The following is a 286882-nucleotide window of genomic DNA, read 5'->3' on the forward strand; positions in this document are numbered from 1 at the left end:
GGGCGCGGCGGGGGCAGGGTGCGCGTCCGAGACTCGGTCGAGCTCCGGGCCGTGTTCTCCCAGGTGCGGGCCGGCGGGACCCCGCCTTAGGCCCTGGCGGCGCGCGCTCGCCTAGCGGGCGGGCACTCGCGCGCAGCGTTTGTGTTGCCTGAGAGTTTCCCGAGTTCACACAGGCCCTGGGTTGGCATGGCAACCAGGCAACCTGTTCCACAGCCGCCAGCCTTCTCCGCACATGCCGCTGCCACCGCCGGGGCCGGGGCCGGAGCCTATCCCAGGATGCACCGCGCCAGCCCAGTCCCCAGTGGGCCGCCATGTTGTCGGAGTGAAAGGTAAGGGGGAGCGAGAGCGCCGGAGAGAGAAGATCGGGGGGCTGAAATCCATCTTCATCCTACCGCTCCGCCCGTGAGTATCCGCACCCCACCGGCCCCAAACGCTGCTCCGGACCCCTAGCGAGCAGATTGTCCCTTCGTATTGGTGTTTGAGAGCGGTTGTGGGGGTGAGAAGGGCTTTGGAAAAGCCGCCGGGGCCCTGGCTGAGGCTTCTCACTCGCTGTTCCTCGTACATGTTTTGGAGTCAGCAGCAAGGCCCCTATTGTTATCAAAGGAGGGAGGGGGTGGGGAGCGGGGTCGAAGCTAGGAAAATGCTGGGGGTTTAGGCCCGAGCCCAGGGCGTAGACGTGCCTCTACATTTTTTGCCCTGCCCTGTTGGGAACCACCGAAGATTGATGTTGCTATTCGGGTTTCTTTTTTTGATGGGTTTGCGAAGCCCCGAGTCTTCTGTGTGGCCATGGAGTGTAATTCTGTGCCACCCCGATTTCTTCGACTTCTTGAGCTTCCGTGGCAGCGCCGGTGGAGGAGGAACAATAAATCGCTTTAGAAGCAGCCGTGGCCCTTGTCCACAGGCGAGATTCACCGTGGGGGAACTTTGCGAGCCTTAAATGTGGAGAAGTGGCGATCAGGAAGTTTCAGAATGCTTTTTAGGCTCCTGAGTGCTGTGGCCTTTTGTTTCCGTGTGAGCTTGTGTTTTTGGTGGGTTCTTCCTCTTTGAGCCTCCCGGTGTTGGTGTATCTCTTAACTCAAAGAGGGATTCACCCCTTGCTTGTAGGAAAATCTAGATACACAATACTAGATAGTTTTAGTCCTCACAAACGTGCTTGGTAAACATAGGTCATTTGTTTTACTTGTCAGTACCATTCCCACGTCAAGCGAGGAATACACTCCTGTAACTTTTCCCTCCTATAGCACCCCCCCGCCCCCGCCGAAAAAAACAAAGCCAGAAACCCACACACAGCATTACCAGAGAAGGCTTTATCCTCCCGTAACTCTTAAAGGATTGTTACCTTTTATTGTTCAATTAAGAAAACACTGTTCTCAGCCCTCGATACCATTTTGCTCAATTCCTGTTATTACTGGGATTAATTAAGAATAAGATTTTATGAAGCTTTTCCTGGGTTCTGTTTTAAAGTCAGTTAACTTCTGAAACAATAGGCTTAGCGTTTTGTTTTTTGAAAGCACCTAAAAACTTACCAGGACAGGCCCACCCTCAAGAAATGTAGCTTCCGATGCAGTTTTCGTAAGCAAAATAAACATTTTGACCCGTTGCTAATTTTAACTTTATAAAACACTCGGGGGCTGTTGATTCTTTATCTGGGCCCTTTGGAAACGCTCTCCGGATTCTGAACTTTGAGTTAGTGTTTTGCTTTAGCCACAATTCATTTTGTTCAAGGCCACAGCTTTTTGAAGTTGGAATTTGTTTAGGTTTGAGATGAACTGCTTTAAAATAAATTTATGACCACAGAATGTTTGTTAAGTGTGGTAAAAATAAACACCTTTTAAACCACTGAGCATTTTAGTAAAAGGTGAGCCATGGAAATAGATTGAACCGTGTTCCTTTGAATTCAACTCAATTAGTGATATTTTAAAAAACTTTGTAAACACTTGAAAGCTGAAAGAGTAGCTAGACTGAGCGCTGCTAGTTGCTTGAAGTACTTATAAGGAGTCATTTGTTAAAAAAAATCACATTTTAAATGCTACACCTAAGTTTTTAGTGAGCTTTTCTGATATTTAGGATACTGAGTTTTTAATTTTTGTGCCGTATTTGCCAAAATATTACAAAACTACCCTAGATACATGTTAATTGCTTAGGTATTTGCTCACTTTGAAATTGTCCTGCCGGGTTTTCTCTGATTTGAGAAACTGCCTTGCCTCTTTAGGTAAAGCAGGAAGTCTTAGGGCATACAGATAGCTTTACAAAAGCCAATTGTTTTGTTTGAACGTTTTTATAGGAGTCTTTCCTTCCCCCCATTCCTTTTAGAATGAAGTTGTGTTTAGTGTGCTTCAGTGATAAACTCCTCTTTTATGTGGATATCTTTGTTAGATAACTATTGTTTTTTAAAATATTTTTTATTTGTATAATTTGTGAGGTTCAAGTGTAATTTTTACTTGGGTGTATTGCGTAGTGGTGAAGTCAGGACTTTTTGTGGGTCCATCACTGGAATACTGTACATTGTCCTCCTTAGGTAATCTCATTATCCTTCTCTCACCCTCCTAGATAACTATTTTGAGAAGGCTTTTTATTTCAGAAAAGATTGCATTTGCTGTTTTAGGAATTCTGTTATGGACTGGAGTTCCGTTGCCTTAACTAAATTCTAAGACTCTTAAGCACGATGACTTTAAATTTACCAAAAACTTTTACATTTATCTCATTTTGATTAAGAAAAACCCAAAACATTGAGAGTCACAGAGGAAGGATTTCTTTCATTTTCTAGATGAGGAAACAGGTTGTTGGTTTAGTGGCAGAACTTGGGTTTTGGAACCCTTGGCCTGCTTTAGAACAAAGATTGTTAGATCGAGATTTCCTTTTAGAACAAAATGGGACCGTCTAGTATTGGTACTAAGAGAGTAATGGATTATTTAAAAAACCAAGCAGGGAGGCATTAGGCTGGTTTGCATTTTTGAAAGACCAATGGTGAAACAGGGCTATGACTTTTTGGTTTTGGTACTTGAGCATGGATTAGTGTCTAGGTTAGGCTACTCCAGTACCCTGCTAAGGTTCTGATGGATTGGAATTCTTAAGCTAGACTAGGCATTTCCAAATTAGACTTTAAACAAATTACAGATTCCATTGTGTCTTCTTAGGCTGGCTTCAGAACATGAATTTACTTGTGAGAAGCAAATGCTACTTTATCAGAAGGTTTATTTATGCAACAGAGAGATAGTAGATTTGTTATAAATTTGTTTTTGAAGCATCACAGTGGGAGTTGGGAGGAGAGATAAGGCATTTGTAGCAGTAGACTGTTAGGCTGATGGCTTTGAAATTAGACTGGTGGCTGTGGACAGGTGTGTCCTAATTGGTAACTGATTTATTTACTCTGTAGGTTTTTTTTTTTTTTTTAAGATGGAGTCTCACTCTGTTGCCCAGGCTGGAGTGCAGTGGCTGGATCTCCGCTCACTGCAACCTCCGCCTCCCTGGTTGAAGCGATTCTTCTGCCTCAGCCTCCCGAGTAGCTGGGACTACAGGCACGTGCCACCACACCTGGCTAATTTTTACATTTTTAGTAGAAACAGGGTTTCAGCATATAGGCCAGGCTGGTCTCGAATTCTGACCTTGTGATGTGCCTGCCTCCGCCTCCCAAAGTGCTGGGATTACCGGCATAAGCCACTGCGCCCGGACACTTTGTAGCATTTTTTAAAAGCACCCACAGGCTGGTAAGTGTTCTATCTTAAATACAGATGTCGTTTTTGATTTTAAGTAACTTTAACGTTTCATAGTAACATTTCAGGGATTCTTTGTTGGTCTTCCAGAGGATACAAGTGAGAGATACTGTTGAGTTACTCCTGCAAGGAGTTAGTAGAAAGAAGTAAGCTTGGGAACAGAACAGATTAGGGTTTGAATCCTTTCTCCGCTACTTGCTAATTGAATGGCCTTGGACACACCACATTTTCCTCCTGTACCTTAGTGTTTTCTTTTGTAAAATAGAAATAATAATGGCTGCTTTTCAGTGCTTTTGTGATGAGACAATGTCTGCGATATATTTGTTACACTATTACCGTGTTGAAGCTTCTGTTTTTTGTTTGTTTGCTTTTGAGACAGGATCTCACTCTTGCCCAAGCGGGTGTGCAACCTTCCACTCCTGGGCTCAAATGATCCACTCACCTAAGCCTCCCGAGTAGCTGGGACTATAGGCACATGCCACCATGCCTGGCTAATTATTTTTAGTAGAGATAGGTCTTGCTATGTTGCTCAGGCTGTTCTTGAACTCCTGGGCTCAAGCTATCTGCCCACCTCAGCCTCCCAAAGTGCTGGGATTGTAGGTGTGAGCCGCCACACCCAGCTGAGGCTTCTGGTTTTTATAGTGAGGCTTTCTTTTTTTTTTTTTTTAATAATTAAAAAATTATTTATTTTATTTTATTTGTCTTTTTTTTGAGACAGAGTCTCGCTTTGTCGCCCAGGCTGGAGTGCAGTGGCACGATCTCGGCTCACTGCAACCTCCACCTCCCTGGTTCAAGTGGTTCTTCTGCCTCAGCCTCCTGAGTAGCTGGGATTACAGGCGTGTGTCACCATGCCTGGCTAATTTTTGTGTTTTTAGTAGAGACAGGGTTTCACCATGTTAGCCAGGATGGTCTCGATCTCCTGACCTCATGATCTGCCTGCCTCAGCCTCCCAAAGTGCTGGGATTACAGGCATAAGCCTCCGTGCCCGGCCTCCACTGGCCTTCTTAGAGCCTTATTTCTTAATAAAGTAATAGAGATGGGGGTCTCACTGTGTTGCCCAGGCTGGTCTTCAGCTCCTGGCTCAAGCGATTCTCCCTGCCTAAGTCTCCAAAGGTGCTGGGATGACAGGAGTGAGCCACCGTGCCCAGCCTGTAGTGAGGCTTTCTATACTAATATAAAGCGTTTAAATTTGGTTTGGTCTCATCCTATTTATAGTAGCTGAAGTACTAATGGCATAATGCGATTACAATTAATAGTTGTAAGTTACTGGTAAAAAGATTGATGCTTTTAAAAATCAGTGACAACTGAGGAGAGGGCTTAGGCTAAGAGCATTCTGCTGCTCTTCTTGGTCAGAGGGTCTTATTGTTTCTTTAAGGAGTATGCTATCAATATATTGGAGGTTTTTTCTTTTTTTTAAATGAGATAGAGTCTTGATTTGTCGCCCAGGCTGGAGTGCAGTGGTGTGAATTTGGCTCACTGCAACCTCCGCCTCCCGAGTTGAAATGATTCTCTTGCCTCAGCCTCCCAAGTAGCTGGGAAGTGTATACCACCACACCCAGCTAATTTTTGTATTTCCAGTAGAGATGGGGTTTCATAATGTTGGCCATGCTGGTCTCGAACTCCTGACCTCAAGTAATATACCCACCTTGGCCTCCAAAGTGTTAGGATTATAGGTGTGAGCCACCTCACCCGGCCAATATGTTGGACACTTTTTTTTTTTTTTTGAGACGGAGTCTCGCTCTGTTGCCCCGGCTGGAGTGCAGTGGCCGGATCTCAGCTCACTGCAAGCTCCACCTCCCTGGTTTATGCCATTCTGCTGCCTCAGCCTCCTGAGTAGCTGGGACTACAGGCGCCCGCCACCTTGTCTGGCTAGTTTTTTGTATTTTTTAGTAGAGATGGGGTTTCACCATGTTAGCCAGGATGGTCTCAATCTCCTGACCTTGTGATTCGCCCGTCTCGGCCTCCCAAAGTGCTGGGATTACAGGCTTGAGCCACCGCGTCTGGCCAATATGTTGGACACTTTAAGGGATCCTTTCAAATTAGACAAGCTGAGCCACATTGCTAATTATATATGGGTTTAGGCTTTTGTTTACTTATTAGCATATGTCTGCTCCAGCTGTAAAGTTGTGATTTATTTATTTATTTAATTAATTTATTTTTTGAGACAGAGTCTCACTCTGTTGCCCAGGCTGGAGTGCAGTGGCGCGATCTCGGCTCACTGCAACCTTTGCCTCCTGGATTCAAGCCATTCTCCTGCCTCAGCCTCCCGAGTAGCTGGGATTATAGGCACCCAGCATCACGCCTGGCTGATTTTTATATTTTTAGTAGAGACGGGGTTTCACCATGTTGACCAGACTGGTCTCGAACTCCTGACGTCAGGTGATCCACCCACCTCGGCCTCCCAAAGTGCTGGGATTACAGGCATGAGCCACCACACCCAGCCGAAGTTGTGATAGTTTTAAAAAGGCTTTTGGGGCTGGGCGCGGTGGCTCACGCCTGTAATCTCAGCACTTTGGGAGGCCGAGGCAGGCAGATCACCTGAGGTCGGGAGTTCAAGACCAGCCTGGCCGACATGATTAAACCCGTCTCTACTAAAAATACAAAAAATTAGCCGGCCGTGGTGGTGGGTGCCTGTAGTACCAGCTACTCTGGAGGCTGAGGCAGAAGAATCGCTTGAATCTAGGAGGCGGAGGTTGCAGTGAGCTGAGATCGCGTCATTGCACCTCAGCCTGGGCAACAAGGGCAAAACTCTGTCTCAAAAAAAAAAAAGCTTTTGTTAATTTAGAAACTGTCAGTTGGTTTGAGGTATAAATAAGTTGGGTAGATTGATAGAAGTCTAACATGTTTAACAACATAAACTTCCCTGAAGTTGTAGTATTGAGTTCTAATCTCAATACCATGCCAGAGTGCATGCCACCAATGATATTTATTTATTGCAAAAGATGTGGGGTTCATGTTTTTATCTTGGTGTATTTTATGTTTCAGGAGATGCAAATATTAAACATTTGTAACCTGTTTGTCCTTAGGTGTTGGTGGAATGAGCGTTGCATGTGTCTTGAAGAGAAAAGCAGTGCTTTGGCAGGACTCTTTCAGCCCCCACCTGAAACATCACCCTCAAGAACCAGCTAATCCCAACATGCCTGTTGTTTTGACATCTGGAACAGGGTCGCAAGCGCAGCCACAACCAGCTGCAAATCAGGCTCTTGCAGCTGGGACTCACTCCAGCCCTGTCCCAGGATCCATAGGAGTTGCAGGCCGTTCCCAGGACGACGCTATGGTGGACTACTTCTTTCAGAGGCAGCATGGTGAGCAGCTTGGGGGAGGAGGAAGTGGAGGAGGCGGCTATAATAATAGCAAACATCGATGGCCTACTGGGGATAACATTCATGCAGAGCATCAGGTAAAAAAAAGTTCACTATTTCAGCTTTGACATTCCTTTATAATCACTGTCCACTTAGGATATCTGCTTTCAATGAATGTCTTTAAAAACTTAAATTGCTAACTTCATTTGGTACAAACAGTTACTTGTTTTAAAGGTTGATCGTTGTAATACTGTTACTGGGTCATTTATCATTCTGGTGCTAAATAGTAAATAGCCACTTCATTCATTCATTCGAGATGGAGTCTTGCTCTGTCACCCAGGCTGGAATGCAGTCACCCAATCTTGGCTCACTGCATCCGCTGCCTCCCAGGTTCAAGCAATTCTCCTGCCTCAGCCTCCTGAGTAGCTGGGACTACAGGCGTGCACCACCACGCCTGGCTGATTTTGTATTTTCAGTAGAAACGGGGTTTCACCATGTTGGCCAGGCTGGCCTTGAACTCCTGACCTCAAGTGATCTGCCGGCTTCGGCCTCCCAAAGTGCTGAGACTACAGTTGTGAGCCACCCACGCCTGGCCTATACAATGCATTTTTAAGAACACTTTTTTTGGAACAAAGGATACTTTTTTTTTTACTATTGATATAAGAACTGCTGGGGTTGTTTATAGGACAGATACATATTTTTGAATCTTTTCTCTTGGGTGTGGGTGACTTGATTTTAAGATGTTGTAGTTGAAAGTAGGGGAAGTTGATAACATCAGCTGCTCAAGTGAAATTTATTTGAAATGGGACTGATATATTGTGTCAGAGAGCAGTGGTTGTGGCTTTTAGGTTTTAACCACCTTTGTCCTCTTGTTATTGTTTAGTTTTTAATTTTAGCATGTTTAGTCTTATAAATCTAAAACCAAAGTGGGAATCATAGCATATTTTACTGAGAAGAGAGGTTAGCCTGATCATGTTTCCTGACTTCTTGATAGTGACCAACCAAAAGATTAGACTGTTTTGATCAGGGTACTCTCTGAAATTGGGTATAGGTTGAATTTGGAAAGGTTCATTTTGTGTCACCCATCTGAGTACTGATTAGTGAGAACTGACATTTTTCATTAGGACTCTAATCCTTCTGTTTTACTTCAGAAAAAATCAGGTACAAACATACCTGCAAGTCTGAATTTATTATACTTCCTCTGAACCCCCCAAAAGGTGAACCATAGTTTTTTCTCTCCTTTTTTTTTTTTTTTTGAGACGGAGTCTCGCTCTGTCGCCCAGTCTGGAGTGCAGTGGCGCCATCTCAGCTCACTGCAGCTTCACCGTCCCAGGTTGAAGCAGTTCTCCTGCCTCACCCTCCCAAGTGAGATTACAGACACCCACCTCCATGCCTGGCTAATTTTTGTATTTTTAGTAGAGAGGGGGTTTCACCATGTTGGCCAGTCTGGTCTTGAACTCCTGAGTTCAAGTGATCCACCTGCCTCGGCCTCCCAAAGTGCTGGGATTACAGGTGTGAGCCACCGTGCCCAGCCCTTTTTTTTTTTTTTTTTTTTTTTTGAGACAGGGTCTGGCTCTGTCATCCAGGCTGGAGTGTGGTGATGTGATCTTGGCTCACTGCAACCATGGCCTCCCTGGTTCAAGTGATCCTCCCACCTCAGCCTCCTGAGTAGCTGGGGACTACAGGTGTGCAACACCACACCCGGCTACTTTTTGTATTTTTTGTAGAGACGGGGTTTTGCCATGTTGGCCAGACTGGTCTCAAACTCCTGGGCTCAAAGTGATCTACCCACCTTGGACTCCCAGAGTGCTGGGATTACAAGTGTGAGCCACTGCATCTGGCCACTTCTTTACCATAGTAGAAACAAAGACAGCCTGGGTGCAGTGGCTCACGCCTGTCATCCCAGCACTTTGGGAGGCCAAGGTAGGTGGATCACCTCAGGTCAGGAGTTCGAGACCAGCCTGACCAACATGGTGAAACCCCGTCTCTACTAAAAATGCAAAAATTAGCCAGGCATGGTGGTGCATGCCTGTAATCCCAGCTTCTTGGGAGGCTGAGGCAGGAGAGTCACTTGAACACGGGACAGGGAGTTTGCAGTGAGCTGAGATCTTGCCATTGCACTCCAACCTGGGCAACGGGTGAAACTCCATCTCAAAAAAATAAAGTAAAAAATTAGCTGGGTGTGGTGGCACATGCCTGTGGTCCCAGCTACTTGGGAGGCTGAGGTGGAAGGATTGCTTGAGCCTGGGCGGCAGAGATTGCAGTGAACAGAAATCATGCCACTGCACTTCAACCTGGGCAGCAGAGTGAGACACTGTATCAAAAAAAAAAACAAAAACAAAAACGAAAAAAGAGAAGATTTTCGGCTGGGTGTGGTGGCTCATGCCTGTAATCCCAACACTGGGAGGTCAAGGGCAGGTGGATCACCTGAGGTTAGGAGTTAAAGACCAGCCTGGCCAACATGAGAGATCACACCGTTGCACTCCAGCCTGAGTGACAAGAGCGAAACTCTTGTCTCCAGGAAAAAAAAAAAAAAAAGGTTTTCTCTTTCTTTGGGATGAAGATATGTACAGAATTTGGTGATTGAATTAGAAATCTTATGGAGGAAAAGTGCAGAGTGGCTCTGGTTTGGGACACGGCGATTACATTTGATAGTACACCTGTTGAGTTTGAGGTAGAAGCAGAATATCTAGGTGTGTACTGTAGGCAGCTCTACATGTAGCGGGAGATCAAGGTAGGAGGTATTTAATTTGGGTAGCATCTGTGTAGGGGGCAAAAACAAACCCTGTAATCTCTATACTGTTTGGCTAAACGTTATTTAAAAATCATAAACATTGGTTTTTTAAAATCTGTAATAAAGATCTATAAGATCTTTTGTTGTGTTTCCTAATGATAGACTGATGGGTGAAAGCTGAAAGGAGAGTCAAGGTGCCTGGCCTGTTCTTTGCTAGGTGAGCAAATCAAACTCTAGGTCAGTCCTTGGCAGAGCTCTAAGATCTGATTATTGCTGTGCAAGTTAACAAGCATTTATTGAAGGCTTACTCAGGCCTCTGTCTTACACTGAGCCCTATCATAAGGAATCACATCTGACTTACTGAGCAGTTTTATCCAGGTCAGTTAGCAAACTTGAGTTAATACTAGTAAATGGCAAAACCTGTTTCCCACCCAGGTGGCCTAAACCAGTGACCTTGGAATTGGCATTCATCATTACAACATAATTCTTTGGGCTGGACACATGAAATAGTGAACAACGTTGGGGAACTCAGGGTAGTTGGTATGTTGCAGTTGTGGACCACCCACAGATTACTTTTCTGTAGTCATTATAGTGTATTGTACTGGTTTTAGTGTTGTTCTCACCTTCTGGACTGAACTATTCTAGATCAGAGACTTGTGTTTTTCATGCCCCTTTTCCAGGAGGTATTATGAAACTTTCGTGTTGATTGAATGAGGGAAGACCAGAGTTTCTTCAGTTTTGCGCTCAGGTAAATGAGTGGATCTTACAGCTCAGCCATCCTGCTGGGAAACACATGGCAACAGGTAGAGGCCACTTGGATAGGCAGCTGTGGTGAGGGTAGTATAATTGAAGAGCAAAGGGGCACATCTCTAGGTGGAGAATCTTTGCCCTTATTAGCCACTGTTACTGATAGGAGGTGTAAGAGGGTGCCTGATCTGTCACGCGGGCCAGAGTGGAAAAGAGGTTGAGAACCACTGATGATAATGGAAACATTTATTATGTTCTAGGCATTGGGCTATTGTATTTCCTATACTTAATCCTTTCAGCAATCCTGTGAAGGAGATAAACATCCTTTTTTGAAAAGTGAGAAACTGAGCCTTTGTTACCAGGTAATACCTGATTTTTGAAATCAGTCTTTGATTCCAGTGTCCATGTTCTAGATCTATTTCTGCTTGCCTAGGCAAGATAAACCAGACAAAACTATGCAACCAAGTGGCACATTACAGGGCCAAAGAATTGCTTTGCCATGATTTTGCTTGAAATTTAGAGATTGTAAACTTTAATAATAATGAGATGAATACAAATGTTGACCATTCTCCTATAATTGCAGGAGTACTTCCCCCCAGCTCCCAAAAGCAGTAATGTTAAAGTCCATTTTTCTTCAGGTCTGTTTTTTATTACATATGTGTTCTAAGTGGTAATGTGGATGGAAACTTATCTCTGTAGAGACAGAATGACTCAATATAAAGTGATCTATTGCCAGCTCATTCTACCCTACCACTGGGCCTCTTTTTTTTTTTTTTTTAATGGCCCTTTGGCCATAATGGAACAGAGTTTAAGATCAAATTGGCAGGATGCTTTCACCAGTGAACTAGTGAAGTAAAGAATATCACAGGCTGTGATGCCAGTAGTGTTGGAGTGAGGGGAACTCCATATCATGCCAGCTACTTTTTCTCTCATAATTACTCCCTTTTAAGAGCAATCGCTTTTACACTTTTTTCTTTTTATTTATTGAGACAGGGTTTTGCTCCTGTTGCCCAGGCTGGAGTGCAGTGGGCACCATCTAGGCTCACTGCAACCTCTGCCTCCCCGGCTCCAGCGATTCTTCTCCTTAGCCTCCCTTTGCTGGAACCACAGGCGCACGCCACAACGCCTAGATATCTTTGTATTTTTTGTAAAGATGGAGTTTCACCATGCTCAGGCTGGTCTCAAACTCCCTTTTTTTTTTTTTTTTTTTTTTTTTTTTTTTTTTGAGATAAAGTCTCACTCTGTAGTCCAGGCTAGAGTGCAGTGGTGCGATCTCAGCTCACTGCAACCCTCCTGGGTTCAAGTGATTCTCCTGCCTCAGTCTCCCCAGTAGCTGGGACTACAAGTGTGCACCACCATGCCTGGCTAATTTTGTATTTTTAGTAGAGACGAGCTTTCACCATGTTGGCCAGGCTAGTTTCAAACTCCTGACCTCAGGAGATCTGCCCGCCTCAGCCTCCCAAAGTGCTGAGATTATAGGCGTGAGCCACCATTCCTGACCCACTTGTATTCTTACATTGAAAAGTTTTTCATCTTTTGGCTGGATGCAGTGGCTCACACCTGTAATCCCAGCACTTTGGGAGGCCGAGGAGGATGGATGGTTTGAGCCCCCAGGAGTTCCAGAGCAGCCTGGACAACATGGTGATATCTCGTCTCTACAAAATACACACAAATTATCCAGGCATGGTGGCGCTGTGCCTGTGGTCCCAGCTACTTGGAGGACTGAGGTAGGAGGATCACTTGAACCCATGAGAAGCCCTTTTGAAGTTAGGATTTTCCTGTTTGATGTAGCAAATCCTCTTAGTGGTTGAGTTTTCCTCTCTTTTTTTTATTGAGATGGAGTCTCACTCTGTTGCCCAGGCTAGAGTTCAGTGGCTCAATCTTGGCTCACTGCAGCCTCTGCCTCTCAGGTTCAAGTGAATCTCCTGCCTCAGCCTCCTGAGTAGCTGGGATTACAGGCAACTGTCATTATGCCCGCCTAATTTTTTTTTTTTTTTCTTTTGTAGAGATGGGGTTTCACCATGTTGCCCGCTGGTCTCGAGCTCCTGACCTCAGGTGATCCGCCCGCCTCGGCCTCCCAAAGTGCTGGGATTACAGGCGTGAGCCACCATTCCAGGCCTAAAACATGCAAGCTCTTTATGGTCTTTCCGTATTTTTCTTTTTTTCTACTTTAATAATAGAAACATCATTTGGTATAATACATAAAATTGTTGTATCTGGTACAGGTAGAAACTTTAGAGCCCTCATTTTTGGGCCAAATTGAGGTCTTTGGAGGGAAGTAAGGGAAAGAAGTCTCATGAAAAAAAAATTTTTTTGTTTTGCCTGTACAATTATAGCCACAGTGTACAATTAGATAATGCGGACCGGGCGTGGTGGCTCATGCCTGTAATCCCAGCCCTTTGGGAGGCTGAGGCAGGCCCTTTGGGAGGGTGAGGTCAGGCGTTTGAGACCAGCCAACGTGGTGAAACCCTGTCTCTACCAAAAATACAAAAATTAGCCAGATGTGGTGGTGCGTGCCTGTAATCCCAGCTACTCAGGAGGCTGAGGCAGGAAAATCACTTGAATCCGGGGGAGGGGGCAGAGGTTGCAGTGAGCCGAGATCCCGCCACTGTACTCCAGCCTGGGTGACAGGGAAACTCCGTCTCAAAAAAAAAAAAGAAAAAGGATGATGGATATTGGGCCAGGCGTGGTGGCTTGTGCCTGTAATCCCAGCACTTTGGGAGGCCGAGGTGGGCGGATCACTTGAGGCCAGGAGTTCGAGACCAACCTGGGCAACATGGTGAAACCCCGTCTCTACTAAAAATACAAAAACTAGCCGGGCGTCGTGGTGCGTTACTGTAATTCCAGCTGCTTGAAAGGCTGAGGCATGAGAATTGCTCTAACCCGGGAGGCAGGGCAGAGGTTGTAGTGAGCCGAGATCGCACCCCTGCACTCCAGCCTGGGCGACAGAGCAAGACTCTATCTCAAAAAAAAAAGGAGATAATGGATATGGAGCAAAATACTAGAAAACAAAGCTGGGTACATTGGCTCCTGCCTCTAATCCCAGATACTCAGGAGGTTGAGTCAGGAGGATTGCTTGAGGCCAGGGGTTTGAGACCAGCCTGGGCAATACAGTGAGACACTGTCTCTACAATAAAAAGGAAAAAAATTAGCTGGGCATGGTGGCATATGCCTGTAGTCCTACTCAGGAAGCTGAGGCGGGAGGATCGCTTGAGCCCAGGGAGTTCAGGCACTCCAGCCTGTGTGAGAGTGAGATCCTGTCTCTTTGAAAAAAAAAAAAAGAAAAAGAATGAAATAAAGGAAATTATAAAAAACAAATACTAGGCAACACTAGAAAACACATCTTCTCACCCAAATGAGTTGTCTATTTAAAAATGTTACTTATTTTGGGCTGGGCACAGTGGCTCACGCCTGTAATCCCAGCACTTTGGGAAGCTGAGGCGGGCAGATCACGAGATCAGGAGATCGAGACCATCCTGGCTAACACGGTGAAACCCCATCTCTACTAAAAATACAACAAATTAGCCGGGCGTGGTGGCGGGCGCCTGTAGTCCAAGCTACTCGGGAGGCTGAGGCAGGAGAATGGCATGAACCCGGGAGGTGGAGCTTGCAGTGAGCCAAGATCGTGCCACTGCACTCCAGCCTGGACGACAGAGCAAGACTCTGTCTAAAAAAAAAAAAAAAAAAAACTTAGTTTGACAGTAATTTTTATACCTTTAGATTTTTTTTTTTCCTGAATGACATTGAAAATTGCATTACTAAAAGCCGAAGGTCAAGTCTTTGACTTGAGAGTGTTTTATTCTTGTATTGTGAAATCTGTTTTCTGTGTAAACTGCTGTGGGATGGATAAAGTGGTTGATGAAATAGGGCAAAAAATTTAAAGTCGATTGGCTGAACTGTAGCCTCGGTACTGGATTATGAGGGACAGAGATAGGTAGAAGCTCTGCCCTGGGGGAAGGGAAATTTGGAGGACAATTCCACTGAGTTTACCCACTTTGCTTGCACTCTTTTAGCACTAGGATATGTCGTATTCACCATACATTGACTGCCTATGGGAGATAATTCCAGAGAGCCAGGCAAAACTCAGTGGATGAGGCTGGGTGCCGTGGCTCACGCCTGTAATCCCAGCACTTTGGGAGGCGAAGGCGGGCGGATCACCTGAGGTCAGGAGTTCGAGACAGGCCTGACCAACGTGGAAAAACCCCATCTCTACTAAAAATACAAAATTAGTGGGGCGTGGTGGCACACGCCTGTAATCCCAGCTACTTGGGTGGCTGAGGCAGGAGAATTGCTTGAACCTGGGAGGTAGAGGTTGCGGTGAGCGGAGATCGTGCCATTGCACTCTACTCTGGGCAACAAGAGTGAAACACCATTCCCCCCCCAAAAAAAAATTCAGTGGATGAATATATTTTGACTCCACTTGTACTTTCTCTTTTTCACTTGGTATGGCCATCTTACAATGATATTCTGATACCCACCCCTGATGTGTCAACCAGTCTTACTCTTCAGTGCTGTTAATCTTTTTTCCTGAAGGGTTTTAAAAATTTTATTTTTATTGTATATTAGAAAAAGAGCTACCATGGTTTCTTGGATTGGGTGGATGCCTTGGATAATCCATTCAAGGAAGATCACTTCATCCAACTTAATGCAGCCCAACTTAATGAAACCCATTTTTTTCGCTTACTGACGAAAACACTGATGGGGCATATTGAGGCCGTAATTTGCATCAGATCTTGCTGGTCTGAGCATACGCAACAAGAGAGAGAACCCTGGCTGAATTTTTTTTTTTTTTTTTGAGACAGAGTCTCGCTCTGTCGCCCAGGCTGGAGTGCAGTGGCGCGATCTCCGCTCACTGCAAGCTCCGCTTCCCGGGTTCACGCCATTCTCCTGCCTCAGCCTCCCGTAGCTGGGACTACAGGCGCCCACCACCTCGCCCGGCTAGCTTTTTGTATTTTTTAGTAGAGACGGGGTTTCACCGTGTTAGCCAGGATGGTCTCGATCTCCTGACCTCGTGATCTGCCCGTCTTGGCCTCCCAAAGTGCTGGGATTACAGGCTTGAGCCACTGCGCCTGGCCCCCTGGCCGAATTTTTGAGAGTGGCTCCAGTAGAGCTGCTGGTGACCCATCTTGCTCTCAGGAGAGCAATGAGGCAAAAGGAAAGAGCTCCGGTTAATTTTTATACCTTGTAATTAATAGGAACTACTATGTTAAACTGGGAGGGAGCCCAAGTATTTTCCAAACTGGGGAGTCTCGACATTCCTAGAAATGTCTTTCTGTTGTACCTGCTAATGGACTCTCTTAGACAATAAATCTTGTCTTTTGGGTAGATTGCCTTAGCATTTGTGCTAGTAGCATTTAGTTAACGTGTCAAAGCTGAATAATCCGTCTTTCATATTTTGTTTCTCTTAGGCATATACTCTTAGAGCCTTTTCATTATACTCAGAATTCACAAGGCTTAACGTTATGTACTTGGTCGAAAGAATCGTCAGCAGGCCTTCTTCAACTATAACTTTTTTTTTTTCTTGAGACAGAGTCTTACTTTGTCACCCACTGGCACTATCTGGGCTGGCTCACTGCAACCTTTGCCGCCTGAGTTCAAGTGATCTGGTGCCTCAGCCTTCTGAGTAGCTGGGATTATAGGGTTGTACCACCATGCCCAGCTAATTTTTGTATTTTTAGTAGGGACAGGGTTTCGCCATGTTGTCCAGGCTGGTTTTAAACTCCTGGCCTCAAGCAATCCTCCCGCCTTGGCCTCCCAAAGTACTGAGATTAAAGGTGTGAGCCACAATGCCCGGCCTGACTCTAACTTTAACCTAGCCTGATTATAACTTTAAGAATTACCTTGTTCCAGTATAAACAAAAGAAGTTCAGCTGGTCACGATTGGCTCATGCCTGTAATCCCAGCACTTTGGGAGGCTGAGGTGGGTGAATCACCTGAGGTCAGGAGTTCGAGACCAGCCTGGCCAACATGGTGAAACCCCATCTCTACTAAAAAATACAAAAATTAGCCAGGTGTGGTGGTGGGTGCCTGTGGTCCCAGCTACTTGAGAGGCTGAGGCGAGAGAATCACTTGAACCTGGGAGGCAGAGATTGCAGTGAGCTGAGATCACACCACTGCACTCCAGCCTGGGTGACAGAGCAAGACTCCATCTCAAAAAAAAAAAAAAAAAAAGGTTCAGTCAGATGCTCTTCTCTAATGCCAAATGGTACTTGATTGTATATGCCTCTGAAATGGCAGTTTGTAGAGATATTTGTGATGTATCTCTTTACCTTCTTTAATTTTAAAAGGTTTTTATTTATTTTTATTTTTTTGAGATGGAGTTTCATCCATTCACCTAGGCTGGAGAGAAGTGGCAGGATCTCAGATCACTGCAACCTCCGCCTCCTGGGTTCAAGCAGTTCTCCTGCTTCAGCCTCCTGAGCAACTGGGATTATACGTGTCTGCTACCATGCCCTGCTAATTTTTTTTTTTTTTTTTTTTGGAGACAACAGAGTCTTGCTCTGTTGCCCAGGCTGGAGTGTAGTTGCTTGATCTCGGCTCACTGCAACCTCTGCCTCCCGGGTTCAAGCAGCTCTGGTGCCTTAACTTCCTGAGTAGCTGGGATTACAAGCATGTGCCACCATGCCCGGCTACTTTTTCTATTTTTAGTAGAGACAGGATTTCACCATGTTGGTCAGGCTGATCTCGAACTCCTGACCTCAAGTGATCCACCTGCCTCGGCCTCCCAGAGTGCTGGGATTATAGGCATGAGTTACCGCCCCTGGCAAATTTTTGTATTTTTTGTTTGTTTTTTTATTTTTTGAGACAGAGTTTCACTGTCACCCAGGCTGGAGTGCAGTGGCCCTATTTGGCTCACTGCAACCTCCTCCTCCCGGGTTCAAGTGATTCTCCTGCCTCAGCCTCCTGAGTAGCTGGGATTAATGGCGTGCGCCGTCATGCCCAGCTCATTTTTGTATTTTTGGTAGAGGCGGGGTTTTGCCATATTGGCCAGGCTGGTCTTGAACTCCTGACCTCAGGTGATCCACCCGCCTCAGCCTCCCAAAGTGCTAGGATTACAGGCGTGAGCCACTGCGCCCGTCTTCAAAAGGTTTTTGATGTGAAATTAGTAAAAGTTATATGATAGGTGGTAGTGAGATGTGACCATGGGAATAAAAGGTCATGATAGGAAAATAAATTGGAGTAAAGTTAGATATATGTACCAGAATAATGGGTTATAGAATTTACCCTGATGGGCCGGGCACGGTGGCTCAAGCCTATAATCCCAGCACTTTGGGAGGCTGAGGCAGGCGGATCACGAGATCAGGAGATCGAGACCGTCCTGGCTAACACAGTGAAACCCTGTCTGTACTAAAAATACAAAAAATTAGCCAGGTGTGGTGGCATGCGCCTGTAGTCCCAGCTACTTGGGAGACTGAGGCAGAAGAATTTGTTGAACCTGGGAGGCGGAGGTTACAACGAACCAAGATCTCACCGTTGCACTCCAGCCTGGGCAACAGAGCGAGACACTGTCTCAAAAAAATAAAAAAAATTAAAAAAATAAATAAATAAAGAGTACTTTGATGGTCCTGGTGGCTGAAGAGAAGAGGAAAGCATAATGAATCATGAGATTCTTACTTAGAGGAAAAAACAGCAGTTAGGAAGCGTTGTATTTTGAATTTCAGTTACAGATGTGGTTGAAGTGCTTTCTAAACTGTAAAGTAGTAAGATTTTTATTTTATTTATTTATTTAATTTAATTTAATTTAATTTAATTTAATTTTATTTTTTTGAGACAGTCTCCCTCTGTTGCCCAGGCTGGAGTGCAGTGACGTGATCTCGGCTCACTGCAAGCTCTGGGTCACTGCAAGCACTGCCTCCTGGGTTCATGCCATTCTCCTGCCTCAGCCTCCCGAGTAGCTGGGACTACAGGTGCCTGCCACCACACCTGGCTAATTTTTGTATTTTTAGTAGAGACTGGGTTTCACCGTGTTAGCCAGCATGGTCTCGATCTCCTGACGTTGTGATCTGCCAGCCTCGGCCTCCACAAAGTGCTGGTATTACAGGCATGAGCCGCTGCACTTGGCCTTTTTAAAATTTTTTAAACGGAGCCTCACTTTTGTCACCCAGGCTGTATAGTGCAGTGGTGTGATCTCGGCTCACTGCAACCTCCACCTCCTGGGTTCAAGCCATTCTCCTGCCTCAGCCTCCCCAGTAGCTGGGATTGCAGACATGTGCCACCACACCCAGCTAATTTTTGTACTTTTAGTAGAGATGGGGTTGCACCATGTTAGCCAGGGTGATCTCGAACACCTGACCTGAGGTGATCACTCGCCTCCACCTCAAAAAGTGCTGGGATTACAGGAGTGAGCCACTGCGCCCAGCCAGTAGGATGTTATTACTTGTTTTTCGTCACACCTTTCTGTATTTTCAGAAGACACACATATCTTTGGTGCATGTGCCCATTTTCTCTCAGGCAACAGCATTAGCTGAATACTCTGCAGGCTAAGCCTGAGTACAAAATTAGGTTTCTGGGTGTGTGGAAAGAATACTTTAGGCCGGGCGCGGTGGCTCAAGCCTGTAATCCCAGCACTTTGGGAGGCCGAGACGGGCGGATCACGAGGTCAGGAGATCGAGACCATCCTGGCGAACACGGTGAAACCCCGTCTCTACTAAAAAAATACAAAAAACTAGCCGGGCGAGGCGGCGGGCGCCTGTAGTCCTAGCTACTCGGGAGGCTGAGGCAGGAGAATGGCGTAAACCCGGGGGGCGGAGCTTGCAGTGAGCTGATATCCGGCCACTGCACTCTAGCCCGGGCGACAGAGCCAGACTCCGTCTCAAAAAAAAAAAAAAAAAAAAAAAAAAAAAGAATACTTTAAAAATTAGAATCTAGTTATTCACTCTTGTGAAAGGACTTAAACATTCATGCAGGATGAAAGAACTGACAACATAATGCCAGGAGAGGAGTCAGTGCTGAAGTGCTGAGGGTAGGGTAAATCATCTTTTTTTTTTTCTTTTGAGAGATTTCTGATCCCCTTTTTGTTTTTTACATTCAGTTTCTTTGACTTCTGGATATTGTAAAGAGCCATAGTAGCACTGTGGCTTCAGCTCAGTGTGTAGTTGTTGGCTGCCCTGGCATTTTGCTCCTTGCTGTGAATATAATCTTTTTTTGAGATTGGGTCTCGCTCTGTCGCCCAGGCTGGAGTGCAATGGTGCGATCTTGGCTCACCACAACTTCTGCCTCCTGGGTTCAAGTGAGTCTACTGCTTCAGCCTCCTGAATAGCTGGGACTACAGGTGTGCACCACCATGCCTGGCTACTTTTTGTATTTTTAGTAGAGATGGGATTTCACTATGTTGGCCAGGCTGGTTTTTGAACTCCTGATCTTATAGTCCGCCCGCCTTGGCCTCCCAAAGTGCTGAGGTTACAGGCGTGAGCCACTGCGCCTGGACTGCTGTGAATATAGTCTTAGACCTCCATGTAAGAAGTGGTGGGGTCAGTGATTGGCAATCGGTTGGGTAAGTTTAATACTTGGGAATTTGGTTAAAGAACTTGGCCCTGAATGGTGTACATGTGTTGGTACTTGCAGTTGGGCCATGCGCGGTGGCTCATGCCTGTAATCCCAGCACTTTGGGAGGCGGAGGTGGGCAGATAACGAGGTCAGGAGTTTGAGACCAGCCTGACCAACATGCCGTGTGTGGTGGTGGGCACCTGTAATCCCAGCTACTCAGGAGGCTGAGGCAGGAGAATCGCTTGAACCTGGGAGGCGGAAGTTGCAGTGAGCCAAGATTGTGCCACTGCACTCCAGCCTGGGCGACAGAGCAAGACTCTGTCTCAAAAAAAACCCCAAAAAACAAAAAAACCCCCTGCAGTTATTAGACTTCTTTAGAGGAATGCTCTGCATGTTTTTTTGTGTAATATTTTTTGAAAACTGTTGATTTTTGTTTGTTTTGTTTTGAGACAAAGTTTTGCTCTTGTTGCCCAGGCTGGAGTGCAGTTGACCTTGACCTCCCAAAGTGCTGGTATTACAGGTATGAGCCACCATGCCTGGCCTGTTAAAGATTTTTAAAAATAGCAGCTTTGACTGGGTGTGGTGACTCAAGCCTGTAAATCCCAGCACTTCGGGAGGCTGAGGTGGGTGGCCAGGAGTTCGAGACCTGCCTGGCCAACATGGTGAAACCCTGTCTCTACCGAAAATACAAAAAAAAATTAGCCAGGTGGCGAGGTGGGCGCTTGTAATTGCAGCTACTCGAGAGGCTGAGGGAGGAGAATCCCCTGAACCCGATTGGGGCAGAGGTTGCAGTGAACTGAGGTTGCACCACTGCACTCCAGCCTGGGTGACGACTTCATCTCAAAAAAAAAAAAAAAAAAAAAAAGACAGCTTTACAGATATGTAGTTTATCCATTTAAAGTGTATAATTCTGGCTGGGCACGGTGGCTCACTCCTGTAATTCTAGCACTTTGGGAGGCTGAGGCAGGGGGATCACCTGAGGTCAGGAGTTAAAGACCAGCCTGGCCAACATGGTGAAACCCCATCTCTACAAAAATACCAAAAAAAAAAAAAATTAGCCGGGCATGGTGGCGGGTGCCTGTAATCTCCGGTACTTAGGTGACTGAGGCAGGAGAATCACTTGAACCCTGGAGGCGAATGTTGTGGTGAGCTGAGATCGTGCCATTGCACTCCAGCCTGGGCAACAAGAACAAAACTCCATCTCAAAAAAAAAAAAGAAATGTTCTTTAATTTGTTAGAGTTTATTGAGTCAAATTGCTTCCCCCACCCCCCAGTTGTCCCAAATTAGGGAGATACCACTTTTAAGGGTCAGAAGCCTTGTGGAATGCAAAACAATGGAATTCTTCTGTTGTTCCTTTGGAGAAACTTAGTTTCATAAAGAGAGGAGGGAATTACAAAGATAATTGTTTCTGGCCGGACGTGGTGGCTCATGCCTGTAATCCCAGCACATGAGGCGAGTGGATCACCTGAGGTCAGGAATTCGAGACCAGCTTGGCCAACATGGAGAAACCCTGTCACTACTGAAAAAAAAGAAAAGAAAAATTAGCTAGTGCATGCCTGTGATGGCTTGGCTCCTGGAGGTGGAGGCTGCAGTGAGCCGACATTGTGCCACTGCACTCCAGCCTGGGCCACAGAGCAAGACCCTGTCTTTTAAGAAAATGGTCTTTAAGCTCAGTGTATCCCTTAAAAGTGATGTACATGGATTAAGGACTGGAAGAAAGTACTGCAAAATATTTATATTTGTATGCATGAAGAGATTACAGGTAGTATGCTTTGCTCTTGTACATTTTGTATTTTCTGAATTTCAAACAGTTATAAAAAAGACAAACCTTATACCATCTGTTAAGAGCTTGGTCTGCCATTTTGAATGAAAGCAGATGGTTGATACATTTCCTGTGGAGTTTTGATGTTAGAAAAGACCTTGGAAATCGAAATTATTTAGCTTTTTCCCCTCAATGAAGTACTGTCCTTTACATTAATTATCTCTCTTTTAATTTTTAAAAAGGTTAGTAGATATGTTGCTGAAATAGGTTGGGTGTATTCAATGAGATCTAGAGGTGATTTTATTTCATTTCATTTCATTTCATTTCATTTCATTTATTTTTTTATTTGTTTTTCTGATACAGAGTCTCGCTCTGTCGCCCAGGCTGGAGTGCAGTGGTGCAATCTCGGCTCACTGCAACCTCTGCCTCCTGGATTCAAGCGATTCTCATGCCTCAGTCTCCCGAGTAGCTGGGATTACAGGGATGCACCATCACGCTTGGCTGATTTTTGTAGTTTTAGTAGAGATAGGATTCCAACCATGTTGACCAGGCTGGTCTTGAACTCCTGACCTTGGATGATCCACCTGCCTCGGCCTCCCAAAGTCCTGGGATTACAGGCGTGAGCCACCGGGCCTGGCCTAGAAATAATTTTATTTTAGTATTAAGTGTTTCCTTTCTGTATCTAGAAGTAATAACGAGTAATCATACGCTTTGTCCTAGAAGTATTCTAGTATTTTTACATGATTTGAACCACCTAGTACTGTATGCACATTTTTATCCTCATTTTTTTTTAAAAAAAGTATGTTAGGCTGGGCGTGGTGGCTCAAGCCTATAATCCCAGCACTTTGGGAGGAGGAGATGGGCGGATCACGAGGTCAGGAGATCGAGACCATCCTGGCTAACACAGTGAAACCCCATCTCTACTAAAAAAAATACAAAAAACTAGCTGGGCGAGGTGGCGGGTGCCTGTAGTCCCAGCTACTCGGGAGGCTGAGGCAGGAGAATGGCGTGAACCTGGGAGGCGGTGCTTGCAGTGAGCTGAGGTCACGCCACTGCACTCCAGCCTGGGCGGCAGAGCGAGACTCCGTCTCAAAAAACAACAACAACAACAACAAAAAAAGTATGTTAGTCCATTTCGTGTTGCTATAAAGGAATATAGGAGACTGGGCAGTTTATAACAAAAAGAGGTTTATTTGTCTCAGTTTTGCAGACTGTATAGGAAGTAAGGTTCAGCATCTGCTAAGGCCTCAGGACACTTTTACTCATGGCAGAAGGCACAGTGGGAGCACATGTATCACATGGTCGGAGAGGGAGCTGGAGAGAGAAGAGGTTCCAGGCACTTTTAAACAGCCAGCTGTTGTGTGAATTAATGGAGTGAGAACTCACTCATTACCATGGGGAGGGTATCAAGTAATTCGTGAGGGATCGGCCCCCATGACCCAGACACTACACCCTGGGCTCACCTCCAACCTTGGAAGTCACATTTCAGATGAGATTTGGAGGGGACAAACATCCAAGCTATATCAAAGTATAATATCCTTTCCCCACTCCCCTCCCCCCACCAGAGGATAACTTTTCTTTAAAAAAAATTTACTTCTTTTTGGCTGGCCATGATGGCTCATGCCTGTAATCGTAGCACTTTGGGAGGCCAAGGTGGGAGCCTAGGAGTTGGAAAACAGCTGGGGCAACATAGCAAGACCCCAATATCTATTAAAAAAATAAAAGCCTAAGATTTTAGTTTTCATAGGAGCTCAGTGAATGGTATGATGCTATTCAAAATTGAATTTAATTATTTCCTTCAGTTCCTCTACTGTGTTCTGTTTCTATGGACGATATCTTCATTTGTGGCATACTAGGAGCTATCCTAGATTTCTGCCTCCTGTTCCTGCCTATAGTAGTTCCGAGATTATACCTATGTTGCTTTATTTGATAGGCTCATGTTTCTTGCCTGGAGATGTTCAGTAGTCTTCTCACTGGCTTTCCTGCATCTCCCCTTTTCTTCTTTGTGGCAATTGTCTGTGCCACTGCCAAATTGATGTTTTTGAAGATACAGTCTCCTTATGTCTCACCCTTTTGTGCACGCGCTCGTGTGTGTACGCTCGTGTGTATGTTTTCTTTCCTATTGCTTTTGGGATAACTTCTAAGCTCCTCATTATGGCATAGGAGGCCTTTCATGTTTTTTTTTAAAAAAGATATATATTTTTATTTTAAATTTATTATTAGTTTTAGAGATGAGGGTCTCAACTATGCTGCCCAGGCTGGACTTGAACTCCTGGGCTCAAGCAGTCCCTTCCCCCTTGTGTAACTGGCACTACAGGCACATGCCATCACACGCCCAGCTGCCTTTTGTGTTTTGGCCCAGCTTGCCTCTCCAGTCCTTACTGGCGCTCCATTTTGGCTATACTAAAGTATTTGTAGCTTTGTGAATACCCATCCTATTTTTGTAGTTTATACGGTTTCTCAGCATACTAGTGCTATTTTTATTTATGGAGTTTTCTCCACTTGGAATCCCCTACCTTCCTCATTCACCTAGCCTTTTCCTCATCTTTCAAGCTTCAACTAATGTATCTTCATCTCTGATAAACATTCTCCTTTACTCCCACTTTTCTCCAAGTTTGGGTGCCTGCCTTTAATGCCATTATTGTATGTTATATACATCTCATTGAAGCTTTTAGCTTCCTGTATTGGAGTTTAATATTTACTTTTTCCCTTACCATCCGGTGCTAGGAAGTTGTTTCAATACAGAGAGTCTTGGTGGGGCGTGGTGACTCACGCCTGTAATCCTAGCACTTTGGGAAGCCAAAGTGAGAGGATCGCGTGAGCCTAGGAGTTCAAGAATAACTGGGGCAGCATAGTGTGAGACCCTTGTCTCTATTTAAAAAAAAAAAAAAAAAAAGAGATTCTTGGGCTTAAGTCCAGACCTACTGAATCAGAATTCTCAGTGATAAGACACAGTTCATGTATTTTGTTTTTAATATTCAATTTGTTGTTATCATTTTTGAGATGGAGTTTCACTCTTGTCGCCCAGGCTGGAGTGCATTGGCATAATCTCGGCTTGCTGCAACCGGTGCCTTCCAGGTTCAAGCGATTCTCCTGCGTCAGCCTCCCGAGTAGCTGGGATTACAGGTCCCTGCCGCCATGCCTGGCTAATTTTTTGTATTTTTAGTAGAGAGGGGGTTTCGCCATGTTGGGCAGGCTAGTCTCAAACTCCTGACCTCAAGTGATCTGCCTGCCTCGGCCTCCCAAAGTGCTGGGATTACAGACATGAGCCACTGTACCTGGCCTAATTTATTATTTTTAGAGATAGGGTCTCACCGTGTTGCCCAAGCTGGTCTCAAACTCCTGGCCTCAAGGGATCCTACTGCCTTTACTTCCTCATGTTCTGGGATTACAAATGTGAGCCACTGTGTCTGGCTAGATAGATACATTTTTTCCTCCTATATTACGGTTATGAGTTTGTAAAAATTTTTTTATTTATTATTTATTTTTTTGAGATGGAGTCTCACTCTGCCACCTAGGCTGGAGTGCAGTGGCGTGATCTCTGCTCACTGCAACCTCCGTTTCCTGGGTTCAAGCAATTCTCCTGCCTCAGCCTCCTGAGTAGCTGGGACTACAGGCGCCCGCCACCATGCCTGGCTCATTATTTTGTATTTTTAGTAGAGACAGGGTTTTACCATGTTGGCCAGGATGGTCTTGATCTCTTGACCTCATGATCTGCCCGCCTCAGCCTCCCAAAGTGCTAGGATTACAGGCGTGAGCCACTGGACCTGGCATGAGTTTTTAAAAAATTTCCTGTGAAATAGAGTCTTGCTCAGGCTGGAGCGCAGTGGCAGCATCTCAGCTCTCTTGCTCACTGCAGCCTCTGCCTCCTGGGTTGAAGCAATTCTCCTGCCACAGCCTCCCAGGTAGCTGGAATTACAAGTGTGCCACCATGCCTGGCTAATTTTTGTATTTTTAGTAGAGACGGGGTTTTACCATGTCGGCCAGGCTGGTCTTGAATGCCTGACCTCAGGTGATTAGCCTGCCTCAGCCTCCCAAAGTGTTGAGATTACAGGCGTGAGCCACTGGGCCCAGTCTAACATATTTTTTTATATACACCCATCTATAGCCTACGTTCTAGAGTCCTTACACATACATACATTTTTCTGTGTTTAAAAAGTTTTAGCCTGGGTAGGCCAGGTGCAGTGACTCACGTCTGTAATCCCAGCACTTTGGGAGGCTGAGGTGGTGGATCATGAGGTCAGGAGATTGAGACCATCCTGGCTAACACAGTGAAACACCATCTCTACTAAAAATACAAAAATATTAATGGCCTGGTGGCAGGCGCCTATAGTCCCAGCTACTCGGGAGGCTGAGGCAGGAGAATGACGTGAACCCAGGAGGTGGAGGGAGCTTGCAGTGAGCCGAGATCGTGCCACTCCAGCCTGGGCGACAGAGCGAGACTCCGTCTCAAAAAAAAATTTTTTTTTTTTAGCCTGGGTAACAGGGAGACCTCATCTCTATAAGAAAATTAAAAAGTCAGCCAGGCATGGTGGCATATCTGTAGTCCCAACTACTCAGGAAGCTGAGGTGGGAGGACCACTTGAACCTGGCAGGTCAGGGGTGCCGTGAGCCATGTTTGTGACATTGCATTCCAGCCTGGTTGACAGAATGAGGCATTGTCTCAAAAAGAGAAAAGGGAAAAAAAAAATGTGTGTGTGTGTGTGTGTGTATAATTTTAAAACATTTTAAATAGCTATATAAATTCTCTCAATAAGTATATGCTTTAATAATTACTGCTATGTTTAGACTGTTTCCCTCTTCTCCTATTACAGTACCAGGTTAAAGATCTTTGTTAACAAATCTATGCCTGTGTTTCTCATGATTTGCTTAGATAAAATTCCTAGAAGTGGAATTACCAGATCAAAGGGCATGAATATTAATCAAACCCATATTACATATTGGCAGATGTCCAGAAAAGTCAAATAAAGCAAGGTAAAGTTGTGTTTGTTTGTGTGCGTGTTTTTTTTTTTTTTTTTTTTTTTTGAGACGGAGTCTCGCGCTGTCACCCAGGCTGGAGTGCAGTGGCCGGATCTCAGCTCACTGCAAGCTCCGCCTCCCGGGTTCATGCCATTCTCCTGCCTCCGCCTCCCGAGTAGCTGGGACTACAGGCGTCCGCCACCTCGGCCGGCTAGTTTTTTGTATTTTTTAGTAGAGACGGGGTTTCACCGTGTTAACCAGGATGGTCTCGATCTCCTGACCTCGTGATCCGCCCGTCTCGGCCTCCCAAAGTGCTGGGATTACAGGCTTGAGCCACCGCGCCCGGCCTTGTGTGCGTGTTTTAAAGAAAGGTAAGAATCATCTTAAAGAACCTAGCTCTAGCAGTACTATTTCTGCTATTTTACCACTTGTATGACTAAGGGCAGTTTCTCACATTATAAATATTTCTATGTAATGCCTGTGTCATGTTTTTGATACTGTGCTAGATGCTCAAGGGATTATTTTTAGGGAGATAAGACAAGTCACCATAGCACTGTTAATAAGGTACGGTTTGGTACTTGGCGGGTGTTACTTCAGATGTTAAGGAGAATGTAGAAAGTAGTGTCTACCATGGTCTTTGAACAGTAGTCTACATTTCTGCAATGCCTAGTGCATTGCAAAGGGAGAGTGAATCAACTAGAGAAGTAATCTCAGGTTAAAGTTTTTCCCCCTTGTTTAAGTGATTTCTACACCCTCAGTTCATGGAGACTAACACTGTAGGCATGCCTGGTAGCTGATATTTCTCCTTTGAACATATTTCTCTCTCTTTTTTTAAATCTTTAGCTTTAAAGATCATCTGCATTTTCTTCTGAAATAAAAGATATCCACCCATTTGGCCATATTTATTTATTCTTTAGCAGTTGAAGTATTAAATGATGCCAATTTTTTTTTTTTTTTTTTTTTGAGACGGAGTCTCGCTCTGTTGCCGAGGCTGGAGTGCAGTGGCACGATCTTGGCTCACTGCAACTTCCGCCTCCCGGGTTCACGCCATTCTCCTGCCTCAGCCTCCTGAGAAGCCGGGACTACAGGCCCCTGCCACCACGCCCGGCTAATTTTTTGTATATTTTAGTAGAGATGGGGTTTCACCGTGTTAGCCAGGATGGTCTCCTGACCTCCTGAACGTGTTAGCCAAGATCATCTCCTGACCTCATGATCTGCCCACCTCGGCCTCCCAGAGTGTTGGGATTACAGGCATGAGCCACCACGCCCGGCCCTGAATGATGCCAGTTTTTATTTTAAATCCTGAATAATCTTATATTCTTTCTTTCTTTTTTTTTTTTTTTTTAGACTGAATCGTGCTTTATCACCTGGGCTGGAGCGCAGTGGTGCAATCTTGGCTGCCTCCCCGTTTCAAGCAATTCTCCTACCTCAGCCTCCTGAGTAGCTGGGAATACAGGCGCCTCCCACCATGCCCAGCTAATTTTTTGTATTTTTAGTAGAGGCAAGGTTTCACCATGTTGGCCAGGCTGGTCTCAAACTCCTGACCTCAAGTGATTTGCCTGCCTCGGCCTCCCAAGTGCTGGGAGGCATGAGCAACTGCACCCAGCCTATATTCATTATGTTTTAGATGTTTAGCTTTCTCATGGGGAAATAAATACCCAGACCTAAACCTTTTCACTGTCAACCTGCTAGTCTTGGAAAAGAATTTTAATGAAGTGTTACCGATACTTAGTTTCTGTCATGTCAGCAGAGAAATATCAACAGGAGTGATTGTAAAGTGGCTAGTCTTAAAATCCAAGTGTTACGATCTTTGATCCACTGCTCAATTTATTTCGATCTGATCTATATTATTTTCTAGCTCTTCTGGTTTATTGCTGAATAGTCGATGCATGGTTTTTCTGTGTAGGATATTGTGGCTTCATAAAGAGTGAAAAATCTCACACTGAATATTGTCTTTTAGTTTCTTCTGACCATAACCCCTTGTTTAAGTCTTGTGTACAGTACACTGGTTGGTATCTGTTCTCAGCACAAAAAACTATGTGAAGCCAGTGTTCAGGGAAGAAACTACAACCATGGTAATCAACAGTATCTTTACCTTCTCTCATATGGTTATCTGACTCATCAATTACTCTTATATTCGTCTAAAATGGGGCAATCAATCATACTCTTCTTCATGATAGCCATTTACAACTGCCCTTGTGCTGAACCACCCACATTAATGTATTTTAGGCCTGGTCTTGATGTAAGTTCTTTGCCTTTGTGTAGTTTTTCCTACCCTTTGTGTCCTCTTGAGTGTAGCTCCAAAGACCTAAACATGTCCTCATGTATAGCCAGGATCTTTATAGCATTCTTCTAAACAGAACACTGAGTGGCCCCCAGAGCACTCTGAATAGCTGCCTCCCCTGCTGTCCAATCCCATGTTTAGCTGTGTGCCCTGAAGAGGGAGCAGGATGTTTGCCTGAACATACTTTTTGTAGAGATGAGAGTCTTGCTGTGCTGCCCAAGCTATCTTGAACTCCTGGCCTCACCTCAAAAGTACTGGCCTTGAAAGTACTGGCCATGTAGAGGTGTGAGCCACCCTGTCCAATCTGCTCTTGCCTTTGATGACAATAGGAACAAGTGGTAAAAGGCATAAGGAGCTGAATTTGGGCCGGGCATGGTGGCTCACACCTGTAATCCCAGCATTTTGGGAGGCCAAGGCAGGCGGATCACAAGGTCGGAGTTTGAGACCAGCCTGGCTAACATGGTGAAACCCCGTCTCTACTAAAAATACAAAAAATTAGCCAGGTGTGGTGGCACGTGCCCATAGTCCCAGCTACTCAGAAGACTGAGGTAGGAGAATTGCTTGAACCCGGGAAGCAGAGGTTGCAGTGAGCTGAGGTAGTGCCACTGCATTTCAGCCTGGACAACAGAGTGAGACTCTGTCTCAAAAAAAAAGCTGAGTTTGAATTCTATTTCGGATCTTTATCAGTTACGTGATTTCTGTAAACCTTGGTTTCCTCATATATAAAGTGGAATAATGTCTGTTTTGCAGCACAGTGCCTGGTGTTCAGTGTTGTTGTTATTGACAGTTAATAAATGATACAAACATTCATTCATAACGTCATGCAATAGGTTTTGCAGCTATTTATACCAAAAGAGGTTTTTGGGTTTTTTTCCCCTCCAGTAATTAGGAAAGAATGATTTATCTATATTTTGTTTAAGGACTGTAATAACTTCTTGCTTTTCTTTTCTGTTTTTTTTTTTTTTTTTTTTTTTTTTTTTTTATTTGAGACGGAGTTTCACTCTTGTTGCCCAGGCTGGAGTGCAATGGTGCGATCTTGGTTCTCTGCAACCTCTGCCTGCCAGGTTCAAGCGATTCTCCTGCCTCAGCCTCCTGAGTAGCTGGGATTACAGGTGCACGCCACCATGCCTGGTTAATTTTGTATTTTTTTTTTTGAGACAGAGTCTTGCTCTGTTGCCCAGGCTGGAGTGCGGTGACGCGATCTCGACTCACTGCAAGCTCCGCCTCCTGGGTTCACGCCATTCTCTTGCCTCAGCCTCCCGAGTAACTGGGACTAGAGGTGTCCGCCACCATACCCGGCTAATTTTTTGTATTTTCAGTAGAGACGGGGTTTCACCGCGTTATTCAGGATGGTCTCAATCTCCTGACTTCGTGATCCGCCCGCCTCGGCCTCCCAAAGTGCTGGGATTACAGGTGTGAGCCACCACACGTGGCCTAATTTTGTATTTTTAGTAGAGATGGGGTTTCTCCATGTTGGTCAGGCCGGTCTCAACTTCCTGACCTCAGGTGATCTGCCTGTCTCGACCTTCCAAAGTGCTGGAATTACAGATGTGAGCCACTGCGCCCCATCAACTTCTTGCTTTGCTTACAAATGGGAATAACAGTACCTGTGTTTTTGGGGTAGTTATGACTATTTTTTTCTTTTGAGACAGAGTCTTGTTTTGTCACCCAGGCTGGAGTGCAGTGGTGCAGTCTCAGCTCACTGCACCTTCCGCCTCTTGGGCTCAAGCGATTCTTGTGCCTCAGCCTCCTAAGTAGCTGGGATTACAGGCATGTGCCATCATGCCTGGCTGATTTTTGTATTTTTAGTAGAGACAGGATTTTCGCATGTTGCCCAGGCTGGTCGCAGGCTCAAGGGACCCACTTATCTCAACCTTCTGTGTAGTTATGACTATTAAAAGAGATGATGAAGTGTGTAAAGTATTTATACGATCAGGACCAGACACAAAGTAAGCCTTAGTAATAGTTGTTGTTATTAATACAGATATGTCGTGTGCAGAAGATGCTGTAGAACAGACTTACTAGGTTTTTTTCCCTTTGATGATTAAATTCAAATTAGATTAAAACTTATATTCTCTTTCCTTTTCTCATTGCTCAAGTTTCTCCTCTTTGCCTGCCATTTTCTCACTGGTATTTCCTTTCCATAATGGTTCTTGGCATCAACTATTCTGATTTTATTGTTCTGATCCCTTTTAGTGAAATGGAACCATCATGATCTAGATTTCTGTATGCAAAAAATCCTTGAGAACAAAAGTAGGTGTGGAGATGAATAGCCTATCTTTATGAGGAAATAATCAAGGAGAGGCAGTTTTATTATTAAAGTATGAAAATCTACTCTAGTTAACAAAAATTCAGGGTATTTAATGAAAGAACACTAAGGACACTGAACCCCAGAGCAAGAAATATATACGTGGGCTTCCTGAATACTTGGAGGCTTTCTGTTTTTTTTTTTTTTTGAGACGGAGTCTGGCTCTGTCGCCCGGGCTGGAGTGCAGTGGCCGGATCTCAGCTCACTGCAAGCTCCGCCCCCCGGGTTTATGCCATTCTCTTGCCTCAGCCTCCCGAGTAGCTGGGACTACAGGCGCCCGCCGCCTCGCCCGGCTAGTTTTTTGTATTTTTTAGTAGAGACGGGGTTTCACCGTGTTCGCCAGGATGGTCTCGATCTCCTGACCTCGTGATCCGCCAGTCTCGGCCTCCCAAAGTGCTGGGATTACAGGCTTGAGCCACCGCGCCCGGCCGGCTTTCTGTTTTTTTTAGGGGCACAGTAGTCCATTGTCTCTGCTTCCTTCAGCACATTTCTTTCTCTGTGTTGACTGCTACTTTTTGCGTATACGTCAGTTAGCCGCCACACCCGGGTAATTTTTGTATTTTTGGTAGAGACAGGATTTCACTGTGTTGGCCATGCTGGTCTTGAACTGGTGATCTCGGGTGATCCGTCCACCTCGGCCTCCCAAAGTTTTGTGATTACAGGTGTGAGCCTGTAAATTTGTTTTAATATAGACATTTTCAGTGTGATTTAATGAACTCCCCAACTCAGTGATACTTTTGTAACTGAGTTTGTTTTCTGTAATCAAGCAACAGACAACTAGTCAAATTGGCTCCAGTAAAGGGACGTTCATTGTAAAGACATACTGAGAAGTTCAGGACAAGAATGCCAGCAAAGCAAGTACAAGAACTGAACCAGAATGCTAGCAAAGCCTGTGTTGTTTTTAGTGGTTTTATTCCAGAATGCATGGTCTAACATAGTGTTTGCTTTATTCTGCTTGAGATTCAGTGTTCAATAATATCTGCTTGAAAAATTGATAAATTGTAATTATTCAAATAATTGATATTTCTATTTGGATCATTAACTTCTTACAATTCAGAATTCCTTTGTGCTCACGTCTGTTTAAATTTATTTTCCATGGCTGGGTGCAGTAGCTAATACCTGTTATCCCAGCACTTTAGAAGGTGGGAGGATTGCTTGAGGTCAGGAATTTGAAACCAGCCTAGACAACATAGTGAGACCTTGTCTCTACAAAAAAATAAAAAGCCATTAATTGGATGTGGTGGTGTGTGTCTCTAGTCCTGGCTATTTGGGAGGCTGAGATGGGAGTTTGAGGCTGTAGTGAGCTGTCATTGCGCCACTGCATTCCAGCCTAGGTAACAGAGCCAGACCCTGTCTCAAAAAAATAAAATAGGCTGGGCGTGGTGGCTAACACCTGTAAGCCCAGAACTTTGGGAGGCCATGCCGGAGGATCACTCGGGCTCAGGGCTTTGAGACCTGCCTGGGCAACATGGTGAAACCCCATTTTCTACAAAAAATATGAAAATTAGCTGGACATGGTGGCACATACCTGTAGCCCCACCCACCTGCTCAGGAGGCTGAGGTAGGAGGATACCTTGAGTCTGGGAGGTGGAGGTTACGGTGAACCTAGATCGCACCACTGCGTCCAGCCCGGTCAACAGAGCCAGACTCCATCTCAAAAAAAAAAAAAAAATCAGTAAGGTCGTCTTCTAAAATTCCTTTATTTCTTGGCTTGATAACCAATATGGTCTCCTAATTCTCTTCCTAGCCCTCTACTTAGATTTCCATCTTTTATTTCTACTAGTCTACACTGTAGTCATGGAAAATAACTTTTTTTTTTCTTTTTTTGTATGTTTTTTTAGAGACAGGGTTAAAGCGATTCTCCTGCCTCAGTCTCCCGAGTAGCTGAGACTATAGGCGCGCGCCATCACGCCGAGCTAATTTTTGTATTTTTAGTAGAGACGGAGTTTTGCCATGTTGGCCAAGCTAGTATTTAACTTCTGATCTCAGGTGATCCGCCTGCCTTGGCCTCCCAAAGTGCTAGGATTACAGGTGTGAGCCACCATGCCCAGCACACTTTATTTTATTTTTGAAACAGGGTCTCCCTCTGTGGCCCAGGCAGGAGTGTAGTGGCATGATCTTGGCTCATTGCAACCTCCATCTCCAGGGCTCAAGCAGTCCTGCTTTAGCCTCACGAGTAGCTGGGACTACAGGCACATGCCAAAAGATTTGTAAAGTGATGCTTTTAATTTTTCATTTTCCAGAATGTGGTAATATAGTTCTAGGTTTATCTATTTGATCAAAAACCTGTTTTTGTTTTTTTTTTTTGAGACGGAGTCTCACTCTGTCGCCTGGGCTGGAGTGCAGTGGCCGGATCTCAGCTCACTGCAAGCTCCGCCTCCCAGGTTCACGCCATTCTCCTGCCTCAGCCTCCTGAGTAGCTGGGACTACAGGCACCTGCCATCTCGCCTGGCTAATTTTTTGTATTTTTAGTAGAGACGGGGTTTCACCGTGTCAGCCAGGATGGTCTCGATCTCCTGACCTCGTGATCTGCCCATCTTGGCCTCCCAAAGTGCTGGGATTACAGGCTTGAGCCACTGCGCCTGGCCCAAAAACCTTTTAAAAACAAACAAAAAAAAAACAAAAACAGGATCCCACTCTTGCCCAGGCTGGAGTGCAGTGGTGTGCTCATGGCTCACTGCAGCTTCAAATTGCTGTGTTGCCCAGGCTGGAGTGTGACATCAGTTTATGGGCACAGTCGTAGTACACTGCAGCCTTGAACTCTTGGGCTCAAGCAGTCCTCCTACCTGAGCTTCCTGAGTAGCTGAAACTACAGGTGCACGAGACTGCATCCAGCTATCTGTTTTGATTTTATAATATCCTATGTGGTAAAATAGCAACTCAGTGTGCTAAATTATGGTTCTGGTTAGGGCAGAATCCATGTTCGAAAAAGAATGCAGGTATTGAGAATTACAGAAGAAAGTTCTGAGATCTGGAAATGGGAAGAAGCTCAGAAGCGCAGATTATGTGTATGGATGATAGCCTTGGGTGGGATGAAGAATGGAATATAGAGTTAGGTTAGGCACTAAAGTTGTCAGCTCACTTCACCTCTTTAGTAAAGGGAGTGGGAGATGCCTTTATTGGGAGGAGCAGCAGCAGAGAAAGCCTGGGTTGGGATGAGGAAGTTACACATTTTTGGCAAGTGGCCCAAAGAGAAAAGTAGGAAATGGTTTTGTGAAACCAGAGGAGATAGATAAGGTCAATCAGTTGAAAGGGGGTGTGAGGCGGGGGCTGGGGGGGACGTCGAGGGGAGATATTTTGCAAAAGCAAAAAAGGAATTAGTAAATAGTACTAGAAATTAGGGCCTGGTGCGGTGGCTTATGCCTGTAATCCCAGCACTTAGGAAGGCCGGCACTTAGGGAGTTGGGTGGGTCATGTGAGATCAGGAGTTCGAGACCAGCGTGACCAACATGGTGAAACCCCGTCTCTACTAAAAATACACAAAAATTAGCCAGGTGTGGTGTGGCATGCGCTTGTAGTCCCAGCTACTTGGGAGGCTGCAGCAGGAGAATCACTTGAACCAGGGAGGCGGAGGTTGCAGTGAGCCAAGATCACGCCACTGTACTCAAGCCTGGGCGACAGAGCAAGAGTCTCAAAAAACAAAACAAAACAAAACATTAACCTGATACTCAAATAGATTTCTAGAGAAAAGGGAAGTGTAGAAGAAACTTGAAAGGCTTATTCTACCTTGATGGGAGCATTTACTCTAATTATAATTGACAGCTAGCTTTTCTCGTTTATCATGGAAAATACTTCACTTTTCTAAAATATTTCTTACAAATATTTCTTACAGTGCCTTCATTCTTTGGTTTCTCTTGATTCCTGAACATCTTTTTCTGAGTAATTTGTTTCCTAGGAAGAATTTTGTCTGGAGAGTCTGCCCTGTGCCTGTGATTGTACAAAATACAGCTCCCAGTATAAATATATAAGTTCCCAAATAGTTAAAAACTTTTGTGAGTGAATGACTTGGTTTATCTCATGTAGTCAACGTGGGTGAATGGTTTAAAGTGGAGTTTCTGCACTAGTGAAACTCTTAGAAATTGAGCCTCCTTTCTCAACAATTGACTATAAGAGGTAGGGCAGGAGGGTGGTATACAGGGATAGGGAAAGAGTGTGGTTCTTGTATAAATGAGGCAGAGAGAGATACCCTGAAAGAGGGGAGGGTGAGTAGAGAGAAAAAGAGAGGGAGAGAGGAGACCAGACAGAGAGAGAGGGCCGGGGGAGACAGGGAGAGAGAGTGCACACATCAAGAGAGCGTAGATAAATGGTGAAAGAGAATGGTGGCAGGAAGATAGTGTAGAAAGGAATGGAAAATGCTACAAGGGCAGGATGAGCAAGTTTTGAACGTAGGGGAAGAGATAGTGAAAAGCAAAGGCAAGACCAAGAGAGCGCATTCATCAAAACCCACAGCAGAAACTGACAGCAGTTTTATCTAGTAAAGTAATAGAATACTGGAGGTGGAAACTTCCTTTGACTGCCGAGGGCAGCCTGGTGGTACAGAAAGGGCCTTGAACTTTAAATTGGAAGACTTGGATTAAGATCCTGGCAGTGCCATTTAAGTGCTCTGAGCCTTAGTTTCCTCCTGTGCTCTTCCCTACTTAACAATGGTTGGAGAAGGCATTTCTCGGAGGATAAGTTTCCTAATCTCTAAAATGGGAATAATCACTATGAGATTGTTGTGATGGCTACATAAATATGCACAGCACATACTTTTTTTCTTATTCTTCCTACTTAGTTTCCTTGGGACATATAAATAGAATTTTCAATATTTCTGGTTGAAACTGTATTTGTAGATTTTGGATTTCCAAGAAATGCCTAGCTCTATTTAAATGTATAATTAGATTCCACAGAAAGAGCTAGATACAGAGCTTTGTGCATTTGATTTACATGCTTTGTCAATGTTAATGCTGGCCTAAAGGTTTATCATTTCATATAACATTTGTAGAGTTCCCAACGAACATCCTGTCTTCATCCTCCCTACACTCCTTTATTTTTATTATATACAGTTTAGGAGTCTATTTATTGTGCTCATCTAAATAATGTAAATACTGTGTAAGATGATCATAGCTCCTATTTCAGGGCCTTTTTGAAACACCACAATATTATAAGCCTTGTCTGCCTCTTTGTGCTCATGTAACTAACTGAATTTTACTCTGAGTTTTATAAATTTCAGTGTTCAGTGAGCATTCCCAATCTTTTGTATCTTAGTGATACAGTGTATCTCATTTGTAGCATAGTATTGGCTGTGAGTTTTAAAAATATATGATTGAAAACAATAATGCAACTGTATCTTTATGCAGTGTTAGTTCTGACAGTTAAGATTCTTAGGTGATGTAATGTATAGGCAGCTAGGCAGCATGTTAATTAAATTCCTTTTTTTTTTTTTTCCGGAGCTGGTCTCACCCAGGCTGGAGTGTAGTGGCTTGATTTCCGCTCACTGGAGCCTCGACTGCCCAGGTGCAGGCTATCTTCCCACCTCAGCCTCAGCCTCTGGAGTAGCTGGGACCATAGGCGTGCATCACTATGCCTGGCTCTTTTATTTTTATTTTTATTTTTAAAAGTTTTATTTGTAGAGACGGAGTACTTTATTGCCCATACTGGTCTTGAACTCCTGAGCTTTAGTGATCTTGCCTCAAATAAAATTCTTAAACTGATTCTCTTAACTGTATTCTGGCTCATGTTCTCGATACTCTTCTCTCATTGCTTGGCCCTAACTTGACCCTCTTTACGTTTATCCATGGTAGAAATTGTAAACTGACATTGGAAGGTAGTGGAGATCAGAGGGAGGAGTTTGAGAGAAACTCCTGCTTCAGGTAGTCAACATTGTTGTTTTTTTTTTTTTTGGAGACAGAATCTCGCTCTGTCGCCCAGGCTGGAGTGCAATGGCGTGATCTTGGCTCACTGCAACCTCCGCCTCCCGGCTTCAAGTGATTCTCCCACCTCAACCTCCTGGGATTACAGGTGTCTGCCACCATGCCTGGCTAATTTTTGTATTTTTTTGTAGATATCACCATGTTGGCCAGGTTGGTCTCGAACTCCTGACCTCAAGTGATCCTCCTGCCTCAGCCTCCCAAAATGCTAGGATTATAGACTTGAGCCACCACGTCCAGCCTTTTTTTTTTTTTTTTTTTTTTTTTTTTATAAGGATCTCATTCTGTTACCTAGATTGGAGTGCAGTGGTGTGATCACGGCTCACTGCAGCCTCTAGCTCCTGGGCTTACGTGATCCTCCCACCTCAGCCTCCTGAGTATCTGGATGTGTGCCACCACAGCCCAACTAATTTTTATACTTTTTGTAGAGAGGGCAATTTTGCCATGTTCCCCAGGCTGGGAGCCTACGTCTTTAATAAATAAAGGAATGTACTCTTGAATCCCTTGCCTGGGGATGGGTAGTGACTCTAACCTCAGGCAGCAGAAACAGCTTGCTGCTTATAACAGAGAAAACCAGTAAACTAGTTGAATTATAACTGTTTTGAATAATCTATTTCACACATCATCCTTGATGTTATTACCTTGTAGGAATGACTTTGGAGATAGGTAGGTAAATGGAAGCCTAAAGAGATTGTTATGCTGTAGGTAGGATTACATTTAACAATGAGTAAGGTTTGGAGGGATTCTTGTGACACGTTATTTTCTCCCCCTGGATATGAGGTTTGGGGAACCCCAGGGATCTCCCAATGTGGAGAAATATTGGGATACTTCATTATAGGGTTTGCATCCCCCCCTTTCCTGAGGTTTACCAAAGAAAAATAGTGGATTGGAGCAAATGCACTCCCTACTTTAACTTAACTATTCACAACTGGGGAGGAGCCATGATCTTTTGACTCATCAGGTCACATAGTCATCTTGAAGACATCATTGCTCTTCAGCATGTTGGTCTTTACTTATTAAATTAAAAAGCATGAAAAATAGCTAACATAATTCTCGTGATGGAATTTGCTTTTTCATTTATTGGGATTTTGTGCGTTTCATGTTTTGAAAATAAAAGGGAATGGGAGGGGAGAAAGTAGGGGTCATTGCTGAACCCTGATGCTTAAAGGTAGGTGAACGTTTAATCTCCATCGCTTGATCATTGCTATTGTCTTTACCAATGTCTGAAAGTTAGCATAGAATAAATTTTCAGTTGTGTGTAATGTGTATGTAAAATTCAAGATGCTGACTTGAAGATTTTTCCATCTCTATTCTAAACAATAGGTGCGTTCCATGGATGAACTGAATCATGATTTTCAAGCACTTGCTCTGGAGGGAAGAGCGATGGGAGAGGTAAGTGAACTGGTGTGTCAGAAAAGTGGGTTGTTTTTAAGGGAAGATTGGAGTTGTCTTTCATCAGATGTGTCCAAATCTAGTCTCCAGAAATATGTGCTTGCTTTTCCTTGTTGCCATTCTCATGATAGGGACAGGATGCTGGAGAATTTTGCCAAAACTATGTCATTAAAAGAAGAATGTTAACCATAACCTAATGTCTTAAAAGCAAAACAAAGTAGCCAAAATGTGAGCATAAATTATTGAATATTAATGTCAGCTATAAATTGAGTCATTAAAAGCCTAAGAAGTATTTTAATTTTATATGCATTAAATTAAAGGCCAACCTTTGCCTCATTTTCCAGTGGCTAGGTTCCCCCCCCCACCCCCCAGTCAATGGCAAAGGGAGTCTTAGATTGGCTTACTAATCAGAAAATGTCAGTAACCTATTTTTAGAGTAGTGCCTTTTTTGAGGAAGTTGTTTAGAGCTCCATTGTGAAAAGGAAGTTGTTAGGTTTCTGGTGGAGGAATTACGGAAGGTAGAGACCTGAGCTAGTCATACCTTACAGGAAATTCAGAAATAAGAATTTTGCTTTGATTGTAATGTTTAAAATTTGCAGAAACAAAATTTACTTTTATCCATTGCATCAATAGAGAAGGTTGCCATAAGTCTTAAAAAGGAAGGGGAGTATAGATATTAACATGTAGCCAACTGCTGGCTATTCTAGCTGTGACAATAAGCATGTATTGATGACAAAGATAGAATATACAGTTTGAATTAACTACTTAAAATACCACAGGCCCACAAGTGGTATTTGTTGTGGCTTTCTTGTTCTGGAAAGTAACGTTAGGTTTTCTCTTCCATTTCATTTTTTGTGTATCTAACATTTGATAGCTCCTACATTGATTTTAATGTTTCACAAGAGGGAGAATTACTTTATTCTACGGTCCTCATTTATACCATTTATTAGATACATTTGTCCTTTGATTTAGCAAATATTTGATCCCCAGGCACTGTGCTATGTTCTGAGGTCAAAATTAGGATAATTACACTTCTGAATTTGAAGCAAATATTCCTTGATTGCCTTTGTGGTTAGGCAGTGAATAGTTAAAAATTGTTGATGTCTAAACTGAGATTCTTGCTTTCTTTGTTATAAGATTTTGTTTCTAACTTTCTGAATCGTCTTGTGGCCAGAGTCCAGTGTCCTATCATCTTGAGTTCATACATTTTTGGTCTGTTTTCCTCCTAGAATTTTAGGAGATGATTGGGAGATGTCCTTGTATTTCCTGTGCCTGTCACTGACACAATGCAAATCAATAAACCCTGTATGGTTTAGAAAGTCTAAAAGACTTTGTCACTAAGTTTTTGGAGCAGATTTGAACAGAAAGTTAACGTATTTGTTGGCTATTAAGCATAGAAAGAGAAACTATGTTTATTGTCTTTCTTACTCCTATAATTCTAACCTGGTGTATTCCACCAAAAATCCAATTCCAGGTTGTTTTTCTTTCTTTTTTGAATTTTTTATAAAAATAGAAACAGAGTCTCACTATGTTGTCCAGACTGGTCTTGAGCTCAAGTGATCCTTCTGCCTTGGCCTCCCAAAGTGTTGAGATTACAGGCATGAGCCACTGTGTCCAGCCTGTTTTTCTTTTAAAAAAATTAATGATACAAAATAAGAATAATGCCCTATTATTGTTTTGTGAGCAACAGTTTATAATCACCGAATGCTAAATTTTTTTTTTTTTTTTTGAGACAGAGTCTCGCTCTGTCACCCAGGCTGGACGAATGCTTAATTTTAATTGAATAGCAAGCAATTTCACTAGAGGGTAAAGTTTATTTAAATGACAAGTTGACAGTGTTAAATTCTTTTTTATAATTTTTTTTCTTCTTCCAGAAATGCTTTTTTTTTTTTGGTATATGTGTATAATTCCTCGGGCATGGATATAGGCATATGTTAATAACAAAACAGTATATTCCATCAGTAATGCTGTGTCATTCTTCCTTTCCCCACTATTCACAAGTAACAGTAACAACTACCATTTATCAACCATAGGTAGATGCTAAGGGATTCTTATGCGTTATCTGATTCATAACTCTATGAGGACAGTTCTATTATCTGGATAAGGAAAAAGGCCAAGAGAGACGAAATAATTTGCCCAGGGTAACACATCTAGTAAGTGATAGGATTCTTCCCCGGCTTCCTCCCACTGCAAAGCATGTGCCCTTAATTAGGGTAAATGAAGTTAGTATCTGTAAAATAATTGAGAGGTTAAACATTTCCTAAGTGTGGAATGAGGTTTCTTTATTCAAGGAATTCTTTTATTAGCTAGTTGAGGAAACAATGAATATACATATAAACAGAAAGAGCAAATTTTTTTCTATGTATGGTTGGTGTTCAGAGAAGGAGGGAATCATTATTGACAGGACTATTTAGACTTTAATGGAGGAGGAGACATATTCCTTAAAAAGCATCTTCGGCCGGGCGCGGTGGCTCAAGTCTGTAATCCCAGCACTTTGGGAGGCCGAGACGGGCGGATCACCAGGTCAGGAGATTGAGACCATCCTGGCTGACACGGTGAAACCCCGTCTCTACTAAAAATACAAAAAATTAGCCGGGCGAGGTGGCGGGCGCCTGTAGTCCCAGCTACTCGGGAGGCTGAGGCAGGAGAATGGCGTGAACCCGGGAGGCGGAGCTTGCAGTGAGCTGAGATCCGGCCACTGTACTCCAGCCTGGGCGGCAGAGGGAGACTCCGTCTCAAAGAGTCTCAAAAAAAAAATAAGTAAATAAATAAAAAGCATCTTCTAGTTTAGGCTTTGGATAGGTACAGATTAAGAGAGTTTTTTTGCAGCAACGTGAGAACAGCACAAAAGAAAAAATGAAAATAAACTTTTTCTTTTTTTTTTAAAAGAGACAGAGTCTCACTCTGTTGCCTAGGCTAGAGTGCCGTGGCACAATGTCGGCTCACTGTAACCTCTGCCTCCCAGGTTAAAGCAGTTCTCCTGCCTCAGCCTCCTGAGTAGCTTGGGACTACAGGTGCACGCTGCCATGCCCGGCTAATTTTTTTTTTTGTATTTTAGTAGGAGCAGGGTTTCACTGTGTTGCCCAGGCTGGTCTTGAACTCCTGAGCTCAGGCAGTCCGCCCGCCTCGGCCTCCCAAAGTGCTAGGATTACAGGTGTGAGCCACCGTGCCTGGCAGAAAATAAGCTTTTATAATAAAAAATTTAACTTCATTAAATTTTCTTCCTTTTTAGCAATAAAATATCTCTGAGAGGGAGTGTGTATAAATACAGTATTTACTGGCCAGGAGTGGTGGCTCACGTCTGGATTGCCAGCACTTTGGGAGGCCGAGGTGGGCAGATCACCTGAGGTCAGGAGTTCGAGACCAGCCTGGCCAACATAGTGAAACCCCATCTCTACTAAAAATACAAAAATAAGCTGAGTGTGATGGTGTGCGCCTGTAGTCCCAGCTGCTTGGGAGACTGAGGCAGGAAAATCACTTGAACCCAGAAGATGGAGGTTGCACTGAGCCCAGATAGTGCCACTGCACTCCAGCCTGGATGACAGAGTGAGTGAGACTCCGTCTCAAAGAAAAAAAAAAAGACAAAAAACAAACCAGTATTTACCCATATAAACACTAGACGTAAATTGCATGACTTTTAAGCCAGGCACAGTATCTTCGTTTCAGTTTTTTTTTTTTTTTTTTTTTTTTTTTTTTGTGGCTGTGTGGGCACCTATGCGCTTGTGCATCTGTGTGAGTCTAGGGAAAACACTAGTTATGTAAAGAATGTATGGAGTCTTTAGAATTCAAATAGAATTGGTTCCCTTCAAAGTAATTGATTTCTAGTAGTTAAAGTTAGTGCTGGCTCTTGTTACTTTTTTTTCTTCAAAGCCACTGTTGGCCTCTTGGTGTCACTTTGAAAGGTTTAGAGTATTTCTGAGAAGAAATCTTGCTAAGAAGTGACTACTTAAAATATCACTCTCCAAGCTGTTCTTAGCTGAAGGACTCATAGTACAAGTGCTTTATGTGCCTCCTATTCTACAAAGCTCATATAAAAAAGAAGATAGGAAAATATGTTAGGAGCAGGGCCACAAATTATTTAAAAATGTTTTGTCTACTTTCCTTGTTAGCCCCTTTCATTTGGCTTAAAGCCTTGAAAAGTTTAAAGGCACATACTTTAGCAGATTTTATTTGCATATCAAGAGATCAGTCCGTTAATCAAGGATCCTAGAAAAAGATGTTTGTAGTACAGAGGAAGGCTCACTGACCTTGGGCTTCTGGGCTCTATTTCTAAATTGGTTTGATTTATGATCTTGCATAACCTGTTTGCTCCACCTGTAGGTTGGCAGCATTGTTACTGTTCATGACCTAGAAAAGGATGGATTTTTAAAAAAGAGAGAAGTTGTAGTTGGAAAGTACTTTGAGAGTTTGACAGAAAGGTACTTTGTTCGCATAATTGGTTTTTTAACTTTTAAAAATCAAGGACCTTTTTTTCCCTTAAGATTCTTTAATGTTTTATGTGTAGTAAACTTGACAGCTTCCAGGGAAGTTAAAATAGTAGTGAATACTAGCTTATTTCTACAACAAATGAATTGTATTTAGATATGTGACTCTTCATCTTTGTCTTAGAAAGCTGAAGCATAGAAAAACATACCCTTGATTATAACAAGTTTGTCAACCTGACAAAGGAAATCTAGAAAGTGCTTCTGTGTATAGAGTGGTAACGAATCCTACCTTCTTCACAGGAATTAGGATAACTTCAGATGTATTTAAATTGTAGCTTTATATTCTCATTAGACATTATATAGTACTTGATCCATAGGTGTGGGATAGCAGAATGGCAGAGGGAGGAATTTGATAGTGATTTGGGTGAGCTTTAATCCAAAGAAAGGCAAAATTTGGTGGGCTAGAGGTAGCATTGGATTGGGCCAGAACTCTGACACCACAGCTTCTTAGAGCCGAGGTTCAAACATTATCTTCTTTGGACTTACTTTTTTCTACCCGTAAGATAAAGATGTTGAACTAGATAATTTCCCAGGACCTTTTCAGGTCTAAGATTCTTAGAGCTTGCCCTTGTTTCTTTCTTAAAAAAGATAGAAAAGAGGAATTGTTCTGGCTTTTTTAGGATATACTAGAGAGTGTCTAAAAGATATCCTTTTAGATTGACTTTCCCCCTGTGATTTAGAGATTTTGTAACTTTTCATTGGTTTTTTTTTTTTTTTTTTTTTTTTTGGGAGACCGAGTCTCGCTCTGTCACCAGGTTGGAGTGCAGTGGCGCAATCTTGGCTCACTGCAAACTCTGCCTCCTGGGTTCAAGCGATTCTCCTGCCTCAGCCTCCTGAGTGGCTGATGCGTGCCACCACACGCCCGGCTAATTTTTGTATTTTCAGTAGACAGGGTTTCACCACGTTTGCCAGGATGGTCTCTATCTCTTGACCTTGTGATCTCTCTGCCTCAGCCTCCCAGAGTGCTATGATTACAGGCGTGAGCCACTGCGCCTGGCCTCATTGGGTTCTTTAAAGTGACTTATTCACTGTCTGCAGCTGCCCAAGACATTTCTAAGTGTCCATGAGAGTTCGTGGGATGGTAATACTGGAGTCAGGGCAAGTATTAGCCTGACTCTAGTATGGAGACTAAATCTGTTCAATTTTTTTCCACATCTTTCCATTATGGCAAACAGTGTCTCAATAGAATTGGAGGCTTTTGAATAGCTAAAAGTACTTCTAGAATCCACAGCTTTGGGAGGGCTACCTTGACACTGGCTGTTCCTTGCAATTAGGATGCCATAAAAGCAGCGTAGTTGACTCCAAAATGGATTGAATTTTGGGAAGATGTCTATCAGCAAAATCATACAGACTTTCTTGCTGAAGGGATGAAAAATTAATAATGCCTTGAGGTATATTAATATAAAAATATCTGACCAAGCAGTGTAATTAATTCCCCTTTTCCCTCAAAATGTAGCTTTTTTTCTTTTCTTTTCTTTTTTTGAGATGGAGTCTCACTCTGTCGCCCACGCTGGAGTGCAGTGGTGCGATCTCAGCTCACTGCAACCTCGATCTCCTGGGTTCAAGCAGTTCTTCTGCCTCAGCCTCCCAAGTAGCTGGGACTATAGGTGTGTGCCACCATGCCCAGCTAATTTTTGTATTTTTTTTTTTAGTAGAGACAGGGTTTCACTATGTTGGCCAGGCTGGTTTCGAACTCCTGACTTCCGGTGATCCACCTGCCTTGGCCTCCCAGAGTGCTGGGATTGCAGCCGTGAACCACTGCGTCTGGCCAAAATGTAACTTTCAAGTACAATAGTAATAGTAAAAACACCCTAGTTCCCTTAACTTTTTGGGCTTTTTTTTTTTTTGACGTCTTGCTCTTAAAAGGAAATGTTTATTTTAGAAGAAACTGCTAGCCACACCAAGTGGCCTGGAGGAAGAAGATCTTGGTAAATGGCTTATATTAGGTTAATGACTGCTAGAGATAAAGTGACCTTTTTATCAGTATTGTTTGAGGAAGCTCCTGGGACCCAAAATAATAATTTTTGGATTGGGATTGGGCACTTTGAGGAACGAGATAGGAGAAGGTGTTTTCTAACCCTGGAAATGTGGTCATATTTGACATTTTGAACATGGTTCCCAGGTCAGTCCTGACTTTGAGACCAAAGCACAAACCCCACCCATTCTTCTATCTGTCTTCTGACCTGCACTGGGAAGACCAGGAACCTACTACTGTGTGTAGATGTTAAGCTGTCTTGGAATGTTTGAATGCAGCATATCATATGTTTGCAGCAGAAGATCCACATGCTGCTTACTTTGTCTTCATTAAATTTCTTCCCTTTCATCAACCTCCTTTGACTCTTTTATCCATATTAGCATGCTTTATTGGAGGGAAGACTATAATAAACAGTAACGCTTTTCAATATAATGATCTATATGATATCATTATCCATATGATTCTCCCAATAGGTTTTTGAGAGGGTATTATTCCCATTTTTTTTAGATGAGCAGAATGAGCCCTAAGGTTAAATGACTCCAGCTAAATTCTTAAGTGTCAAGATGGGGATTATCTTCAAATTCTGTTTTTTTTCTAGGCTTGGAAGTAATAATAGCTACAAAATATTGAGTGTATACAATTTTTGCAGAACTTTGCTAATCACCTCGTGTATGTTACAGTTTTTACAGTGGTCCTGCAATATTATGGTGCCCTTTTTTTAAGATGAGGTGAACAAAGATTAGAGAGGTTAATGTAATCATTAAGACTGTGTTTGAACCCAGATCTTTTACTACTCAAATCCTGAATTTTTCTGGTTGGTTTCTGCATATTCAGAGTCTACTTACTCAAAATTTAGCTTCAGCTGTCAGCTCCCCTATTAAAGCTTTTTTGCTCCCTCCCATTAGAAGCTGTGAAGGGGAATTCAAGTAGCAAGTGATATGTAGTATTCTTACAGAGATGATACAAATGATGATCTGGGCTTTATCTTCTGCATACTGGACTTCAAGTACTGTTTCAACAGTCATAGCCCAGTTTTATACATAATGATTCGTGTATATACGGTGATGTTTTCTTTTTTCTGATAGAAAAGTTTGTTGAGGGTGGGGCTTCAGCTAATAATGTGCTTTGTAAACAGTAGCTGCTAAATATATTGTATTGAAAGAATCATATATCAGTAAATATTTTTTCCTAAGCATGGGTTCCTTTTTACTTTTCCTTCTACATCAGAAATTGGTATCCCTATCTATTCCCCCAAGGGAGCTCAGTTCAATTTAGTAAATATTGGTTGTATTTTCTGTTCACATGACTTTTTTATCCTCGGGGATGTTGGGGTGTAGAAGGAGAGAATAAGGAACAGACAAAACTGAAAGCATATATTCAGGCTGTCTGCAAATATATACATTTAACAGCTATTCATTAGCTACTTTTGCAAAAATAGAGTATAGAATACAAACAATAAATCAGCAGTGCTGTTATCCAAATTGAATGCGATGTATAAAGGCATTTTTAAATAAAGGATCTTTTGTTTAATATTGTTGTTACTGATCGATAGTACTTTCTCTGGGCCATCTGTTGGAGCACAGAAACATATCCTCATTATATATACAGTAACCAGACATAATGATGTTTAGAAAAATAGAATTACTTTTGTTACATTGCTTTCTCAAGCTAGTATTAAACTATGTTGTGTGTAATTCCTTCTTGGTTACTGTAACCTTGCTAATAAGGAACCAGAACATCAAAGCAAATACATTGTATTTTGATTAATTAGTATATGATGTGGTTCTCATTGTAGTGAAGCATGTAGCAAACGTTTATTTTTTGTGTTGTATTCCCTATATACATAGCAGGCATATTTATGAAATATTTATTTCCTATAGTGAAGGAAAAGGGGAACTTGTCCATACTGAGATCCTTGTCTTGTCAGATCAAAAATTTTAAAATACCTTGAGGCTGACTGGGTGTGGGTTCATTAGAGTATTTGGTCCCATCTTGATGCAGATTATTCTTTGTTATCTCAGTCGGGCTGTTTGCTTCCTGCTTTGGGGATGTGAGGGGATCATGAAGCAATCTAGATGTTTTCATCATTGTATTTGTGAACTTTACAGTATCCTGAGGGGTCTGGAGCTTATCGTTTGTATACTGGGTTCGCAAGTACTGTAATATGTAATTATTAAAGTGAAGACCTATTATAAAATGAATGTGGTTATGCTATAGATCAAACCATATAATCAAAACAAATTGTTATACCAAAAAGATACTTGCACTTGCATGTTTATTGCAACACTGTTCACAATCGCACAGACGTGGAATCAACTTTGGTGCCCAGCAACAGTGAATTGGATAAGGAACATGTGGTACACCTACACCCATAAAAAAAGAATGAAATTATGTCCTTTGCAGCAACATGGTTGCAGCTGGAGTCCATTATCCTAAGTGAGTTATCACTGGAACAGAAATCCAGATACCACATGTTCTCACTTGTAAGTGGGAACTAAACATTGAGTACACATAGACATAAAGAAGGGAACAGTAGACACTGAGGACTCCAAAAGGGGTAAGGGAAGGAGGGAGGCAAGGGTTGAAAAACTACTTATTGGGTAACTATGTTCACTATTTGAGTGACAGGTTCAGTTGAAGCCCAAACCTCAGCGTCACACAATATATTATAGCCATGTAACAAACTTGCACATTTGCTCTCTGAATCTAAAAAAAAACCGTGTAGTTTATTCATATATAAAAACATGTGACCTTATTTATAGGTAACCTATAGATAATATAACATCCCTTATATGCTGTTCCTGTATCATGCAGAAAAGCCTGATTCACTCTGGGAATTTCATCATTTTATCAACATACTTTACTGTCAGTCTCTCAGGTTTTATGAAGGTAGTAGAGAAGAGAAATTTCTTGGCTGTCTTCCATTAACGAAATGGGAAGATATAAAGAAAGCTTTACTTGGGCCAGGCGCAGTGGCTCAAGCCTGTAATCCCAGCACTTTGGGAGGCCGAGATGGGCGGATCACGAGATCAGGAGATCGAGACCATCCTGGCTAACATGGTGAAACCCTTCTCTACTAAAAAATACAAAAAACTAGCCGGGCGAGGTGGCGGGCACCTGTAGTCCCAGCTACTCGGGAGTCTGAGGCAGCAGAATGGCGTAAACCTGGGAGGCGGAGCTTGCAGTGAGCTGAGATCCGGCCACTGCACTCCAACCTGGGCGACAGAGCGAGACTCCGTCTCAAAAAAAAAAAAAAAAAAAAAAAAAAGCTTTACTTTCAGATTCAGAAGGGCATGTGTATGGGAGCCTGTTCAGGTTAATTCACGACAAAATAACATGGAGTGTAAGGTGCTAACAGTATTTCTGAATGTTCTTTAATGGACTTGCTTTATGAAAGTATAAATGATATCTTTTGAAGTGCTTGGTTTCTAGGATGAAGTCGTAGCCAGACACGGTTGTGTTCTTTGGTGTGTGCAGAAAACAGGAAACCCCTGTGCGTTTTGAAGTTTAATGGTAGTCATCAAGTTAGCAGTTCTATCTAATATCTAATTTGTGGTTGTCCTAAAATTTGTTTATTTATTTATGTTTTTGAGACAGAGGCTTGCTCTGTTGCCCAGGCTGGAGCGCAGTGGGACTATCTTGGCTCACTGCAACCTCTACCTCCTGGGTTTAAGCGAAAATTCTCATGCCTCAGCCTCCCAAGTGACTGGGATTATAGGTGCCTGCCACCACACCTGGCTAATTTTGTACCTAATAGAGGCAGGGTTTCACCATATTGGCCAGGTTGGTCTCGAAAATCTGGGCTCAAGTGATTCGCCCGCTTCAGCCTCCCAAAGAGCTAGGATTACAGGCATGAGCCACCGCACTTGGCCTGGTTGTCCTGAAATTTAAAAGCTACCAAATTCTTATCTTGACTTGATTGCTCTTTTTGCTCTTACTGTCCCCCAGCAGCCTACAGTGGATCTTCAGGGCAGCCTCAATACCCTTTGGATACATAAAACTTGAACTTTTGATACTATATGTACAGATTTGGATCTGTTTGTGTTTTTATTTTTGTATTTTCTTTTTCTTCATGTACCACACAGGAGACTTAATGGATTCTGTTTTCATTTAGCTTTTGCACTCAGCTGTCTGCAGAATAGATTCCTGATTAAAAGAACTCCAGTGATAGACTGGCTTATGTATACCTAATGAATTCATTCTCGATCGTCATAATAGGCAATGACTCTTTTGAAATTATATAGCTTTTGTTTTATTTGATTTAAAATTTTTTGAGTTGGAGCCTTTCTGTGTTGCCCAGGCTGGATTACAGTGGCATGATCTCGGCTCACTGCAACCTCCGCCTCCCAGGTTCAAGCAATTCTCCTGTCTCAGCCTCCCAAGTAGGAGGGACTACAGGTGCATGCCATGACGCCTGGCCAACTTTTTGTATTTTTAGTAAAGACAGGGTTTCACCACATTGGTCAGGCTGGTCTCGAACTCCTGACCTCAGGTGATCCACCTGCCTCAGCCTCCCAAAGTGCTGGGATTACAGGTGTGAGCCACCATGCCTGGCCAGCCTTTAATTGTTTTTATTTTTATTTTTTTGAGATGGAGTCTCGCTCTGTCATCCAGGCTTGAGTGCAGTGGCGAGATCTCGGCTCACTGCAACCTCCGCCTCCCAGGCTCAGATGATTCTCCTGCCTCAGCCTCCCAACTAGCTGGAATTACAGGCATGCACCACCACACCCAGATAAGTTTTGTATTTTTAGCACAGGTAGGATTTTACCATGTTGGCCAGGCTGGTCTTGAACTCCTGACCTCAGGTGATCCACCGCCTCGGCCTCCCAAAGTGCTGGGAATTCAGGCGTGAGCCATGCGCCTGGTAAAATTATATAGCTTAAAAAAACAAAACAAAACAAAACAAAAAAAACTTGCTTTGAAAGCTGAGAGACATCTAAGCAGCAATTTTGTCCTTGCACCCACTTCCGCAGTTCCTTTTCTTACCATTTCATGTCTGGATTACTACGTTGGCCTCTTTGCTTAGACTCCCAACATTCATTTGCTTTCCTTCACCCCATTTTATGGTGGACTGTCAGATCAATCTTTTAAAGATAAATTTTATAATGTTACTACCTGTTGCCTATTGGATTAAAGCCCTAGGGGTGCTTTTTTTAGTCTCACTGGCAGCTGACATTAGTGATTTTTCACCCTCTTCTTATTGCTACCCTGTGTTGATGGCCAGTTTCCAGGTGGGCACCTGCTCCACTTGCTTTCACTTCTGCCTACCTTTGTTCATTGTAGAAGGTCCTTTGCACCATCTCACTCACTCTAAATCAGGGTTGTCCAGTCTTTTGGCTTCCCTGGACCACATTGGAAGAATGTGATCTTGGGCCAGACATAAAATACACAATCACTAATGATAGCTGAACTAAAAAAAAAAAAAAAAAAGAAAAAATTGCAAAATAAAATCTCGTAATGTTTTAAGCAAGTTTATTACTTTGTATTGGGCCACATTCAAAGCAGTTCTGGGCTGCAGATTGGACGGACTTGCTCTAAATTCTGTCCCCTTCTTTAAGATAGTTCTTGACCATCCTATCCCAGGTTCATTTCTTCATTGGTGGTTGGTTGCTCTTCCTTTCTTCATCTGTAGTAAGCTGTGAATTCTAACAGTCTATACTACATTATTAGGCAGTGTGCTTATCTTAAAATTACTTGTCCGTTTGACTCTGGTTTTTCTTTTTAATCTTTTAAGTTCCTTCAGGGCAAAGAATGTCTTTTACTGCTTTTTTTGTTTTTTCCAGTAGTGTCTAATGCAGGCTGTGCGTTTTAGGGTATGTGCAAGTAGTACTTTTGGACATCAGCAAGTACTTCAAATACTGAAATTCATTTTTTCAATAGTCAGAAAAGCAATGTTGATTTCCCAGTTGTGGGAGAGAGATCAGATTACCTCATCTTGTCCTATACTCTGCAGTCTCCTTGATTTCATCCTTAGTGGTGGAAGTGTTATTTAAAGGCATTGTTATTTAAAGGCATTAGTTACAAGTATTAACAGTGCTTAGAAAAGGTACTTAATAACCTGGGAAAACCTTTAAAAAATCTGTTAATTTATATACTGCATAATTATAAAAAAAATCTGTTAATTATAATTATGCAACAGATTAAAGTTTGCTTTTTTATTTTATTTATTTATTTATTTTTTTGAGACGGAGTCTTGCTGTGTCTCCCAGGCTGGAGTGCAGTGGCGTGATCTCGGCTCACTGCAAGCTCCGCCTCCCGGGTTCACGCCATTCTCCCGCCTCAGCCTCCCAAGTAGCTGGGACTACAGGCACCCGCCACCACGCCCGGCTAGTTTTTTGTATTTTTAGTAGAGACGGGGTTTCACCATGTTAGCCAGGATAGTGTCGATCTCCTGACCTCGTGATCCACCTGCCTCGGCTTCCCAAAGTGCTGGGATTACAGGCTTGAGCCACCGCGGCTGGCCAAGTTTGCTTTTTTAAAAAGCAATATATTAGATTTCAGCCAAAAGAGGTATTTTGTTAAGACACCACCATGTCTATGGAAGTCTGTTTTCAGTAGTAACCAGTTGCAACAGTAGGATAAAAATTTTAAGCAGTAATTACTACATGCCAGATTGTGATGATACCTAGTAGAGAAATACAAAGAAAATCATTGCAGATGGCCGGGCGCGGTGGCTCAAGCCTGTAATCCCAGCACTTTGGGAGGCCGAGACGGGCGGATCACGAGGTCAGGAGATCGAGACCATCCTGGCTAACACAGTGAAACCCCGTCTCTACTAAAAATACAAAAACTTAGCCGGGCGAGGTGGCAGGCGCCTGTAGTCCCAGCTACTCTGGAGGCTGAGGCAGGAGAATGGCGTGAACCCGGGAGGCGGAGCTTGCAGTGAGCTGAGATCCGGCCAATGCACTCCAGCCTGGGTGACAGAGCGAGACTCCGTCTCAAAAAAAAAAAAAAAAAAAAAAAAAAGAAAATCATTGCAGATGTTGATTCTTAGATGGTTTTTTTGGTGATTTGTATTAAATTAATGAGAACACAGATTGTAACATTTAAAAATAATCTTTACATGTAAGTATTGAGTAACATTAAAGTGGATGCAGGAAGTAATCCACTTTACTCTGCTTATATGTAGATTATTTTTAATACCATGAATATATACATATATGTAAATGTGAAATGAGAATTTGGAAGATCTTATTCCTTCACTGAAAGAGAAGGTGAAAACTTAAAAATTTTTTGCTTTATATACTTATTTTTAGTTAAAAAAAAAAAACTGGCTTGTGATGGAACACTGAACATTTTTAATATTCCTTATTTAAGCAACAATTTTCAAAATGAGTTGGAAATTTATTACAGGTTGGGTATCTCTAATCCAAAATACTTGGGACCAGAAATGTTTTGGAATTTTTTGATTTTTGGATTATTTGCATTATGGTTACTAGCTGAAGAGCCTAATCCAGAAACATGAAATCTGAAATGCTCCAGTGAGCATTTCCTTTGACTGTGACATTGACACTCAAAAAGTTTTGGATTTTAGAGCATTTCAAATTTTGCGGTTTTTTGGGTTAAGGATGCTAATCCTGTATCAGCTTGCTTAAAAATATTTGAAACTTAGGACATGAGCTCTTTTCTTAAAATTGCTATTAACTTTTGCCCTTTTGAAATTACATTGAAGTGGCCAGGCGCAGTGGCTGACGCCCGTAATCCCAGCACTTTTGGAGGCCGAGGCGGGTAGATCACAAGGTCAGGAGATCAAGACCATCCTAACTAACACGGTGAAACCCCGTCTCTACTAAAAATACAAAAAATTAGTGGGGCATGGTGGCAGGTGCCCGTATTCCCAGCTAGTCAGGAGGCTGAGGCAGGAGAATGGCGTGAACCTGGGGGGCGGAGCTTGCAGTGAGCTGAGTTTGCGCCGTTGCACTCCAGCCTGGGCAACAGAGCGAGACTCTGTCTCAAAAAAAAAAAAAAAAAAGAAAAAGAAATTATGTTGAAGTGAAATGTATCTGCTTGAGAGATAGGCCTTATTTATTTCAGACCACCATACTCTCAGTTTTTATTTATTAGAAAATTAGTTTAAAATCATAACAAAAGTATATTTTGAAACAAGTAATCCACAATCCCAGTGCACTAGCAAACACCCTTCTGCTTTTATTTTTCTTTCCAGTCTTGATCCGAAAGGGAAGAATGCATGAGGAGAAGCAGTCTTTACATGTACAATTTTGTATTTTACTTTTAAAATTTAATGTTATTTTATAAATATTACGTGTAGTCATTATGGCTATTTTTGGTGAGCCTGCATTGTTGTGCTATAACTTACTTGCTTATTCATTTCTTTAAAGAGACAGGGTCTCACTGTGTTGCACAGGCTAGTCTTGAATTCCTGGCCTCAAGTGATCCTTCTGCCTACCAATATGCTGGGATTACAGGTGTGGTCCACTGCATCAGGCCCACAGCTAATTTATTGTTGAATACTTAGTTTGCAGTTTGCTTTCAACTTTTTTTTTTTTTTTCCCCGAGACAGAGTCTTGTTCTGTTGCCCAGGCTGGAGTGCAATGGTGCGATTTTGGCTCACTGTAACCTCCACTTCCTGCGTTCAAGCGATTCTGCTACCTCAGCCTCCCGAGTAGCTGGGATTACAGGCGCCTGGCCACTACACCTGGCTGATTTTTGTAGTTTTAGTAGTGACAGGGATTCACCATGCTGTCCAGGCTGGTCTCGAACTCCTGACGTCAAGCAATCCGCCCGCCTCAGCCTCCCAAGGTGCTGGGATTACAGGCCTGCTTTCAGCTTATTCTTGTTTTAAATTTTAATTTTTAAAAATAGAAATGGGGTCTTGACATGTTCATGTTGCTCAGGCTGGTCTCGAACTCCTGAAGTGACCCTCCCACCTCAGCCTCCTAAAGTGCCGGGGTTACAGGCATGAGCCACTGCATTCAGTCTCAGCCTCAACTTTTTTTTATTCTTACAAACACTTTGAATGTAGATTTTTTTTTTTTTTTTTTTTTTTTGAGACTGGATCTTGCTCTGTTGCCCAGGCTAGAGTGCAGTGGCATAGTTATGGCTCACTGCAACCTTGACCTCCCGGGCTCAGGTGATCCTCCCACCTCAGTCAACCTCCTGAATAACTAGGACCACAGGCATGTGCTACTACACTTGGCCTTTTTTTTTTTAAAGTTTTTGTAGAGATGGGGTGTCATGTGTTGCCTGGGCTGGTCTTGAACTCCTAGAGTCAAGCTATCCTTCTGCCTCAGCCTCCCAAAAGTGCTGGGATTACAGGAATCAGCCACCACAGTTGGCATGACTCTTGATACGTATGTAGTTTCTGAAGCCCTTCCAAAAGAATTATGCTAACCAGGAATGGATGAACTTGGCCTTTTTTTTTTTTTTTTTTTTTTTTTTGAGACGGAGTCTCGCTCTGTCGCCCAGGCTGGAGTGCAGTGGCGCGATCTCGGCTCACTGCAAGCTCCACCTCCTGGGTTCATGCCATTCTCCTGCCTCAGCCTCCCGAGTAGCTAGGACTACAGGTGCCTGCCACCACGCCCGGCTAATTTTTTGTATTTTTAGTAGAGACGGGATTTCACCATGTTAGCCAGGATGGTATTGGTCTCCTGATCTCGTGATCCTCCCGCCTCAGCCTCCCAAAGTGCTGGTGTTACAGGCGTGAGCCTCCGCGCCCAGCCAAACTTGGCTTTTTTAAAAGATATGTTTTAATAAGTTAAAACTTTAAATAAAGCTTTAGTATAACTTAATATCAGTATAGTTCTTAGTATTTGTAAAAGCACTTCATATACTATCTCACTTGATTTCACAACAACAGTCTGTGGTATGGAGAGACTAAGTTGTGTGAAAAATACACAGTTTTTACAAGTAAGACTACCACATGTGATTATCAGTGGTTACCAATCAAACTTCTTCATTTCAGTTAGTTCTGAAAGGTCCTTTCTCTGAGTTGATATCATCTTCTCTTAATGTACTGAGAGTGTGGTGAGATATATACTAAGAGATTAAGAATTGTTTTGGTTGTTGGTCTGTCTTACCAGCTAGTTAAATATCAAACATTCATCTCCTGCATTGGCTACATTCCAGTGAAACTAAGCTTGTGTTGTAAGTTAGAGATGCTAGATAATAACATGATCAAACTGATCACGTCTGCAAGGTTGGCACATCCATATTAGTAGTATTTCTTAAGATGCTCAATTTCTGCCCTGAGAGACGCTCTGTGCAGCCTGTATTGAGTGTGTTATTAGCTACCTAATATTTTATTCCTTTTGAGAACAGAGTAGTTGCTAGAGAGCCCTTTTACTGTTGAGATCATCACTAAACCTCATTGATAAATCCCTATTCAAATATTAGTGGTGGTATGGTCAAACAAGTCTAGGCAATAATTGTCTTGCCTCTTTGCAGTTCCTGAAAAGCCATAATCATGGTTCTTTTAGTGTTGTTTTGTTGGGGTAGTTAATGTAATGAGATTTGTACTGCCATGGCCTAGGTGATGCCATGATCACTGTGTCTGATAGTGTGACATAGGAGTGTTTCATTGACAGACCATTAGTATTGTCTATTGGCTGCTACTTTGCTCTTTTAAAGAAGGATAGTAGCTGACTTTTTGGTTACTATTTCAGCATTGTATTATGTCATTACATGTGTTATCTCTTTTATTGTACACAATAGGTCATTCTGTAGGTGAGAAAAAGCAGAAGAGGATAAAGGATAAAATTCACACAGCTGGGATTTAAAACTAGTTTAAAATAAAGTGATTGCAGAGCATTCATGGGTCTTTATCACTGTTATTAAAATAAACCTAGAGTTTCTTGATATTCTCCACTTTTTATTGTCTTAATCCGTGTTTTAAGGGTTCTTGGTGTAGGATTTTATGACACAATTGATTGTTAAGTGTGGTTTTGCATATTGTTCTTTTTTGTTAGATGGAAAGGAAAAAAGGTGTTTCCAGACAAAATTTAAAAGTGTCTCAAGTGGCTAACATTGCTTGTAAACCAGTGCTTGCCTTCTGTTTTGTTTTCCAGAAGCCTCGTGAATAAGCTTACTGATTTTTTTTTTTTTAATTTTCATAAGTTTTTTTCTTTTATAAACTTATGATCCAGGACGGGATAAATAGTGTATGTGTGTGTGTTTCTCCCAGAGATTTGAGAGCAGACACTATTGGTGGTGCAGTTAGGAATTCCACTTAATGTGACATTATAAGGAAGAGTACAAGGTCTATTTATTGTATTGCTGGGGATGATAGGACTCCTCAAGTCTTGGTTCTCAGTTTGTAGATCTTGAAATGGACTGTTATTACTAATTCAGATGATTGGGTTATGATATTGACCCCACACTAACCAGAACAACAAGAGACTAATGTATGAAAACCAAAATGCAGTCTACTGATTTTTTTTTAAGGAGAAAAAGCAACTCTTAGATGGACAAGGATAGTTGTGTTTGGTGATTGGCATGGTTGGCTATAGGAGGAAGCCAGTTCCTCTAAGAATATGGCTTGGTAAGCAGAGTTGGAGCCAAGGAGATTACTTGGGTGTTGTTAGTGTCCAGTGTAATTAAGCTACTATCTAACCAGATGTATTGATTGCTTTAATAAGAATAGGCTTCTTTGTGTGTTGTATGCCCTGCCCTTAAATGTGTCACCTGGATAATACTGGCTACATCTGACTCCTTGGGTCTCCTTTGCTTTTATTGGACCAATTCCTAACTCCTGTTATCTTCTTTTGGAATTGTCAAATTGTTTAATCCTCTTACTACCAAATTATTCTTTAAAACAGACTCTGTACATCTCTTTTGTGATCTGTTACTTTTTTCCTTGTCAAAAAAAACCAGTCTTTATTTCCAAATTCTTAATGGGGTGGATAGGGACTATCTTTTCATAGGTTGGATGCATTTACATTTTTGGTTATTGTGTGTTAAGTGAAGATTTGGCAACTGCTGGTATTTATGCCAGTGGGTTGGCAAACCAGGATATTTTATCCAATGCTGTGGATGATGTTACCTGCAGAGAGGTTACTGTTGAATTTGAAATTGTACTTGGATAACACATTATCATTTGCTTTTATAATTCAGTAGTTTCTGGCTCCTTTTAATATGATCAGATTTGAACAGTTAGGTATCTTTTAGCTGACTGTTGAATATAAGTGATTGCTACTAATTTTCAGTAAGCTCAACACGTCTAAATTGATTTGATTTTGCAGAGTTAAAAAAAGCCAGTTTTTTTTTTTTTTTTTTTTTTTTTTTAAATACAGAAGGGCTATGAGACAAATTTGGGGAAAAGATGCAGTGGAACAGAGGTAATTACTTTTTTTCAAATTCAAAAGGATTTTACTTTCATCACTTACTTTTAAATATTAGAAATGGAACAAGAAGTGTTTCTTGAAAACAAACTCCTAGAGAAGTGTTTCAAATATACAAAAACACTTCCACATATTCACGACTGTGTTATTGCTGCTTAACAAATCACCCTAAAATTTAGTGGCTTAAAACAACACAGTGTGTATGTGTGTGTGTGTATGTGTGTGTGTTTTAAGAGATAGGGTCTCACTCTGTTTCCCAGGTAGGAGTGCACTAGTGTAATCGTAGCTCAGTGCAGCTTCAAACTTCTGGGCTCAAGGAGTCCTCCCACCTCAGTCTCCTGAATAGCTGAGACTGCAGAGGTGCGCCACCACTCCAGACTAATTTTTAAAAAGTTTTTTGTAGAGCTAGAGTCTTGCTATGTTGGTTGCTTAGTCTGATCTTAGACTCCTGGCCTCAGCCTTGCAAAACACTGGGATTACAGGTGTAAGCCACCATGCCCTTCCTAAAACAAGACAGTTGTTTAAGCCTCACAGTTGCTGTAGGTTAGGAACGTAGGCATGGCTTTCCTGAGTCATCTGCTTCAGGGTCCTTCAGAAGCTGCAGTCATGATTTCAACTGTGGCTGCCTTCATCTCAAAGCTTGCTTGGAAAAGGTCTGTTTCCAAACTTACTCATGTGGTTGATGTCAGAATCCATTCTTGGCTGGTTGTTGGACTGAGGATCTCAGTTCTTAATTGTGTGTAAATGACCCAGGGCAGAGACAGAGTTCAGTGGGAAGCTGCGGAGCAACAGCTTTGTATATGTAGCTGTTGTCCAGAGATGTCTCTCTCTTGGCTTCATGTGGCCTCTGTAGGGCAGCTCACAACATAGCAGCAGTTATCGTCAGAGTAGCAATCAGAACAGTAGATAGAAGAGGACAAGTAAGATGGAAATCACAGCTTTTGTAACATCTTGAAAGTAACATCCCATGACTTGCCTTATATTATTTCTTAGAGGCATATCATAGGTCTAGCCCACAGTCAGGGGAAGGGGATTACATCAGGGCATGAGTACTTGTAAGTGAAGATCATTAAGAGCCATTTCAGATGCTGCTAACCACAGCAGTTGAGTGTAGACTCCATATGTTTTGGAGGAAAGGGAGAAAGACTAAGATCCAGAGACTTTTAAGAACTTTGCTAATTTTGCTTCTGTCTTTGCCCAAGCACCTTGGTTCAGTCTTTTGCTTTCTTCTTTTTTTGCCGTAGTGGCAAAAACCGCAATTACTTTTGCACCAACCTAATAGCACTTTGCTTCATGTTTGCTGTGTTGTTGTTTCCTTTTGAGAGAATTTACCCTGAAAATAGCCTTGCTTATGTGTTCACCTGCTTCTGCCGGCTTTGCACATTATGACAACCTGGTATACTATCATGAAAGGTGACAGGATCCCAGAAGTGATTTTTGAGCTGAAAGCCTGCTGCTTTCTGTAAGCAATTTTACAAATTATGGACAAGACTATATTTACATATGTAGGGTGGAGGCTGGTACTTTTGGAAACCGTTCCTTGAGGTTTTTTGTTTGTTTGTTTGTTTTTTGAGAGAGTCTTGTCTGTCGCCCAGGCTGGAGTGCAGTGGCGAGATCTTGGTTCACTGCAACCTCTGCCTCCCTGGTTCAAGCAATTCTTGTGCCTCAGCCTCCTGAGTAGCTGGGACTACAAGTGTGCACCACCATACACAGCTAATTTTTGTGTTTTTTAGTAGAGACTGGGATCTCGCCATGTTGGCCATTCTAGTCTCGAACTCCTGACCTCAGGTGATCCACCTGCCTCAGCCTCCCAAAGTACTGGGATTACAGGCATGAGCCACCACGCTGGGCCCCCTGTTCCTTGAGTTTTACTTTTTTTTTTTTTTTTTTTTTTTTTTGAGACGGAGTCTCGCTCTGTCGCCCAGGCTGGAGTGCAGTGGCCGGATCTCAGCTCACTGCAAGCTCCGCCTCCCGGGTTCACGCCATTCTCCTGCCTCAGCCTCCCGAGTAGCTGGGACTACAGGCGCCCGCCACCTCGCCCGGCTAGTTTTTTTGTATTTTGTAGTAGAGACGGGGTTTCACCGTGTTAGCCAGGATGGTCTCGATCTCCTGACCTCGTGATCCGCCCGTCTCGGCCTCCCAAAGTGCTGGGATTACAGGCTTGAGCCACCGCGCCCGGCCTGAGTTTTAAATAAAGATTTACAAGTTTCTGGGAAGAATGAACTCTTAAAAATTTAAAGGACAAGAATGGTTTTGATCACCTTAGCGTTCTTTGCACTGTTATGTGGAGCATAAAACAAGTGAGGCCCTCCTTAGGCTGACATTCTTTCTTCTGGAATACAAAAGAGTAATTGCTCTTGCTTTGCACAAAATACAGGAGGAAAAAAAATTTAGTTGGAGAAAGGGTATAACCAATGGGGAAAGAAATTTTATTTGTAATCTTCGGACAGGACATTTTTCTTTCTTTCTTTTTGTTTTTGGAGACGGAGTCTTGCTCTGTTGCCCAGGCTGGAGTTTAGTGGCACGAACTCAGCTCACCGCAACCTCCCCTCCTGGGTTCAAGGGATTCTCCTGCCTCAGCCTCCCAAGAAGCTGGGACTACAGGCCACCGCCACTATGCCCGGCCAATTTTTTTTTTTTGTATTTTTAGTAAAGACAGGGTTTCACCGAGTTAGCCAGGATGATCTTGATCTCCTGACCTCGTGATCCTCCTGCCTCGGCCTCCCAAAGTGCTGGGATTATAGGCATGAGCCACTGCGCCCGGCCTTGCAGCGGACAGGACATTTTTGAGACTAAAGGGAGAAAAATAAGTTTAAAAATAATTCTTGAATTGTCCTTTGCATAGTTTACATTAATTTTCAGTATTCCCTCTGTGACCTGATTTGACAGTTATTTTACCTAGGTGTGATGTTTTTGAACACATTTATTGAGAACCTGTTGTGCTAGGCACTCACCAATAATATTTCTAATCATCACAGCAACTTGAATGATATTTTCTTTATCAATGAAAAGAGAATGAGGTTCTGGGCAGTTTAGTAAAATTTCCTAGGGCACTTCAAAGTTGTCTAGTTCAGTGCTTCCCGACCCTAATGCTTAGCGTTGATCAGGGCTCTTTCCCATTTTACCCTGATCCCCACCCTCCCCCAAATGCCCTTAGGGCAATAAGCGGTATACCAGGAAGACTGCTACTTATAACTGTTCATTTTCAAGGAAACTTAAGTATCTGCGCAATTAAATACCAGACATATGTGTGTTTTGTCCTAACCTTGTTTAATTAGTAAACAACAAATTAGGTCCTTAAGAGCAAAGTGTGTGGCAAACTACTTTGGTCCAGGCAGTAGCCCATGTCCATGAGATAGATTATAGAGCCACTTAAAGGTAGATGAAAATTACGCTGAGAAACCCAGAAATTAGATTTGGGAAGCAGAGATTTATTTTAGTGAGAGCAGAGTTTAATTATTTTTCCATTACATTGGGTTATGGGTTAAATGGGAAAGTTAAACCTTTATTGTCAAGGAGAGGAAATGTTTTGTGCTTTCTGGTTTTTTATTGTGTTCCTCTGAGAAATTCAACTCTCCAGGTATTTTTGTGCTCAAAAATGGTGGTTAAATACTATCTGAAACGTCTTAGTTTCCTGTGTAATAGCAGTTGAAAACATAATTAGAGGAAATAAGAGGGGGCATTTTAGCCAGTAAAGCTGATGACCAGAACCAAGAATGATAGAGTTCTGTGGAATTTTACTTTGTAAGCCTGATCACTGGTGCTTTGATCTAAAACTGTGCTGTGTTTTGCTTGAAGGGTACTTTGCATTTTTTTTGTTGAAGCTAGTATAAACTTCTCATGTTGGCTTATGGCCAGCGATCCCTGTGTTTCTCTGAAGCATGGAGTGATTTGTGAAGTCACTTTAATGGCATTACCAAGTATTGTTAAAAAATTAATGGAGGTTAGGAGATTTTATTTCCCTTCCAGTAATGAAGGGGAATAGCTTTTCTGTCCTTCCAAAATCTTGGAATAGCTTAGTGTTGTGGTTGGGAAGTATTTTGGTTAATGGAGTCTCTGTGTATAAAGGAAGTGAATTTTGCCTCTGGCATTCCATAGCTGAGGTTCATAGCTGGGTTCATGCTCCAGCTTGAGTAACTTTGTCTGGTAGTTAGTACACATAGAGAAGTGTTTTAATAGTTGTAGATACTTTCTTTTTCAATAAGAGTCTACTTCGTAGTTAACTAATAGGGTCACTATTAGTTCCTTCCCCCCCTCCTTAAAAATCTTGGCATGGGTTAAGTGAGTAATTCTAGTTATTTAAGTTGAGCCTCTATTGGATGGTTTGATCAGTGTCCCCACCCCTGTCCCCACCTTGCCTTAGGCCTCTCTGTGACTTTTACCAAATATATAGTAGTGCTCTGACCACAGTTGTGTAGTTGGAACACTTTAATTAAAGACCTTCAGGGCACGTGAGCATCTTCAGTACCCTTGTCTAAAAGAAAGTGTTGACTGCTGTACTTTCATCCTTTATGAATTCTTTAAAAGCATCTATTATTTTTAATTTGCAGCAGCTCTTGCCAGGTAAAAAGTTTTGGGAAACAGATGAATCCAGCAAAGATGGACCAAAAGGAATATTCCTGGGTGATCAATGGCGAGACAGTGCCTGGGGAACATCAGGTAATCTAGATCTAGCATCTGTACTGTGATTTATGCCTGTCTTAGAGCTCCTTTCCTCAGCAATTGGCAAGTCATGAATTTTACATCAGTGACATAAGCATGTCAAGCAGTGTCCTCTCCTGTAGTGTAATTGCCATTAAGGAGCTTATATGATGTAATTTATTAAAACATAATTAACACAAAATCAAATCTTCAGTATTTTTTGAAGTGCTAGCCACAGGGGAATGGTCTTATTTGAAACGACCATAATTTCAGCTGTAACGTTTTGTTCTGTACTGCTGTCAGCATACTTGGAATTAGAAAATCCACACCTGCCATTTGAAGTTCATGTTTCTTTTTCTCCCATTGCCCTTGTGTACCGTGTATGGAATGATCTATCTTTAAACGTGATTGGGACCAAATCAAGTCACTGGGCACGGACATTCTTCTGGCATACTACCCCTGAAGAGGGATGGGGAGAACTTATAGAGGTAGACACACTGACAGCAGAAAAAGTGACAGATGATAGGGAGGAAGGAGACAGAAAACCCAAACAAGTGTCGTGTATTACAGCACAACGTAAGCATGGAACCTCATGATGGCAGTGAATTATCAGAAAAGAACAAATTACATTGTTTTTAAAAAGGGCAGTAAAATCATATTTTGTTTTAGTAATACTAATAAAATATATTTTAAAAATCCTTTTACTTACAAAGGGATAAACATTTTATCCACTCAGCTAGATAAACCAGATAAGCGAGATAAACTGTTGTATTCCTCTGCTATCCCGGATAAATGAGGAGTGTGTTCCATTTCCTTAGCTTATGTTGAATATCATACAGCGAAAGACATGATAGGAGGTTTTGGCTCAACTGACCTTGGCAAGTTTCCTGATTCCATTGGTTTATCCATGAGACGTCACTCATAATTTGTTTGAGCCTCTGGCTGCACTGTATCATGCTTGTGTATCTTTTTTGTAGATCATTCAGTTTCCCAGCCAATCATGGTGCAGAGAAGACCTGGTCAGAGTTTCCATGTGAACAGTGAGGTCAATTCTGTACTGTCCCCACGATCGGAGAGTGGGGGACTAGGCGTTAGCATGGTGGAGTATGTGTTGAGCTCATCCCCGGGCGATTCCTGTCTAAGAAAAGGAGGATTTGTAAGTTGGCTTGAGGAACTTGTTCCTATCTCTCTCTCTCTCTCTTTCTTTTTTCCCCTAAAGCAAAACATGCCTGTTTAGTTTCCTTAGATATTCACAGCATTAATTACAGGGTATTTTCAAACAACATTTGTTGTAAATAGAACTCAGCGAACATAGTAGGAGATGTAAACTAAACTTTTAAAAACTAAACTAATAATGTTTTCGGGGGGACACATTGATAGTCATGTGAGATGAGAACTGCAATCTCGATCACAGTTCATTGTTCTATCAGAAAACACCATTTTTACTTTAAAATAAAAACAAAAGGAGGGTGGTGAAGGAATTTAAAACATAAAGCTGATGATGGGATGTTAACAGGGAATTCCAGGTTTGAGAGCAGTGATTTGCCAATACCTGAGAAACCTTAATATAGATCAGATTATAGGGCTATTCTTGTTTTGTTAGCTACGATTTAATTATAGAATCCTCTTTGGCCCTCCTTGAACGGCTTTGTTTCTCACACCTGGCCTGTCAAGAAGTTAGGGATTCTGTTAATTCTTTCTTATGAATTTTCCGATGCTAAATTGTAGTCAAATAAGTCTCTGTGTCTATAGCCTCTTTCTTTTTAAGTCTTAAGCATTTTTCCATGAGCATCTGTGATAGCCTTTCTCAAAACAATTTCTTTATCATTAACTTTCTATATTGAGAAGTCTTAAGATGTATTTCCATTTGAGTCTTCCTCATTTTGAATTCTGTGACTGTTGTCATATTCCAGGTCACAGATAGGAAGGCCGTGAGAGGCACTTGAATCTGTCTTCCCTCCCTTTCTCCTGTCTAAACGTGTTTTGTACTTTTTCAAAGCCATTTCTCCGAAGTCATTTTGGGCTGATATCACCTGATAGTAGTCATTTAAGAGATTTTAATGTAATTCTTTCTCACAAATTATATTAATAATATTATAACTTTATTTAATAGCATTTGTTGCTCAGTATTTCTTAGTGTTATACATCTTTTGCTGGGTATCAGAGGCTTGGTCCTGTTTTCCTTAATCCACGTTAAATTTTGTTAGAGAAACAGTAGTTCATTTTTGGTGCAGCTTCCTCAAGTGTCAAGTGCAGTTCTTAAGTACTAGCTATTCTAAAGCTGACCTGATTGCTTTTTGGTGTTTTGACCCTGCAGAGACCTAGGTCGGGTTTAGTAGCTTGTGAATCAGATAGGAGATGGCTCCTTTTATTTGAACCTTCCCAAGGGGCTGCTTGGGAAGAACAAGATCTACCCTTTGGATGTGAGTTATTTCTCTTTTTTCACCCTATCCCCAGCTCACCTCTTTTTCTGTCCTCACTCTTTCCTCATCTTATGAGCACAGATTCCTCAGCAGAAATTAGTGTTGTGCGTCAGTAGGTTGCTAGTGTGGTGAACTGGAACCTGTGACTCTAGCTGTGAATTCTCTGTCGTGTGTGATCAGTTTCCAATTCTTGGGCACTAACCAGGAGGCGTGTGCCTGCATTACTGTGAAGCTTGTAGGAGGCAGAAAAATAGTTGGAATTAGGAGAAAGATACATGGTGGGATTGAATCATTTTGCCACTTATTTTTCTCTTTTTAAACAATCATCTCATACAGTTATTTTGATGACAAAAACTGTATCATTTGTCCTGGGAGACTGGTGATTTACCTCTATTACAAAAGAATTGTGACTAGAGGAGGTTAAGACTTCAGGCTAGATAGATGGGGTCAGAAGATTGGACTCTAACCATCAAGATAATTTACTGAGCTTCTGAGGTATGCATAAAGATAAATGAAAATTTTGAGGTATGCATAAAAATAAATGAAAATTCTCCAAATTTGTGTTCCAGCTTCTTTTAGAAGGAAGATCGTGGGTAATGGAATATTATCCCATAGTTTAACTTAGATTGCATCTATAGAGTGATAGAAGCAGACTGATGTAGTGACATTAAGCCACTTGTTGGCATATACAGTCTTCTGGTGTCTGGAGACCTGTGGCTCAGTGAACCAGTTATCTTTATTATCGTTATTATTATTGAGATGGAGTTTCACTCTCGTCGCCCAGGCTGGAGTGCAGTGGCATGATCTTGGCTCATTGCAACCTCCACTTCCAGGGTTCAAGCGATTCTCCTGCCTTAGCCTCCTGAGTAGCTGGGATTACAGGTGCCTGCCACCATGCCCAGCTAATTTTTGTATTTTTAGTATAGAGACGGGGTTTCACCATGTTGGCCAGGCTGGTCTCAAACTCCTGACCTCAGGTGATCTTCCCACCTTGGCCTCCCAGAGTGCTGGGATTACAAGCATGAGCCACTGCGCCCGGCCAGTGAACTGATTATCAGCTTTGTGGTTGTATCCTCTTGATTTTATACGTAACCTGGCTTTGCTCTGCCTGTTGGTCAGGATGACACCTGACCAAAGCTCTTTTTGTGGAAGCCTGGGTCACTTTGTGGTTGTCATAGTATGTATGCCTCTTCTTGAGGAAAGTGAGCCTTTTCTTTTTAAGTCTGTCATTTAAAGTGTTGAATTCAGAGAACCAGGAAGATAGGATATTGGCTTCTTGTAGATAATTGTTCTAAAGGAGGAGTGGTATTTGGTAGTATATGGGGTCAGGGCATACAGGTATTTTTACTTTTGGGATGGCTGTATCAACATTAACTCCAGTAAGCCTCACTTTAATCCTGAGAGCTGAAAACATCATCTCTGACAGTATAGTGATTGTAGACCTCAAAGCAAGTAACTAAGAACACTGACAACAGATAATCTATACTCTAACTTTTCAGGTAAAGGTGGTTCAGAACTAAAATAAGTCTCTCTGTAGTGGTTTACCATTTTCAGTGAACTTTCCTGCTTATAGCTAGATTGAAGCTGTTTAGCTCTTTGTCTAGCTTGAATTCATTTTGATTGTACAAATGGTCTCCGTTTAGTGGTTTTGGCTTCTGTGATAAGAGTACATTCTGGCTAACAAGAAGAATCTGGCAACCGTATTTTGTTCTGAGCATTCACTGTAAATTTTTGGTAGTATTCTACATAGGAATCTCAAACTTCAGGAGAGCAGCTTTCAGAATAATAGAGCTCAAAATATCAGTCAAATCTTTTACTTTTCTTTTCATATCCTTTATTTTATTTATTCTTGGAGTAGAACAGTTGCCCGCCCCACAACCCCCCATGGTTCAGGGTGGTTACAAAATGAGATGTAATTATTGTTTTTTTGAGGCCTGTGGGTGAGATTGCCATCTAAGGACCCTGCTGTCTGGAATACCAGCTGATCTTTTTCAAATAGGTGGAAGCCTAGCCAGCCACAAAGTGGATCATGATTTCTACCTTTCTGGTTTATGGTGCCCAGGGAAATGAGAAGACCACTCTAAACTTCGATTAGGGTAATGACCAACTTTAACCTCACAGAAGAAAGATTTTTAGAAAAAATATATTGGGAAGGTCTTTCTGTTTGTTCTGTAGAGAGTATCTGCTTTTTGATCTAGAGGATATGTACACATTCATAGTGTACATCTATTTGGGCCGTGAAACTTAATGACTTGTCTGTCGAGGTTTCACTGCATTTACTTTAGGTAATCAGTGCTACTACTTTACTTTCATAGGTTTTGTTTGAAAACTTCCGTACAGTGTAATGCAGATAGAAGTCAGGGGTTTGAGTTTCCAATGGACCTTAATTCATCTGCAAAATGGGGATAATCAAAACACGACAAAGTAATTCATATGGCTATGTAGCATATGTGAAAATGCTTTGTAAACATTAAAAGTCTTACTACTCAAAGTCAGTGGGCCAACAGCATTAGCATCACCTGGGAGCTTATCAGAAACTCAGAATCTCAGATCATACCTCAGAGCGAATGAATCAAAACCTGCATTTTGACAAGACCACCCAGATGATTTGTGTGCACATTAAAGTTTGATAAGCACTGCTATCATATACATATCTCAGAAAACTCGGCTGGACAACGAGTCTAATGATTAGAGCCTTAAAAGTTTCCTGGGGGAAAAAACATAGTATGTCCAGCAATTTTTAAGCCTTGGTGGGGAGGACTGGTGAGGGCACTGTGAAAAAGGCAATGGGGAAAAAATGTGAAAATTGGATAAAGTATTTTTTTAAAAAGACAACTGTACTTTCATGAATTTCCTTATTTAGTCCTTGGAACAACACTTTGAGGTAGATACTATTGTCTCTATTAATTTATAGATGAGAAAAATGAGTCTTTAGAGGGGAAGTGGGGGACTGAATTCAAACTTTGTTCTAATTTCAGTTTTTAGCTATATTGCTTTCTACTGTGCCATACTGGCATTGTTTGTGAGTAGAAATCCTCAAAAAAGGATCAGATTTAATATGTTAAATTAAGAAGTATTTCACGTGGCTAGCAGTTTCAAACTTACAATTTTTAATATTTGAAAAAAAATTTTTTTTAAAATTTTTTTGAGACAGTCTCTTTCTGTCGCCTGGGCTGGAAGGCAATGGTGTGATCTTAGCTCACTGCAACTTCCACTTCCTGGGTTCAAGTGATTCTTGTGCCTCAGCCTCCCAAGTAGCTGGGACTACAGGAGTGCATGCATCACCACAGCCAGCTAATTTATATTTGAAAATTTGAATTACCAGTAGAGCTTGGCATTGATGTACTTTAAAGGAATTAGACATTTCAGTTATTTGGCATTTTGTGAAAATGGGTAAGTGTGTGCAGGAGAAACCAATGTTTTAGTTAACACTGTTACAGTTTTTGGACTCAGTGTGTCAAGCAGGTATAAAATACTTCTTTGTAGAAAGAAGGGAGGAAAATTACTAATCCCATTAAATATGACTTCTGCTGTGTGAAGCTTTCTTTTAAGATCACTGCAGTAAGAGTAGTAAATAGATTTGAAATCTTCTGATTTCATTCAGAATAGATATATTAGGAAGTATTCCCCCCTTTATGTGAGTCTTTTGAGGAAGCTGAGCCATAAGTGCATGGATTCTGACCTCAACAATATGTAGTCCTAACTCCATCTGCTTTTCTGCCAGTTCTTTGATATTTAGCAATTTCTCTGCCTTTCTGTAGGTATGGGATCTCTCAGCACCCATCTTGGTTCCACTCTTGAGATTTTAATTGGGCCAGGCCACTTGAAATTTGAGCATTTTACTGAAGTTTGTATTTGAGCACTATAGCTTTGGGTTAACATTCAGCTAAAGAAAGCCCATAATTAAAAGATTCTGTTAAGCCTTTTTCATTTATTCATTTAGCTAATAGACTTTTCCAGTACTGTATGTCCTAGATAATATGTAATAAAAAAGCAGATCACAAACTATGCCTTTCTGATGCTTATGTTGAATTTAATTACCTTGGTTCTTAGTTGTGGATACTTATCAGAGCTATTTGAGCAGAAGCTTTTCACAACATTTGCAGGAACCTCTACATACCAATCAGATCAATCTCTGGTGCAGAGGGTGGGCTCAGCCACCTGTGAATTTGAAAAAGATTGAGTTGCTTAACCTTAATCATAGAACCACTGCTTTGTGAAAATGACAGTGCCCCTGGGAGGGCCATATTGGCTATATACTTGTATTTGAGATTTAAACCACTTAATTGGGACATTTAAGATTTTTATTCTTGATGTTGTGTATAGTGTTACATAAGAAATACCATCCCAGTGCGTCTATTACTACTATTATATTACATTTGTGTAAAATGGCTTATCTTTATAAAACTTTTACACATGCATTATTTCATTGTTATTCATAGTAAACAAAGTCTGAGAGATTGAATAACCTGTCCAAAGTCCTGTGACCAGTAAGTGTTAACAGTTGAGATAGAATGTAGGTTCTGTGTACCCTGGTTCAGTACTTTTTTTTTTTTTTTGAGACAGAGTCTTGCTCTGTCACCCTGGCTGGAGTGCGGTGGTACGATCTTGGCTCACTGCAACTTCCACCTCTTGGGTTCAAGCGATTGTCCTGCCTCAGCCTCCCGAGTAGCTGGGATTACAGGTGTGCGCTACCACGTCTGGCTAATGTTTGTATTTTTAGTAGAGATGGAGTTTCACCATGTTGCCAGGGTGGTCTTGAACTCCTGACCTCAGATGATCCACCTGCCTCGGTCTCCCAAAGTGCTGGGATTACAGGCGTGAGCTACTGCGCCTAGCGAGTTCACTACTTTTTAAAAGACTGGGCTAGGTGTTATGGCTCACACTTGTAATCCCAGAGCTTTGGGAGACTGAGGAAGGAGGCCCATCACTTGAACCTAGGAGTTTGAATTTAGCCTGTGAAACATAGCAAGACCCCATCTGTACAAAAAATATAAAAATCAGCCAGGCATGGTATGTGCACCTGTAGTCATAGCTGCTTGGGAGGCTAAGGTGGGAGGATTGCAAAAAAAAAAAAAAAAAAAAAAAAAAAAAATCACATAGCTGTGAATAGTTTATCTTAAATATTTTTCAGAAGTGTAAAATTTTCATAAAACTTAACAGCCCATTTATACCTTTCCTATTGTCTCTAGGGTCTTTATGTTTTTAAGATACCATTTTAAGTATCTTGAACCTGATACTGCTGTCTATTAATGAAATAAAGACAGGGTCTCACTTTGTCCCCAGACTGGAGTGCATTGGTAGTGCATATTTTGTTTTTAGCATTCACTGTAAATTTTTGGTAGTATTCCCCGTAGGAATCTCAGACTTCAGGAGAGCAACTTTTAGAATAATAGGAGAGCTCAAAATATCAGTCAGGTCTTTTATTTTTATTTTCTTTTCATATCCTTTATTTTATTTATTCTTGGAGTAGAACAGGTGCCCGCCCCACAGCTCACTGCAGCTTTGAACCCCTGAGCTCAAGTGGTCTTCCTGCCTCAGTCTCCTTAGTAACAAGGACTACAGGCGCATGCTACCTCGCCTAGCTAATTTTTTTTTAAACTTTTTTGTAGAAACGGCGTCTCCTCTGTGTTGCCCAGGCTTGCCTTGAACTCTGGGCCTCAACCTAGATCCTTCTGCTTCTGCCTCCCAAAGTGCTAGGATTACAGGCATGAACCACTGCATGCAGCTGATACCATCTCTTAATAGTAGACTTTTGACAGAATGGTTTCCTATTTGTGCTTTTGTTTTTACTCAGAAGTCAGACTTCTGCCACCTGTTTTTATGGAGGGCCATTGTTGATTTCTTGTTTTTTTTTTTTCTTCTTTTAAGTAAACTCTCTATTGAAATATGACCTATGTTCAGAGAAGTGTACGAGCCATAAATGTTCATCTTCTTGAATTTCCTCAAAATCAAAACACCCATATAACACTTACCTAGATCAAGAATTAGAAAATTCCCTTGGGTCTCCAACCCTCTAAAAGAAGGAATCTACTATTTTGGTTAGGCATCAATAGTTTATTCAGAGTAGAAAACCAGGTATTTTGTAGGAATGGCTTGTACGATATTGGTAAAATGCAGCACATTGCAGGGAAATATTTGAAAATCTGTCCCATGGCAGTATGAACTGAGAATGTAAATTAGTGACTTAGAGTGCAACTTAGTGGTCAAGATTTCAGGCCAGGCCAGGCATGGTGGCGCATGCCTGTAATCTCAGCTGCTGGGGAGGCTGAGGCAGGAGGATCACTTGAACCTGGGAGGCGGAGGTTTCAGTGAGCTGAGATCGCACCACTGCAATCCAGCCTGGGCAACAGAGCAAGATTCTGTCTTAAAAAACAACAACAACAACACAAAAGAGATTGCAGGCCAGTCAGCTTATAGATGAGCTGAGCAGGTTCTCAGTAAAGCCCTTGTGAAGAGCCCCTGAGAAAAGATAATGCAGAGCATTGATTTGACTAGTGCACATCCCCTGCAACCAGCTGTCTTGCTTGTTGAAACTTCCTACTGCTGCTTTATCCTCCTTTCTTTCCCCTCCTTTTTAAAAATAAATAAATAAATAAAAGAGTTTTACTCTTGTTGCCTAGGCTGGAGTGCAATGGCGCAATCTCAGCTCACTCCAACCTCTGCCTCTTGGGTTCAAGCGATTGTGCTGCCTCTGCCTCCTGAGTAGCTGGGATTACAGGTGCTGCCTAATTTTTGTATTTTTAGTGGAGACAGGGTTTCACCATGTTAGCCAGGCTGGTCTCAAACTCCTGACCTCAAGTGATCCTGCCTGGCCCTTCCAAAGTGCTGGGATTACAGGTGTGAGTCCCCGTGCCTGGCCCTTTCTGTCCATTTTTGCCTACAGACCTTTTGAACTCCTTTTGAGAAATTGGAGCTGAACTGTTTCTTCTGAGCCAGTGATTTGATTTGTAGACTTATGGAAGAAGATGACTTAGGCTAGGCAGTGGGATGATTCTTGTAATATTCTTTTGCTGTTGACATTAATGGTTTCTGATTCAGGCAGAGTTGTCATCTAGACCATATTACCACCCCCAGGACTCTTATTTAATGATGGTAAAGACAACAGGAAGATCATTCTTATTTTAACAGTTCAGTTTTGCAGGATTTTTTTGTTCCTTTTAATTTTCTTCATCATATTTATTGAACTTTTAGCAGGCACTGCAGTCAGGGCTAGGGATATAAAAATGAATACACAGCTTTAGTCAGTTTTGCCTCTGCGGGTATGGAGGAAGCTATTGCCTTTGGATATTTTAAAAGATCTTTTTGTCTTTAGAACCCTATCATATTCCCATCTCAGCTTTGGGGAATCTCAATGTGGTGCATAATTGGCTATCGTTCAGTCCTTTTGAATCAATAACAGCCACATACTTTAAAGATTGTATTCTGAAAGGCACATCTCAATGGCCAAATCAAAGCTGTGATTTACTGTCTTGATGCCGCATGAAGCTAAGTTGTATATCCTTTCTCAGTTCCTTGTCATATTTGTTCCTTTTTTATATTATCTTTTTCTGTATCACATTTGAACAGAGAATAACTTCAGAAGTAAAATGGACTCTAAAGTAGTAGTTGAAAGGTTTAAGAATGTCAGCCTTTCTGGACCAGTGATCTCTTAAGGGCGTCTGTTGGTTTTGCATCTACAGGCCCATCCACAGTCAGTCTATTTATAACTGAGTGTCGGCTGCTGTGTCCTCCATTGTTGATTTCTCCCCATTGACATTTGGTTTTGGTGACTGGAAATGCTTTGCAGCCACTCCGATCTTCTATTGAGTGGATCTTGCCTTGTACCAGGAACTTGAACTTGGTCCATGTGCATTTCTCTTCCTTAAACTAGGAGTCAGTGGTGGGGAAAAGCAAGGCTGTTTCCCTCTAGTTTTGCAAAAACAAAGGTTAAACACTTAACCCTTTGATGTAAGGTTCTGCAAATCTCTTTGTACTATGTCCAGTCACTATACCAAATCTTTTCTTTTGGAAACCAAGGTACATGTACTTTATATGTCCAGGGCTTAACTTGGGATGTTGGTAAGAGGAGATAGACTTAATTTCTGTAGAAGGCAGGACATAAACATGACATGTCTAGCACTAAATTCTTTTAGGCCCAGTGTTTCAAGCTTTGTAGTTTGAAACACTTGAGACAGAAATTCTCTTGTGTCAAATGCTTCAATTTAACATACTCCCACTTAAAGATCTCATGAATAATCTTTGTTACCGGTAGATGGTAGAAGATAGTTATTAGAGTACTTTTGGTGAAAGAATCTCATAGTTAGAGTTAACTTGTTTTGAGGCGTTAAAAAACTTAAGGGTCATCAGAGAATTGTTGATGCATACCTGTGAGGCTTATAGGGTAGAGCTGGGAGGTGACGCAAATTGACAGGGCATATATCCCAAGATCAGGTACAGAATAATTGAGTTGATATGATGTCAGACCACACTTGGCTCAATATTTAGAAGTAAGGGAGGAATTTACATAGTGCAGTGGAGAAGTATGAAATTCTTTTTACAGGCATAATAATTTTTTTTTTCTGTGCTATTAGCTGTCATACCTGGGGCTTATTAAGAGTCATGCTATTATGTAGAGTTAGGTTTGGGAGTAGAGAACTTGACCAAGAGCTACAGAGTTATGGCTGGGCTTTGGGTAGGAAGAAAAAAAAGGAAGGAAGAAAATGGGCTGATGGGACATTGGATATAGTAAGACTGTTCTGAACTCTGTAACATAAATGTATGTCTGTCTCCCCCATTTGGCAAGACCTTCTGCAGTGTTCCTGCCTCTGTGTTGTTTGTTAATTAGATTGTAATGTGTAAAAGGGCACAACACCATCCTCTTCTGAGTAGCATCTAGTATAGTCTGGTGCCCACAACGGTTGCCCATTATTATTAGTTGATGACGATTAGTGAAGCTGAAGCTATTTTTTAAACAGGGCCCAAGGGATGCAGACAGTGATGAAAACGACAAAGGTGAAAAGAAGAACAAGGGTACGTTTGATGGAGATAAGCTAGGAGATTTGAAGGAGGAGGGTGATGTGATGGACAAGACCAATGGTTTACCAGTGCAGAATGGGATTGATGCAGACGTCAAAGATTTTAGGTTTGTATGTTTTACACTTCTGATTTTTGAATGTGGGCTATGGGGTTTTGTTTGTTTTGATTTAGTTTTACTTTGATTTTCGTTTTCTTCCCCTCCTCATGTTTTCTTTTTAAGAATCCAATCTAGTGTAGGCTATGCTACAAAGATTGTAAATTAACTGGTGAGGTGGAATTTTGTAAAAGTTGTCAATGCCTAAAGCATTGCCAAAATGGTAGATTTTGCATTCGCATAGAACTCTAAAATTTGAAGAAGGATTCCAGAGAAGACTATTTCAGTGATTCTCAAATATTAAAATCACCTAGGATAGATGCCTTCAGACCTTTCTTAAGTTTCTCCCAAGTTACTGTATTAGAGAGCTATGGTTACTAATGGAGTATGTCATATCCCTCTGGTGATTTAGAGGGAGAAACAGTTGAGAACTTGTGCATTATCTCATCTGAGTCTCATGAGCTCCTTTTGAGGTAGGTGGACCAGGTATCATTTTCCTCATTTTGAAGAACCAGAGATGCAGCTTAAATGATTTGTTCTTAATCATATCTCTTCTGCAGATGCCTCTCATCCCATCTCTGGTCATGATTAATTTACAGGTTTTACCCTATTATTTAACTTACACAGTATTAAAATAATGTATATTTATCTTCCACAGTTGGCACGTATTCTTCTTGAAAAATCTATAAAAATCTTTGTCCAGTTATATACAGGTAGAGGATTTTTTTCAAATCTCCAGTGTGATAGTACAGGTAGAGAATTTAATTTTGAGTAATTTTAATATCAGTGTAAAGCTAATGTGTGCGTGCGCGCGCGCACAATCACACACACACACACACACACACACACCCCCCTTTGCTTATTCTAATGTCTGCCAAAGTAAAAATGAAAGTGTATTTTGCACCATCGTTGTAGGACAAATATTAGTTGTTTCGTATTCCTAATCTAATTATCGTTATGTTGCATGTGTGAATAATTACAATGTTAAACATTTTTAAAATTATTTATTTAGTTTTTGGAGACAGGGTCTCACTCTCTTACCCAGGCTGGAGTGCAGTGACATGAAGCTCACTGCAGCTGCCACTTCCTGGGTTCAAGCAATCTTCCCACCTCAGCCTCCCGAGTAGCTGGGACTACAGCCACGCACCACCATGCCTGGCTAATTTTTATATCTTTTGTAGAGACGGGGTTTCGCCATATTGCCTAGGCTGGTCTTGAACTCCTGAGCTCAAGTGCCTGCCTTGGCCTCCCAAAGTGCTGAGATTACAGGCATGAGCCACCATGCCCGGCCTAAATTACAATCTTTGGAAGAAATTTAAGGCACAGGGTAATAAATACTTACCTAAGGTCTTTCAGATGAGTTCAGGTGTCCTCTCCACCTTGAATATCCAGCAGCCTATAGCAGTATTTTGTTGTATTATTAAATGGGGGCTGGTGGTGGTGGTGGTGAGTGTGTGTGTGTGAGAGAAAGAAAGAGAAGGAACCAGAATAATATCTTTACTATGTACCAGCTACTGGACTACAGGATTTTTGGGGGGTGGGGGGGTGAAAGTGGAGAAGAATGGCATTGAATGTTGCCATAGGCTACAGTCTCCTAATAATATAATATTATATATTGGTCTGATTTTGGATCATATAATCCTGAAGTCCTTTTATATAAGGTGATGGTAGACCCTGGGTTACCCAGAACCTTGTGTCCCACAATAATTATCAATAGTGCCCCCCCCCTTTTTTTTTTATCTTAGGCATGTCCTAAGATAAAAGATGGTTTGGATGACAAACTACATCTTCACATTACTTTTAATTCTTAGAATTGTCTCCTTAACAGGGGCATAGCCTAGATAAAGAGTTTATCTTGTACTGCTTTGGAATAGTCTGCTTCTTTTGGTTTCTCAGAAGGGGAGTTAGTTTTAGCATTGGTCAGTAATACCAACGATATGTAAAAACTTTTTTCATTTTCTTTTTTTCCTCACAAATATGCCAGGAACATAAAAACTTTTTAGAATCACTGAGTTGTGGAATTTTCCCCAGAAACCAACTTTTTCCATTGTCTCTGTATTTAAAGAGTAAATGTTGCATTTTGATGGGACATATTTTGCTACCTGCATTTTAGGATCTGCTTTCATAGATGCCATAGACAGTGATTTTTCCACTTCATTTCAGTTTTCCTCAAACTCGGCCCCCTTGGTGAAGGGATGTAAATTAATAGCAATTAATGTGAATTTAAGGGGTGAATTACATGGAATTGCCAGCAATAGAAGCATCAGTTTAGAAGATGTAACCCTGTAAGCACTGTAAAGTATCTCTGGTTGTTTTATAGAAATAGTTTTAAATACTGTTGATAATGAGTTATGTTGAGGATATTGTCCTTAAACTTGGGTTGCTGTAGTCCCTCCCCACTGAAAATAAGGTTTAATGCCCTTTACTTTCTCTGTTTAGCCGTACCCCTGGTAATTGCCAGAACTCTGCTAATGAAGTGGATCTTCTGGGTCCAAACCAGAATGGTTCTGAGGGCTTAGCCCAGCTGACCAGCACCAATGGTGCCAAGCCTGTGGAGGATTTCTCCAACATGGAGTCCCAGAGTGTCCCCTTGGACCCCATGGAACATGTGGGCATGGAGCCTCTTCAGTTTGATTATTCAGGCACGCAGGTACCTGTGGACTCAGCAGCAGCAACTGTGGGACTTTTTGACTACAATTCTCAACAACAGGTACTGTGTGTGTCTCTGTCATCCTCTCTACTCTCCCTCCAGCCAGCACGTTGTTCAAGTAATTAAGGAAGGGGGAATGGGGGAGGAGGTGGCATTGTTTCAGGCTATCCATAGCTAGCCCTTATGAACCTGTTAGTGATGTAGGTTTACAGAGTCCCCTCATGAAGCTGGTGCCTATGCTGAGGTCACTGGCAAGAGGCCACCCTGCTCTATATGTACTTCCTTTGGCTCTTATCTCTCCTCAGTAGCTGGGGAATGGATGAGGTAGTGTTGCCTCTTGTAACACAACCCTCTTGGGTGCTAAATTAATCTCTCTGAAGATTTATGTGGTTGTGATGCTGTTGATTTGTTTTGTTTTTAAAATAGTAAACTCTACTATCCACCGCTGTCAGGAGTGTAGTGCCAGGTCATCTTACCGGTTGTGTCTTAGAGTTAAACGAGTTACTCCAGATAACATAGATAAAGATTTGGCATCTTTCAAAAGTATTAGAATGTGATCAGAGGAAACCACACACACAAATCATTCAACTTCAACTCGACCGTGAAATTGCTTGGCTTTTTTTTTTTTTTTTTTTTTAAATTCATAAGTCCCTGAAGATGTCGTATGTCTACCTTCTATTTTTGAAGACATGTAGGACTACCTCTAGGGTTAACTGATCTCTGTGTTTATTTTATTTTATTTTTAAAGAAAGGTCAGCTGTCTGAACTACAAAAGAGGGGCTACTAGTTTCCCAATCTTGCTAAGTATAAGTTCTCTCTTGTGGTGGAAGCAGTTTGACTGTGAATTTCTGTTACTCTTTAGTAGGTTCGTAATAGATGGTTAATACAGACTTCTACGTTTGAAAGGTTAGCATCTCATTTTGAAGTTGAGAAATTCTATGTAGGGAAATTTGCTTATGGTCTTTGGAGATTAGTTATGACATGTTGTACCTTTATTGTCATAAATAGCTGACACTAAATTAATTTTGATTGATAGAGTAAAAAGTTTAACATATGAAGTTTTCCTTTAATTTAAGTCTCCTTTGTGGTTTAAGAACAATAAATACCTTTAAGGGATTGTGTGACTGTGCATATTCATATAAGATTAAATTAACAAAATATCTTTCAGAGCGAGTAAACTAAAAGTGTACACTCTTCTCCATGCAGTTCTTAGTAGGTATGCCCGCCTCCCCATGTGAATTGACTTTCTGTGCTTTTTTTCTCTTCTTTACGGCCAGTTTTGGTTCTTAGCTTCCATTCCCAGTGTAATGCAGTCTAACCCTTTCTGTGTTTTTTAAGAAGAGTGTGTCTCAGATTTCTTACAAACAAAAATATATGGTTCTTTCTTTTTTTTTTTTTTAAACTGTTCTTCATTTCATAATTAGAGTCGAGATTCTTTTTTGGTTTATTGATCTTTGGTTTCAAAATAATTTTACCAATTTTTGGAGGCTGGACAATTATGAGAACTTGAACAGAAATGTACTTCTGTGTAGCCACAAGTAGTTAACATGATTACATCGTAGCTACCACTTATTCAAAAATAAAAAACCAAGGGTGCCCTCACCATATATCTCAGCAGTTTTTGAAAGTAAACATTATTATGAAAGTTAATCTCTTGTTGGATTCAGGTTTCCTATGCATGTCTTGGTTGTTGCAACATAGAGGCATTTTTACACAGACATACGATTGTCATGATGTGAGTGGTGTTTTGTCTCGTGGGCCATAATTCTTTTCTGAGTAGTTTGTTTTATACATTCTTGTCTTGGGGGCCCTAATAGCATACCTGGGAACCACTGGCGTAAGCCTCCTAGTATCTTTAAGACCCTCAATCTTTCAGTGTTCCTGTATAAGAGCTACTAGTTGTCAAGAAGGAAGGATTCCTTTTCTATTGGAAATTGGTGTTTATTTCTTACATTTTATTCCTTACCCTTTTGGTTTTCATTACATTTTATTCCACTTTTCATTTTTAATTTAAATCCACCTCATTTGTCAAGGTTCAGTACTGTCACGTTCCTTTTTTAGTCTCCAAACCAAAAAGCTGTCATGTCTGCCTCCCTTGAACTCCATAGCATTTTGTGTTTCCTTTAAGAGAAGGTGTTACCATGTTTTGTCTTGTGTTGTAATTACTTGTCTAATAGTCCTTGCCAGGTTGTAAGCTCCTTGAGGGCAAAGACTGAACCGTATCCCGTTTCCTCTGCATTGCTTTAGCAGAACAAGGTTTCAGGGGACTTTCCCCCATCCCTATTACAATATCTCAGTGCATCCTCTGTATGTAATATTCTTCCCAAAATTAAAATTTGAAACTAGCCTTTCAGGAGGTCTGGAGGCTACTCTCTGAGAACTACCATGTTTTCTAATATGTGTGTTCTTTGGATCCAGCTTACGCCTTATGTACAAATAACTATACTGTATTATATCCAGGAAAGTTAGTTCTTGGATCAGAACTTAATCTTTTAAGGTTCACTCTGTTGTCATCTGATCAGAAACCATGGTCTCATGAGAAAAATGTACATTAATTCTCTGACACTCAGTTTTGTAGGTAACTTCAGGGAGATCACAGATCTGTGTTCTACAGATACAACCTTCTGTTCATATCTTTTGTTCTTTGTAGCCAACCATATCTTTCTTGAATAGAGTCTGATTCCCTTTCCTCCTCTTGATTTGCTCTCAGGTTAGTCATTGTGACTCATTTTATCATTTAACTTGTGCTTGGAAGTACTCAATGACAAGTGATGAGACCATTTATGCCCATATCCTTGGAACCCTACGACTATGGAGAGTGTACTCTGGTTTCTGGTCTCTTGCGGAAGGGAAGAACTTGTGGAAGAGGTGGTTTTTTTTTTTTTTTTTTTTTTTTTTTCCGGAGACAGAGTCTCACTTTGTTGCTCAGGCTGGAGTACCATGGTACGATCTTGGTTCACTGCAGCTTCTGTCTCCTGGGTTCAAGCAATTCTCCTGCTTCAGCCTCCTGAGTAGCTGGGATTACAGACACCCACCACCGTGCCTGGCTGATTTTTGTAGTTTTAATAGAGATGGGGTTTCGCTTTATTGGCTGGGCTGGTTTTGAACTCCTGGCCTCAGGTGATCTGCCCGCCTCGATCTCCCAAAGTGCTGACATTACAGGCATGAGCCACAACGCCTGGCCAGAGGAGGTGGTTCTATAGCTGTGCCGTGAAAGACTTATTTATATAGGAAGAAGGTGAGAATTCTAGTGGAGGAAATAGTAAAACAGGTATGTGTTCACTAGTAGATAATGTAGAAGTAGTCAGTCTGGTTGGTGGTTTAGGTTGAAGAAAAATAACTAGAGAGGTTGAAGAGATGGTGTTGTGAGTCTTATGCTGTATTCACTATAGGAAATGAAAAGACACTTTAAAGGAGGAATGACTTAATTGTTTTAGTTTAGTTTTTTTGTGGTTAATGTGAGTTTAGCAGCAGTTTGAGATGTTCTTTTACTCTTATTATTCAGTTAACTGTTGACTGTTGTGTTCTTCTAGGAACCTTAGGTTCTGAATGAAACAGTAGTGGAACATTTGGGGAACTAAGCACTAAATTGGTGGATTCTGAATCCTATCAGACAAGGGGAGGGCTCAGTGAGGACAAAGGTTGCATGCAACTGACTTGAAGGACAGGTAGAATACATTTTGTTGCAGGTCAGAGCAGAGGTGTGGAGCTGGGAATGACCACGGTGTGGGCCTATGCTGAAGGGAGTAGAAGTTGAGGGTAGAAGAGGACAAGGAGGTACAGGTGCCTTTGAAAATTGAGTCCAGGTCCTGGACGCCTTGAGAACCAGCTGGAAGTCTCAGACGGTACTGCTGATTGTGAGGATTGAACCAGAGATCTAGTGCAGTACATATTTTTCTGTACATTCTGCTCTTTTTATCTTGGCTTTCTGAAATAAGCAACAAAGGTGATCATTTTTCTTGGTTTAGAGTTGTTTGCTGCAAATGGTAGATTTGCTTTATTTGTGATTTTTTAGAATAGGAATCTGGTTTGGAGGTTGGCAAAATAAGTAATTCCCTCTTTTGTTCTATTTTCTTTCAATCTTGGCTTTGATTTGGTGTAATAAGCTGGTTTCATCAAACTTATTACCAGCCTGTAATGAGATAGATGACATGGAGCAGCCTGCAAATAGGGAAAAGGTAATTTTCATTTAATTCATTGCAAACTTAGTTCTTGTTAGCTGTGACACAGGATTTTGATTAGTTAGTTGGTTGTCTGGTCACTGTTAATCACTCTGAATTTAACCCTTTTAAGGTTTATTTATAAGAGTGGGAGTTTCTAATTCTTTTTTGTTTGTTTTTGTGTGTGCCATGAACTTCTTTAATAGGTGAACCATGTGGACTACTTCTCAGAATAATGTTTAAAATGTATAAAGCAGGATTACAAAGGAAACCAGTGGTATAAAAATAGCTGTCATATTTAAAAACAAAGTTAATTATGTATTTATTTATGATATGATGCATGAAATAGAAGTAGATGTACTAGCTGTCATAATGAGCATGAGCAAGATTTTGAAATATCTCTAACAACTGTAAAGTAACATGAACGTATATTTGAGTTCTGTTTGTGATAATGTCACAGGTGTATTGCTAAAGTTAATGTAGTTTGTTGTCTACAATCTTAATTGAAGAACATGCTAAATTTCAGGTGGATGTGCATGAGATAAAGATGCAGTATTACCCACCCGAGTACAAATACCTTGGGTTCAGAACCTCTGATTTGGAGTATTTTGTCAGCTTGAAATGCTCGTTATTTCTGAAGTGTTCTTCCTTTGTCTCAAATTCACTTCATTGTCTTCTTAATCCTGGAAAACAGCTGTGAGCAGTTCATGCATAATGTGTTCATACCATTTTGTACTGCGATGTTGGAGCAGTATTTATTTTTTACAAAATGCTATACAGTTGCCTGTTTCTTTCCTTAAATGCAGTTTAGAAAATTATTACTAGGTTTTGGCCAGGCACAGTGGCTCACACCTGTAATCTCAGCACTTTGGGAGGCCGAGGCAGGCAGATCACGAGGTCAGGAGCTCGAGAGCAGCCTGGCCAATATGGTGAAACCCCCTCTCTACTAAAAATACAAAAATTAGCCGGACGTGTAAAAATACAAAAAGTAGCACGCCCAGCTACTTGGGAGGCTGAGGCAGGAGAATAGCCTGAACCCGGGAGGCGGAGGTTGCAGCGAGCTGAGATCATGCCACCACGCTCCACCCTGGGCGACAGAGTGAGACTCCGTCTTAAAAAAAAAAAATTGTTACCAGGTTGTATTATATTACAAACATGGCACAAACCAAAGCCAGGATTATATCAGTGTAGAATTAATTAATTGTATTGTTGATGTTCTTTATTTAGAGTTCAGTTAATCTAAAAATAGCCTAATGTAGTATGTTTTACAAAATTGGACACTGTTGTACCAAAACTGTCATCTGTTAAGCATGAATTTTAACAAAGATTCAGATTCTGAAAATGAAAGTTGAAGTGTGGTATTCATTCCTGCACGACTACAGTCAGAGGGGAGTGGAAATCGGCATGTGTTGTTAAAAGTTTGACAGTGTGATTAAATGTCATTCTCGTGAGGCCAAGTGTGTATATACTTTCGATGTAGGTATTTAATAGGCTCAACTATTAATTTACAAATGATTATTCTATCAAGTGTCATGTGTATAGTTAACTGACAAAGAGTGACTAGTAATTGATCAGTTGAAGCTTACCTCTATTGTTATTTGACTTTGTTCAAATTTTACTTATGGTGAAGTTTTTCTCAAAAGGTATTAATATACTTAGTGGAGGGATGTGTTTTGTTTTTCCCTAGGACCTCATTTGTTTTGGAATCAGATTCTTTATCTGCCAAAGAAATGCACAGATGATGATGATGAAGATGATGATGATGATTTTTTTTTAGTTTAGCAACATAGTTTAATTTGTATGCGCCTACCAAAAATCTTTGTAATCATTAATTGATCATTGTAGTAGTTCAAATAACCTGGTATAAACTGGGCTTTGATCTAGAAGCTTCAAACAGTAATAAGATTTCACAAATTTCATATGCCGAGGAATGACTCCAAAATAAACCTTTTTCTTAAAATTTTAGAATCCCATCATTGATATAGTGCTTTTACTGTCTTGAAGGGATTTTCTCTGTGAACTCTGAAAACAACCCCATGAGGTAGGGCAGCTATTTTATTTTTAGACATAAGAGGCCAAGCACGGTGGCTCATGCCTGTAATCCCAACACTTTTGGGAGGCTGAGGCTGGCGGATCACCCAAGGTCAGGAGTTTGAGATCAACCTGGCCAACATGGTGAAACCCCATCTCTAGTAAAAATACAAAAATTAGCCAGGTGTGGTGGCACAAGCCTGTAATCCCACCTACTCTAGAGGCTCAGACAGGAGAATCGCTTGAACCCGGGAGGCAGAGGTTGCGGTGAGCCAAGATCGCACTACTGCACTCCAGCCTCAGGGACAGAGCGAGACTCTGTCTGTCTCAAAAAAAAAAAAAAGAAAGAAAAAAGAAAAAACAGTGAAGTTTAGGGACTTGTTTGAAGGTCATCTAACACAAGCAATGCAAATAGCTATTATTTTGGTTTCTAGCCTCAGGCCGTTTCCTTTGGACTTTGTGTTAGAAATGCAGAGCCTTCTAATAGGTGGAGTTGTCTCACCTTCAAATTCAACTACATAGCTTTTTCTTAAAGTAGTATAATGCAGAAAGCACTCATCCATTAAAACAAAAATGGTTTTCTTTCTTTACTGTTATCTTTGTGACCCACTGATAGCAGCTGGTGGTCCTGGTGCAGTGAGATTTTGACTCTTTTTTTTTTTTTTTTGGAGACGGGGTTTCATTCTTGTTGCTTAGGCTGGAGTGCAATGGTGATCTCGGCTTACCTCAGCCTCCACCTCCCAGGTTCAAGCGATTCTTCTGCCTCAGCCTCCGGATTGGGGGAATTACAGGTGTAATTCTGGGGTTACAGGTGTGCACCACCACTCCCGGCTAATTTTGTATTTTTAGTAGAGATGGGGTTTCTCCATATTGGTCAGACTGGTCTCGAACTTCTGACTTCAGGTGATCCACCTGCCTCGGCCTCCCAGAGTGCTAGCTTTAAAGGTGTGAGCCACTGTGCCTGGCCAATTTTGACTCTTAATACAGACTAGGAGGAGTCCCGCCCTCTGCTCTTGGTCTGCTTGGGCTGCCTGGCTCTGGGAAGGAACTGTAAAGGGTGACTCTCAGAAGGGCTGAGTCTGTTGGGGGTGCCCTCCCCATTCATCAGAAAGAACATCACACATAAAGGACTTTTATAAATACTTTACATGTGTTAATTTTAATCCCCACGGCAACCTGCCGTGTTACATATATCTTTATCATCATATTAAAGAGAAGAGGAGAATGAGGCACAGAGAGATTAAACGATGTGCCAGAGGTGACATAGCAAGTCACTGGTGAGCTAAGATAGAAACCAAGGCTGTTTGGCTCCAGAGTCAGTGCTCTTAACCCTTGTCTGCTATGTATATAGTCTCAAACTGGTAAAAAAAAAAAGAAAAAAAAGTCAGGGCTGGCAGTACATTTTATTGTGGCCGGCAGGGGAGTGGGGCTGAGTAGTCTTTTGCATTTACTGACTCCTTATTTAGACATTACTCCTCCAGATTTAGAAAATGCCATAATTTTTTATGTAAGCAACTGCTGTCGATAACAACAACAGTAATAATACTAGTAGCTGTCTTTTATAAGATGCCAACTACATGTCAGTCACTATATTGGGTGTTTTTGGCTGCCTGGATTCCTTTCTGGAATAAGAGCCCTATAGAGTATTTTTAATATAGTAAGTGACAGAGAAAGGAGGCAAACCAGCTTGTCTACTTCTTAAACTGTGCCTTCAGTATTTATTAGGAACCTTGATATGCTTGAAGTAGATGATCCATTTTCCCCAGCATTCAGACTCTTGAACAACTTGTGAAATCTACCCAAGTGAATTATAATTAACAGCTTCACATTTATCATTATACTGACCTTTAAGCATTTCCCCCAACTCTCACAGTATTTTGTTTCTCAGTTATGGAATATTCGCCTGCTTTGTGAAAAACATGAAAATGTTAGTAGAGCTCAATGCTTCGCCCCGCAGATGGCATTTATGTGAGTTTTTCAGGATCCTTTGGAATCTGTCACTTGCCAATTACCCAATTTGTTTTGAATACTCTGTATTTCCAGTTAATATTGCACCATTTACATAAAGAGAATGTACCAAAATTGCTGTAATCTATTCTGTAATCAAATCTGTCTGCTATAGATGTACAATTTACTTTTGTTAAGTTGTTTACTGCAAAATGGTCTCAAGAAAATCCTTTTCTATTCACCATAATTACTAAGATATTAATCAGCTCTCAAACATAGGCTGTATGGGGTCTCTTGTAAGGCTTGTTTACTTTTAGTTAAAAGTAGTTCCTGCTTTCAAAATGTTTTAATATGATGAAAACCAACCACAAGCTAATGTTACGTGGAATGATTACTTTTGTGGTATTCCCACATGCCATGTATTTCCATGTATATTTACAGATACAGTACACATACATAAAATGACTTACATGTAATATTTAAAAAATATATAGCCCAGGTGTGGTGGCTCACACCTGTAATTTCAGCCCTTTGGGAGGCCAAAGTGGAAGGATCATTTGAGCCCAGGAGTTCCAGACCAGCCTGAGCAACTTCATCTCTACAAAAAAGTTAAAAAAAAAAAAAAAAAATTGGCCAGGCGTGGTGGCACGTGCAGCTACTTGGAGGCTGAGGCAAGAGGATTGCTTGAGCCCAGGGGTTTGTGGCTATAGTGAGCCATGATTATGTCACTGCATTTAAGCCTGGGTGACAGACAGAGTAAGACTTCGACTATTCAAACAAACAAAAATATATGCAGTGAGGTTAAGTCAGATGGAATGGCAGTGGACTACTGTTTTTGGTTAATAAATCGAGATACCCTTAAGAGTTGTGTTCTGAGCATTCTGTCTTTATTTCCCCAGTTCCATGTCACAGCACCTACCTAATAATAGGTGCTCAAAAAACGTCTGTTGAATGAAATGAATTCTTTTGTTTTCAGTAGGGCGAAGAAGGGTAGAGAGAAGAAGCTAGCACAAGCAGTGCCTGATATGTTAAATATTGCAAAAGGTTTTAGATCAAGAAAATTCCAGAAACCCATTGAAGAGACAGTACATATTTAGTGGAACTATGAGATGTTTTCACAACCTTGGAAATAATTTAAAAGTAACTTTCTACTGTTTTACTTATTTTCCCACTCCTGAGACAGTACATATTTAGTGGAACTATGAGATGTTTTCACAACCTTGGAAATAATTTAAAAGTAACTTTCTACTGTTTTACTTATTTTCCCACTCCTGGCTGCCCCTCTTGGGTGGACTGCCTCCTGTTGGAGGGAATACTGTGTGAGCACATCTTTAGTAAGACAGAAATGTGAAACCAGCTTGGAGAAATCACAAGCACACTGTTACCAAATAGTCTTGACTGGCTCCCTTCCTGGAGGACAAATGTTTTGATAATGTCTGTCAGTAGATTCATTTCCCCTATTTCTTTTTAAGACTTGATATTTAGTAATACTGTTTCCTTTTTACCAGCATCACACTGAAGTTTTTCTTTAACTTTTGGGGAAAAAAAAAAAAAAAGTATTTTTGAAATCTGTGCATGGTTACTTTTGACATTCATACTCCAAAAGCAGAGACTAAGACTAGAGAGCTAACAGGTGAAATTGGCCGGTACCTTCAAAGTATTCACTTTTTGTTTTATTTTAATCTAAAATTAGCCTCCTCATGTTTGAGGTGTAGAGAGTAGCCAAATCTCAGGATAAAATCTCTCCATCACCTAAGATAAGAGTAAGTCCAGTCATGACAGTGATTAAGCTGAGTTGGTAGAATGACATTATCTCCTAATGTCTGAAACAATCAGGTCTCTTTATGAGGACATCTGTAATTCAAGATCCATGGTGTCTGTTATACATCATCCAGCAATGTCAGCTGAGCTGTTGAAAAATCCTGTAGGAAGAGCAGGTAGGTTGAAGGTCCTATCCAGGGAGGTCCCTTCAGTAAGTGCTTTCAGTCTGATTTTAGCAATCATTGAAGTCTTCAGTGTGACTCCTTGGAAGGAGGCCCGTTTAGGTGAACCACAAATCAGGTTACTGGCATCCTTTTTCTTTGTTCCAATACTATTCATACTAAAATGTAATCTCCATCAGGGCAGGATTATGTATTGTTTCATTCACTAGTTGTATCCCTAGTTCCTTGCACAGTGCCTGGCAGGTATCATTTGTTTCATAAATATTTGTTGAATTAATGAGTGAATGACTGATTTTGTATTAATCATAAGACATTCTTAGTGTTGTTAAGGCCTTTGAGCTTTCTTTTCTTTAGAATTAAGAAGTATGCTAGGTGTGAGCTCATAATCCAAATTTTGTTAGTAGCTGCTGTTTTCTGCTGTTTTATTTTCAATATACAAAGAATAATATCCCAGAAAACTCTGGAGCTCCCGAAAGTTGGGCAGATGTCTAATTTACTCATTAGGCTAAGCTACTAGTTGAGGAAGTTATTCAATACCATTTTGGGAGTGAGACAGCTCGGAGGATGAAGTGAACACTTTTCATATTCTTCTCCAAAATGTGAGTAGGTGAGGATTAATTCAGTTATTTGTGGGCTCTTGAAAGGAGATTCAGCACTAGGGGCAATGTGGCAAATCAGTTGTCTAATTTTTAACTTTGCCTTAGATCAGGCAAGACCTGTAGACCTGATAAGCTTTAGGGCTTTTGCGTGCACATATATGAGATATCTGTATCTGTATCGATATCTATATAGATATCTCATATGTGTGTGTGTGTGTGTGTGTGAGAGAGAGTGTGTTTGTGGTTCAGGGGACATATAATCTGTGAAGTGGGCAGCTCATGGAACCAGGGCACAGCAAATTGAAGTAAAGAAAGAGAGACAGGGAGAATAGAACTATGAAACATTTTAATCCCATGGGAATGAAGTAGAGTATGAGAACATTTGTTGTTGTTAAAGTATCATGCCTAAACAAGTGTTTATTAAAATTTTTAGTCAGAGGTTTTTAAATGATTTTGTAAGACAGTTTCCCTAACCACACCGTGTTTTTCCTCTTGCCTCAGCTGTTCCAAAGACCTAATGCGCTTGCTGTCCAGCAGTTGACAGCTGCTCAGCAGCAGCAGTATGCACTGGCAGCTGCTCATCAGCCGCACATCGGTAAGTCCTTAAGCCCATAGCTCTTTCATGATAGGTGTGGCCGCCATTTTAGGATAACTGGTTGCTGTGAAACCCAGTAATTTAAACTGATTCTAAAAGTTCAGACGAATCCCTCAGACAGAGTAAGTGGCCTCTTCCTTTTGTCCAGTTGTCTCTCTAGCCACATTAGTTTTGACATTGCTTATAGACCCACATCATAAGATTTCTTCAGTGTTCACCCGTTGCCCTACCTCAGCTGTTTCAGGATTTAAAGTATTTATCACAATAGCGATTGGTGACTACCATTAGCTCTTTTGGTAAGATTTGGATGACATTGATTAAATAAGTTGTGGTTCTATAGACTATCAGCCTCTCATTTTATTAGCAAAACAGTATAAATCCATTTTCCAGTCAGTATGCATTGAAAAAATTTAAAAGTATTCTCGTATAATTACTGGTTTTAAAGTAGCTTTGCCCTTTTCCTGTAAGTTTAGTTAAAGTTTTGAGCGATGTTTTCATCGTACTGCCTAGATGTTTCTTCCCCCCTGGACCTTCTTAAGGTCTCTTAGAAATAGAGTGCATTAAGTGTAAACAAGTAGAAGTAGAATTTTTTTTTTTTAATATGTCAAAATGGCATGATTGAGTAGAAAGGAGATAGCTAATCTTGAATGTGATAGGCTATAGAAGAATATACTTACTTCCAACCTAAATAAATGAAGTCCAGGCATAAAGTCCTTGGGTCTGATAATGTATAGTTGTAGATGGTAATCTTTATAAATACCCATAGATTTTATTTCATGAAAACTGTTTGTAAAATTATTTTAAGTAGAAATACTTCATCCCATTTTAATATAAGTCTTTAAAATTGTTCTATTGTAGGCTGTTATAATTTTAATAATCTTTTAGAAAGTATGCTGAATTTAAAACTGTATATACAGTTTTAAGTATTTCTTTACCAAAGGTAAAATTTAACTCTATAAACATTTCATTATAATCTTTAGTATAGCAGTTATCTTTTTAAAATTTCTCTTTACCCTCAACCTGTCCCGTCTTCTCTTTTTTCATTTTTTTCCTTATCTACAGCCTGAAGTGAATAGCCAAACTGTGTAGGTATTTGATAGGGCTGCAGTTTTAGTCAAGTTTGTTTTTACTGACAGGTATGTTTTCAGCAGGTTTAGCTCCCGCTGCGTTTGTCCCCAATCCATACATCATCAGCGCTGCTCCCCCAGGGACGGACCCCTACACAGCTGGATTGGCTGCAGCAGCGACACTAGGTGAGACATTCTGCTGCATGAGGGATTTTCTCACCTGCTGAAAAGTCATTTGAGATGGGCTTGCATTCTTTATACTCTTTCCCAAATCTGTGTCTCCAGTGGAGATCATCCAGATTTTCAGTGCCATTTACCTACCAGCTTAATATCTCTCCATAGCAGTATCATAGGCCCCTCAGACTTGAAAATGTTCAAAGGCAAATTAATCACCTACCGCTTGCATATGTATTTTTGATCCATGGAGCCACCAGATGCTCATTTATATTTTGGGAATTTCTCCCCTTGCCTAGATCTCCTACCACCTCTAGTCTATCATATAGTTCAGGTACTTTTATTGGTCTCTAATGTGGAAATTTCTAATTTCCTTGCCTTTCTCACTTCCTTTTCCCCTCTAAATTGTTCAAGAAAATGATTTCAGACTTAGATCTTACCTCATCATCTTTCTGCTTAAACCTTTTATTGATTTCCCTTTTTTCTACCCTAATATGGCATACTACAGTTATTACCAAACATGGCTGATCATTACAACTTACTTGGAGTCAGGGTGGGGGGGGTGGTGGTGTTTTGTTCCTTGAAATCAGTATTTTTAAGGAGCTTCCAGATAATTCTGTGGATTAACTAGGGTTGGGACCCAGAGCGTATAGGGCTCTATCACCATGCCTCATACAGGTCTCTACATGTGTACCACCCAGTTCCCTTCCTAGTTGACTGCCATTGGCTGACACCATACATTGTAGCAATACAGATCTGATTTTAGTTTGCTGAAGATACTGCATTGGTTTAGGCCCCTGTCATTGGACACTGTGGTCTTCTGTAGTAAGCTCTTTTTCCCATTGTTTGCCTGTGAAGTGCCCTAGCTGGCTACTTACTGCACTGTTTTTATTTGCTTGTGGGATGTATACATGAGTTTTTTTTTCTCTCTTTCTCTCTCTCTCTCTCTCTTTTTTTTTTTTTGAGACAGGATCTCACTCTGTTGCCGAGGATGGAATGCAGTGGTGTGAATACAGTTCACTGTAACCTTGAATTCCTGGGCTCACTGGATCCTCCTGCCTCAGCCTCCTGAGTAGCTAGGGGTACTAGTGTGCACCACCACACTTAGCTAATTGTTAAATTTTTTGTAGAGATGGGGTGGTCTCGCCAGTGTTGCCTGGGCTGGTGTTGTGTCAAACTGCTGGGCTCAAGCAATCCTCCTCCCTTGGCCTCTCAAAGTACTGGCATTCCAGGTGTGAACCACTGTGCCCAGCCTATGAGTGTTTTTTCTTTCCCTTGAGACTAGATGTTTAAAAGACAGGCATCTTTGTTATTTGACTCTGTGTTGCACAGTTACCGTCACCATAGTGGGGCCATAAATGTATGATGGATTGAATTCAGCATTAGAACAAACACAGTGTCTTCCAGTTTAGATATTTGTTGGGGGAAGATCCCTCCAAGTCAGGTTAACCATGACTAAATATTGCTTTGAAATTTTATTTCTTATTATGTAGCATATAATTTGCAATTATGAACTTAAATGTAGCCTAGCATTTCTTAGATTTTTTAAAAAATTGTTTACATTTTGGCATGGTTATGATAGGAACATAGTTAACATAGGGTCATCTGTCTGTCCGTGGTCACCTCCTTTTTGGGGAAAACGAAAGCTCTTCGTAGGAGAATGATCTGTGCTAACCATCATTAATATTTATTAATACATAACTTTTCTCAGGCATTGTCCTGAATGCTTTTCTTTCATATGATTTGTCAGATGATGATTTTAGAGATTAGAAGTTTGTGGATCAGACAGCTGCCTTGTTAGTTATGTTTTTTTGTTTTCTGTTTTTTTGTTTTGTTTTGTTTTTTGGGGGGGACTGAGTCTTGCTTTTGTTCAGTGGTGCGATCTCGGCTCACTGCAATCTCTGCCTCTTGGGTTCAAGTGATTCTCCCACCTCAACCTCCTGAATAGCTGGAACTACAGGTGCCCGCCACCATGCCTGGCTAATTTTTGTATTTTTAGTAGAGATGGGGTTTCGCCATGTTGGCCAGGCTGGTCTCAAACTCCTGACTTCAAGTGATCCACCCGCCTTGGCCTCCCAGAGTGCTGGGATTACAGGTGTGAGCCACTGTGCCCAACCTAGAGAGCTGTCTCATTTGAAGTCACACAATTTAAATGTTGTAGAGTTGGAGTTTGAACCAGGTTTAACTTCAAAGCCCATGCTTATGCTTCACTATAGTATATAGAATGCCTGTGCTGTCTTGAATTGTCTTTTCTGTACTTTCTTTAGAATTCTTTTCCTCTACTAATTTATGTTATTTGAAACAAAGAACTGATCTTAGGGTTGACACTGCTGCTGTCACTGAGATGGTATTTTGGTGGTGAGAATCTTGTTTTTTGTATTTGTCAGTTGAGCCAGGGTGAAAATGAGTTAATACTTTCACAAATAACAGGAAATGTTAACTGTTCAAACTATGAATATGTGTATTCTTAGAGGGTGCCTGATGTGCCAAGCTCAGTTGATTTGCCCTGGGATGTTTTCCTAAATTTAACCTTAGGCCATGTGACCACAGTATAGTAGTAGAAATGCCAGTTGAGAAAATTTAGAGAATAATGCAAATGTTAATGGTAATAGCAGTCCTCGCCCAGTAAAGGTTCTCTTTTGTTGGCTTTTGGGAGAGTGTTGGGACTATCATTGCAGGTTGCAACCACTCGTTCAAGGTAGACACGGCTGTACCCCCAACATCTATTACAGGTTGAGCATCCCTAATCTGAAAATTAAAAATCTTTTTGAATACTAACATGACACCACAAGTGGAAAATTCCACACTTGACCTTGACCTCATGTAATGGGTCATAGTCAAAACCACAGGCACGTAACACACAGTTCATTTATTCAGCATCCCCAACGGAAAAGTAGAATTACTCCCAGGCTATGTGTATAAGGCATATATGAAACATAAATGAACTTTGTGTTTAGACTTGGGTCACATCCCCAAGGTAACTCTTGCATACACAAATAGTCTACAGTCTGAAATCTGTAACACTTCTGGTCCCAAGCACTTTGGTTAAGGAACACTCTACCTGTTTACCCATTTTTACAGGTGAGGAAACTAAGGTACACTTAGGGTCTTTTTTTGTGTTTTTTCTTATTTTTTTCTTTAACTGCCTAAGACCACCCTGCTTTATAAACACTTATGAGATGAGTATGAGGCTCTATCACTCTTTTTTTTTTTTTTTTAACTTGAATACATGGCTTTTAGGCCGTTCAGTTTCTGACAAATTAAAAATGTTTTAACCTCTTTCCTTATTATAGTAAAATACTTCATACTGTAACAGCTTTTCTTAGCAGCACCTTTATTCTGTGCCCAGCTATAGTGTTTCAGTGTGCACCCTTGCTTGTAAACGGAGCTTCTTAATCTTTTCTAAGCCCACAGGTATAGAAAACACCAAATTAGAAATATCAAAACATATTTATATTGGGCAATGGTACAGTTTGACTTATTTGTGTTTTAGAAGCTTAAAATGGGGGAAACAAGAATATGTATCTATTTATTTTGGCTTAATGAAGTATGTGTTTCTCCAGAATTAGCTGTTGCATCAGAGTAGCTGTAATATTTGAAACAGCTCTTTAGAACTTCAGTGTAAGGCTTGGTTATTGTTAATGAATCAAGTTGGAAGTATTTAACTCTGTGCTTTAAGGAAGTTCAACTTGGAGATACGTTTCAGCAGATTTGAAGAATTGGCTTTGAGCCCATTTCTTGGTTAGCAAATGTGTCTTTGGTGTTTCTTGCCACCAGCTTCGTCATAGAATTCTATGATTAGATTTCTGCCACACTTAAGTTGTTATCTGCATAACTTTGTTACATCTCTGTTGTCTACTTTATGTGGCCAACTGCAACTGTACTTTGTTGCCAAAGAAAATGAACAGATAATTTGGATTAAAGCAGAATGCTTTTTTTTTTTTTTTTGGAGACATACTCTTTGCTCTGTTGCCCAGGCTGGAGTGCAGTGGTGCAATCTTGGCTCACTTCAACCTCTGCCTCCTGGGTTCAAGCAGTTCTCCTGTCTCAGCCTTCCCAGTAGCTGGGATTACAGGCATCTACCACCACGTCCAGCTAATTTTTTGTATTTTTTGTATTTTTTTTTTTTTTTTTAGTAGAGATGGGTTTTCACCAGGTCTCGAACTCCTGACCTCAAAGTGATCCTCCCACATTGGCCTCCCATAGTGCTGGGGTTACAGAGAATGCTTAATTTTGTTTAAGGTTCTTAGCAGGTCTGTAACAAGTCAAGGTGTTGTATTTTTTGTTTCTGTTTGTGTTCAATGTTGACTTAAATTTAAAATTTCACAGCAATGTCTGAATGTAGTTGTGTTGAATGCCTTTGTGACTTTAAAAGTAGAAATAGGGGCCAGGCCTGGTGGCTCAAGCCTATAGTCCCAGCAATATGGGAGGCCAAGGCGGGTGGATCACTTGAGCCCAGGAGTTTGACACCAGCCTGGGCAACATAGACCTCTACCCAAAAAAAAAAAAAAAAAATTAGCCAGGTATGGTAGCATGCGTCTGTAATCCCAGGTATTAGGGAGGCTGAAGTGGGAGGATCGCTTAAGCCCAGGAGGTTGAGGTTGCAGTGAGCTGAGATTGCTTCATTGCATTCCAACCTGCGTGACAGACAGAGACCCTGTCTCAAAAAAAAGAAAAAAAAAACTTTGAAGTTGCAGTGGAGGTTCAGTTGAGTGTCTGGGTTTTGTTGGCAGACTGATAGATGTTCATTTTTCTAGAGTTAATGAAACACCAGCACTCTATTAAATCACCTTAGGTGCCATTCTTACCATTGAACCTGGGATACAACCTAGTCTTTTGTTCTATTCCATCACTTTAAGCACACAGACCCTCCATTTACTCCCTTCTACCAACAGATATTGTCTCTGTCTATCCTACATCCTCCATCTGTTCTTAAATCGAACCCCTTCTATCAGTGATTCCCCCTTTTAGTTTTCTGATGTTTCATTCCTCATTGCTTCTTCCTCTAGGCCTGGATTATATTAGAAGACTGGTGTAAGGATCTCATCTAATGTTTACTGTTCTTTAAAAAGAGTTAATGATTAGCTAGCATAAATCAATATATACTTTTAAGTTAATATTTTACAGTAGGATCTGTTGAGTCAGATGTAATCTTTGGAAAGCCTGAGATGAGCCTCAGTAGTTCAGACTTTCTTTACCTTTCCTTTGCTATTTTTAGGCCCAGCTGTGGTCCCTCACCAGTATTATGGAGTTACTCCCTGGGGAGTCTACCCTGCCAGTCTTTTCCAGCAGCAAGCTGCTGCTGCCGCCGCAGCAACTAATTCAGCTAATCAACAGACCACCCCACAGGCTCAGCAAGGACAGCAGCAGGTAAATGTAGACAAAATTTACCTCTTCTAAGTGGGAATTGTAGTATTGTGGGTAATTAATAGGTGATATTGCGCCTAATAGAAAAGCACTGTGAATGCATGAATTTCCTCTTGTGTGTGTGTATGTGTCTGAGTTCAGGCTCAGATTTAACGACTCTTATGGAATGTCTTTTATATGTTAGACACTGTTGTACCTAGGTGGGGTAATGATACTCATCAATTCACCTACAGGGAAATTGCTTAGCTGCAAGTGGCAAAGTGGATCTTCAAAGTTATAGTAAAATTTTGTTCTGCCATACTGTAGTGGCTTGCCAAGCACCACTTTCAGATCATTTCAGGGTTTTTCAAGGGGCTTGACACCAAAGCAGGGGTACTAGATTTTTAGACTGCTTATTTATAGTACTTATTGGATTAGATGTAAATCTTAAACCTGTCATATCTGTGTTAGCTTTTTATTTGAGTTGAGAAAGGACAGTAAACTGCAAAACTACATCTTTCTTTCTTTCTTTTTTTTTTTTTTTTACACAGGTCATTTCCTCCTTGATTGCTAGAATAACACCTCTTTTTTTTTTTTTTTTTGAGAGAGAGTCTCACTCTGTTGCCCAGGCTAGAATGCTGTGGTGCAATCTCAGCTCACTACAGTCTCCGCATCCTGGCTTTAAGCAATTCTCTTGCCTTCGCCTCCTGAGTAACTGGGATTATAGGCGCACTCCACCATGCCCAGCTAATTTTCTTTTTAGTAGAGACGGGATTTCACCATGTTGGTCAGGCTGGTCTCAAACTCCTGACCTCATGATCCACCCGCCTGGGCCTCCCAAAGTGCTGGGATTGCATGCGTGAGCCACCACGCCTGGCCAATAACACCTCTTTATTGATAGAAACTGTGGTAAACTAGAAAACTTGAAACAAAAAAATTACCTTAAATCCTTATGTCAAAAAACCACTGCTAATATGTTTGGTATCTGTTATTTTAGCCTTACTATTTAATATTTTACAAAATTGTCATTCTGTCCACGTGGTTTTCCATTCTGATTTCATACTTTACTATGTTATTTTGTGTTCTTTTAAATGACATTTTTACTAGGTACATTTAAATCCATCAAAGGATACTTTAGTCTGTTATATTTGATATTTCATTTATATCAGTATTTTGGTGTTTTAAATGAGACTGATTAACGTCCTTTACATAAGTTTATCCTTGGAAAAAATTCCTAGTAATGGAATTTTTCTGGAGCAAATGAAATCACCTTTTAGGCTTCGATATGCATTGTCAGATAAAAGCTGTCATTTGAGACAAAACACCCTGCTGATATATGAATATATTATATGATCCAAACAAGAATTTTTTGCTTGACATCAGTCTTACTCAGTGGGTGTATGTTTAATTTTTTTTTTTTTTTTTTTTTTAAGATTCCACACAATTATAGAAAGAAAGAAGAACAGGTCTTGAAATTCTGCCTGTTATTTGGACACTATGAAATTATTTTCTTGGCAGCAGATGCCATTCTCATACCATATATAAGGAAATTCAGTAAAGAATTTGTTGGCAGAATGAGTGATCTGTTAAAATAAATTTCTTTTGAGACGGAGTTTTGCTTTTGTCACCCAGGCTGGAGTGCAGTGGTGCCATCTTGGCTCACTGCAACCTCTGCCTCCAAGGTTCAGATGATTCTCCTGCCTCAACCTCCCAAGTAGCTGGGATTACAGGCATGCGCCACCACGCCTGGCTAATTTTTGTATTTTTGGTAGAGGCGGAGTTTCACCACATTGGCCAGGCTGGTCTCGAACTCCTGACCTCAGGTGACTACCCGTCTTAGCCTCCCGGAGTGCTGGGATTACAGGCATGAGCCACCACGCCTGGCCACATTTCTTTTTTTGTTTTATTTTTTTTCAGATGGAGTCTAGTTCTGTTGCCCAGGCTGGAGTGCGCTGAGCTCTCAGCTCACCGCAACCTCCGCCTTCTGGGTTCACGTGATTCTCCTGCCTCAGCCTCCTGAGTAGCTGGGATTAGAGGTGTGTGCTGCCACACCTGGCTAATTTTTGTATTTTAGTAGAGATGGGATTTCACCATGTTGGCCAGGCTGGTCTCGAACTCCTGACCTTCAGTGATCCACCCGCCTCGGCCTCTCAAAGTGCTGGGATTACAGGCACGAGTCACTGTGCCTGGCCTATTAAATAAGTTTCTTTCTTTCTTTTTTTTTTTTTTTTGAGACGTAATCTTGCTCTGTCATCCAAGCTGGAGTGCAGTAGTGCCATGTTTGCTCACTGCAACCTCTGCCTCCCAGGTTTAAGTGATTCTCCTGCCTCAACCTCCCTAGTATCTGGGATTACAGGCACGTGCCACCACGCCTGGCTAGTTTTTGTATTTTTAGTAGTGACGGGGTTTTACCATGTTGTCCAGGCTGATATCAAACTCCTGACCTTAAGTGTTGGCCTCCCAGAGTGCTGGGATTACAAGTGTGAGCCACGGCACCTAGCAAATAAATTTCTTAATAACTGCTTTTTGTGGATAAGTCTGTATTTCTTTGTGTGATCATCTTTTTGTTTAAATGGCTGCCAAATTATTATGCATTTGGAAGACTAAAGTAATTACCATGTTTTAAAATTAGCTCTAATACAGTGAACAAGAATAATACTAATAACTGCTGTTAATTGAAAGCTTTCTGTGCAGAATTAAGTGTTCTACATGTAATTTCTGTTTCTCTTACTAATTATGATAGATGTACAACTTCTCGTTTTATGAAATAGAATTTCATAATTGAGAGGAAACCGATTGAAGAAATATAATTTGTGTGCCCAGAGTCACACAAGTACAAAGTTGTTAAGATTTAAATATAAGCCCATGTCTTGATAACTTGTTTCCTGACCATATTGTGATGTCTTGACTTAAAGAAAATCTGAGATCTTGTGCTTCTTCTATCGTTAACTAGCTACAACTAGGGCAAGTTGGGTGGGTTCTCTAAATGCATATATTTTTGTTATAAAATGGACATAATAATCATTAACTTTTCAGTTTTCTGTCAGGCCCTTCAGGTTCTGTCAAACCCTACTAAGGAGAAGTTTTTAGCATTAGTTTTTAATTAGCAGCCATTGTTTCGAAAATATGATTTTCTTGGTAAACTGCCTTGTCATAGTAATTAAAATGAGAGGTTCTTTTTAAACTTTGCTGTTGGCCTTGTATTTTATCAGAAAGTATATGTTGCATTCTAGGCAAGCTAACTGTTCTAGGATAGTTTTTATAAATTCAGTCATTTTGTAGATTTTGTTAGACTTTAAAACGTTACTTGTGAAACTGTACATTTTGTTTCCATAAAATCATCGATTTGACAGCTATTGATGAAATGAAAATATATGAATATTGGCAGGTAACTGAAGGACTTTTATGTATAGTTAGGGGTACTGGACAGATTTCTAGAGAGTGAACAAAAAGCTAACACTGTTTTCCTTATTACAAGACTCATCAATAGTCTTAGACTACTTCTTTCTTTAGGTACCTTGTCCACTCCATCACTCCTGTCCTTTCAAAGAACACCTAATCAAACATAAACCTACTACTTTATATTCTATGAAAGCAGTGCTTTCATTGTTTTTTAAAATCTTCAGCAATTTTGAACTATTAACATTTGCCGTATTTCTGTGCTTGCTATTTACTTATCCTAGAGTGAGATCTCTTTTGAGTTACTGGGTATGTAAATTCTAAGTATTTGGCAAAACTCACCTGTACAGTCCCCAGACTCTTCTATCTATGTAGCTTGAAACACACTGTCTCTTATAAAGTTGGTTAGGTTCTTTAGGTCAGAAACAAATTATATAATATCTTGATAATAGTGATTTGCTATTGGTTATTGATTATCTCCTAGGTATCAGTGTGGCTTAAAGACATTATTTCAGATATTTCCAGCAAATCTGCAAGATCATTTGTTAATTCTTACTTATTACTGATATAGAAGTAAAAGATTGGGCAAATCAAGTGTCCATCCATCTCTTCTTGCCAGTGTGGACAGTGTTGGTCACCTTATACCCACTTAACAAATATTTAATTGGTTATTAGTGTTGTTTCTCTTTTTACTTTTTTTTTTTTTTTTTTTTTTTACCAATGGTACCAATAATAATTTGCACCCATTTTCTTGACCATATGTCTAACTTTTATAAATAACACAGTGAAATTGAAAGTGGTCTGATAAGAACTGTGCACTTGACAATATGGCAAAACACATTGTTAGGAACTTTAGTAATTTTAGCCTTGGTTTGTGGGTTTTGCATTTTTGCTTTCTGGAGTGTGTAGATCTTGTGAGATAGATTCTTCACATCATTCAGAATAATAATGATTGCTAGCATTTTGATGTCTATGTTTTATTAATAAAAAGTAGATCTTTGACTGGGCTCAGTGGCTTCACACTTGTAATCTCAACACTTCGGGAGGCCAAGGCAGGTGGATTGCTTGCACCCAGGAGTTAGAGATTAGTCTGAACAATATGGTGAGACCCTGTCTCTACAAAAAAATAGAAAAATTAGCTAGGTGTGGTGGTGCACACCTGTAGTACCAGCTACTCAGGAGAGGTGGGAGCATCTCTTGAGCCTGGGAGGCAGAGGTTACTGTGAGCTACTGTGAGCTGAGACGGTGTCACACTGCACTCCAGCCTGAGCAGCAGAGCATGGCCCTGTCTCTTCCCTGCCCCAACCCTCACCCCAAAAAGGTAGATCCTTTATCACAGTGGCATAACTGGTATTCTGCACTGAACTTGACTAATGCGTATGTTTGTGGAATTTGTGAGAGGGAAATAGAAATAGTCAGGTGAGAGCCCTACCAAATCGAATCTGGTGAACTCATTTGGGGCCATGTGGACCTTAATAAATAGATTAGCGTTAAAGAGGAAATATTCTCATTCCATCTTTTGTGTGCATGTGAGACTTAGTTAACTTTAAATATGTGGGTAAATTACCCCTGTTCATCCTGTCTGGAACCCCTTCCCCCCACCATTAATACTCTTTTTTTCTTTTTTTGTTTTTTGAGATAGAGTTTTGCTCTTTCCCCCAGGCTAGAGCGAAGTGGCTTGATCTCAGCTCACTGCAACCTCCGCCTCCCAGGTTCAAGTGATTCTCCTGCATCAGCCTCTCCAGTAGTTGGGATTATAGGCGCCTGCCACCACGCCTGGCTAATTTTTGTATTTTTAGTAGAGACGGGGCTTTGCCATATTGGCCAGACTGGTCTCGAACTCCTGACCTCCGGTGATCCACCTGCCTTGGCCTCCCAAAGTCCTAGGGTTACAGGCGTGAGCCACCATGACTGGCCTGTTACATTTTTTTTTCTTCACCCACTTTTTGTCAGAGCACTGACATTATATAGTATGGTTTATTGTCTATCTCATTCATTAAAATAAAAGCTCCATAAGGACAGGGGCTTTGTCGGTCTTGTTGATTGCTCTGTCTCACTTGCCCATTTGCCACTTCGTAGGCATTAAATATTTGATAACATTACCACTTGCTGATGCCAGATGTTTCAAATTCATCTTTTAACTTAATTATCACAAGAACTTTATGAGGCAGATGAGATAAAATGTTTGAATGAATGAATCACTTTTTTGTGCTTTTTGCTGCTTATAAAGGTAATGTGTTTAAAGTAAGAATGGTAGACTGAAATTCCACTATATGAAATGTTATTAATTGAATTTATACCCTAACAGCTGTGACATATAAAAACCATTATAGGGAAAATGTTTTACAATTAAGTTTTAAAAGTTGATCCAACCTGAGCATATGGTAGGTCTTCTCCAATGAAAAGAAAGTGGTTATTTCTGTCTTCCCTTCCCAGGTTCTCCGTGGAGGAGCCAGCCAACGTCCTTTGACCCCAAACCAGAACCAGCAGGGACAGCAAACAGATCCCCTTGTGGCAGCTGCAGCAGTGAATTCTGCCCTTGCATTTGGACAAGGTCTGGCAGCAGGCATGCCAGGTGCGGCTGCATTGTTATTCCTAATACTTTGGCAGGGAAAAAGGCTGCACGTTTGAGGTGATTACAGAGGGGAATGAGCAGCGCTTTCACCTTGCTTAGGCTTGTCATGATTTGGGGACTGGCAAGGATGATATACACTTGCCCTCACTTAGACTATAGTTCACTGATGAGAGCATTGTTCTGAGCCAGTCTTAAGTCATATTGGAGGTATCTAAATGTCCATGCAGCTTGGAATATGTGGTTTTTTCCTTGGTGGGTTATCTGTTTTCTGTCTCAGAATTAGTGGTAGATGGAGTGGCCAAGCTAGTTTACAAGGCTTAGTCTTTATGTTGATGTTTTTGAACAACATGATTAGCGAGAAATTTCTGGTACACCTTGATAGGGTCATCTCTTACATTTTTAAGGTTTCTCTTAAACCAATAGTAGGGGTTCTTTTTAGCTGCCTACCTCTGAGATATGTGTTTATATAGACATATCTTGAATATATGTTGTTTTTGGTTCACTGTCAGCTGGGTTTGGTGCTTTGCATGGGATTAAATGTAGTTTCATGTTCTACATATGAAACAAGTCTTTGAGAGATGTCAGCGTATTTTTATGGACCTTTACTGATCATAGAGCATAGCCAATTTAACTGAGCCATTTATGAATTCAATAAATAACTTTAACCTGTTTCATTTGTTTTTTAGTTGCTAAGCCTTTGTGTGTTCTTAGGAAGTCACCTGCAGTTTTTCATATGGCTTAAACTGGGATGTGGAGATTCTATTTCACATAATATTGAAAGATCATGTTATTTAAAGCCTGTCTAGGTTTTTCCTGCTGTTTTGCGGGATATTTGTTCTTAGATTATTATGTAGTATGAAAGTACTATGATTTTTGTAATCATTTGTAGCCTCTTTTATTTGTTTATTCAACTATTTAAGTGATGGAACCAGTATATAAATCTAGGTCAATTCAACCCCAAAGCTGAGTTTATGATTATTGACAATATGTTGGTGCCCAGGAGATACTTGTTTGTTTAACATACACATTTCTCTGTTGGTTTGATATTCGTAGGTTATCCGGTGTTGGCTCCTGCTGCTTACTATGACCAAACTGGTGCCCTTGTAGTGAATGCAGGTGCGAGAAATGGTCTTGGAGCTCCTGTTCGACTTGTAGCTCCTGCCCCAGTCATCATTAGTTCCTCAGCTGCACAAGCAGGTGAGCGCACATCTGAGTGGACTCCTGCCAGAGATCTAAAAGTGGCGACTGATAGTGATATTCTTAAAGTATGTTGAAATACACTTTTGGCAATTCTCAGTATATCAGTTTTACCCTGTAATGTTTCAAAAAGAGATCAGAAGCAATAAGTGACCTTGGTGGATTCTCCTTTTTGTTGGGAGGGGTGGCATGTGCCAGCTGGTTAGAAGCAAAGTCTGGTTCCACTGAGAACATAGAAGTTGCATTACTCACACAAAATGGCTTTGTTGGCAGAAATCCAAGGCTGATTTCACAGAAATCCAAGTCATTATTTTAAGATAATTTTAGAGGAGGGGTTGTTTTTTGCCATAGGGGCAGGAATGGAGGAAGTGGGAAACAGTAGTGAGAAGTGACAGAATAATACATTTTGTTGGGAGGAGTAATAGTTTTTTACTTTAAGTGTTTATATGTTTTGTTTTGTTTTTTTTTAATTAGGAACAATAACAGGAACATCTAGAAGACAGCAGTGTGCTAAAATAGGAACTTGAAGGATGTATATGCATTACATGGTTCTAGAAGAAACCCTCAACATAGTTATTTATGGAATTTAAGATTTTAGGAAGTAATTGTATTTGATGGATACGTTGGATGTTTATACCCCTTTTAATCTGTAGTCTCTTTAAAGCTACCAGCATAGTGAACTTCTTCTAGTGGTATTTTGAGTTCAAATTGAAAGTAGAAACAGAAAATAGCAGCTTCATATGAAGGGATCAAAGACAGATTTGTATGGTTTGTGTCTGTTTTGAAAAGATAGGCAGCATTAAAAGGTTTTCTGAAAAAAGATAAAAATGTAGTTTGGAAATGTGGCCAGTCCCTTTCATAGCCAAACGGTTTGCTTTCTTCTTCATAGCTGTTGCAGCAGCCGCAGCTTCAGCAAATGGAGCAGCTGGTGGTCTTGCTGGAACAACAAATGGACCATTTCGCCCTTTAGGAACACAGCAGCCTCAGCCCCAGCCTCAGCAGCAGCCCAATAACAACCTGGCATCCAGTTCTTTCTACGGCAACAACTCTCTGAACAGCAATTCACAGAGCAGCTCCCTCTTCTCCCAGGGCTCTGCCCAGCCTGCCAACACATCCTTGGGATTCGGAAGTAGCAGTTCTCTCGGCGCCACCCTGGGATCCGCCCTTGGAGGGTTTGGAACAGCAGGTAGAAATTAGACTGATATGCTCTTAAGACTGAATTTTAATTATTTTTACAATCCTTCTGGAATACTGGCAATGCATGGAACCACAGGCAGATCTGGATCAAGCCTTGTGGGAATCCAGCCATCCCACATAATCTGTGAGATGATAGACTATTGAAATCAAGTTATACAGATGGGACCTATTTCGATCCATGCTCATGTGGCTACTTACTTAATCAGTTTCTTCCAGGGATTTGAAATCTAGGGAAGATTTTTGCTATAATTGGGAAAAATATGGAGGGAACTATAGAAATTGATATCAAAAACTGAGGGAGGAGGACTTACTAAAGATAGCAGAGCTGAAATACTCTACAATTGAGACTGAGCTGAGTTCTTGGCCTGCAGGCCTTAAAGAGTTACAAGTTTTCTTCAGTCTTCTGAGTAGAATATAAGGTAGACGTGTGGAAAATTAGGAGGAAGGATATTAGACCAAGATATTTTTAATGTTGTGATGAAAAAAGCAGGAGTGTAGTATGGTGAATAATGGGATAATTGCAGAGATTATAAAAAACAAAAGTGATCCCTAAATAGAAGGGCATGTGTGAAAGAAATTATCTTAATTGGAATTGAGGGCAGCGTTGACTCTAGATTGAACCCACTGAGAAAACAGGCTTTCAATATAGAAGTCTTGTGTAGTGGGGCAGTAGCCCATTTACAAATCTTTTTTCTGTATCCCATTTTTCTACTTGAACCTGTTCAATTGATGAAAGGCATTCTTCTAGTCCATTTTCTTCCACCTTTTCCATAGCTCATGTGGCCGTCAGAGCTTTTTAACCCTCCCTTATCCTATAATATACAACACCCCATAGGAAGGTAAATTTGGCATACGTTTGATGGTCATGTTAACCTGAGCCATGTCCTCTTTATTACTTATCTGCCCCTAGTACTGCTACATTAACAGTTAGGCTGTCTCTGCTGACAAATTTGCGGTGGTAAGGAGTCTGGATCAAAGTGTTAGGAACAGGTCACTGGGCTTGTTCTTCGAAGAACAGGCCTGTTCTTATCTGCATTGTTTTAATTCCATTTTAGTTGCAAACTCCAACACTGGCAGTGGCTCCCGCCGTGACTCCCTGACTGGCAGCAGTGACCTTTATAAGAGGACATCGAGCAGCTTGACCCCCATTGGACACAGTTTTTATAACGGCCTTAGCTTTTCCTCCTCTCCTGGACCCGTGGGCATGCCTCTCCCTAGTCAGGGACCAGGACATTCACAGACACCACCTCCTTCCCTCTCTTCACATGGATCCTCTTCAAGCTTAAACCTGGGTAAGAACCATTACTCTAACACCACCTTGAACTCTAGAACTCTCTTGCCACCGATGACATTACAAGAACTTTGCATAAGCAAAGGACAGTCCCTTTATACTAGAAGTGTCCTGGGTATTCTGTGCCTTCCGTAAATACCTCATGTTATTCAGGCTGTACCTATAGATAGTGTAGCAGTTTTGGCTTTACTATAGTTGGGTACATTCCCTGTATATTCAGTTAGCTTTAGTATGAACATTTGATTCTTTGGCTACCTGTGAGAGTATTTCCATGTAAACAATATAAACACAGGTTCATTTCAGTGAAGCTAGGAAACACAGAGACAGAATTTAATCACCTAGTATCACCACCTGCAATACCACCACAATTAATATTTTGCCTTATTTCTTTTCAAAGTTTCCCCTCTGCTATATGTACATATAATATCTTGCTTTTTCACAAAAAGCATTTGATTTTTAAAATTTTGCCATATTTTAAAATATTTGTAAATATAAACTCTCAAATTATACAGTATGCTAATGAGGAAATGTATATTTCCCTGTTAAATATTTAGGTTGTTTTAATGCATGGGATTTTAAAATATTACCATCTAGAGTCTAGAAAATAGGGAAAGAAAAAGAGGATCCCAAGCAGCAGGCTATAAGAATGAAAAGAAAATTATATTACTTTTTTTTTTTTTTTGGGGGGGGGTGTGGCAAATCTCTAAATCTTTCAGGACACGGGAGATATTTTCTTATCTCAAACATGGTGCATACTTCTCTCCCACAGTTATGTATTAAGTTTGAAGTACTGATTTATTTGCTAGATGGGGAAAATTGAGTCCTAGATGTAGAGTCACCATATAATGTATCATGCTAACCATAACACTCTTGTGAGTGGAAGAGGGTGCTATGAATAATTACTTGGTAATGATAGGCCTAAATCAGGACTGTCGTGGGCAAATCAGCATGTGTGGCCACTTTACCAAGAAGATTCTGTTTTTAACCAGCGAGATTAAATGACTTCATGGACTCAGAAGTGAGAACTGACTAAAAACAAACAGGATACCTTCGTTTGGATAGGCAGACTAGAAAGTGATTTATAGGATTCAAGAGAAGTCTGAAGTGGGTAGCGTAATAGACTTATTATTCTAGACCTACGAGTGACAACTTTGAGTTTGAAAGAGGCGAGTTTCAAGTCAAAACTATGTTTATATATACACATTGGCATGTGTGTGCGTATCCTGAAGTTTTATACAGTAAGAACTGTAGTTGTAGAACTCATTTTCTCAGGTTATATATGAACATCACTTTATAAAAGTTACTGTGACTTTCCTGATTAGTAGGTCCATAATAAGTAGACAGGCGATGGGGTACATTCCCCAACAGTGTTTCCTAGTGACACAATGCCTGGCTTTAAAGACTGGGGGTTAATGCAAAATCTGGAGAGGAGTGTCAGACTCCCAGTTTGATATATGGCTAGAAGGAAGGAACCAATGTTAATTGACCTGGCATTTACCTGCTGGTGTTAATGGTTTTGGGTCCTGTACATACAACCCTGGAAGGTATAGGTATTATTTCGTGTCTGAGGACTTAAATATCTTGCCTAGCCTAGATCATCTTGGATTTGAACAGGTTTAGAATCAAGCATATTTGACTCCAAAGCATGCAGTTTCAGTGTATATCCTGTCACATGATATACTCAGAGTATCTTGAACCAGTCCATTATCAAATCCAGAAATATATATCTTAATTTCTTGGTTTAAAAACAGGTAAACTATGTCATCCCATACTATGTACTAAACAACCTGAACCTGCTAAAATTTTTTTCATAAAGAACCAGATAGTAAATGTTTTAGGTTTTATAGGCCAGATGGTGTCTGTAGTGAATATTCTACTCTGCTGTTGGAAGGCAACCACAGACAAAATGTAAATGAGTGAATATGTAGCTATCTTCTAATAAAACTTTATTTATAAAAATAAATGGGCCGGGCACGGTGGCTCACATCTGTAAGCCCAGCACTTTGGGAGGCCGAGATAGACAGATCACTTGAGGTCAGGAGTTCAAGACCAGCCTGGCCAACATAGTGAAACCCCACCTCTACCAAAAAATACAAAAATTAGCCAGGCATGGTGGTGCGTGCCTGTAGTCCTACCTACTTGGGAGGCTGAGGTGAAAGAATTGCTTGAACCTGGGAGACAGGCTGCAGTGAGCTGAGATCATGCCACTGCACTCCAGCCTGAGCAACAGAGTAAGACCCTGTTTCAAAATAAGTTAAGATAAAATCAAATAAAAAGCTGTGGTTCCTTGGTGCGTGGAAATGGAGCCGGAAGTGTTACTTTCATGCATAATACCTTTCCTTTCTAAAGTATCAGCAATTTAATGTAATACTACCTCTTAATTCATGTTTTCCCTTTGAAGAAGGAAATAACTATTAGTGTGAGTTATTTCTTGTCAAATGACTTGTTGCCTTCCTAGTTTTATGTTTAACGTAACTTCTCCTTGGAAACATTCACCTTGTTTACGCAGTTTCTTTGTGTACATTTGCATTAGACTTGTGTTGTGTGTAGTACATGTTTCATATATGCCATTCCTGAGGAACTCTTTGTCTCAATTAGTACAGCTTTGCCTCCGCTCAGTCTGTTTCCTTGAGAAAATAGAGGTGTGCTACTTGGTTTCTAACGATCTCCATAAAGAGGCCTTAAAGACGTTTTAGTATAAGAAACTTAACATTTCTTTCTGGCCCACACCTAATATAGCTTCTGTGGTTAATACTGCTTCACTGCTGCCACCAGCCATCAGCAGTGACGAGCAGCCATACTAAGCATTTTATATTCATTGTGTTGAATACTCAAAAGAACTCTTCACCCCTTAAAACTCAGCATGTCTTAATGAATGTTGCTTAATGATACCAACCACAAAGCTAGTGTTTGAATGCGCATACCAGCCTGTATCTCTTGTGGATCTTTTCCCCATCTTGTCGTTTTTACACTTTGTCCCAGTAGGCAGATATGTGTTAGTATCGTCTAACAAAATCAGTGACCTGTTTAGTAATTTTTCCTGTTATTTATTTAAAAATCACTTACTCAGTGACCTGTTTAGTAATTTTTCCTATTATTTATTTAAAAATCACTTACTGAGTGGCGTGGTTTTTCATTACTGATTGTTTAAAGTTCAGACTAAAAACAAACCTTTTTGAGTTCTATTCCCCACCCCCGTTTTTATTGTTTGAGACAGGGTCTTGCTCTGTTGCCCAGACTGGAATGCAGTGGTGCTATCATAGCCCACTGTAACCTCAAACTCTTGGGCTCAAAGGATCTTTCCACTCCAGCATCCCAAGTAGCTGGTACTATAAGCACACACCACCACACCTGGCTAATTAAAATAATGTTTTTTTGTAGAAACTAAGTCTTGCTATGTTGGTCAGGGTGTCTTGAACTCTGGGCCTCCAGTGATCCTCTTGCCTTGGCCTCTGAAAGCACTAGGATTACAGGTGTGAGCTACTGTTCCTGGCTCCTTTTTTTCTTTATTTTATTTTATTTATTTTTTTGAGATGAGTTTCACTCTGTGGCCCAGGTTGGAATGCAGTGGCATGATCTTGGCTCACTCCAACTTCTGCCTCCCGGTTCAAGAGATTCTCTTGCCTCAGTCTCCTCTGTAGCTGGGAATGCAGGCACGTGCCACCATGCCCAGCTAATTTTTTATTTTTAGTAGAGATGAGGTTTAACCATGTTGGCCAGGCTGGTCCCTTTTTTTCAGTTTTAAAATGTTGTCTTTTAAAATGCAGTAGTTTTTTATTTTGATGGGGTTCAATTTATCTTGGTTTTGAAATAGTATCGAAGAAATCTTTGCCTAACTCAAACTCTTGGGGGAATATTTTCTCATGTTTTGCTCTAAAAAAAATTTATTGTTTTATCTCTTAAATATAAGTCTGATCCATTTTGAGTTAATTTTGGGTGTCAGGTCAGGGTTCATCTTTTTGCACATGCATTTCTAGTTGTCCTAGCACCATTTTCCTTCATAATTTTGGTGTACAGGTCTTGCACTGTTTCTGTTAAATTTATTCCTAATTGCATATATTTTTGATGCTATTATAAATAGAATTGTGTTCTGGTTTTATCTTTCGATCGACTGTTGCTTGCTTATAGAAATACAATTGGTTTTTGTATGTTGATCTTATATACTGCGGCCTCGCTGTAGTCATTTATTATTAGTTCTAATGGTTTTTGGGTGGAATCTGTAGGATTTTCTACATATAAGATTATATCATCTAAGAATAAAAGCCATTTTCCAATCTGGATTACGTTTCTTTTTCTTGTCTGATTGCGCTGTGTAGAACCTCCAGTACAGGTTAAAATCCCAAATCAAAATTCTGAAATGCTGAGTTTTTGGAGTGTCAACAAAGTCTTTGTTGAAAGTCAACAAAGCTCAAAGGAAATGCTCTAGAATTTTTGATTCTCATATTAGGATGCTCAGCTGGTAAATATAATGCAAGTATCCAAAATCTGAAAGACTTTAAAGTCTGAAACACTTCTGGTCCCAAGTATTTTGGATAAAGGGTGCTCGACCTGGACAGTGTTAAATGGAAGAAGTAAGAGCACACATCCTTCCCTTGTTCCTGATCTTTTTTTTTTTTTTTTTTTGAGATGGAGTCTCGCTTTGTCGCCCAGGCTGGAGTGCAGTGGCCGGATCTCAGCTCACTGCAAGCTCCGCCTCCCGGGTTTACGCCATTCTCCTGCCTCAGCCTCCTGAGTAGCTGGGACTACAGGTGCCCGCCACCACGCTCAGCTAGTTTTTTTGTATTTCTTTTAGTAGAGACGGGGTTTCACCATGTTAGCCAGGATGGTCTTGATCTCCTGACCTTGTGATCCGCCCGTCTTGGCCTCCCAAAGTGCTGGGATTACAGGCTTGAGCCACCGTGCCTGGCCTGTTCCTGAACCTGGCGGGAGCTGGGGGTAAAGCATTTTATCTTTTACCATTAAGCATAATCTAATACATTAAGCATAATCTAAAACAGTTGGTTTTTAGTAGATGCCCTTTATTAGGTTGAGAAAGTTTCCTTCTAGCCTAAGTTTGTTGTGAGTTTTTGTTGTGAATGGGTTTTAGTTTTTGTCAAGTGTTTTTTCTGCCTTTTTTTTTTTTTTTTTTGAGATGGAATCTTGCTCTGTCGCCCAGGCTGGAGTGCAGTGGTGCAATCTCAGCTCACTGCAACCCCCGCTTCCCAGGTTCATGCCATTCTCCTGCCTCAGCGTCCCAAGTAGCTGGGACTACAGGCGCCTGTCACCATGCCCGGCTAATTTTTTGTATTTTTAGTAGAGACAGGGTTTCACCGTGTTGGCTAGGATGGTCTCAATCTCTTGACCTCTTGATCTGCCCGCTTTGGCCTCCCAAAGTGCTGGGATTACAGGCGTGCGCCACCTTGCCTGGCTGTTCTTTCTGTATTTGACGATCTTGTGGCTTTTATCCTGTATTCTGTGAATGTGGTATGTTACATTAATTGATTTTCAGATGTTAATCCAACCCTGCATTCCAGATATACATCTTAAATGATGATCATGTGGCTTTTATCCTGTATTCTGTGAAAGTGGTATGTTACATTAATTGATTTTCAGATATTAATCCAACCCTGCATTCCATATATACCTCTTACTTTGGTCATGTTCAATTCGGTGTGTTTGTATTTTTGTTGAGAATTTTTGAATCTGTATTAATGAAGGATGTGTGTTTTTCTTTCTCGTGAGGTATTTGTTGTGGCTTGGTGTCAGGGTGATATTGACCTCATAGCATGAACTTCGAAGTGTAGCATCCCCCTCTATTTTCTAGAAGAGTTTGTGGAGTATCCGCATTATTTCTTTAGACATTTGATAAACTTGACTAGGTAAGGCAGTCTTAACCTGGACATTTATTTGTAGTAAGATTTTTACTTACCCCATTTCTTTACCTCTTATAGGTCTTATGGGTTCAGATTTTTATTTCTTCTTGAGTCAGTTTTGGTAATTTGTGACTTTCTAGGAATTTGTCCGTTTCATCTAAACTGCCAAATTTGTTAGCATAAAATGCACTATTTTAATAAGTGAAATCTCTCTCAATCTTCCTCTCCCATCTCCCCCATACATGCATATGTACCCATGAATGTGCACATATAAAATATGTTGTGACCCTGAACAAGACAGATGTTGCAATTATTTATTTTATTTGACCTAATTATGTGTTGCATGTCTCAATTTAACAGTATTATTTTTGTAATTATTAATCATAGTTAATAAATATGAATTTTCTTAACTAGATCTGTAACTCTCATTTGTGGTTTATATGTGGTTTACATAGAAAACCTTAAACTCTCACTTATAACGGAAACATCCGTCTCTGGTAAATTCTGCTTCCCATCTCAAAGAGAAAAAAGTAAAGGATGTGGATATGAGTGTCCCCAAAGACTGACTGTAGCGGTTTCACGCCCTGCCTACCCATAGATCTCCTTATCCTACTCCACCCTTTCTCACTCCTCATTTCTTAGAATGCTTCTCCATGCTTATAGTTTTCTGCACAGTCCCCAGGCTGTATCATTTAAAAACTCTTAAACATCAAGAGGTAGCAGGTAGTTTTTGTTGACAATACCCAGGCTTTTCATTTGCCCGGGAAGAAAGTGTTATGATTGTTCATTACTTCAGAAATGAAATATATAATAGTAAAAAGGAGCTCAAAAGTTCATAAGCTGTCCAGGGCAAAAGAATCAAAGCATTTATAACTGAAATTTAGTTCTAAACTAAAAAGCATTTAGTTTTATTATCATGATAGAATTATCATCCTCTTAAAATGTATTCTTTCTGTTCTTTATCTTCAGAGTTTTATGTGCCTTTTAGTTTTTTAGGAAAAGCACAGCTCAAACGCAAAATACCTTTATCTGTCCTTGCTTGAAATGAAGGAGAAGTTTCTAAGTTACTGGTCAGTAACCAGTAGTCATGTATGTGTTTAGGTATTTCCCCATTCTGAATTAAAATGGTTATTTTGTGATTTCTCACTTGGTTCTCTGAAGGAGACTTATCAGCTGTAAAACTAACTATGTGACAATTAACGTATTTTGGACTCCTTATTAATCATGCACTTAGATGATCAGTCTTCATGGTTATTTAATTTAGGGCTACCTTGGTGTTGTGTTGGAGAATGAATTGGAGAGAGCTTATTTTTAAAACACATTTTGATGAACATTGTTGCTTCTGGTTGTATTAAACACAGAACTAGATATTGGGGACCATGGGAATTTTTCTTTAAAAGTGGGAAGGCAGGGCTTTGCCCATTAGGCATCTATTAGATCTGTGAGTACAAAAAGCAAGTAAATGAGAACATTCCACGTAGCAAGGGCATGACATACTACATGGCTGCTGGCGGAAATCCCTTATATACAATTATGCAAAATAACTGAAGGGCTTATTAATTTAAATAAAACATTTAAGCCCTTACTGTCTGTGGAAAGTTGTCATAGGACACAGACCTATGAAATCCACCACTGTCCCTTTGAAGCCTTATGAGAAATGTTTCTTTTAAAACAGTTGCAAATTTAAACACTTCCAGAGTGTTGCACCGAAACCCCCAGAGCTATAGTGGTTTGGGTGCAAATACATGTTGGTATTCAGACTATTGTGCATCAGAAAGCAGATTTATGCACATTCGCTATCTAAATGAGATTCAGTCAACAAATACTTACCAATGGTCAAATATTTACTATTTGTCACACATTTTTTTCAAAAACAAGATAATTACAATTTAGAGCAAAAATTTAAGCATTGGCTTGATGTTGAAAGAAGTACTACTTGGCTCAAACAAAATATGTCTGTGAACTGTCAGTTTGCCATTTATAATTTAGTACCTGGGAAAATTTCTCTTCAGAGATGTCTATATTTCTTAGTAATAAAAACTGTGTGTATGTGTGTGTGCATGAATGTCCTTGTAGTATATACTTGTCTGACATCTAAGGAGGTAAGAGGCAAAAATCAAAACCTCACAGTAAATGTATTAACCATTTTTGTACGCATATGAACTGTTATTCAGTCTAGTCCTTTGTGTGGATTAGTCATTATGTTTTTGCCAGAAATAACAGAACATCCAACAGAGTGGCTTAAACAATAAGTGCGTTTATTGGCTTATATAACTGGAAGTATAGTGGTAGGGCAGTGTTCAGGGTTGGTTTGTCTCATCATTAAACATCATTACCAAGGACCTGGCTCCTTTATAATTTACCTTCCATTTCGGTCAGTGACCAGCTTCTTAAAATCCCTTTAAATTGTTTTCAAAACATTGTGTGTTCGCCCCGTGTTCGCCCCATCCCTTCTTCTTTGGCATGTTGCTGTTGCCACACTTTCCCCATACCTGCCAACCTACCCTGTTACCACCTCTTTGCCCATTTCTCCCCAGCCTCAGACAGGTGAGACAGAATTGTTTCTGAAATGGAATAAAGAACAGTCTCTTGGCTGGGTGCTGTGGGCTCATGCCGGTAATCCCAGCACTTTGGGAAGCTGAGATGGGCAGATCTCTTGAGGTCAGGAGTTCAGGATCTGTCTGGCCAACACAGTGAAACCCCATCTCTACTAAAAATACAAAAATTAGCTGGGTGTGGTGGCGCACACCTGTAGTCCCAGCTACTTGGAAGGCTGAGGTGGGAGAATTGCTTCAACCTGGGAGGTGGAGATTGCAGTGAGCCGAGATGGCACCATTGCACTCCAGCCTGGGCGACAGAGCAAGACTCCGTCTCAAAAATAAATAAATAAATAAAAGAACAGTCTTATGACTGCTGTTTTCTGTTCATATTAATCTCCTGACTTACTTTCCTTTAAAAAAAAAATCACTTTTCATTTGAATTCAGAAATACTGTGGAATTTGACAAGAACGTTCTGTAGAACAAGAAAACTTGATGAAACTGAGTCCGAAAATGAATTTCAGACCCCAAAAGGACCCTGACCCTGGAGTTAAGAGCCCTGTTCTGAATTCTGGCCATGACAATTTTGGGTTTTATATTTCATCTCTCTGGGCTTAATTTTCTGTTACTTAAATGGGAGTTACAAACTCCTTTTCCAAAATGCCAGTGAGAATTCCAAAGAAAGTGTATATGAAAAACCTTCTAACATAGAATTGGGCTTAGGACAAATCCTCAGTAAATATTTTACAGATTTCAACATTGAGCCATTTTCTTTTGGTGGTTTCATCACTTTGAGACCCAGACTTTTGAAGCTGGGCCCTGGAATTCTGTGAAGTCCAGCCTGGGTATCTTTTTGTGGCTACCATTAAACCCCAAACCAGACATTTATTAAAACTTGTGAAGAGCTGAGAAGTAGTTAATGTTGGATGACTTTTCTCGTGGATTTTTAATTGTTATTCATCTAAACTTTTTGTGGTTTATGTAATATTTCTTACCTACTTTGGCCTTTTTGTTTAAAAGGAGGTGGGGGAAACAACCCCAGAAAGGCTTGACATCTTTTTTCTGTTGCAATCAAAATTAAAAAAATAATAAAATAAGAACTGTTTTTTTTTTTTTTTTAAGATGGAGTCTTGCTCTGTCGCCCAGGCTGGAGTGCAGTGGCACAATCTCAGCTCACTGCAAGCTCTGCCTCCCAGGTTCACCTTTCTCCTGCCTAAGTCTCCCAAGTAGCTGGGACTACAGGCGCCCCCCACCATGCGCAGCTAATTATTTTTTTTTTGTATTTTTTAGTAGAGGCGGGGTTTCACCATGTTAGCCAGGGTGGTCTTGATCTCCCGACCTCATGATCCGCCCACCTCAGCCTCCCAAAGTGCTGGGATTACAGGTGTGAGCCACCGTGCCCGGCCTGTTATTTAAAAGTACTCGTAATTTATTATGCTGCTATACTTGTTTTTTTGGAGACAAGATCTTGCTCTGTTTTCCAGACTGAAATGGAGTGGTGCGATCATGGCTTACTGCAGCCTCGACCTGCTGGGCTCAGGTGATCTTCCTAACTCAACATCCCAAGTAGTTAGGACTACAGGTGTGCATCACCACACCCAGCTAATTTTTTATTTATTTTTATTTTTTTAGAGATGGGTTCTCTCTCTGTTGTCCAGGCTGGTCTCGAACTCTTAGGCTCAAGCTATCCTCCTGTCTCGACCTCCCAAAGTGTTGGGGTTATGGACATCAGCCACTGCACCTGGCCTGTTGTATGTTTTGATATGCCTTTTGGTCATATGTTTATTTTATCTGTCTAGAGATTCGCAATTATTCTCTTGTCACCCGTCAAAACAGCATTATCAATGGCATGAAGGTTGTTGAAACTACGGTCATTTCAGGCTGTGTCACAATAGAAATTGTTAAGAGCTGTCCATTTGTAATGACAACTCGAAAATTTTTCGTTTTTAAGGTATCTGCTATCTTCTACTCATTATGTCTCATTCATGGCCTGGAATGTCTTAGTGATTTTCACACTTCTATTTAGTGGCAAAATCATTCCTTCAAAGAAAGCTTTTTCACGGGGTGCTCTGTATAAAACAGACCAATCTGGGTGCCTGATTTTTTAGAGTGGGTTTCAGATGGAAATGGGGGTTATTCAAGAATGAAAGGCATCTCCACAGATCTCAGAATGGAAAACCACTCAAGTCTGAGTGTGTTTTGCATTTTCTGAGTTTTTATTGCTGGTACTCAGGTGCTGGGTTCACCTGGTTGGCATATTTCTCCCTCATTTCATTACTAGGGGCCATGCTAACTATTGCTGCAGTCTTACTAGCAGTCTGCCATCAACGGTAAAAGCATTCCCATCTCAATCTTTGTGCAGAAGTTTCCTTCCAGGTTGTTGAGTTGACCTACGAAAGTCATGACGCTAATAGAATTGTCTTAACACAAAAACAACAGCATTGAAGAAATCAGAAATGGCGCAGGCTTTCGGGTGTGGGAATGCTTTTTCCTCTCTTGAATGAAGTTTCTTAAGAATGGTCTTAAGTTCTCCTGCTCTGTAACCAACAGGAGGACTCACGAACGGCAGTGGAAGATACATCTCTGCTGCTCCAGGCGCTGAAGCCAAGTACCGCAGTGCAAGCAGCGCCTCCAGCCTCTTCAGCCCGAGCAGCACTCTTTTCTCTTCCTCTCGTTTGCGATATGGAATGTCTGATGTCATGCCTTCTGGCAGGAGCAGGCTTTTGGAAGATTTTCGAAACAACCGGTACCCCAATTTACAGCTGCGGGAGATTGCTGGACATATAATGGAATTTTCCCAAGACCAGCATGGGTCCAGGTGAGTACTTGACTTTGGCACTTTAAGGTAACCAAAATTTTAATGCCTTAACTGTCTTGGCTCAGATGGGTATCTACTGAAATAAAATGCCATATAGTAATTTTTTTAAAAGCATGCCTCTTAGTTTGCATCACATTATTTCATAGGGATTTAAGAAACAAACATGAAAACAAAGACGTACATATACTTTGGCTGCTTTAAACATTATGAAGAATCTTTTGCTCTCGAAGAGATGCTATTCAAATACAAGTTTGATCTAGGGTGCTTAGGAGTAAGACAGCTCTACCACCTTTCTTTGTTGTTCCACTCTGTAGAAGTGACAGTCTACGTAGAGATGAGAGAAGAAACTATTATAGAAGACAGAATTTGGTTTGTGTTACCCCTTCCTGTTGGGCTGCTGCAGTGGGCTTCACAGAAAGCGAATCTGGTCCTGGGGATAGAGCATAATTATGGTGACAACACCATCCTTCTTTCCCATTTCTGTTTCTGTTTCTTTCTTTTGACTGTGTCCAGTGAAACAGTTTCTACAGAAGCTACCTCCTCCTTAAGTTCTGCCAGCTTGCTACTGGGCCAATATTTCTCATATTTGAATTCTATAGGCTAGATTGAGAGGCAACATGATTTTCCCGATACTGGTCATCTGGACTAAAAAAAGGCAGACTGCTACTACTTTGGAAGATAATGAATACTGTTTTGTTTTCGTTTTTTGTTTTATTTTGTTCTGTTTTGTTTTTTGAGACAGAGTGTCTCTCTGTCGCCCAGGCTGGAGTGCAGTGGCGCAATCTCGGCTCACTGCAAGCTCCGCCTCCCGGGTTCATGCCATTCTCCTGCCTCAGCCTCCTGAGTAGCTGATAGATGCTGTTTTATATGAAAATAAGTTAAAGAATATAGTAAGGACTGTAAGCTTTGAGTTCATTGATGTGAGGCTGGTTTCTAAAGGAAAAAGTCAAGTAGGGTACATGTTGTGTTATGTCTCCCTCCACCCCTCCTCTCTTCCTGCACCCCGCCCCCCCCACCCCCTTTTCATCTCCTCCCACCTTGCACATAAATAAGATTCAGTAGACATGCCCTACTGGAATGAAATATACCATCATTTATATGTAATTTTCAAAGCTCAATTAAGTTAGGGCCTTCTTCCTCTATTTAAAAATTATTCAGGGGAGTTCAGGTGATTCATTCAAATAAAGTTTGGTTTATTGTGTGCATATGTGTGCACACATGCTCACTCACACACATTTCAGAACGGATGCAGTCTACAAACCGAGGTTCTCTGACGTATCTCCAGGTCTTCCTTCAGTGCTGTGATTGCCCTTTTTACTTTGTGCTTCAGATTCATTCAGCTGAAACTTGAGCGTGCCACACCAGCTGAGCGCCAGCTTGTCTTCAATGAAATCCTCCAGGCTGCTTACCAACTCATGGTAGATGTGTTTGGAAATTACGTCATTCAGAAGTTCTTTGAAGTAAGCCTTTGTTCTTTCTATCCTTTGACTTCAGAGAATCTGCAGAGCATTTTGATTTTCATTAGCCTTTTTAAGAATAGCAGTCCCATTCCAGTCTTCAGAATGAAGGGTGAGTAGTCTTTTTGAAGAGCTTTTTAGTGTTTTTCCAATTCATTAGAAGCAGTCTGTCTATTCTGTATGGTTTAAATACCCAAGCAGATAATGCCAGTCTGTTTTGGAAATGTGTTTGGAAAACTGGTGTCCCCATTTAGGACCCAGCACATTATTTCAGATGGTGTCAATGGTTTCACAAAACATGTCACTTAAAGAGGAAATAATCCCTGTAAAGTAGTTTTAGCAAGATCACAATAAAATATTGCCAAAAACAAATTTTTCTAAGGTTCTTAAGAGAATTGTCTTTGGACACCAACTCCAGTATGTTTCATTATCAGCTAGGGTCACAAGAATTGTTCAATGCTGCTTCTTGGCTGATCGTTTGGCCTTGATTTCTTGTTTTACTTCTGTTAATTTGAATAACGTTCACTTTTTTTTTTTATCATTGTCTTTGGAAAGAACGAGATTGTTAGGTTAATGTCTTTTTCCTCTAATAAAGCAAAATTTCAGAGAGGCAGGGATTTTTTTGCTTACCATTGTAGTCCTTATTATCTGGTATTGGCAACCCTAAGTTATAGATGCAGAATGGCACAAAACTTCGAGATGAGGAGGAGTCTAGTGTGGGGAGGAAAATGCTGGAATTCTGCACATTACCTACCACAAAACACATTTGTAAACGTCTTAACATCTCATTCAGTTTGATTTGTATGAAGATGAAAAAATGACGTACTCAAGTGTTACCTTCCCAAGTTTTTTCATGAAGACTTATGGTTTTTCACCCTGAATTCTTCAACATTAGACTAAGAAACCAATCTAAACATGATTTGTATTTTTGATTTTAGAATGACTTTGCACTGCCATTTTGTTACATATATAAAAATACTGAGCTCTCTAGTTCTGGAGGCTGATGTACCTTGGGGTGACAAAATATACAATGGATTATAGCCACATGATTTGGACCAAGCTTGAGAACTTCTCTGGATCTTAGTTCCCCTTGGGAGAATGAGGAGGTTGGATGGGCTGATAATTCATAACGTCTCCTCCAATCTCATGATTATGTGATTCAAATGAAAATAAAAAGCCAAGGATGGAAAATCATTCTAAGTAGAATTTTAACATAGTGTAGTCTTACTTCTTGATTGTGCTAATTTTCCCCTCCCAACTCTGTTACTTTGTGTAAATAGGAGGAAAAAAAAAAAATCAATTCTGTTAATGATGTAGAATACTACTTCAAAACACTATATCCATGTGTGCTTTGGCAGTAAGAGAATATGGATTCTTTTTTTTTTTTTTTTTTTTTTGGGACACACAGTCTCACTCTATGGGGCAGGCTGGAGTGTGGTAGTGCTTTTTCAGCTCACTGTAATGTAACCTCTGCCTCCTGGGTTGAGGCAATTCTCCTGCCTCAGCCTCCCGAGTAGCTGCGGTTACAGGAGCGTGCCACCATGCCTGGCCAATTGTTGTATTTTTAGTAGAGGCAGGGTTTTGCCATGTTGGCCAGGCTGGTCTTGAACTCCTGACCTCAGGTGATCCACCCTCCTTGGCCTCCCAAAGTGCTGGGTTTACAGGTGTGAGCCACTGCACCTGGCCGGATTCATTTAATAGTATGTTTTAATGACAGTTTTGAGGAATTATGTGTTTGCTTAGCAGATATTAATAGTGAAACTACTATTGTTGGGTATCTGAGAAACTTTTTAACATTAAAAAGGGTTACTCATAATTAGAGGCCGAGAGCTACTGGCTTGAAGAGACAATGGCTCTTTAAATAAAAGGTTTAGTTAATCACAGGTATCAGGGCTAAAAGAGGTTATGCCAATGGTTGATGCAGAATAATGAATGCTTTGCTTTCTCTGGTTTATTTCCTTCTACTTAAGTAATGGTGTTCACCCACACATTATGTCTAGTTTGGCAGTCTTGAACAGAAGCTGGCTTTGGCAGAACGGATTCGAGGCCATGTCCTGTCGTTGGCACTACAGATGTATGGCTGCCGTGTTATCCAGAAAGCTCTTGAGTTTATTCCTTCAGACCAGCAGGTAATTGTAAGTTTCCCCTTTAACTTTTCTCTTGGTGTTTGATGTTTCTCCATGGTACATGTAGTGAACCCTGTAATTCTGTCAATTTTTAGTTTTCTTTTATGGTTTTGCATTGTTGCTTATGGCTGCCTTTTTGTGCATGGCAAGCATGAACTGTGCAAATAATTTAAATTTATTGTAGATCAAGTATCTTGTATTAAAACCTGTGGTATCCAATACTCTTCCATTGGCTAGAACTTAGCCTTTAATAGGTTCAATTTTACAGGTGGTTTTTTTTTTTTTTTCCTCCATGAATTAAAGCAGGTAAAATACTAATAAGCCATCATTTTCTCCAACAAGTCAAACTTTCATCCAACCCACCTTCCATATTTTTTTACTCCTTCTCTCCTGTTCTTTCATCCCACCAACATCTATTGAGGAAGGGCCTGCCCAGCGTGGTGCATAGCCTGGTACATTGACCTGAAGCCCACTCTGTGCCAGACTTCATCAGCACAGAGATGACTAACAGCTGATCCCTGCCCGCAGAGTGCAGTCTGGTGGGGAAGAGCCATGGTGGTGAGCAGTGGTGAGGACATGAGAAGGACCCTTCACCCTTCCCAGAGTCCCTGAGGGCCGGCTTTGCAGGAGAAGGCAAGGCTAAAGAAGAGTTAGACAGGGAAGAAGGAACAGAAATGAGAATACTTAGGTGCTGTGAGTGGGGAACTGACAGAGAAATCACCTGAACAGGCCCACAGCTTCTTGACAAGTCACGGTGTGGGTCCAGTGAGCACTGCAGACACCACAGGGCCCAGGAAGCAAAACAGACCCACAGGCAGGCTATGCTACAGTTGTGTTTGTGCTAGGCAGTGCCTCCAGCCTCTGGTGCTTCTCATCTGAGCCTGCAGCTTTTGGGCTGTGAGCTCACTGAGCCCTTCTCATTTGAGGGGTTGGTTGGCCTTTTGTCTGGTAATGATGACCCACTTGCCCTCACTGAGAACAAAGTTCGGTAATGAGAATCTTTGTTGTGGACTCAAGTTCTGAGCCAGACAAGACACCCACCACCCCTGAGTCATAGTAAACCAATCCAGAACACTGCACTGGTGTTGGCAATGGCAGTTAAAGTCTGAAGAAGTCCAAAGTTTTTAAAGTGGTGCGTTTCATAGGTATGTGCTATGATGCTGGTGAAGGGAGAGAGGAATGCTGGAGATAGAGCAGGTCTGGAGTTCATTTATTCAGTGCTTAGTACTGGAGATGTAGCATTAATAAGAAAGTAAAAGTAATTAGAAGCAAGTGTGAAACTATTTTTAATTTTCTTTTAATGTTCAGATCATTGCCAATTTTAATTTTTCTTGGATTTTCATAGATAGTTGAATTTTTCTTCTTTAATTTTCTTGTCTTTCTTTTTTTCTTTCTTTCTTTTTGGAGACAAGGTCTCACTCTGTCACCCAGGCTGGAGTGCAGTGGCATAATTGTGCCTTGCTGCAGCCTCAACCTCCTGAGCTGAAGTGGTCCTCCCATATTAGCTTCCTGAGCAGGTGGAACTACAGGCATGCGCCACTACCCCAGGATAATGTGTGTGTATTTTTGGTAGAGATGGGGGTTTCTACCATGTTGCCCAGGCTGGTCTTGAACCCCTGGACTCGATCGATTTGGCCTCCCAAAGTGCTGGGATTACAGGTGTGAGATACCCCACCCAGCTATTGTTCTTTTCTGTGTTATATTTTTCACATATTTTTTCTGGTCATGTTTCTCTGTGGTGTCTTGTTCTGGGCCTGACTTATGCTTCCTACCATGGATTATTTTACTCTTTCTAGATGCAAGTTTGCCATTTTAGGTAAAACTAACTCATCTTTGTTGGAATTTTTATTTCTTCTGGATCACAGAAATATCCAGAGAAGCCATCTCTCCTTCTTTTTGTTTATAAGTATTCCTTGACTTTATTTTTGTGAAAGCTTCATTGTCATAATTATTTCCACAGTTCCCATCATTCCCATAATTGTATTTTCAGAGTAAATTATTCTCTTCTGGGCCGAGCACAGTGGCTTATGCCTGTAATCCCAGCACTTTGGGAGGCCAAGGTGGGTAGATTGCTAGGGCCCAGGACCAGCCTGTGCAGCATGGTGAAACCCCGTCTCTATAAAAAGTTAGCTGGGCCTGGTGGTGTACTCCTACAGTCTCAGCTGCCTGGGGGGCTGAGGTAGGAGGATTGCTTGAGCCCAGGAGGTTGAGGCTGCAGTGAGCCATGATTGCACCACTGTACTCCAGCCTGGGTGACAGATCCTAAGAAACCCTGTTTCCAAAAAAAAAAAAAAAAAAAAAAAAAATTAATTCCCTTCTGACATTTAATCACTGTGTCTCTTGCCTTTTGCTTCTTTAGCCCCTGCCATTGTCATCTTTAATTTCTTTAATTAGATGATAGCTTAGTTGCTTTGAGGTACTCAACATTTTGGGCATTTAAGACATTGCATTCATTAGCATCACTATTTTGACATGATTTGCAGTCTTCTAACATAAATCCACTGGCAACACAGTTTAGCCAATGTACAGAGATTGGAGACAGCAAGGAAATTAGGCAGGAGGCACCAGGTATAGCCATAGTGCAGGCATTTAATTTCAAGATACCTAAGACCTGGGACAGTGAGTTTGGGGGAAGGGCTTCAGTCGAAATCCCAGTGTCTCTCTCTATATATATCCTGTCACCATCACCCATTTCCTACTCACAGACTCAGTTTCTGGCCATTTCATCTACTTCCTGTGTTTGCACACTTTTCATTAATTGAGAACCATTCCTGCTGACTCTGCAGTCACTATGGCCTAGTAGTAAGATCATAGGTGTTGGAGTCACAGCTTAGGCTAGAATTGTAATTCTGTCACTTTCTATCCATAGTTTGAAATATGTGACTTAAGCCTCCTCTGTCTCAGTTTCTTTTATATACCAGCAGAGTTGGGGTATTCAGGATAATGTATTGTTGACAGTTTGGTTTACTGACATAGTAGTTTATCATACAGTTCAGCCAGATTGCTTGGGTTTGAATCTTGGGAATCTAGGTCTATAGTTTTGTAAGTCTTTTAATTTGCCTCTTCCTTGGTTTCTCCACCTATGGTGGTGTCCACTCTGTAAGATTGTTAGGAAAATTTAATTAAAACGTGTTACACACTTAGAGGTACGCCTAAGTAAACTCTAGCTTAATTAGTATCATTACTAGGAATACTTTACAGGGTTGTCATAATAAAAACATGATGAATTGTATGTGAAATTCTTTAGTTTGGTTTAGTTTTGTTTTATTTTTAGAGACAGGGTGTTGCTCTGTCATCCAGGCTTCTGGTAGCATTATCATAGCTCACTGCAGCCTCAAACTCCTGGGCTCAGGTGATCCTCCCACCTCAGCCTCCAGAATAGCTGGGACTGTGGCTGTGTGCCATGTAGAAATTCTTTAATACAGTGTACAAATAGCCCCTGACTTATGATGTTTCAGCTTACAAATGATGTGAAAGCATTATGCTTCGGTAAAAACTGTACTTTGAATATTTTTTATTGTTTTTATTTTTTATTTATATATATGTATATTAAATAATTTTTTTTTTTTTTTTGAGACGGAGTCTCACTCTGTTGCTCAGCTGTAATACAGTGGCACAACTTGGCTCACTGCAACCTCCGCCTCCCTGGTTCAAGAAATTCTTCTGCCTCAATCTCCCGAGTAGCTGAGTTTACAGACATGCACCACCATGCCCGACTAATTTTTGTGTTTTTAGTAGAGATGGGGTTTCACCATGTTGGCCAGGCTGGTCTTGAACTCGTGACCTTGTGATCTGCCCGCCTAGGCCTCCCAAATGCTGGGATTACAGGAATGAGCCAGTGTGTCTGGCCTATAATTTTTTTTTTTTTAATTATAAAACAGGCTCTGTGTTAGATAATTTTGTCTAACTCTAGGGTACTGTAAGTGCTCTGAGCATTTCTGAGGGCCTAGGATTAGCTATGATGTTCTGTAAATTAGGGATATTTAAATGCATTTTTTAGTTAATGATGAAAACTTATAATAGGTTTATTGGAATGTAATTCTTTCGTAAGTTAAGGAGTATCTGTTCCTGATGTAGGCTGCTTTGTATTTGAAGATGTCTACGCTTTATATTTCTTTTAAGCTCTAAGAGTTGGCCGGGTGCGGTGGCTCACGCCTGTAATTCCAGCACTTTGGGAGGCGGAAGAGGGCAGATCTCCTGAGGTCAGGAGTTTGAGACAGCCTGACCAACATGGCAAAACCCCATCTCTACTAAAAATACAAAAATTAGCCAGGTGTGGTGGTTCACACCTGTAATCCCAGCTACTTGGGAGGCTGAGATAGGAGAATTGCTTGAACCTGAGAGGCGGAGGTTGCAGTGAGCTGAGATCGTGCCACTGCTGTACTCTAGCCTGGGTGACAGAGCAAGACTCCGTCTCAAAAAAAAAAAAAAAAAAAAGCACTCTTAAAAGGCTTTTCTTTGTTTTTTGTTTTTACCGGTGTGAGATCTTTTTGGTTACTGGTTATTGGTACAGTAAATTTATTGTTGGAAATTTTACTGTAAATTTGCTAATGTATGAAAAGACTCAGGTCCTCATTTGTTTCCCTGTTTGTTGTCATTGTTCCACAGTTGCTATTCCACTTTAGTCATCACAGATTCTCTGTTCAGTAGTGCTTTCATGTTTGGTGAAAAGAATATTCTTTGTCCACATGTTTGCTTGCTGTGATTCTGGTGGTGCTTTCTTTGTCTCCAATAGAATGAGATGGTTCGGGAACTAGATGGCCATGTCTTGAAGTGTGTGAAAGATCAGAATGGCAATCACGTGGTTCAGAAATGCATTGAATGTGTACAGCCCCAGTCTTTGCAATTTATCATCGATGCGTTTAAAGGACAGGTAAGTGACCCAGGAGAGCAATAATTGAAACAAATTTATTTCCTTCGTGAGCAGAAAACAATAGGATTTGTGGCATGTTGTCAATGTGCTTCATGTACTTTGTGTTTTTGAGACTGGATCCTGCTCTATTGCCCAGGCTGGAGTGCAGTGGCACCATCACGGCTCACTACAGCCTTGAACTGCCAGGTTCAAGCAATCCTCCCACCTCAGCCTCCCAAGTAGCTGGAATTACAGGCACATACTACCACATCTGGCTCATTTTTAAATATTTTGTAGAGACAGCAGCCTCACCATGTTGCCCAGGCTGGTCTTGAATTCGTGCATTCAAGCAATCCACCTGCCTCAACCTCCCGCAGTTGCTGGGATTACAGGCATGAGCCACTGTGCCTGATCTTAATGTACCTTAGACTGCAGTAAAAAGCAATCCTGTATAGTACTGTCAAGTACCTGTCTATGTGTTGCCAAGTATCTGGGTCTCTGGGCCTTCTTTCCGTCATTAATGCAGATGTCTGCTCATATTGGGATGAAACACAGTCATTAAGAGTTGTTAAGATGAAATCTCATATTTGAAGAATAAATTATTTCCCTTGGTTAAGTACTATTTATTCTGATATTTCAGTGCTTTCGTTTTAAATTTGGTTTAAAATTCAGGTAATTTATGGAACTAATGTTGTAGGTCATGTGTGAATATATCTTTAAAATAACAAGGTGCTTCTTGCTTAAATTTTTTTGGAGGGGATGCAGTCCAGGTTGGTTTGAATTGTATTAAATGACCACATAACCAGAGATAACTTCTAGTTTCTCCTGTTTTCCCGTATGTCAAAAAATCTCTTCTTAGCATCAACTTCCAAGTAAGATTGTTACTTTTATATATAAATACCTTTTTCCGGAATTGCCTCTGAATTGGTTATAGTTTTTTGTTGTTGTTTGTTTTGTTTTTTTGTTTTTGCTTTTTTGCCAAAACACAAAGGTCCTTACAGTCTCCTAAGGTGGATGGGACAGGACAGTAAAATTCAGCTCCCTTTTTGGGTGTGTGAAATTGGTTTTTCTTTAGGGAAGGGGGAAAAATGAAAAAAGCACATAGATTTTCAGGTATAATTGTATGTACTGCAGAGTATAGAGTGATATGTGATGTGTAGTAATCTTTAGGTTTTGCTGTTTGCTCAGTGACCACAATGATTGATTACTGACAGCAACCCACGTAGTTATTGGGAGTTTCTGAGTTAATGAAAAAAGGGTAGATCTGTTTACCTTAACATTAAGATGTTACATTTATGGAAGTATACAACAAAAAAGGTAAAACGATTAAGCCACCAGGAGAGAATACTTTCAAGATGAAACTGTCAAAGAATTGATAACTAGAGTGTATAAAGAACCTCTCTGTAATGAAGGAAAACAATACGACGTGATGTAAAAGTGAGCCCAAAACACAAGTTGACTTTTCATAGAAGAAACACAAATTGCCAGTAGACATGAAAAAATACTCAGTTCCATTAGGAACAAGGAAAGTGCAAAATTAAGCCATAAATGATAGACTGTTACTTACCCATCAGTTGCTGTGTGCTGACAGGAAAGAGATACACTGCTGGTGGGAATAGACATTGACACAACCATTTTGGAAAATAATTTAGTATTGTCTTTCAAATTTCAACCTTTGTAATTTCTGTGATCCTGTTGAAATATCTGTACATATATACCACAAGACCTATTTAGACATGTTTAAACACCATTATTCTCTTAAAAGACTTAAGCAACCCAGATAACCATGAGCAGGGGATTGCATTTTCTAAAAATGTCATATACATGGCTGGGCACGGTGGCTCATGCCTGTAATCCCAGCACTTTGGGAGGCTGAGACAGGTGGATCACCTGAGGTCAGTAGTTTGAGACCAGCCTGGCCAACATAGTGAAACCACGTTTTACTAGAAATACAAAAAAATTAGCCAGTGCCTGTAATCCCAGCTACTTGAGAGGGTGAGGCAGAAGAATTGCTTGAACCCAGGAGGCGGAGGTTGCAGTGAGCCAAGATGGTGCTGTTGCACTCCTGCCTAGGCAACAAGAGTGAAACTCTGTCTCCAAAAAAAAATCTCTCATACTCAGCCAATTTCTTTCTATATACCATGCAGAATAAACTACAGAAACTTACAGTATTGTAAATGAACATGGGAATCATAATGTTGCGTGAAATAAATTAAGTTGCTCCAGACTACAAGTGTAGCATTTTTATAAAGCTAAATTCAAGCAGAACCATACAGTATACTGTTTATCTTTACAGTTGTAAACATAAAGCTACATGTATAAGGTTACACATAAGGCTAGGTGTGTTGGCTCGCACCTGTAAGAATAAGCACTTTGGGAGGCCAAGGTGGGAGGATTGCTTAAGGCTAGGAGTGCAGGAGCAGCCTGGGCAACATAGCGAGTCTCCATCTCTACACAAAATTTTTTTTTTTTGAGTAGCCAGATGTGGTGGCAAGTGCCTGTAATCCCAGCAACTTGGGAAGCTGAGGCAGGAGGATGACCTGAGTGTAAGAACTCAAGGCTGCAGTGAGCTGTGATCACCATTGTGCTCCAGCCTGGGTGATAGAGTGAGACCTTGTCTCCAAAACAAAACAAAATCATACAGAAAGCACTGGGTGTGATGACTTACACTTGGCAAGCATCCAGTAAGTGTTAGCTGCTATTATTGCTCTTATTATTGTTCTTGATTACAGTTGTGAGGTGTATGCCATTAAGCTAGGAAGGGCAGAATCTCAAGGGTAGTGTGCTTTTCTGTTGCTCCAAACCCAGCAAAAGAACCTTTTCTTATTGCTGAAAAACATCACTGTTAAATCAAAACATTGCATTCTGGTTGTTCTGGCAGTGTGAAAGCATTCAGGATTTGGTCCCAGTCCTTCCCTTTTCTGTTGTTAGCGCTGTCTTTTGGAGAGGTTGTCAGTCGACACACTTGACTCTTTTAACTAAGTGTGTTCTTCCTGACTTTGACTAGTTATCTGTTTCTTGATGGCTTGGAAAAGTCCTTTTCCACTCTGAATTATGCACATCTATGAATTCCTAAAATAAACAATGAGTTTATTTACACACACACACCTTATTATATGTAGAGAGAACTTAAATGCCATTAAGTTCATTTGTGAAGATTAGTGGGATAATACATATATATATATTTATAAACAATACTGAAGCATTGAAGGTGGTGACTGTCATTTTTGCCTCTCATTTGTGTTTGTCTACCCTAGGTATTTGCCTTGTCCACACATCCTTATGGCTGCCGAGTGATTCAGAGAATCCTGGAGCACTGTCTCCCTGACCAGACACTCCCTATTTTAGAGGAGCTTCACCAGCACACAGAGCAACTTGTACAGGTAGTGGAGTTGCCAGTAGAGGAACTGCAAACACCTGTGGGCTCGTCCAGGGCCAGAGTTTGTGTGTTTTGTCAGTGTAGGTTCCAGAAGAGGTTAATGTGTTTAAAATACCCTTAAATCTTGTGGTTGTATTTGTATTCAGAGCAGCTTGGTTTGTGTTTTATGAATATGAGTAGTGAATTGAGCCCTAGCCCTGGAGTCAGGAGATCTGACTTCCAGAACTCTGTCATGTACTTGTGGTGTCACCTTAGGTAGACATTTGATCCCTCTGGGTCTCTGTTTCATAATTGTTAAATGAAATAAGTTGATTTGTTGATTTCTTGTTTTTAGCTTTGATACATTCTCTGCTTATACCACTGATTAAATAATTAGGTATGCCCTTGTTTTTTGTTGGACATAAATATTTCCAGTTTTTCTCTGTTATAAATAGGTGCAGTGAACCATTTGTATATGTGTTTGAGAAAAATGAATATTTATTGTCATAACACTCCTTCCCCTTTTAAGAATGAATATATATATTCAACATATTCTATTGTCTAGACAACATATTCTATTGTCTAGTAATATGTTCCTGTTTTGTAATAATAGAAAAATGTTACTACCTGTTTTAAAAATTGTTGTGTGTTCATTAGTATTCATATAAACCATTATGGTGCTAAAAGAAGGATAGGTCTTAATTAGATATAAGGACTTAGGTAACCCACAGAACTGGCTTTCACATACACTTTATTTCTCTTACTATTTCTCAAACAGGATCAATATGGAAATTATGTAATCCAACATGTATTGGAGCATGGTCGTCCTGAGGATAAAAGCAAAATTGTAGCAGAAATCCGAGGCAATGTACTTGTATTGAGTCAGCACAAATTTGCAAGGTATGTGCTTTGAGTTACAAGGACTATTTCCCAGAAGAGAGGATTAGTAGTATTGAACTATGATTCTATTTTTTACTATTGTCTTTTTTTTGTTGTTTTTTCAGAGTATATGTAGCTTAAAAAGTCAAATAGTCTTGTTACAAAGTATAAACTCTAAGAGGTCCTTTAGTGGGGTTCTTACTCTGATAGAGTCAGCTACTTTGAAATCTGGAGAATATGTTACTAAAGAATGTGAGTGTTGCACTTTGATGAACTGAATATTTTATTAACTTGTTTGTTTGGAATTGTGAGATGTTGTTTACTCAGTTTCCCTTTTTGGCACCTGAAAGAAAGGCAGTTTACCATATGTATATCTATGTACAGGCCTTAGTGTTCTTAGGATCTCTTTTCCAGTCTTCATATTGTGCAAGCTCAAGAATGAAATGCAGTAGTTATTCCCAGGTTGTGAAAGGTGTCTTAGGTCACTTATAAGTAGCAGAGGTTGGAGAAGGAATCTATGGCCCTTCCATGTGGATAGTGGTATGGTCTTCTGAGAAGATACTGTATATGTCCTCCTACTACCTACATAACATAGTATTTTTTGTTTTTGGAATATATTCTTCCCTGGTTTTTAGAATAAATTGCAAGGCAGGACTCATACCACCTTAATGTTTTTAATTTGTTTATTTTATTTTTTGAGACAGGGTCACACTCTGTCGCCCAGGCTTGAGTGCAGTGGCACAGTCTCGGCTCACTGCAAACTCCACCTCCCAGGCTCAAGCGATCCTCCTACCTCAGGCTCTTGAGTAGCTGGGACTGCAGGCGCACACCACTGCACCCAGCTACTTTTTGTATTTTTGTAGAGACAGGGTTTCACCATGTTGGCCAGGCTGGTCTTGAACCCCTGGACTTAATCCTCCCACTTTGGCCTCTCAGGGTGCTGGGATTACAGGCACAAGCCACCAGTACCTGACCTCATTCATTTTAAATTTGTTAAATTTTATAACGTGTCACAGCATGGAAAAATAGAGAAAAGAAATGAAAGTACCTGTAGATCCAGTGTCTCCATAGCCTAACCATATCAGAGTTATCTCTTATGACTTTATATTGTTTTGTTTTGGGGGGTTCCTTTTGACCAGTTGCCAGGACTGAAGAATGGGGGACAGAATCTCTTGGGTTCTCTTCTTCGGGTCAGTCTCCTGTTTACATTTTTGTTCACGGTATTTAATTTCTCACCCTTGGATGTAGCCTAAGCATTAATTAATATTACAACAAATTCAAAAACAATTTTTAAAAAAGTTTTTATTTTTTTTTTTTTTAATTTTTTTATTTATTTATTTTTTTGAGACGGAGTCTCGCTCTGTCGCCTGGGCTGGATGGAGTGCAGTGGCCGGATCTCAGCTCACTGCAAGCTCCGCCTCCCAGGTTTACGCCATTCTCCTGTCTCAGCCTCCCGAGTAGCTGGGACTACAGGCGCCCGCCACCTCGCCTGGCTAGCTTTTTGTATTTTTTAGTAGAGACGGGGTTTCACCGTGTTAGCCAGGATGGTCTCGATCTCCTGACCTCATGATCCGCCCGTCTCAGCCTCCCAAAGTGCTGGGATTACAGGCTTGAGCCACCGCGCCCGGCCCAAAAAGTTTTTATTTTTTTAAGAGACAGAGTCTGTTGCCCTGGCTGGAGTGCAGTGGCGCAGTCCTAGCTCACTACAGCCTAGGATTCCTGGGCTCAAGCAGTCCTCCCACCTCAGCCTACCAAGTAGCTGGGACTGTAGGTGCACACCACCATGTCCAGCTACAGCAGTTACAATTAGTAACTGAGTAGCTACTGTGGGCCCAGTCCTCCCATTGATAACGTGTATAAATTGTGGACAGAAATACAAGAACTACCTGAAGACACTAGAGAGTAACCAAAGGGCAGGTGGATACCAGAGAGATGGGGGCTGCCATTTGGAGGAAGAGAATTGCACTGGGGAAATTTCTTATTTCTGATGACCGTCAGCCTTGGATCACTTCCCAGTTTTTTCCATGCTGGGCAGCTATAGCTGGAATAGGCAATCCTTAGGGCAACCACATCAAAGAGAAATCCTAGAAAGGGAGAGAGCCAGCAGGAGTTCGGGGGAGGCCCAATTTTAACCTTCCCCAAGTCTCGCTGACCCCTGAACCACATTTCCAACTAAGGCTAAAAGAATTGAACTGGGATTTCTAGCTGCTGCTTACTGTATGGGAGAAGTTTGTAGTTTGACTATAGCCAAGTTAACTGCACTAAAACAGGAGTGGAGGGCACTTCTCTTTGGTGGAACATAACAGAATTCTGAGTTTCTGTAGCTTGTTACTTGCAGTGTCTATCTGGATAATAGGACAATGTGACCTATACTCAAGAAAAAAGAAATAATAGTCAATGAATAGTCTAAAATGACCCAGTTATTGGACTTAGTAAAGAAGGATCGATTATACAGCAGCTATTTAAATATACTCAGGATGTAAAGGAAAATATGCTTTAGTGAATGAAAAGATAGGAGATTTTTGTAGAAAATTATGAATCTGGCCGGGCGCGGTGGCTCAAGCCTGTAATCCCAGCACTTTGGGAGGCCGAGACGGGCGGATCACGAGGTCAGGAGATCGAGACCATCCTGGCTAACACGGTGAAACCCTGCCTCTACTAAAAAATACAAAAAACTAGCCGGGCAAGGTGGTGGGCGCCTGTAGTCCCAGCTACTCGGGAGGCTGAGGCAGGAGAATGGCGTAAACCCGGGGTGGGGGAGCTTGCAGTGAGCTGAGATCCGGCCACTGCACTCCAGCCTGGGCGACAGAGCGAGACTCTGTCTCAAAAAAAAAAAAAAAAAAAAAAAAGAAAATTATGAATCTTATCTGTCTGTCTGTCTGTGAGACGGAGTCTCGCTCTCACTCAGGCTGGAGTACAGTGGCGCAATCTTGGCTCACTGCAAGCTCCGCCTCCCAGGTTCACTCCATTCTCCTGCCTCAGCCTCCCGAGTAGCTGGGACTACCGGCACCCACCACCACGCCCGGCTAATTTTTTTGTATTTTTAGTAGAAACGAGGTTTCACCATGTTAGCCAGGATGGTCTCGTTCTCCTGACCTCATGATCCACACCTGCCTTGGCCTCCCAAAGTGCTGGGATTACAGGCGTGAGCCACCGTGCCTGGCCGTGAATCTTATTTTAAAAAGAAAAAATAGGGGCTGGGGACAGTAGCTCATACCTGTAATCCCAGCACTTTGGGGGAGGCCAAGGCAGGCAAATCACTTGAGGCCAGGAGTTCCAGACCAGCCTGGTCAACATGCCAAAACCCATCTCTACTGAAAATACAAAAATTAGCCAGGCACGGTGGCGCATGCCTGTAGTCCCAGCTACTTGGGAGGCTGAGTCAGGAGAATGGCTTGAACCCAGGAGGTGGAAGTTGCAGTGAGCCAAGATCGTGCCACTGCACACCAGTCTGGGCGACATTGAGACTCTGTCTCAAACAAAAATTTTTTCAAACAGTGGAAAAATTTACTTTGTACTCTGGGTCACCATCAAAAACGTCTGGAAGCAGGAACAGTGGCTCATGCCTGTAACCCCAGCATGTTGGAAGGCCGAAGCAGAAGGATTGCTTGAGGCCAAGAGTTCGAGACTAGCCTAGGCAACACAGCAAGATCCTGCCTCTACAAAAATAAAAATAGGGCCGGGTGCAGTGGCTCATGCCTGTAATCCCAGCACTTTGGGAGGCTGAGGCGGGCAGATTCCTTGAGGTCAGGAGTTCGAGACCAGCTTGACCAACATGGTGAAACCCTGTCTCTACTAAAAAAACAAAAAATAGCCAGGTGTCATGGCGGGCACCTGTAATCCCAGGTGCTTGGGAGGCTGAGGCGGGAGAAGAATGATTTGAACCCGGGAGGCGGAGGTTGCAGTGAGCCGAAATCATGCCATTGCACTGCAGCCTGGGTGACAGAGAGAGACAGTGTCTCAAAAATAAAAATAAAATAAAAAATAGATGTCTGAAAGCTACTGATGTATTTTTTTGTTTATTTCTATTGATCTATTTTTAAGTTCATTGACTCTTCTGTCATCTCTAATCCACTATTAAAGTCATACAGTAAATTTTATTTCAGTTGTTTTATTTTTCTTTTCTAAAATTTCTATTTTTCCTGTTTTTTAAAAAAATTATTTATCTGAGGCCAGGCGTGGTGGCTCACGCCTGTAGTCTCAGCACTTTGGGAGGCTGAGGTGGGCAGATAACTTGAGGTCAGGAGTTCGAGACGGAGTCTCACTCTGTCACTCATGCTGGAATGCTTTGGCACAATCTCGGCTCACTGCAACCTCCACCTCCCAGTCAAGCAATTCTCCTGCCTCAACCTCCTGAGTAGCTGGAATTATGGGTGCGTGCCACCATGCCCTGCTTGGCAGCAGGGAGATAGGCATAAGTAAGGTTCGTTCCTGGCCTTGGTGAACTCACAGAGGCAAGGAAAGAGTGGGCAGATTTTGGTAAGTATTAAAATAATAACCAGCTGAGTGGTGAACCAGTGCCCTAAACCTTGTGCTTAAGTCTCCTCACCTACCTGGGCTCCTTACCCTCACCCGTTAGAGGGCTGGGTCCCATGTCCTTGAAGACCTGGTCTCTCTGGGTGATCAGTATGCAGTAGCATGGCAGTGTATAATTTGATCACCCTCATGTTCCCCCTTTCCTACAGTTGGATGCCACAGATGGCACAGGTGGAGAGTCAGAGACAGAGTCAGACAGTTGGCGACTCATCTTCCTCAAATGCTAAATAGCTCTCTCTTCCTGCTGGTCCTGAGGTCAGGCCAGAAGCTAGGCAAGCACAACCTCACTAACAGGGGCCCCACTTTTAAGAGTTGTCCCTGGTTTTATCTCGTTACAGCAATGTCGTGGAGAAATGTGTTACTCACGCCTCACGTACGGAGCGTGCTGTGCTCATCGATGAGGTGTGCACCATGAACGACGGTCCCCACAGTGCCTTATACACCATGATGAAGGACCAGTATGCCAACTATGTGGTCCAGAAGATGATTGACGTGGCGGAGCCAGGCCAGCGGAAGATCGTCATGCATAAGGTAGGCTGGGCTGGGCAGGGTATCAGAGAAAGTGTGCAAGGCTGTGGCTTCCTTTCTGAAACACAAAGGAGGGTGGGTGCCCTGCTGTTTTTGAAGAGTTTGTCACTGACCTGTGTCCCATGCTGTGTTCTGTTTTTCTTTTATGTGGAGTCACCATTGTCCTTACACATTTGCCAACCCTCCCTTATCAATAGCCAAACTGGTATGAGAGTCTTAAGCTTTGTTTTTTGAAGTATTTCCATCCCTGATCTCTAGAGAATCAGCTTATGAGTCCAACAAATCAGCCTGCTTGCCTCATTTCCTTTTCTCACTCCTCCCTCCTGTTCTTTCATCCCACCAACATCTATTGAGCAAGGGCCTGCCCAGCGTGGTGCATAGCCTGGTACATTGACCTGAAGCCGACTCTGTGCCAGACTTCATCAGCACAGAGATGACTAACAGCTGATCCCTGCCCGCAGAGTGCAGTCTGGTGGGGAAGAGCCATGGTGGTGAGCAGTGGTGAGGACATGAGAAGGACCCTTCACCCTTCCCAGAGTCCCTGAGGGCCGGCTTTGCAGGAGAAGGCAAGGCTAAAGAAGAGTTAGACAGGGAAGAAGGAACAGAAATGAGAATACTTAGGTGCTGTGAGTGGGGAACTGACAGAGAAATCACCTGAACAGGCCCACAGCTTCTCGACAAGTCACGGTGTGGGTCCAGTGAGCACTGCAGACACCACAGGGCCCAGGAAGCAAAACAGACCCACAGGCAGGCTATGCTACAGTTGTGTTTGTGCTAGGCAGTGCCTCCAGCCTCTGGTGCTTCTCATCTGAGCCTGCAGCTTTTGGGCTGTGAGCTCACTGAGCCCTTCTCATTTGAGGGGTTGGTTGGCCATTGTCTGGCAATGATGACCCACTTGCCCTCACTGAGAACAAAGTTCGGTAATGAGAATCTTTGTTAATGGACTCAAGTTCTGAGCCAGACAAGACACCCACCACCCCTGAGTCATAGTAAACCAATCCAGAACACCGCACTGGTATTGGCAATGGCAGTTGAAGGCTTGGGGAGTCCCAAGTTCTTAAAGTTGAAGTTTTGAGGATACTGGTGAAGGTGGAGGGAGTGTTGGAGGTAAGTAGGAGCTTAAGACATGTCCATTCATTCAATCATTAAGTGCTGAGCACCTGCTGTACAGCAGGTCGTATTCTCAACAGGGTTGTGTTGGTAAACACGACAGTGCTGTGCACAGATAGTTACTGGGATGCTGGAGAAATACAGGGGAAAGGGTTGTCCAGGAATGTGCAGGGTGTCTTCTATACCTTGTGGGCACAGAGGAGGCTCTCTAAGTGAGTGATACTTAATAGAGTGATGACCCTTTCCAGAAGAGGGAACATGGTGTGTGAAGACTTGGAAGCCAGACCGTGTTGTATCTGAAGAAGTAAAACAAGTTCAGTGGGGGACAAAATCACACTTATATTTCAAATAATTGTCCTGGCTGCCATGTGGCCTTTGTAGTTTAGAGGAGGGGAGACAGTGATGAGACCACATGGGAGGCTGTCAGGGCACCAGATTGTGATGGTTTGAGATTGAAGAGAAGTGGACAGAATAGAGCACTAGAATTGGTAGGGTTTAGCAGTTGGTTGGCTGAGGGAGTTGACGGGGAGAGTCCCGAGAAGCCCTCTTAATTTTTCAGCTCTTCCATTACTAAGTGGTATCCTTTTCAGCAAAAGGGGCACTAGGAGAGAAGCGGGTAATTAACGTTTCACCTCTTTTAAATCTAATAAAAAATGGAGTTCAACATGTTGTGTGTGTGTGGCTTGTTAGGAGTTTTTGGTTTGGTTTATTCTGGAGAAGTACAAAGGTGAAGTTCCTGGACTTGTCAGCAGCCAGTTCCAGGGACGGAGGAATGGATTGGATTTCGGTTATTTTCTAAAAGGAAAGCTACCAAAAGCAAGGGGATCGTGAACCTCAAGTTCTCATGACAGAAACATTAGTAACATAGTACGACAACTGAAAGGAAAGTGTAGCATTATTACATATGCCGTTCTACACGTGAGTTTAAGGGAGGTTAAACTGGAACCAAGGACTGTTTGTCACCAGCCAGTTTCCCTTGTAGGCTCTTTTTTTTTTTTTTTTTTTTTTTTTTTTCGAGACTGAGTCTCGCTCTGTCGCCCAGGCTGGAGTGCAGTGGCGAGATCTCGGCTCACTACAAGCTCTGCCTCCCGGGTTCAGGCCATTCTCCTGCCTCTGCCTCCCAAATAGCTGGGACTATAGGCGCCCGCCACCGCACCCGGCTACATTTTTGTATTTTTAGTAGAGACGGGGTCTCACCGTGTTAGCCAGGAAGGTCTCAATCTCCTGACCTCGTGATCTGCCCGCCTTGGCCTCTCAAAGTGCTGGGATTACAGGCGTGAGCCATCACGCCCAGCCCCTTGTAGGCTCTTCAGTGGGAATGTGACACCCGATACAGCTCTGTGTCCTGGGAAGCATGCGCAAGTGATTTCTAGACCGGATCGACCCTTGCTTGCTTTGAGGACACAGCTAAATGACAAAAATTGCCCTCATGGAGCTCTCAACCTGGAGAGCCTCTGTCTACTGCAGTACATTTATCTAGTGTGTTTATGTATGCAGTTGCAGGTTTGGATTATTTTCTGGGGAATCTGATGAATAAACTGGTCCTTTACTGTTTATATGGAAATATTGATAATTAAGCAAAAGATTGCAGACACAGCTGAGGTATGTAGAATGCTCCCTGAGCTTACAGAAAAGAAAAGGGGCTTCCAGAGAAGAAGCACCTCTCAAGTTTTCTGGAATGCAGGACTTCTTGAAATGGATCAGCCCAGGAGGGAAGAACAGAAAGGAATACTTGAAGAAGTGACCCAGAGCATAGGTCGGAGAGCGTGAGGGATGAGGCTGGTGTGACGGGCATGCCTTGAGAGCACAGTGGGGAGAAACCTAATTTGTGGAGGAGCCACACAGTTTGGGCTCAGCTATCTGTGCTGTCCTTTGTTAGCCATTCAACCTTGGCTGAGTAACTTAACCACTCTGCCTTCATGTTTTCCATCAGTAAGATGGGGATAATCACACCAGCTCCTGATGTTCATCATTACTCTTCTTGTCATTGATTAGCTTTCTGTGATCCACTGTGACCTGGAGAGATGGGGTCAAGTGGTAAGCTCAGGATTCGTGGTGCCCAGAAATAACCCCCACTGCTCAGGAGTGCCTGGATGCCATGCATGGGGCCAGAGGGACCTGTGCACATGCTTGCCGGGAAGCACTGTGTAGCTGGTGGGTGGTGGGTAGTGTGTTTTCCCAGCTAGGATGCACTTTCTCCATGTGCTGTCTTGGGAGTGGCCCATGGCCACCCAGCCTCCAGGGCCCTCAGGCCCTGTAGTACCACTCAGGATAGGAGCTCCTCTCCTCATCTGATGGGTTGCCAAAGTGCTAGAAGTCAGGGGACTGGGCTGAACCAGTGAAAGGTATTGCTGTGGGGTGTGCATATGTGTGTGTGTGTGTGTGTGTGTGAGATGCGTGACATGCAAATGCATGTCCGGGAAGCCTGCCCCCAAGTCTCTTCTCAGGCCGTGTAACAGACTGTTTTTCCTCCCCAGATCCGGCCCCACATCGCAACTCTTCGTAAGTACACCTATGGCAAGCACATTCTGGCCAAGCTGGAGAAGTACTACATGAAGAACGGCGTTGACTTAGGGCCCATCTGTGGCCCCCCTAATGGTATCATCTGAGGCAGTGTCACCCGCTGTTCCCTTATTCCCGCTGACCTCACTGGCCCACTGGCAAATCCAACCAGCAACCAGAAATGTTCTAGTGTAGAGTCTGAGACGGGCAAGTGGTTGCTCCAGGATTACTCCCTCCTCCAAAAAAGGAATCAAATCCACAAGTGGAAAAGCCTTTGTAAATTTAATTTTATTACACATAACATGTACTATTTTTTTTAATTGACTAATTGCCCTGCTGTTTTACTGGTGTATAGGATACTTGTACATAGGTAACCAATGTACATGGGAGGCCACATATTTTGTTCACTGTTGTATCTATATTTCACATGTGGAAACTTTCAGGGTGGTTGGTTTAACAAAAAAAAAAAAAAAAAAGCTTTAAAAAAAAAAAAGAAAAGAAAAGGTTTTTAGCTCATTTGCCTGGCCGGCAAGTTTTGCAAATAGCTCTTCCCCACCTCCTCATTTTAGTAAAAAACAAACAAAAACAAAAAAACCTGAGAAGTTTGAATTGTAGTTAAATGACCCCAAACTGGCATTTAACACTGTTTATAAAAAATCTATATACATATATATATATATATAATGAAAAAGGTTTCAGAGTTGCTAAAGCTTCAGTTTGTGACATTAAGTTTATGAAATTCTAAAAAATGCCTTTTTTGGAGACTATATGATGCTGAAGAAGGCTGTTCGTGAGGAGGAGATGCGAGCACCCAGAACCGTCTTTTGAGGCTGGGCGGGTGTGATTGTTTACTGCCTACTGGATTTTTTTCTATTAACATTGAAAGGCAAAATCTGATTATTTAGCATGAGAAAAAAAAAATCCAACTCTGCTTTTGGTCTTGCTTCTATAAATATATAGTGTATACTTGGTGTAGACTTTGCATATATACAAATTTGTAGTATTTTCTTGTTTTGATGTCTAATCTGTATCTATAATGTACCCTAGTAGTCGAACATAATTTTGATTGTACAATTGTACATTTGTATACCTGTAATGTAAATGTGGAGAAGTTTGAATCAACATAAACACGTTTTTTGGTAAGAAAAGAGAATTAGCCAGCCCTGTGCATTCAGTGTATATTCTCACCTTTTATGGTCGTAGCATATAGTGTTGTATATTGTAAATTGTAATTTCAACCAGAAGTAAATTTTTTTCTTTTGAAGGAATAAATGTTCTTTATACAGCCTAGTTAATGTTTAAAAAGAAAAAAATAGCTTGGTTTTATTTGTCATCTAGTCTCAAGTATAGCGAGATTCTTTCTAAATGTTATTCAAGATTGAGTTCTCACTAGTGTTTTTTTAATCCTAAAAAAGTAATGTTTTGATTTTGTGACAGTCAAAAGGACGTGCAAAAGTCTAGCCCTGCCCGAGCTTTCCTTACAATCAGAGCCCCTCTCACCTTGTAAAGTGTGAATTGCCTTCCCTTTTGTACAGAAGATGAACTGTATTTTGCATTTTGTCTACTTGTAAGTGAATGTAACATACTGTCAATTTTCCTTGTTTGAATATAGAATTGTAACACTACACGGTGTACATTTCCAGAGCCTTGTGTATATTTCCAATGAACTTTTTTGCAAGCACACTTGTAACCATATGTGTATAATTAACAAACCTGTGTATGCTTATGCCTGGGCAACTATTTTTTGTAACTCTTGTGTAGATTGTCTCTAAACAATGTGTGATCTTTATTTTGAAAAATACAGAACTTTGGAATCTGGGTTTGTGCTTTATTTTAACCTCTCCCCCCGCCCTACCCCCAGTGTAGTTCCCCAGGACAGCCCTTTCCTGCTCATGCTGCTTTCTGGTGGTTTTTTTGTTGTTTTGTGAGAGTTGGGGGAGGGGTATCAAACTGATGGCTCTTTGAGCCAAGTTTAAACTAAAGATGTTTGGTTCAGCCTGCCCAGTGCATTCAGAATCAAGATACTGCACATAAAAATCCAGATTTCCAACTCTGCATGTCAGAATATTCTCCTTGGGCCTCTCAGATGAGGTGTCTGGGTTACAGCACTGTCTGTCTGGGCCTCTCCCTGTTTTCTGTGTTTGGGCTGCTCCAGTTGCACCCTGCCAACCTGTTCCTACTGCTGAGGCCCGCCAAGTGGTCCAATGTCTGAGCATGCTCATCTCTTCAGACTGGGAGCCTCTTTTAGCTTGTAACACAGGAGGCTTGAGTTCACCATTGTGCCTGTGGCCCAGGCCTGAGGATGCCATCTGCCCTTCTTCACCAACTTTGCTCCAGGGGCAGGTTTGGTAAGTGTTGGCAGTTACAGGCTGGGTCCAACCAGAGAGGCCAGGTGGAAGGCCACACCAGCTGGTGTCTGGAAGTGGAGCCTCAGGTTGAAGGAACTTAGGAACTTCACATAGGCCCCTCAAGGGTAAGGGCTAGTCACTAACAGGCCCTGGGAATAGAGGGAGAAGAAAAGGAAGCTGAGGGAATGCGGGTTTCCAGTCCAGCATGCGATTTTGCCTCAGCAGCTGTCGCTGGGTCCGCTATGGTAGCCCTCATGGGGCTTGCAGAGGTGGCACGCTGCAGGCATTGGGAACTGCAGTCCATGCTGCTCTGATACCATGACTCCAGTCACACTGACCTGGGCTCACGTGTGGGTCTTGCCACTCTGTGCACTTCGGCAAGTTAGTTCACCTCGTCTTTCATCAAATTCGTTGCTGGAAGTGGACCAGAGGTAACAGATCTATGTAAAGTGGCTCTCTTGTCATGTTATGGGAAGTTATGGCTATTCAGTGTCTAGCACACTGGTGTAATAAATGATGCCAGTTTTCCTGCACCGTTTTTGATGAACAAAACTTTGTTCATTAGTTTACATAATAATGTAAATTGTTGTGAACCGACTCTGCACCAAGTCACCCATGAGATGGTTTTTACATGTTCTCAACAACGGTTCTGGGAACCGACAGCCCTGCAAAGAATGTGGCTATCCCTGTCTCATAGATGTGGAAACAGGTCCTAGGATCTGATGGAAGTCTTTTGATAGACCAACTCTGATTTAATAAAGCTTGTGGCTTTCCCCTTAGTTCGTCATGCGAGGGGGTGGGCATGGGGGCAGATCCCCCCATCTGCAGGACTGAGTTTCATGGAGCGGGCTGGGCTCTGAGCCACACCCTCTTCTGACCACCATTACTCTCCTACCAAGTTCATCCCAAGGATTCTATGACCTGGGCTGTCATGCACTGGGTACTGGCATTCTTGGTCTCTCTTCCAGAGTTCCTCCAAAGTGTATTCTTCAGTTTATGTAATAACTCTTACCCTCTCACGGTGCTTTACAGTTTACAGAGTACTTTGTATTTGAGATACCATTGGTCATTGTGGAAAGCTTTAGGGAGTCAGGGAGGGGAGATGTTTCAGCCCTTTATACAGATGAGGAGTTTGAGACCTAAGCCCCGCAGTCAGTAGCCAAGTGAGGATTTTATCTGAGGGTTCCTGACTCCCAGCCCAGTGCTCTGTCCATGCCATCCTGCCCTTACCCACCGTCAGCCCCATGAATGGCCATCTTCTCTTTTTGAGGCTCAGAGAGATTGCAGAAGGGTGAGGCCCCAGGAAGTGAGGCATCCTTTTGAGGGAGGAAACCTGTGAATTTATGTAGTTACCCACTGTAGCCACGCGAGGGTGCTGCCACCTAAAGCAAGCATTACGGAGGCCTAAGGGGTCAAGGTCAGGGTTGGGATGGCTTTTCCCTGGCTTGAAGGGCTCAGCACTGTAGGAATCCCACCCAGAGACCAGAGGTCTGGCGTCTGCCCTGAAACTAAGCTTTCTCCCTTCTTCACTCCCTCTCCTCCTGCTCCCTCCAGCGTCCGCAATGCCTAGTACTAGGCCCTAACACGGGGTGTTAGGGTAGGGTGGGTGTGGGGTGGGAGGGTATGGTTACTGACCTGGCTCACGGACCTCAGCTTTGCTTTTGACTCTGTGATCTCAGGCAAATCACTGACTTCTCTGCACCGTGGTTTCTCCAGCCGTCACCTGGAGTGGTAGACCAGGCCTGTCACTCTCACAGGGCTAGTGTGAGGTCACACAGGAAGACAGGGCAGCAGCCCCCTGCCTCTGTTAATGCAACCCTGGTGCCTCTTTCTGGGGCCACTTCCTGGCTTTTGCACAAAGCTTTCAAACAACCCACACCTCCAAGTCTATTTTAATGACTGAGCTTCAAATCCCAGCTCCGCCTGGCCCTATGTAACCTTTGTAAGTAATCTGCCTTCCTCTCTTTCCTCATCTGTAAAATGGGGTTAATAATACTTTTATTTCACAGGGTATACTGGAAGCCCTTGGCGCACACAGGACTGGGCACACAGTAAGCCATAAATAGGAGTTATTATTACCTCCAAATTTTCCCTGCTATGTTGGGGCCCTTGCTGTTTTCACTAGGGTGAAACTGGGTGTTTGACAGGAGCTGGACTAGGTCCAGTCCAGTATACTGACTTCCAGACTGGAATCCAGATTGGGATCTGGAGGTTGAAGTGGGTGTTTGACAGGAAATGAACAGGGTCCAGTTGGAGGCCTCAAGTAAGCACATATTTAGAAGGACAGGGCATTGTGGGTTCATCAGAATCTGGGGAGTCTGAAACTCCTCTGTTTGGAGCTCCAGCTAATTTTATGTTTAGAAACTGAAGATTCAGAACCTGTGCCATTCTAGTGAAATGGATGCGCCTCAGGAAGGTACTTACAATTACAGCGGCCACAATAGGGAAGTTTGACTCTAGATGAAATTATTCATCTATGGTTACATTAAAAAAAGACGATCCTGAGTACTTAAGAAACAATGAGATGCATTTTTCGATGGTACACAGAAGCTTCCCAAAGACAGAATGACTTAAAAAAAAAAAAAAGCCTCTCTAAAGAAATCTTTACAGCACACTTATAAAAATTATTTTGAGGTTGGCTTAGTGGCTCAGGCCTGTAATCCCAGCACTTTGGAAAGCTGAGGCAGGTGGATCACCTGAGGTCAGGCGTTCAAGACCAGCCTGACCAACATGGCGAAACCTCATCTCTACTAAAAAAAAAATACAAAAATTAGCTGGGTGTGGTGGTGGGCGTTTGTAATCCCAGCTACTCAGGAGGCTGAGGCGTGAGAATTGCTTGAACCCGGGAGGCAGAGGCTGCAGTGAGCCGAGACTGTGCCACTGCACTCCAGCCTGGGCGACAGAGCAAGACTCCGTCTCAAAAAATGAAAAAAAAAAAAAAAAATTAAATCTGCAAGGCTGTTTGATCTCTTGTCTTTTTGCATCTGAATATTTGAATATTCTGAACACCATCTTCCTTTAAAAGATCTTCAAATGAGCCAGGAGTATCTGCAACAACTAAATGCAAATCTTGGTCTTGCACACAACTTGGCTATTATAAAAGCAACCGCCTGAGACTAATTGGAAAAAAATGGATTTCTCCCCTGTCACTCACCTAAAACTTAGTCCACAGTCTCAGTAAGATTGACTCCCAATACTAAGTAAATATGCTCCAAGACTCCTTTTTGGTGAAAACATAACAGCCTTTCTGCCTTAGAAATGTTTAAATCTTTAAAATGCAAACTTCAAAGAATGACTCATCAGAATAAAAAAAAAAGAACTTTTTAGAAAAGTGGCAAATGAAAGAATCCTGAATGTCTTTTCCAAAAATATTAATGAAAGCCTTTAGCCATCTGACCAGGTAACTTTAACTGTCAAGAACACAATTTGGATCCAGCTAGGGAGTTTTATATTATTGTGACTGACGTGTGGCTCAAATTTCAGAACAGAAGCCATGAATCTCTATTTGTGTCTTTATGTATGTCTGTGTTATTCATTTTGTAATTAATTTATTTATGTTTTTGAGACTGAGTCTCTCCCTGTCGCCCAGGCTGGAGTGCAGTGGCACGATCTCAGCTCACTGCAACCCCCGCCTGCCTCCTGGGTTCAAGCGATTTTCCTGCTTCAGCCTCCTGAGTAGCTGGGATTACAGGCATGTGCCACCACCACGCCCAGCTAATTTTTGTATTTTTAGTAGAAACAGGGTTTCTACGTTGGCCAGGCTGGTCTCAAATTCCTGACCTCAAATGATCCACCTGCCTCAGCCTCCCAAATTTCTGGGATTACAGGTGTGAGCCACTGCACCTGGCCTATGTATGTCTATGTTATTTAAATGTAATACTGTTCTATCTCCAGATGGTATTATTAGAAATTATATATATATATATACACACAAAAATTAGCTGGGCGTGATGGTGCATGCCTGTAATCCCAGCTACATGGAAGGCTGAGGCAGGAGAATTGCTGGAACCTGGGAGGCAGAAGGCTGCAGTGAGCTAAGAGCTCACCACTGCACTTTTATATATATATATATATATATATTAGACAGACTCTCATTCTGTCACCCAGGCTGAATGCAGTGGCACAAATCTTGGCTCACTGCAACCTCCATCTCCCAGGCTCAAGCAATTCTTGTGCCTCAGCCTCCTGAGTAGCTGGGATTACAGACATGTGCCACCATACCCAGATAATTTTTTATTCCTAGTAGAGACAGGGTTTCTCTATGTTGTTTGTTTTTGTTTTTGAGATGGAATCTCTCTCTGTTGCCCAGTGCTGGAGTGCAGTGGTGAGATCTCAGCTCACTGCAGCCTTCTGCCTCCCAGGTTCCAGCAATTCTCCTGCCTCAGCCTTCCGTGTAGCTGGGATTACAGGCATGTACCATCATGCCCAGCTAATTTTTGTATTTTTAGTAGAGATGGGGTTTTACCATGTTGAACAGGCTGGTCTCAAACTCCTGACCTCAGGTGATCCGCCCACTTCAGCCTCCCAAAGTGCTAGGATTACAGGTGTGAACCACCGCAGCTAGCCAGAAATAATTTATAATTATCTTTTTCCCTACTAAAAGAAAATATTAAAAGAGCTCTTAATACTTAATTGACCTAGAGAAAAATAAGTGTTGACATAAATCATTTTCTCAGAAAAGAAAGCAACTAATTAAAATGCTTTTTAAATTTACGTGACTTGAATAATATTTAATAAGAATATTAAGCTAGGCATGGTGGCTCACACCTGTAATCCCAGCACTTTGGGAGGCTGAGGTGGGTGGATCGCTTGAGCCCAGGAGTTCAAGGCAAGCCTGGGCAACATAGGGAAACTTTGTACAAAAAACACAAAAATTAGCTAGGCAAGCCTGTAGTTCTAGCACTCGAGAGACTGAGGTGGGAGGATGGCTTGAGCCCGGGAGGTGGAGACTGCAGTGAGCTGTAATTCCACCTACTGTGGTCAAGGCTGGGCAACAGAGGGAGATCCTGTCTCAAAAAAAAAAAAAAGAATATTGGTGATTTAGCAAAAATGGACATTCTTAATGCATATTCATATTCTACTTAGCTTTACTAGTTAAACTCATGTTATCTCCGTTACAAAATTTGTTAACAAGGTAAGTAACCTGAGGAGACAAGTAGGTTTTTAAATGTCACAAGATGTCTGCTTGAAAAGTTTCCGAAATCTGCCGGGCGCGGTGGCTCAAGCCTGTAATCCCAGCACTTTGGGAGGCCGAGAAGGGTGGATCACGAGGTCACGAGATCGAGACCATCCTGGCTAACACGGTGAAACCCCGTCTCTACTAAAAATACAAAAAAAACTTAGCCGGGCGAGGTGGCAGGCGCCTGTAGTCCCAGCTACTCGGGAGGCTGAGGCAGGAGAATGGCGTGAACCCGGGAGGCGGAGCTTGCAGTGAGCTGAGATCCGGCCACTGCACTCCAGCCTGGGTGACAGAGCGAGACTCCGTCTCAAAAAAAAAAAAAAAAAAAAAAAAAAAAGTTTCCGAAATCTTTGTGAAAACTTGAAACTTTAAAATTATATTAAGTAGGCCAGGTGCGGTTTGGCTCATGCCTGTAATTCCAGAACTTTGGGAGGCTGAGGTGTGCGGATTACCTGAGGTCAGGAGTTTGAGACCAGCCTGGTCAACATGGCGAAACCCCATCTCTACCAAAAAATATAAAAATTAGCTGGGTGTGGTGGCAGGCGTCTGTAATCCCAGCTACTCGGGAGGCTGAGGCACGAGAATCACTTGAACCTGGGAGGCGGAGGTTGCAGTGCGTCGAGATCTTGCCACTGCACTCCAGCCTGGGTAAGAGAGTAAGACTGTCTCAAATAAATAACATTATATTAAGTTAAATTAAATGATAGATATTTATTTTTATTTTTATTATTATTAATTTTTTTGAGACGGAGTCTCGCTCTGTCGCACAGGCTAGAGTGCAGTGGCTGGATCTCAGCTCACTGCAAGCTCCGCCTCCCAGGTCCACACCATCCTCCTGCCTCAGCCTCCCCAGTAGCTGGGACTACAGGCACCCACCACCTCGCCCGGCTAGTTTATTGTATTTTTTTTAGTAGAGAGGGGTTTCACTGTGTTAGCCAGGATGGTCTCGATCTCCTGACCTCGTGATCCGCCTGTCTCGGCCTCCCAAAGTGCTGGGATTACAGGCTTGAGCCACCGCACCTGGCCGATAGGTATTTATTAAATATCTACATTATGTCCAAATAAAATAAACTACTAAAACATTAATTCCTGAGCATAAATTTAAGCTTATGTATTTTTGGTTTCTTATTAAAGACTAAAGAGAGTTGGGTTCACTGGTAGGCATAGCACATGCTCCAAGAAAACACATGCTATTGCCAGGCGTAGTGGCTCACGCCTGTAATCCCAGCACTTTAGGAGGCCGAGGCCGGCGGATCACGAGGTTAGTAGATCAAGATCGTCCTGGCTAACACAGTGAAACCCCATCTCTACTAAAAATACAAAAAATTATCCGGCGCCAGTGGCGGTTGCCTGTAGTTCCAGCTACTCGAGAAGCTGAGGCAGGAGAATCGCTTGAACCTGGGAGATGGAGGTTGCAGTGAGCCGAGACGGAGCCATTGCACTCCAGCGTGGGCGACAGACAGAGCGAGACTCTGTTGAAAAACACAAAAACAAAAACGAAAAACTATGAAATCATGTTTCCTAATTTTCATGAAAAATTAATGGCTGAGTGCAGTTGCTTGTGCCTGTAATCCCAGCAATTTAAGAGGCTAAGGCAGGAGGATCACTGGAAGCCAGGAGTTCAAGGTCAATTTGGGCAAGAAAGCAAGTCCCCATCTCTATAATTTTTTTTTTTTTTTTTTTTTTTTTTTAAATTAGCCCAGCGCAGGTCGGGCACGGTGGCTCACGCCTGAAATCCCAGCACTTTGGGGGACCGAGGCAGGTGGATCATGAGGTCAGGAGATTGAGACCATCCTGGCTAACACGGTGAAACCCCGTCTCCACTAAAAATAGCTGGCGCCTGTAGTCCCAGCTACTCGGTAGGCTGAGGCAAGAGAATGGCGTGAACCTGGGAGGAGGAGCTTGCAGTGATCCAAGATCACGCCACTGCACTCCAGCCTGGGCAACAGAGCAAGACTCTGTCTGAAAAAATAAAAAATAAATAAAAATAAAAATAAAAAAATAAAAATAAAATAAAAAATTAGTCCAGCGCTGTGGTGTGTGCCTGTAGTCTCAGCTCCTCAGGAGGCTGAAGTGGGAGGACTGCTTGAGTCCAGGAGTTCGAGACCAGCCTGGGCAACATAGGGAAAATTTATCTCTACAAAAAAAATCTTTTTTTTAATCAGCTGGGTGTGGTGGTACATTCCTGTGGTCCCAGCTACTCAGGAGGCTGAAGGAGGAGGATTGCTTGAGCCTGGGAGGTCAAGGCGCGGTGAGCTGTGGTTGTCCTACTGCACACTCCAGCCTGGGTGACCAAGCGAGACCTAGTCTCCAAAAAAAGAAGGTAAAATTAAGGTTACTAAGGGCTAAGAATTTTAATTAATATATGCTCTTCAAACTACTAGAAATAATAAGGATAAAAGAAAACAGGTGTATATAAAAGTGTACAAATAAAGTAGGTGTATATTTAATAGAAAAAGTATACAAGGTATGTATTTTCATTAAGGTCAAAAAGAATAATTTTGTCTTAGAGCAAGATGACTGATTGTTCCGGAATAAAAAAGAAGAAAAAGACTAAGACAAAAATTGAACAGATACAGTAAATTGTGGAAGGTGTGTGAAAAAGAAACTTTTTGTGTGGTTAAACTACTAAGGTGAGCGAGGTTTTGTATCTAACGGCTCAATAACGTGCTGAGGTCATTAGAATTCTGTTTTCTCTCTGTTAAAAGGACAACATGTTCTTGGAGTGTTGATTTGCTCTTGATTATGAACTTTTTCTTTCTTTACCTTTTAAGTAATTGCCCAAGAAAACAAAGATTGTGTTGTATTGAGATAATTTTTTTTTTTTTTTGAGACAGAGTTTCACTCCGTCACCCAGGCTTGGCTCACTACAACCTCCACCTCCTGGGTTCAAGCGATTCTCCTGCCTCAGCCTCCCAAGTAGCTGGGATTATAGGCGCGCACACCACACACAGAGATGGGGTTTCACCATCTTGGCCAGGCTAGTCTCGAACTCCTGGCCTCAAGTGATCTGCCCACCTTGGCCTCCCAAAGTGCTGGGATTACAGGCATGAGCCACTGCGCCCAGTCTGATGTTGTTGTTGTTTTTATTGTCTTCCCTGCAGTCCAAATTGTGTTGTTTTTCAGTAGGTCTTCAATTATTTGAGAAAAATTAGTCTTCAGTATTTAAAAAAAAGCCATTTTAACTATGTAACTTTCTGTATTTGCCTTTAAAATCTTTTATCACTTTGGTATTGTTTCACAGTGACTTGTGATGCTATTTAATCAAGTGTTTTAAACATTTTGACATGTTTGACAGCTTCTCAAAATTAATTCTAAATTAAGTGTTTTCCACCTCAAATTAACTTTGGGAGTTTCCAGAAGTGTCCCTGGAATATTTCAAAATAATTTATTTTCTCTCCTTGTAAAATGAGAAGTGTTAAACTAATTAGGCTTATTTGATACGTTAATTGCATGGAAGATGTTGTCAAATAATAAGTGATACTAATCCTTCTTTAAGTTATATGTGTTATTGATGTGCGTATCCCAGGAAATGTATAGAATTCCTAGAAATCTGATATATCCTGGTATATTGTTATCAGTCATAAATCTAATTATTATCTTAAGATGCTATATTTCCTTCCTGAAAGCATTTGAATGCCACTATGATACAAAAGTACAAGACATTCATTAGAAAAGATTGCCAATACAGCTTTCTGATAAGATCATACTATGGAACTGCATAAAAATTTTCAAAACTGTAATGGGAAACTGATGGGTTCATAAAACTGCTAATCCAATATCAAGGAAAACAAAAATTAATTATGTGAGACTAACTGATGAAAACAATTTTAACTTTTAAGAGTTTTTCTTTGAAGCATTACTGGTTCTAAGAAGTGTTTTATTTTCTAAATTTAAGAAGCCTTTTTTTCTCTTCCCTTAAGCTGTCTACAACTAATAGCAATTTGATAAAACATATCTTTGTAGGCTGAGAGCAGTGGCTCACGCCTGTAATCCCAGCACTTTGGGAGGCTGAGGCGGGCGGATCACGAGGTCAGGAAATCGAGACCATCCTGGCTAACACAGTGAAACCCCGTCTCTACTAAAAATACAAAAAAAAGAAAAAAAAATTAGCCAGGCGTGGTGGTAGGCACCCACCTACTCGGGAGGCTACTCGGGAGGCTGAGGCAGAAGAATGGTGTGAACCCGGGAGGTGGAGCTTGCAGTGAGCCGAGATTGCACCATTGCACTCCAGCCTGGGCGACAGAGTGAGACTCCGTCTCAAAAAAAAAAAAAAAAAAAGTATATATATATATGTGTGTGTGTGTGTGTGTGTGTGTGTGTATTTTGTTTACAAAGATCTTTGTAAACAAAAATGAAACATTTGTCTTTCTCTCCCTACCTGATTACTTCAGAATTTGGAAACTCTTATTCAATATTTTTATTTGCAATATGAGTATTAGCATAGGTTCAATAACAATCGGTTCTCAGAACATAATTGGGCAAGTTCTTAGTTTCAATAACAATCGGTTCTCAGAACATAATTGGGCAAGTTCTTAGTTTGGCTTCTTCAGGAAGTTTTAAAAGGCTTATTCTGAGATTTCTCATTATCAGACAGTTTTTAAAAACTAAGGTTGATTGATACAAAGTCACAGAAGCCCCTTGGATATTACCAGAGCGCTGATTAAAGTATATTTTAAAATATACATAGAAATTATGTTATATTTCTGTAAACAATCAGGTCAAATTTAATGGAAATTAGACTTATTTTGAAAAAAAAACTATGATTATTTTTGGTAAAAACAGGAGTGATGATAAAAAAAAGAATTGTATTTCAGTTAAAAACTATAGTGCACCCATTATCAAATTCTAATTCTGTTCATTTTCTTTGAAGTTTTGTTATCTATCTGTAAACTGAATTACATTCTGAAACTTTCCAGTTTCACTAAAAACTAAAACTACTCCTTTCCTAAGCCCTATAAGCTGAAACTCAATGACTTTAAGTTTTAGAACTATCACTACAAAAAATCATGTACAGATAACTTTCATGCCTGCTACTATACGAGTCATGTGGAGAGCTTACTGGAACACCGCCTGATGCCATAGCCGGAAACAGTCAATGCCATCTTCATACCATTGTCTAAACATGCTTCCAACTCACATCTAGACCTCTTAGTTAACTGCCCTTCAGACTCAAAAACTAAAATCATAATTTGCTCCAGATGTTAACCTTTGTTTTTCTTTCGTTTTCATAGAACAAAACCTTGAATTCCCTTCAAGGGATACAATCTGAAATGAACAATTTGCTTCAAGAGTACTCCAAAATAGTTCTTGATACCTTCACAGCTTAATAAGGAGGAACTTGTGCTTTTATTGATTAAGAAATGTTTGGGCCGGGTGCGGTGGCACACGCCTGAAATTTCAGTACTTTGGGAGACTGAGGCAGGCGGATCACCTGAGATCAGGAGTTTGAGACCAGCCTGGCCAACATGGTGAAACCCCGTCGCTACTAAAAATCACAAAAGTTAGCCGGGCGTGGTGGTGCGCGTCTGTAATCCCAGCTACTTGGGAGGCTGAAGCAGGAGAATCGCTTGAACCTGGGAGGTGGAGGTTGCAGTGAGCCGAGATCATGCCACTGCACTCCAGCCTGGGCAACAGAGTGAGACTATCTAAAAAAAAAATTGTTTTTTTGTTAATAAGAAATTGTTGCCCAAAATTTAAAGGCTCTTTTTTTGAGACAGGGTCTTACCCTGTCACCCAGACTGGAATGCATGCAGTGGTGCAATTATGGCTCACTGCAGCCTGGAACACCGGAGCTCAAGCAATCCTTCTGCCTCAGCCTGCTGAGTAACTGGGACCACAGGTGTGAGCCACCACACCTGGCTAACAAAGGCTCTTAAGAAACAAATATAAGTCTTAGCAGATAAGTGCTACTTCCTTCATCGATATGGTTTAGTTGGTGAAATCTTGGCTCCTGGGAATCTTTGATCCAGGGCATTTTTCAGTCTTTGACTATTATTTTCCTTACAGTTACTGTATTCACCCGCTTTGTGCATTGTATCCTTTCAAGGATTTTCAATGACACCGTTTCACCCTATAATCCCAGCACTTTGGGAGACCAAGACAGGAGGAGCGCTTGAAGCCAGGAGTTCTCGACCAGCCTGGGCAACAAAGCAAGACCTTGTTTTAATTTTAATTTAAAAATTAATTTAAAAATTAGTTAAAAATTTAAAAAATTAAAACTAAAAAAATTAATTAAAAATTAATTTTAAAAAATCTATTTTAATTAGCCCAGTACAGTGGCATGTGCCTGTAGTCCCACCTACTAAGGAGGCTGAGGTGGGAGGATCGCTTGAGCCAAGGAATTCGAGGCTGCAGTGAACTATGATGGTGCCACAGCACTCCAGCCTGGGTGACCGAGCAAGACCCTGTCTCTAAAAAATGCATAAATAAATGCTTTCCAGCAGCCACTTGCATATCGAATGATTGCCATCAGGATTTAACAACCTGGAGAACTCAGCAAGCCCACACTTGAGCCTATAGTGACTATGCAATTTTGGATACCAATGACCACAAGACCACACGACCTAACGGAGCTGTTGATGATAGCATTAACAAGACTCTGTTCCAGTGACTATGTTAACAGTGGTAACTGAGAATAATGCCGTACTCTGGTCATACTCTCAGCTTGCTTTTGAAACTGCCCCTATAAGCTTTATAAATTAATCAGGGAAGAAGAGAGGGGGAAAAAATGAAAATAAACCGAGCTTGTAGCACGTTCAGCCTTCACCATGAGGTCAGCTCACTCCCTGACCTGCCTCCTCACAGCTGTTTTTTGCAGCCTGTTGACCCAGAATCACGAGACCCTGTTACAGGACAATAGTTCCCCTTAGCTGTTCTACAGATAACAACTTGAACATTAGGAAGCCTTGAGTTCTCTCTTTGAGCTATTCCTTCACGTCCTGCATACTAAGGAAACTGCTGACTCAGCTGGTTTGAAGGACCTGACTAGTTTGAAGAGCTGACTCACCAAAAAATGCAGTTTCCATGTCCTGATGATTTCATCCCCCTTACCCAAAACCATCAATGACCCAAATTTCTTAGTCCCTCACCCTCAACAATCCCCTTAGAAATCCTAGCCCAGAACTCCTCGGAGGGATGGATTTGAGGATCTCCTCACTGGGCACCCTGCCATCAGTAAACTCTTTCTGCTTCTGCACACCCTGCTGTCTCCATGTCATGGGGTCTGTTACTGTGCAGTGGGCACAGGAACCATAGTACTGTAATACTTTATTTATTTTTCAAGATGAAGTTCTGCTGAGGCCGGGCGTGGTGGCTCCCACCTGTAATCTCAGCACTTTGGGAGGCCGAGGCGGGTGGATCACCTGAAGTCAGGAGTTCGAGACCAGCCTGACCAAGACGGTGAAACCCCCATCTCTACTAAAAATACAAAAATTAGCCTGGCACAGTGGTGGGCACCTGTAATCCCAGCTACTCCGGAGGCTGAGGCAGGAGAATTGCTTGAACCCGGGAGGTGGAGGTTGTGGTGAGCTGAGATGGCACCACTGCACTCTAGCCTGGGTGACAGAGTGAGACTCTGTCTCAAAAAAAAAAAAAAAAAAAAGAAAAAAAAGAAAAAGAAAAAGAAAAGATAGAGTCTCCTCTGTTGCCCAGGCTGGAGTGCAATGGTGTGATCTCGGCTCACTGTAACCTCTGCCTCCCAGGTTAAAGTGATTCTCCTGTCTCAGCTTTCTGAGTAGGATTACAGGTGTGCACCACCACACCCGGCTAATTTTTGTATTTTTAGTAGAGACAAGGTTTCGTCATGTTGACCAGGCTGGTCTGGAACTCCTGACCTCAGATGATCCACTCGCCTCAGCCTCCCGAAGTGTTGGGATTACAGGTGTGAGCCACTGTGCCCAGCACTATAACACTTTAACTTGTTAAATTAAAATGGAGACCAGGCCTGAAGAATACCAGGGTAGACAAAACCAGTTAGGCCTCATACATGACCTCAACCTTGCTTGATTTGCAAACATAAGCAAAACTTGAGCTATTTCTTGTAAATGCCTCTAGTCAAGAAAACAGAACTTCAGCTCAACCAATCAGAAGTAGTCCAGAAATTTTTATGTAACTGGGGACTTTCTAATGGCGTAGACCAAATAAACAACTACATAATTGCAACCAATCAAATAATTTATTTTACTTCTGCGTTTATCCCTTAAATACTTGTCTCTGACGATTTGTCACTGGAACATTAAACCTCTTCTGGTTTGGTGTTTCCCAATTCATGTATTGCTTTTCACTCAAAGAAGTACTTTAAACTGATCTGTGGGATCTAACAATCAAAACAATGAAACTCAGGAAGATAGAGAACAGAGGGATGGTTACCAGATGCTGGGAAGGCTAGCAAGGGGTTAGAGGAGAGGTGGGGAGGACAGTTAATGGGTACAACAAAAATGAAAGGATGATAAGACCTAGTATTTGATAGTACAAAAGGGTGACTATAGTCAATAATAACCTTTTCTCTTTTTTTATTGAGACAGAGTCTCTCTTTGTCACCCAGGCTGGAGTGCAGTGGCCCGATCTTGGCTCACTGCAGCCTCTGCCTCCTGGGTTCAAGCAATTATCTGCCTCAGCCTCCCGAGTAGCTGGGACTACAGGCACCCGCCACCACACCTGGCTAATTTTTGCATTTTTAGTACAGACAGGGTTTCACCATCTTGGCCAAGCTGATCTTGAACTCCTGACCTTGTGATCCACCCACCTCAGCCTCCCAAAGTGCTGGGATTACAGGCGTGAACCACCACGCCTGGCCTATTTTTTTTTTTTTTTTTTTTTGAGGCAGAGTTCATTCTGTTGCCCAGGTGGGAGTGCAGTGGCATGATCTTGGCTCACTGCAACGTCCGCCTCCCAGGTTCAAGCTATTCTCCTGCCTCAGCCCCCCGAGTAGCTGGGATTACAGGCACCCACCACTACCTCCGGCTACTTTTTGTATTTTTAGTAGAGACGGAGTTTCACCATGTTGGCCAGACTGGTCTTGAACTCCTGGGTTCAAGTGATCCGCCCACCTTGGCCTCCCAAAGTGCTGGGATTACAGACGTGAGCCACCGTACTCAGCCTAGCCAACAATAATTTAATTGGCCAGGCGCGGTGGCTCACACCTGTAAGCCCAGCACTCTGGGAGGCTGAGGCGGGTGGATCACCAGGTCAGGAGATCGAGACCAGCCTGGCTAAAACGGTGAAACCCCATCTCTACTAAAAATACAAAAAAAAAAAAAAAAAAAAAAAAAATATATATATATATATATATATATATACACATATAAGCTGGGTGTGGTGGCGGGCACCTGTAGTCCCAGCTACTCAGGAGACGGAGGCAGGAGAATGGCGTGAACCCAGGAGGCGGAGCTTGCAGTGAGCTGAGATCGCGCCACTGCACTCCAGCCTGGGCGACAGAGTGAGACTCCATCTCAAAAAAAAACCAAATAAATAAATAAATAATCATAATTTAATCATACATTTAAAAGTAACTTAAAGTGTGTAATTGGATTACACTTCCTGGTGCTCCCAGATCCCGGAGTGGGAACATGTTCTTGTCCATGGACCAACGACTCTCAGGGGCCAAAGCCAACCTGTTCCAGGGTCCTGGCAGCCACCCGCCCCCTCCCTGTGGAACCTCAGACTCTCTCAGTTCCCGTGGGGGGTGGGTGGGGTAGGTGGGTGGGGTATCCCTACCCTCCCACCTCAGGCCTGGGGTGAACCAGACAAAAAATGACTTAAAAATAGTGGCCTAGGGGCTTGATGTGGTGGCTTACGCCTGTAATCCCAGCATTTTGGGAGGCCAAGGCAGGTGGATCATGAGGTCAGGAGATCGAGACCATCCTGGCTAACACAGTGAAACCCCATCTGTACTAAAAACACAAAAAAATTAGCCGACGTGGCGGCGGACGCCTGTAATCCCAGCTACCCGGGAGGCTGAGGCGGGAGAATGGTGTGAACCCTGGAGGCAGAGTTTGCAGTGAGCCGAGATTGCACCCCTGCACTCCAGCCTGTGCGACAGAGCAAGACTCTGTCTCAAAAAAAAAAAAAAAAAAGGGCCTAGGGTTGGTGTGGTGGCCCACTATAGTTCCAGCTACTCCAGAGGCTGAGGCCGGAGGATCTCTTGAGCCCAGGAGATAGAGGCTGCTGTGAGCTGTGATTGTGCCACTGCACTTCAGCCTGGACAACAGACTGAAAATAACTGTCTCTAAAAACAGCAACAACAAAAACACAGGGTCTGCTGCATGTGACTGTGGGCCTTGCCCTGTGCTGGGTGCTGTCCTGTGTTGCTTTTGTTTACCTCCCTCCAGCCTTGTGAGCTGTCACTCACCCTAACTCGCATGGGAGGAAACTGGCCCTGGCCACTGGCCTGGAAGTGGCAGACCCAGAATTTGAGCCCCGAGTGTCCCAGGCCTCTCTTTGGAGCCAGTGCTGCCAGGGCAGATGCTCTTCCCCTCCACCATGGCCAGCGGCAGGAATGCCTGCAGAGAATTCAGTGTGGCTACCCACAACTGATCCCTTTACAGACGAGGAGACTGAGGCCCAGGGTGGGAGAAGCACCTGCTCAGGGGCACACAGGAGGTGAGCTCAGCACTAGGGCGTCCCCTGGTGCAGTTGCTTACCTATTGCCTGCCTTCCACCCTTTGTGGGAGCTCTCTCCATGTCCACATCTGTGCCCAGCCCTTGCTGGGGCTTGATAACTCTAGGTTGAAGTTTGAATGTGGGTTCAACCGTCTCGAAAATCCAAAAAACCACACACACACACAAACATGATGTACTGCATATCTCAATGACAGCTGTGCTCAGAGAGGGGGACCCAGTGGTCAGTGTCCACAGCCCTGGGAAAGGGGGATCTCCCCCCACAGGCCCCGGTCACTCTCCCCCGCCCACATCCTAGAGGCAGCTGAGCTGCTCTAGCCTCAGAATGAGGTGAGAAAGAAAATGTATTTTTAGGGAGGCTTATTTTTGATTCCAGGAAAATGATTCCAAATGAGCAGTTTATTCCCAGGCACGGGGGTGTGTCCCTGGAATGGCTTCTGGGGCAGTGCCCTCCTCCCATCCTCCTCTTTCTCTCTCCTCCCCTCCTCTCTCCTCATCCAGCTTCCCCACCCCTGCGCAGAGAAGAGGGCCTGTGTGTGAGCACAGCTCCCGGGCCTGGGCTGTACCAAAGGTCATTTCCTAGTCCTGTGACCTTCGATGGCCAGAGTGGGATGGCCTGTGGGTTTGAATGAAGATCTTGATTGGGGAGGGGGCTTATCCTAAGAGCTCTGTATAAACAGAGCAGCTGGTCCAGGAGAAGGGAGTGCAAGAGAGAAAGGCCCCAGGACAAGGAGTGAAGCGAGCTGGGTTCTAGTCCCAACTCTGCCACAGGTTTATTATGTGACCTGGGGTCAGTCACATTCCCTTTTCAGGCCTCAGTTTTCTCCTCTGTGAAATGGTCAGTTAAAGTAGGCCCTGCCTGCTCTTTCCATTCTAGATCACAGGGAACAAGCCTCCAGAATGCTTTCAGCCTTGTCCACACACGAGGTCAGGATGAAGCCTCAAGCTGGAGCTTAGGGCCTTGGAGGCTCTCCTCCTGGGTGGGGCTCAGCCCCTGTAGGACCACTTTAGAGCACCCAATTCTCCGAGGCCTGCCTGCCATGGCCCAGGGGAGATGTTGCCACTGCCACCATGAAGCCTTCCTAGATTCCCTCAGAGAGGAGGTAGCCCTTCCCTGCCCAGGCTCCCTCTGTTTTTTCCTTTGTTTTTGTGGGACAAGATCTTGCTCTGTCGCCCAGGGTGGAGTGCAGTAGCACGATCTCGGCTCACTGCAACCTCTGCCTCCCAGGTTCAAGTGGTCCTCCTGCCTCAGCCTCCTGAGTAGCTGAGACCACAGGTGCCCACCACCACAACCGGCTCGTTTTTTTAAAATTTATTTTTTGTAGAGATGGGGTTTTGCCATATTGCCTAGGCTGGTCTTGAACCCCTGAGCTCAAGTGATCCACCCTCCTCAGCCTCCCAAAGTGGTGGGATTACAGGAGTGAGCCAATGCCTAACCCAGTCCACCTCTGACTTTGCTGGACTCAGGCGATGGTATCTGGCGGGGTGGCGGGCCGCCATTCAGAGGCACATTTTCGGTAAAATGAATGAAGCTGATGCTTCAGGGCCCTTCATTTGCACAGCCGCTTTCCAAAGCTTTCTTCCTAAATGTGTCCTCGAAATCCCTGCAAACCATGTAAGCTTCAGACCCCACAGAGGTGGCACCGACTTTGTTTCCAACCCTACCCTGCTTGGGGTCCCAGAGCTCTCCTCTCCCCTCAAGCAGATCCCTTCCCTGACTGCCCATCCTGGGCTCCTTCAGCCACAGGCCCTGCTGAGTCTACACAGCCTCTTCCCTCCTACAAGGCCAGCCCAGGACTTGCTCTGTGACCTACAGGCCACTGAGCTCAAACAAAATCTGATTACTCCCCCTCCTTGCATGCCAGCCCTGAGGGACCTCTCAGGAACACTTTGGGACCCACAGTTTGCAAACCCTCAACTCACAGACCTAGGCGAGGCCTGAGTTCAAATCCTAACCTGTGTCTAGCAGCTGTGTGTCCTGGGGTGTCACCTAGCCTCTCATCCTACAAGGACTTTCCCAGCACACAGAGAGGTCAGGGAAGCCTGGCCGAGCCTGGCTGTGTACTAAGGGCAGGGGCATGGCTCTGTGAGACCCTCACACAGGCCAGGTCCCTTGGGTGGGCAGGAGGCTCCCCACGATGGAGGCCCCCTGTTGGGGGGAGGCCAAGGCTTCTCACCGGTCACCCTGGCCCCGCCACAGCCCTTGCAGATCCTTCCCCAGTGAGATTTCTACTCACTGGGGTACCAGATGGCCTCCAAGTCTCCCCAGGTTCCCCTAGGAGGACTCTGGGGTCCTCCCGATCTGGAGCCCTCTTGTCAGAGCCCCGTTTCGATTCCTCGGCTTTGGGGGTCACTGACCTCCAGGACTGCTGTCACTTGGATTTTCTCAGAAGCAAGCCTGGGCTGTGGCCTCCATCCTGACTCTTGGGCAAGACCGGAAGTTGTGATGGGAGATGGTTGGGGTGGGGAGGGAGGAGGATGGAGACTTGTTTTGCAAGCCCTGTGATTGCCTCGAGCTGAGACAGCACTTGTGTTTGGGAGGTCTGGTAAGGATCACAAAGTCCCCTCCGCCCACGGAGGCAGCTCAGCACAAGGTGAAAAGCCAGGGCTCTATCATCACATCAGAGCCAGGGCTCTGTCATCACATGGTTCAAATCCTGGCTGCCCTCCTCCTGGCTGTGTGACCTGGGACAAGTTACTGAACTCCCGCGAGCCCCAGATTCCCCAACTGTAAAATGGGACGAAGTAGAGAGCAAGCATACGGATGGGGCTCACTGTGCACCAGACTCCAGGGCTGGCAGCTCATTTGGTCCTCACAGTAGCAGCCCTGGGAGGCGAGTTTGCTTGTTGGGCCCAAATCACAGGCCTGTGGGGAGGAGTAAATGAGGGTGTGTTTGGCTCAGAACAGTGCCTGGCAGGTAGTAAAGCCTCCATCAATCTTGGCTCTTAGGATGCCACGGGACTGTTGAAGTCCAGAGAGCCGGTTGGCTTAACCAATCCCCTGGGGGACACGTAGAGTCAGGTGACAGCTACTGAGCACCTACTGTGTGCCAGGCTTGGGCGTGCCACTCTGAATAAGGCATCTCAGGTTCACCTGAGTGGAGCTCAGAGATGCGGCCGAGGCCTCCCCAACCCTCAGATGCTTGGTTAGAGCTAGGAGGCCCTGTCAAGGACAGAGAAGGCTCTGACTGGGGTGGGGGTGAGGTGGAAAGGTTGAGATGCAGCCACTAGGCATGCCTTGCGGGGTTCCCCAAGGGCCAGACTGCATCTGAGTATGTCTGCATGTTGGCGTGTGACTATGTGAATCCCCTCGGTGACTCTAATTCATTCATCAAACGCCTCCCAATACACCTCTGGGCCTGGCATTGCAGTGTAACTGTTGGCTTGGGTCAGGATCTCAGCTCTCACTGCCAGTCGTGCTGCCTCGGCATGTCTCCTATCTTCTCTGTGCATTTGTTTTTCATCTGGAAATGGGGCTAATGTGAGTGTGCATTTGAGAGAGCAGTGCCTGGCCCATAATCAGCTCCACTTGTGCTCTTCTACAGCTAGTGTTCATTTGGGATACTGAATGCTCCCACTTTCGAGCAAGACAGACAGTAGGGACTGAAAGCAGGGTGAGGAGTGCAGGATGAGTGTGATCAGGATGCCGACAGGACAGGACCAGGCCTGATCACCCAGAGGACATCAGGAAGACTTCCCAGAGGAGGCAGTGTGTATTCTAAAGGCCAGAGGGGACTGTGAGTATTGTGCCAGGAGGAGGCAGCAGCAGGTGCCTGTGGGTAAGGTTATGGTGCCGTGAAGGGAGACCCTGAGTATGTGGGGATGTGGTTCAATGCACAAGGAGGCCTGGGCAAGGGTGACTGTGTGGATGCCCTGTGTGCTCGAGGGCAGGCAAATGTGTGCATCTGTGAACCCCAGGGAAACCTGGGACAGGAGGGGTGGGGAAGCAAGACGAAAAGGACCTTCAGGGGCCCAGAACTGTCTTAGTTCTGGCTGTGACCAGTGTCTTTGAAGAGCAGCAGGTGGCGCTCCTGGCCTGTCCAGACCAAAGATTCTCCACTGCCCTGCCCCACCCCCACCTCTTCCCCCGGGTGTCAGGGAAGTAGGGTTGCTGCTTCCAGAAGTCTCAGAGCTGGCAGGAACCTCTGAAGATGGGCCATGCTCACTGCTCACCTTACTCATGGAAACCATCCTAATGGTCTCCCTGCTAGATAGTTCTCCGAGCCTTGAATATCTCTCAAGACAGGGTACTCACTGCCTCTTAGAATTGCCACGGCTGTCTGTGACCAGCTGACGTCTGGCTCCTCATAATCCCCACCCTAACCCTGCCGGCCCTTTGGGAGCACCTCAGGATTGGTCTGTTCCTGGGATCTGCTCAGTCCCTCTGAAAGACGATGTTATCCCTCAGATGTTATCTGAGTCCTTTCCTTTATAAGCTTCATCCCACCCACCTTCGTTGAACTCCATTACAATGGCAGGGAAGAGCTCATGTAATCCTCACAACCTGGCACCTGGCCTGGCACACAGCAGGCACTCAATTTATACTTGCTAAATGAATGAATGAATGAACTCTGTATGGTCATTATGTCTATATCACAGTTGGGAAATTGAGGCTCAGAGAGGTTAAGTCACACATCCAACACAACGCAGCTCATAACTGGCAGAACTGGGATTTGAACCCAGGTACTTGGCCAACCCAGAGCCAGAGCTCAATTCCAAGCTGTGCTACCTCAACAGAAACCAACTTCTCACCTTCTGCTCCCCATCAGATTCTCCCTGCCCATCTCCCCAAGGTGCCAGTCAAATTTGGATCGAGCATTGATGTCATGCCAAAGATTTGAGAATTCCAAAAGATTTGAGAATTGAATTTTCAGAGGCTGGGACCTCAGAATTCCTAGTTGGAAAATCTCCCTGTCTTCCCTCTCCAGGATCCCTGTCAGAGGGTGGTGAGCTGGCCTTCCATACCCTTTAGGGACTGGGCTCTCCATCCTTCCCAGGGAGCCCCTTCTAATTCATCTCTACTTCATGTTGAGTTGACCTTTGTCCTCTGGTCCTCCTCCCAAGGGCCCTGCAGGACAAGTCCAGTTGTCACCAACATCAAAAACCCATGGCTGGTTCCCCAGAGTCTCTTCCTCTAGGCCTGCCCCTCCATTCATTCTGGTTTTGGTTCCCCTTTTCTTGAGGGAATTGTTCCAGTTTCAACTCAGTTTCATTCCTATTTTCTAATGGCAGGCCGTAAGCTAGGTGCTGGGACACAGGGGCCAGAGAGGAGAGTAGCTGAAGGTAGAGACGTCCAGCCAGCTGTCATCAGCAAATAACCTCTTCTCGCTGGCTCTCAGCTTCCCCACCTAAGAAGTGGAGACATTGACAGCACCGACCTTATGGGGTTCCTGAGAAATGATATAAAACATGAAAGTGCTGGGCACCTGGCATGTGGTCAGGGTTCAAGAAATGTTTCACTCTCCCCCATCTTGCCCCAAAACACTTGGATGGCGGTAAGCCCCAGTAAATGGGAAACACATTCACTGATTCAACAAATTTGGATTGAGCATGGATGTCATGCCGAGCCCTGTGCTGGTGTTGGGGACATAGCAGTGAACAAGACAGACACAAACCCCTGCTCCCGCTGGAGCTCACACGCCGTTGGAGACTTGGAGAAGTAAGTACAGAGTAGGGTATGCCGCTGGGGATGAAGGTGAAGGGGGAAAAGGCACCGTGACCACACAGGGTGGAAAGACCACCAGCACTAGAGACTGCCACTCAGAGATGTACTTTTCTCACCACCCTGCACATGAGGGGGTGGTCCCATTCAACCATGGGGGATCTGAGACTTAGAGAACTGGGGGCCTTGCTGGAGGCGCACAGCTGGTGTGGAAGCAGCTGCGCTCAGGTCTGCATGGCTTTTCCTCTGCAGATCTACAGTGACAGGGCCTTGAAGTGACCACCCCTATGGTCCCCTGGGGAGACCGAGGCCCAGAGAGGGCCGGGCCCTGGTCTGAGGTCACACAGCCCCTGGGTGTCCTGGAGGCATGAAAGCCCGTGGTCTTGAACGACCTCTGGCCCACTGGGTGGACTGGCTGAGTGTGTGAGGGTGACGATGGGAGTCCAGGAAGAGACACGTGCGTGGAACCCCATAGGGGGAGGCTGTAGATGAAAACGCCTATGCGACCCTCCGCTCGGCGACTCCAGGGAGCCAGGCCCGGGCCCTGGCAACCCAAGCGGGACCCTTCCCTTCTACCTAGCACGGCGGCCGCGGAGGTGCGTCCGGCGGGCTCCGCGCCCTCCAGCCCCCGGCTCGGCGAGGCCGGCCGCTCGCCCAGGTGTCCGGATGCCCACTCGGCAGCGTGGTACTCCTTCTGGGTGGGGGCGGGGGCCGGGCCTGGGGCCGGAGGGTGCGGAGCCCGCGGGGGGCGCACTGGGCCCGCCCCGCCCCGGCCCCTCCTCCCGCTCCGCCCGCGCTGGGGGCGGCCCGGCGGCGGCGGCGGCGCACGCTTCCTGCGGGCGCGGCTGCTGTGGGCGCGGAGTTGCGAGGCGGAGCCGGGCGGCCGAGCCGGGAGCCCGCGAGCCTAGAGCGCGTCGGTCCAGCCGCCGGGCCGCGCCGCCGCCAAGCAGCCGCCCCGCGCGCCGCGCCTCGGGAACAAAGGCGCCCGTCCGCCGCCCGCCGCCCGCGCCCGCGCCGCCGCCATGAAGCCGGGGCCGCCGCACCGCGCCGGGGCCGCCCACGGGGCCGGCGCCGGGACCGGGGCCGCGGCCGGGCCCGGGGCCCGCGGGCTGCTCCTGCCACCGCTGCTGCTGCTGCTCCTGGCGGGGCGCGCCGCGGGGGTGAGTGACATGCGCACGGATCCCCGCCACAGCTCCCCGGGGCCGTCCTCCTCGCGGGGTGCCGGTCCCCGCCCGCGACCCCCGCCCCGGGACCCCGCTCCCTCCCCCCGGGCTGCCTTCCCCCGGGCCGCGGTCCCTGCCGCCCCTCGCCCCTCCCCCGAGCGCCCCTCTCCGCACCCTGCCCCCGCCGGAATCTCCCCCTAGCTGGCATCCGCGGGGAGAGGCCGCCCCCGCCGCCGGTCATCTTCCGGGGGCGCATCTCTCCTTCCTTTTGGGACCCCTCCCCAGAGGGAATCCCGGGTGGGAACCCGATCGCGGATCCTCAGCCCTGCTCCCCCACCTCCCAGTGGCTTCGGGAACTGTCTCCCCGGGGACGGAGCGGGGACCCCTGCGCTGTCCTGGGAGGCGCGGGAAGGGCCCGGCGGCGGGCTGGGGGTCGCCATCCAGGCTGGGTGTGTCTTAGGGTGGGAGTGAGGCTGGCTTTTGCCTCGTGGGTGTGCCCAGACCGTGGCCACTTTTTGGGAATCGGGTCGGTTCCCCCTCCGAGGGGAGGGTGTACATTTGGTTCTTCCCAGGGTCGCGGCAGCCGGCCAGGGCAGTGGGCCCGGGAGGGGGAGGTGAAGGTGGAGGGTGACTTGGTGAAGGTGACCTGAGGGGGGAGTGAGGGTGACCCTGTGTGTGGGCGTGTGTGGCCACCTCAGTGAGGGGTGCAGGGACCTGTGGGGCATGTGCAGGTGAAGGATGTGTCTACCACATGGGTGGATGCCAGCGTGCCCTCCCGTCCGTGGTCGTGGGAGGGTGACCCATTGTGCACGATGTGTGCCTGTGCCCAGCTGGGCCACTGTTGGCAATGGCCGTGTGTGCCTGCAGTGGGTGAGGGTGTGTGTACGAAAGACCTCTGTGGTGGGCGTGTGCTCGGACCCGTGAGTGTGTGTGAACACACATACCAGCGTGTGCATGCAGGTGCATGGGGGACCCTGGGCATGGGACAAGGACCCCGAAGGGGACCAAGCATGTGCAGGTGGAGGTGAGAGTATATATGAGGTGACCCTTGAGTATCCCTTTGAGTGACCGCAGCAACCATGCTTGGTCCCAGCTCTGTCAGGGAGGGCAGAGGAAGGAAGGAAGGACCTCATCCCCCTTTGAGGGACTCAGGTCTCAAGTGAGTTCTTGTTGGATAAGTGTCCAGATCCCGGCCCAGGCGGGCTGAGGATTTCTAGGTCCAGCCTCCAGGGTTGGTTCCAGGAGCTATGCTGTCCTGCATCCCCCAGGCTGAAAAGGACCCAGGCCTCTCAAGCAACCCTGGGTGTCCAGCCAGCCTCTGCAAGTCCCTTCCCTCTTCCAGCCTCAGTGGGCCAGTCAGTAAGACAGGAGGAGGACAGGCAGGGGCTCCAAGCTTGCTTCTCTGATGGACAGGCCCCTCCTCAGTCTTCCCCAGCTAGGGGGCTGTCAGCTGGAGGGAGGGAAAGTGTTGAGTGCTGACCAGTGTGAAGTGCCTGCTGGCCAGGATGTCTCATTCCCAGCTCTCCCGGAAGTGGGGTGGGAGGAAGGGGTCCCTGGGAGGGATAGAGACCCAGCACATCCTAGAAGCTGGGGTTGCCTTCTCAGCCAAATTTCTGAAAGACCATCCTTAAAATCAAAGATCTGGGAATCACAGGACGCTGGACTCCAATCCTGCTACCCCCACCGATTCATGGCATGGTTTGGGCAGGGCATCTTACTTCTCTGACCCTTGGTTGTCTCTCTGTGAAATGGGGCTAATGACACCTTCCTCAGATGGCAAAAATTCAATGAGATGACTGAAGAGTGTCCCGAGAAGGAGCTCAGGATTCACGTGGTGTGCACATGAATGAAAGGGGCTCAGGACAGAAAGCTTTAGATTTGGAGGCCAGGTGGAGCGCTGGGCAGGCCACTTTCCTTGCTGAATAAGGCTAACAATTCACACTTCACAAGGTGGTGGAAGGACTTAATGAGAGCATTTAATAACCTCATGCACAGTAGGGCCTCGCAAGGCAGGTGCCCTGAATCTGAGAGGTGTGGCTGAGACCCAGTGTTGGGTGGTAGATGAAACAGACCCCCGAGAGTCTGAGCCCAGAGGCTGAGATGGTGGGCGGGGCCTGGGCCAGGGCAGGGATTGGGGTTCCTGACCAGGTGGTGGGAAGTAGAATGTCCTCCAGGCCTCACATCTTCCCAGGGGTCAGGCTGTCAAGGAGGGGCATCATCCCTCTGGTCCTCACCTGGCTTGGGAGGAAAAGGGTTAATGGGTGGTACCTGGTTGACAGGGTTCCACACCAGGTGGGGGGGGGCAGTGCCTGCAGCAGGAGGGACTGAGGTTAGATAAGAAGACGGGAAGCTTCAGGAGTGGCCTTGGTAGATGAGTGGTGGCTGGCTCAGGGCAGGGAAGGGCAGGGACATGATGACCTTTGGGTTGCCTGCCTGCGTGCGTGTGTGTGTGCGCATGTGTGTGTGTGTGTGCATGTCTTCGTGTCTTTCAGGATGGGGATAGCAGGGATAGCAGGCCTCATTCACACTGCAGATGGTGAATTGTGGTGTGTGTGTGTGTGTGTGTGTGTGTGTGTGTATGTGTCTCCTGGCATCTCCTTTGAGGAGTCCCTCTTCTGACAGACCACGTGACCAGGACTCTGAGGGACATTTGCCTTTAAGGCCACCTCAGCTACTGTACTTAAGTCACCACTCAAAGTTTTGGAGTGTGAGGATCCTGAAAATGTTAGCTTTTGAAACATGTTCTTTTAAAAGTCCAGGACTGGAAGGGATCTTAGGTGTTAGTCTTGTTTGAATACTCCCAGTGATGGAAGACCACTACCTTGTGGCTGTGTGACCTTGTGAAAGTTACCTAACCTCTCTGTGCCTTAGTTTCCACCTCTTTAAGATGGAGAGAATGCGAGAATGGAAGGGCTTAATTTGGAAAGCTTTTAGCCCAGTGGCTGGTACCTACTAAGTGCTCAAAAATGTGGATTTCTTGTTGTTTTACAAAGTTGCTGTACTGTGGTTGGGAAGGTGGGAAGGGTGGGAGGTGTATGTGTGTGTGTGTGTGTGTGTGTGTGAGAGAGAGAGAGAGAGAGAGAGAGAGAGAGACAGAGAGACAGAGAGAGTGTGGGGGTGGGGGCGGGGGCGGGGGTGGGGGCAGGGGAATTAGTAGGGAATTCTTTTGAAGTCTCAGCCCCAGGCCTGGTGGTTTCCATTCCCTCCTCACCCCGTTTCAGGCATCCCTGCTCTTCTCCCCTCCAGGCTCCCCTGGGTGACTGTGAGCCTTCCGTTACCAGAATGAGATTGTCTTCACCAAAAAAATGGAAAGTTGGGGGCCCTGGGCTGTTCTGGGCCAGGCTCTTGGGTGAACCATCTCCCCTTCCAGCATGTGGGGGACAGGCACAGGGACACCACAGATGTATGCTGCCTGTTAGCTCCCAAGGTACCAGGGGCTCTGGGGACAGACATCTGCTGTGTGATTTCCAGTAAGGGATTTCTTTCTGTCTCAAAGTCCTTGTCTGTAAAATGGGGACAGTAATGGTGTCAGCCTTACAGGGATGTTGTGATTTGGAAATGAGCTGCTTGAGTAGACTGAACACACCTGCCACATAGTGAGCTCTCAGGACATGGGACCTTTCTGGGAGGGAGCATGGATGGGGTCAGGGAAGCCTTCCTGGAGGAGGAGGGTTTTGAGCTAAGCAATGAAAGTGGTCATCACATGACACTAGGAGGCTATAGCCTGCCCTGACCCTCAGCTTTCTTACATGTCAACAGGGGGCAAATACTTGGCTTTTAGAATCATTACTGGGGGATGTGACACTATCCTCATGGCAGAGGTGGGATTTGAACCTGAAGCCTCCTCCTCTCTGGGCAGGAGTGAGCACAATGCCTCCAGCGGTGAGTTCAGTGTGTTGGGGGTTGGTGCGAGGTGAGCTGTGCTGGAGAAAAAAGTAAAAGAAAGCAACAAACAAAAAATGAAAAAATGGCCTTTTGAAACCCATTGGCTCCTCCCACCTCTTATAAGGGGACATAGGGTCCCTGAGGGGTCCGGGGCAGCAGGAGTGGTGGCAGTGGCGGGGAGAGCAAGGAGGGGCTCATCCCAAGAAGGAGAGAGAGGTCACATTTACCGAGAGTCCCACCCACCAAGCACTTTACATGTATTGACTTATTTCATCCTTATGATAATCTTTTGGTGTAGGAGTTATTAGAATCCCATTTTGTTTTATTTTATTTTATTTTGAGACAGAGTCTCCCTCTGTCGCCAAGGCTGGAGTGTGGTGGCATGATCTTGGCTCACTGCAATCTCTGCCTCCTGAGTTCAAGTGATTCTCTTGCCTCAGTCTCCCAAGTAGTTGGGATTACAGGCACCTGCCACCACGCCTGCCTAATTTTTGTATTTTTAGTAGAGATGAGGTTTCACCATGTTGCCCAGGCTGATCTCAAACACTTGACCTCAGGTGATCTGCCCACCTCAGCCCCCGCAAAGTGCTGGGATTATAGTCATGAGCCACAGTGCCCGGCCAGAACCCCCATTTTTACAGATGAGAAAACTGAGGCACAGAGAGGCTCAGTGACTTGCTAAGAGTCACACAGCCAGAAGTGGCAGAGCTAGTTTGAGCCAGAGCCTGACAGGCCAATGGACCTGGGCTGCAGTCCTAAATTTACCCTCTTGCTGTGTGATCTTCGGCAAACTACTTTACCTCTCTGGGGCCTCCCTACCCCCTGGATTATGTCTGCATTAGCTACTGTTTAGTAAATGCCTCCTCTTGTGACGGCGGGGAGCGGGGGGTGCTGGGAGGGGGGTTGGTCCCGTACCTTTTCTCACTTAATTCTGCCATAGCCCTGGAGGTCGGTGATGCTGTCTCACCATGTGGGAGGGATTGGCCAGCGCTCTTCCTCCTCTACTGCCTCGCAAGGCTCTGTAGTCCATAAAAGCAGCTACTCTGAGGTCTACTGGGGGTGTGTGGGATGGGGAGAGAGAGCTTTATAAACTGCGAAGGGCTGTCAGCAAGATTGTGTGTGCATGCATATGTGTGTGTGTGTATGTGTGTTTGTGCGTGTGCCTGCACATGTGTGTGCAGAAGGGGTTGATGTCTGGGTCATGTGATCAGGGCACAGGAGAGGGCAAATATTTGGAATCTCAGGATGAGAGGAGTCTAAAAAGCCACAATAAGCCCTGATATGTGCCAGATGCCCCCAGTGTTGGCTGAGTCTGCAGAGGTGACCAGCCTGCCTTTAACCCCCTCTGGCCCTTAGAAAGTGTGCGGAAGCCAAATCCATGTTCCTCCTGCCCCATCTCTGAGCACTGGCCCCGTTGCAGCCAAGATTCTGTCTGGCCTAATAGTGATTGAGGCTTAGAGATAGGGTGTGTCTTGGTGGGGGTCCCCCAGCTGTCAGGAGCGATGTCAGTGCTTTCTTGATAGACCTTGAGCTTCCTGGGCAGGCTCGTGGCTGCCGTGTTTTCTCACTGAACCCCCAGGGACCACTCTGTGCTTGGCACAGGCTTTAGTGAATGATTCAGAGGAGTGAATGAATGAATGAATGAGGGAATAAAGGAATGAAGCAAGTCAGGACTGTGAGCTATAGAGCTCAGGCGGGAGCTTGCATCTTTTCCTGTGTAGGTTGGTTGGGGACAGTGAGGCTGGCAGAGTCCTGCTGCATGCAAGGCGTATGCCCGTGGGCTGGGAGGCACCAGGGGACTGCATTGGGTGGGCCTTCAGTCTGAGGTCTGAGTGCCAAGGCACTGCCACCACCACATCTGGGCAGGACCAAGGGACTGTGACTCTGGGCTCCAGCCCAGCTGCTTGGATCCCTGTGATTTTGTGTCTCGAGGGACAGGGTGGCCAGAGCCAGGAGCTGCCCAGGCCCCAAGGCCCTTGCTCCCATCATCCCCCCCAAACCCCTGTCCCAGCAGGGAGCAGGGTCTGGGCTGGTCCTGGACTTCCTGACCCATCTCACTGGCCCCTCCAGGCCTCTGTCCTAACATCACATCCTGGGAGCATCAGGCTGGCTCTTGGTAAATATTTGTTGACGGCACCCCCCACACCCTCACTCCCCTTGGCTCCCAGCCTCCCTAGATTCCAGGAGGCCCGGTAGCCTTCACTTCCGGCCCCCCTCCCACCATGGCCAGAGGGGCAGCCACTCCCCTCCCCCACTGGCCAAGCCCAGTCTCAGCGCCAAACAGGAAGCTGTGATTACAGGGGGAGCCTGAGCAGCCATGGCTGAGGGCCCAGCAGTGGGGGTGGCGGTGGCCCCGACAAATGATCTGGCCCTTTTTTTACCTGGCTGCTGTGGGTGGAGGGCAGGGAACGCCTATGCTGGCCTTTTATACCAGGTGGAGAGGGTTCTACAACCCCTATTACCCTAGCTGGCTGAGGCCTGCCTTCTCCCCACCCCTGGCCTTGGTGCTGTGTCTGTTTTGTGGTGTCCCAAGCCTGAGGGGGCAGCTTGAAGTCATCGAAGGAGCAGGGATCCTGGAGCCAGCTGGTTCAGGGTTGAATCCCTGGCTTTGTCACATTCCTGCTATGTGACCTTGTTGAGTTCACCTAACCTCTCTGAACCCACAGTCTCTTCTTTAAAATGGAGCCTCAGGGTTGTTTGAGAATTGGTAATATAAAATAATAAAGTAAATAAAGTACTAAAGTAAATAAGGAGCAGGCTGCAAATCTTGCTTCTGCAAATCTTGTTTTTTTCCATGCACCTGCCTTGGTTTTTGTTCTTTTCCTGTCCTTCTCTGGGTCTTACTGAAGAACTACTGCTTGGAGGTGAGGAGCAGTGTTTTCTTTTGGAGAGAGTGGGAACTAAGTTTGAATGATCATGGATGGCCTGAAGGAGAACCCTGGGGGTGGGGGTACCCTTAGAAGGAGACCATGGGCTGGACTCCCAGTTGGAGCCAGCAGGACTTAAGTCAGATTAGAGGAAGCACATTCTAGGGTCCATGGTGCTGAGTTTCTGGGGGGCTGGTTCTCCAGAGCTGTTGGGCAGCCTGCAGTCCATCCTGCATGATGCCTCTTCAGGCCCTTCCAGTCCTGGAACTCCAGAGAGGCCTTGTTATTTGCAGCTTGAGCTCAGGACATGGTGAGACTGGGTGCTTTCCATTTTCCTCCCAGCCAGGGAGCATCTCGGCTGTGTTCTGTCTGTCACATGGGCCCTGGCCCAGAGTGGGTGACTGTTGATGTTTACACAGGACCTCAGGGGTGGAGAGTCCTAGAGAGATGGCCAGCCCTACAGCCTGACATCCCACAGCTGGTGGCCCAGCCACAGCCCGGAGCCTTGCCCATGGATTGGGGCTGGCTCTCCAGCCTTAGATGGTCCCACTGAGCCTCCCACCACTCTTGGGGGGCTGGTGAGATTCCCCTTATTTAGAGGAAGGCTCAGAGATGTTAGGACACCTGCCAAAGCACACACAGCCAGGAGCTGGTGGAGCCTGGTGTTCATTTGCCCCTTCTCCTACCCTGGAGCCCCATCTGATCTTGTCATCACATGCCCTACAGAGCCAGGGTTTTCTGGCGGTGGGGCTGGGACTGGGGATAACACTGACTCGGGCCTTCATCCTTCTTCTGGGTGGGCCATGGGCTTCTACGCTGCTGTCTGGTGCTGCTTCACCCTGGGGTTAGCCTTGGCCCAGGCGCCCCTAGAGATTCCTGTAACCCCTGCACTGCCAGCTAGGACCCCCCACCATCCATCCTGCCCTCCCCCATCCATGCCCGCCAGCCCAGACTTTAATGAGGGTAATTTAGAATCAATCACCAGCGGGATCTGGGAAATCTAATTGCAGCAAACTGATTGCCAATTCGATTGCGGGCACCAGGGGGCTGCAGGCGGCTCATTAGACCTGTGCCCCTCCCTGGGCTGGGGCTTGGGGGGGCTCCGTGGGGGATGCAGGGCCTGAGTAGGCAAGGCTCCTGGAGAGCTGGGGGGAGGTGGACTGTTGTTTTGGGAGCAGGGGAAGGGTATTTTTGCCGGACAGAAGCCATACGCTATTCCCTGTCCAGGCCCACAGTTGCAGTGTAGGTGCCTGTGTCAGTCTTTACCCTCTGTCATCCACCCCTTACTCACTGCCCCCCTCCTCAAGGCCTGGCTGCCATTGTAGGGGGCGGGTGTCTGCAGCTGCATCTTACCTGGTTCCTGACTTCAAGATGCTCCCTGCGTCAGGGAGACAGACACAAACACAGATGATGGCGAGGATGAAGATGACAAAGACAACGGCCAATACTTACCACTGCACGCCATGTGCTAGGTGTAGTTCTAAGTGCTTAACATGCTTTATCTCAGTGGGTCCTCAGCATGGCCCTGTGAGGCAGGCATGGTTATCCCATTTTACAGATGGGGACACAGAGGCCCTGAGAGGTTGAGCAGTGTGCCCACAGTGAGGCAGTTAGCAGGACTCTGAGCCTGGAGCCTGGGTGCTTACAGAGATGCTCGTTCAAGGGTGTGGGGAAAAGAAAGAGCGATCAGATTGTTACTGTGTCTGCGTAGAAAAGGAAGACGTAAGAAACTCCATTTTGATCTCTCTTTCTTTTCCCCACACAAGGGCATCAGGCAGACGTGTGGGCTCCTGCATGGGCGCCAGTGTTGATTGACTGCGTTGCTCACTCAGCAGACATTTACTAAGCACCTGCTGTATATGAAGCCCTGTTCAGGGGGTTGTCAGTGTTCAGTTGTGTCATGTGTGTTCTGTGTCTTGTCTGGCCATGTCTTGCTTCAGGCAGGTTTATTGGCGGCAGGTGCATGTGCTTTTGTGTGGTCTCGAGGAGGGAGCTGAAGAGAAGCAGGGAGGAAGCCCTACCCCTCCTCCCTGACAGGCCGAGCCCCAGCTCTGCCATTAGAAGTGGGTGGATTTTGGCCGGGCAAGGTAGCTCACGCCTGTAATCCCAGCACTTTGGGAGGCCGAGGCAGGTGGATCATGAGGTCAGGAGTTCAAGACCAGCCTGGCCAAGATGTTGAAACCCCATCTCTACTAAAAATACAAAAATTAACCAGGCGGTGGCAGGTGCCTGTAATCCCAGCTTCTTAGGAGGCTGAGGCAGAGAATTGCTTGAACCTGGGAGGCGGAGCGTGCAGTGAGCTGAGATTGTGCCACTGCACTCTAGCCTAGGCGACAGAGCACGACTCTGTCTCAAAACAAAACAAACAAACAGAAAAACAAAAACGAAGAAGTGGGTGGATTTGGCTGACTCTTGACTCAGCCTTAGTCTTCTCTTCTGTCAAATGGAGCCAGTGATCCCTGACCCGTTCGGTGGCAGTGAGGAGTGGCGGGAGGTGCAGCTGGTTAAAAGGAACCTGCTGCTGGGTGATGACTTTTAATTATTATACATTCCCCAAGGTGGTTATGTCTCAGAAATGAATCTGCCACTAGCTTGTCAAGTGGTAGTGGGCAGCGTTTTCCCTCTCTGGGCCTCCACTTCTACATCTGTTAAATGGGAAGAGTGAATGCGGTGACCCAGGGGCCCTTGCAGTCTTCAGATTTGAGGAACTATCAGAAAGACTTGAGGCCAGAGAGGACAGGGCCTGACCTAGGTTGGCCTGGTGGGGAAGGGCAGGCAGGATGGCTGGCCTGGGTGGGGAGGGGAGGCCTGCTTCCTTCACGTGGCTTGTCTGTGGTTCCTCTTGGGCCAGGGTAGGAGGCATCTCTTTCCTTGCCCATCACGCTGGGCACCACCTCCCTCCCTGAACCCTGGAACATGATCATCAGTTCCAGGCTAGCTGGGGGCTGGGCAGGGAGTCCAGTACCTGGATCTTTATCGCTACTGTGCTACTGTTTACTCATGACCCCTCTGTGTCTGGTCTCAGCCGAGCACTAGGGACCCCCAGGGGGCTCAGCTTGGTCCCTGACATTAGGAAGCTCTCAATTCTGTGTGGGAGTAGGTCAGGGAATGAGAGGTTGATTTAGACCCTGAAAACTAGGAAGACTCCATGGAGGAGGCATCCTTTGTACCAGGCCATGACAGATGGCAGCACATTGATAGGTGGGCTAGGATGGACAAAGTCTGAGTAGTGGGGAAGGTTGCAGTATGTCAGGGAGCTACCACATGTGGAGAGGGGAACACACCTCCCTTGGCGGCGAGGGGTCACTGCTGTAGGGGGCCGCCCTTTCTGATGCCTTTAAGAGACAGTCACCAGGTTCCTCGTGGGTGTCTGGCCCTGTGCCTCAGTGTTCTTGGGCTGAACAGTTGAACCCCACAGGTCCTCCACATGGAAGACCTCGCTGACTCACAAGGTGGTCTTTGAGTCCAAACCAAGGCATTTGGGTACTGTTGTGCAGGTACAGGGTGCTGCCCTTCTGTCATGAGGAGGTAGCATGAGATGCCAGAGCTTGGAGGTGACAATATTGAGTTCTGTCCATTGAGTGCCTGCCACACACAAAACGCTCTGCCAAATGTCTCATCTATAAACAATCCTTAGCCTTATGAGGGAGATACCATTGTAATCTTCATTTTACAAAAGAGGAAATCAAGGTACAAAGAGGTTAAATAACTCGTCTGAGGTCACAGAGCTAGTAAGTGACCCAGCTGGGATTTGAACCCGAGCAGCCTGCCCCCAGAGTCCCATCTAGTATATAAGCACTGCCTCATGCTGCCATGTGCATTGCAAACTGTAAATTGTGGTACCCTACAGGAAGAACGTAGGGCCAATCGGGCCTTGCTAGGTACCAGAACTTGAGTGGCTATTGTCGAGCAGGACCTTTCCCGGGACTTTGGGCTCCTGGCTTCCACATGGATCTGTTTCCTGCCGCATGTTTTCTGTCTATATGGGGCTATGGGCAGAGGCTAACCCAGGTTGGGGAAAGATCAGACGGCTGGAGAGGATTTCAACTGGAAGGGCCCTTGAAAATACTCTTGTCCAAACTGTTCACTGTTCCAAAGGGGACATTGAGGCCAAAGCATTGATCTCAAGTCATCATTACAGAATCTTCTGAGATTCTGTAATTCAACTTTCTTATATGACATTTGGGGAAGTTGAGACTGAGAGAAATACAACGATTTGCCCAAAGTAACACAGCAAGTTGATGGCTGAGCTGGGACTAAGAACTCTGTCTCTGACTCCTGGGCAGGGCGCTATCCCCTACACTGTGTTTCTTTTCTGTACTTGACTCTGCTCTGTCCAGAATGCAGGCTCAGCTGCCCCCATACCCCTCTTCCAGGAAGCCTTCCTTGACCACCCCAGCTGCCCATATGCCCAATATTTCCTATGCCAAATTAATTCCTGTCAGTGCCTTCAATGTGCTTCTCCAGCCTCATCCCTTTGCCTTCCAACACTTCTGTTTTTTTGTTTTTTGTTTTTGACATGGAGTCTCACTCTGTTGCCCAGGTTGGAGTGCAGAGGCATGATCTTGGTTCACTGCAACCTCCACCTCCCGGGTTCAAGCGATTCTCCTGGCTCAGCCTCCTGAGTAGCTGGAACTACAGGCCCATGCCACCATGCCTGGCTAATATTTTTGGATTTTTAGTATAAACGGGGTTTTACTATGTTGGCCAGGCTGGTTTCGAACTACTGGCCTCAAATGATCCATCCACCTCAGCCTCCCAAAATGCTGATATTACGGGGTGAGCCACTGCGCCCAGTCTGTACATCCCACACTTCTACCAGCCATCCTGAGCACAGAGCATACCACTGTCTCTTTTTTCTTCATGCCTACCCGTGTGCTGTTCCCTCTTCATGGACTGTTCCTTTATTCTTCAGTGAACTCCTACTCATCCTCTAAAACCCAGCACAGATGTCCCCTCCTTTGGGAATCCAATAATGACCCCTCCTATGAGCCCCCAAGCACAGTGAGACACTCCTCAGCCCCCTCTCTCCTGCCTCCCTCTTCTAGGTTCCCAGGTGCCTCTTCTCCAAGTTAGGATTCTTTGCCAAGTCCAATTCTGTTATTTCACTTCATAGTGTCTGCTTCCCCGCAGGGTTACATTGTTACCACCTTGGAGCTCTCACTTGGATACATTGTTGCAGCTGCTAATTCCCCATTACATCATCTCCCCCTCAACCTTCACACATGGTACTTTGTTACACTTCCCCAAATTCTGACATTGCTGCTTTGTTTCTTTTTCCTGCGTTCACACTCCTCACTCTGTTTCACTTCTAGTTCTCCCCTGTTGTCACACTTGGTCCTTTCTCCCCAGCCCCCGCTCATGTGATTCCCCAAGACTGGGAGAAGAGGAAAGTGGAGCCTGGCAGCAGGGAGCAGTGGGCACGAGGGGATGTAGCCTTTCCAGCCCCAGTGAGCTGTGGAGGTGCAGGCAGGGAAGGGTGCCCTGGAACCTGTTTGGCTCCGTCTTTCTGGAGGGTGGACGGACTGTGGGCTTGGAGGCTCAGCCTTGGTTATGAGGAGATCTTCTCCTCTCCAACCTCACTCCGCTCCAACCTCCCTCCTCTCCATCTCCTCCGCCCTCTCTGCTCAGCCCCCCTCCCTCCCTCCCGCCTCGCACCCTCCTCCTCATACTCCTTCCTCCCCCTGCTCAGCTTCCCTAGAGGCCCTTATCTTACTCCCTCACTGGTTGGAACCTCCCATCTCCCTGGCTGTGACTCACCAGGGCCAGGACCTGAGGGTTCCCCTTGGGGACAGGGGTCTCGAGGGTTGAAGGGGTAGTTAGGGCCAAGGCTAGAGGAATTCTTGATTCTTCTTTAGTTCCTTGCCCTCCTGGCCCCAGAACTCACAATTGCCTGCATCTGTCCTTCCTGAAATGGAGTTTTGGGGCAGAGAGCCAGGAATCAGCCCTGGCCTTGCTGTTCAGATGAGGAGACTGAACCCAGAGATGAAGTGTGGCTGTTCAGGGTCACTCAGCAGTGAGAAGTGGAACAGCTCCCCTGGGGCTGAAGCCCCTACATGGCCTCTGGGAGCTGAGCCCTGGCTGGCTGGATCCTATTCTCATGTGAGCTGGGGAGCTGGGGGGCTTGTAGGGACAATCTCAGATCCAGAGGGAGCTCAGCTGTGTCCTGAGGGATGGTCTGCAAGGCTGCAAGTGAGGCCAGGTAATCTTTTTTCCACGTGGAACTAAGGCCATGTTTCTGTTTAGGACTTTAGTTTGGGTTAGGGGTTTGCACGTGCCTGCAACATGTGTGATGGTGTGTTGCTGTGTGTCTGTGCTGATGCGTGGAGCTCTGGTGTCTTTGTAGGAAAAGGTGTTTGTATCCTATGCCGGGGGATCAGGAGTCCCCCAACTGCTGTCCCTCCCCCTGCCTCAGCTCCAGGGGCTTCCCCCCAGCACTGTGGATTAAGGAAGTTTGGAGACACTCTCTCTACCTTGGGAGGCTCAGATGCATGCTTACAAATGAAGAAACGTGAACCTGTGCAAATACCCTTGTCCTGTGCACACATGTAGAGATAGAGACAGGGACACACATACGCTGCCATGTGCACAGGTACCGCTCGGAGACAGCCCTCCACGCTCATGTGAACACACTCAGATGCACACAGACATCTAAGCCACTCCAGACACCCCTAGGCATACACACATGGATGTACCTAGACATAGACACATGCCCAGAAACACCCCGAATGTGCTTGGATGTGTGCATGTCTGTGTACACTCACACATTCACTCTCACACCCACACACACATATCCACACACTCGCACACACTCACCCCCCACACTCACACACACTGTCACCCACACACACATTCACCCACACACACTCACACACACACACACTCTCTCACCTACACACACATATTCACCACCCACACACACTCACACTCACATACACTCTCACCCACACACACTCACCCCCCCACACACGCACACTCACACACATCCACACACACTGACACACACTTTCACACACGCATCCACACACTGACACACACATCCTCACCCCCCCACACACACTCTTACGCACACGATCACACACACAATCACACACACACTGTCACTCACACACACACACCCCCACACTCACACTGCTGGGGCTCTGAGCTACCAAAATATGTCTGTCCTTAATCCCAACTCTTAATCCCAGGGTCTAGGAGCCCAGGCCAGAGGGGCAGCTGGTCATCTGGCCTCGTTAGAGGTGATTAAGGCAAGAACAGTGTGTGTGGTGTGTGTGTGGAGGTCCTCAGAGCTTTGTTTTCCGCCTGACCTCCAGGGACACTTCACTCCCCCGCACCCTCCACTAAAAAACCAACCTTGGATTCCTTCGGAGATTCAGTTGTATGTTACTTGCCAAACTGGATGCCGGCAGGCTGGGGGGTGGCAGGGGAGGGAGTGTGGCTGTGCCCCTGAGGAAAGTGACAGCTGGGGTCAGAGAGGCCAGGAGACGCGGATCCCTTTATTTCACCGCCTGCCTGGGGAAACCCTGATCAGAGTCTTCGGCATTAAGGCCGCGTGGGGATTCTGATTTCTGGGAGGATTCTGTTTCTTTGACGAGAGTATTTCTGACTTATGGGAAAATGATGCCCAACCAAGAGATGCTGAAGTTAAGGCCCTGAACAGGGAGGAGGGGTGGTCGCCTGGGACTAGGGTGGGATGGGGACACCTCCATGAGGAGGAGACGCCTGATCTGGGCATGGAGGGTGCTGGCTCCCGGGACATTTGGACATTTTTGGTTGTCTTAGTAGTGGACGTGCAGCTGGCATTGGCCAGGTGGGGGTCGGGCTGCTAAAGGGCCGCAGTGTCCAGAACAGTCCCACTGGTGGAAAGTCGTCCTGCCCAGATATCAGTGGTGTTTCTTTTGACAAATGTTTGGTCAGGAGACGTGGTGGGGGGGCTCCTGGTGGGTGGGGTGGGTATGGATCATGGCACAGAGGTGAGACTGTCTTTCTCATGCTGCGGGAGGGAGGACCATTCCACTCCGTCCAGGGCACTGTGGGGGTGCACAGAGATTGCACGGGCCGAGTCCCCGGACCCTGCACCTTCCTCACCCTCCGCACTTCCCTCCCTTTTGCCTTTCCATGTTTAGAGGGGTGAGTGTCCTGTGTTGTCTCTAAGGGCATGGCCATGATAAATGGTGGAAAGAGGGCGTTTGGGCATTAACCCAACTTGGCTCTTGGGCTGGCCTTGCCCTGGTGGAGGTCCCTATAGGGGAGGGGGCCACACTGCCGTGACTGGGTCCCTAATGGCAGCAGCTGGGCTTCTGACCCTGCCGGGGGAGGCTCAGGGAAGGATTCCTGGTGCGGGGGATGAATCAGCTGAGTCCTGACTTGGACTTGGACTTTGACCTCTGCATGTCAGCTGGGTGAACTTGGGCAGGTCACTGTACTTGTGTCATCCTCTGAGCCTGTGTTGTCTTCCATGAAGCTGGAGGGTGACTATGGTGCTACAGGGTGTTGCAAGAGCTAGGGCTTACTTGGCACAGAGTCCAGCGCACTGCTCTGCCCACAGGCTGCTGACTAGTTATGGTAAATGTTGGGGGACTGGCCATGAGAGCCCACCATCACCACAAAGGTGACAATCACTACCCATCCTCGTCCTGGGTTTGGGGAACAAGACTGTGTTCTAGCAACAGCCACTTGCCTGATGTCCAGTTTTGAGTCCATCTTTCCTAGCCCGGTTCCTCTCCCACACACACTATCTACTGCACAGCTTTGGTTTCTGGGCTAGACTGTTTTAGACTCATTTATTCATTCGTTCCCTGAGGGCCTGGGGGCCTGGGGCTAAGGCTGGTGGGCAACCTTGCCCTGGTGGAGCTCCCTACAGGGGAGGAGGCCAAGCTGGTGTGACTAGGTCCATACTGGCCGAAGCTGGGCTTCTGATCCTGCCTGGGGAGGCTCAGGGAGGGAGTCCTGGTGGCGAGGGTGGGTCAGCTGAGACCTGAAGTAGTTTGGGTCATGGAAGCCACGTTCGGGTGACACATGAGGAGTGGAGGGCAGGCCTCATCCCTGGGCTGCAGGAGTAAGGGCCAGGGCACGCAGGGTCTTTGAGCCCTGGCAGGTGTTTGGACTCTATCTGAGCTCAGTGGGGGAGAGGAAGAGCCAGTGACTGTGTGGAGGAGGGGCTGGCAGGATACCTGGGGCACACAGGACCTGCAGGAGACTGGAGGAGGATGTTAGGGGAGGTGAGCGTGGGGTTTTCTTTGGCTCTCTGCACCCCATTCTTGAGGGGCAGGGGGTCCTTGTAGAGTTAGTTCTTGGCCTCCCCACTCAGGATCCTTTGTGGTCTCTGCCTGGCAGTCTAAGGCACTGCGAGGCCTCCTCCCTTCTTTTTTTTTTTTTTTTTTTTTTTGATGGTGTCTCACTGTGTTGCCCAGGCTGGAGTGCAGTGGCAAGATCTTGGCTCACTGTGATCTCCACCTCCCGGGTTCAAGCCATCCTCCTGCCTCAGCTTTCCAAGTAGCTGGGATGACAGGTGCGCGCCCCCACACCCAGCTAAGTTTTGTATTTTTAGTAGAGATGGGGTTTTACCATGTTGGCCGGCTGGTCTCAAACTCCTGACCTCCTGATCCACCCACCTTGGCCTCCCAAAGTTCTGGGATTACAGGTGTGAGCCACCGCTCCTGGCCTCTTCCTCCCTTCTTAATGGCTGAGAGATCAAAGTCTGGGAGGTGAAGCCAAGGTGTTGAGGCTCAAGACAGGGCCTAAGGGATTTTAGGCTTCATACCTGAGTTCAGCCAGGCAGGAGAGAGGGGGTTAACGAGCACCTTCCAGACAAAGGCCTGGTAGCTCCAGCCCAGGCCTAGCCCAGGACAGACAGGCCTCTGCCAGAGAGTACAGTGGAAACCACCCGAGGGGCTTGGCGGTTGCCAGCTGTGCTGGGCAGGGCTGGTGCTTGGGAGCCAGGTGAAGTTGGGGCCAGGGTGAAGGGTGGGGCCTGAAGAGGCGCCTGTCCTCAGAGTTGCCTTAGACAGCCATGGGGACAGAGGGCAGATGGACTTGAGTTTAAATGCAGACGTGTTTTACCACTGGGACCCTGACAGGCTCTGCCCCTTCCCTGGCGGGGACATATCCTCATGCCTTTTCCTGAGGGCAGCCAGGGGCCAGGCACATGGTCAGAGGGTAGGGTGGGGCATCCAGAACCACTGAGGGCTGCAGTTGGAACGCTGAGGTGGAGGGTTGGGGATGGCAGCCAGCCTGGGTCTGGAGTCCCTGGAGTCTCTGAAGGCTCTGAGCTGAGCCTGTCCCCCTCCACTGGCCCCACCTGACAAAGTGGTCTTTGAACAGCATAGAAGAGACAGTTGCTGAGCTGGGCCTCTCCTACTTGTGGTCTGCAGAGTGAACGTTTGCCTGTCTGGGGGTGGGGGCTGTGGAGGCTTCACCTGGGGCTTGGTAAGATGTTCAAATGGGAGAGGAAGTGAGCAGGGCCAGGACAAGCGTGTTGTCAGGATAAGGAACACTGGGCTTCTCTGGAGGACCTGAACTTGAGTCCAGGTTCTGCTGTGTGACCCTGGGCAAGTTTCTCATCCTCTCTGAGCCTCAGTCGCATATTCATTATTATTTTTGAAACAACAGCTTTATTGATATATAACTCACATACATCTTACCCATCTAAAGTATTTAATTCAGTGTTTTTTAGTATATTTGCATAGTTGTAAAACCATCACTAATTTTAGAACGTTTTTATCACCCCAGAAAGAAACACTGTACCCATTAACAGTCGCTCCTGTTTCTCCCCAGCCCCTGCAGGCATAGGCAATCGCTCATTTATTTTCTATCTCTCTGGATTTGCCTATCCCAGACATTTCGTATAAATGGAATATTATAATATGTGGTCTTTTGTGACCAATTTCTTTTACTTAACATAATGGTTTCAAGGTTCATCCACATTGTAGTATCAGTATTAGTTTATTTGTTTGTTTATTTTTGAGACTGAGTTTTGGTCGTGTTGCCTAGGCTGGGGTGCAATGGCATGATCTTGGCTCCCTGCAACCTCTGCCTCCCAGGTTCAATCAATTCTGCCTCAGCCTCCCAAACAGCTTGGACTACAGGCATATGCCACCACACCTGGCTAATTTTGTATTTTTAGTAGAGATGGGGTTTTACCATGTTGCCCAGGCTGGTCTGTAACTCCTGACCTCAGGTGACCCTCCCATCTCAGCCTCCCAAAGTGCTGGGATTACAGGTGTGAGCCACCATGCCCGGCCTCAGTATTAGTTTTTTTTTTTTTTTTTTTCTTTTGCTGAATAATATGCCATTGTATGAACATACCACATTTTATTTATTCATTCATCAGCTGATGGATATTTGGGTAGTTTCAACCTTTTGGCTATTATGAATAATGCTACCTTTTTTGGTGTGTGGACATATATTTTCATTTTTCCTGAATGTATATCCTAAGAGTAGAATTACTGAGTCATATGGAAACTCCATTTAACATTTTGAGAGACTGCCAGCCTCTTTCCTAAAGCGGCTGTGCTGTTTTACATTCCCACCAGTGGTGTGTGAGGGTTCCGATTTCCCCACGTCCTCGCCAACGCTTGTGATTATCTGACTTTTTGATCACATTCATTCTTGCATCCATTCATCCCTCAAGTATTTATAGAACATCTATATTCAACAAGGCAGAAGGCCCACTGCAGAGCTGGGAAGGGAATTTATCCCTTGAAGAGTTGTTTAGAAGATTCCATGGCATAATATCTAGAACAACCCCCACCAGGCCCAGCACATAGTAGATGCTCAGAGATGGGAGACAGGGAGTATCAAGGAGAGGATCTGGGGCTAGTCAGGAACCATGGGGCCCCCTGGGAATGGAGGAATAGAGGATGGAATCTGTACGTGCTGACCACGTACTGTGTGTGGGAACCAGTGCTTCATTCCTCATGACCCTCTGGGCCATATCATTGTTCTATTTGCAGATGACAGAACTGAGGCTCAGGCCACGCAGCTTGTCCTGGGTCACCAGGCTGAGAAGTAGTCAGACTGTGGGCCGAGAGCCTTGTTTGGAACATCTTATTTAATCCTCCCAACCCCTGAGGTCAGTACTGTTACTATGCCCATTTAGTAGGTGAAGAAACAGAGGCTCAGAGAAGTAGACTGACTTGCCCAGAGTCGCATAGCTGGTGAAGTTCAGTGCTGGTATTTGGAGCCACATAGTCTAGCATCAGAGTCCCTGCTGTGTGTCCTAGGCCTCTGGAGGTGAGGGTGAGGGCTTGGACATGTCTGGCTCCCTCTCTCCCTTCCTTTCCCACTCCACTGTGTCCCACAGAGCCTCATCTTGGGTTAGAGACAGTCCTAGGGGCAAGTGTGGCCCTAGGCTGGCTTTTGAGGTCCCTGCAAGCCCTTCTTCCAGGCTTTTTGTCTGATGCCTTGCTCCGTGCCTCAGTTTCCCATCTGGTTGATGGTGGTGGTGACTCCCAAGTCTGCTGTGGCTCAGACCATCTGAGTCTGGCTTGTCCTGTCCCTTGAAGAGGAGCAGCCGAGAAGCCAGTGGGACTGCTCCAAGCTGGGGGCGGGGAGTGGCATCTCTACTGTGTGTGAGTTTGGGCTGGTTATAAATAACCCAGCAAACAGGAGGGTGTGGGGAACCACAGCCCGCCTCCTCAGGAGGAGAGGCCTGGACACACACACACTCTTACAGACAGGGCCGTTTCAGTTGTGTGTGTGTGTGCTGTGTGTGCCCAGGGTGTATGCTCAGCCTGTGTGTGGAGAGGGCTTTGGGGAGCCGTCAGAGCTCCCGGGCTCCCGGGGCTGCTGGAAGGGCTGGGCCTGCTCGGGCTGACTCCAGCAGGGTCTCTTCAGTTCCCTGGAGGAGGCTGGGGTCAGCCCAGCAGAGCTTGACATCTGGTGGGGTCCCTGGAGCCCCCTCACCTGGCTTCAAGTGGTTCCAAGGTCAGGCTGAGGATCCTTCTGCTCTTAGGGGCCTCCATGTGATCCCCCAGCCCCTTCCCACTGCCACGTCCCACCCTGCCTGCTCTCCCCCTCCCTGCTCCAGTCCCGAACCCCATCCTCACTCTCCAGCCGAGCTCACTGACCTCTAGCAAGTCGCCTGGGCTTTCTGCCTCTGTGGAGTAAGGAGGCCCATTTCACCTGGCTCCTGAGAAGGTGGGGGCCAGTGCTTTGTGTGTGCTCAGTGAAGGCTGCTTTCCTCCAGGGCCAGGCCTGGTTGAGAAATGGCCAGAATGTAGGCTCCACTGGGAGCCCACTGATCTGCATATTTGCATATAATTTACATAAACATTTTATGACAAAATATGCTGGGATCAGTGTCCGTTTCTCTTCTCTCCTCCCAGCTCACTTGGAGTCCTCCTGGCTGGATTTTGGAGGGACCAGAGAGAACTCTTGTCCATTCCTCAGTTTTACACACAGTTAGACTGAGGCCGGAGAAGAGCAGGGCCTGGCTCGGGATCCCACAGCGATTGGGAGCAGGAGGCAGGTGATGTGGATCTCTGGGGGGTGATCCACCCCACAGTTTATTCACTGAACAAAGATTGATGGAGGCTGACTGTGTTCCAGGAGCAGTCTGAGCCCTGGGATTAGAGGAATGACCACACAGACCCAGTCACTGCCACCAGGAGCAATTGGAGGGGGAGACAGACACATTCCTGTGAAGCCCAGAAATAAACCAGCCAATTTCAGGCTAGTGGTGAGCAATTGAGGACTAGCCCTGGTTTTGCAGACTAGCTGGGCATGTGGGGAGGACATTTGAGTGGATTTGGTGGTCAGGGAGGTGAGCTTTGAGTGGGGACAGTGTCATGTCTGAGTGCCTACTGACTGCCTGTTCACCGCTAGGCACATGACAGCTGGTATCTCTGTGTGTTGGGGATCATTATTCGTATTTCATAGGAGGACAGAGTGAGGCCCAGTGAGGCGAAGGGATAGGACCAGGCAAGCAGTTTGGGAGTGGGAAGCCAGGGCGGGAACACCTAACTCCACACCGGGTTGTTCCTCGGAGACTCATGGGCCCCAGGAGCGGGCAGCCCTTGCCATGTTTGCTGGCATTGACAGTCATGGAGCCTGGAGACGGACTCCTAAAGGCACCTGCTGGTGAGTCACGGTGGGGGCGGGGGGTGCCTACCTAAGCCGGGCCACCTGTCGTGTGAGCGCGCCTTGTCCTCCATTTCTATTCCCAGGCTTTCAGGCTTTCTCTGTGCAGGGAGCTGGGTGTGAGGTGGTGCTGGTCTCTGACGTTTGCCCTGCTTTTGAGAGCCTTCTGGCAGGGGAACTGATTAGGGCTAGGAGCAGGTGTGCTCTGTAATCCAAAGGGCATGGTCTTTGGGGTTCAGCTAATCTTGGGTTCAAATCCTGGCCCATTGCTGTGTGACTTTGGGCCAGTTGCTTCACCTCTCTGAACTTTGGTTTGCCCATCTGTGAAATGGGAATGACAATCCCTTTCTGGTAAACTGTTTGAGAAGAGAAATGAGGCAATGTGCATGTAAGGAGCCTGGCACTTAGTGAGGGCTCCCTCTGCGGGGGCTGTGATCATTTTCATAACGGATGGCATGGCCCAGCCTTTTCCAGAAAAGTGCTCGGTGGAAGGAGTCTTGAATCACAAACTGGGGTTCCCTGCATGCATTCTCAGGGGTTCAGGAGTTCACTGAACACAGGATTTAGATTCAGCAAGGCCATAATTCAAATCTTGTGTGACCCCACTGATGGCTTAACAGCCTCAGTCTCCTCGTCTATAAATGGAGACCATGTTATCTGCTTCCCAAGGCGGCCAAGTGGGTTCACTGAGATCCGGTGGAAGGGTCCGTTGGAGTGATCGGAGCATGGTTGGTGGGCCTTCTCCCTTAGTAAATGACAACACAGTGGAGGTACTGAGTCCCCAAGAAAGGACTTCCTAATTTGGACCAGGGAGGTGGTTGGCGTGCGTATGTGACTTTCAAGCAGGCTCACAAAGGAGTCATTGTGTGAGCTGAGCCAGCTTCGTGAGGACATACCTAGTGCCTAGGATGGTGCTTGGCACACAATAAGTGCTTAATAACCATTGGTTTTACTGATTAACCAGCTGAGTAGGTGCTGGCCAGGCAGAGATGGTGGGGAAAGGTATTCCAGGAAGCAGAAACAGGCCTGAAGGATCCCCGTGTTCCCAGAGCCGTAAATAGTTTTGTGTGGGAGGACTATGGGGGTGGGCAGCTGGGAGTAGGGTGTGGGGGGTGCTGCTGGGTCTGGAAACGAGGCCTCAGTGGGTGGTCCTGCTCTCAGGCACGAGCTTGGGGACAGGCATCAATGAGCAGTGTGAGTCAGGGCGGCCAAGAGTGACGTGAGAGGGCAGGTGGCTGGGACTGATGGGCGGTGATGGAGGCGTCCCAGCCCCTGGTTGAGGAAGGGGCCTGGCTTTCCCAGGGTTGCATTGTCAGCTTCTGTCTAGGCACAGGGGACAGAGTGGGCTGCTGTAGGGCAGTCAGTCTTCACCTTGATGGAGACTGGCCAGGCCAGCTGAGCCAGAAATGGGGCTGATGGGAGAAGGCAGGCGGGTGGGTGTCTGGGCACCACAGGCCAAGGTGGCTGCCAGACAGGCTGATGCCAGGGGAGGGAGCCAGGTCCTGCCAAGCCAGCCCGCCTGTGGTGAGGCTCAGTCGGGCCGCTGGGCCCTGCCAGCTCCCTCAGAGGCTTTTGTGTTCATTTCCTTTCCACCCGCCTTTTCAGTTTCCTCGTAAGGTTGCTCACGGACAGTCTCAATGGGGTCTCAGCAGAACCAGGGGACCCGGAAGTTTCACAGACCAGAGAACGCCAGGGACGGAGACTCAGGGAGAATGTGCTCTCTCTAGTAACAAAAGTGCTATGGGTTTATCGTTGAAATTGTGGAAAATACAGAAAGGTCCTGAGAAGAAATTAAAGCTGCCTGTAATCCCACCACCCAGAGAGAGCCTCTGGGAGCCTTTAGTTATAATGCAGCATTTAGAAATTCACTTTGGTAGTGAGTTCATTAAAACAGGATCAAGTTCTACATATTTTTGTAACCTATTTTTTAAACATAATGATGATACGCATATTAATAGCTGGCATTTACTGAGCCATTTGTTAATGTGTGAACATGCCCAGCGTCCTTCTGTAAACCCCACGAGGTGGGCATTCTTATCTTTTTTTTTTTTTACCAGTTAAAGCAGCCTGAGAGAGTTAAATATCTGCCCAAAGTCACAGAGGAATAGAGAGAGCCATCTGCAGATTCCTATCAACAGCTATCCTGTCTTGTCTTCTGACGATCAATATGTACATTTTCCCACATTCTTCAATATTCCTTGAAACAAGTAAAAAAAAAAAAAAAAAGCCTTCTATGATGCATTTGTGTTTTTTAATAACCTAATCAGACAGTGTAGATTTGTGAGTACTCAGTTGTTGATAGCTGCATAATAGTCCATGTTACGGTTGTGCTCTCATTTTCTTTTATTTATTTATTTATTTATTTATTTATTTATTTATTTTGAGATGGAGTCTCGCTCTGTCGCCCAGGCTGGAGTGCAGTGGCGTGATCTCGGCTCATTGCAAGCTCCGCCTCCCGGGTTTACGCCATTCTCCTGCCTCAGCCTCCCCAGTAGCTGGGACTACAGGCGCCCGCCACCTCGCCTGGCTAGTTTTTTGTATTTTTAGTAGAGATGGGGCTTCACTGTGTTAGCCAGGATGGTCTTGATCTCCTGACCTCGTGATCCACCTGCCTCGGCTTCCTAAAGTGCTGGGATTACAGGCATGAGCCGCCACGCCCGGCCTGTGCCCTCATTTATTTCACTCGTCCCCTGTTGCTGGATATGTGGGTTATTTCTGTTTTTTCCCTCTCGTAAATAACATTGTGCTGGATATCCTCGACCTAAGGACCGAATTTTTGGGAGTTCAGAGTGTCAGAATCAGAAAGGCCCTTAAACCACCATGCTTGGTTTTCCATTTTGCAAATGGGGCAAAGGAAAGGCAGAGAAGGGGAAAGAGGATTTGCCCACGGTCTTGGAGGCTGTGGGCGCCTGAGCCAGGGCTGCTACCTGCTCTCCTGTTGGGGCTGGGGTGGGGACGTGGGTGGGGGCAATTGCCCCAGTGGGAAAAAGGGGATCCTGGGGGGATGGTGGGAACACAGGACTGGGTGGAGGGCAGACTGGAGGTGACGGGGAGATGCAGGCTTGGGGTAGGGAGGGCCCTGCTGCCATGATGTCTTTGCAGGGGAGTTGACTGGGATGGGACGGGCCCGAAGGGAGCGTTTCCTGCCCTCTGAGATGCCTTTGTAGATGGGAGTGGGGTGTGGGGATAGGTTTGGTTGGTGAGAGGCTTGAGTGTGTGAGAGTTGGGGCGAGTGGGAGGGTGTGTTTCTGGGCTTGGTGGATTTTTCTCGGGGGGTCTGTGGTGTTCAGCTTGGCCTTCTCTGCTCTCCGCATTCCCCTCCTCCCCAGGCCTCTGCTCTCTGGGACTTGGGCTCTGTGGCCCCTTCCCTAGCGGGTGCAGTCCTCATGCCCCTCATCTCCAGCCACGAGTGGGTGTGGGGCTGCTGGCTTTCTGGCCAGGGCAGCTGCGGCTGGGTGGGGGTGGGGACTGAGACGTCCCCCTCCTGGTCCAGGCTCCCCATTGTGCAGCCCCCTTGGCTGTCTTGCTGCCCGGAGCCTGGCCCCAGCCCACATTCCTACGGTGATGCTCTGGGTCTCCAGGGTGGATCTGGTGAGCGTGAGGGGCACTGAGTTCTCACAGGACTGAGGGATTTTTGGGGACGGAGCCTGCAGGGCCATGCTGAGACGCTCTCCCTCCCTGCCCCAAGGAGCTAGTCGTTACATCGTCGCTGTGTGTCTTTGGGCAAATCACTTTACCTCTCTGAATGCTTCATGGCAGACTAACCCTGCCCTTCCTTTCTTCTCAGCAAGTGTGATAAGCAAGGCTTTCCCCTCTCTGTGCCTCAGTTTCCACATCGGTAAGAGGGGAAAATTGAACTCAGTGATTCCTCAGGCCCAGTGTATCCTTGAAGTTGCGGCCTGAGGTGGGAAATGTAGGCCGTAGGAATACAGACAAAGCCTTATGCGGCTCCGACTGTGTGCATGCATGATTTTACTTGATTCTCACAACTGCTTTATGAAGTATCATTATTGGCCTCATTTAACCAAACAGGCTCAGAGAGGTTAAGTAACATGTCCAAAGTCACCCAGTAAATAGGCAGAGCTGAATTTGAATCCAAGACTGTCAGAACCTAAAGCTGGGCCCCCAACCCTTGCTCACGTCACCTCTGGTCACCAGGAAAGTGAGGCCTGAGTCTGGCTAATTAGGGGAAGGAAGCTCGGGCAGAACTAATTACACTTGATTTTATTCTTGTCTTTTTGCAACATGATTAGTGCTGCACAGGGGTGCCGGGCTCCTGGCCCCCAGCCTGCTGACCTAATTTGTGTGCTGTGTCTGTTTCTGTAACTTGCCCTTTCTCCCCCCTCATCCAACCTCTCTCTTCTTGTTTCTCTCTGCACTCTCCCCTGCTCTGTGGCCTTGGCAGTGCCACTTAACCTCTCTGGGCATTAATTGTCTCATCTGCCTGGGTGTAGTCATCCCAATTCGGCTTCCCTCATGAGGAGGTTGAGGCTTACATGAGGTAAAGACTTGGAAATAATAATAGAAATTTTAACGTAAGCTAACAGTAATCGTGGCTACGTTGATTTATTCATTTTTCACTTGGTGTTCAGTTGTGCTCAGCCCCTTCCCACAGCAACGCTATGAGCTGCATAGTCTTATCATCATCTCTATTTTACAGTCGAGAAAACTGAGGTGCCGAGATTAAATGGCTTGCCTGACAGCCAACCGCGTAGTAAAGAGGAGCTGGTTCATTATACTTCGCCTCTGTGCTGACCTGTTTCTCTAGGAAGGCTCATGGTGGTGTGGGGGCTGGGCACAAGAGACCCCAAACTCTGGAGTGGGCTCTGAGGGAGGATGGGGTGGGAGGGACGCACTGGCCTTTCTGAACGTGTCCCCTGCACTAGAGTGAGTGATGAGTGGGAGGGCAGAGGTAGCCTTGGAAGTGAGGAGACTTAGCTGATATCCAGCTCATTTGGACCCTCACCCATCACAGCCCTGACGGGGTGTTCTTGGGAGGGAGGGGGCTGGGCAACCTGGGAGGTGACACCTCCTTGCCGCTGGCCCAGGGGAGCCTCCCCAGCTGCTGCTCTAAAACTCTAGGTGGGAGTAGATGTGGAGTGAGGGGGCCCGTGGGTCACTGCTGGTCCTGGTCCCTTCTGGGTTGGGAGCCTGAGGTGCCTCTGTGGAATGAGGCTGTGGGTGAGTTCAGGAGGGTGTGATGACTAGGGGACTGTGAGGAAAAATGGAAGGCGGGGGGCGTCAGTCCGTTAGGAAGGGTGCCATGTTTCATCCCTATGTGTGTGTGCACTTGTGTGTACCTGGAAGGAAAGTGCGTGTTTGAGCGCATGTGTGAGGGGAGGGAACTCGGATGCAGGTGTTGTGGGTCTGTTAATGGCATGTGAGGTGGGTGTATGTCTGCTGGGGCAGGTTCAGGGAGGGACAAGTAGGCTGCACGCGTGTGGAGCAGGGTGTTGGGAGCGCTCGGCGTGTTGGGTCCTGTGCTCAGCCCCTTCTCCTGCAATGCTATGAGCTGCATAGTCTCATCACCATTGTGTGCTGGTGCGTGCGTGTGGATGTTTAGTGGGCGTGGACGGCTGTGGGTGTTGCTGAGTTGATATCATGCAGGGGGTGAGGGGCAGCTGCGGGGCACAGATGTATGAATTCAGCCCTGGACGAGCAATGGGTCTGGGGGTGGCCCAGGAATGTCCAGGACAAGGGTTTCAGAGACAGAGACCTCATGCCTGAATTCTAACCTCTGCCTCAGTTCCTGCATCTGTGCAATGGGGATGACAAAACCCTGGGCGGTTGTGGTGGTTTAAGGAGGCCGCATAAGTAACGTGCTCCCAGCACCTGACCTGGGGCAGGCCCTCGGCAGCAGCAGGCAGAGGTCTCTAGAGTGCCCTGGGAACGTTCAGCGGCTCCCCTGGGACCCGATGCTCAGGCCTTCATGGGCTGCTGAGGGAGCCTCCGCTGGGTGTCCCTTCCCGAGACTGGTGGTGGCCGGAAGCAGCAGGTTCCATGTTTCTGCCGGGCATGCTCGCTGTGTGTGGGGGGTGCAGCCGAGAGGAAAGGTTGTATCCGAGTTTTGAGGTTCACGTCTGAGTCAGAGGATGCACCTGCCAGAGGTGATGTCTAGGAGCGATGTGTGTTTAGGGAACATGCGTGGCCGTGGCAGTGGCTCTGTGTTGTGGGCCTTGGTGAGGTGAGTGTGGTGCGTGGGGTCAGGAGAATGTGCTGAGGTTTGTCGGGGGCATCTGTGGGGTATGTGGTGAGGAGAGGAGTGTGTGTGTGGCTGTGAGTACCCTAGGGCAGGTGTATATGCAGCTAGGGGTGAAGTAGATGGGTGAGTGTGTGCTGGTGTGGGCTGGGCTATATTGCCTATAGGCTGTGGTGAGTATACAGATTGGGGTGGGCAGACATTGCACTTAATTGTGTGTGTGTGTGTATCCGTTGGGGTGCATAGTACATGCATGAGAATGTACATGCATGAGGATGTTGGGCTGTTTTGTGTGTGTGTGTTTCTGCGAGTGCGCGTGTGTGTTGGGGGTGTGGAGGCCTCCTATCAGGCGTGGGGGGGTTATGTTTACCTGGAGGGGGCACAGTGAGGGTCAAGGAGCAGCTGGCAGCGTCCTGGGGCTTTTGGATTCAGTTCTCCTTTAAGGGAATGGCATGGATAATTATGCTCATTATGATGGATTATGCAAATGCAGAGGTCGTTTGGGGGTCAAAGGCTGCTTGTCACCCTCCTCCTCAGGCATTCTGTGACTCTTAAGGTTTTCCCTGCTGCCTCTCAGGCTCCGTTCCCCACCCCTCGTTCCTCTGTCCCCTCTGGGAGTTGCAGCTACCAGCACCCCCTCTGTAGCGTTCCTGCGAAGGCCTCACTGAGTCCCAGCGCCCGTGCCTGCAGGTCCCAGGTGTCCTTGCATTAAGTTCCTGCTGAGCATCCCAGGTGGGCTCAGGGGTGACCAGGCCATTCCTCCCCCTGCCATCCCGCCTTGGGAGTGCTTGCTGTTCGGAAAGAATGTGCTCTTGGAAGCAGGTTTGGAAAATTACTGAGGTAGCCCCTTCCCCAGCCTTGCCTCATCAGCATGAGGCTAAATTAGGATGTGTGAGTTCTCCCCCTCTGCCTCCCATCCTTGCCTTCTCTCCCTTTCTCGTATCCCCCAGCCGACCCTCCCCGTCTCTGCCCCTCTGCCCCCTGGCCTCCCTCTGTCCTCGCCTCTCTGTCCCCGTCTCTGTCTCCACCTCCCCGCTCCCTGTCATCCTCTCCATTCCCCTGTGATCTCTCCCTCTCCTGCACCCCCCCATCTCTATGGGGAGCTGCAGCTCCTGGTCCTTAGCATGGAGAAGATGGTCGTCATGGTAACGGTTGTCATGTCGATGGCTACTGAGCTGGGGATGAATAGTATCTAGGTGAGTGCTACCTGAGTGGAGGCTGATGGGTTTCCAGGAGGCTCAATGCTTGTCTCTGAGCTCAGAACTGCACGGCAGGCCCAGCTCCTCCTGCCCCATGCTAGTGGCTGTTTGTACCCACAGGCGTGCTGACACGCCGAGCCCTATGTGGCTGCTTTTAGGTGAGCATGTGTCAGTGTGTGTCTGTGCATGTGCTGTGTCTCTGGGGTGTGTCATTTCAAAGGTCTAAGTGGCTTGGGGGTAGGTCTTTGGATTTGTACAGGCTTTTCTTGAAGCAGGAGTTTAGGGGCCAAGTGGCACTGGTCACTGAGGAATTTTGGGGACTCCCTTGTTTTGATACCCACATTTACCTCAGTTGGGGGCTTCCAGGGACCACAGACCTCTTAGTATCCCTCCTCCCAGCTAAAGGCCTCCAAGCCACTGCCCAGCCTGCTGGGAAGGATAGAAAGACAGTGAAGACAGCCCTGGGCAGGGGCAGGGGCTGGAGCCTGGGTCCCTGCTCAGTCCCCATTCTTCTGTGTGACTTCAGGCTGCTTGCCAGAGAGCTGGAGGGAGCAGGGACTCTGGGTTGGCTGGTTCCGGTTGTGGAGGGAAGTGGTATGGGGAGCTCTAGCTCCTCCGCCGTGGGTGTTTGTCTTTCTGGGCAGAGGGGAGCTGGGGAAAAGTTGGGCCCTACTGCTCTGAGCTCCTGGAATGTCTAAAAAGGAGGAAGACCCAGCAATTTGTCACGGGAGCAATTACACTAATTGTTCCACTCCATGACTCACTGGTAGAAAGTAAATACTGATTAATTCATTACTTTGAGACTGTGTGTGTGTGTGCATTTGGTGAGGGGCACCTCCTGGCTCCCTGCCCTGGCTGGGCTGGGCAGGGCTCTGGAGCAGGTGGTTGAGGCTGGGGATATGAAGACAGGACTGAGATCCTCACTCTGGCTTTGTATCAACTCCAGAAGGGGGCCCATCAGTGGCAGGGGGTGAGAGGCTGGGCCCCAAATGCAGGGCCAGTCTAGCCCTCCCCTGCTCACACACACCCCAGGGCTCCCCACAGCCAGTCCAACATTGCAGCTGCTCAGAGACCACCTCAGACCTACTGAACCACTGAATTTAGTTTTCACAATATTCAGATGTGCAGTCAAGATGAAAAATGACCAGTTTCTAAGAGAAAGTCATCAGCCAGACACTGAAAGCCTTCTGGGATGGGGCCCCAGGTGACCTGCCCCGCCCCACCCCTGCCCTGTGAATTATTCACACGCACGCACTTTCCTTCCGGGTGCACACAAGATCTCTGTCACCCATGTGGATGTCACTCGGCCCACAAGGGCACCTGTTGCCCTTCTGGGCACACCCAGCTGCGAGTCTCAGGTGCCGAGCCCTGTGTCCGCCTCTACCTTCCCCAGGCCCAGCGCTGGCGCAGCGAGAACTTTGAGAGGCCCGTGGACCTGGAGGGCTCTGGGGACGATGACTCCTTTCCCGATGATGAACTGGATGACCTCTACTCAGGGTCGGGCTCGGGCTGTAAGTACCCTCTTCCCTACCCCTGCCTGGTGGCAGTGACCACTCTGTATCCAGCCCCTTCTCTGAGCAGCCCATGGGGGCTTGCTTCAGTGAGGCAGGGGGCGTTTACTGTATGGGTCAGACAAGTTCTTGGGCAGGATCCCCAGAACAAGAAGGGCAGAACACCCTCCTGGGGACGGAACCAGGCCTGGGAGGACCTCAGAGCCCAGGATGCCCAGCTCTCCAGGGTCCCCCGTCTGCATCTCTGTGTGTGCTATGTGGCTCTCTCTGCAGACCTTGCTTGGTTTGGGTGGTCCCATCAGGTCCAATAAGCTGTGGCCAGTGGTGGGGTTAGGGCTGTGACGAGACAGGGCAGGTGCTTCAAGTGGTGCCTGGTTTGGCTCCGCCCTGGGGAAGGGGAGCCAGGCCAGGTGGGTCTAGCAGAGTCTCGGGAGAGAAGGACGCTGGGAGCCCCACTCTGCCACATAGCAACTGTGTGCCCCTCGGTGCTCCCCCTCCCTGAGTCCCTGTGTTCTCACCTGCGGATGGTGAGAAATACGCCTTCCTCTCGGTGCCTCTAGGAGGGTTTGGGATAGGAAGTTGGGGTCTGGCACAGAGGAGGAGCTCTCAAAACAGTAGCAAAAAGACGGTGGCTGAGACTGGGCCCAGTGAGGGCCTGGGCTGGCATTTGAGGAGATGGTACGGGGTCTGCACGCCACAGAGTTGGCTCCCCACAGCCCTCGCCTCTGGTCTCCCCTCCTTAGCCCAGTCCTTTGAGCCCCTTTCAAATTATTCTTTGTAAAATCTATTTCTGTTGGGTCACATCTCTACTCACAAAGCTCCCTGGCTGCCCTCCCTCCTGCCTGGTTCCGAGCCCAGGAGCTGGCTGTGGCTTCTCCCTCCCGCTTCGCCTGTCGCATTTCCTCCCAAGTTCCTTCACTGTCCCGGCTTTGCATCAACCAGGTTGCTCAAGCAGTTCCCCTGCTGCAAGGGCTTCTTCTCCCTCTTACCCTCTGCCTGTGCCTCTGGGGGGGAAGCCCTTAGTGTACCACCCCTGCCTTGACCGTGTGGTAGGGGTGCCTTTGGGGTCTGACTCTTCCCAGAATGCCACTCCTGTGTTCCCCTGCAAGCCCCAGCAAGTTTTGCAACCAGAGGCGCCTCAGTTGCTGCTGCCTGGTTTAAACCTCATAGAAGCTGTAGGTCGGGTGGGCAGGAATAGTCAAGGAAGGCTTCCTGGGAGAGGCGGCCCCCAGAATTTTTGACTTGGCAGAGAGAAGTTGGGGAACATCAGCAACTGGCCACTTCTGGCCAGGCTGTGCCTTCCTCCTTTCTCTCATCTTTTCTGGGAAAATGGGGCAAAGAGAGGGGGTTGGGAGACCTAATCTTGACGGCCATTGCTTACCTGGGATCCTCATGCCCCTCACAACCACCCAGCTCCCTAGCTCTCTCCCTCTCCCCCACCCCCTCAGACTTCGAGCAGGAGTCGGGCATTGAGACAGCCATGCGCTTCAGCCCAGATGTGGCCCTGGCAGTGTCCACCACCCCTGCGGTGCTGCCCACCACGAACATCCAGCCTGTGGGCACACCATTTGAAGAGCTCCCCTCTGAGCGCCCCACCCCAGAGCCAGCCACCAGCCCCCTGGTGGTGACAGAAGTCCCGGAAGAGCCCAGCCAGAGAGCCACCACCATCTCCACTACCACGGCTACCACTGCTGCCACAACAACGGGGGCCCCGACTGTGGCCACAGTGCCTGCCACAGTGGCCACCGCCACCCCCAGCACCCCTGCAGCACCCCCTTTTACGGCCACCACTGCTGTTGTAAGGACCACCGGCGTACGGAGGCTTCTGCCTCTTCCACTGACCACGGTAGCCACGGCACGGGCCACTACCCCTGAGGCGCCCTCACCCCCTACCACGGCAGCTGTCTTGGACACTGAGGCCCCAACACCCAGGCTGGTCAGCACAGCTACCTCCCGGCCAAGAGCCCTTCCCAGGCCGGCCACCACCCAGGAGCCTGACATCCCTGAGAGGAGCACCCTGCCCCTGGGGACCACTGCCCCTGGACCCACAGAGGTGGCTCAGGTGAGGGTGTTGAGAAGGGACAGGGAGGAGGGCAGAGGAGGGTGGGTCAGGGGAGGGATGAGGAGGATGGAGCTGGACAGGACTGAGGACCAGGAGGCTATAGAGATGAGCCAGACAAAGTGGGGGCAAGGGGCAGGACCAAGGGACAGGGATCAGATGGGGAGGGAAGAGGGACAGAAAACGAGGGCTGGGGTGGTTGGATCCTAATGGGATGGGACATTGGTGGGGAAGGAATTGGGTGAACATGTGCATTGGTGACAAGGCAGGCCAGGCTGAGTGTTTCGGTTGAGAGCGTTAACTCGGCAGTCTGGTAGCTGGATCAGAATCCTTCCGCTGCCACTTCCTCGTCATGGGACCTCAGGCCAGTCCCTGATCCTTTCTATACCTCCTATTCCTCATCTACGGAAAGGAGAAAACAATAGAATGTGTATCATTTCATTGTGAGCATGAAGTCTCCTGACATCCACAGTGCTTAGAACAGCGCCTGGTGATGGTGCAGCCAGTAGGTTCTCAGATGCTGTCCTCATCACGGTTGTTAATACCATGGGTCTGAGGGTGGTTAAGAGCCGGCTGTATGAGAATGCATCACTTGCCTTGTGGAGGGCTGCCTGGGTGTGGCTCAGTTCTCAGCACTTTACCTGTGTTAGCCCCAGCCCTCATGCCCACCCCACGGGCAACACTGTGGTCATCTCACTTTACAGACGAGCAACTGCTGGCGCACAGGGAGGTGAAGCCACTTCCCAAGGCTCTGCAGCCAACAGTGGCAGTCAGGATTTGAACCCAGGCAGTTGGCGCCAGAGCCGGGCAGTCTCACAGGGCTAGGGCTGCATGTGTGTGCATTTGGGATATTCTGGATGGGGCAAGGGAATTGACGGGAAGAGGATGAAGATGTCAGGAATGCCAGGGATGGATGAATCCCAAGGACATGAGAGAGGTGGTCTGGTCCCTGCTGTGTGCACTGAGTAAGATGGAGAGGGGGGAACATGGACTGGGTGCCAGAGCCCTCTGCAGCTGGCCTCACTGAGGAGGGCCCTTAGGCCGTGGAGCTGCCTTGGGGCCAGTGTCTGTCCCTCTGACTCCCCAGCCAGCTGCAGCAGGGTGCAGGCCCTTCCCTCGCCTCAAGCAGCTGGGGCAGCCTGGTGTTTTCACACAGACTTGGCCAAGCTGGAAGGGGAAACAATGACAGGGTACGGAACCCAGGAGAAGGTGCACAGAGCCCAGGTTGCTGGAGGAGCCACTGTGCACACTGTGTACGCTGGGGCACTGCTGCAGCCTCTCTTCAGCCTGGACACCAGGCTCGCCTTTCCATGCCCACCTTTGAAGTAGAAACATCCCTGCTCCAAATGGCTCCCACAGCCCCCACTTTGGTTTCATGATTCCCAGCTCTGATCCTGCCTCTGAGTGGTGGGAGTCCTAGAGATTGTCAGTCACTGAGCTGGTTTCCAGGACACCTGCCCCTGAGGCCATCATGCTCTGCAGGTTTTGCTCTTGGACTGGCCTCCAGGCTACAGGATGCTCCCCTGCCTTAGGCATGGACCCGGACCAGGCCCACATCCATAGCAGCTGCACCCAGCAGTTCCCAAACATCTCGACAGAAATCCCCCGAGAATTGTTACTAAGACTGCTGGAGGGGACATGATGGGGACAGGATGTGGCCAGAGCAAGAACAGAGGCAGTGTGGTAGTGGTTAGAAACACAGACTCTGGAGGCAGATAGATCTGGATTTTAGTTCTGTCCCCCACTTACTAGTTGTGTGTCCTTGGGCAGGTCATTTACGCTCTGAGCTGACTTCCTGCTGTGTAAACTGGGGACATTATTACACTCCTTCGTGGGGATAGTGAGTAACACAGCGCCTGGTGTGTAGGGAGTGCTAAGTGTTAGCCCCCCAGGGCAGTAGGATGGTGGTGGGGGGTTATGCATGCATGTGTGGTTGTCCTGGGCTTATGCCACCCTCTCTGCAGACCCCAACTCCAGAGACCTTCCTGACCACAATCCGGGATGAGCCAGAGGTGCCGGTGAGTGGGGGGCCCAGCGGAGACTTTGAGCTGCCAGAAGAAGAGACCACACAACCAGACACAGCCAATGAGGTGGTAGCTGTGGGAGGGGCTGCGGCCAAGCCATCATCTCCACCTGGGACACTGCCCAAGGGTGCCCGCCCGGGCCCTGGCCTCCTGGACAATGCCATCGACTCGGGCAGCTCAGCTGCTCAGCTGCCTCAGAAGAGTATCCTGGAGCGGAAGGAGGTGCTCGTAGGTGAGGATTGGGGTCTGGGCCAAGGGGAGCCTGGGAGGATCCCAGAGTGAGGCACCTGGCTGGGCCTCAGTTTGCCTCTAGGAACCCAGAAAGAAGATCAGGGCGTGGTTTCCTAGGAGCCAGATAGGAAGGAAACCTGAGAACTCAACCCCCCAGGACCTGCCTTCTGGCTCCTCCCAACTTTTCTCCTTCCCAATATCCAACCCTGACTTCATGTCCATCTCTAGGTCTTTCCTCAGTGCCCTCTGACCCCTCCGTGGACTCTGACTTTGATCCCTGCTTTCCTGGGCCACACTGGCTGACCCCCTGGGACCTCACTTCCTAGATGCTAACCTCTGACCCATCCTTCAGCTTGACCTTCCCCAATTTTTGACCCCAGTCCCTGTGGACCTGCCCTGGCTGCATCTAGGGAGTCTCTGGACTCCTGGTTCAAATTCTGGCTTTGCACTCAAGGCAAGGTACTTCACCTCTCCAGCCTTCCTTCTCTTCATGGGTAGAATGGGGATAGTCATTTTGCCCTTAATCAATTCTAAGAGGTACATCTGTTCACATGTTAACTCTTCTGTAATTGGGGTATGTCATATTTAGTTAGCAGAGTTTTTTCTTTCCTAGCAGTTATAAAATACTGGGGCATCTTATGACCGATGGCATTTTAAATTTGATGAAGCCCTCAGATAACCCCTCCCTCATAGGGCTGGTGTGAGGGTTCAGTGAGTTAGTGTGTTGGGCAATTAGAATGCAGCCAGTGAAGGCCTATAGTGGTACCCAGTGCTGGTAGTAGTAGTATTGTCTCCATCTTCACTCCAACTCAGATCCAGGACTCCCAGCCCACTCCATACCCTGGCCCCCACCCCTGAGGACCCTTTGCCCTGGTTGTACCCGGCCTCTGGGCCTTGACCTCTGCCCTCTTCCTCCACAGCTGTGATTGTGGGCGGGGTGGTGGGCGCCCTCTTTGCCGCCTTCTTGGTCACACTGCTCATCTATCGCATGAAGAAAAAGGATGAGGGCAGCTACACGCTGGAGGAACCCAAGCAGGCGAGCGTCACATACCAGAAGCCTGACAAGCAGGAGGAGTTCTATGCCTAGTGGAGCCACAGTGCCTCCCTGCAGCCTCAACACCACCCTGCCGTCCAGTCCCCAGCCTGGCCTCACCAGCCCAAGCCTGGGACTGGGCCTGGAACCTGGCCCCAGTTCTTCTCTGCCCTCCCTCCCAAGGTCTGCCCAGGCTGCCAGCCTCACACAGATCTTCCCCGAGGAAGAGGGGCTACTGCCATCTGCCCCAGACTGTGCCCTTATGAGCTCATCTCTTGTTCCCCTCATCCCTGCCACCAGTCTGGGGCTTCAGGACCTCATGTCAGATGGATGAGAGGAAGAAAGCTCCTGATTGGCTGGTGGTGGAAGAAAGGGTGGGGCTTGAGATAGGCCTGAGCCCCAACTTGGCACCCACAGGGCTCACTGAGATCTCCTTTTTGGGGCAGAGAGGCACTCAGACTGATTTCCAGGACAAACATTTGGTAAACACAGCCCTTGAAATCATCTAGACACTCACTGCAACCTCTTGCTCCTATCCCAGGGCCTCTCTCTGCCTGGGTGAGAGGGTATCCCTTGTCACCAGCCTGTTTTGTCCTGGTCTCTCTGGGGTTGTTGAATCTCTCCTCTTGCCTGCCAAGTACACATGTACCCCAGACTTCATTTCTTTCTGCATCTTCCTCCAAGAAACAGCTTCCTGAGGGTGCTGGGGCAGCCACTGGTGAGGAGGGGCTGCTCTGATGTCCCTCCTATGAGGGGACTCTGCACAGACACCATTGCCCACACTGTCACACATATTTTCATGCAGTCACACACAAGACAAAAGCATGCAATGACAAAACCATACGCAATCCTGACTGCCCAGCCAATCAAGACATATCACAGAACACACACATCCTTCCAAGAATGTTTATCCTCATGCATCACTTACATACCCCCAGACACTGCAATGCAAGTCACTAGTCATGGTCACATGATAGTGACAGTGTGGCCTCCTCCTACCCCCAGTACACCCACCCTCTGGCACCACACACATTGTCTCCAGCTTTCAGGCTCACTGGGGAGGGTGGAATTGAGCCGGAACAATCAGCCCATATTGGGTCCCCCTTAGTTGCCCCGTCATACTCAGTTCCATGCCATGGTGCCCACACCAACCATGCAGCCACCAACCCCAGCCAGTGTCAGACACAATTCCATGTGGATGCACAGTCTCACTCCACATGACCTGCTCTCAATGCTGGAGGGAAACAGGCAGGCCCTTGCCTTTCTTGGAAAAAGTGTGGGGCCACAGCCCTTTCAGGGCATTGCACACAGGTGGGCCTGGCCTCACTCCTACCTTCTTCCTCCCCACTGCAGTTGGCAAAGGGGGAGGTTTGGGGCCAGACCCCCACTGGCTGGCAGCCTGGGGGCTCCTCTAAGGCTGAGGAAGGAAATTTGGCCCCAGGTTGTTGGGGGGTCTTGGGTCTCCCAGGACAGAAGGCCCAGGGCAGGGAGGGGGCATGTGGTTGGGCTCCTTTCTCTCCCTGTGTCCCCTTCCTGCTCTGAGCTAGGGGGCTGACTCTGCCTCCCAGGACACAAGTCTCCAAAGTGCCTGTGAGGGCAGGCCCTCCGCACCCTCTGCCCTCTGCCTGGCCAGGCCAACCTCAGCCCACCTGCCCAGAGGCCCTCCCTGTGGGCACCCTCTCACCTATTTGGCCAGACAGTTTTGGCTGCAGCTTCAGGGGCCATGGCTGGAAGCAGCCCCTGCAAATCCCTCAGGCCCTGAGGTCAGGGTTTGAGGGATGAGACCAGGTGATAGTGGGGGAGGGGTTACTTCCTTTGTTACCTAGCAAGTAGGGCTATTTCCATCGGTATTTTAAATGTGGGGTCACAGATCTTTGGGGGAGGGCGTGCTTGGCAGGGGGCCTCTTGGAGCCAAAGGGCACTCACACTCCCACCCCTCACCCACAGCCCAGATTCAAGTCAGGAAGGCAGGTTTTATTTCAGGGCCCTTTGCAAGATGTCCTGGCAGCAGATTTCTGCAGGCTGAGGGGTAGCAGTGTGTAGGCAGTGAGGGTGAGGTTCCGGGGGCTGTCCCACAGCCTGTCTTTTCCAGGCTGGGCTCCATCTTCCAGTCCCAAAACCCTCCTTCACAGGGCCCAGAGGCTTGTGAGGAAGCCAGGTGGACCCAGCCTTAGAAGAGTGGGCATGGGGGGCCCCCAATATCTGGAGGGGGTGGGTTGGCCTCAGTCATTTTTGGAGCAGAAGGGCTGGGTCCTGGGGCCAGAGACCACAAGGCTCAGCCTCCCTACCCTGCTCCCTGGGGCGCTGCTGTCTTGGAGACCACAGCTCTGGTGAGACGGCCTGGGCAGGCCAAGGCTGAGAAACCAGGGAGGATAGAGAAGAAAAGGGCTTGGGCCACCAGCCCCAGAAGGCGCCGGACCTTGGGTGGGAGACCCACCAGTTGGTGTAGGTTCTCTGTAGGGCTGGAGCCCATGGTGGGGGTGGCCCCAGCAGACCTGGCTCCTCACATCCCAGGGGCTAGCTTCTGATTTGCGGCTTGGGCTCCTGGCACTGGCTTCTCTTCTCTGTGTCCTTAGCATTTGAGAGAAGAGGCCAGGGGCCTTGTTCATGGAGCCCTGGACCCAAGGCAGATGTCCAGGCTTTATCCTCGTGAGGTTGAAGAGTCTGACCAGCCCAAATCTGCCCTGGCCAGCCTGACCAGGGCAAGGCAGTACGAGAGAGTTCAGTGAGGACTAGCTAGGGTTCTCCAAGGTGCAATGCCGATGCAGGGCCCTCATGTACCCCTACCCCTGCCTGTGATGGGGTGTTCTGAGGAGCTTTGGCATTTGCTGGAAGCACAGCGAGTTCCAAATGAGAGGAAGCTTGTGTGGCTTGAGAGCCTTTGGGGCCTTGGCTGCCAGAGCACGAGGCAGGCCAGGACATGGAGAGCCCAGGCCCTGTCTCCAGGGGGCCAGATGGGGCCTTGCCTGAAAGGCTGATCCCCTTGATTGCTGGAGGTGTGTGGGTGGCAGCCAGGGCTGAGCAGGGCTTAGGGTGTGTGGACCAAACCCCTCTAGGGTTGGCAAAGCTGCCTGTCAGGCCTCCAGGTGGGGGCCCTTGGACGCAGGGAGCAGACCCTCTGCCTCGCAGGGCAGGAGTAGCTGCCTCCTGGGTTCTCTGGATTTCTTCTCCCAACAACTAGAACCCTGGACTTGCCTCCCCAGGCCTCTTGCCTGTAAATAGAAGCCCGCAAACTGTACAGATTTTCAGAGGCATCGAGACTGGGCCCCGGGAGTTGCCGTCTGAGAGCCGATGGCCCCAGCATCCCCCAGGTGCCTGCCTGGCACCACAGTGACCCTGGCCTCAGCGTGGCAAATGCATGTAAATATTTTTCGTAGGCGGCGCGGCTCCAGAGAGCCCCCTGAAGACAGTGTCCGTCCCTCTGGTGAGTCCTTTCTCCTGTACAGAACTGGCCGGGGGTGGGTGGGAGTCTGCCGTTCCCTCCCCCAGGCTTTCCCTGCCCCTTCTCTCCCCTGTAACCTGTTTATTAACTGTACCTGTCCTGAGTTCATGGCCAAAACCTTAAATAAGGAAAAAGACAGTGGAAAAAAGAGACCAAGGCGCCTGCCCCGCTGCGGGTACTCACCTGTTCCAGCCTTGTGAAGGAACTGGTTTTGTTTTTGTTTTTTTTGTTTTTTTTTTTTGTTTTTTGTTTTTTGTTTTTTAACACTTCCCGTGCTGTGCCCATTTATAAGAGGAAATAAAATTAAGCTGAAATGTTGTGCTGTGTCCAGAGTATGAGATAAATACAGTTATTTGGGGAGGGCAGCCCATGGCTGCATCCTGGGCCCCAGCCATCTTCCCCCATCAAAGAAATTGAGAACCAAGCAGGGAAAATTGACTAACAGCCCCTCGTGGGAACCATTATGGTCAAAGCTGCTGTTGGTTGAGAGTGTCCAGGAAACCACGGAGCCGCTGCGGTGAGGCTGGCGGGGGTGCTGTGGTTGGGAGGGGCCAAGCAGTGGTGAGAGGGGCCTGTGGTTCACCCCCAGGGGAAAAACTCTGGCTTTAGGCCACAGAGGAAATTTTGGGGCCACAGGATACCAGGATCAGAGCAGCCGAGATGAGACAAGATGGCTTTGAAGTCTGAAGTCTGTTTTCAAATCCAGGTGTTGACATTTCCTAGCGCTGACTCTGGACAAGCCACTTGACCTTTGTGAGTCTTAGTTTCCCCATCTGTCAAATGGGGTCAGAATACCCCCTGCGTGGAGTGCTGTGAGGACTGCATGAGCTAGAATGCTCTGCACGGCACCTGCCATAGTCGGCGCGTAGCTCACAGGTGCTCTGATGATGGTGTTGGAACAGAATAGAACCTCCGGATGGGAGAATGTGACCCAGAATCACAGGTCAGCTCCTGACACCTGGGGTTATAGAGCTGGGCAGGCCTCAAAGCCAGCCTTGGGGCCCTCCTTGGTGTAGAAATCCCTTTTCCAGCCCCTACTTGGCATAACTCCTGTCCCAGCCAGCTGGGTGTGTCCTGAGGGCCAGCGGGCCACTCTGCCTATTTTGAAGTACTTCCTAATTTCAGCTGAAATCTATCTATCCAGTGTTGCCCATCTCCAGCGCTCGTACGCTCTGGGGGCACACGGGATTGTTCTGCCCCTTGCAATGGGACAGCCCCCAGGTATGGGTGTAACAGTCGCAAAATTCCCTCCTTCAAGGGAAAGCTCTACATGTCCTACAAATATTTCTTCTAGAAATGTCTTCCTCTTGGCCAGGTGTGGTGACTCAAGCTTGTAATCCCAGCACTTTCGGTGGCCGAGGCGGATGGATCATTTGAGGTCAGGAGTTCAAGACCAGCCTGGTCAACATGGTGAAACCTCATCTCTACTAAAAATACAAAACTTAGCTGGGCTTGGTGGCGGGTGCCTGTAATCCCAGCTACTTGGGAGACTGAGGCAGGAGAATCGCTTGAACACAGGATTCAGAGGTTGCAGTGAGCCTAGATTTCATCACTCACTACAGTCTGGGTGACAGAGTGAGAGACCCTGTCTCAAAAAAAAAAAAAAAAAAAAGAATTTTCTTCTTCGTAATATGTGATAGCCAGGGTGCTGTTGGCCCTGGGAGTGGTTGGAGCCTGAGGCCTATGGCTCTGGTACACCATCCTACCCATCCCTCCCTCCTTCCAGTAAAGTTTCTGTGCCTGGCTCTGTGCTTGGAACTGGGAGCCGAGGGGTCCCCATGACAGCTCCGGCCTCTCTCCCTAGAGCATGTACAGTCTATCCGGAAGATGGCTGATAACCAGAGTCTTGTGACTGTGATGACACTGGTCTTTGGTGGGGGAGGGTCATTCTTCCTCAACGGCCACCTCCAAGCCCCCCCAAGATTGCCCCTCACTGCTAGGCAGTTCAGGGACAGAGCCCTGGTCCCCAGGGCCTCACTGTGGGACCTCAGACAGTTTGACACCTTGGAGCCTCAGTCTGCACAGCTATAAAATGGGGTGAAGGGGCCAGACCTGCCGCTGGGAGGTCCTCACAGGAGTGAGTCAGTTAGACACCTGCTATGATGTGCGGGGTTGGTTTACCAAGATTCAAAGCCAAGCATGCGTGGCTGTTCATGCAGGGAGCTTCAGAAGGCAATGCCCCATCTTCTGAGTGCTGTCAGCCTGCTGTCTCCCTCCTACTCTTCTCCCCTCCTCTCTTGAGTTCTAGTGATGTGATTTGATTTTCAGCTTGGAGGAGTAGAAAGAGCATGGCCTTGAAATCAAGCAGACTCATTGCTCTACCTCTCTGAGCCTCGATTTCCTTGAAGGCAAATGAGAACAATAAGGTTGGTATATGGAGGCATGAAGCGTGGCATATATGCCAATCTGCAGTTGGATTTGTATTCTTCTCTTTGCAGCACCTACCTTTTACCAGGCAAACCTTTATTCAAATCCTTTCTCTTTCAGTGACTAGCTGTGTGACCTTGGGTGAGCAATTCAAGCTCAGTGCTCAGTTTCCTCACCTGTAAAATGGGGGCAATACTAGTACTGGCCTCATATGCATAGTGCTTATAACTATGGCAGGCAGAGAGTAGGTGCTGTACAAATGTGGGCAATTATTACTGCTGTTGTTGCTATCACTGTTACTGTTATTCTTATTTGCAGGGCCCAGCACACTGTCTATTGATTAAGTGACACTGAGCTTGGGTAGAAATCAAACTATCAGAGTCAGCTCTAGGAGGAACTACGCCTTAGGCTTGTTAGAGCCAAGGGCAGAGCCTGGAAACCATGTATTTGGGCACAGATAGGCTGGGCACTGCTGGAAGTTGGAGCATTTCCCTCTGGGCCCCGTCACCCAAGATAAGAGCAACAGAATCAAGAGGGAAGGAGGAAGAAGAGCTGATTGTTTCCTGCAGCCCAAGAGGTCACAGCCACCTGGCTCAAGCTGCCCTGAGAACAGAGTGTGCTCAGCTTCCAGGGCTGCCCACCCTGCCTCTGCCGGCCTGAGGGTAGGCTTAGGGCAGACGCGGATCTAGGTTTATCACCACTAGATAACCAGTAGGGATGAGAGAGGCAGACAGCGAAAGGAATGGAGTGAGGCACTATGCCAGGTACGGGGCATCTTGTTAGATCATTGAAGCCCCAGGTCTGGCCTCCTGGCCTGTTTTTGCAACTGCAGCAACTGAGGCTCAAACAGCAGAATCCCAAAGCCCTAGAGCAATGGGAAGGTGCGGTAGGATTCTGCTGCCTCCTTGCCATGAGCTATCTGTGAGGGTGGGCAGGTTACTACGCTTCTCTGAACCTCAATTATATAATCAGAACAACAGGAGCACTAGGGTGTTATTGAAAGGCTCTAATGAAGCACTAACACATGACATTTGTGGGGTGCCTTCCAATTATTGTCGTTCATTCATAGACATGATCTTATTTAATTTTTGGAGACAATTATTATCCCATTTTTATCATCAACAATGTGTTTACGATGAACACGTTGGCCCTATCAGCAAAATCCACACCGTGGGACACTCTGTAGGAAAAAAAATCCAGTTTTTTTCAACAAATAAATTATAAGCAAGACAAATAAAAAAGAGAGAGAGATGGAGAATTTATAGAAAAGCTTAAATGACATGTTAGCTAACCATTGTGGGAACCTGATTCAGATCCTGATTCAAATAAATTGTATTTTCTAAAATGTCCCAGTTATGAGGCAAGTGGAAATTGAATACTGAGTGAATGAGTAAAAACGTATATGTGTATATTTATATTTATATTTATATTTTCTCTCTTTCTTTGAGACAGGGTCTCACTCTGTTGCCCAGGCTGGAGTGCAGTGATCTGATCATGGCTCACGGCAGCCTCAAGCTCCCCGGGCTCAGGTGATCCTCCCACCTCAGTCTCCCAAACAGCTGGGACTACAGGTGCTTGCCACCACATCCGACTAATTTTTGTATTTTTGTAGAGACAAAGTTTTGCCATGTTGTCCAGGCTGGTCTCAAACTCCTGGGCTCAAGTGACCGAGTGAATATTTGTTACTAAGGCTTCATTGTCAGTGCTCTTAGATGTGATAAGGGCCCTGTAGTTATTTATTTATTTATTTTTAATGAGTCCTTACCTTTTAGAGATACAGACTGAAATATTTGTAGATGAAGTGACAGGGCATCTGGAATTGACTTCAAAATAATATGGGGAGGAGTGGGTGAAGGAACAGAGGAAATAAGATGGGTCTTGAGTTGATCATTGTAGACACTGAGTGATGGGCACGCAGGGGCTTCGTTATATTATTCTATCTACTCTAAGTTTATATTTTTAAATTATCCATAATAAAGTGCTTAAAAGAAAAGAAAGCAGCTGGGCGTGATGGCTCACGCCTGTAATTCCAGCACTTTGGGAGGCCGAGGTGGGCGGATCACGAGGTCAGGAGATGGAGACCATCCTGGTTAACACGGTGAAACCCTGTCTCTACTAAAAATACAAAAAATTAGCCAGACGTGGTGGTGGGCGCCTGTAGTCCCAGCTACTCGGGAGGCTGAGGCAGGAGAATGGCATGAACCTGGGAGGTGGAGCTTGCAGTGAGCCGACATCGGGCCACTGCACTCCAGCCTGGGAGACAGAACGAGACTCCGTTTCCAAAAAAAAAAAAAAAAAAGAAAGAAAAAGGAAAAAAAAGAAAGCAATTCCCAGACGGGCACAGGGAACTGCCTAAGGTTGCACCCCCAGGAAACGCAGAGCTGGCTCCCCTGCTGCAAGTCTAGGGCCCTGGCCATTCGCCCAGGGCATTGAACTCCTGCAATGCCCTATCTTCCTCAGCTCTACGTCATCCACTTCCAGGTGGTCAGTGCCTTCATGGACCCTGTTCCCTCCCCTTCTATGAAAACTGACTCTCATGAATGGCTCTGTTGAAATAATTTGCATGAAATGGTCATGACTGACGTGGCTTCAGCTATTTCCCTCCTCCAGAGGTGTTTGTCCATTGCCAGAGAAAGTAGCAAAAGCAGCTCTTCCCAATGAGCCACGTGTTTCAGCTCATGAAGCACTGTCCAGGAAGTCCTTGGCCTTGCTTGCCATTCACATCAGTCCTGGGAGATGAGCTGGCTGGGGATTACTCCTCCCACCTTGGAGGACATTAGATTTGTTCATCACCATCCCCTACCCTCACTGCCCGCCCCTGCCCATTTTCAAGGCTCTGGCCAAGCCTAGACCCTTATCTTGCCTTGCTAAAAATATTGAAGTAGTCTTACCAGCATGCTGTAAGGAAAGGGCATGGGTTTGGGGGCATACAGGTGTCATTCACAGTTAGCCACAGTAAGTTCTTCCTAGGTCATCCTGGGGAAGCCCCTTCACCTCCTCCCCACCCGTCGAGCCTTGGCTTCCTCCTCTGTGTCATGGGCACGGTGATGATTGCTGCAGAGAAGATTTGTGGGGACCCAAAAAGTGGACAGATCTAAGTGTCCAGCACAATGACACACAGCAGGTGCACAGCACTAAAAATGAAGATGCCAAAGATACCGCAGTACAGTCATGCGTCACCTAACGACGGGATGTGTTCTGAGGAATGCGTTGTTAGGCGATTTCACCTTGTGAACATTATAGAGTGTCCTTACACAAACTGAGGTGGGATAGCCTGCTGCACACCTAGGCTATATGGTACAACCCATTGCTCCTAGGTTACAAAGCTGCACAGCATGCTACTCTGCTGAACACTGTGGCAACTATAACACAACAGCAAGTATTTATGTATCTAAACATATCCAAACATAGAAAAAGCTCAAGAGGTTGGGCACGGAGGCTCATGCCTGTAATCCCAGCACTTTGGGAGGCTGAGGCAGAAGAATTGCTTGAGGCCAGGAGTTCGAGACCAGCCTGGGCAATATAGTGAGCCTCTCTCTATATAAAAATAAAATTTTAAAAAATTAGCTGTGTGTGGTGGTATATTTCTGTAGTCCCAGCAACTCAGGAGGCTGAGGCAGAATTACTTGAGCCTAGGAGGTTGAGGTTGCAGTGAGCCATGATTACACCACAGCACTCCAGCCTGGGTGACAAAGTGGAACCCTGTCTCTAAGAATAAATAAATAAAAGGTACAATAAAATATTCTATGAAAGATCAAAAAATGGTGCACATGTATAAGGCATTTGCCATGAATGGAGCTAGCAGGACTGTCAGTGCACACTGCATACATTACATTTATACAATGTTTTTCTTCAATAATAATTAGCTTACTGTAACTTTTTCAGAGTTTTATAAACTTTTTAAGTTTTAAAAACTTTTTAGGCTAGGTGCAGTGGCTCACGCCTGTAATCCCAGCACTTTGGGAGGCCGAGGTGGGCGGATCACGAGGTCAGGAGATTGAGACAATTCTGGCTAACAAGGTGAAACCCCGTCTCTACTAAAAATACAAAAAATTAGCCAGGCATGGTGGCAGGCACCTGTAGTCCCAGCTCCTCGGGAGGCTGAGGCAGGAGAATGGCGTGAACCCGGGAGGCAGAGCTTGCAGTGAGCCGAGATCACGCCACTGCACTCCAGCCTGGGCGACAGAGCAAGACTCTGTCTCAAAAAAACAAAAAACAAAAAAACAAAAAAACCCAAAAAACTAAACAAAACAAAAAAAACCCAAAGTACCTTTTTGACTCACGAAATAACACGTAGCTTAAAACACATTGTAGGCCAGTTGTGTTGCCTCACGCCTGTAATCCCAGCACTGTGGGAGGCCGAGGTGGGCAGATCACCTGAGGTCAGGAGTTCGAAACCAGCCTGACCAACATGGTAAAGTCCCGTCTCTACTAAAAATACAAAAATTAGCCAGGCATGTTGGTGTGCACCTATAGTCCCAGCTACTCAGGAGGCTGAGGCAAGCGAATCGCTGGAACCCAGGACGTGGAGGTTGCAGTGAGCCAAGTCGTACCACTGCACTCCAACCTGGGTGACAGAGTGAGACTCCATCTCAATAATAATAATAATAATAATAATTGTGTAGCTCTACAAAACATTTTCTTTATTTATGTCCTTATTCTAGCAATTTTTGAACTTTTGAATTTTTATTTTTGCTTTTTAAACTTTTTTTTTGTTACAAACTAAGACACAACCACACACATTAGCCTAGGCCTCCATGGTATCAAGTTCATCAGTATCACTGTCTTCCACCTCCACATCTTGTCACACTGGAAGGTCTTCATGGGCAATAGCATGCATGGAGTTGTCATCTCCTGTGGTAACAGTGCCTTCTTCTGGATACCTCCTGAAGAACCCGCCTGAGGCTATCTTACAGTTAACTTTTTTAATAAGTAGAAGGAATGCACTCTAAAATAGTGATAAAAAGTATAATATAGTAAACAAACCAGTAACAGTCATTTATTACCACTATCAAGTATTATATGCTGTACATAATCCTATGTGCTAGACTTTTTTTTTTTTTGCGGGGGATGGAGTCTCACTCCATCACCCAGGCTGTAGTGCTAGTGCAGTGGCATGATCTCAGCTCACTGCCACCTTTGCCTCCTGGGTTCAAGCAGTTCTCCTGCCTCAGCCTCTCAAGTAGCTGGGATTACAGGCACGCGACACCATGCCCTGCTAATTTTGTATTTTTAGTAGAGACGGGGTTTTACCATGTTGGCCAGGCAGATCTTAAACTCCTGGCCTCAAGTGATCTGCCCGCCTCAGCCTCCCAAAGTGCTGGGATTACAGTCTTGAGCCACCACTCCTGGCCCTGTGCTAGACTTTTATACAACGGGCTGTGCAGTAGGTTTGTTCACACCAGTGTATGATGTCACCAGGTGGCAGGAATTTTTCAGCTCCCTTATAATCTTATGAGGTCATGTATATGTGATCTGTGATTGACTGAAACATTGTTATGTGGAGCATGACTATAATAATAACAGCAGAAGACACACATATTGGACTTACCATGTGCCAGGCGTGCTCTAAGCACTTTTTAATAGTGTGAAGCCTTTAGAACAGTGCCTGGCATGTGGTAAGCACTACAGGAGTGTTTATTAAGTAAAATTATTGTACATGTAGTGGCTTATTTAATCTTTACAAAAACCCTGAGAAGCAGTAGGTACTCATTACTCTCATATTTACAGATGAGAAAACTGAAGCACGGAGACTCCCAGAATGCCGACAATGTAGGTGAGACAACTGTACAGTCAACCTTGACTTCTCCTCCACCTTCTCCTGGCAAACTCCTACGGATCCTTCAAAGCCCTACTCCAACATCACCCGCTCTGGGAGCTCCCCATCATTGGCCAGGATGAACTCTTAGACGTGGACAACAGTAGGAGGAAGGAAAAGAAGGGCATGAGGGAGGCTGGCTGGGTGGGAAAGGCAGGAGTGACAGAATACAGAGAGGGATGCAGGCCTTTGGGAGACACCCTGGGTTGGCTCATGGGAAGTGCATGAGGGGAAGTCCTTAGTCCTTCTTCCCAGCAGAGGTGCCTCTGTCTTGTGGCTTGTCCTGCAAAGCCCAACTGAGCCTCCAGCTTCCTTGAGGTTGACTCTGTGGCATGCAAATGAAGAGCCCCACTCTGGGGCCAAATTGCCCTGCTTTGACTCCTGACTCTTCTGCTTACTGGCTGATCCCAGGCAAGTTATTTGACCCTTTTTACCTGGCTGCTTATGGAAATTGAACAGGGGTAATCACAGCACCCACCTCATAGAATTGCCATGAGGTTTCATCACTAATTCAAGGTACATAAGAAGTACTCAGTAAATACTGACTTGGATGATCCAAGTCATCTTGGATTATTGGTGAAGGTGCCCTCTCTTTTCTCTAAATTCCTGTTGTGCTTAAGTCTAAACCGCACAATTCAACGCAACATTAGTGACCATAACAGTGACCTTTTACGAGGTGTTTATTACCGGGCAGGCTGTATGTCTGGTCCTTTTCACACAGTGTCGTAGAGATCACCGTAACCCCGTGAGGCATATACTAGTAATACGTGCGTTTTACAGGTGAGAAAATAGAGGCCTCTTTGAAAGGTTAAAACCGTGTCTAAAATTATACCGCAAGTACATGGTAGAATGAGGATTTGAACCCAGGCAATCTGACCCTGAAGCCCATGTGATTCTTTCTAGTTTGTTAGTCTCCCAGTACTGATGGATACCTACCGTGTGCCAGACACCACAGTCCTGGCCCTCAGGGAACTCACAGCCTGGCGTGGGGAGCACAGATGTGAAGTCAGATACCTGAGAACATTGATAACGTTGAAGGAGGAGGGCTGGATCTGATGTCTGCATTGATCGGCTAGAGGCTATGTTTTAGTTAATCATATTCTAACAATTATTGGGCATATGGTCGACACAATAAACAATGCTCTCTCTTCCCAAAGATAAGACAGACAGGCTTCTAGAGTTAAAAAGTAGCACACAAAGCACAGCTTTGACATTATTTTTAGGCTTCCAGAAAATCTAAAGTTGTCAAATACAACTATTACTGACATAGTGATTGATCAGTTACAGTTCTTAGAAAGCCCCTCCACTTCTGGCAGCCACCACACCTTTCCTAACAGGCCCAGACGAATGTAGCTAACTTCTGTTTGACATGAGGGACGCATAGTAATTCAGAACTCAATACGCCAAGTGACATAGAGACAGGTACAAGGCCACTTGGCATACAGAGGAAGGAGCAACTAACTTTGTGGCTTCCTGGAGGAGGAAATATTTGGTTGGAATTTTGAAGTCTATGTAGGAGTTCTCTGTGAAAAGAAGAGGGGCAAATACTCCCCAGATTAGGGGACAAAAATGAGAAAAGCACCCTTGCATGTCTGGGGAATGAAGGAAGTCAAGTAGGGCTGGAGTGTTGGGCTCATGAGGGTGGGGATGGTGGTGAGGGCAGGAGGGTGGCTGGCCCGCTGGGTCAGAAAGGGCCTTGACTGTCATGCTTAATGGTTTGGAGTTTATCTTATAAGCAATTGATGTGTATGTATGTGTGTGTGTATGAGTGTGTGTGTGCGCATCCCATGGAGCTTTTAAGATGGAGTTTATCTTATAAGCAATTGATATGTGTGTGTGTGTGTGTGTGTGTATGAATGTGTGTGTGTGTGTGTGTGTGTGTGTGCGTCCCATGGAGCTTTTAAGAGAGAGAGATATGGGGCTGGGAGCGGTGGCTCATGCCTGTAATCCCAGCACTTTGGGAGGCCGAAGTGGTGAATCACCTGAGGTCAGGAGTTCTAGATCAGCCGGGCCAACAAGGTGAAACCCTGTTTCTACCAAAAAATACAAAAATTCGCTGGGTGTGCTGGCACGCACATATAATCCCAGCTACTTGGGAGGAAGGCTGAGGCAGGAGAATCAGTTGAACCCAGGAGACGGAGGTTGCAGTGAGCCGAGATCATGCCACTGCACTCTGGCCTGGGTGACATATTAAGACTTCATCTCAAGAGAAAAAAAGTGGGGAGATATATGGTCAGATTTGTGGTTTGTAAAAATGGCTGTGGCAGTCTGTAGGGAGGTAGGTGGGAGGTTGGTGGCAGGACTATCAGTTCCCCAGCCAGGCTGTTAAGGCCCCTGTGGGCAGTGACAACATGTCTTTTCCTCTGGAATTTTCCATAACACCCAGCAGGGATGGGACATGCAGCTGGTGCTCAACAAATGTCTGCTGTATGAAACACAAGCATGCCCTGAGTCGGTGGATTTCACAGCCCTCAGAGCCTGCCCTCCCCCAGCACTGTCCATGGTACTAACACACACCATTGCAATCCCAGTGGGCTCCCTGGTGGCAGCCTATGGGGTGTGTGTGTGTGTGTGTGTGTGTGTGTGTGTGTGTGTGTCTGTGTGTCTGTGTGTCTGTGAAGTTGAGTGGGGAAGGGGACCGTCAGTGCCTGTGTCTTGTGATCAAGACAGGGTCTCAGCTGTTCCTGTCTCAGAAAGGCTGCCCAGGTGCCCATGTGTCTGGAGGGCAGATCCCCACTTCATCTGGCCAAGCTTTAGCACATGGATTTGAGGCAGAAATTGAAGCCAGACACAAAGAATGGGGCCTGAGTTGGGAAGTTTTGAATACCACACTTCTGAGTCTGCATCTATAGAAAGAGCGTGACAAGGTCACATTTGTGTTCCAGGAAGATCACTCTGGTGGTAGCAGGGAGGACAGATAGGAAAGGAGAGACGGGAGTCTCTGAGCCCCACGTGAGCCCCCAATGCCACACAACAGGACTTTGGAGAAAGAGGAAATGGGATGGGGGTGGGGTAGAATAACCGGGCAGGCCTTGCTGGAAGTGGTAGGACTTAAGGGGGCTCTTGAAGGATTCATAGAGGGATAGGGGTATGCCGGGCAGGGTGAACAGCGTGGGCAAAGTAGAGAGGTTGGAACCATTGGTAGCTAAGAAAGAGTGGGGAGACTCTTGCCTTTCTGTGCTTTGTCCTCCCCACCTCCTTTCTGTGGACCTTTTGAGCAGGGAGGGGGCGTGCTGTGAGACTGAGCTCAGCTGCATCTCTGGGTGTCTCTGGCTGAGGGAGGGGGCAGGCTGGGTGCAGCTTCGAAAGGTCCTTCCATTGTGCGTGAGGCCCAGCCAGGACAGCGGAGGCGGGTGCACAGAGCCCTTTGTCTGCCGAGTCACCCACCAAGGGCTCTGGCGGTCTCCACAGTCCTCACTGACCTTACACTCAAGGCCATAGAGACAGGTTGTTCTGCCTTGGCTGGCTCTGATGTCATCGCCGAGGGAGGGGACGGGGCAGGGGGCGGACAGTGGTGGCCTTCAAGGCTGTCCAAGGGCTGACAAATTGCCTCTTGCCCTTGAGGTACAACGAATCACCAATTCATTAAATTCTTTAACACCATGATCTATAAAATGATGGAACCTTCCAGTACCTGAGAATTCTAGAATAATGGAATCTTTCTAAGATTGTGGAATCTTTCATAACAGACTCTGTGGGAATCAGAATTCTATTCTACAGAATAACAGAATCTTAAAACCCACAGACTCTTTTAATATCTTCCTTCTGGTGTGGTGAGAATAAAATGAAATACTACATGGAGGGCGGGTGCAGTGGCTCATGCCTGTAATCTCAGCACCTTGGGAGGCCAAGGCAGGAGGATCCTGAGGTCAAGAGATCAAGACCATCCTGGCCAACATGGTGAAACCTCTTCTCTACTAAAAATACAAAAAATTAGCTGGGCGTGGTGGCGTGCACCTGTAGTCTGAGCTACTCGGGAGGCTGAGGCAGGAGAAGTGCTTGAACCTGCGAGGCAGAGCTTGCAGTGAGCTGAGATTGTGCCACTGCACTCTAGCCTGGTGAAAGAGTGAGACTCCGTGTCAAAAAAAAAAAAAAAAAAAAAAGAGAGACATACTACGTGGAACACACATAGAATAGGCCTGGAATGTTGTAAACACTCCCTAAGTGTCAACTTTTTTCCCCATTTTGAGGAAACCCAGGCCCAGAGAGGTGATATGACTTGTCTGGGGACATGCAGCTAGGAAGTGGTGGCACAGCAAATCAGTGGCCGGGAGGGAGCCCCAGGTGGCCTGAGGACCACTGACGCTGAGTCCCCCATGGCCAAGCCAGCTGGTCTGTGTCTTAATTAAGGTCTCCAAGGTGGGGGTGAGGGTGGGAGGACAAGAGGTGGGGGTGAGGGTGGGAGGCAGGAAGAAGGGGCCAGGGCTCCACTAATCCCTGTGTAACCTCTCTGGGCCTCAGTTTCTCCCTTTTTAAAAGGGAATAGTATTTCCCTTCCTACTTCCACCCCTGGGGAGTGGTAAGGCCGCCACTCTGGTCAGGCCTCCCTGACTGTGTGATCCTGGGTAAATGACCTCACTTCTCTGAGCCCATGTCTTCACTGGTGCAATGGGGAGAATAAGGATGGAATCACCATGAGGATTGAGTCAAGGAGCTAATATCCCTTGAGACAGCATTAAGCATTGGGATCCCAGCTCTGTCGCTCCAAGGGTGGGTGATTTGGGGTAAGTCTCATAACCTTCAGGTACTTCAGTTTCCAAAGCTGCGAAATGGAAACAACAGGAATGCTTGTTTAGTTGAAATGGGTTAATACAAGTGGAGCAAGCACTTAGAACCGTTCCTGGCAAGTGGAAGTGTTTAGCCGGCATCCACAATCGTTGTTATCACATATGACTTAGTCACTGTGAGCGATTATTATTAATGGTCAGCGAAGAACTTGCAAAGTACTGCACAGTTGTGTGTGTGAGCACCTGTGTGTGCATGTGTGTGTGTGTGCTCGAGTGTGTACGATGGTGCTTATTAAAAGCAGAGCCTGCGGCCCAGAGTCGAGCTATGTGCCCGGAATAGCTGCTTCTCCTGGCGGCCTCCCCAGGGACTGGAGTGTAATGAGTGTTTGCAGAGCCCCCCGCCAGGCAGAGATGAGAGGCACGGAGGAGCCAGCGCTGGAGCCAGGCGGCGGCTGGGAGCCCAGTGTTATTATATTAATGAGAACCAGGGTGATGATTACTATTAACGAGATTAGTCACCAGGGGGCTTCCCCCCTTCACCAGGCTCGTGCCTATGGCAGGCGAGGCTGGCAGGCATTCTCTGCACCCACCACTCTTCTCTCTGTCTCAGGGGAAGGGGTGAGGATTCCCTGGTGCCAGGCACAGTGCCAATCCCCTTATAGCCTTGTCTCACTGCATCTTTCCAAGCCCCTGGGGTTAAATATTGGCGGTTCCACTTTACAGGTGAGAAAACTGAGGCTCAGCAAGGGCTCTGTCTGACCTGGGAGCACTGATATTTTTATTACCCTTTCATGTTATCTGCAAACATGGACAACGAACTGGGACCTAGCACTTTACATGGGTTAATCTTTTAGTCTTCATGACAATGCCACGAGGAAGGTGCTCTTGTTAACTCCCTCCACATGAGGAAACTGAGGCACACAGTAGTTAAGTAACTTGCCATCTGCATCACAACGTCTCCTGCCTTCCAGCAAGCCCCTTTCTCTCCAGCAATCAGGGTAAAGGTGTGGCTCCCAACCCTTGGTCATTCTCTGTATGGCCGACCACACTCACGGCTCTGTGATCAGATGCTTGTGGGCAGTTTTCTGCTTGTCTCTTGTCCCCACAGGCCCCTCAGCCAGGTCACCTCTGGGCACAGACTCTGAGTACCACCCGCCATGAAGAACTGAGGCTGCCACCTACACCTACACATTTATGCCACAAGCATTATCCTGGCCCTTCTCGGGGCCAAAATGTCCATCCTTTTTGATACACTCTAAGAAGTTGGGTTCTCATTTAACTTTTAGTGGACAGCGACTCTGTCCAGCACTGTGCCAGGCTGGGGACACAACAATGGGAGAGACAGACCTGCCCCGTCCTCATGGAGCTCCCAGTCTCATGGACAAACTAGTACATGGCGTATACTTAGTGTCAGTTTTTCTGAGTGCTTCAGTGGAAGGACGGTGGTCTGTGGACCGTGCGGGAGGGAAGAGTGCTGTTGGAGTGAGGGAGGAGTGAGGCAGGGAAGCCCTCTCTCAGGAGGTGAATTTAAGATGAGATGTAAGGGCTGAGCAGGAGCTAGACAGTCACCAAAAGGAAGAGCATTTCCGGCGGAGGAGCCTGCCTATGAGGAGGTGAGAACCCCAGGGGAGTCCTGCCCGGCTAATCAGTTCACCATCAATGCTCAGGTGTCTCCTCAGGCCCACAGTCATTCACTCAATCAATCATCACTTAACAGTTAAAATTTTCTGATTTCAGTAGTTCATTTACTCACTCATTTTTTCGTTCATTCATTCATTCTGTATTCCCTAATGCCCATCCATTTCAGGCTTGATGTTGGGCAGGGGGACACAGAATTGAATCAGTTGCAGTCTCTGTCCTGACGTTGCTTCCAATCTAGGGTGGGAGATGAATCCTTCCTTACACATGTCACCATGTCGTCAATGAACATGAAGACTCTTCCTCCAGGCTGGGGTGGTGGCAGTCAAGAAAGGCTTCCCAGAATAGGGGTCATTTGAGCTGAGTCTTTTTTTTTTGAGACAGAGTCTCGTTCTCTCACCCAGGCTGAAGTGCGGTGGCATGATCTCGGCTCACTGCAGCCTCTGGCTCCCAGGTTCAGGCGATTCTGGTGCCTCAGCCTCCTGAGCAGCTGGGATTACAGGCATGCACCACCACGCCCGGCTAATTTTTGTATTTTTAGTAGAGAAGAGGTTTCATCATGTTGGCCAGACTGGTTTTGAACTCCTGACCTCAAGTGATCAACCCACCTCGGCCTCCCAAAGTGCTGGGATTACAGGCATGAGCCACCTTGCCTGGCCTGAGCTGAGTCTTCATAAATGAACAGGCACCCAGGAGGTAGAAAGAGGGAGGTAGGCAGTGGTGCACAGAATGTGCAAAGATAGGAAGAACCCCAAATGCCAGGCTATGGCAGAGACTGCTGGGTTTGCAATGATCTCTGTTTTTCCTTTCATATCCATGACACATGGCAGCTTGGAAGAAAGACTACGTTTCCCAGCCTGTCTTGCAGCTAGGTGGGGCCATGTGACTAATGTGGCCAATAGGATGCGAGCAGAAGGGTAGGCTGTTTCCCTTTGATCACTTAAAGATAGTGGTGAGCCTGACCCGTCCCTTTTCCCCTGCCATTGGTGGAAGGTGCGTGTGGTCCCATCTTGAACATGTGAATGAGGGCAACACGGAATGACAACAGCTTAACAAGACAGAAGGAACTTGGGTCTCCTATGCCAAGGAGCACCAGCCATTAATGGTTGATATGTAAATTATTATATGAGGGATAAATAAACTTCTCTCTTCTTTAAGCCAGAGTTATTTTGGGTCTCTGCTTTAGAAGCTCAACCTATATCCTAGCTAATAACCAGACTAAAGGCTATTATCTCCTAGGGCACAGGGAGCTGTCAGAGTTCTGTGGGGAGGGCAGTGACATTGTCAGATTTGCATTTTTGAAAGCGCTCTCTGGCCACAGAATGCACGATGGGTTGGAGGGGAGAAAGACTGGAGGCCGAGAGACTAGAGAAGGGGTTGATGCTTTCAAATGGGGCAGAGGTACCAAACCTGACCCAGGTCAGGCCAGCTTTATCGGTGCCTGCTAACAGAGGGAAGGCCAGGTTCCCTACCCAGGCCTGAAGCCCAGCCTTGTGGGCTGCCTGTAGTCACTGTCCCTTCCCATTACTTCCAGAGTTTCCAGCCTTGAATACAACCCAGAGGCCCCCTTGTGAAATCTGACCTTCAGCTGCCACTAGAGCCCAGGACAGCCCTTTCTGGGGAGTTCGTCATGCAGGACTGAAGGCAGGAGGCAGGGGCTCTGGAGGATGGATTTGGGGAGGAGGGAGAGGTAGATGGGACAGGCCCTATTGGGGAGGGGGCTGCGTAGGCGATGGTGATGGGGCAAGGACAAATGGGAGAAATAATGAAGAAGGGGACTGTGCTAGTCAGGTCTCTTCTAGTTTTCAGTACCAGAAACCCAACCAGAATACATGAAAAATGGGCTGCACTGGCTTCACCCCTGGCAGGCATGGGGTGGTATCTGCTTAGGCGCACCTGGATCAGCTGGGACTCTTCCCCTCTCTACTCTGTTGGTTTCCTTCTCTTCTGTTCTTGAACTCCTGGGCACACATGATGATCTGGCCTCAGCCTCTAGAGTAGCTGGGACCACAGGCGTGCCCACTATGCCTGGCTAATTAAAGAACTTTTTTTTTTTTTTTTTTTTTTTTGTAGAGTCAGGGTCTTGCTGTGTTGCCCAGGCTGGTCTCCAACTCTTGGGCTCAAGCGATCCTCTTGCTATGGCCTCCCAAAGTGTTGGGATTATAGGCATGAGCCACCACACTCGGCATAGGCTCTTCTCTAAAGCACACTCTGTCACTGGGTCTGGGAAGTCCTCCCTGATCTCAGCCCGGTCCAGCAGAGCTTGGTGCTCCCTCCTCTGGGCCCAACGTTCCTGCTAGGGCCCTCTCTCCAGGCACATCTCACCCTGTGCTCCAGTGAGGAACCCGCATAGCTATGTCCTCCTAGGCTGGGAGCCCTCGGGCGTGCACTGCCTGCCTTTAGTTATCACCTCCTGCTCCGGCCTCCCTCCCTGAGCTTTGGTCCCACCAGCCATTGGGTATCTGCCTGTGTTTCTGTATATGTCCTTGGGTGAAGGCATGTTTGTGTGTGTCTGTGCTTACGGGTGTGTGTCTGTGTATACATATAAATCTATGCACCTAGAAGACTGTGGATGTGTGGTGTGACTGTGACCATGGATGTTTGAGTATATGCGTATGTGTCTGTGTGTCTGGGTGTGGTCTTTATATATGAATTGTGTGTTCCTGCCTCAGTGTGACTGTGTGTATAAGGTAGTCTGGGGTACTCCTCCCCTCTGGGACTTGGTAATATTGAGGTATACACCCATAAACACATGCAGATCCACACAGAGTTACAGATCCACAGAAATAGACCCACACAGAGATACACAAACACACACACACACGCCCACAGACACACACCCCTGCCTCCCGTAACCCTGTCCAGGGCTGGCTGTGGATGGGGCTACCCTTCAGATGTCAGGCTGGGAGCCCTTGTCCCAGGCAGCCTGGCTGGGGTGGATTCCCGGGACTTTCCCTCCCCACATGAGAATGTTTTCCTGTGCACAAGCAATGGCTAAGAGCCAGCCTTGCCATGCAACTTCCATTTCCACTCCGGAGGCCACACCTCTGACAGCAGGCTAGCAGGCTGGCCCTGTAGGCCATTGGTTCTGGAAAACACAGAGGTATTGGAACCTCATTCAGCTGTCTCCCTTCTCAGACAACACTCAAAGAGCACCGCAGTCTTCTAGCCAGGGTGTCTTAGAGCCACCATGACAGGTATTTATATTACTATACCCTGCAGGTGCTGTGGGGCACACCCACAGGGTGGGGATAGAAGAGGGAATGGCCCAATATTTACCAGGTATATCCTGACATACCCCCAAAGGTCTATTTATTGCTATATCCCCAGTTCCTAGTACAGTGCCTGGCACATAGTAGATGCTCAATAAATGTATGTGGAGCAAATCAATGAAGGAGGGCATTACCTGTCCATCTCACAGACATGGAAACTGAGGTTCAGAGAGGCAATTTGTTCAACAGTGACCAAGGGACAGAGACAGGATTAGAACCTAGGAACTGTCAAAGTATCAAACCCCAGTTTGTTCCACTGTGTATTAGGTTTACTCAAACTGAATAGTGAAGTGTGAGCTCATCGCTGGGGCCCTGGAGGCCATCCACACTCATCTTCACTGCTTATTCTAAGTCTCAATTTTCGCATCTGTACAATGGGTTCAATGATAGTGTATCAGGTATGAAGTCATAAAATTGATGCATAAGAAATGTAACTTTCTTTTTTATCACTGACTGGATTTCTACTTTGAGCCCCCATTTCATTGAGTGTAGCAGAAACATACTCTTAGTTATTTGGGGACCTCCTACCTGGGGATTATGTCTAAGTTGGGGAGATTGGGCAGAGGAGCTTCTGTAGTGGCAGGCGCTGTGGTTGGAGCCATGTCCTCAGGGTTGTCTGGCCCCCGTTGAGATGCTACCCCTCCTTTGTGGCTGGCACTCAGAGTCACAGCTACACTGACTTTTGTTCCATCCCAAATCTGTCCAACTCCAGCTCTCAGCTCCTCCCAGGTGCACAGAGTTTTTTCTGGACCTGGGTGTGTGCGCCAAGTCCAGCCCCAGCACTTAGCAAATGTGACCTTAGCAATTCTCGTAACCTCAGTTTTCTTATCTATAAGATGGGGATAATAATTGCACCTGCTTCACAGGGTTGCTCATCAGAGTAAAGAAATTAATCCACAGTGAATGCTTAAAACAGCAGCAGGCACATGATCGCTACTCTGTAAATGTGATTTTAGCTATTACTGTGACCTGTCCTATTTTGGGGAGACTCAGCTCAGGACGGGGTGGAGGCCGGATGGGGCCCCTGCTCTCAGGTCACCTCTACACCTGCTAACAAATGAGGACATCCATTTAACTCATGAGGACAGACATGGCCACCAGGCTGGGGACTGTCCTGGTGATGAGACAGCCCATGGGGTTCTGCACACATGCAGGGCTGCAGGGGCCATAGCAGGGCCTCAGCCCAGCTACATCCGGGAAACATCGGCCCACAAGCCCCTCATCTGCTAAGTCTGTGACAGCTTTCACTCTGGGGACCGCCTCCAGGTGCTCTCTACCACCTCGCCCAGCCTGCGGTGCTGGAGGAGGGTTTCTTCCCTACTAGCCTGACCACGTCCCTTCCCTGCTCCCATCCCCTTCCCGTGTCCCCCGTCACCTGCAGGGTCCCAATCAGAAACCTTAGTGTGGCCTTCAGGGCTCCCCACAACCAGGTTCCAACCTGCTTTCCCATCTTATCTCCTGCTGTTCTTTGCCCAGCATCCACTTCCTGTGGCTCCACTGCTCACTCCTTCCAAATTCCACACCTGTGTTGCTTTCTTGCCTGGACTGGGGTTCTTTCTTCCAGTTGTGCCACTTAATATGTAGTCTCTCCTGGCCAGGAGCAGTGGCTCACTCCTGTAATCCCAGCACTTTGGGAGGCTGAGGCACGGGCGGATCACCTGAGGTCGGGAGTTCGAGACCAGCCTGACCAACATGGAGAAATCCCGTCTCTACTAAAAATACAAAAATTGGCTGAGTGGTGGCGCATGCCTGTAATCCCAGCTACTCGAGAGGCTGAGGCAGGAAAATTGCTTGAACCCAGGAGACGGAGGTTGCGGTGAGCCGAGATTGCGCCATTGCACTCCAGCCTGGGCAACAAGAGTGAAACTTTGTCTCAAAAAAAAAAGAAAAAAAATGGGGTCTCTCCTTGGAGCCCAGCAGTGTGGCTGAGCCCCAGGCCTGGGCAGGCTCAGCAGTGGGAGGAACAAAGACAAGGGTGAGGCAGAACGCCCCGAGAAAGATGCTTGGGGACAGTTGCAGCAACAGGCAAGAGGAGAAGCAGGCATGGAGTTGGGCTGGTGGTCTGTGCTTGGGGGCTGCTGTTCGAAAGGCAGGAAGGCTATAGAGTTAAAAGCTCCAAGCCAGACCCACTAGGTTTGAGTAGTGTTGCTACTTTCTAGCTGGTGACCCCAGGTAAGTTGCTAAAACTCTCTGAATCTGTTTTCTCCTTCATAAAAGAAGGTAAGAATAGTTACTACCTCACAAGATTATTATCAGGACAGAATCAGACGATATTTGTTTAGTGCCTAGACCGTGCCTGGCATACAGTAAGTGCTCAGAAGGTATGAGCTCTTCAGCTTGGGCAACATGGCAAAACTCCATCTCTACAAAATTGCAAAAATTAGCCAGACGTGGTGGCGTGCACCTATAGTCCCAGCTACTTGGAAGGCTGAGGTGGGAGAATCACTTGAGCCCAGAAAGTGGAGGCTGCAGTGAGCTGGGGTTACACCACTGCACTCCAACCTGGGTGACAGAGTGAGACCCTGACTCAAAAAAAAAAAAAAAAAAGGCTCTTATTATTAGTGCAGCCTTTGGGAGGTTGGGGGCACAAGTCAGGATTTCAGACCCGGAGGGCTGGGCACTAGGCAGACAGTCAAAGCTGGGGCTGGTTGCTGGGGTGGGAGATTCAAAGTGAGAATAACAGCATCTCCTGTCTGACGACTTTCTGTGAGTTTGACTCAGGGCTGGGCAGTTTAGATGAACTACTTGTATGATCTGCACCCCAACCCACAACAGTGTTGTGGGTCTAATTATGTCCCCCAGAAAAACAGGCTCACGTTCTAACCCCTGTACCTGTGAATGTGACCTTATTTGGAAATAGGGTCTTTGCAGATGTAATCCAGTCAAAATGAAGTCACAGTGGATTGGAGTGGGCCCTAATCCACTGACCAATGTCCTTATAAGAAGAGGGACATTTGGATGCACACCGACACAGAGGGAAGACAAAGACGGGGGCAGAGATGGGAGTTATGCAGCCACAAACCAAGGAACATCAGGAATCTCTGGCCACCACCAGAAGCTAGGAGAGAAACATGGGCCTCATTTTCCCCCAGAGCCAACCCTGCCAAAATTCTTGTTTTCAGACTTTTGGCCCCAGAACTACGAGAGATTGAATATCTGTTGTCTTAAGCCAACAAGCGTGTGGCAGTTTGTTTATGGTAGCACTAAGGAACTAACATGACCTCCGTTTCATAGACGAGGAAACAGAAGCTCGGAGATGTTAAGTCACCAGCTTAAGGCACACAGTCGGCAAGTACCAAGGTCAGGATGTGCACCTGGGGAGGCAAAGCCTCTGCTCCTAGCCAGTGGCATGTCAGACTGGCTACCTTGAGTTAGGGTTTTTTGTGCCCAGGTTTTGCATAGTGGATCTGGTTGGTCTCTGTGTCCCCAGGGACCAGTGCCACGAAGCTGGACGGTGTGTGCATGTTAAAGACAAAGGGATCCTGCAGGAGACCCCAAGCCTCCTTCCTCAGGGCACCAGCCGGGGAGGCAACAGTGGCCAAGGATCACATCCTAGGTCATCAGGGCACCGAACAGTCAAGCTCTAGCCTCTGACAGGGTCTCGGGGGCGCTGACTGAGAGTCCACTGGGTGCCGAGGGCCCCAGGTGAAGCTGGCCCATGTTTTCAGAAAACTCAGGTTCTAATCCCAGCCTTACTTCTCACCAGCCGTGTGACCTACTACCTGGGGCAAGTCACCTCACCTCCTTGGGCCACAGTTTCCTCATCTGGAAAATGGGCATGAGACTCTCAGGGCTGAGATGAGGGCAAGGTCAGAAAGCACTTTGGGAGCGGCTGAGCTGGAGACAAAGGGCGATTGTTGCTGGTGCTTCTCTCACCCACACAGGGCCACCCGCCCCGGGAGATGACGCAGGGAACGTTGCCCCAGCGACAAATTTCCTCCAGTACAGAGGGGAGCTGCCGGGAGGGGAGGGAGGGGCTGGATGTAGTGGCCCGGATTCCCTCTGGGAAACAGGAAGTCCCTGCTGCCCAGGTCACTGCCCCGGCTGCAGGAAACCGGCTGACTCCGTCCACTCCTCTTCCCCCTCCCAGCGCAGGAAGGGACTCACTGTCCTGTCACAGCCAGGCTCAGCTTCTGAAGGCAACTCTCAGACCTGCTGGGCCCCGAGAGGGAAGGGCACCTGCCTCAGGTCACCCAGCACACAGAGGCATGCAGAAACAAGACTCAGGACTTGTGGACTCTCAGAGCTTAGCATAACAACGTCATTGATGGCTTTTGTCTTTGCCTTCCTGTCAGACTCTGCTGAACACCCTACAAGTAACAGCCCGTCCAGTCCTTAGAACCCTGTGGGGCAGCTCCCCGATTACCCCTATTTTACAGATGAGGAAGCTGAGCCAAAGGTTTGTCCAATAACCGCCCCAGGTCACACAGCTGGTAGGTAGCAGCATCGGGATTTGCACCAGCCAGTCAGAGCTGGATAAAGTCCCGTAGCATCTGGCCCAATTCTCCCATTTTGAAATGGGGAAATTGAGGCTAGAGAGGGGAAAGGACATGCTTCAAACCACACAACAGTTTAATGGCAGGCGGGGGCTGGTCTCAGGTTCCCTGGGGTGGACCCAGTTGCTTGCCACCCTCTTCATTTTTACTCACAGAGCCCAGACTTTCTTCATGGTGGCAGGGCACCCAGATTACAAAACCAAAACTGTTTTTTCCTCCCTTCTCCCTGGTATATTAGGATGCCATACGACACATTCTAGCCCATGAAATCTGAGCAGATTCACTGGGTGGGTCTTCAGGAAAGTCTGGAGGCCACCCAGCTGGTATTATAGACTTTTGGCTCCTTGCCAGTCCCCTTCGTCCTGCCCAGAACACAGGCAAGACGCTGGCGCCAGAGCAGCCACTTTGTGGTCCTGAGGCCACGAATCTGAGGAGGAAGCCGTGAAACTGAGGAGCAAGCCACAGGTGGAATATGGCTGAGTGGAGCGAGGTGGGTGCCCGATGGCTTTGGGGTACGCTTCTCCCAGCCCAGGGTCTGCCTTCTCCTGGACTTCTTGTTAGGGGAGAACATCCCTCTTTGATTCAAAGCTCAGGTTTTTTTGTTTGTTTTTAATTTTGTTGCTTGTAGCTGATGTAGTTTTTACTTATTTGTGTCTAGACTGTCTGAGTCTTAAATTTTAATCAAGTTGGTGTTGCAAGAACCCTGAGGAAATATCTAGTTGATTTTCAAATTCTGTGCGTCTGTGCTTTAGGGGAGCTGTAAAGCCAAAACCACTGATTCAAATTACACAGATGTGTATGTCTACCTCTCAAGTTTCCAGGCATTACAGGAGGACCCCATCTCCTTGCTTACCAAAGAGAAGCTCTGTTTTTCTGCTGCTAAAAAATGTCTAAAAGCCACGCCCAGTCAAACCATTACGGAGAAGGTGAGGAAACTGAGGCTCAGAGAGACCATGGTGGACAGAAGCTGAGGACAGCAGGGTGGGGTAAAGATGCCACACAGCACCTGGTGTGAAGCAAGGGGCAGCAGGCAGTAAGATTCCATCTCAGGTGGCAGCCAGCCCCGTGAACACAGGTGCAGACACGGAGTGCCTCTGAGGTGCCTGGATAGAAGAATTCACTGTGACTGTTAGAGGAAAGCGGTCTGACCCAGACCCCAAGACAGGGTTCTTGGATCTTGCGCAGAAGAAAGAATTCAGGACAAGTCCCTACAGTAAAGTGAAAGCCAGTTTATTAGGAAATAAAGGAATAAAGAATGGCTACTCCATAGGCAGAGCCGCAGGAGGGCTGCTGGTTGCCCATTTTTATGGTTATTTCTTGATTATATGCTAAACAAGGGGTGGATTACTCATGTCTCCCCTTTTTAGACCATGCAGGGTAACTTCCTGACGTTGCCGTGGCATTTGTAAACTGTCATGGCGCTGGTGGGAGTGTAGCAGTCAGCGAGGATGACCAGAGGTCACTCTCGTCACCGTCTTGGTTTTGGTGGGTTTTAGCCAGCTTCTTTACTGCAACCTGTTTAATCAGCAAGGTCTTTATGACCTGTATCTTGTGCCGACCTCCTATCTCATCCTGTGACTTAGAATGCCTTAACTGTCTGGGAATGCAGCCCAGTAGGTCTCAGGCTCGTTTTGCCCAGTCCCTATTTAAGATGGAGTTGCTGTGGTTCAAACGCCTTTGACAGAGCAGCGAAGTAACACACAGGAGCAGTGGGAACATGGGCTGAGATGTCCCTGTCATTGCATTCTAGACTCCGGGCTCAATGATGGGAGTGCACTGGTGAGCAAGACAGGCTCCATCCCTGCTTCACGGAGTTCTGGAAAGTGCTCAGATGCAGGGTGCTCCACAGAGGAATGGCCTGCACCCCCTTCCCTAGTGGAGACATCATGGGAAGAGGCTTTGACCAGGCATCAGGGACATGTCTTCTCATTCCTGCTTAGCCACTGGCCTGAGCCCCATCTTTGCCCTCTCTGGGCCTCCAGCGTGACTGGGGGAAGAGGATGGGAGAGATTCTTTCCAAGGTCTCTTTGTGTGCTGACATCCAGAGAGTCTGGTGTAACAGGAATGATAGATATTTTTAATGTACCTATGTGTTTCTGAACTGCTTTTATGCCACTCTTTTCCTTTTCAGCCAGAGGCATCCAGGGTCTTATAGAGCAATAGGATTGGGGATCAGGAGTACAAAAGGAAAGAATTGATGTTCAGCTTTTGATGGAATAGGATCCTGCAGTCTTTAGCCAGATAATGGTCTTGAAAGCCAGGCTTTGTTGAGAGAGGGGAAAGGCTTTCTAAGTCCCCAAAGCCCTCTTTGCATATCAAGAGCCCAGCCTGGCAGACTCTGAGATCACAGGAGGAGTGTGGAAAGGATGAAGGAGATGGAGAGGGACATTCTCACCGGACAAGATGAGCAAGCGGAAGGTCGGAGGGTCTGCCAGCACGTGGTGGGGAGACAAGGATTCTGGTGAAGAGGGGCCAGGGTGAGGACACGTGTGGGTCCCAAGGAGAGCCCTGAGGGCCCTCCCTCCTGGGCATCAGCCCCTAGTGGGGATGAGACCACAGATACTAGAAATCCTAGACAGAGTCCTAGAACATCCACTTTACCACTTATCCAACTTGGGGAAGGAGGTGGGATTGTGGGGGTGGAAACACAACGTGGGTAGAAAGAGGGAACTGGTTAGGTGAGGTTGACTGGGCACTGAGGGGGTCCTCGTGACCTGTGCTGGGTGCACAGGAGGCCCAGAACTCCAGCATGCGCCTGAGATCAGGAGGCCAGCAGAGCAGGGCACTTTGTGGCCAGGAGGGAAGGGGGGCTTCCTGGGCCACAGCAGGAGAGGGTGGCTCAGGACCAGGTTGGTGAAACCCATTCCGTGGCTGATGGAGCCAGTGGGGACTGTGGCCAGTGCTGAGAGGAACAGGAAGAGGGGCCTTGAATGGGTGCCGTCGTGGACCAGGTGTGTAACACAGTGACAGGAGACCCCACCCACTGCTCCCAGGAGACTCCCAGCTTCCTCCACTTGCCTCTTTCCTGGCTGCCATATTTGGACCTTGAGAACTTGTTGGAAGGTTCTAGAAGAAGAGTGCAGCTACTCATATACCCTTGACTGAAGAACGGTCCTCCTCTATCGAGGATGGTTGTCCTCTTAGACTGAGTGCGCAGCTTCAGGAGGAATGCACAAGGGTGGTGAGGGAGGAAGGGGACACCCGCCTAGCCAGCCAGATCAACCGAATCAACCCTGCCATCAATAGGACGACAGATGTCACCGCCAGATCACCCTCACGTTTAGGCTGCCATGTCTGGAGGAGAAATAGGAAGGGGGAGAAATCTTGAAACACTGAGCATTCACCCAAGGCAATGGTGTGAACACCAGAGAGAGCATATTAAACCGGAGGGAACAGAGCCGTACTCAACTGGTGATGAACTTGCCAATTAAAAGTCCCCTTTTCGGCCAGGCACGGTGGCTCACGCCTGTAATCCCAGCAATTTGGGAGGCTGAGGCGGGTGGATCATGAGGTCAGGAGTTTGAGACCAGCTTGGCCAACATGGAAACCCTGTCTCTACTAAAAGTAAAAAAATTAGCTGGGTGTGGTGGCACATGCCTATAGTCCCAGCTACTTGGGAGCCTGAGGCAGGAGAATCATTGGAACCCGGGAGGCGGAGCTTGCAGTGAGCCGAGATTGCATCACTGCACTCCAGCCTGGGCGACAGAGCAAGACTCCATCTCAAAAAAAAAAAAAAAAAGAGTCCTCTCTTCTACCCCTATTCCCCATCAGTGGGATGGAGGTTGGAGCAAGAGATTAGGTCACGTGTAAGAAGTAGAAGAGAGCTACATTTGCTTTCCCTTTGTGTGTCTGGATCCTAGTGTGTAATTCCAAGCTCCCTATATACCGGGAGAAGCGTATGCTCATCTTCACCTTTGTCCTTCCCTCCTCTTTGGTCAGGTTGTGCTTTGCTAGTTATGTGGGTAGAGGCTGGCAGTAGGGGTAGGAAGCACTCAGGTGCTATCTGCCTGGTCTGTTAGGAAGCATTGTCATATGTGCTGTCTTATTTGATTGCATTAAGGATAATCACTCCTACTTGGGGCAACTGAGTCTCAGAGAGGGTGAGCACTTTGTCCAAGGTCACACAGCAAGTTGGTGACAGAGCTGGGATTTGAAATTGGATCCTCGATTCCAAAAGTCATGTGCTTCTCTCTCATGCAGGCACTCTGGGGAGCTTTATGACCATGTGATTGATGACAGCGGTGACAAGGGCACCATCTACTTGGGAACCCTCCCAGCATGTGACAGGAGGCATCTACAGTGATTAGTCAGGGGCCGCGTGGGGGCTGCCTACTGGCTTCTGGTGTGTCACAGCAGTGGCTTCTGAGCCATTATTCTTTCCGCACTATGTGAGGAGGCCAAGATGGAAAGCTTCAAATACACCTGGCAAAATGATGTGCAAGAAAGGATCATGCATCTCATGCCAATTACGATGTTGGAAGAGAATAGAGTCTAATTGTCCTACAATTACCTTTATTTATCAAACTCAGAGTGAAGTGTGATTATGAAGCGTCGCACAAGAGCTATCTGGGGTTGGAGGTGGTCTGCACTCCGACAGGTATCCCAGCCACCGTGAGAGGAGAGACCTGCTTGTGGGGACTATCTGAGGAGTAGGGATAGGGTCTTGGGCTGGCTTGCAGTCTGTCACGCCCCCTTCCTCGGTGGCATGGAAAGCTGACTCAGTGTGCACCCACCCTGTGCTTGACGCAGTGCTGAGACTTTTCACAAATACTGTGGAGTTCCTTTTATGGATCACAAATGAGATTCCATTTAATCCTCCAAACAAGGCTTGACCAAGGTGTCACTGGAAATCTTCCTGGGGTCCTCTGGGTGGATCAAATGACTCTCTGTACCCCACTCCCCAGCCATTGGTGGGGTCTTTACTGTCCTGAGGGTTGAACTGTCCACAACTGTCTTTGTCTGAACTGAGATTTCTGCAAAGGCCAAGACAATTTTTGACTCATGTTAGTATGCCCAGTAGTTGGTATCCCCTGGGACAGAATCTCTAGTAGAGTCTTTATAAATGTTTGTTGAATCAATGAGTGACAGATAAGGAAACTAAGGCTCATGAGAGGTTCAGTAACTTGCCCAAGAACAGACAGTTAATCATTCTTAGAGCCAAGAATCAATCTGTTTGAGAGCTTCATACTAATGAGAGGAGAGCGTTCAAGGGCTTTGAAAAGTATACAGGACCAAGGATAAGCTAAAGGCAGTGTCACCATCATTGCATGGTCACATGTCCACAATAAAGAGAGGACCACTGGGATGCATCAGAATACACATTCAATGAATGAAAGAATGAATGGGGCACAATTTTATACGCTGCAGAGATCCACGAGATATGATCTCTTATGTCAAGGAATGCTCAGGTTAGTTGGGGAGACTGATCCAGAAGACAGTATGACACATGCAGTAAATGCTGGGCTTCCGAGTCCTGTGTGTGGTCCTGACCCGGGTGGGAACCCAGAAGGTTTCCCTGGCACACTTGACACTTAGGGTGAGTCTTAACAGATGAGGGACAAGGCAGGGAGGAATAAATAAGCCAGGGAAAACAGCCTATGCAGGGGCCTGTGGGGAGGGAAGGCTTGGTGCAGCAGGTGCCGTGGGTAGTACAGCAGTCGGATCCACAAGTGAGCGTGAGGAAAGGAGAGGAACAAGAGGACAGATCATGAACGTCTTGAGGGAAAAGAATGGAGGAGGTAATAGGGCATGGTGGTGATCTCAGGCATTAGGGAATATCCCAAGGAGAAGCAGAATTGGACGTGGAGAGCTGGAATCATTTGTCTCTGTCCAAGAGGGCACTGGAAGCTACAGGACGTGAGGTTGCAACCCTGGGCTGGCCCGGGGCCAACCTGCTAAGCCAGCTGTCCACTCTGTCAGCTCTCAACCTGCAAGCTCTTAAGGTTTCCAGTTGCTGATCTGCCCTGCCATATCCAGTGGCACAAGAAAGCAGGAAGTAATTGAGGTTTGCTCAGTTTCCTCTAGTCCTTCCGTGAGCCCTGTGGCTGGCTCCAAGAAACAATGCCTCAAGACAGTGTTTTGCAGCAGAATGACTGGAGGGGGCAGAGGTCAGGTCTCCTTTGCATTTGTATGTAGGATGCTGCCTGGCCACAGCCCATGCTTGCCCAACTGTGGCTGAGCTGGCTAAAGGAACTCAGGAGGACTCAGCATTTATTGAGGACATACTGGGGGCTTTACACGGTGCTGGGTGCTTGGATCTTTATAGCGGACCCGCTAATGGAACTCTGTTCTTCTTTTGTAGATGAGAAGGCTGCTCAGGTGGGTTAGGGGGCTGCCCATGGACAGGGAGCTCATGAGAGGCAGGGCAAGGATTTGGATTCAAGACCATCTGAGTCCACTGTGCCAGACTATCTTACCTGAGCTTCTTTACAGATCAAACATTTCTCTGGCAGGGCAAGGCCCTGCACGTGAGTCAGGGGGGCACAAGACTTTCCAGATGACAGGCACTGAAGGCAGGTATCGGCCTTGACAGGTGGGCCCAGGGCACATGAAGTAGGTAGGGAGCATGGATGTTGGAGGAAAGTACTGGAAAAGTTCAGTTGTCCTCAGCCAGTTCTGACCTTGAACACTTTGGAGTTCAAGGAAGACAATAACACTACTCAGAGGAAGACAATAATACTATTGTTAGTCCTTTATATTTTGTATATGTGGAGATATATATATATATATATTCACCCCCAATCATCTACCCTCACATCTCCCACAAATATCCATCCACCCATCCATCCATCCACCCAACCATCCATTCATCCATTCATCCATCCATCCACACATCCAATCCCCTCAAGAATCCACCCATCCACCCACTCATCCATCTACCCATCCATCCATCCACCCAGCCATCCACCCACCCATCCACCCATCCATTCCCTATCCATCCACCTATCCACCCACCCACACATCCACCCACTCATCCATTCATCCACTCATCCATCTACCCATCCATCCATCCACCCACCTATCCACCCATCCATTCCCTATCCATCCACCCATCCATCCATCCACACATTCACCCACCCATCCATCCACCCACCCATTCATCTACCCATCCACCCATCTACCCACCAACCCATCCATTTAACCATACACCCACACATCCTCCCATCCATCCATTTGTTCATCCAGATGCCCACCCACACACATTGGTTAATTCAGTGGTTTGATGACAAGCTTCAAGGACCCAGGCTCTTTCTGCATTTTTGCTGTGTGGTCCTGAGAATATCAGGCTTTTTTCTTCTCTCTCATCTCCTCAAGGTTGCAAGATGGCTGCACCGTCTCTATGCATGTTATCCTCACACATTAGTGTTCAAAGGCAGAAGAAGGAACATCTCCTGTTTGTGTTCCTCTAATGAGGAAAATATTCCCAGAGGGTCCCCAGTAGACTTCCCCTCATATCACCTGGGCCAGAATTGCATCCCATGATGATTCCTAAACAAGTCTCTGGCAAGGGAAAAGAGATCATCCTGATGGCCTTAAACTAAACAAGATGCATTGCCTGTGGAGGGGGCACAGGCTTCTCCTAAGCTGCAAGAGACTTGAATAAAATTGGGATTCATTTAGCAACGAAGAAGGCAGGGGAAGAAGGGGGTGGCTGTTGAGTAGGCAAATGTGCCAGCCACTCCTTCCATCTTCCATTCACTCATCATCCACATAGCGATTCATCCATCCATGCAGCCCTCATTTATCCATCCATGCATCCATTCATCTATCAAACATTTATTGATGCCCACTGTGAGCCAGACCCTATGCTCTTGGGCTGGTGAGAACTCACAAGAAAAAGATCTCGTTAGGGAGAAATATGGAGTTTCCCATAATACCCTGATAACGGCTTTATTTAGTCACAGTAAGAATAATATCTGAGGATCGTGCTGTGCATTGCAGTTTGCAAAGATCTCCCAGGACCACTCCTTCATTCCACACACGTTTATTGAGCATCTGCCGCATGCCAGGCAGAGCTTTTTAGTTTTACAAAGTGCTTTTTCCTACATTTGTCAGAAGGATCCCTCCAAAGTCAGAGACCAAATGTTTTCCAGAGGCAGGAATGAAGCATCCCTTGGGTCTTCCTCAAAACCAAGAGTCCTCTGGGGCCAGGATTCTTGGGAAGCTTCTCCTGGGGGGAGGCAGAAAGTATTTTCCAGAGACAGGGCTAGAACTCTAGACTTTCTAAAACAGTAGACTGTGTGTTTTTCAGAGCTTGTGAATGGACATTGTTCAGAGTTGGGGTGGCGGTTTCACAGTCCACACACAGGGTGTCTTCTAAGCTCGGTATGATGGAATTGTCGCTTTCCTTGGCACACAGAGGGCACCTCTACTAGTTCCAAGGGCACAGACTTTTTCTCTGCCAAACCAGGAAGAGTCATGGCCAACCCTCCAGGGATTATGAAGTTATAAACGTAAATTTTTCCTTGATACAGATGCCTCCAACTGAGTTAGACCCACTGGCCTGTTAATTGTCTACGCAACATCTTAGGACCTCCAAAGTCACCATGATATCCCATCAAAACTACTCATCATGCCTTGTTCCATCTTCTGGGGACCCCTCTGCTCACAGTATGTCAAAATGCCTGTGAACACCATTTCCATTCATGTGTCAGATAGGAAATGAGCCTTACCTACTGGGTGATCATATTCTAGTTCTCCCAGATGGGAGGAAATGCTTTAAATATACACGTGTTGTTAGAGCTATTAAGATATTGTCAGGACCTATTAGGCCATCAGGAAAGTCAGTTTTTCAGAACATTCTTGCCTTTCATGTCCTCTTAAGTCTTTGAGTTGACCTTTTTGGTTTAGAGAGAGGATGCCATAAATCAAGTGATAAAGGGTTAGCCATGTGCATGGCTTAAAGTCCTCCATGCCAGGGCCTTGGGAGTCCTTCAGACCTCTGAGCTGTGATTTTGCCAGACGCAGGACCTCAGAGTCTTTCATACCCAGGGATTCAGAATCTGCCACAGTCATGGGTCAGAGTCCTCCATTCTCAGGGGGCTTAAACAGTAGCATGATGCAGCTGGCTCATTCTGGCAATTGTAGGAGGCAATTGTAGGCATTGTCTTCCAAATCTGCTTTCAGTGATGTCATTGGTAACTTGAAGTCAGCCATGGTGGGAGTGTAAATTGGCAAACACCACCAATAAGCAGCTCCTCTCCTCCTGCCAAGAGCTTGTTGTTAAACATTTACCAGCACAACGCTGGGCTCAGACATCTACAGATGTAGGGGTAGATAATTTGCCACCGCCAGGGCAATGGGTTTTCCTGACCTCATGATGAAAGATTTTCTAGATTTGAGGGCATTGTATTTTCTAGAACCCTGGGCAGAGTATTTTTTATAGTCATAAGAAATGTTTTCTACACCTTGGGATGGAGGGTTTTCCAGAGCCCTGAATAGAAGCTTTCCCAGATCCAAGAAAAAAATTTTCCAGAGCTGAGATTGAGAGTTTTCTTAAGCCAGAAACAGAAAATAAATACTGGGGCCCTCAAATCACTAAGCTAAAGGGAAAAGTCAAACTGGGAACTGCTTAGGGCCAACCTGCCCCTCATTCTATTCAAAGTCACCCCTCTGCTCACTGAGATAAATGCATAACTGATTGTCTCCTTTGGAGAGGCTAATCAGAAATTCAAAAGAATCCAACCATTTGCCTCTTAACTACCTGTGACCTGGAAGCCCCCTCCCCACTTCAAGTCTTACCGTCTTTGCTTCGAGTTGTCCCACATTTCCAGACTGAACCCATGTTCATCTTACATATGTTGATTCATATCTCATGTCTCCCTAGAATGTGTAAAACCAAACTGTGCTCTGACGACCGTGGGCACATGTCGCCAGGACCTCCTGAGGCTGTGTCACGGGCGTGTGTCCTCAACCTTGGCAAAATCAACTTTCTAAATTAACTGAGACCTGTCTCAGATTTTTGGGGTTCACCACCCCAATTCATAGTCATAGACTTTTCCAGAGGTAGGTAAAGAACATTTTCAAGATGAAGGATCATCTCTCGTTCCAGGGTCGAGAATGGCATCTCCTTCACAGGCAAAGGATGTTGGTGTTTGGGATGCTTGACACTTCAGGACCTCCCTCCATAGTGAGACCCCATCAAACCTCTCTCTCCTTGGTTGCAGCTTCCAGACAGAGTGTGACAAATCTACAGTGTCTCAGCAGATAAATCAACCCCCAAAGATGGTCAAGTTCTAGACCCCCAAGGTCAGAGTGAAAACTCATTGAGTGAGATTTTACATTGTGAAAACAAAAAGTCTGCAATCAAGTTATCTGCATGAATCCTATGCATGTAACGGACTTTGGGGCCTCTGTTGTCAACCAGTGTTAACTTCTCCTCCTTTCGTCTTTGTTGGTAACTTCTCGGTAGCTTGTTCACATGCTCTAGATAAGTAGCAGTCAATATACCTAGATTTTGGAATAAATAAGGACTTTGGGATCATCAGAATCATGTTGGGATCTTTGGACAAGTTACTTGATCTGGGCTTTAGTGTCCTCATTTGACACATGGCAATAATATAGCCATGTGTGCAAAGCTCCCCAGCATGGAAACTAAAAGGTAGAACTTTGCTTGTTTCTTTTTTTTTGGTTTGAGACAAGGTCTCACTCTGTCATCCAGGCTGGAGTACAGTGGCACAATCTTGGCTCTCTGCGACCTCTGCCTCCTGGGTTCAAGCAATCCTCCCACCTCAGCCTCCTGAGTAGCTGGGACCACAGATGCATGCCACCACACCTAGCTAATTTTTGCATTTTTTTTTGTAGAGATGGGGTTTCACCATGTTGCCCAGGCTGGTCTTGAACTCCTGAGCTCAAGTGATCTGCCCACCTCAGCCTCCCAAAATGCTGGGATTACAGGGGTGAACCTCTGGGCCTGGCCCGAAGCCTTCTAATAAATGTAAGATACAGGCTGGGTGTGGTGGCTCACGCCTGTAATCCCAGTACTTTGGGAGGCAGAGGCGGACGAATCACAAGGTCAGGAGTTTGAGACCAACCTGGCTAATATGGTGAAACCCCGTCTCTACCAAAAATACAAAAACTGGCCAGGCATGGTGGCGCATGCCTGTAGTCCCAGCTACTTGGAGGCAGGACAATCGCTTGAACCCGGGAGGTGGAGGTTGCAGTGAGCCAAGATCACGCCATTGCACTCCAGCCTGTGTGTATATATATACACACACACACACACACACACACACACACACACAAATTAGCTGGGCATGGTGACATGCACCTGTAGTCCCAGCTACATGGGAGGCTGAGGCAGGAGAATCGCTTGAGCCCGGGAAGCGGAGATTGCAGTGAGCCAAGATCATGCCAGTGCACTCCAGTCTGGGCGACAGAGTGAGACGCTGTCTCAAAAAATAAATAAATACATACATATAAAAAATAAATGTAAGATACAATAGAGGCAGCGAGGGGAAGCAAGGCCTAACCTATTGGGGTCTGACAGTACTTAACAGGGTGCCATGGGAAGGCCTGGCTTCCTCCCCTGACCCTCAAGTTTCCACACTGTAAAATCAAGGGTTAAAACATGAATGGCACAACTAATATCCACATCTGCTCAGACACGTATTAACATCCTGTGAACTGAACCTTGGCCTTCAGAAAGCTGCCCCAAAGCCAGTCCTTCAAGCAGGGAGAGTGGAATCATTTCCCAATACCTACAATTACATCCTTTGTTGAAGGGGCTAGGTGAGGTTCTGATGGCGTAAATACGGTGACTTGGCCAAGGCCCTGGAATGGAAGACACCTCTTGGCAAATCAGTCGTCCTCCTGGAGATTTCCCAGACAGAGATGAAAAACAAGTGGGAAATTAAACGTTCCAGTGACAAGAGAGAGGTAAAGCCTTCCTTCTCTCTCTGAGAAGTGCTCTGTGCCCAGAAGGGAAGTACAAGAATTGCCACCACATCAACTGAATCTGTTCCCAAAGATGTGTTGGAAGGAAAAATGTTTGAGTATATGGCGTTCCCGGCACACCCAAACTCCCAACCAATTAACTCAAATACCTCAAAAGCATTGCTAAACACCTATCTAGCAACCTTTCAAGGATTTCTGCCTAAAACAAAGCATTTTAAATGGAAGTAAATAAAAATCTTGTTATTATTTTAAAATCATCCAGTAACTTAACCCTAAGCAGTGGGTAGGTTTGTGTGCATTGATATTATTCAGTATAAGATGCAAAGCAGATTTTCCTTCTGCATAACGAACATGTGCCACAGTGTAAATAAACAAGTAAATCAATAGGTTAATGATGTTAATTATGAATCCATCTGAATTGGACCTGGGCTGAGAGGGCCTCCAGGTCTCTGGGTAAAGGAAGAAAAATGTATGGAAAATAATTAAGAAAAAGACCTGATCCCCACAGGAGAAGAGCCAGGATTCACCTGTAGCACACGCCGCCTTCTCCCACCTGGATTTGAGTGCAGCGTGAATGCTTCCAGCAGTGAGCATGTGTATGTATGGTAATTACCACATGGTTTTTTATTTGTTTAGTATGTTCAGGGTAACATTTTGTTTTGCGTGTAAGCATTCAGATGTGAGATTTCAGCTAGTGGGGATAATTACAATGACTTACATTTCAATCAATATTTAATTTTTTTAAGTTATAGATCTTAGAAGCTCGCTCTTGCTTTTGCTTTTCCTCTCAACTTATGGATCTTTGTATTTTATTTATGAACTTAGTAGTTTTTATATAAAAGCAAGACCACATTTACTTGTTCATTGATTCATATTCAATTAACTCATAAATTTGATAGATTAAATTCTCATAAACTTTTAACATCATTTAAACATTTAATTAAGAAAATTCCTTTAGATATTTCAACTACAATTATGAATTTAATTTAGCCAATTCAAACACTTCAAACACCTAACAAGGGAGACTTACAAATATGATGAACAAATTATCCCTAAGCACTTAAGCAGCTTCTGTAAATCTAATCAGACATAAAATTTGTTGCTTAGATTTTGTTTTAAATATCATAAAAAGCAAGCAGAAACTATATAAAGCAAATCAAAGATTATAAAATTTCTTACTGCAACTGTAAACACAGCTTATACAAAAGTATCAATATTATGGATTTATTTCTTCATCATCTTGTTGTGGTAAAAGAAATATATGTGCATGGACCTATTCATTTCTCACTCCAATCAAGACGAACAAAATAGTACTAATCTTGCATTTAAGCTAAGGAGACTTGGTAGGAAGCTTGGGTACATGACATGGGTGGGGCAACTTTATTTGGTTGAATTAGGAAGATTAAGCCATGGGATGCCATTCCAAGATCCTGGACCCACAGAGGTCTCATGCTGGGTAGGTTTTCCAGGCTTCTGATGGGTTGGTGTCCATCTTGTGGTGAGATTCTATCAGGCACGTCACTGGCACTTTCTAAACTCTTGCCATTTGTCTGGGATTTAACCAATAATACATGTTTCAATTTTTTGCATCCTACATCCTTGCCTTGCAATGACCAGTCTCTTGACTCCCCAGTAGCTTGGGGATTCCAAGCTACTGGGTTTCGCTTCATTCCCGTACAATGACCCAGTTGTGTAATTTCTTACATTAAAACCTAATGTGCTCAAGTCTCTTGCCCAATTTTCTACAAAGTTGTCTATCTTTTTCTTGCTCATTTGCAGGAGTTCTTTATATATATTCTAGATGTAAGCTGTTTGCCAGCTATGTCTGTTGTAAATATCTCCTTCCACTCATTTGAGATGGAGAGTTGGGGCCTCTCATCTGAGACTCAATCCTCGATTACAGGCTTGAGATCTTTTCTTGAATGTCCAACGGGTATGCCAGAATTTATATGGCAAGAATGAGTATCTCATTTACGGATTCCCCATCTTCCCACTTCCTACTCCTTTTTTGAAACTCTCTCCAAATCAGAAATTGGCACCATTATTCATCCAGTTGTCTAGCTCCATTCTTTTAATCATTCTCTGGAACCCTTTTTATATCATAAAACAGAAATTATATACAGAAAGTACATGAAAATAAACGCATAATTTAACAAATTAAGATAAACACTCATGCAACTACCATTCAGGTCAAAAAATAACATTGCCAGCACTCAAAAATTTATCATAAATCATATATATATATGCTTTGCCTGTATTTGAACTTTATATTTATGGAATCACAGAATACTTTTTTTTGCATCTTCACGTTTTCTTTCAATATGATACTTGTAATTCTCATCCTGTTATGTATAACTGTACTTCATACATTTTCATTGTTGCATATTATTTCACTATACTATATATGCCACCTTCTACTCTTAATGGATATTTATGTTGTTCCAATTTCTAGCTATTATTATTATTATTTTGAAATGGAGTCTCGCTCTGTCATCCTGGCTGGAATGCAGTGGTGCCATCTTGGCTCACTACAACCTCTGTCTCCCAGGTTCGCGTGATTCTCCTGCCTCAGCCTCCCAAGTAGCTGGAATTACAGGCAGGCACCGCCACACCCGACTAATTTTTGTATTTTTACTAGAGAGAGGTTTTCACTATGTTGGCCAGGCTGGTCTCGAACACCTTACTTTGTGATCCGCCTGCCTTGGCCTGCCGAAGTGCTGGGATTACAGGCATGAGCTACCATGTCCAGCCCCAGCTATTGTTAACAGTGCTTCTGAACTTCTAAAAATATTCCTACCCATTTCAATGATTACGCATATGCATGAATTTGTTTAAGGTATATATCTAGGACTATAACTGCTGGTCACAGAAAGTTCTCAGCTTTCCTAGAAAAAACGAAGCTCTTTTCCAAAGTGGTTGTAGCATTTTTTTTTTCTTTTTAACTTGAGTCGGTATTATTAAGCTATATTTTTATCAGGATTTATTTATTTGATTTAAAATTTCAAATGTATTGGCATGCAGTTTTTCATCACATTCTCCTCTTTTTGATGTCTGTAGCATTGGTGGTGACGCATCCGCCCTTTATTTTTGATATTGTGTGTTTGTGTCTGTTCTTCATTATTCTTGGTCAGTGTTCTCAGGGCAAAAGTGGCTTCTATGATCATTTTCCTTTCTGGGTTCTTATATATCTCCTTCCAACTAGCCCTGGTTATTTCTTACTATCTTGTTAGCCCTTCATTTATTTGAAAGAGTTTTTAAAAGGTTATCAAATGGTCGGGCGCAGTGGCTCGCGCCTGTAATCCCAGCACTTTGGGAGGAGGGGGGCGGGGGGCAGATCATGAGGTCAAGAGATCGAGACCATCCTGGCCAACATGATGAAACCCCCTCTCTACTAAAAGTACAAAAATTAGCTGGGTGTGGTGGGCGCCTGTAGTCCCAGATACCTGGGAGGCTGATGCAGGAGAATTGCTTGAAACCAGGAGGTGGAGGTTGCAGTGAGCCGAGATCCTGCCACTGCACTCCAGCATGGGTAACAAAGTGAGAGTCCGTCTCAAAAAAAAAAAAAAAAAAAAGTTATCAAACATCTTTATTCGTATCTGATGAGAGGCATGGTTTCAAAATCAGAGCCCTGATTCTGGAAGTCCATGGTTAAGATTCCTCTTTCTCTCATGTCCAGTCCGTCGGAAGTCCGGTCAGCTCTACCTCTAAAGCAGATCCTGATCATGCCCACTGCTCTCTAGCTGGCATGCTCTTATACTCTATTTCACAAGGGCTCTCTTGACCCAATTTTGAGATCTTGGCTAAAAACTCTCAGTTCCTCTTTGTGGGCACTTCGCTCAGCCTGCACTCCAACCCCTTTCCTTACTGGGCTCTAACATTCCTGGGTCACAACAATATACCCAACTTGCAGGAATTCTTTGCTAAACATCAAGGGATGAACCCTTCTTCCTTGGTTCTGTGAAATCACTCAAAATTCCCAACCCACAGGAAGCCCCTAGACCTGCTAACCCCACTCCACTTGCCATAGAGAAGCCACCTTCTACATTCCAGCTTGCTATTCCCCTGTCCCTGGGTGCAATCCCCTACATGGCCCTGCACGGCAACTTTCTCCCACTGGATGCTGTAAGTAATAGAGTTCTGCTTTTCATCTCATCAGAGGTCAGTGTGTCCATCTGACCATCGTCAGACCCTAATGTTATAACAGTAAGCCCCTCCCCACCAGCTTCAGTCTGTCATCTTGAAGTCTTGAAGTCTTCAAATAGCCCCCTCTCTCCCTCCTTTCTATTACAGCCTGCTAGACTTCACCTGTCATAGAGCCCAAGTCATAAGTCACATCCTTCCCTTCCCTGAATAAGATGCTGTTAGCATTGAAATCAGACTGAAACCCAAACTTCTTCCTATGGCTTAAAAGGTCCTGTATGGCTTTGCTCCTGCCAACCTCTCTGACCCCATCCACTATTCCACTCTTGTTCAGTCTCATAGTCCTGGTTCTTAGAACATCTTAGAACATAGTACGCACTCATAAATCTTTGATAATTGTCAGGTAAACAGAAACCACTCTAGGTACTTCAGACAGAGTGATTCAATTTAGGGAATTGGTTGTAAAAATGTTGGAAGGACCAGTGGAGTGAAAAAGAAATGTGGTGTTATTTTGGGCTCACAATCCTGTATCACTATCAATGCTGCTGGACTGTTGTCATTGCCACTGATAAAAGATTCTCTCTGATGTTAGTTCCAGAATCTCGCATGGATACATCCCATTGGCAGAACCCAATCGAAATCCAACTCGAAGGATGTCTGGGAAATGTAATTTTTAAAAATTTTTGAGACAGAGTCTCCCTCTGTCACTCAGGCTGGAGTACAGTAGGGCGATCTCGGCTCACTGCAACCTCTGCCTCCCGGGTTCAAGCGATTCTCCTGCCTCAGCCTCTCGAGTAGCTGGGATTATAGGCACGCGCCACTGTGCCTGGTTAATTTTTGTATTTTTAGTAGAGATGGGGTTTCACCATTTTGGTCAGGTTGGTCTCAAACTCCTGACCTCGTGATATGCCCGCCTCGGCCTCCCAAAGTGCTGGGATTACAGGCGTGAGCCACCATGCCTGACCAGGAAATGTAATTTTTAAACTCCTAGCACTGGTGATTCCAGGAGGAATGTAGAAGGTCAGGGATAGGGTATGGTGTTTGGCATGGTAAGAAAGGCCTTTGAATGGCCCTGACTGCAGACCTCATGGGAATTTTGTCATGTGCCCTCTTTTCTGCCCTGGTTCCACTTGTCCATGTTTCTGTCCATAAAGTGGCTTGGCCAGGGCCCATCATGCTGCACATCTTGGCCAGGATGCCTCACCTTCAGACTCCATGAACCTTGCTGGGGTCAACAGCTATGGGGAGAACAGCCTCCATTTCTCCCACTCTAGGCCTCATGCACTGCAGAATCAAAATTAGTTCTGCCTGTTGAACCTGGAACCTCATCAGGCTGCTCATGTAAATGAAATTTGAACAATTGTGGCCTCTAACCTGTGACCATGGAACTTAAATCCAGCTCAGGTTGCTGATCAGAACAGATGCCACAGTAACCATTCCATTATCTTCCCATCCCTTCCTCTTATCTTCCCATCCCTTCCTCTTATCTTCCCATCCCTCCAACCTATCCAAATTTCCCCTCCTACTCCAGAAGCCAGGAATGAAGATTACTCTAAGAGTTGTCTAGATCCAGGGGCACAGACACCTCCATGCCTAGAGTTTGGAGGGGTTAAGGTGTAGGCTGAGCAAAGCACCCACAAGGAGGGATTGAGAGGTTTTAGCCAGGATCTCAAAACTGGGTCAAGACGGCACTTGTGAAATATGGTATTACAGCGTGTCAGCTAGAGAGGCCCTTCAGGTCCCTAGATAGTCAATATTTTTGGGCCAGGGATGTCAAGTCCAGATCCTGGAAAAGGAGTATGGACAGTCAGTCTTCTAGGCCAGTCAAGTGGTCCTCCATCATTACAGAGAATCAGCCCTCCAGAGACAGGTATAGAGAGTTGTTTGGCTTCACAGTCAGAGTGTCTTCCAGAAATGGGATTGCATAATCTGGAGCCAGGAGGGCAGGACAGTGCAAAACCAGTGAGGAAGGGTCTTCCAGAAACAGGCTGCAGAATTCCAAAACTAGGAGCAGAAAGTCCTCTGGAGCTGTGGGGTTTACCCTGGAGTCTACAATGTTGTGGGACTATAAATATCTCTGGAATATTTTCCAGAGCCAAGATCAGATATATTTCCAGAGCCAGAGACAGCAAAATTTTTTTGCTGATCAACAGTCATAGTGTTTTCTAGAGCCAGAAATAGAACCTCTTGAAGATATAGAATAATCCATTTTTTTTTGCTATAAAGGATGGCATCTCTTCCAGTGCTGAGGGACACTGCCCTTCCTCCATCAAAGGCTGGAACAGGCTATAGGGCACTGTGCTGTGGGAGTCTCCAGTGACAATGAAGTTAACACAATTTGTCGTTATAGATATCACCCACTTGGCCCTTTCTGCAAGATATCCTGAACCTATGATCACTTCAAGATCCATACTTATGCAGAGACCTCATTAAAACATACTCTCGCCTGTAATCCCAACACTTTAGAAGGCGGAGGTGCGTGGATCAATTGAAGTCAGGAGTTCAAGACCAGCCTGGCCAACATGGCGAAACCCTGTCTCTACTAAAAGTACAAAAATTTAGCTGGGCGTTGTGGCAGGCACCGGTAATCCCATCTACTTGCGAGGCTGAGGCAGCAGAATCGCTTGAACCTGGGAGTGGAGGTTGCAGTGAGCCAAGATCATGCCTTTGCACTCCAGAGTTGGCAGCAGAATGAGTCCATCTCAAAATAAAAATAAAAACATACTCTCCTGTGTTTCCTTCTGAAGACCCTCTACTCAGAGAACACAGGTGGTGGTGCCTCACTCAGAAAATGTGCCCAAGTCTAGCTGGGAAGCAAGTCTCCTAGCTGGTTCACTTCTAGACCCTCAGATGGGGCATAACCCTTTGACACCTACTGCTTTTAGAGGAGTGCTTCCACACAACAGGGCAGGTACATAAAGCACTGATGTGCAGAAGATTCCAGGCCCTCTTTTGTTTTCATCAAGTTGCAGATTCACCTCTTCTTCTTTGAGTGATTATATTGGCAAATCACTCTGATGCCCGCAAGCTCCAAATAAACCACGTGAGCAGTCCTAGAGTCAACACACTGCTATGCCAAGAACGTGGGCCTTGGAACACGACAGGCCTGGGTTCAATTCAGTAATACCACGTGGTCTTGGAGGAGACACTTTCTCTCTCTGGACGTTTCAGATAGGAAGAACAATACCCCTCCTGCAGGGCTGTCCTGAATGTTTAATGTAACAATATGTGAAGGCCCTACATGTGCCCTGGCTAGAGGAGGTTCTAGTCACTGTTCAACTGAAAGACAGACCAGATTTGGGAAAGTACAGTGAGGGGGAAACTGGGTGCCTAAAAAGACTCTGGTTCTGCTGGTCGACCCAACTGTGTGACTCTGGGCAGTCGCTTGCCTTCTCTGGCCCTCAGTTTCCTCATATGTCAAACCAAAGGTTGAATAAGAGGATTCTAAGGGCATTGCCAGCTCTGACATTCTGAAGTTTCCTTAATTGGAAGATCTGAGTTGATTCTTTTGACATTTAAGAAGCCACTCAATTGTCCTGTCTTGGTTCATTGGGAGAGGACATCTGTAGTCACTGCATGAAGGATTTCCGTGAGAGTTTGAGGGTATTCACGTGGTATTATGACAAAAATCCAGGACTCAGCTGGGCATCGTGGCTCATGCCTGTAGTCCCAGCACTCTGGGAGGCTGAGGCGGGTGGATCACTTGAGGTCAGGAGTTTGAGACCAGCCTGGCCAACATGGCAAAACCCCGTCTCTACTGAAAATACAAAAATTAGCTGGGTATGGTGGCACCTGTCTGTAATCCCAGCTACTCGGGAGGCTGAGGCAGGAGAATTGCTTGAACCTGGGAGGCGGAGGTTCCAGTGAACTGAGATCATGCCATTGCACTCCAGCCTGGGTGACAAGAGTGAGACTCCATCTCAAATAATAATAACAATAATAATAAAAACCCAGGGCTTTTATCCCACCATCTACTTTGTTTCATGTTTTTCCTTGAGAGAGTGAATAACAAGTATGTGTGACAAATGAGAAGTCAAGACACCACTCTGTAATGAGTGAAGCAAACACCAGTATCCCAAAACAGGGCTGTGCCACACTAGAGTCCTAGCAAGCCCTCTCCATCCTCCTCTAACACCCATAATAATGTCATTACTATAGCTGATTGATTGGATAGTTGCATGTGCCAGGCAACAAACCTTATTTAATTCTCATAACAACCCAATGATTGCACTGTAATGACCCTGCTTACCAGAAAACGGGCCTCATCAGTCTTCAGAAATCTGACCCAACAGACAGGCAACTTTTCCTCCCTGCCGAGGGGTGATAGGAAGGATGGACATGGTGGGGGTTGGGGGCAGTCCCAGCTCCTAGGTGGTCGCTACAACACGACTAAAGAGATGGGAAGCAGGTGCATGGAGGTTGGGAAGGAAGGGTAGAGGCTGGGAGGGATGGGTGGAGGCTGGGGTAAGGGCCATGGGTAGGGGGCTGATGGGGGTTTGGATTTGTGGAAGCGTACTTGGGACGAAGCTCTGTGCTGAGTGCTGGGAATGGAGTTGAATCACAGCCTGTGTGTGTGTGTGTGTGTGTGTGTGTGTGTGTGTGTGTGTGTAGGGGTGGGGAGATGTGAAAAGAGATAGACATCTTTTCGATGCAGCATGACTCTTGAAATAAAAGTTGCATACACAAGCTGACACCAATATCATACGGAAGGAGAGCGATGACCCTATCTGGTTGCCAGGGAAGCCCTCACAGCCTCCCAGGTGAGCTGGTGCCATCTCCTCAGTCACCTGAACTGTGGCTCCACGTCCTTTACACCTCCTCCTGAGTTTGGGTCTCTCCATCTCTACTCCAGCTGGAAGTCTTAGTCCCCCCTGCCCTGACTCTTCCCAGTCCCTGCAATGACTGGTCTCCTAGTCCCCTCCAGCCCATCCTCCACACAGCTGCAAGAGTGGGGATCTTCCTAAAATGCAAACCTAATCATAGACTTCTCCTCTTCCATCACCCAGCTGCCTGAGAATGTGGTCCAAGATCCCTTAGCACAACATTCAAGCCCTTTGGGATCTCGTTCCTGCTTCCCCTTTCAGCTTTACTTTAAACTCCTCCTCCTCTCCAACACCCTCAACTCCACCATCTAATTTCCTGCCATAGTGCCTCGAGTGTTCCTTGCTTTTTACTGCCCCCAGTCATTGCGCAGGCTGTCCCCTCTGCCTAGAATCCCTTCCCCACCCTTCCTCATCTGGTTCCTTCAGGTCCTGGCTCTGTATCCCTTTCTCCCAGCAGTCCCCCGATTGGGTAGGTTGAGTAGGGACCCCTCCTCTGTTTTCCCACAAGCCCCGTGCTCCTTCTATTTTAATCCTTAACACACTGCCTTGTCATTTTCTCCTGGACTGCTTGCTTGATCGGACTCGGGGGGCTTTGTGAGGGCAGGGCGTGGAGGTGGACTCATCTTTGCGTGTGCAGAGCCCAGCGCTGCACCTGGATGCTGGAGGGTGCTCATTGCTGTTTGCAGAATGTATGGATGAGTGTGTGGTTCCAGGGTTGTGGGGGCGGGGTTGTCTTGGCAAGGCACTGTGGGCCAGGTTGAGGGAGTGGGCCGAGTGGGCGTCTACAGGAATTCTGATGCCTGGGCCAGCAGGAGCTCGGCTTTCCCCTTACGGCCTGAGTAGGGGGTCTCTGGGGCTCAGTCGGAGGGGAGGGGGCCCCTGGGCCCCACCATAATCCTGGAAAGAGGTGTGGACGCGGCTTTCCCTCCCGGAGCTTGCTGCGAGCGTCCCTCTGCACAGCCGGCCTGAGCTGTCATAGCAACAGCCCGCCCCGGCGGGGGCGCCGGCCAATGGCAGCTGGTTCTGGTGAGGTAATATCCCGGTCTGAAAGCCCATTGGCTCCGTTTTTGTCCACGTCTGGGTCCAGGCCTGTGGTGCCCGGACACCGCAGGGGGAGGACAGAGCGTGCGCAGGGAGCCGAGCTGTCTACACCGGCGGCGCGATTCCTCTGCGTGCGCTCCGCGCGCTCCCCCTCTGCTCTGGGCTGGCTGCCTCTGTCCTTCTCCTCTCTCTTTGCGTGCCGTACCTGTCCCTGGTTGTGTCGGTCGTTTTGTGCGTCTGTCTCCCTGACTCTCTTGGGGTCTCGGTGGCCCCTTCTTCTTGTCCCTGTCTCAGCGCCAGGGTCTCTGACTCTGAGTGCGCCTCCCCGTCTTGTCCAAACAAGGGCGCAGTGAGAGTTCCTTCGCTTGCAGCCAGAAGGTGACTCACTGCTTCAAACCGCAAGGCAGCCCGGTCAGCCTCCGGCACCTTCTTCCCGAGTCTGTGGGAAGCTCTGGCACACACACAGGCCGAGGGCTTGAGACCCCGAGAGGCGTGGGCTGGCCTTTCCCTGGTTGGCCTCACTAGACCTTTGTTCTTGTTGACTTGTTGCCCAGTCAAGGGAAAGGCAGGACGGTCTGGGCTTTGGGGAAGGGAAGGGGACAGATTTAGAGAATTGGGCATGAGCTTCCATAATGCCAGCAGGGGAGGTTAGACAGCTGGAGGGACTTCCAGAAAACTACAAAGGCATAGGCACTGGGCCGAGTGAATGAAAAGGGCAGTTGGACTTCGCTCTACCCACCCCTCTGTCTGTCCATCCATCAACACAACACATTGATGCCCGTCAGTGCCAGGTTCTGGGCTTGGCAATGGCTCAGTCCCCTGAGCGCCTGGAATCACAGTCCAGTCTGGGAGGCAGACACACAAACCCCGGGTTTCAATGAGATTCCAGAAGAAGCTAAAACTCACCCTGCCAGGTGGGGTGCTTGACTCAGGCAGCGAAGCTTTGTGGAGGAGGGGGTCTTTGAGCTGGTGTTTTGGAGGATGGCCAATAGCTTGTTTGGATCAGCCTGGGCAAGGCACAATGACAGACCAGTCCGGAAGGATCAGGGGTGGTTGGAAGGTCCAGGAATATGAATACCTGCATGAGGGAGTTTGCACTTGAACCCGGGGGACAGTTTGCAGCCACCCAGGGATCAGAGCAGGGGAGAAGCGTGGTCAAAATGGTTTTCGTGCAGTCATGCCGGTGACAGAATCTTGGCTGTCTTGCTCCATGCTGCACCGCAGCCCAGGGTACAGTGCCAGGCCCACATTGAGTATTCATGCACTTGTCAAAGGAAAGCGTGAACTGAAGGGGAGAGGTTGTCCTGATGGATAAGGGCTGAAGTGATGAGGTCGTCTTCATGGGGTGGTGGAGGGGAGGGGAAAAGGGAGGGTTCAAGAAAGGTAAAAGACAGGTAGAAGTGATGGGCACTACTGGTTTACTGGAGGTTGTGAGGGTGATGGAGAGGAAGCTGCCTGGGGTAACACCTGTGTTTCTGGTTTGAGCAGCTAAGGGTTGGGGGAGAGGGAATACGGGTGGGGCAGATCTCAAGGGAAAGGTGGTTAGTTCAGAGTTGGAGCCTCAGCATCTGAGATGGTTGTGAGACCTCTGGGTGGGACTGGGTGGGAGAGGTCTGGGCTGGGGTGGCCTGCGTAAAGGTGGTGGCTGAAGCTGTAAGTAGACATGAGCTGCTTAAGAACTGGGACATTTACGAGCAGGTTTCTCTGGTGAGGGGGTCCTTTAGAACCCCAAGGAGACCTGGGTAGGAGTCAGAAGTCCTGGGTTTTGGTGGATTCTGACACTGGCTTGCTGTGTGACCTCGGGCAAGTCATTCCTCTCTGGGCCACTGTCCCCTGATCTCTCAGCAGAGCTTCTCAGAGGTGGAGAGTGGCGTGGACTACTTCTATTTTTTAAGGCCTCTGGATATTGTTAAAAAAAAAAAAAAAAGAGATGTGCCCCTAACAGGGTGACAAAAATTGTGGTTATTTACTATGTTCACATTTACACATTAACATTACAAGCAGACACAAGGATTGTGAGTATACTGTCATTTGGAGGTTAAAGTCTAGACCAGAGTTATATTGGGAAATTTGTCCCCTGGTTCTGGCCTTCCTGGATGCTTGGAGTAATTGCCCTTTTGGATAGGAAAGCTGCCTGGCTGCGGGTAGAGAAGGGGTGAGGGTATGTGGAGGCCAGAAGGAGCTGGGCCAAGGCTTATGTCTGAGCAGGAGCTCATAAGTTCTTGCTCTAAGCCTGGGCATTCATGCCCCTCTCCTAATTCCTGCCAGCCCCCAACTTGGTGTCTTTTCTCCAGGAGCCATCAGAGGCCATGCCAGTCCCAAAGCGGGCAAGAGCACTGTTGCAGCTCCTGCAGGACCACCTTCCTCTCCTGTTCATCCCTCAGCTCCTCCAAGACGAGAGTGTTGTTAGATGAACTGGGCCCAGTCTCTGTCTTTAACTCACCCTTGGGCAGGTCACTGCCTCTCTGAGTGGTGGGGTCTTGACATCTCTATGTCCTCAAGCTGTAGGCTGGTGGCTGGCACAAAGTACGTACTTAGTAAATGTTGGTTGAGTTGAAATGAATGGTGAAGTGGTTTATTTCACTGGAGCATGGGTTACGGGAAGAGTGGTAGAGAGAGATCATGTTGTTGGGGTCATCAAAATAAGATCATGTCTGCAAATGTGCTTTGGAAAAGGTAAATCAAATATTTTAGAGTCAGCATCATATCATATTTGGCCTAATGCCCCTGAAAGGCTTCCAGAGCAAAGAGTAGACACAAAATGAGTTTTTCTCCCACTAAATCTTTTTTTTTATTTCACAAGAATTAATCATAAGTACATTCTGCTTAGCCCCAGTGGTCAAGAACTAGGACCCAGTCAGGCGTGATGGCTCACGCCTGTAATCCTAGCACTTTGGGAGGCCAAGGCGGGCGGATCACTTGAGGTCAGGAGATCGAGACCAGCCTGGTCAATATGGGGAAACCCTGTCTCTACTAAAAGTACAAAAATTAGCCAGGCATAGTGGTATGTGCCTGTAGTCCCAGCTACTCAGGAGGCTTAGGCAGGAGAATCACTTGAACCCGGAAGCAGAGGTTGCAGTGAGCCGAGATCGTTCCACTGCACTCCAGCCTGGGCAACAGAGCGAGACTCTGTCTCAAAAAAACAACTGAGGTGGGAATGCTGTTTTCAAATCCTGACTCCACTACTTTCTGGCTGTTTGACCTTTGACAAGTGACCCAACTTCTTTGTATATCAGGCTGAAACGTAAACGGCAAATAATGCCATTATTCATCTCATGGGGTTGTTATGAGGATTTCATGAACTATTAGATGTAAAGTATTTAAGAAAGCGCCTGGCCCGTGTGAACGTTTCAGAAATGTTAGCTTTTATTATTGCTAACAATGATAGGGCTTTCTCAAACCCCTCCCCACAGCTGCCTGCTCTTAGTGGCTGGTAGGTGTGGCAGATGCTACAGGTGGGCCCACTCAACGAGGAGGCCGGTTTAGTGCTCCTTCCTCTACTCAGGGCAGCGGTTCTCAATTTGGGCTTGCACATTAAAATCAACTGGGAGCTTGGAAAACTCCCATGTCGGAGCCGTACCCTCAGAATCTCTGAGAGTGTGATCCAGGTCTCAGAGCTGGCTGAGGCATCCCCCTGATCCATGCCAAGGTGCAGCCACAGCTGAGAACCAGTGATCAAGGGCAGTGCTTCTCAAAGCCTGGACTCCGGACCAGCGGCTTCAGCATCACCTGGGAACGTCTGAGAATGCAAATTCTCAGGCCCCACGCCAGAGCAGCTGCAGAATCAGAAACTCCAGGGGAGTGGGGCCAGTAGTCTGTTTCAACAGCTCCCCCTCCCCCCAGGGGCTAAAGCTTGAGAACCAGCAATCTAGCGGCTGAAAGGACAATGTGTGCTTTTTTGAAAGCCACTGCTGTAAGCTGCTTTCTGTTATTCCCTGACATGAATAGGGACCAATTTCTGCCCCTAATAACCATACCTTTTGTTATCCTCGGCTGCTTTATATGTTTTCTCATATGTAGACCTCAGAGCAACCTCATGCCGATAATTTACCTCCACTTGCTAGAATGAGGAACTCCTGTGACCTGTCCAAGGCCTCATAACTAGTTACCCCAAGGCTAAGTTCCTCTGACCTTTGGCCAAGCGGAGAAAGAGTCTTGGATTCTGTTTGAGACCCTGAGCCCTGACCTTGTCAGCGGAGGGGCTGCAGATCTTGCGCTTCCTCTGGGAGTCCAGCTGCTCCTCCGTCCAGATGTTGTAAGGAAGAAGAGAGGCATGGGGAAGGGAAAGCTCTTTGAGATCATTGGTCCTCTAAGGTATCCCAAGAAACATCTGAGAGTTGCAGACTCAAAGGTTAGAAAATGAGGGGCGCTGTCTCCCAGCGGTCTCCTGCCCCACACGTCGGGACAGAGATGCGTAGTGCTTGGCACAGCACCTAGCACGGAGTCAGCACGCTCCCAAACGGTAACCACCATCATTGTGAGCCACACAAGATTACTGATAAATGTAGATAACAGGGTACTATTTTATATATATATATATATATTTTTTTTTTTTGAGACGGAGTCTCGCGCTGTCACCCAGGCTGGAGTGCAGTGGCCGGATCTCAGCTCACTGCAAGCTCCGCCTCCCGGGTTCACGCCATTCTCCTGCCTCAGCCTCCCGAGTAGCTGGGACTACAGGCTCCCGCCACCTCACCCGGCTAATTTTTTGTATTTTTTAGTAGAGACGGGGTTTCACCGTGTTAACCAGCATGGTCTCGATCTCCTGACCTCGTGATCCGCCCGTCTCGGCCTCCCAAAGTGCTGGGATTACAGGCTTGAGCCACCGCGCCCGGCCTATTTTATATTTACTATCCTCTATTATTGCTGTATTTATACTTTTATTGTGGCAAAAAGGCACATACCTTAAAAGGTCTTTCATCTTGTAAGTTTCGCCATAAAACTTCCAAATATAGATAGTGCTGCTGGCGCAGCTGAAATGCTAATGCTACCCTAGTTATCAACTGGGGTATATGGAAGAGCCACTGGCCACGGAGTGGGACAGACCTGGGCTTAAACCTCAGCTCCACCACTTATCTCCAGGGCTGCGGGCCTTCGGTTTCTCCTCCTTCAACTGGGAAGCACATGACAGAATGTATACTTCTCTGCAGACACGAGGGGTTGTTATTCTTGTCGAGGGAGTTGGTGGCCAGGCTGACATTAATGAAGAATCAAAGCCTGTGCATGCTCAGCCTGAGACAGACTCTCCGCCTTCAGATGCCTGGACCAGACTCATTTCTTGCCTTTTAATAACCAAATGTGGAAAGGCATCCACCAGGAACATGCCTGGCCTCTCTGTGCCCCTCCCTGACTCCTACCCAGGGAGCTGATGGGTGAGTGTGGGGTGAGGGACCTGTTCAGTTTGCCTCCCTCTGGGCATAGCCTGTGTCCTCAGCGCAGCCTGCCTGCAGAGGGGCTCATGTTCTGGGTGGTTCTTTGGTAGCAGCTGAGCTCAGCAGGCTGGCTTTGTCCCTCTGGGGAGGTCTGTGCTTGTCCAGCACTGCCAGGAACAGAGAGGATGAGTCTAATTCAGGGGTGGGGGTATTCACAAGCCCATTTGGCTAAAGCTGCCTCCTCCAGGCAGGTTTGTCTGTGACATCACTTCACATCACTGGCTTTCCAACTCACCTGAGCATAAGCCAGATTCCTCATGGCAACCTGGAGAGCTCTCACCATCTCGACCCCGGTCTGCTCTGGCCTCTTCTAACCTTTACTTCACCTGTGCCCCTCCCTCTCACTGCATTCCAGTTACAATGGCTGTGCTGATTCTGAGCTCCCCAGGCCAGCTCCTGCCTCATGGCCCTTGCCTGGAATGCTCTTCCTCCAGATGAATGCATGACCATACTTAGCCACTTAGGTCTTAACTCAAGTATCACGCTCTTGGCTTCTTACGATTGCAACACCCCCTCCCCCCACTAACCCCTTGACATTTCATTCCCCTTTCCCTGCTTTTCTTCTCCTTAGCACTTACTACTAACACAACTTATTTCATTTATTTACCTTGATTATCGTGTCTTTCCCACCAAAATAACCACTCCATGGGACCAAGGGGTTTTGTTTGTTTGTTTTCTTTTTTAACTGCGATATCCCCAGTGCTTAGTGCAGGCACATAGTAGGTGCTCAGTAAATATTTGTCAAGTGAATGAATGGAGCTGGCATTATTCTGCCCATCATCTGACTGTCACCTGCATGTTCTAAACTCAGGGGGGAAACTGGGATGTCACTTTTTGAGTCCCCTCACATTCTAGCTGTGCCCAGGTCAGTGTGGCTGAGTAGACACAATGTAGTTTGGGCCGTGCATCCAGAATGCCTGAGTTTTAATTCCCATGGGAACACACTCTTAGCTGTGCTTCTGAACCCCTCTGTGCCTAGTCTTCCCATCTGCAAAGTGGGGATGATGAGATCACCTCCCTTATGGTGTTATTGTGAGGGTCGAGGAAGAAATACAGGTACGGTGCTTAGCACAGTGGCTGGCAAAGGGCAAGTACTCAATAAATGTCAGCTGGCATTGATCAGCTTCATGGTTTGAAGGAGGTGACCACCTCCTCTGCCTGTATCTCAGGATGGTTTGGAGACCGGGGAGATGGGACATATGGCCTGACCTTGTGGACTCTGATGCCCAGGATGGAACAAAGGGGCTGGGAGGTCTGAGACCCGAGCCTGGGCCAGGGAACTCGAAGAGAGGTGGCAGCAGGGTGGAGGCAGTGTGACAGTCTATAGCTGGGCCTGCTCGGCAGCAGTGGGGGTAAGGATGCTGTCTGCATGATCCCAGGTATCCAAATGCCACAGGTGGACTTGGAGACCTGTGGATAAGTAGACCAGTTGTCTGGATGGTGACCTGGCCTTTTCACTTCCCCCAGTTGAGTCCCCAGATGATGAGTCCAGGAAGGGTCTCTTCATCATCCCTCACCTGCTTCATAAACAACAGAGAGCCCCAGGGTTGGGCTCTAGAGGGAGTAGTTTGGAAAGAAATGGGGTCATGGGCTGGCCTCCGGGACATGGTCCACAGTGATCAGGGACATGTTTGCACTTTTCCGGGTCAGTTTTGTGTGTGGTGTGTGTGTGAATGTGTGAGGACATGGGTATACATATGTGTTTGTGTGTGCATGTTAGAGTGTTTGCTGACAGCCATTCACACACACACACACACACACACACACACACACACACAGCCCAAAGGCTGGCCCTGCTGTCAGGAAGCTCTCAGGGAATCTATTCTCCTTCACAATGCCTGCTCTCAGATGTCAGGCTGGAAATGTCAGCTCTGTGTGGCGTGCCAGTCCCTGCTCTGGGCAGGGAAAGCTTCGTGCCTCTCAAAGACCCTACTCTGAAAGGCATGGACAATGCCAGGCCAGGACTCCTGGCAGAGGGGAGGGCTTAGTACAGGGGTTGGGAGACTGAGTGTAAGCTTGGGGATAAACCAAGCCTGGCAGGGACTGGAAGGCCACTCCCCAGGGGGCAGAGAGGCAGCGCTCACTACACATGAGAACAATCAGTGACATTTATTACATGCAAGTTGTGCATCAAGCACCTCATGGACATCACCTCACTTTTCAGATGAAGAAACTGAGCCTCAGAGAGGTTTGGAAACTCACCCAAGATCACACAGCTGGAAGATGAAAGATGAGGAATCACCCATTGAGTATTGAGCTCAGTGAGTCCTGACCCATTGAGCAGGAAGTAGAGGCTTAGAGAGGATAAGTGGCTTACTTAGAGTCACCGACATGTTCATGGCAGAGCTGGGATGTGACTCAGGTCTCCCTAATTCCAGAGCTGTGCTCTTACCACCACCACACGCCCCAAGCTTGTGGGTGAGCCAGACACCCTGGGGATGTGTGAAAGGTGGCCAGAGGAGGGAAGGACGGACTCTGCCCAGAAGGATCAGTGAGGCACGGATGACAGCTGGGAGCGCTCCAGGGAGACGAGGGTGGGGGAGGGCATTCCAGGGGAGAGAAGAGCACGAGCAAACCACAGAGGCGTGAAATAGGGTGCCACGTTCTGGCAGTTTATGGCTGACCCATTGAACAGGAAGACAACCTCCGCTTCTCTCTGCCCCCACCCCCATCCTGGTTCAGAAAGCCTGATTGTCCCCACTTCCCTCCGCCCCCCCCCTGCAGGCTCCTGGGATATGGACAAGAAAGGAGCTTGTCTTTCCTGGCTCTGCTGGAGTCCTGCCGCGGAGGTTTGGTTACCATGGCGACGGGCTCCATGGAAACTTGCAGCCGGCCTTTTCCAGGATGGGCCCGGACCCCAGCCCACCTGCTGATGCATTGCGTCCCTTGGCCGCAGCATCCCGAGGAGGTGCCCGGGTGGTCACTCTGCTGCCTGAGCACCCACCCCTCCACCTTGGCAGGGGCAGGGAGAGTCCTAAAGGGCAGCAGGATGGGATTCTGGTATGCAGAGGCCGTTGAGTGGCTTCAGGATCCCGCATCAATCCAGGACACGGAGACCCAAATTCTCTCATATTTAGGCAAATTGAGAGCAAGTCTTTACGTGGCTGCTGCTCGATGTCCTGCCCATTCTGTTTCTGTGTCCTGGTCTGTTTCGGTCCTGGCGCTGCATTCTCTTCACTCTGTTTCTCCCTGACTCAGCTGCTCCCTGAGTTCTGATCTGTTCACTCCAGCATGTGCACACCATGCCCCAGGTATGCCCTGTTTCAGAGGATCTCTAGGCCCTGAGGCTTGCTTTCAGACTGGCCTGGGAGGACCCTGACTTGACACTTTGTAACCACACAACCCGGAACAAGTCGCTTCCTCTTCCGGAGTCTTGGGTTCCACGTCTCTAAATACATGCTTTATGGGATTGCTTGTTCATCCAACAAATGTGCTTAATAGTATCCGCATTTGCTGAGCACTTTTTATTTGCTTGGAATACATGTATTATGCTAAGAACTTCACTTGCATCATTTCGTTTTCTCCTTATGACAACCCCATGACACAGGATTCTTATTCCCAGTTTGCTGGCAAAGACACTGAGGCGAAGAGGATGGAGGACCCTGTCCAGGGTCACACACGTGGCAGAGCAGGAAGGAGAATGCAGGCGTGTCTGACTCCGAAGTTGCCCTCTTCACCACCACATTATTTGGTCAGTTAATTTTTATCATGCTCCGACAATGTGATGACCTGGTTTCTGCCCTTATGGAGCACCTACTGGGGGAGATAGGAAATAAGAGCAAATAATAATACAACGTGTTGTAAGTAGAGTGTTGAGATAGAGGATGATGGGTGCGGACGATGCTCTTAAAGAGGACGAATGGTCAGGGACAATCTCTGAGCAAATGACATGCAAGGATGAGGGATCCGCATAATGGGAAGAGCCAGCCACGAGAGGGAAGAGAGACCCAGGCAGGGACAAAGGCCTTGAGGTGGGGATGGGTTTGGTGCGTCCTCAGAGGCGGAAGGGCCAGAGGAGCTTGGAGGTGGTGAGCGAAGGGGAGAGAGGTCTGGGAGGAGCCAGAGAGGCAGGCAGGGGCCTGATCACACAGAGCCTCATGGGCTGGGATAGGGGGCATGGTTTATTCTACGGGCAATGGAAACCATCAGATGGTGCTAGGCAGGAGAGTGAGAAGCCCTAACATGTGAGAAGCAGCTCCCTCTGGCTGCTGTGTGGGGAGTGGGTAGCAGAGGGACCTGACAGATCCAGGGGGACATGCAGTCGTCCTGGTTGGAGATGGTGCTGGCCATGGCCGGGGAGGGAAGCTGCTGAGCTTGACTGGTTTGGACATAGAGTAGACAGACTTTGCTGAGGGACTTGCAAGTAGCGGGTGGGAAACAAGAAGGCAGAAATTATAGCTCCTCGTTTCTGCCTTGAGCGACCAGGTGGGTGATGATGATGCTAACTGGGCTGGAGAGACTCAGGTGGTGCTGCGGGTGGGATGCTTGACAACTGGCTTTTTCAGGGGAGAAGATCCAGAGCTTGTTTTGGGATGTGTTATGTCTGAGATGCCTGGGAGACAGCTGAGTGGAGATACTCAGGTCTGGAGTTCAAGGAAGAGGTCTGGACTGCAGATACAAATTTGGATATTGACAGTGTAGACATGATAACTAAAGCCATGGGGTTGGTGAGATCAAAGGAGGAAGTGTAGACAGAGATGGGAGGATAAGAGGAAGAGAAAGGAGAAGTGGGAAGAGGAGGTGGGAAGAGAAAAGAGGAAAAGGAAAGGAGAAGAAAGGAGAGGAGAGGAGGAGGGCTGTTGGAGCCAAGAACACACCTGTGCTTACCTTTTTCTGGTGTGCGCCATGCTTCAGGCACCCGGAGCCCACCCTGAGTCCATGAGTACTAGCCTTGGAGGCGATGGCAATAGCAGGAACTTTGCCAGTTTGGCCATTAGAACCTGTGTGGGGACGTTAGGCCAGGGGTCAGAAGAGGGTGCTTCGAGGGGTCCAAGGAGGAGCAGTCCCACTGGACTCAGGGTGAAGGCCAAGGCCTGACAGATGAGTTCCCCATAAAGAGGGAGAAGAGAGAAGAGGGGAGTAGAGGTGATGGGGTGTGGGATTTGGATGGTAAGCAATGTGCAGGAAGCAGGTGAATGGGGGGAGAGATGAAAGAAGCAGACATTTGGGGACAGGCGGAAGTGGATGCAGGCTGTGGCCCACAGTGGGAGGCAAGAGGCAGCTTCCTTCCCTGTCCCCATCCTCATCCTGGTAGGACTCTGGGCTTCCTGGAGACAGCCTGGGGGCTTATGCCAAGCCCTTGTCTTAGTTGAGCTGCCTGACTGACCTTGTAACCACATGGTCCCCAAGGGAAGCAGCAATGTGGGTCCATGCAGGTGCATCAGGGGCATGGGTATGTCTCTGAAGGTGAGTGGAACAGCTTGGAGCTTTAAATGTCCTGGACTTGGAGACACTTACGAGCTGTGGGCCTTGGGCAAGGAACAACAACTGGCTGCCTGGAGCCTCAGGGTCTCACCTGGGAAAGGGTGATAATAACATGTGAAATATGCCCTGCCAGTCCCCAGGTTCTGTCCAAGTGTGAGATTATTAGTGCTGCCCAGGCTATGAAACTCCGTGTGAGGAGTGACCCTAGTTTTGTTGAAAGAGAGAGACAGAGGCAGAGACAGAAAGAGTGAGACAGAGAAAGAGGAAAACAAGGTGGAGGTGGACAGGTAGAGACAGAGACAGAGCAAGACAGAGAACAAGAACAAGAAAGGTAGATATGGAGGCCAGGTGCAGTGGCTCACACCTATAATCCCCGCACTTTGGGAGGCCAAGGCGGGTGGATCACCTGAGGTCAGGAGTTCGAGACTAGAATGGCCAACATGGTGAAACCCTGTCTCTACTAAAAATACAAAAATTAGCCGGGCGTGGTGGCAGGTGCCTGTAATCTCAGCTACTCGGGAGGCTGAGGCAGGATAATTGCTTGAACCCGGGAGGCAGAGGTTGCAGTGAGCCAAGATCATGCCACTGCACTCCAGGCTGGGCAAGAGAGCAAGACTCTATCTCAAAAAAATAAAATAAAATAAAAGATAGATGATACAGGAGAGAAAGACAGGGAAAGAGACAGAGAGAGACACAGAGAGCTAGAGACACAAGAGAGACAGAGTCAGAGAGAGACAAAAAGAACTTGAGAGCAAGAAAGGGTGAGGGAGAGACAGAGATACAGACACAGGGAGAGGTGGTTGTAGCAGACGTCCTATCTGGGCAGTGAGACTGTGAGTGACTTTGACTATACTTTTGCTCATATTATTTTCTGATTTTTCTCTATGTCTACTTAAAATAATTATCTTGAAAAAATGGTTTCTAGACGTAAATTGGATTTTAGAAATTTTCCGCAATTTGGAAATATCTATGAAAAGCTTTACAATTTGCATACAAATTGACCCGGAAATTTCTCTTCTTAGAATTTATTCAAAGGAAATAATCATGGATGTGCCAACGATATAATTGCAAGGATGCTTTGGGGTTTATAATAGCATGCCTCCCCCAAAAAACCCTAAAAAAAGGCCAACAAACAACCCCCCCCCTACCTAGATGTACAAAGATACTTGAATAAATAAAAGATGGTCTATTCATGGAATGGATTTCTAGATAGCCTTTAAAATGATGAAGAAGGTAACTTATTGGTGTGGATATTTGTGACATATTAAGTAAATAAAAAAGCAAGTTTCAAAAAGGCACAATACAACTCAATTTTATTAGAAAAAACATCTGTCTGTGTGTGTGCATAGAGAAATACCTGGAATTTTGGCCACCAAGGTGCTAAGTTTGTTGTGCAACAATAAAAACTAGTGAAGTTATTTCAACTGTTGTCTGTGCATTAAGAATTCTGACACAGAGCTGCTGCTGGTTGCTTTCCTGTCTTTTGCTGTCCTCAGAGGAAATGGAGGACAGCTGCTCACGGCCCGATGTGTGATAATCCAGCATGATTTTGATGGTCATAATTAAATCACACCTCATCCATGTCAATTCACGCAGATAGAGCCCAGCTATTTTTTGTTAACCATCCCACGGAGGCTATAAGCAGATGCCACCCATTCAGAAAAACAACCTCTCAACTTTTTACAGGCTTTGTGACAGTTTCACTCCCTTGGTAGTTGCAGATGGAGATATCTTTTTAGATATTGATTCTGGGGTTTATTCACTGCAATCAAGTGAACACTATTAATAGGTGTATCAGGAATGCCTACTCAAGGTAGGGCATAACTAAAAGGTAAGATATAAACCTCAAGACTTGGGGCCAGGCATGGTGGCTCATGCCTGTAATCCCAGCACTTTGGGAGACCAAGGCGGGCAAATCACTTGAGGTCAGGCGTTCGAGACCAGACTGGCTGACATGATGAAACCCCATCTCTACTAAAAATAAAAAATAAAATTAGTCAGGCTTGGTGGCGCATGCCTGTAATCCCAGCTACCTGGGAGGCTGAAGCAGGAGAATTGCTTGAACCCAGGAGGCGGAAGTTGCAGTGAGCCAAGATTGTGCCACTGCACTCCAGCCTGAGTGATAGAGTGAGACTCTAACAAACAAACAAACAAACAAACAGACTTGGTCTCTTCAATTTCTCTATTAAAAATTTACTTGTTATTACACCACCTTTTAGATGTTTCAGAATTACTTACAGTCTCATTTCATTCCAAAAAGAATTTGCGGTGGCTTGCCAAATTATATGAATATAATAGGGTAAAGATAATTGAGGAAATCAGGATGGAGGAAGGCTAAGGCTCTATCAATAAGACAAAAATAGCAAAGTTAGTACAGAAACCACATGATTTAAAGTTCTGAATATTTACTAGATGGGGACATCAGTTTTGCTCTGATCTTTCTAGTAGCCTATTCCAGCATTTAATATGGTCAAATATAGAGCAAAATGTAAAGAAATACAAACCTTCGGCAGACACTGTCCATTTTCTTCTAAGCTCAACTGTTATTACTGTCTATGCAAATAAAGCTTGGCTTTTCGTTTAAACCTCAGGAAAATGGTTCCTTCGTCTCACGCCCACCATTTCTAGCCGGTGGAAAGGTGATGGGCTGCTAGCTCACTGACCACAGAGCGGTGCCCCAGCTTTCTCTCCTGCATCTATGCACGATGGATGGAGCGCACAGAGAGGCTCTGTTCTCAGGCTCATGTGTGTATATCTTCTTGGTAGAAGGAAAATAGCCTTGGCTATGTCAGGAAAGACTTTAAACTTCCTTTCTCAAGTACTTTCCAACATTTTGATGTTTCATCTTCTCAGTCTGGTCTCTACCCAGATGCAGTATGTGCCCACTGTGAGGATGATGTTATTCCAAGTGAGATGTTACCTTGGCAACCAACTTACCAACTCACTCAATTAACCAGCTTCCTCTCTGTAATCAATACTCATTAGCGCCGAATCACTTCTTCGCTTTGCCTTGCAATTTTAACCACTCATCCGGGTCAATCTGTTTTTTAAAAGTAACAGTCATTTCTCCTTTGGAATATGGAAACTCATTTGAACCCAACAGAACTCCTTTCCCTGGGGCCCCTGAGGAGGCTGTCATCCCAACTCAGGCTCACCCAAGGAAGTACCAGCTGGTGATTTTGGTGGCATTGGCAGCAGAGCCTCCCCAGTGGCTTCCAGCAAGTCACTGGGGCCTTGCCCACGGGGGAACTGACAAGAAGGAAGGTCGCACCTGCCATTCGAAACCAGACAGCTTCTGTGTACCCAAGAGACTCCTTGGAGTTTCCAAGGGAGAAATACTACTATGGGATGGTTACTGTAGACTGACATGGTTTGAGAATAGAGAGAAAAAAAATGTATTATTAAAAACCAAAACAGTCTGTTCCACTTCCCACTCTGCTTCTAAGGCAAGGGATGGGGGGTGGTGGTGTAATTCATGTCTCAGGGAGATAAAATTCTACACAACTTCCTTTGCTGCACAGAACCCAGTGGGAGACGAGGGGGGACAATGGGTATTCCGGAGCCTTTGCAGGTTTTCCGGAGCTATGGCTCCACAGGAGACCTGGAGTGGGTGGACTTTGGTGGAGCAGGAATATTTTGTGGGTCTCCAGAGGTTGGTGAGAGAGGAGAGGGAGGTTGAGTTCTAAGGAAGTAGAGCCCTGAATGTGGGGAAGGCGGGCTGAGCGCTCTGATGGTGTAAAGACTTTTCGGGGCCCTAAACTTCATGAGCGTCAGCTATGTGCACACGTGCCCTGGGTAAGTGGTGTTGGAGGCAGATCTGGGGATGCAGGAAAAGAGGCCTGTTCCGCCTCTGGAATGTGATGCACACAGCAACAGCACTGCTGGCTGGCTAGATGACCCACAAATGGAAACACTTAATTAATTAATGAAAAGTGTTGTCCTAGGCACTGGAAATTCATTAGAAGTTGAAGCAGAAAGATCCCTGCTCTCAAGGGCTCGTGTTCTAGTGGCAGAGGCAGAAAACAGGCCAGGAAATGAATGAATAAGCACTTCAGGTATGCTGAGTGCTCTGAAGATAATGACTCAGAGAGAGCCTGGTAGGTGGCCCCTTTAGACGGTGCGGGTCGGGGGGCCTCTCTTGGGAGCTGACGTTTGATTTGAGCTGAGAGCTGAAGGATGAGGACTGGCCAGCTCATGAGAAGCCCAGAAAGAGTGCTCCAGAAAGAGCAATGCCCGACTGGCCTGGCCATGCGTTCCTTTTCTCCACCAGAAACGAATGCTCTCCACCCCGAGTGCCTTCACGTTGACTCCAGGCTCTCTCAGGGGCCCTGTGACTTCTGATACAGACCCTCTTTCCAGCCCTTAAAAACACTCAGCTTCACTGGTAATAATAATAATAAAGCCAGCACACCTATGCAATACCACTGTCATCTTGTACATTTAAGGGATTAAAAAAAAGTCACTGGTGAGTATCTAGTGAAATGTCTCTCTTACACGCTGCAGGTGGAACTGCGAATTGGGAACCCCTTTGAAAGCAACTGGAAAATATTATCGAAAGCCATAAAAATGTTCCTATTTCTGGAACCAGTAATCTTATTTGAGGATCTGTCCTAGGGTAATAATATAAACTATGGAAAAAGTCTGTGCACAAAGATGTCTACTTGAAGGTTATTTATAAGAATGCAAAACAACAGTTTCAGTGTGCAATGACAAGGGAAAGGTGGTGAGGGGTCAACCCAATGGTATATGGGGTCACCATGAGAGCTGACACAGTGAAGCCATGTCTTTGAAGTCACATGAATCTTGGCTCAAATCCTGACCCTTCCAGTTTCTTTTTCTTTTCTTTTTTCTTTTTCTTTCTTTCTTTTTTTTTTTTTTTTTTTGAGACAGAGTCTCACTCTGTTGCCCAGGCTGGAGTGCAGTGGCATAATCTCGTCTCAATGTAACCTCTGCCTCCCAGGTTCAAGTGATTCTCCAGCCTCAGCCTTCTGAGTAGCTGGGCTTACAGGCCTGTACCACCACATCCAGCTAATTTTTGTATTTTTAGTAGAGACAGGGTTTTGCCATGTTGGCAATGCTGGTCTCGAACTCCTGACCTCAGGTGATCTGCCTGCCTCAGCCTCTCAAAGTGCTGGGATTACAAGTGTGAGCCACCCCACCCGACCTGACTCTTCCAATTTCTGCTGTGTGATCTTGGCCAAGTTCTTTAATCTCACGGGGCCGCTGGGCCTCAGTTTCCTGATAGAACAGGGATATCACTCATCTTATTTTTCATGAGCAGAGAAGAGTCATTTCCGTGAAGAGCTGTGTTCCAGGCAGTGGGTGGTCAGCGCTCCAGCAACGCTCTTCCTCCCCCACAGTGACAGCTCACCAAGCACTTTTACTTCCACAATCTCACGCAATCTTGACAACCTCAGGACGATTATTTCCACTTGGCAGATAAAGAAACTGAGGCTAAGTGAGAGTAAAAGTCACCCAGCGGTTAAGAGGGATAGTCAGTACTTGTCCTTAGGACTTCTGACCTTTGCATGTGCTGTGGCAGTCTCTTCTGCAACTCCTACGCATCCTTCAAGACCCAGTTCTAATATCACCTCTTCTAGGGAGCCTCTCCTGATACCTCCCTGTCTGTGCTCCCATGGCACACGGAGGCTTGTGACCTGGAGGCATGCATGGGGCTTTGGTAGAAAGTTTAGCTCCAGATTCAAGGCCCAGCTTCCCCCTCCGCCACTTCCTGAGAAGATGGAGTGGTAATTACTCTGGTTATATCTCCCTCCTGATTTAATAGATGAAAAATAGGGTTTAACTTTCTTTGGTACTCAGAGGGTGGTGAGGTTAAAAATGAAGCAGATTCTTCGAAATGACAGCTGTCCTTTTTCTCTTCAGCATGGAGGACCCTAGAAATGTCCCCTGCGTGGGCATGCACCATTTAATAGAGCATGGCCTCGGGCCTCAGTTTCCTTGTCTGTCCAGTGGAGTACTTCCTCGGGGGGTTGTGGGGGGTCCGCATGAGTTAATTTATGTAAAGCTTTCTTCACAGTGACTACTGGAAGCATGGCACGAATGTGAGCTATTATTTTCATTAATCTTATTACAGAAGGGCACACTTCGCGCGGGGTAATTGCCTGTTTACTGAGAGGCCTCCCCGGGCCAAGCGCAGGGCCCGAGGCAGGGCCTGGCACGATGCCCGGCTCCGCAGAGCGCAGGGAGGGGAGGAAGAAATGAAGAGATGTCCCCGGGGAGGTGATATTTGAGTGAGGAGAAGACGGAGAGACTCCGGGAAGGGCCCTGAGGCCGTGGCCAAGGCAATAATGAAATGCGCGGCTGCGGCTTCCGGGGCGCGCCCGGGGGAGCCCTTGGGACCCGCTAAGCTGGAGCTTAACCCCGGCGAGGGGCGGCGGGCGGCGGCCCGGGGCGGGGGCGGGGTGGGAGGCATCCCGGAGTCCGGATCCGCTGGCTGGGGAGGGGCGGGTGTCTCCGTGAGACCCCCAGGCTCAGGTTCTGCCCCACCCCGCGCGGCCCTGCGGCGGCCTCGCCCCGGATTATTTACCCCCAACCCGACCTCACTCCTAGCCTGCAGCTAGGACCCAGGTTCGGGAGTCAGCCAGCCCTCATTCTGGTCCGGACCGGCCTCTCACCAGCCTTGTGACCTTGGGGAGGGCACTGAACCTTAGGCGCTCCGGGCCTCAGTTCCCGCCTCTGCAAACTGGGAATAATCATAGCGCACGCATTAGGGTTGTTGTGAAACTAAATGAGTTAGTTCAAGGGCGTAGAACAGGCACACCATAAGTGCTCAATAAATGTTGGGGGTTGTTTCTTTGATTGGGAGTCCTTCGGGGGAATTTGCTGAGCCTGGTGCTGAAAGCAATGCTTTGAATCCTGTTCTGTCGCTATGTGTGTGACTTCGGGCAGGTCATTTCCGCTCTTGGAGCCTCAGTATCCTCATCTGTAAGATGGGGGAATGTCCATCTTAAACAGTCACACAGAGGAGGAATAAAACATCAGTTCCTGTTTGGGGAGCCAAGCACAATGCCACCTACTCTGTGCCTCCACTAAACTCACATAATCCTGGGCATGGTAACCCCTCAGCCATTCCTTCCACTTACAAACGGGGCTTACCGGATTTACTCATAACCTGTTTGAGGTTCCACGGCCAGCACATAGGGCAGCTGAGGCTAGAAGGGAAGTCGCTCTGATGCCGCGTGGCTTCTCCCAGCAAAGGGAAGAATGTGCATCTGTTTTGTCAGCCACAGAACTGGGCAGGGCTTCAAGGAGAGGCTGGTGAGCCCCAGGCCCCCATGGGAGTGAGGCAGGGCAGGCATGACCGTGAGCTTGGCAGAGGGCAGGCTCGACCTGAGTTCTCATCTCTCTTTGCCTGAGTGGTCTTGGACAGTTGCTCATTATTGAGCCTCGAGTTCCTCATCTGTCAGGTGGGCACCTCCTGCTTCCCTGGTTATGTGAGCTGAGGTCACTGTAGAAACGAGGAGTATATCAGAGAGACGAAGGAACCAGGTGAGGGTCCTGCGGGCAGAAGGACCAGCACAAGTCAAAGCGTGGAGGTGTGAAACTGGATGGAGGAGTTGGAGGCTCAGAATGGCAGAAGCAGGGGTGGGCTTGCAGAAGAGGCTGGAGAGGGAAACAGGATCCCGTGTGAACGGCTTGATGATGAGCAAAGAGCTTGGGTTTTATTTTGGAGCAGACTTTGAAGGCTGAGAGTTGAGTTAGGGCTTGGGGCATTAGGTAACTCCACCTTGAACACCAACAGGAGCACCCGTCCCCACTGAGAGACTGCGTCTTGCCTAGCACTGGACAGGTTTCATTTAATCATTTTTTTTTTTTTTTTTTTTTGAGACGGAGTCTTGCTCTGTCGCCCAGGCTGGAGTGCAGTGGCCGGATCTCAGCTCACTGCAAGCTCCGCCTCCCGGGTTCACGCCATTCTCCTGCCTCAGCCTCCCAAGTAGCTGGGACTACAGGCGCCCGCCACCTCGCCCGGCTAGTGTTTTGTATTTTTTTTTTAGTAGAGACGGGGTTTCACCAGGTTAGCCAGGATGGTCTCGATCTCCTGACCTTGCGATCCGCCCATCTTGGCCTCCCAAAGTGCTGGGATTACAGGCTTGAGCCACCGCGCCCGGCCCATTTAATCATCCTTAGAACAACCCTCTGTCTCAGGTAGGCATGTCAATAATCCCCATCTGAGGCACAGAGAGGTTAAGAAAGTGGTCTGGGGTCACACAGCTGCTAAGGGTAGAGTTGGGATTTGAAGCAGGCTGGCCAGCTCCAGTGTCCACACCTCTAACCACTTTCCCCTTTTGCCTCCCTGTGTGGTCAGCCCTGAGCACCAGCCCTTCTAGGGCTGACTCTGAAAAGTCCCAAGGTTGTGGATCTCTCTGTTTGTGCCCAGCCTATTCCTGCTTCGTACCTGGGCTCTTGGGCCTAGGTTGACTGACGGTGCAGCTTTAATGGAGTAGCCTTGGCTGCCGAGGCAAGGGGGAGGGGAGCAATTTCTCAGAAATCCAATAAGTCGAGTGACTCAGTGTGCGGGCAGCCCCCTTCCCACCCCCGCCTCAGCTCTGGTCCCAGCTGACTGAGGTCACGGTCACCCCCGCCCCGCCCCACCCCAGCCTGACCCAGCACCTCCTTCCTGGCCGGGGTCTTGGTAGCGTAGTCTGAAGACTGCCCCCAACCTTTGCCCTGGGTCCCCCATCAAGTGCAGCCTCCTCAGTCTCTGCCTCCCGTCCTGCCCCTGTGCCACCCTCCCGGACCTTCCACCTGGCTCATCTTTCCCAAAGGCAAATAGGATCTTGTCTTTCTCCGCCTCTCTCCTGCCCCAGAGGGGGTCCCAATTCCTCAGACAGGCCAGCAAGGTGGTTTGCCATCGTCTTCCACCCACCTTCCCAGCTCTGTGTCCTGCAACTTCCCCAGACACAATCAGGAAGCATCTCCTTGTGCCTCCAAGAGTCTCAGAGCTTCTGTAACTAACCTGCTGTGCCCCCTGCCAGGAATGCCCTTCCTTTCATCATCATGGTAAAATTCTATTTAGCTTTCAAGGGGCACCTCCTCCTGAAAGCGTTCACTGACTTCCCCTGGCATGTCTAGTTACTCCTTCCCCTGTGTGCCCCCAGTGCTTGGTTTGCACTGGTATTAGCAGTGATCCCATTGTATGACAATTATTTGATTAGCCGTCCCCTCTCCCCATCAGACTTTGAAAACTCAATAATATCCTAATAGCTGTCGTCACTGAGTGCTTACTATGTGCTGGGTACTGTGCTAAGACTTTACCTGCCTGATTTTCAGTTTTCTCAATAACCCTGGAGGCAGGCACCATGCCTATCCCCATTTTACTAAGACAAATGGAAGCACAGCCAGGTGAAATGACTTGCCTGAGGTCATACAGCACTTAAGTGGCAAAGCAGTCTCTGCAGAGGTAGCCTCCTAGTCAGCGCTCTCTGCTGCTTCCCCTTCCAAGCTCGGGCCCCAGCACAGATCAGCCGTGCCCAGAGATTTGCTGAGTGAATGAATGAGCAGGAGACCCCCCACAGCCAAGTCTCTGGATTGGGAGGTTTAGGGAAGGGAACTAGCGTGGAGTGAGCTCGTGAGTGTGACAGGAGTGCCCCCAGCAGCCCTGGGGCCCTCATACTATTATAGATTGAGTGTCGCTAATGGGAAAATCTGAAATCTAAAATACTCCAAAATTGGAAACTTTTTGAGCACTGACACAATGTTGAAAGGAAATACTTGTTGGAGCATTTTGCATTTCTGATTTTCAGATTAGGGGTGCTCAATTGGTATAACACAAATATCCCAAAATCCAAAAAAGTTCAAAACCCAAAACACTTCTGGTCCTAAGCATTTCAGATGAGGGATACACAACCTGTATCTCAGTTTACAGATGAGGAAATGGAGACTTGGAGCTATTAAAGGACTCCCCCGAGCCCAGAGTAAATTAGTTGCAGAGGCAGGGGCTGCGTGATTCAGATTCCAGGTTGGGACACAGGTCTGGGGGGGCCCCTCTGCTTCTGGAGAGGAGAGAGAGGCTCCTTTTTATTTCACCAAAGCTCCTCCTCCAGAGGTTGGGGTCATGGCCTTGACTCTGTTGTCAGGGGGCCTGAGAAGGGCATGGTCAGGACATTTTCAAGTAAGAATTCGGCTAAGGCCTGGCGAGGAAAGGCCAAGTGAAGTGTCTGCTGGAGGAGGGAGAAAGTGAGTTTGAGTTGAATTTGGTCAGAATTTGGGCTTTGAAAATGGACAGTGCTGGGTTTGAGTCCTGCCTCTGCCATCTGTTAGCTGTGTGACCCTGGGCAATGCTTGAACCTCTCAGAATCTTACTAACCTGATCTGTAAAATGGGGATACTATGCCTCATATTAGGTTTTATTGAGGATAACAAAATGTTGCATCCAAAGTATTAGTACTTGGCACATAGCACTTTGTAAATATTAGTGTTTATTAGTAGAGTCAGCATTAGGCTAGAATTTGGGTTAGATTGAGTTGATAGAATTTTGAGGGAAAACCTCGGACCCAGGGCTGCCAGTCTGTTTGGGACCTGTCTGCACTTGTCTGTGTCTTAGGATGGCACAGAGGACTCTGCTAGGGATCAGGACAGGGCTGAGCTCAGAGCTGGGGCTTCGGTCACAGCAGAATGAAGAGTGAAACGGATTGGAGTTAGAATCCTGCTTTTCCCACATTGCTGGGTGACCTTGGACAATGTACTTGTTCTCTCTCTCTCTTTTATTTTTATTTTTTTGAGACAGGGTTTTCCTCTGTCCCCCAGGCTGGAGTGCAGTGGCCTGATCATAGCTCACTGCAGCCTGGACCTCCTGGGTGTAGGTGTTCCTCCCACCTCAGGCTCCCAAGTAGCAGCTGGGACTGCAGGCACGCACCACCATGCCCAGTGTTTTTTTTTTTTTTTTTTTTTTTTTTTGAGACAGAGTTTCGCTCTTGTTGCCCAGGCTGGAGTGCAGTGGTACGATCTTGGGTCACTGCAACCTCTGTCTCCCGGGTTCAAGCGATTCTCTTGCCTCGGCCTTCCAAGTAACTGGATTACAGGCATGCGACACCATGCCCAGCTAATTTTGTGTTTTTTAGTAGAGACAGGGTTTCACCACATTGGTCAGGCTGGTCTCGAACCCCTGAACTCAGGTGATCCGCTTGCCTCGGCCTCCTAAAGTGCTGGGATTACAGGCGTGAGCCACTGTGCCTGGCCCACCAACTGTTTTATTTATTTATTTATATTTATTATTGTTATTTTTTTGAGATAGAGGTTCTCCCTTGTTGCCCAGGCTGGGATGCAATGGTGCAACCTCGGCTCACTGCAATCTCTGCCTACTGGGTTCAAGCGATTCTCCTGCCTCAGTCTCCTGAGTAGCTGGGATTACAGGCACTTGCCGCCACGCTTGGCTAATTTTTGTATTTTAGTAGAGACGGGGGTTTCACTATATTGGTTAGGCTGGTCTCAAACTCCTGACCTCAGGTGATCCACCCGTCTCAGCCTCCCAAAATGCTGGGATTATGGGTGTGAACCACTGCGCCTGGCCTTATTTTTTGTATTTTTAGTTTGAGACTGGCCTGGAACTCCTGAGCTCAAGTGATCCTCTTGCCTTGGCCTCCCAAAGCATTGGGATTACAGGCATGAGCCACCGTGCCTGGCCCACTTGCTGTCTTTAAGCTTCAGTTTCCCTCTCTGTAAAATGGGGGTAATATTGCCCATCCCAACAAGGCGTTTGGTTAGTATTAAGTAAGATCATGGTGCCAGCCCTTAGACCTCAGTGAGTGTTTTGTATTTTAAAAATGATTTTCCTCCCCAGCAGTTTTCCACATCAAATTATTTGTTTCAAGAGAACGACCACGTAGCTGCTTGTAGCTGGCTTTCTTCGTCCATCCTTCCAGCCACCCGCGGTTGGTCTGCTGGAGTCAGATGTGCAGCGGGCACTGTGGATCCAGAGGCAGCAGAGCAGAGGGGTCAGGAGAGGCCTCCCTAGGGCTGAGATCCCTGGCTCCGTTTTGCAGGCTGGCAGGGGCACTGCATGTGCGAAGGCACAGAGGCCTGCCCGTTGAACTATGCGGAGTTTTATGAAAATCGGAATGGGTGAGGGGTACAAGCAAAGTCCCAGTGTTTCCAGCGTTCTTTCCAACCCTGTCGCCTGTCGCTCGACGCGGACCTCCTGCAAATGAAGCGCGGGTGCCCTCTGCTGGCCTGCCTGCTGACTGCACCTTCTACTTTGGGGACTCCCAGCCCCCGTGTCTTTGGGAGGCAAATGTCCATAAAAGGTGGAGTATCTAAACTGGGAAGACCCTCAGAAATCATCCACCCCTGACTTCCCGATGGAGACGTGAGGCCCTGTGTGGGGCAGGGAGCTTGCACAGGGCAGGAATTCGGGCCCCTGAATCCAATGGAGGCTGGGCTGTCAGTGCCTGGGATAGGGAGGTGCCCAGGGAGGGTTCTTGCCGCGGAGCTCCAGCCTGCGGAAGGTGGAAGGGGGGTGGGTGGAGGGTGACTGCAGAGAGCAGAGGGGGTTTCGGATTCTCAGCCCCTTGCCCCATCTGGCTGGCTCAGTCGTGGGATTTCCTGTTTTGTCTTGGAGCAGCGGCATTGCAACCTGATAGCCATGAAATAGGAGCTCAAGATTGTGTGTGTGTGTGTGTGTGTGTGTGTGTGTGTGTGTGTGTGTGTGTGTGTGTCTTGAAGGGTGATGTTGGCATCAATCAGTAGGTGTCCTGGGCTGGTGACATCACCCCCCTACCGCTCTGATCTTCCTTTAAAGCCCTTCCTTTCTCCACTCCTAAGTCCCCAGCGGCTGCCATTGCTGCCTGGCCCTTGGTTCTCCAGCAAAGGTGGTGGTGGGTGAGGGGACCTGAAATCAGGAAAGACGCTTACCTTTAGAGCCCCAACAGAAGATAGCCATGGGTGCCAAAGCTGGGGTGGGCTTAGAATGGGCAGGTTTCATAGGCGATCAGAAGTGGGGAGGGTAAGAGAGAAGCGAGTTGAGGACGGTGCTCAAGCTGCTGGCCTAGATGATGGGTTGTGCCCTTGATGAGATGAGGAGCTTGGGGAGACCACAGCAACCTGATGCCTGGAAGCTCATCCCCTGTGGAGAGCACTGTTTCCTGTCTCATCCTCCTGGCAGGGCGGCTGTGTATGTGTGTGTGCGTGTGTGTGTGTGTGCATAGGCACTGTGTGTGTGCTGGGTATGCCACGTCCATGAGCTGGGAGCCTGGGTTTACTAGGGATGGGGGCCATAAGACCAGGAAGAGGCCCACCTTGGCTGGGAAGTGACCCTTTGTTCCCAGTATGGATCACATCAAGGCCAGTAAGACTGTGGTCTGTTCCTGGTTGATGGTGGGTGGGGAGGGCCTGGCTTAGCCTGGCTTAGAGTGCAGATGGGAGTTCCAGGCCTGCACCCGTCTTTCCCAGTAGGGTGGCCTCAGGCAAGTGCCTGCCTCTCTCTAGGCCTCGGTGCCCTCACCTGACAAATGGAGACAATGCAGTGTAGATGAGCGGAGACAGCGACAGAGACACTGCAGGAAGAGTGCTCAGTGCTGTGTCTGGCACACTGTGGGCCCTGGGTAAAGGGCAGAAGGTATTAGTGTTTCTTAGCTGGGTGTTCTGGTGCTTGGTAGTCGGGCCCCATCTCTCTGTCTGACTTTATTGCTCCTAGGCCTTCCTCCTCACTCTGCTCCAGCTGCACTGACCCTTCTTCCATGGCTGGAGAACACCAGGTTCATTCCAGTCCGGAGCCTGCTCAGCAGCTCTTCTGGCTGCCGGTTTCAGTTGTTGCATTGCCTGTTCCTTCTCAGCTCTGAGGTCCCTGTCTAATGTCACCTCCCTGGGGCAGTCTCCCTGACTACTGTAGCAAGGCACCTACTGTGCCTCTCGACAGTCAGCCCGCCTTCCTTCCTTCCTTCCTTCCTTCCTTCCTTCCTTCCTTCCTTCCTTCCTTCCTTCCTCCCTTCCTTCCTTCCTTCCCTTTCTTTCTTCCTTCCTCCCTCCCTCTCTCCCTTTCTTTCCCTTCCTTCCTTCTTTCTCTCTTTCTTTCTTTTTCTTTCTCTTTCTTTCTTTCTTTCTTTCTTTCTTTCTTTCTTTCTTTTTCTTTCTCTCTCTCTTTCTTTCTCTCTCTCTCTTTTCTTTTCTTTTCTTTCTTCCTTTACCCCCCTCTCTCCCTCTCCCTCTGCCTGCCTGCCTGCCTGCCTGCCTTCCTTCCTTCCTTCCTTCCTTCCTTCCTTCCTTCCTTCCTTCCTCCCTTTTTCTTTTTTGAGATAGGGTCTTGCTTTGTTGCTCACGCTGAGTACAGTGGTGCAATCATAGCTCACTGTAACTTTGAACTCCTGGGTTCAAGGGATCCTCCCACCCGGGCCTCCCAAAACGCTGGGATTACAGGCATATGAGCCACCATGCCTGGCCCCTGTTGTCTAGCGGTACTGTTGTTGGAGCAGGTGCTGCTGGAGAGTGCATGAGTGTGCATGTATGTTCACCTATGTGTTCATATGTGTGCCTGGACATTTGGGGGAAGATTGAGGCACTTTCTAATATGTCCTAGCACCTGACAGCACCAGAACCTGAGTGATTTGTTGACTGTTTGTTGCCCCATGCCCATCTCTCAGACTGTGAGCCTCTTTGGGCTGGGGACCTTGTCTCTTGTGTTCCCAGCCATGTCTCTGGTGCCTGTAACAGTGTCCAGCACATAGTAGGCACTCAATATTTATGTGATTTATGTAACTTATGTGTGGACTGTGCAGAGGCTTCTAGCGCATGATAATTTAGAGCCAGACGACCCTGGTTTGAAATCCCCAATCCTGGCTCCATCCCTCATTGGCTATGTGAGTCTTACTGGGCCTTGGTTTCCTCATCTGTGAGAGGGGGCTAAGTAGAGTGACATCACAGCTGGTTGTTAGGAACCAAAAAAGGTCATGAGCACACATCGTGTGTGTCAGGAGTTACTGAGAACAAGAATGATGCTGGTATCAAGCAATGACTGTGTGCCGGGCACGGCTCCAAGATCTCTACTTCTTTTAACTCATTTCATCCTCACAACTGCCTTGTGAAGGAGGATTATGATGATCCTGTATTACAGATGAAGACACTGAGACTCAGAGAAGGACGTCCCATGCCCGGCGATGATCCTGACTCCCCAGCAAGTGCTGTAGACGCAGGCGCTTTTGGGGGCCCAGCCAGTTTCCTCCTTGGAATTTAACCAGTGCTCAGGAAGGATTGGAAATCAGGTGACCTGAGTCCTATTGCCATCTCTGCACTGACTTGCTGTGACCCCGGGGGAGGCTGTGCCCCTAGGACCCCCTCTAGAGCCCCATTTGTCCATGTGCATCATGAAGGCCTGGGACCAGGTGCTGGTGGGTTGTGAGGGGTTTGCAAACTCCAGTGCCTGGGGCCAGGCAGGAACTGGGAGAAGGCGGTTGGAAGCGGGAGGGCTGGACTGAACTGGGCAGCGGCCACTCAGCTCTGGCTGATGATGGCCAGGCGGGAATGCAGGCCCAGTACTGCCAAATCTTTGAACTTTTCAAGAGAAGCAGAAAATTTGGATTTTTAAATGTGAAATCTGATTTTTAAATGTTGGCAACAATTTAAAAAGAAAGAAAGAAAGACACTGTGTAGGCCAAACAAAGCCCATTTGTGGGTTGCATTTGAGCTCGTGACCGTCACTTTGCAATCCACGAGATACTCAATATTTAGAGGCCCCTTCCTGTCCTTGGGCCTTTGATAAAAATGACTCACACTGTTAAGAACTTACTATGCCCAGGAACATGAGTGTGATGTCATTGAACTCTCTCCCCACCTCCTTACCCACCATGTCATATTCTCCTACCAGGTAATGTTATCATCTCCATTTGATAGGTGGGCAAACTGAGGCCCAGAGAGGTTAAGTAATGTGTCCAGGGTCACACAGCTAATAAATGGCATTGCTGGGGCAGCCTTGCTGAGCAGGGCTCTCCTGCTCCAAAGCTCACCCGTGTGACCATTTTCCCATACTGCCACAGTGAACTTGACTTCCTACCCTCCAGGGCTCCCCCATCCTGGCCTCCTGGGGACTCATGCACTCACTGGCTGACCCCAAGGTTGATCTAGCATAGTCTTGGCCTAGAAGAGGGGATGACCAAGGCAGGGGACCTCCTGATCCTCCCAGGACTCTGGGTTCTCCTCTCCCCAGATCCCCAGGTGCTGCAGGCTGCACAGGAGACCTGCTGGCCTGATGAGAAACCTGCCGAAGCAGCGCCAAGGCCGTGGCCTCCTCCAGCAGCCCAGCCATAGACTGGAGGAAATGTCTTCTCCTTTTGGAAATCCTGGCATGGAGTGGGCCAGTCCCCATGTCAGTCAAGCTGCTGTCGACGTTGCGTATTTCTTTTTTTTTTTTTTTTGAATCTCATTCTGTCACCCAGGCTGGAGTACAGTGGCGTCATTTCTGCTCACTGGAAGCTCTGCCTCCCAGGTTCACACCATTCTCCTGCCTCAGCCTCCAGAGTAGCTGGGTCTACAGGTGCCCACCACCACGGCCGACTAATTTTTTGTATTTTTAGAAGAGACGGGTTTCACCACGTTAGCCAGGATGGTCTCGATCTGCTGGCCTCATGATCTGCCAGCCTTGGCCTCCCAAAGTGCTGGGATTACAGGCGTGAGCCACCGCGCCTGGCCTTTTTTATTTTTATTTCTTATCGAAGTCTAATTTTCATAAAGTGTGGAAATCTTTTATTATTATTTTTCTTTGAGATGGAATCTTGCTTTGTTGCCCAGGTTGGAGTGCAGTGGCATGATCTCAGCTCTCTGCAACCTTTGCCTCCCCAGTTCAAGTGATTCTCCTGCCTCAGCCTCCCTAGTAACTGGGATTAGAGGTGCTGCCACCACGCCCGGCTAATTTTTGTATTTTTTAGTAGAGATGCGGTTTGGCCATGTTAGTCAGGCTGGTCTTGAACTCCTGACCTCAGGTGATCCGCCCGCCTCCGCCTCCCAAAGTGCTGGGATTACAGGCGTGAGCCACTGTGCCCGGTCTAGGTATGCAAATCTTAGATGTACATCCTGATGGATTTTTATATATGTATGAAACTATGTGACTGTGTGACTATCACCCGTGTCCAGGGACTCACTTGTGCTGCCTCCCTACAAGGTGACCACTATTCTAGCCGCCTCTGTCACATGCATCAGGACTTCAGTTCCCCTTGAGGTTTTTTTTTTTTTTTTTTTTTTTTGAGAAGGAGTCTTTCACCTAGGCTGGAGTGCAGTGGCATGATCTCAGCTCACTGCAACCTCTGCCTCCCGAGTTTAAGTGATTCTCCTGCCTCAGCCTCCCGAGTAGCTGGGATTACAGGCATGTGCCACCATGCCCAGCTAATTTTGTATTTTTAGTAGAGACGGAGTTTCACCATGTTGGTCATGCTGGTCTTGAACTCCTGACCTCAGCTGATCCACCTGCCTCAGCCTCCCAAAGCGCTGGGATTACAGGCGTGAGCCACTGTGCTCAGCCGTGTCCTGGTTTTTAAAGTGGCAGAGCCTAGGATCCAGAGAGGAGACTGACCTGGTCTCGGCCGCATCAGCCTGCCCAGGCCTTGGCTTCCTTCAGCTCTAGCTGTAACTGGGTGGGATGTGAGGGCTGTTTGATTATGCTTTTCCATCTTAGGCCCCCTGAGCACTGCCATTGCTCAAGCAGAAGGCAGTGTGGGGCCACGAAGAGAGAGCTGGCTTTGCAGCCATACAGGGGACTTGAGGTCGAGTCCTGGCTCTGCCACTTACTTACGGTGTAATTTTGGGCAGATCATTTTGCCTCTCTGAGCCTGGGTTTCTTTCTCTGTAAAATGGGAACAGTAATAGGACTCATTTCATAAGAGTGGTATGAGGATTAATAGCAGTAATGGGGCCCATGACAGCTGCCAGACTTGGAGGGTTTATCACATGCTGGATGCCGTTATCACACTGAATCATCCCAGCACCAATATAAGGAAGTTATCGCTGCTATCCCCATTTTACGGAAGAGAAAACTGAGGTTCAAAGAGGTTAAACGGTTTGTTCAAGGTCTTCTAATAGTAAATAGTAGTGCCTAGATTCCAGCCCGGATCTATCTGACTCCAAAACCCAGAATGCTTAACCCAGGAGGGTTATTCAAGATATTTAACAATTGGCCTGGCCTGGGCCTCGAGCCATCAGAATAGATGCCTGCCATAAATAAACAAGTTCATGCGCTCCCAGCCCCATCTCATCCATGACACATTCGACTGTGTTAAATGGGATTAATCCAGGAAATGAGATTACAGATGTCAAGCAGCTTGGAGAACCATGAAGCACTCCACAAGCGCTGGTTTCTATTTCTTCTCACATTGTGGGACTGGAGAACTGGCCCGGGAACCAGGAAACCTGGGCTTACGTCCTGACTCTGCCATTAACTTGCTGGAAAGCATTGGAAGAAAGTTTCCAGAGTCAAACATTAACAAGGCCAAACCTGCTAAAGCGAGGGGGCGCCCCTCCATGTGCTAATTACAAACAGCTCATCACAGCAGAGCCAGGCCTTCAGCTGGGCCAGGTTGTTAGCACATTCAATTAAGGAATGGCATGTTAGAGTTTCCAAGAAACAACTTAAAATATGTTGTATGTATTTGATGTGTACAACTTTGCCATATTTAAAGCACACAACCTGGTGAGTTTTGACAGATGTGCACACCTGAGAAAGTGTTCCACAATCAGGGTACCTCCCATTTCCACATCCCCCCACTTCTTCTCATTCCCTTTAGCGGTCCATCCCTTCCCCCACTCCCATTCCCAGGCCAGCATTGATCTGTTTTCTTACCCTCTAGGTCGCTCCTCCTTTTCTAGGGGTTTCTATAATTGAAAGCACAGAGTATTAGACTTTTGTCTAGCTCCCTTCCTTCGGTGAACTCCATCCTGAGATTTATCCCTGTTTCCTGAGATATATCCCTGTTGCTGTGTGTTCCTCTTTATTGCTGAGTAGTATTCTGTTGCATGGATATACCACAATTTGTTTTTCCATTCGCCTGTGGATGGACATTCGGGTTGTTTTCAGTTTTTGACTATTATAAGCAAGCGGTGACGAATATTAATGTGTGTGTGCCTTTGTGGACACGTGTTTTTGCTTCTCTCGGGTAAATACTCAGCAGCAGAAGGGCTGGGCGGGGCAGACCGTTTTCCAGGGTGGCCGTGTGTTCCCACTGGTGTGTGTGAAAGTCGCTGTTGCTCCACATCCTCACCAACACTTGGCACGGCCGGCCTTTTCCATTTTGACCATTCTAGGGGGCGTGTGGTGCTATGCGGTGTGGCTCACACTGCAGTGTGGAAGAACAAATGGTTTCTGATGGTCTGTGATGTGCTGGGAGGAACTGATCTGAACCATGAAGAGAGTGACTGTTGGAGGAGTGGGTGCTGGTTTATTTTATGAGGCACCAGAAGGCAGAACTAGGGCCAATTAGTGGCACCCATAGGGAGACAGATTGTGTCTAATGTTTCAGAAAGAGCTTTCTGTTAGGACTGTCCAACGATGGAATGAATTTTCTTCCGGAGTAGTGAGCTCACCATTGCTGGGAGGAGTCACTGGTGAGACTTGTGGGGCTGGACTAGATTTCTAACGAGGTTCCTCCGGGCCTGCCTATTTTGGCTTCTGTGGTTCTAGGAATTATCAGATGATAAAAGTCTCATGACCAGAGTAAGCATTAATATCTGAGTCTTGCTGGCTCCGCCCCCCACCTCCACCTGTGGGAACTCCAGCTCCTGGGTTCATTCCTCTCCCCTCTCAAGTGTGTGGGTGAATCCCTACCCCCTCCCACCGCTGCTGCTGCCTCCAGCGTCTCCATCAGGGCCCTGCCCCAGCCGGGCCCTGCCTCCCAGGGCCCCCATGCTCTCAGTCCTCTGCCACTTCGGGAGGTCACTGCTTGCCAGGGAGAGAGAGGAAGGGCGCTTCTTGAGGGTGCGTCCCCTGGCAGGGCAGCATGGACTGTCTTCAGAGCAGCTCTCTCTGCCCACACTCAGCCTCCCCACCCAGGGCTGTTGCTGCTGCCGAGGTGGCCGGGCTGGAGCGGGTCCTGGTACCAGGTGTCAAGAGGTGTTCAGAACCAAGAGCCCCTCCAACCAGGGGCCCCTGCCACTGAATCTCGCTTGCTACCCGCTCTCTGCTTTCTCTTACGGAGGCTTTCCTCCTCGGCTCCTGGCAGTCGGGCCTGGTTTCCATTAGGCGCCTGCCCCAAGTCAACCAGTTACATTGTACATCTGTCTGAACCCCAGCCACGGCGAGGTGCAAGTACCTTTTGCCCCGTGGCCATCCTGTGACCAGGAGGACGGTCGCACATGGAGGCTGGATGCTGAGTGTCACCCAGCCCTCATACTGCATGCATCCAGATCTCAGATCTGGCAGGTCCTCTCTGACCCAGCAGAGGTAATCAAAGGCAATTTCTTTTAAAAGGAAGGCTTTCTTTGGGACTATGTTGACCCTACTTGATTCTTTTATTTAAAAATAGGTAGGCTGGGTGCAGTGGCTTGCACCAGTAATCCCAGCACTTTGGGAGGCAGAGGTGGGTGGATTACTTGAGGCCAGGAGTTCAAGACCATCCTGGGCAACATTGCAAAACCTGGTCTCTATTAAAAATACAAAAATTAGGTGAGTGTGGTGGTGCATGCCTGCAATCCCAGTTACTCGGGAGGCTGAGGCAGGAGAATCGCTTGAACCCAGAAGGCGGAGGTTGCAGTGAGCAAGATAGTGCCACTGCACTCCAGCCTGGGCGACAGAGTAAGACTCCATCTCAAAAAAAAAAAAAAATAAAAAATAAAAAAAAAATGTGTGGAGCATATCCACTTTTGAAACCAGTTTTGTAGAGTGAGTGTTTTCCGTGTATGTTAGCCAGCCTCTAGCATAGCTCCCAGTGGTCCCTTCTCCTGGGATTCGTGCCCGTGTCATCCGCTGCCCTCCAACACTGTACCAGGGTGCGTCTGTGTGAAGGATAAAATACGGGAGCACTGATGGGGCGTCACTTCTGAGACTGGGTTATGAGAGATGCTGCAGCTTCCGTCTTGGTAGTTTTGGAGAGTTTTCTCTCTCTCTTAGGTCATTTGCTCTGGAGGGCCAGCGGTCCTGTTCGGAGCAGCCTTACGGAGAGGCCTGTGGGGCAAGAAACTTAGGCCTCCTCCCAATAACCAACAAGAAACCGAAGCCTGCTGCCCACAGCCCTGTGGGGAGCTCGATGGCAGAGTCCTCAGCCCAGTTGCGCCTTCCAAAGATGGAAGCCCTGGTTGACGTGTTGACTGCAGCCTCACGAGAGACCCTGAGTCACAGCCACCCAGAAAAACTTCTCAATTCTTCTGTGACATAATGAATGCTGTTTTAAACCACTGAGCATAGGGCTAATTTGTTATGCAGCAATAGATAACTAATACACCCTGTGATTATGTACTAGGATTTGGGACATCAGTCATTTCCTCCTGCTTTACCCTACCCCAAACTACCGGGAGCCTGCTGTGCTATGGGGAGCCCTCCTGGTCCAGCACAGCTGATAGGACCAGGGGAGTCACTTGACCAAAGCCAAGACAATTCAGTTGTCCCTTCTAGAAATTCTTTCTTTCTCCTTTCTCCCTTCCTTCTTCCTTCCCTCTCTTCCTCCTCCCCTCCCTCTCTTCCTTTTTCCCTCCCTCCCTTCCTCCTTCCGTCTCTTCCTCCTCCCCTCCCTTTCTTCCTCCTTTCCTCCCTCTCTTCCTCTTTCCTTCACTCCCTTCCTCCTCTCCTTCCTCTATTCCTCCTTCCTTCCCTCTCTTCCTCCTCCCTACCCTCTCTTCCTTTTTCCCTCCCTCTCTTCCTTCTTCCCTCCCTCTCTTCCTCCTCACCTCCCTCTCTTCCTTCTTCCCTCCCTCTTTTCCTCCTTCCTTCCCTTCCTTCCTCCTCCCCTCCTTCTCTTCCTCCTTCCTTCCCTTTCTTCCTCCTCTCCTCCCTCTCTTCCTTCTTACCTCCCTCTCTTCCTTCTTCCCTACCTCTCTTCCTCCTCCCCTCTTTCTCTTCCTCCTCCCCTTTCTCTTCCTCCTTTCTTCCCTCTTTTTCTCCTTCCCTCCCTCTCTTCCTCCTTCCCTCTCTTCCTTCCTCCTTCCCTCTCTTTCTCCTTCCCTCCTTCTCTTCCTCCTTACCTCCCTCTTTTCTTTCTTCCTTCCCTCTTTTCCTCCTTCCCTCTTTCCCTTCCTCCTTCCCTCTCTTTCTCCTTCCCTCCCTCTCTTCCTCCTTCTCTCCCTCTTTTCCTTCTCCCCTCCCTCTCTTCCTCCTCCCCTCCCTGTCTTTCTCTTCCCCTCTTTCTCTTCCCCCTTCCTTCCCTCTTTTTCTCCTTCCCTCCCTCTCTTTCTGCCTCCCTCTTTTTCTTGCTTCCTCCCTCTCTCATTTTCTTTCAGCAGGAGGAGAAGATGGAATCAAACAGCTGTGAGGTTGAGCTGGAGTAGTGGGTAAGCTCCAGAGATGCTGTGAGGCTGAGCTGGAGTAGTGGGTAAGCTCCAGAGATGCTGTGAGGCTGAGCTGGAGAAGTGGGTAAGCTCCAGAGATGCTGTGAGGCTGAGCTGGAGAAGTGGGTAAGCTCCAGAGATGCTGTGAGGCTGAGCTGGAGTAGTGGGTAAGCTCCAGAGATGCTGTGAGGCTGAGCTGGAGTAGTGGGTAAGCTCCAGAGATGCTGTGAGGTTGAGCTGGAGAAGTGCGTAAGCTCCAGAGATGCTGTGAGGCTGAGCTGGAGTAGTGGGTAAGCTCCGGAGATGCTGTGAGGCTGAGCTGGAGTAGTGGGTAAGCTCCAGAGATGAGGCAGCCAGACTGACCTGCAGAGAGACAACCTTGCAGCCAGAGAGAAGCAGGAGGGATTTAGTGTGGTTGAGGAGACACATGCCGCTGAGGACCTGGTAGTTTTGTGTGTCTCGGTGGTGCTTCCAGCCGTGGAACTCTGGGACATTCCTCTGATGCTAAACATCATTCTTTTGACTTGGGCTCTCATAAGCTTCTTCTTTTTCCCATCAAATGATCTCAAGACGGTAGTTTTTGAAGACCACATTTTTGAATAGACACAGAACGTCCCATAGAATGGACCTGCCTGAGTTTGCATAACCATTTCAGGTTATGGTTGGACATAACCTTGTTGCATACTTGGGTAACTTTCAATTTCTCTCTATTATAAACAATGCCCTGATGAGCATCTTTGGCACTCAAAGCTTTTTTCACATCTCCAGTTACATCTCTAAGAGGCCTTTCCAGAGGTGGGAGGAGTGTGCACCATTTTAGGCAGTAAGAGTACCCTGCTACATGACTGGCCGGGCACGGTGGCTCATGCCTTTAATCTCAGCACTTTGGAGGCCGAAGTGGGCGGATCACCTGAGGTGAGAAGTTCGAGATCAGCCTAACCAACATGTTGAAACCCCGTCTCTACTAAAAATACAAAAAATTAGCGGGGCATGATGGCACAGGCCTGTAATCTCAGCTACTCAGGAGGCTGAGGCAGGAGAATTGCTTGAACCCAGGAGGTGGAGGTTGTGGTGCGCTGAGAGGGCGCCATTGTACTCCAGCCTGGAAAGCAAGAGCAAAACTGCCTCAAAAAAAAAAAAAAAAAAAAGTACCCTGCTAGATGACTTTCCAAAATAATGGCCCTGACACTCCCACCAGCCATAGCCAGCATTACTCACCTCACTGGCCCTCACTGGCGTCAGGGTTCCCTCACTCGGGGTTGGCGGGGGCGTGCATTCTCCTGCTGTTTGCCAGGCTGCTGTGCGCTTGACCCCGTGCTACTCACTTGGGGATCAGGGGTCACCCAGTTTGGGCAGCAGCCATGCAGTGCCAGGTCTCTGGGGTCCCAAGAAGTCAGCAAAGATGTATGTCATGTTGGTTAGAATGAAGTGGATTCTAAACACCACTTAAGAATACATTAATAATGGTGTTGGTGTGTTATTCATCTTGAAGAAGTGACGGATGTTTCCCTCAGCAAAATGCTGATGTGGGAAAATGAGTTGGGAGTTAGGAGATTGATGAATTTCTTCCAAGGGACTCATTGCCTTTCACCTGGATGACCTCCTCCCCGGTCCCCTGCCTCTGGCTGTAGCCTCCATCCACTCTGCTGTCCAGTTCGTCTTCTTGAGGGAGTCTGGGGAGGTGGGATGAGTGCTGGGTTTGGAATCAGGTGGTGGAGATCTGGTCTGGGTTCTATCCCTGAGCTCCTGGGTGTGGGGACATCAGCTTTTGTTACCCCTCTTCTTGGACCAGTAAATTCAATTTTCCTTTGGGGTCCCACCCTCTTCTCAGTCCTGGGGTGCCATGTGGGGCTGACACTGCCCCCACCGCCTCACCCCCACTCCAGGAGTAGACACATTATCTCCAGACATGGCCACTGAGAGTCCTCCAGATCTGTGGCAAGTGTTTGCTGGAGGGGAAGCATGTGTCCCAAGGTAAGCCTGGATCCAGCCGCACCTGAAGTTCACTCTTCAACATCCTGGTCATGCTTGCAGAGTCCCTCCTCCTTTCAAAAAAGTCAGTCTGGGCCAGGCGCGGTGGCTCACACCTGTAATCCTAGCACTTTGGGAGGCCGAGGCGGGCGGATCATGAAGTCAGGAGATCGAGACCATCCTGGTTAACACGGTGAAACCCCATCTCTACTACAAACACAAAATATTAGCCGGGCGTGGTGGTGGGTGCCTGTAATCCCAGCTACTTGGGAGGCTGAGGCAGGAGAATGGCGTGAACCCGGGAGGCAGAGCTGGCAGTGAGCCACGATCGTGCCACTGCACTCCAGCCTGGGCGACACAGCGAGACTCCATCTCAAAAAAAAAAAAAAAAAAAAGTCAGTCTGAATCAGGTGCTTGCCACTTGCAAACAAGAGTTGTGTATGAGACACAGTGGGACCTTGAATAAGTCCTTTGTCTTTGGTGGGCCTCAGTTGCCCTGTCTGGAAAATGAAGGGTTGGATTCTCCGAGGTTCTTCTAGCTCAGGAGGTTCACAGCCCCCATCCGGGCCACGTGACTCACACATCGAGGGGGCCACAGGTGGACAGGCTGGCTCTCGTGGAGACTCAGTTGCTCTGTGGCCTGGCAGGAGAAACCTCGGCGGGCACGCTCTCCCCAGACCTCCAAAATGCTGCCTTGGAAAGGAGGCAGTGGCTTAGCAGACACCCCCTGGGGCTAGGGGAGGATCCGGGGGCATATTGGGGTTCCATCCTGTGACCAGCAGTGATAGGTGCTGCCCCTTCTCTGCGTCTCTCAATGGTTCCCAAGTACCTTCAAGATTAAGTCTTATCCCTTTAGATGGGGAGAGAGCAAGACTTCTCACAGTGCTTAATAAATATTCAATGAACGAATGAATGGAAGGGCAAGCACATTCCCTTCATGCCCAGGTTCCCTAGCTGACTCCGCAGCCCCAAACTTCCCAGCCCTAGACCCTCCTCCTCCTGCTCTACACAGTATCACTCCCTGGTTCCTTGGACACGCCGTGTCCTTTTGTGCCTCGGCCTCATACCTGCTGTTCCCTCTGCCTGGAACGTCTCTTCCCGCCACCCACCTGGCAGACTCATGTAGCCTTCAATACTCAGCTCAGCGCATTCATCCGCTGACTCAGCCAATGCTTCTGGAGCCCCTCCTGTGTGCCAGGCATGATCTATGTGCTGGCATTGAACAAAAAAGTGTAGTCCCCCTTCTCAGAGAGCTGCCTGCTTGTGGGGAGGCCACCAGTGGGGATGCATGACATGAAGGACATTAAGCTGGGGGAGGAGGTGGGGAGTATTGTGATGGGCACTTTTTGGGGTTCTCTGATCCAGTGATATTTTGAGGTGAGGGAGTAAGCCTTGCAGGTCTGGCCCGGGCAGAGGTAACAGCAAACATGCAGGCGGGGAGCCAGCTTGGAATGTTTGAGAACTGGCGAGGAGATCCCAGGGCTGGAGTGAGGGACGAAGGGCAGGGGAGGAGGTTCAAGAGGTCACAGTAGAGGGCTGGGGGGCAGCTACACACTTGTTGTCCTTTTACTCTGAGTTGGGGCTCACTGGGGAGGGCAGGATGGGAGCATTTTGAAAGGGACAAGGGCGGAAGTTGGAAGGTTGAGGCTGGTAGCAACAGGAGCCGTGGAAGTGGTCGGATTCTGGGTCTGCAGGCGTCAGGTGTCAGAGAGACGGGGTTGAGGATGAGCGAGGGGGCGTCATCACCCACAGAGCTGGGGGTGCCGTGAAAGCAGGTCTGGGGCAGGGGCCGCCGGGGCTGGGTTTGGGCATGTGGATTTCGAGATGCCGTCACTTAGCTGCGTGGACTCCTGGAAGTGGGCATGGACACAGGAGTCCTGTGCTCTGGGGAAAGGCTGGGGCTGGAGGTGTGGGTCAGGGAGATGGAAGGTGGTGGAAGCCAGAGACTGTGTGGGTCACCTAAGGAGGGAGTGAGGGTAAGGCACAGGACCAGAGCCTCCCAGGAGGTCAGGGAAGCCAGGAGGCACCAGCAGAGGAACCAGGAAGCAGGAGGAAAACCAGAGCGAAGCTGCTGAGGACTGGAGAGGAGACCCAGCCGCCCTGTGTTAGGTGCTGCCACCGCCTACACCCAGAGGCACTTGGCTATCTGGTCCATCCACAGGCAGGCCATGGGTGACCTTGAGGAGACATGAGGACGAAAGCCCAGTTGAAGCAGGCTCCGGAGGGAGAGGGAGGTGGGGGATTGGAGAGTGTGCCAAAGGGGTCAGGGGTCAGGGGGCATCTCTAAAGCAAAGCCATAATGAAAGGAGGGAGTCAGGGACATGGATGCCTTGGAAGAACAGTTCTACCGGCAGAGTGAAAAACTGGGGCAAAGTGACCCCCCATGAGCAGGGCTGCCTGTGTTTGGAGAACCAGCAGAAGGCTGTTTTGGAGGAGGTGGGCAGCCCGGGGCTTCGTGGGCTGGGGGCAGGCTGGAGTTGAGTCTGCCTGAGGCTGATGGGCAGCTGCAGAAGGCTTTGAGTGCTTGATTTATCTATTTTTAAAAAATGCCCTTGGCTGGATGCGGTGGCTCATGCCTGTAATATCAGCACTTTGGGAGGCCAAGGCAGGTTGATCACTTGAGATCAGGAGTTCGAGACCAGCCTGGCCAACATGGTGAAACCCCTTCTCTACTAAAAATAGAAAAATTATTTGGGCATGGTGGTGCGTGCCTGTAATCCCAGCTACTCGGGAGGCTGAGGCAGGAGAATTGCTGGAACCTGGGAGGTGGAGGTTGCAGTGAGCCGAGATCACACCACTGTACTCTAGCCTAGGCGGCAGAGCAACACTCTGTCTTAAAAAAAAACAAAAACAAAAAGGCCCTCTGGCTCCTGAAAGGGGCCCTCTGGAGTCTATAATTCCTGTCCCTGCTGACTCCCTTCCTGCCACCCACTTCTCCCAGGCCCTCCCCTGACTTCCCAGCAGCCGCGGCTGCTGTCCCCACTGCCTCTGATCTCAGCCGGGCTGCGGGGGCCCCCCTTGGCCACCCGGGCCGCGGAAGTTGGGGGCCGGTGGGCATCCCCTAGGGCCTCTCTGGCCAGTGTGAGGGTCCTTTGTCTCCATTTGATCAGGCCTTCATGGAGCCGGAAGTAGCCTCTGATACCCACCAGACAAAGGGCTTCTTTGAGAGGCCAGGAAGTGGCGAGCTGGGATTTATCTGCCCAGGGATTCGTGGGACCATCTGAGGGCCACAGGGCAGGAGCCCTCGTCCTCACAGACCTGTTTCTATGATGTCACCGATCTTCCTTCACCTCCTTGCTCGGCTCTCCCTTCGTCCCCCAGTCTCTTCCTGCTCTGGCCCTCCAAGGAGCCTGTCACAACAGTGCAGCTCTCACACGGAGCTGCCCCAGCAGGCGCAGCAGCTCTGAGAAGGGAGACAGTTCTCCCTGTTTCACAGGCAAGCAAGCGCAGGCACAACAGGGTTAAGTATCCAAACTCCCAAGTAAGGGGTGAGCTGGGAGCACCCCCCAAAAGACCCACTCCAGAGCCCCCTCTCCTAAGCTCCCTGCAGTGTGCCCACAGCATCTGACTTGGGGGAGGGAGTCATGCAGGCTTATGTCTTTTTTTTTTTTTTTTTTTTTTTGAGACAGGGTCTCACTCTCTCGCCCAGACTGGAGTTCAGTGGAGTGATCTCGGCTCACCGCAACCTCTGCTCAAGTGATTCTCTTGCCTCAGCACCACTACCGCACGGGCTAATTTTTGTATTTTTTGTAGAGACGGGGTTTCACCATGTTCGCCAGGCTGGTCTCGAACTCCTGACCTCAAATGGTCCACCGACCTCGGCCTCCCAAAACGCTGAGATTACACCGCACCTGGCCAGGCTCATGTCTTTGAACGGCCACATTTAAAGAAGGCCTTGAGAGGGGAGGGAGTTGCACATGTCACATAGCTGGTTAGGGAGCAGAGCCCAGGGCTGGGCCTTGGAGTGGAAGAGGCTTGGGTTTGAATCCCGGCTCTGTGCTGTTGCTTGTTGTGTGACCTGGGCGAGTCCCTCAACTCTCCTAAGTGTTATTTTTCTTGTCTTGAGGCCAGCAACACCCTCCTGCGGGATGGCTGCGCTGACCCGACGCGCCGAGACACACCTCTGTCTGGGGCAGGGCACATCCCCGAGGTGCCAGTTCCTTTTCTTCCCCTTCCCTGCACCCGGGCGCCAGAGCTGACCACAGTTCGGGGGCTGACATGTTCCAAGGCACTTACACCTCAGCAGTGGCCTCTGAGCACCCCCGGAACCACGGCCTTTCATCAGGGTGCCAGCCCTAATCACCCAGGGTGCTCCTGCAAGCCTTCAGGTCAGAAGGAGTGAATCCCCAGTGGCAGAAGGCCCCACCCTGTGGTGGGTGGTGGAGAAGAGGCTTGGAAGGCTGGAGTGTGTGGGATCCCTTCCCACATCTCCAGGGTGTGCGGCCAGCCCTGCCGGCAGAACGGCTGCCATGCTGGGCGGCAGGTAACTGAGCTGGCTGAGCCTGCACTTCGTTATAGGGATGGGGACTCAACGTCTGGGGGTTCAGGAGCTACAGATCTGTCAGGAGGCGCTGCTCAGTTTTCCCCGATCAGACCTCATTCCCAAACAGCCTTTCCTGAGGGGGAAGGATCCAGGACAGGGCCTCTCCCTGTCTTCTCCCTATGGCCCATTTCTCCTTTCCTAACAACACCCAACCTTTGTGTGTGTGTGCCCCGTCCTGGGCTCAGGGCACTCGGTGTCTTATTTGACTGTCCAACAGCTCTGTGCAGGAAGCACACTTGGGTCTGATCCAGAAGAGAAAATGGAGGTTCGTCCACCACAAAAGCCCTTGCTCAAGGCCATGCAGCTACCAATTCGTCAACCAAGATTCGAAGACTACTTGGCTGGGTGTGGTGGCTCACGCCTGTAATCCCAGCACTTTGGGAGGCCGAGGTGGGTGGATCACCTGAGGTCAGGAGTTCGTGATCAGCCTGGCCAACATGGTGAAACCCCACCTCTATTAAAAATACAAAAATTAGCTGGGCGTGGTGGCAGGGGCCTGTAATCCCAGCTACTTGGGAGGCTGAGGCAGGAAAATCACTTGAACCTGGGAGGCTGAGGCAGGAAAATCACTTGAACCTGGGAGGTTGTAGTGAGTCAAGATCATGCCACTGTACTCCAGCCTGGGTGACAGAACGAGATTCTGTCAAAAAACAAAACAAAACAAAACAACTACATTCTTTTTTTTTTTTTTTTTGAGACGGAGTCTCGCTCTATTGCCCAAACTGGAGTGCAGTGACCGAATCTCAGCTCACTGCAAGCTCCGCCTCCCGGGTTCACGCCATTCTCCTGCCTCAGCCTCCCGAGTAGCTGGGACTACAGGCGCCCGCCACCTCGCCCGGCTAGTTTTTTGTATTTTTTAGTGGAGACGGGGTTCCACCGGGTTAGCCAGGATGGTCTCGATCTCCTGACCTCGTGATCCGCCCGTCTCGGCCTCCCAAAGTGCTGGGATTACAGGCTTGAGCCACCGTGCCCGGTCAAAAAAACTACATTCTTAACCCCTACTCAGGGCTGCTGTGGGTCAGATGGGGAGTGCAAACTCGAGTAGGCAGCAACCAGCAGGGACATCGGTCCCCCGTGTTATGAGAAGGAGGGGTCTATCCTTCTCGCATGATGGGAACTCTAGGGCTGGCGCACAGGTCAGCAGCATTGTCAGAGTGCAGGCTCTCCCAACTCCATTGTCCCTAACTTGTGGTATGTGCCCTGGTCGTTCCAAAGTGCCTGCTGTGCCTCCAGCGCTCACGTTTCATTGCAGGCAGAGAGGCACTGGAAAGGCAAAGGTCTTGGGAGGCTTTTTTAAAATCTGGGAAGTGACTGGGTGTGGTGGTGGCTCACGCCTGTAATCCCAGCACTTTGGGAGGCTGAGGTGGGCAGATCACCCGAGGTCAGGAGTTCGAGACCAGCCTGGCCAACATGGTGAAACACCGTCTCTACTAAAAATACAAAAATTAGCCAGGCGTGGTGGCAGGGGCCTGTAGTCCCAGCTATGTGGGAGGCTGAGGCAGGAAGAATAGCTTGAACCTGAGAGGTGGAGGTTGCAGTGAGCTGAGATGGCACCACTGCTCTCCAGCCTGGGCGACAGAGCGAGACTCCTTCTCGAAAAAATAAAATAAAATAAATAAAAATAAAATTTGGGAAGTGAAGCCTTCCTCATAGACTCCCACCTAGATCTCTTTGGTCAGAACATGCCCCTGGCTGCTCACGACTGGAAGGTAGTCAGGAAAATGAGCCATGAGCCTTCCAGCCTCAAGAGCTGAGTAAGGCAATGGAGGGGCAGCTGGGGAAGGTGTTGGGGGTGGGGGATCCATGTCCCTGCCTGGCTACTGCGGTCCTGCTACTGAGTCCATGCCCCCTGCAGAGGCTCCACTCCCGCAGGGGTGTTGAGGGGCTTCCTTAATGTGCCTCTGCCCCCCAAGGTCTGGGAGGTGACAGGAAGCCAAGAGAGCTTGAGCAACAGGACAATTTGTTCTCGGTGCCTCGTTTTCCTCATCTTTAACACGGGGCCTTCACCCCACCTCCCTGACAGAGTGGCTGGGGGGATTAAATGAGACAGCGTGCACGGGGGCTGCGGGGGCTGAGCCGTGGACACTGCATGGCACGTGGTGTTTCTGGAGTGCTGCTGCCAAGCAATTGCCTTCTTCATCCTGGCTTCAGGTTTCCCAGCTGCAAAATGGGATGAACGAATCATCTTCTATGCCGTGGGGTCATTCAGAGGATTAAATGACACTAAGCACCAAAGTGCTTCAGGGGCCATCTTCATCTGCTTCTGCTGATTTCTGTGGGGGGGAGTCATAGAAGGTCAAGGCCCCTGTGAAGGTTCTTGCACCCAAGAGGGAAGGTACTGTTTCCAGATGCCTTTTTGAAGAGGGAGGTGGTGGAGGGGAGGGAGGCCCTGCCAAAGCCCAGAAGCCCCCGGACACCTCCCACTCAGGTCCCCACTTCCTCCAGGGGAGGCCCTGGGACCCATCAGATAGTCCGCCTTCCAGGGGCCCATCGTGGCTGACCCCGGCACCCTCCCTCCCGGAGTCTGGGGTTGATTAATGGCTCCCTGCTGGGCTTTGAGCCTTCAGCCACAGTGGCCCAGCCTGCTTGGCTAGTCGCAGCCGCTGTCCCCAAACCTGGCTCCAGGGAGAGTGGAGGGGCTCCCTGGGACCGGCCTGGGGCCCTGACCTGCTCAGGAGGGATGCAGACAACCTCTGCCTCTTCATCTCTCCGTGCCTCAGTTTCCCTGCGGCTCAGCATCTTGGGAGAACAGGGGATGGTGGAGATGCTGGAGCCTCTTCCACAGTTCCATTTTGTCTTCGCCCCTGGTCTCCATCTAGGCCCAGCTGTCCGGGACCTGGAGAGCAAGCGCAGGTGTGGTGTGCAGGGGGATGCGGGTCTCTGGGGTGCCAGTCCCTGCTTTGCCCTGACCCGTTGTGTGATGTTAGACAGCTGGCTTCTGCTCTCTGGACCCCATCTCTGTAAAAGGGTCCCCATCCTAAACCTCTTCCAACCTGGACATCTCTGTGGCTGTGAATCCATGGCTCAGGATGTCCTCTGCCCGAGGACAGCTTTCCACACTACCTGGGAGCCCCCTGCCCAGGAATGTGTCCCAGGACAGTAGCCCATCCTCCCTGTCCCTCTCCC

General features: G+C 46.5%; 2 protein-coding genes and 3 non-coding genes across 57 annotated transcripts; all 5 read left to right on the forward strand.

The window, feature by feature from the left end:
• The first annotated feature begins 300 nt into the window (after positions 1-300).
• Positions 301-136849, forward strand: PUM1 (pumilio RNA binding family member 1). Of its 50 annotated transcripts, none has more exons than XM_015133619.3 (22): positions 301-402; positions 6740-7113; positions 38529-38597; positions 61903-62011; positions 62971-63149; positions 73374-73540; positions 75968-76238; positions 87360-87453; positions 88590-88706; positions 93913-94064; positions 99876-100014; positions 101068-101211; positions 102101-102397; positions 103464-103700; positions 114640-114907; positions 116238-116367; positions 118365-118493; positions 123226-123363; positions 126600-126725; positions 127479-127600; positions 132454-132646; positions 136231-136849. In XM_015133619.3, the coding sequence occupies exons 2-22, from the start codon at positions 6751-6753 to the stop codon at positions 136360-136362; spliced, it is 3576 nt and encodes a 1191-aa protein (XP_014989105.1). In that variant the 5' UTR covers positions 301-402; positions 6740-6750; the 3' UTR covers positions 136363-136849. The 50 variants fall into 50 exon arrangements, with proteins under 50 accessions (XP_014989105.1, XP_077821036.1, XP_077821022.1 ...); XM_077964910.1 differs by having other exon boundaries at positions 102182-102397; XM_077964896.1 differs by having other exon boundaries at positions 88602-88706; positions 118365-118499.
• LOC114675060 (small nucleolar RNA SNORD103/SNORD85) lies at positions 100132-100204 on the forward strand. Its single transcript, XR_003726155.1, has one exon. It is a non-coding gene; the product is annotated as a small nucleolar RNA SNORD103/SNORD85 (small nucleolar RNA).
• On the forward strand, positions 119435-119519 carry LOC114675058 (small nucleolar RNA SNORD103/SNORD85). Its single transcript, XR_003726153.1, has one exon. It is a non-coding gene; the product is annotated as a small nucleolar RNA SNORD103/SNORD85 (small nucleolar RNA).
• Positions 133520-133605, forward strand: LOC114675057 (small nucleolar RNA SNORD103/SNORD85). Its single transcript, XR_003726152.1, has one exon. It is a non-coding gene; the product is annotated as a small nucleolar RNA SNORD103/SNORD85 (small nucleolar RNA).
• A 24039-nt stretch (positions 136850-160888) lies between the features above and the next one.
• SDC3 (syndecan 3) lies at positions 160889-232273 on the forward strand. 4 transcript variants are annotated; one of them, XM_077965048.1, is made up of 6 exons: positions 160889-161224; positions 190856-190973; positions 192422-193035; positions 194997-195288; positions 207860-207905; positions 232132-232273. In XM_077965048.1, the coding sequence occupies exons 1-6, from the start codon at positions 161087-161089 to the stop codon at positions 232208-232210; spliced, it is 1287 nt and encodes a 428-aa protein (XP_077821174.1). In that variant the 5' UTR covers positions 160889-161086; the 3' UTR covers positions 232211-232273. The 4 variants fall into 4 exon arrangements, with proteins under 4 accessions (XP_077821174.1, XP_077821170.1, XP_014989066.3 ...); XM_077965044.1 differs by lacking the exon at positions 232132-232273 and adding an exon at positions 226281-226601; XM_015133580.3 differs by lacking the exons at positions 207860-207905; positions 232132-232273 and adding an exon at positions 196208-200080.
• The last annotated feature ends 54609 nt before the right edge of the window (positions 232274-286882 follow it).

The sequence above is a fragment of the Macaca mulatta genome, chromosome 1, assembly GCF_049350105.2.
Source record: "Macaca mulatta isolate MMU2019108-1 chromosome 1, T2T-MMU8v2.0, whole genome shotgun sequence".
Taxonomy (NCBI): Eukaryota; Metazoa; Chordata; class Mammalia; order Primates; family Cercopithecidae; genus Macaca; species Macaca mulatta.

Coding starts and splice junctions, on each gene's coding strand:
- PUM1 (XM_015133619.3), top strand. CDS start 6,751: ATGAGCGTTGCATGTGTCTTGAAGAGAAAAGCAGTGCTTTGGCAGGAC. Junction 7,114..38,528: donor ACATTCATGCAGAGCATCAG/GTAAAAAAAAGT, acceptor TCTAAACAATAG/GTGCGTTCCATGGATGAACT. Junction 88,707..93,912: donor GGCTGCAGCAGCGACACTAG/GTGAGACATTCT, acceptor TGCTATTTTTAG/GCCCAGCTGTGGTCCCTCAC.
- SDC3 (XM_015133580.3), top strand. CDS start 161,087: ATGAAGCCGGGGCCGCCGCACCGCGCCGGGGCCGCCCACGGGGCCGGC. Junction 161,225..190,855: donor TGGCGGGGCGCGCCGCGGGG/GTGAGTGACATG, acceptor TACCTTCCCCAG/GCCCAGCGCTGGCGCAGCGA. Junction 190,974..192,421: donor CTCAGGGTCGGGCTCGGGCT/GTAAGTACCCTC, acceptor CCACCCCCTCAG/ACTTCGAGCAGGAGTCGGGC.